This window comes from Salvelinus namaycush, chromosome 26, assembly GCF_016432855.1.
Source record: "Salvelinus namaycush isolate Seneca chromosome 26, SaNama_1.0, whole genome shotgun sequence".
Taxonomy (NCBI): domain Eukaryota; kingdom Metazoa; phylum Chordata; class Actinopteri; order Salmoniformes; family Salmonidae; genus Salvelinus; species Salvelinus namaycush.
In genome coordinates this window covers 31,033,925-31,307,536 of record NC_052332.1, presented here as the reverse complement: position 1 = coordinate 31,307,536, position 273,612 = coordinate 31,033,925, and the positions used below count along the sequence as shown (strand labels likewise).

At 42.1% G+C, this 273,612-nt stretch overlaps 20 protein-coding genes and 2 pseudogenes across 26 annotated transcripts; 12 read left to right on the top strand and 10 right to left on the bottom strand.

Annotated features, from left to right (window-relative positions):
- Positions 1 to 31,515: 31,515 nt before the first annotated feature.
- LOC120021067 (rho GTPase-activating protein 11A-like) lies at positions 31,516 to 36,014 on the bottom strand. The gene is made up of 12 exons (XM_038964716.1): positions 35,895 to 36,014; positions 35,522 to 35,622; positions 35,287 to 35,383; positions 34,911 to 35,194; positions 34,649 to 34,812; positions 34,406 to 34,555; positions 34,215 to 34,286; positions 33,945 to 34,056; positions 33,764 to 33,833; positions 33,106 to 33,250; positions 32,170 to 32,908; positions 31,516 to 31,591 (listed from the first exon to the last, which is right to left on the bottom strand). Exons 1-12 carry the CDS (start codon positions 36,012 to 36,014, stop codon positions 31,516 to 31,518), a joined length of 2,130 nt encoding a protein of 709 aa, XP_038820644.1.
- An 8,812-nt stretch (positions 36,015 to 44,826) lies between these two features.
- im:7138535 (uncharacterized protein LOC797998 homolog) lies at positions 44,827 to 48,893 on the bottom strand. Its single transcript, XM_038964953.1, has 8 exons — positions 48,739 to 48,893; positions 48,395 to 48,501; positions 47,858 to 47,977; positions 47,478 to 47,746; positions 47,296 to 47,376; positions 47,058 to 47,174; positions 45,545 to 45,691; positions 44,827 to 45,441 (listed from the first exon to the last, which is right to left on the bottom strand). Exons 1-8 carry the CDS (start codon positions 48,801 to 48,803, stop codon positions 45,256 to 45,258), a joined length of 1,092 nt encoding a protein of 363 aa, XP_038820881.1. The 5' UTR covers positions 48,804 to 48,893; the 3' UTR covers positions 44,827 to 45,255.
- A 407-nt stretch (positions 48,894 to 49,300) lies between these two features.
- On the bottom strand, positions 49,301 to 58,880 carry hnrnpul1l (heterogeneous nuclear ribonucleoprotein U-like 1 like). Its single transcript, XM_038965160.1, has 16 exons — positions 58,793 to 58,880; positions 58,091 to 58,350; positions 57,505 to 57,861; positions 57,159 to 57,396; positions 56,983 to 57,056; positions 55,148 to 55,287; positions 54,917 to 55,016; positions 54,682 to 54,794; positions 54,312 to 54,578; positions 54,059 to 54,181; positions 53,840 to 53,968; positions 52,328 to 52,496; positions 51,338 to 51,607; positions 51,083 to 51,249; positions 50,471 to 50,680; positions 49,301 to 50,376 (listed from the first exon to the last, which is right to left on the bottom strand). Exons 2-16 carry the CDS (start codon positions 58,311 to 58,313, stop codon positions 50,257 to 50,259), a joined length of 2,700 nt encoding a protein of 899 aa, XP_038821088.1. The 5' UTR covers positions 58,314 to 58,350; positions 58,793 to 58,880; the 3' UTR covers positions 49,301 to 50,256.
- Positions 58,881 to 59,390: 510 nt separating this feature from the next.
- Positions 59,391 to 72,308, top strand: sympk (symplekin). Of its 3 annotated transcripts, none has more exons than XM_038965187.1 (27): positions 59,391 to 59,489; positions 59,740 to 59,847; positions 59,963 to 60,028; positions 60,404 to 60,457; positions 61,304 to 61,377; positions 61,490 to 61,616; positions 61,729 to 61,978; positions 62,609 to 62,779; positions 62,984 to 63,223; positions 63,369 to 63,520; positions 63,614 to 63,764; positions 63,952 to 64,180; positions 64,301 to 64,451; positions 64,995 to 65,230; positions 65,337 to 65,418; positions 65,524 to 65,637; positions 65,718 to 65,865; positions 65,961 to 66,121; positions 66,263 to 66,371; positions 66,485 to 66,585; positions 66,995 to 67,085; positions 67,181 to 67,282; positions 67,420 to 67,607; positions 69,230 to 69,406; positions 69,568 to 69,663; positions 69,781 to 70,011; positions 71,836 to 72,308. In XM_038965187.1, exons 1-27 carry the CDS (start codon positions 59,466 to 59,468, stop codon positions 72,001 to 72,003), a joined length of 3,801 nt encoding a protein of 1,266 aa, XP_038821115.1. In that variant the 5' UTR covers positions 59,391 to 59,465; the 3' UTR covers positions 72,004 to 72,308. The 3 variants fall into 3 exon arrangements, with proteins under 3 accessions (XP_038821115.1, XP_038821114.1, XP_038821116.1); XM_038965186.1 differs by having other exon boundaries at positions 59,737 to 59,847; XM_038965188.1 differs by lacking the exons at positions 59,391 to 59,489; positions 59,740 to 59,847; positions 59,963 to 60,028; positions 61,304 to 61,377 and having other exon boundaries at positions 60,421 to 60,457.
- A 479-nt stretch (positions 72,309 to 72,787) lies between these two features.
- rsph4a (radial spoke head component 4A) lies at positions 72,788 to 78,588 on the top strand. Its single transcript, XM_038964715.1, has 7 exons — positions 72,788 to 72,888; positions 72,966 to 73,185; positions 76,906 to 77,193; positions 77,286 to 77,735; positions 77,852 to 77,993; positions 78,124 to 78,241; positions 78,360 to 78,588. Exons 1-7 carry the CDS (start codon positions 72,788 to 72,790, stop codon positions 78,586 to 78,588), a joined length of 1,548 nt encoding a protein of 515 aa, XP_038820643.1.
- A 551-nt stretch (positions 78,589 to 79,139) lies between these two features.
- On the bottom strand, positions 79,140 to 86,505 carry napaa (N-ethylmaleimide-sensitive factor attachment protein, alpha a). 2 transcript variants are annotated; one of them, XM_038965158.1, is made up of 11 exons: positions 86,282 to 86,505; positions 84,895 to 84,977; positions 84,682 to 84,798; positions 84,448 to 84,494; positions 84,217 to 84,294; positions 83,846 to 83,901; positions 83,632 to 83,716; positions 80,784 to 80,888; positions 80,630 to 80,698; positions 80,413 to 80,463; positions 79,140 to 80,333 (listed from the first exon to the last, which is right to left on the bottom strand). In XM_038965158.1, exons 1-11 carry the CDS (start codon positions 86,374 to 86,376, stop codon positions 80,232 to 80,234), a joined length of 888 nt encoding a protein of 295 aa, XP_038821086.1. In that variant the 5' UTR covers positions 86,377 to 86,505; the 3' UTR covers positions 79,140 to 80,231. The 2 variants fall into 2 exon arrangements, with proteins under 2 accessions (XP_038821086.1, XP_038821087.1); XM_038965159.1 differs by lacking the exon at positions 84,217 to 84,294.
- A 44-nt stretch (positions 86,506 to 86,549) lies between these two features.
- si:dkeyp-117b8.4 (E3 SUMO-protein ligase ZBED1) lies at positions 86,550 to 91,026 on the top strand. Its single transcript, XM_038965157.1, has 2 exons — positions 86,550 to 86,831; positions 87,488 to 91,026. The coding sequence occupies exons 1-2, from the start codon at positions 86,603 to 86,605 to the stop codon at positions 89,992 to 89,994; spliced, it is 2,736 nt and encodes a 911-aa protein (XP_038821085.1). The 5' UTR covers positions 86,550 to 86,602; the 3' UTR covers positions 89,995 to 91,026.
- Positions 91,027 to 91,098: 72 nt separating this feature from the next.
- Positions 91,099 to 96,153, top strand: ehd2a (EH-domain containing 2a). Its single transcript, XM_038965745.1, has 6 exons — positions 91,099 to 91,972; positions 92,109 to 92,285; positions 92,595 to 92,692; positions 93,235 to 93,647; positions 93,808 to 93,972; positions 94,387 to 96,153. Exons 1-6 carry the CDS (start codon positions 91,749 to 91,751, stop codon positions 94,924 to 94,926), a joined length of 1,617 nt encoding a protein of 538 aa, XP_038821673.1. The 5' UTR covers positions 91,099 to 91,748; the 3' UTR covers positions 94,927 to 96,153.
- A 384-nt stretch (positions 96,154 to 96,537) lies between these two features.
- On the top strand, positions 96,538 to 99,248 carry selenow1 (selenoprotein W, 1). Its single transcript, XM_038965155.1, has 6 exons — positions 96,538 to 96,707; positions 96,976 to 97,000; positions 97,117 to 97,170; positions 97,300 to 97,374; positions 97,468 to 97,562; positions 97,803 to 99,248. Exons 1-5 carry the CDS (start codon positions 96,547 to 96,549, stop codon positions 97,543 to 97,545), a joined length of 393 nt encoding a protein of 130 aa, XP_038821083.1. The 5' UTR covers positions 96,538 to 96,546; the 3' UTR covers positions 97,546 to 97,562; positions 97,803 to 99,248.
- A 10,710-nt stretch (positions 99,249 to 109,958) lies between these two features.
- Positions 109,959 to 110,595, top strand: LOC120021729 (syncollin-like). Its single transcript, XM_038965572.1, has one exon. It carries the CDS (start codon positions 109,969 to 109,971, stop codon positions 110,362 to 110,364), a length of 396 nt encoding a protein of 131 aa, XP_038821500.1. The 5' UTR covers positions 109,959 to 109,968; the 3' UTR covers positions 110,365 to 110,595.
- A 2,608-nt stretch (positions 110,596 to 113,203) lies between these two features.
- Positions 113,204 to 113,594, top strand: LOC120021800 (guanine nucleotide-binding protein G(I)/G(S)/G(O) subunit gamma-8-like). The gene is made up of 2 exons (XM_038965652.1): positions 113,204 to 113,287; positions 113,466 to 113,594. Exons 1-2 carry the CDS (start codon positions 113,204 to 113,206, stop codon positions 113,592 to 113,594), a joined length of 213 nt encoding a protein of 70 aa, XP_038821580.1.
- Positions 113,595 to 117,442: 3,848 nt separating this feature from the next.
- On the top strand, positions 117,443 to 119,165 carry LOC120020904 (transmembrane protein 45B-like). The gene is made up of 5 exons (XM_038964527.1): positions 117,443 to 117,632; positions 117,742 to 117,954; positions 118,153 to 118,337; positions 118,450 to 118,592; positions 118,904 to 119,165. Exons 1-5 carry the CDS (start codon positions 117,443 to 117,445, stop codon positions 119,004 to 119,006), a joined length of 834 nt encoding a protein of 277 aa, XP_038820455.1. The 3' UTR covers positions 119,007 to 119,165.
- Positions 119,166 to 124,520: 5,355 nt separating this feature from the next.
- On the bottom strand, positions 124,521 to 145,925 carry nfrkb (nuclear factor related to kappaB binding protein). 2 transcript variants are annotated; one of them, XM_038965647.1, is made up of 25 exons: positions 145,798 to 145,925; positions 145,425 to 145,626; positions 145,200 to 145,327; positions 144,940 to 145,111; positions 144,707 to 144,811; positions 144,155 to 144,228; positions 143,909 to 143,993; positions 141,947 to 142,139; positions 135,143 to 135,254; positions 134,548 to 134,674; positions 134,351 to 134,428; positions 134,160 to 134,239; positions 134,014 to 134,060; positions 133,822 to 133,885; positions 133,527 to 133,701; positions 133,298 to 133,404; positions 133,083 to 133,206; positions 132,890 to 132,969; positions 129,746 to 129,936; positions 129,392 to 129,644; positions 128,942 to 129,151; positions 128,061 to 128,771; positions 126,545 to 126,651; positions 125,731 to 125,866; positions 124,521 to 125,570 (listed from the first exon to the last, which is right to left on the bottom strand). In XM_038965647.1, exons 1-25 carry the CDS (start codon positions 145,921 to 145,923, stop codon positions 125,442 to 125,444), a joined length of 3,816 nt encoding a protein of 1,271 aa, XP_038821575.1. In that variant the 5' UTR covers positions 145,924 to 145,925; the 3' UTR covers positions 124,521 to 125,441. The 2 variants fall into 2 exon arrangements, with proteins under 2 accessions (XP_038821575.1, XP_038821576.1); XM_038965648.1 differs by having other exon boundaries at positions 133,822 to 133,882.
- A 3,067-nt stretch (positions 145,926 to 148,992) lies between these two features.
- On the bottom strand, positions 148,993 to 156,101 carry st14b (ST14 transmembrane serine protease matriptase b). The gene is made up of 18 exons (XM_038965388.1): positions 155,711 to 156,101; positions 154,199 to 154,358; positions 153,649 to 153,782; positions 153,389 to 153,459; positions 152,986 to 153,179; positions 152,733 to 152,768; positions 152,385 to 152,619; positions 152,086 to 152,228; positions 151,899 to 151,996; positions 151,687 to 151,796; positions 151,413 to 151,546; positions 151,029 to 151,136; positions 150,825 to 150,941; positions 150,599 to 150,721; positions 150,184 to 150,367; positions 149,729 to 150,000; positions 149,463 to 149,599; positions 148,993 to 149,351 (listed from the first exon to the last, which is right to left on the bottom strand). Exons 1-18 carry the CDS (start codon positions 155,753 to 155,755, stop codon positions 149,190 to 149,192), a joined length of 2,463 nt encoding a protein of 820 aa, XP_038821316.1. The 5' UTR covers positions 155,756 to 156,101; the 3' UTR covers positions 148,993 to 149,189.
- A 10,787-nt stretch (positions 156,102 to 166,888) lies between these two features.
- LOC120021065 lies at positions 166,889 to 168,383 on the top strand (annotated as a pseudogene).
- Positions 168,384 to 170,081: 1,698 nt separating this feature from the next.
- On the bottom strand, positions 170,082 to 172,764 carry LOC120021762 (sialidase-3-like). Of its 2 annotated transcripts, none has more exons than XM_038965608.1 (3): positions 172,573 to 172,764; positions 172,108 to 172,359; positions 170,082 to 171,968 (listed from the first exon to the last, which is right to left on the bottom strand). In XM_038965608.1, the coding sequence occupies exons 2-3, from the start codon at positions 172,336 to 172,338 to the stop codon at positions 170,973 to 170,975; spliced, it is 1,227 nt and encodes a 408-aa protein (XP_038821536.1). In that variant the 5' UTR covers positions 172,339 to 172,359; positions 172,573 to 172,764; the 3' UTR covers positions 170,082 to 170,972. The 2 variants fall into 2 exon arrangements, with proteins under 2 accessions (XP_038821536.1, XP_038821535.1); XM_038965607.1 differs by having other exon boundaries at positions 172,108 to 172,356.
- A 6,164-nt stretch (positions 172,765 to 178,928) lies between these two features.
- Positions 178,929 to 182,943, top strand: LOC120021718 (annotated as a pseudogene).
- A 9,442-nt stretch (positions 182,944 to 192,385) lies between these two features.
- Positions 192,386 to 198,212, bottom strand: LOC120021064 (chordin-like protein 2). Its single transcript, XM_038964714.1, has 11 exons — positions 198,047 to 198,212; positions 196,347 to 196,459; positions 195,979 to 196,072; positions 195,581 to 195,726; positions 194,691 to 194,784; positions 194,538 to 194,599; positions 194,127 to 194,295; positions 193,725 to 193,913; positions 193,435 to 193,623; positions 193,223 to 193,315; positions 192,386 to 192,845 (listed from the first exon to the last, which is right to left on the bottom strand). The coding sequence occupies exons 1-11, from the start codon at positions 198,210 to 198,212 to the stop codon at positions 192,712 to 192,714; spliced, it is 1,449 nt and encodes a 482-aa protein (XP_038820642.1). The 3' UTR covers positions 192,386 to 192,711.
- Positions 198,213 to 198,449: 237 nt separating this feature from the next.
- On the bottom strand, positions 198,450 to 208,017 carry spag7 (sperm associated antigen 7). The gene is made up of 7 exons (XM_038965438.1): positions 207,911 to 208,017; positions 201,269 to 201,336; positions 200,975 to 201,063; positions 200,747 to 200,831; positions 200,477 to 200,566; positions 199,950 to 200,106; positions 198,450 to 199,838 (listed from the first exon to the last, which is right to left on the bottom strand). Exons 1-7 carry the CDS (start codon positions 207,993 to 207,995, stop codon positions 199,717 to 199,719), a joined length of 696 nt encoding a protein of 231 aa, XP_038821366.1. The 5' UTR covers positions 207,996 to 208,017; the 3' UTR covers positions 198,450 to 199,716.
- Positions 208,018 to 212,634: 4,617 nt separating this feature from the next.
- Positions 212,635 to 224,494, bottom strand: LOC120021755 (voltage-gated potassium channel subunit beta-3-like). Its single transcript, XM_038965600.1, has 14 exons — positions 224,232 to 224,494; positions 217,122 to 217,165; positions 216,479 to 216,516; positions 215,835 to 215,914; positions 215,653 to 215,697; positions 215,238 to 215,282; positions 215,103 to 215,146; positions 214,859 to 214,945; positions 214,564 to 214,649; positions 214,318 to 214,438; positions 214,139 to 214,233; positions 213,849 to 213,969; positions 212,971 to 213,059; positions 212,635 to 212,724 (listed from the first exon to the last, which is right to left on the bottom strand). The coding sequence occupies exons 1-14, from the start codon at positions 224,492 to 224,494 to the stop codon at positions 212,635 to 212,637; spliced, it is 1,248 nt and encodes a 415-aa protein (XP_038821528.1).
- Positions 224,495 to 236,289: 11,795 nt separating this feature from the next.
- LOC120021397 (proteasome subunit beta type-6-like) lies at positions 236,290 to 240,048 on the top strand. Its single transcript, XM_038965154.1, has 6 exons — positions 236,290 to 236,409; positions 236,691 to 236,758; positions 236,928 to 237,059; positions 237,296 to 237,425; positions 239,198 to 239,342; positions 239,739 to 240,048. Exons 1-6 carry the CDS (start codon positions 236,314 to 236,316, stop codon positions 239,864 to 239,866), a joined length of 699 nt encoding a protein of 232 aa, XP_038821082.1. The 5' UTR covers positions 236,290 to 236,313; the 3' UTR covers positions 239,867 to 240,048.
- A 110-nt stretch (positions 240,049 to 240,158) lies between these two features.
- tnfsf13 (TNF superfamily member 13) lies at positions 240,159 to 246,537 on the top strand. Of its 2 annotated transcripts, XM_038965153.1 has the most exons (9): positions 240,159 to 241,173; positions 241,292 to 241,512; positions 242,091 to 242,262; positions 242,363 to 243,722; positions 244,892 to 244,982; positions 245,070 to 245,120; positions 245,472 to 245,593; positions 245,679 to 245,817; positions 245,942 to 246,537. In XM_038965153.1, exons 4-9 carry the CDS (start codon positions 243,528 to 243,530, stop codon positions 246,049 to 246,051), a joined length of 708 nt encoding a protein of 235 aa, XP_038821081.1. In that variant the 5' UTR covers positions 240,159 to 241,173; positions 241,292 to 241,512; positions 242,091 to 242,262; positions 242,363 to 243,527; the 3' UTR covers positions 246,052 to 246,537. The 2 variants fall into 2 exon arrangements, with proteins under 2 accessions (XP_038821081.1, XP_038821080.1); XM_038965152.1 differs by lacking the exons at positions 244,892 to 244,982; positions 245,070 to 245,120; positions 245,472 to 245,593; positions 245,679 to 245,817; positions 245,942 to 246,537 and having other exon boundaries at positions 240,159 to 240,748; positions 240,856 to 240,978; positions 241,098 to 241,173; positions 242,363 to 243,521.
- Positions 246,538 to 273,612: the final 27,075 nt, after the last annotated feature.

The window sequence follows — 273,612 nt, the reverse complement described above, 5'->3', positions numbered from 1 at the left end:
AGTGGAGGGGTAACACTGTAAAACACAGACAGTAGAGGGGTAACACTGAAACGCAGACAGTGGAGGGGTAACACTGTAAAACACAGACAGTGGAGGGGTAACACTGAAACGCAGACAGTGGAGGGGTAACACTGTAAAGCAGACAGTGGAGGGGTAACACTGAAACGCAGACAGTGGAGGGGTAACACTGAAAAGCAGACAGTGGAGGGGTAACACTGAAAAGCAGACAGTGGAGGGGTAACACTGAAAAGCAGACAGTGGAGGGGTAACACTGAAACGCAGACAGTGGAGGGGTAACACTGAAACGCAGACAGTGGAGGGGTAACACTGAAAAGCAGACAGTGGAGGGGTAACACTGTAAAACACAGACAGTAGAGGGGTAACACTGTAAAACACAGACTGTAGAGGGGTAACACTGTAAAACGCAGACAGTGGAGGGGTAACACTGAAAAGCAGACAGTGGAGGGGTAACACTGAAACGCAGACAGTAGAGGGGTAACACTGTAAAACACAGACAGTGGAGGGGTAACACTGTAAAACACAGATAGTAGAGGGGTAACACTGAAAAGCAGACAGTGGAGGGGTAACACTGAAACGCAGACAGTGGAGGGGTAACACTGTAAAACACAGACAGTGGAGGGGTAACACTGTAAAACGCAGACAGTGGAGGGGTAACACTGTAAAACGCAGACAGTGGAGGGGTAACACTGTAAAACGCAGACAGTGGAGGGGTAACACTGTAAAACGCAGACAGTGGAGGGGTAACACTGTAAAACGCAGACAGTGGAGGGGTAACACTGTAAAACACAGACAGTGGAGGGGTAACACTGTAAAACGCAGACAGTGGAGGGGTAACACTGTAAAACACAGACAGTGGAGGGGTAACACTGAAAAGCAGACAGTAGAGGGGTAACACTGTAAAACACAGACAGTAGAGGGGTAACACTGTAAAACACAGACAGTGGAGGGGTAACACTGTAAAACACAGACAGTGGAGGGGTAACACTGTAAAACACAGACAGTGGAGGGGTAACACTGAAAAGCAGACAGTGGAGGGGTAACACTGAAAAGCAGACAGTGGAGGGGTAACACTGAAAAGCAGACAGTGGAGGGGTAACACTGTAAAACACAGACAGTGGAGGGGTAACACTGAAAAGCAGACAGTGGAGGGGTAACATTGTAAAACCCAGACAGTGGAGGGGTAACACTGTAAAACACAGACAGTAGAGGGGTAACACTGTAAAACACAGACAGTAGAGGGGTAACACTGTAAAACACAGAATGTAGAGAGGTAACACTGAAAAGCAGACAGTGTAGGGGTAACACTGTAAAACACAGACAGTAGAGGGGTAACACTGTAAAACACAGACAGTAGAGGGTTAACACTGAAAAGCACAGACAGTGGAGGGGTAACACTGAAAAGCAGACAGTGGAGGGGTAACACTGAAAAGCAGACAGTGGAGGGGTAACACTGAAACGCAGACAGTAGAGGGGTAACACTGAAACGCAGACAGTGGAGGGGTAACACTGTAAAACACAGACAGTGGAGGGGTAACACTGAAACGCAGACAGTGGAGGGGTAACACTGTACAACACAGACAGTGGAGGGGTAACACTGAAAAACAGAGACAGTGGAGGGTAACACTGTAAAATGCAGACAGTGGAGGGTAACACTGTAAAATGCAGACAGTGGAGGGGTAATACTGTAAAACACAGACAGTGGAGGGGTAACACTGAAAAGCAGACAGTGGAGGGGTAACACTGAAACGCAGACAGTAGAGGGGTAACACTGAAACGCAGACAGTGGAGGGGTAACACTGTAAAACACAGACAGTGGAGGGGTAACACTGAAACGCAGACAGTGGAGGGGTAACACTGTAAAACACAGACAGTGGAGGGGTAACACTGAAACGCAGACAGTGGAGGGGTAACACTGAAAAGCAGACAGTGGAGGGGTAACACTGAAAATGCAGACAGTGGAGGGGTAACACGGTAAAACACAGACAGTGGAGGGGTAACACTGAAACGCAGACAGTGGAGGGGTAACACTGTAAAACACAGACAGTGGAGGGGTAACACTGAAAAGCAGACAGTGGAGGGGTAACACTGAAACGCAGACAGTGGAGGGGTAACACTGTAAAACCCAGACAGTGGAGGGGTAACACTGAAAAGCAGACAGTGGAGGGGTAACACTGAAAAGCAGACAGTGGAGGGGTAACACTGAAAATGTATACAGTGGAGGGGTAACACTGTAAAACACAGACAGTGGAGGGGTAACACTGAAATGCAGACAGTGGAGGGGTAACACTGAAAAACCCAGACAGTGGAGGGGTAACACTGTAAAACCCAGACAGTGGAGGGGTAACACTGTAAAACACAGACAGTAGAGGGGTAACACTGAAACGCAGACAGTGGAGGGGTAACACTGTAAAACACAGACAGTGGAGGGGTAACACTGTAAAACACAGACAGTAGAGGGGTAACACTGTAAAACACAGACAGTGGAGGGGTAACACTGAAAAGCAGACAGTGGAGGGGTAACACTGTAAAACACAGACAGTGGAGGGGTAACACTGAAAAGCAAACAGTGGAGGGGTAACACTGAAACGCAGACAGTGGAGGAGTAACACTGAAAAGCAGACAGTGGAGGGGTAACACTGTAAAACACAGACAGTAGAGGGGTAACACTGTAAAACACAGACTGTAGAGGGGTAACACTGAAAAGCAGACAGTGGAGGGGTAACACTGTAAAACACAGACAGTGGAGGGGTAACACTGTAAAACACAGACAGTGGAGGGGTAACACTGTAAAACACAGACAGTAGAGGGTTAACACTGAAAAGCAGACAGTGGAGGGGTAACACTGAAAAGCAGACAGTGGAGGGGTAACACTGTAAAACACAGACAGTGGAGGGGTAACACTATAAAACACAGACAGTAGAGGGTTAACACTGAAAAGCAGACAGTGGAGGGGTAACACTGTAAAACACAGACAGTGGAGGGGTAACACTGTAAAACACAGACAGTGGAGGGGTAACACTGTAAAACACAGACAGTAGAGGGTTAACACTGAAAAGCAGACAGTGGAGGGGTAACACTGTAAAACACAGACAGTGGAGGGGTAACACTGTAAAACACAGACAGTGGAGGGGTAACACTGTAAAACACAGACAGTAGAGGGTTAACACTGAAAAGCAGACAGTGGAGGGGTAACACTGAAAAGCAGACAGTTGAGGGGTAACACTGTAAAGCAGACAGTGGAGGGGTAACACTGAAAAGCAGACAGTGGAGGGGTAACACTGTAAAGCAGACAGTAGAGGGTTAACACTGAAAAGCAGACAGTGGAGGGGTAACACTGTAAAGCAGACAGTGGAGGGGTAACACTGAAAAGCAGACAGTGGAGGGGTAACACTGAAACACAGACAGTGGAGGGGTAACACTGAAAAGCAGACAGTGGAGGGGTAACACTGAAAAGCAGACAGTGGAGGGGTAACACTGAAACACAGACAGTGGAGGGGTAACACTGTAAAACACAGACAGTGGAGGGGTAACACTGTAAAACACAGACAGTGGAGGGGTAACACTGTAAAACACAGACAGTGGAGGGGTAACACTGAAAAGCAGACAGTGGAGGGGTAACACTGTAAAACACAGACAGTGGAGGGGTAACACTGAAAAGCAGACAGTGGAGGGGTAACACTGTAAAACACAGACAGTGGAGGGGTAACACTGTAAAACACAGACAGTGGAGGGGTAACACTGAAACGCAGACAGTGGAGGGGTAACACTGTAAAACACAGACAGTGGAGGGGTAACACTGAAAAACAGAGACAGTGGAGGGTAACACTGTAAAATGCAGACAGTGGAGGGTAACACTGTAAAATGCAGACAGTGGAGGGGTAATACTGTAAAACACAGACAGTGGAGGGGTAACACTGAAAAGCAGACAGTGGAGGGGTAACACTGAAACGCAGACAGTAGAGGGGTAACACTGAAACGCAGACAGTGGAGGGGTAACACTGTAAAACACAGACAGTGGAGGGGTAACACTGAAACGCAGACAGTGGAGGGGTAACACTGTAAAACACAGACAGTGGAGGGGTAACACTGAAACGCAGACAGTGGAGGGGTAACACTGAAAAGCAGACAGTGGAGGGGTAACACTGAAAAGCAGACAGTGGAGGGGTAACACTGAAAATGCAGACAGTGGAGGGGTAACACGGTAAAACACAGACAGTAGAGGGGTAACACTGAAACGCAGACAGTGGAGGGGTAACACTGTAAAACACAGACAGTGGAGGGGTAACACTGAAAAGCAGACAGTGGAGGGGTAACACTGAAACGCAGACAGTGGAGGGGTAACACTGTAAAACCCAGACAGTGGAGGGGTAACACTGAAAAGCAGACAGTGGAGGGGTAACACTGAAAAACCCAGACAGTGGAGGGGTAACACTGTAAAACCCAGACAGTGGAGGGGTAACACTGAAAAACACAGACAGTGGAGGGGTAACACTGAAACGCAGACAGTGGAGGGGTAACACTGTAAAACACAGACAGTGGAGGGGTAACACTGTAAAACACAGACAGTAGAGGGGTAACACTGTAAAACACAGACAGTGGAGGGGTAACACTGAAAAGCAGACAGTGGAGGGGTAACACTGTAAAACACAGACAGTGGAGGGGTAACACTGAAAAGCAAACAGTGGAGGGGTAACACTGAAACGCAGACAGTGGAGGAGTAACACTGAAAAGCAGACAGTGGAGGGGTAACACTGTAAAACACAGACAGTAGAGGGGTAACACTGTAAAACACAGACTGTAGAGGGGTAACACTGAAAAGCAGACAGTGGAGGGGTAACACTGTAAAACACAGACAGTGGAGGGGTAACACTGTAAAACACAGACAGTGGAGGGGTAACACTGTAAAACACAGACAGTAGAGGGTTAACACTGAAAAGCAGACAGTGGAGGGGTAACACTGAAAAGCAGACAGTGGAGGGGTAACACTGTAAAACACAGACAGTGGAGGGGTAACACTATAAAACACAGACAGTAGAGGGTTAACACTGAAAAGCAGACAGTGGAGGGGTAACACTGTAAAACACAGACAGTGGAGGGGTAACACTGTAAAACACAGACAGTGGAGGGGTAACACTGTAAAACGCAGACAGTGGAGGGGTAACACTGTAAAACACAGACAGTAGAGGGTTAACACTGTAAAACACAGACAGTGGAGGGGTAACACTGTAAAACACAGACAGTGGAGGGGTAACACTGTAAAACACAGACAGTAGAGGGTTAACACTGAAAAGCAGACAGTGGAGGGGTAACACTGAAAAGCAGACAGTTGAGGGGTAACACTGTAAAGCAGACAGTGGAGGGGTAACACTGAAAAGCAGACAGTGGAGGGGTAACACTGTAAAGCAGACAGTAGAGGGTTAACACTGAAAAGCAGACAGTGGAGGGGTAACACTGTAAAGCAGACAGTGGAGGGGTAACACTGAAAAGCAGACAGTGGAGGGGTAACACTGAAACACAGACAGTGGAGGGGTAACACTGAAAAGCAGACAGTGGAGGGGTAACACTGAAAAGCAGACAGTGGAGGGGTAACACTGAAACACAGACAGTGGAGGGGTAACACTGTAAAACACAGACAGTGGAGGGGTAACACTGTAAAACACAGACAGTGGAGGGGTAACACTGTAAAACACAGACAGTGGAGGGGTAACACTGAAAAGCAGACAGTGGAGGGGTAACACTGTAAAACACAGACAGTGGAGGGGTAACACTGTAAAACACAGACAGTGGAGGGGTAACACTGTAAAACACAGACAGTGGAGGGGTAACACTGAAAAGCAGACAGTGGAGGGGTAACACTGTAAAACGCAGACAGTGGAGGGGTAACACTGAAAAGCAGACAGTTGAGGGGTAACACTGAAACGCAGACAGTGGAGGGGTAACACTGTAAAACACAGACAGTAGAGGGGTAACACTGTAAAACGCAGACAGTGGAGGGGTAACACTGTAAAACACAGACAGTGGAGGGGTAACACTGAAACGCAGACAGTGGAGGGGTAACACTGAAACGCAGACAGTGGAGGGGTAACACTGTAAAACGCAGACAGTGGAGGGGTAACACTGTAAAACGCAGACAGTGGAGGGGTAACACTGTAAAACACAGACAGTGGAGGGGTAACACTGAAACGCAGACAGTGGGGGGGTAACACTGAAACGCAGACAGTGGATGGGTAACACTGAAAAGCAGACAGTGGATGGGTAACACTGAAACGCAGACAGTGGATGGGTAACACTGTAAAACACAGACAGTGGAGGGGTAACACTGAAACGCAGACAGTGGGGGGGTAACACTGAAACGCAGACAGTGGATGGGTAACACTGAAAAGCAGACAGTGGATGGGTAACACTGAAACGCAGACAGTGGATGGGTAACACTGTAAAACACAGACAGTGGAGGGGTAACACTGAAAAGCAAAGTGGAGGGGTGATTCTCGATGAGTCTGACCTTGAGCTTCCCCAGGTCTACTTGCAGCATGTTCTGACTGGAGGGCAGGACAAAGACAGCTGGGAACAGTTTAGTGTTGGGCTCCACCTGGAACAAACAACCACAGTGTTACACAGGAAGCCACAATGGAAATTAGATTTCCAGCTTTAATGTGTTATCCTTGATTTGTATGTGGAGGCGTCTCTTATCTATGTTCTTAAAATTGTCTAATAAATTCAATCAATCAATCAAGCCCAGAGCAGTTTGTACCTTGCTTATTATTAGTCCAGTAACCCTTGGCATGCTTCTGAGTAATGAAATACAAATCAAATCAAAGTGTATTTGTCACGTGTGCCCGAATACAACAGTTGTAGACCTTACAGTGAAATGCTTACTTACAGGCTCTAACCAATAGTGCAAAAAAGGTGTTAGGTGAACAATAGGTAGGTAAAGAAATAAAACAACAGTAAAAAGACAGGCTATATACAGTAGCGAGGCTATAAAAGTAGCGAGGCTACATACAGACACCGGTTAGTCAGGCTGATTGAGGTAGTATGTACATGTAGATATGGTTAAAGTGACTATGCATATATGATGAACAGAGAGTAGCAGTAGCGTAAAAGAGGGGTTGGCGGGTGGTGGGACACAATGCAGAATACATGTTTACACTGAACACTGCATCTCACCTGGTAGAAGGTGTTGATCTCTTTCCCATTGGCTGTGAAAGTCATGAGTCCTGTGTCCAGGTCAATAAGGCAGCCAATCACAAAGTCCTCCTGACTGACACGGGTCTGCTGGGAGCTGCTGAACTCCCCTCCCCACACCATGTAGCAGTTACTGCGCTTCATACTGAGGGAGGCAGGAGAGACAACATAGGAAGATATTAAGCTATTATGTCTTTGTGAATACTGTGCATGTGTGTGTGTGCACAGGGACACGTTACTCACCTGTCATGTATGTTGCCTTTGTCATCTCCCACGGTGACTGTGACATTTCTTACTTTGCTGAGGTCAAAGTGCAGGTCGTATTGGTGGTAGTCAGGGGTGATCCAGCCTACCCACACCCCGCTGGGCTCTTGTCCCGCAATCACTCGCACTGAATAATAGTACTGAACACAGAGAATGTGAGCAGAAAACATGATTAACAAGGAGTTGAACTACCTAAAACTAAAAATGAATTAAAAAAAAACATATTTACAGACAAAAATGTCCCAGTGAAGAGAAGTTAGGTTCAGACACGAGGATCTGAAGAGATGTTAAAGTTCATACTGTGGTGGTGTTGAGGATGATGTCATCGTCATCTCTGTCGTCTGGGACCACTTCCTCCGTCAGACGAGGCATGGTGGGAACAACAGGTTGCGGAGTGAAAGCTGCCTTCTTGGCCTTGAACAGGAACCTGAGGGGAACACACAATGTCAGCGTAGCCGGGCCTCCTTTTCAACAGGACTGAGAAAACATGACGACGATTACAGTTAAAAGTGCCGTTTTCAGCATTCACTTTCCACTTTCTTCTCCAACAGAGAGTTGTGACCTGTCTCTTCTCCAACAGAGAGTTGTGACCTGTCTCCTCTCCAACAGAGAGTTGTGACCTGTCTCTTCTCCAACAGAGAGTTGTGACCTGTCTCTTCTCCAACAGAGAGTTGTGACCTGTCTCTTCTCCAACAGAGTGTTGTGACCTGTCTCTTCTCCAACAGAGAGTTGTGACCTGTCTCTTCTCCAACAGAGAGTTGTGACCTGTCTCTTCTCCAACAGAGAGTTGTGACCTGTCTCTTCTCCAACAGAGAGTTGTGACCTCTCTCTTCTCCAACAGAGAGTTGTGACCTCTCTCTTCTTCAACAGAGAGTTGTGACCTGTCTCTTCTCCAACAGAGAGTTGTGACCTGTCTCTTCTCCAACAGAGTTGTGACCTGTCTCTTCTCCAACAGAGAGTTGTGACCTCTCTCTTCTCCAACAGAGAGTTGTGACCTCTCTCTTCTCCAACAGAGAGTTGTGACCTGTCTCTTCTCCAACAGAGAGTTGTGACCTGTCTCTTCTCCAACAGAGTTGTGACCTGTCTCTTCTCCAACAGAGAGTTGTGACCTCTCTCTTCTCCAACAGAGAGTTGTGACCTGTCTCTTCTCCAACAGAGAGTTTTGTGACCTGTCTCTTCTCCAACAGAGAGTTGTGACCTGTCTCTTCTCCAACAGAGAGTTGTGACCTCTCTCTTCTCCAACAGAGAGTTGTGACCTGTCTCTTCTCCAACAGAGAGTTGTGACCTGTCTCTTCTTCAACAGAGAGTTGTGACCTGTCTCTTCTCCAACAGAGAGTTGTGACCTGTCTCTTCTTCAACAGAGAGTTGTGACCTGTCTCAAGCCTATCGTCTGTCTCTTCACTAATCTGACCCCTACTCAGTACTGACCCCTTCTTCTTGCTCTTCTCTGTAGAGGCATCTTTCACATTCTCTCTTCCGTTGACGGAGATCTCCTTAGGCACAGAGGGCTCCTTCTCCTCCTCCTTCTCTGTGCGGCTGGCAGACTTCTTCAGCACCTCAAAGTCAGAGTCGGGGTCCACCTCCAGGACTTGGTCCTCGGGGATGGTCAGGGTTCGTGTCAGGGGGGTGGTCCCAGCCATGATTTTAAAGGTCTCGTGGAACTCCACGGGCATACTGAGCCTCAGGAACAACAGATCGGTGTTGGCATTCTGAGAGCCGAAGGTCTTGTGGGTCAGTTTCAGACAGGGAGCGTTGTCCACCGTCCCATCCACACGGGACACCTACACACGGGACGTGGGGGAAAGGGCAGAAAATCACATACTGAAAACCCACAGAAGAAAACATTTGAATGTTAACGTGTTTTAAATGGAATTATAAAATATAGGAAGGGAAGCCATTCCAAGACACTGTTGTTGAACAACATATGCTGTACTGTACATCAACGTGAGGGTGTTCTATAGGAACATGGATGAACTGGGGCAGGCTCTTGCTGAACCACATGGTGATGTCTCTCTTCATGTTGATGGCGAAGGGTTCAAAGCCCTCCTGAAGGCCACAGATGGTGAAGTAGCGCAGGCTGCTGACGTTCTGGCCCAGGTTGAGCCGGCCAACCTGAGACAGGCCCAGACTACACACAGGGATAAAACCTGGAGACCGGCAGATGTAGTTTAATGAATAACACTCATCTAAAATCAGCAGATCCATCCTACAAGGATTTACCTCCCAAGCCCCAGCAGCCTCCCCATTCGTCACCTCCAAGCCCCAGCAGCCTCCCCATTCGTCACCTCCAAGCCCCAGCAGCCTCCCCATTCGTCACCTCCAAGCCACAGCAGCCTCCCCATTCGTCACCTCCAAGCCCCAGCAGCCTCCCCATTCGTCACCTCCAAGCCCCAGCAGCCTCCCCATTCGTCACCTCCAAGCCCCAGCAGCCTCCCCATTCGTCACCTCCAAGCCCCAGCAGCCTCCCCATTCGTCACCTCCAAGCCCCAGCAGCCTCCCCATTCGTCACCTCCAAGCCCCAGCAGCCTCCCCATCCGTCACCTCCAAGCCCCAGCAGCCTCCCCATTCGTCACCTCCAAGCCCCAGCAGCCTCCCCATTCGTCACCTCCAAGCCCCAGCAGCCTCCCCATTCGTCACCTCCAAGCCCGAGCAGCCTCCCCATCCGTCACCTCCAAGCCCGAGCAGCCTCCCCATCCGTCACCTCCAAGCCCCCAGCAGCCTCCCCATTCGTCACTCACCATCTCCTATCTCAATGTCCTTGAAGGCCATCTCAGATCCAGAGTCACTGATCAGCATCTCTCCGTTCAGGGTGAAGAAGATGTTCTGCTCTACCAGGTCAATCATACAGCCCACCACGTCACCTGGCAACCAGATACGACCAAACGGCTCATTGCCCACATGCCAACGCTGAGCCTAAAAAAGAACGGTCAAAGTTCAAATACGACATGTTAGTAAATGTTTTCCCTAAAACAGACACAGAACAGAACATTTATCACCAACCATACCTTGAAACCATTGAAGACATAGGCGAGCTCATCTGCTCCCAGCTCTGTGTCAGCGCGGACACTGGGTTTGGCCCAACCCACTCTCATCTCCCCCACAGTCACAGCCTCAAACTCAAAGTACCACTTCCCCTGGGTCACCGCGTATGACTTCTCAGCCCGGAACACCCGGATCTTATCTCCACGAGAATGACCTTCCCCATGACCACCTAGCACAAACAGATTCAGGTGACATTATTAACAGGTTATATATTCATTATGTATGTATGTATGTATGTATGTATGTATGTATGTGTGTGTGTGTGTGCGTATATACACACACACACATACTCATTGGACAGTTTATTAGGTACACAACCCTGTTCACAAAAATGGTTCGCTCCTGCAGACAGTGAGTCACGTGGCTAGCTACATAAAACAGTTAGACAGGCATCGAGGCATTCAATTACTGTTCAATTGAATGTTACAATGGGCAAAACAAATGACCTAAGTGACTTTGAGCGTGGTATGATCTTCAGGGCCAGGTGCGCTGGTTTCAGTATCTCAGAAAGAGCTTTTCATGCATAACAGTGTCTAGGGTTTACCGAGAATGGTGCGACAAACAAAAAACATCCAGTCAGGTGTGGGGGAATGTTTTCCTAGCACACGTTAGGTCCCGTGATACCAAGTGAGCAACGTTTCCATGCCCTGAAGAATTCAGACTGTTCTGGTGGGTCCGACCCAGTACTAGATCAGTTTATATCTTGGCAGACAGACGGACAGACTCACTGCTCTCCTGGTCAGGTGGCTCAATGTTGTAACCGTAGCCGATGAGAGTGCGGACAGCTGCACAGACAGTGTCTCTGTTGGTCTTCTTGGTCTTTTCGTCCAGCAGGTTGTATGGCACCAGGCGCGGGTTGCGCTTGTTCATTAAGTCCTGAACATGGAAATAAACAGTTAAAATCAACAAACAATTGTGTGAGACATAGAATGATTGTGCAAGTTATGGACTTTAATCTCCTGGAAAGATTGATACTGAATAAAGAAAGCTCCAAGAACCTTATTGTTTGTTTTTCTAAACATCTTGAATAGTTATGTAAGGGACATTTTAATGTTGGTGCTATTCTTATAACTAATTTCTCTGTTCTATTCATGTGCTGTTCTATTAACCAATTTCTGTGTTGATGCAAGTGGCTGACTGTACAAATCACACCTATCAGTAGCTGCGATTTGGCAGTAGGCCCAGACCGTGTTTTGAGAACGAACGACCGTGTTTTGAGAACAAACTAAAGATATCTCAGTTTCAAGGTCTCAGCTTAGAGAAGAGAAGCCTTGTGAGGTGTTGGTCTGTCACATGTTATGAAACAGTATTGGTCGATCACATGTTATGAAACAGTATTAGTCGATCACATGTTATGAAACAGTATTGATCGATCACATGTTATGAAACAGCATTGGTCGATCACATGTTATGAAACAGTATTGGTCGATCACATGTTATGAAACAGTATTGATCGATCACATGTTATGAAACAGCATTGGTCGATCACATGTTATGAAACAGCATTGGTCGATCACATGTTATGAAACAGTATTGGTCGATCACATGTTATGAAACAGCATTGGTCGATCACATGTTATGAAACAGCATTGGTCGATCACATGTTATGAAACAGTATTGATCGCTCACATGGATGAAACAAAACGGTAATGATTAATTAATTATGCTAAATCACGCAAATATAACATGTCTGTGTATAGCCGTGTATAAGACAACTTTTGGGACTGCCCCGGCAGAGTTCTTCTGACAGACATGTGTACTATGGTGCATTGAGTTGGTTGGAACCTCTCCAGCGCGTTGACAATATACAATGATTCATTTAAGATTGACTTTGAGTGTCCCTGTGGAAGAATTTCCACAACAGTTACATAAACGTTGGCTCTGAAAACATGACTACGACAACTCATGAGTCAGTAGGACTCATACTTCACCCAGACTTCAACTTTGACAAAGTATCTGCATAACTTTGGGTGAGCTTGTTGTGTGATCACCTGTACGCCTTCGTGTGCGTTAAAAGCCACCTGACAGAAACACATTGTCTAAAATGACTTAAGCTATTATCACAGGTTAGCTTTCCCACAGGATCAGAGAGAGATGAAAGATACCTGTACAATGCTGTAGGTCCATCCCTGGTGAACCCTGTCACGAGCCCACACGTTGTGCCCATTCTCTGCCAGTCTCTCCACTAGGTTGGTCTGGTTGGGTGTCAGCTTGACATGGTTGAGGTCCAGAGGGGCAGGCTTGTATCCACTACTCATCATATACCTAGTGGACCAAACATGATGTTATGATTAGACTAGGAAGTGAGATGTCATTAGGACTCTTCTTTACACTCACTAAGTGAACAGGCCTCTACTTAAATGACAATCCAACATTTCAAAACGTTTATCTCTGATAATGTGAATGAAAAAGGAAACCGCACACTGCTCTTGATAGTATTACTGACCTTTAATAAGCTTACGTATCGGCCTCACGGCCTTCGTCAGAAAACAATACTGTCAACCATGTTAGTTAATATCAGAGAATAATTAAGTCAACATCTAAAATAGTCTGAGATCCTGTTTTGAGGTCTGACTCACGTCTTGGGCATCTTGATGTTCTTCAGGTTCTCCTCTGCTTTCTCATCTCCCATGCCCACATGGCAGCCCAGCGCCAGTAGAGTCCTTTGAGAAACAGAGGGAGTGAATACTGAGCACACACACACACACACTAGGCGGAGAGGGCGTGTACAAAACATTGACTCACTTGAGTGTTTCTACTGACATGGCAAGGTTGTAATTCCTCTCTGGCTCTGGCAGGCTCTGGAAATCTACCAGGCAGGGGTGCAGTTTCTTGTTGTCATCTCGGAACTGGAGGAGAGGAAATGCAAGCAGAGGACAGAAACAATTTGTTTGCCAGATTGAAGTAAATAGATATCAGTCAGTCATGTAAGCAGTGTGAGCTGAATAGGGCAGTATGGGAAGCACTCACCGACCCATAGGTCCATCCTTGTTCAATGCGAGTGACAGCCCATAGCTCATGGCTGTTTTCTGCCAGCTTCTCCCGAATGCGCTCCAAGTGAGGTGGAAGCACAATCTGAAAGGACAACATGGTGAATGGAATCAAGAGATAGGAGACAGAGCAATGCATTGATAAGTCAAGAGTTTTACCTGTGCTGTGTCCACAGGGCAGGGGGTGAAGGCTGTGTGCGAGAGGGACTGTGTAGGCCCCAACAGATTGCGGACACCATTGACATCATGCTTATACTCCTTGATGGGCTCAATATGCAGTCGATCCTTGGGTAGCACAGCCTCATAGCACGGAGCATAGCCTGGGGGTGGGAGGAATTTAAAGTCTCCATGACGCCCTCCCAGGAGAAAACGAACCCTAGACGTTTTAAAGAAGAACAACATTAACAGTGATGACTCATTCTTCATCCTCTCTGACAGATTCTAAATAACAACAGCCCTGTTAGCCCCATCAGCGGTTCTCACTTGACGCCTGCAGAGAAGCTGACGACAGGGAAGAATAAGCCATCCAGGTTGAAGTTCTCAAACATGCCCTGCACCGGGTGCCCGTTGATTCGAAACGAAATACTGGGCACACTCAGATCAAGGCAGCAGCTGACCACATCGTCTGCGGCTAGGATGTGCATGTTGGGGGTGGCAATATGACGTGGGACTCGTCCTGGGGAGGGAGAGAGGGAGAGAGAGGGAGAGAGAGAGGGAGAGAGAGAGGGAGAGAGAGAGAGAGAGAGAGAGAGAGAGAGAGAGAGAGAGAGAGAGAGAGAGAGAGAGAGAGAGAGAGAGAGAGAAAGAGAGAAAGAGAGACAGACAGACAGACAGACAGACAGACAGACAGACAGACAGACAGACAGACAGACAGACAGACAGACAGACAGACAGACAGACAGAGGTCAGCATCACCTCAACCTAGTCAAAGAGAACTGCATTCTACAGATAAGCCCTGCTGACTGTACCTGACCACAGGTGGAGTCCATCAAAGGCGTATGAGTAGAGGTCGTCCCCCACCCCGTTACCACCCCAGCCCTCACCACCTCCAGGGTAGGGACTGTAGCCATCAGTCAGAGCCCAGCCCACACGCAGGTGGAAGGCCTGGGCGGTCAGGAAGGGCTCTACATGGTCCACCATCACCTCAAAATACCACTTCTTATACTGAGTTGATCCTCCACACGTTCCTAGGAAGATGTTGGGCCTCATACTGAGGGGGGAGGAAAATAACCACAACCTTAACGGTTTGAAGGAAAAAACGAATTGGATATTCAACTAAATGTATTTAGAATGACCAGATGTCACACCTGGTGACATAATTGATGATGTTGGACTGCAGGAGGAGATCGCGACCCGGAAGCAGATTCTCTGTGATGAGATTCTGATTGGACCTTACAGCCACCCCATTACACACACACAAAGAGCAGAGCACATCCAACACCTAAGAAAACACAGGGAGAGAGCAAGGTCAAAGGGCTTATGATTCCCAAATCACTGGACTGCCAACCAGATTACCTTTGAACACTTCTCTGGATAAATACAGGCTTATATAATATTCACTGACCTTGTGATTGCGTCCATGCTTATCCAGTAGAGAAATTATAGATTTAATGTGGTTCTCCTGGATAATGTTCAAAACCTCTGGACTCTCAATCAGAACACAGTATAACACCTCCAGGATGCCTGCGGTGAACATAATACACAATGAAACACTGACGATTCACCCAAAACACATTAAAGTCAATCTGAAAGGGGTGATAAAAGTTCTGAAAGGGGACTTTACCCGAGGAGGCCTCCAGACGGTCCAGTTTGCTGACCAGCCAATCCAGATTATCACAGAACAGTGCACAGTTCGCCCGGTTCCCCCTGATCAGTGAGGCTTCATATGAAGACAACGACAGAGAGAACAGACAATACCCGATCAGAGCTAGGTCGTGTTCAGGATGACGGGCATGCTGGCACAATAACTACAGCAATGCAGAGAAGGTGATGTACCTTGGAACACGAAATGAAAGGATCAATAGCGGGTCACATACCCAGCAGCTCGTAGAGGAGATTAACTATCTCCTTCCAAGACTCGGCAGCCTCCTCCCCTGCAAACTCGGAGAAGTGGGCCGCTGTGTTGTAGACATTGAGTCGGTCAATACAGTCCAGCACCAGGGTGATCATGCCCTGTTGGAATGGCACAAAAAGCATGGGAATACCAAAGGCATGAGCAGTTCAGGGAAAATATTTAGAAAGTAAATAAAAGTTGATTTGTCACAGCACAGAATACAGCGGGTGTAATGATACAGTGAAATGCTTACTTGCAGTTCTTCCGCCACATAATAAATATAAAGCGCATTCGGAAAGTATTCAGAAACCTGGACTTTTTACACATTTTGTTACGCTACAGTCTTATTCTAAAATTGAGTAAATCATTATTTTTTCCTCATCAATCTACACACAATACCCCATAATGACAAATCAAAAACAGATTTTACGTTATTTACATACAGTAAATATTCAGACCCTTTGCTATGAGACTCGAAATTGAGCTCAGGTGCATCCTGTTTCCATTGATCATCCTTGCGATGTTTCTACAACTTGATTGGAGTCCACCTATGGTAAATTCAATTGATTGGACATGATTTGGAAAGGCACACACCTGTCTAAATAAGGTCCCACAGTTGACAGTGCATGTCAGAGCAAAAACCAAGCCATGAGGTCAAAGGAATTGTCCTTAGAGCTCTGAGACAGGATTGTGTCGAGGCACAGATCTGGCGATGGGTACCAAAAAATGTCAGCAGCTTTGAAAGTCCCCAAGAACACAGTGGCCTCATCATTCCTAAAAGGAAGAAGGTTGGAACCACCAAGACTCTTCCTAGAGCTGGCAGCCCGGCCAAACTGAGCAATCGGGAGAGAAGGGCCTTGGTCAGGGAGGTGACCAAGAACCCGATGGTCATTCTGACAGAGCTCCAGAGTTCCTCTGTGGAGATGGGAGGATCTTCCAGAAGGACAACCATCTCTGCAGCACTGCACCAATCAGGCCTTTATGGTAGAGTGGCCAGACAGAAGCCATTCCTCAGTAAAAGGGACATGACAGACGCTTGGATTTTGCCAAAAGGCCCCTAAAGACTCTCAGACCATGAGAAACAAGATTCTCTGGTCTGATGAAACCAAGGTTGAACTCTTTGGCCTGAATGCAAAGCGTCATGTCTGGAAGAAACCAGGCACCATAGCTATGGTGAAGCATGATGGTGGCAGCATCATGCTGTGGGGATGTTTTTCAGCGGCAGGGACTGGGAGACTAGTGAGGATCGAGGGAAAGATGAACGGAGCAAAGTACAGAGAGATCCTTGATGAAAACCTGCTCCAGAGCGCTCAAGATCTCTGACCGGGGTGAAGGTTCACCTTCCAACAGGACAACGACCCTAAGCACACAGCCAAGACAACTCAGGATTGGCTTTGGGACAAGTCTCTGAATGTCCTTGAGTGGCCCATCCAGAGCCCAGACGAACCCGGTCGAGCATCTCTGGAGAGACCTGAATATAGCTGTGCAGCGACACTGCCCATTCAAACCTGACAGAGCTTGAGAGGATCTTCAGAAAAGAATGGGAGAAACTCCCCAAATGCAGCTGCGCCAAGCTTGTAGCGTTATACCCAAGAAGACTCGAGCCTGTAATCGCTGCCAAAGGTGCTTCAACAAAGTACTGAGTAAAGGGTCTGAATATTTAAGTAAATGTGATATTTCTGTTTTTTTTTTTTTATAAATTTGCAAAAGTTTCTAAAAACCTGTTTTTGCCTTGTCATTATGGGGTATTTTGTGTAGATTGAGGGGGGAAAACAATTGAATCCATTTTAGAATAAGCCTGTAACGTAACAAAATGTGGAAAAAGTGAAAGTATCTGGATGCTTTCCGAATGCACTGTACAGTATATCCTCTGGAGCTGCTGTCTGTGAGCACTGACCTCCTCTTGGAAGAGGTTCTGTCTGTTCTTAAGGGAGCGTAGTTTGGTCTGTTTCTCCTCGTGCTCCAGCTCCTCCTCTGGGGGCTGGAAGTAGAAGATGAGGTCCTGCAGGGAGAGGACCACAGAGTCCATGGGCAGAGACGGGGGGCCTGAAGATGACTTGTTCTTCCCACTCAGAGAGTCCAGCGCTCTGGAGACACAGAACAAGCCACAACGTCACTGCACTGACCATGAGGTCAAACATTAAAGCAGGGCCATCTGGCCCTCCTGAAGGATAGCAGTAAGTCAAAGGGGGTCTATACATAACACCATAATGTACACAAACATGAACATGTTCAGCGATATCTAGGTATGTGCTCAGACAGCAAGCGCAGTGGGAGTGGAGAGGGGCCATACTTGATGAACTGGGTGAAGAGGCCTGCTGTGTTGTAGATCATACGAGCAGCCTGGAACTCCTCTGTCTGGGAGCGGGCCACAGTCAGGGCATCGTCCATGTGGCCTTCCTTATGAAGGATGGCCTGACAGATACAAGAGGTGCATTAACAACATGGATAAAATCTAGGTTCATTCAAGGGAGAAGCTGACTACAGAGTACTTTAAAAGGCACTAAAATATCTTTATTTTGTCTTAGCATGTAGTTTGACATTGTTCTTCCTGTCCTTTAGGTGTTCAGGGCAAGTTGCCACATGAGTCCTCCATACCTTCCTCTTAAGAGGTCCCAGGCGAGCGGACTTGGCATCGACAGAGGCGTATGTAAGCCAGAGGCCAGTGGAGACGTGCTGTACAAAACACATGGACTCCCCATACTTGATCTCTGGCGTGCCCATGCCCTCCACATCTCGCTTCTTAACCACCCCCACCTTTTCCTGCAGGGTGGAACGTTAAACAACAAGGAGAAGGAATTCAACACAACATCAACAGTGCTGGGTATGGAGGGATGATGGAAATGTTGTTACCTTCTATGAAATGGACTACATGTGGAAAATGCATGTAGTTCATTGCTCTTTTTATTTTCACACTGCCGTTTGTGATGACCCTGACCTTGGAGATTCTGAAGCAGAAGGCTGACATCTTGGCGTTGGCTTTTTCAGGGTCAACCACCATCAGACCTTTCTCTTCATCCATGCAGAGGTAGCGACCTGTGGTTATATGACGCACTCGGAACGACTGGCCCCATTTCATGTGACCTCCACTCCATCTACACAGAGCCATAATTATAACCCCAAGGAGAGAACTCGTAAGAAATGTGAATGGTTTATGTCACTTAAAGCTGATGGACACAAGGGCATTCGCTCACCCAATCCGGAGGGGTTCTAGTCTCCATAGTGACCGGGCATGGCTACAGACAGCACCCCCTTCATAATGAGCAATTCTGAAAACAGAGATGGGCTGTTAGTGACAGATGATAAGGTATCTGATTAAATGTGGAATAATTCGACAGTTTTCATCACCTTCGCTGGTTGTCTCCTTGCTCGGCAGCAGGGATAGCCAAGCACTCGTCCATGTGACCATGGAACAGTCTCAGAACATAGCCTCCAGTCAGAAAGCCTGAGGGGATAATGTTACATCAACAATGAGAGAAAGACCAACTCAATCACCAAAGAAAATGCAGTCCCCCAGTGCACAACTGCAGCAACAGAGATATGCACTGTGAGGCCGTATAAATTATACACTGTGGGGCCATGTGTGGTGCTGTCTGTATATTATGCACTGTGTGGCCGTTTTAAATTCAGAATATTTTGATTTATGTTAGCTGTCAGTCAAACTGTGCAAAAGTGAAACTGAAACTCCGCAGTTAAGTTTAGGCATTAATTCAGAGTGGTTAAGGTAAGGTTTAAGGATTGGGATAGGGTTAAAAGGTCAAAGTTACAAATAAAAATAAGTGCCTTGCACTGGGATTGAACCCGCGATCCTCTGTGCGCCCATCAACAAGACCCTAGCACGAGCCTACTAGGTGGTATTAGGCGCTTGACTCGCCACCTAGTGGACAGTAGGAAATTGCAATGGAAATAATAAAGACACCCAGGCATGGTAATCTGTTGCCTGCAGTTATGAGTCACCCAGGAGTCATATTCCACACGAGAAAGACATGGCAGTCAAGTGTAGTGTTTCTAGATAATAAACTCATGACTATGAAATAGAAAAACAATCAAAACATATACACACCTTCCGCAAGTTCACAGCCAGACATCACAGGGTTCATGGTCCACAGGGTCTGCATGAAGGAGGCGTCCACCATGAGATCACCACTGGCATAGGAGAGATGCTGGAGAGAGAGAGAGAGAGAGACAGAGAGAGACAAGAACATGTCAGCTCCATCCCTAACCTTGGTCTGAAAGTCCACTTGGCAATGTGTCACCAACGTGGCTCACCAGGTATCTCTCAGAGGACACGCTGACCAGGATGAGGTCATCTCCCACCCTGACCTTCTCTCCCTCTGATCTCTGCTTGGACGCAGGATGAATGGTCCACCAGCACGCCTCCCCTGTGAAGGAATAAATGCATCAGTCAACTAATGAGCAATATGAACACGGTGCAGAAAAGATGCAGACATACCACTGCTCTTCTCTACTGTAAAAGCCATACCTGTGGAATCTTCCTGTAAGCCCACATCAAAGGCCAGTTTGTCTGTGAGTGACCTTGAGGTAGTCAAACAGCTGAGGTACTGCAGCATACAGAGAGAGTGGATATTACACAGTGAATCAGAGAGCGCTCATTGACAAGCAAACCCATGTAACAGCAACACAGAGTTTACAGGGGAGTGAAGGTGTGAGAGACTACTGGATGAGGTAAAACATGTAAGAGACTACTGCATGAGGTAGAACATGTGAGAGACTACTGGATGAGGTAGAACATGTGAGAGACTACTGCATTAGGTAGAACATGTGAGAGACTACTGGATGAGGTAAAACATGTGAGAGACTACTGCATGAGGTAGAACATGTGAGAGACTACTGGATGAGGTAGAACATGTGAGAGACTACTGCATTAGGTAGAACATGTGAGAGACTACTGGATGAGGTAGAACATGTGAGAGACTACTGGATGAGATAGAACATGTGAGAGACGACTGGATGAGATAGAACATGTGAGAGACTACTGGATGAGGTAGAACATGTGAGAGACTACTGGATGAGGTAGAACATGTGAGAGACTACTGGATGAGATAGAACATGTGAGAGACTACTGGATGAGGTAGAACATGTGAGAGACTACTGGATGAGATATAACATGTGAGAGACTACAGGATGAGGTAGAACATGTGAGAGCCTACTGGATGAGGTAGAACATGTGAGAGACTACTGGATGAGGTAGAACATGTGAGAGCCTACTGGATGAGATAGAACATGTGAGAGCCTACTGGATGAGGTAGAACATGTGAGAGCCTACAGGATGAGGTAGAACATGTGAGAGCCTACTGGATGAGGTAGAACATGTGAGAGCCTACTGGATGAGGTAGAACATGTGAGAGCCTACTGGATGAGGTAGAACATGTGAGAGACTACTGGATGAGGTAGAACATGTGAGAGACTACTGGATGAGATAGAACATGTGAGAGCCTACTGGATGAGGTAGAACATGTGAGAGACTACTGGATGAGGTAGAACATGTGAGAGCCTACACAGCGAGACGGAGAGGAGGCTGCTTACCATGCTGGAGTGAGTGTGTTTCAGAAGGATAGCATGGCCATACAGCAGGGTACGGTGGCCCCCTCCTTGAGATGACTGGACAGAGCAGAGAATGGAGAGAGACATTACAGAAAGAGAGAGAAGTAAAAAACAAAATCGAACCAAAGAGAGTAGTGTATAATTCAACATTCAGCATACAGACTGCTAAGGTCAGGCACACAGGACTGTTGAAGACTGTGGACAGAGACAGGAGTTGAAGAAAGCATCCTCCTCGTACCAAACTGAGAACAATGTGGCAGGCAACAGAGAACCTGTGTACTGAAGGTGTCTTGGCTGAGAGGAGTCAGAGAGCCCACCACAGAGAACCTGCGTACTGAAGGTGTCTTGGCTGAGACGAGTCAGAGAGCCCACCACAGAGAACCAACTAGGGTTGCAAACTTCTGGGAACTTTCAATAAATTCCCTGGTTTCCCAAATTCCTGAAGCCTCCAACCAGGATTTCTGGAAGACTAGGGAATTTATTGAAAGTTCCTGGAAGTTTTCAACCCGAGAACCAACAACAAACAGGTCCACAGTGTACAAACTAGGTGTGAGTGGAAAGGGGAATTCACGCAATTATCACAAAACATCAAGTCACATGACTAACAATACCAGAAGCAAGAAACAATACCACAGTCACATGACTAACAATACCAATACCAGAAGCACATTTTTACATGTCTGTAACTGGAAGATAGAAAAAGTGACATTCAGACAACAAAATATTGTAGAAAAAAAGAAGGGAAGGTACACAATAGTATATTTTGGTAGACAGAAGGTGTTAAGGTACACAATAGTAGATTTTGGTAGACAGAAGGTGTTAAGGTACACAATAGTAGATTTTGGTAGACAGAAGGTTCTAAGGTACACAATAGTATATTTTGGTAGACAGAAGGTTCTAAGGTACACAATAGTATATTTTGGTAGACAGAAGGTGTTAAGGTACACAATAGTAGGATTTGGTAGACAGAAGGTGCTAAGGTACACAATAGTAGGTTTTGGTAGACAGAAGGTTCTAAGGTACACAATAGGAGGTTTTGGTAGACAGAAGGTGCTAAGGTACACAATAGTAGGTTTTGGTAGACAGAAGGTGCTAAGGTACACAATAGTAGGATTTGGTAGACAGAAGGTGCTAAGGTACACAATAGTAGGTTTTGGTAGACAGAAGGTTCTAAGGTACACAATAGGAGGTTTTGGTAGACAGAAGGTGCTCTTTGGTCATCAAAAAGAAAGGAGGACCAAGGCACTCTTCATATAATTAATTAAAATGCCTTTATTTGTATGGCATGTTCAAGGGAAACAAAGTTTAAAAACTACTGACGTAAGTCATGCAGCCGAAACGCGTCAGAGTTTTTAAAACTTTGTTTCCATTGAACGTGTGTGTGTGTGTGTGTGTGTGTGTGTGTGTGTGTGTGTGTGTGTGTGTGTGTGTGTGTGTGTGTGTGTTGTTTGATATTCAAAGTTACACTACATTCCAGACTTTCTTAAGATTAAGATGAATTGACTTGGCGGTTTGTTGAATTGGTCAAAAGCAAACCACAGTAACTCAGGTGATGAAGGAATAGCATTGATTAAGAACATGTAAACAGGTGGTACACATGCAACGAATGGGATGTATTGGACTATGAGGAGGCGGAAAGAGGATGTATGAAAAGGGAAATGGAAGTATGATGGAGGTTGTATAGGACACTTTCAGAGGGACAGGATAACAGAGCAGTAAGAGCCCTGTTTCAAATGAAATATGTGACACACCATCCAGTACTAGGCCTGGTCTGTGGTACATGAGTCTGATATTGGACATAGTGTAGAGATTAGATTGCTACCAGAAGCCCTGTGGAGAGTTTCTTGGCTGCTCCTGTGCTGCTGACAGGAATCCTTCCCGGAGCGTAATTTGAAACACTGCTTGGTATTTCAGCTATGACAGCACTGAGCAAAGTGTGAGACGCGTGTGATATGAGTGAGGTGATATGAGGGTTGAAAAAAGTGGCGCATCACTGATTCAGACAGGGACATTGGATGAGGGGTGAGAGGACTCTCAGGGTAGACAAGGGGTGGAGAGGAGGGGAAAACTCTGGGGAAACGTGACAGGAAGGGAAACATGAGCAGACATACCCATTTGTCCAAATCGACTGCCTATGGTTGGCAGGTAGGAGATGAGGGGTGTGGGATCAGAAAAGAGACAAAATTAAGTTAAGTTGCTAAATTAATAAGATACCTTGACATAATATTCATATTTCAAATACAAAAATGTAATCTGTCATTAGACTTTGGAAGTGCATAACTCACTACAACGCTACTTTTAAAACTGTGTCAATGACATAAGAGGCTGTTCTCACAACCGTATAAGAAAGCCATAAGACTATTCTGTGAAAAAAATGTACCAATACAATTGGTTCCCATGTAATGGGACAAACATGACAGTTGCATTGGTGAAATTCAGACAAAACTAAGCTCACCGGACACTATGCGAAGACCAACTTGGTTTTCCAGCAAAATAAAAACTATTTCCACATACTTTATAATTGTTTAAAGTTCAGATGTCAAATAATCTCCTACAGTAAAACACACAACACAACCCTCTGCGAGTCTCCTACCTCATTGAGTTCCGTGGTGTTGGCCAGCATCTCCTGTAAGGCTCGTACCGACAGGGACTGCTCCAGGATGAAGCAGCAGATCGCCAAATCAGGTGGCACATTCTACAACACAACACGTTCATCAGCAAAACCCAGCGACTGGCAAGAAGCAGAAATAAAGAGGTAATCACCTGTGAGAGTGTGGAACGTGGTTCTCTCTACCTGAGCATTAGAGGTGGTCTCCAGGAAGCAGAGGCGGTTCCCAAAGCCTTCGCATGAGAGACACAGTTTGATCTGTTCTTTCAGAATGGAGGCTGTGCATTGTAGCACAACCTGGTCATCCTACATAGAGAAAAGAGGTCAAAACCAGATTCCATTAATCCATCCTTAAAACTAAACGGAATGTACTTGAATTGGAACTGGTGAATTGCCCTTATCCGATGTACACATATCAGGAGTCAGCTATATCATAGATAAAACATTTTTAACATTAAGATGTTTCATCACTTGGGTAATATTTCATAAGCTTATTTAACTTGCCATTCATAACCTTGATAGGTCCATACGACACTAATTCTGGCCAGGGGTAGAGGTACAACCAACACACGTAAAGAGGGTCTGAAGTGTGGATGTGTAATGGTTGTAGTGGACAAGAGACAATAGTAAAACAATGAATATGATTCCTGTGCACCAAACAGACATCTTTGACATTACATAAGAGCAAGACTGAATCCCTGACCAACATACGGTGACAATAGCAAGACTGGATAGAGCCAGCAGAGTGATAAAGCATTCGTAACAGGGAGCCTTAAAATACTAGGTCAAAATGCAAACAGCTGTCAGCAGAGCAGACACTCTCTGGTCTTGAATCTACACCTCACATTCCTAACCTTCACTCTCTTGTCATTCCTTGACATTCCTCTGTGCCTGCCTAACCACTAATCTACTTGGTACTCTTGACTGTGGGTAAGCACCTGCTTCTCCCCGACCCTCTATTTCAGGCCCCTGCACCTGCTGTTCACACATTCCCACCAGTGGAGCAGCAGATATTTGAGAGCCGGCCGGGCCGGCAAGTCTGGTCGTTTATTGCACAGCTCCAATGACATAATCATTTGTAATGCAGTCACACGCAGAGAGCAGTGAGACAGATATACGCAGACGGGTGTCTAACTATTATTCTTAGGCAGCTCAAGACACAGAAAACCTTGGCAATGTCAACCGTAGAGACCAGCCAAAAGTAAGCAAAAAAAGTATAATTTAATCAAATCTTATTTGTCACATGCTTGGTTAACAACCGGTGTAGACTAACAGTGAAATGCTGACTTACGGGTCCTTTTTCAACAATGCAAAGTTACAGATAAAAAAAGTAAAAAATTGTGACACGAGGAATAAATACACAGTGAATAAGGAAAAACCCTTAGTCCTGGCAGAACAGTGGACATTGATAAGTCCGTCATTGTTTCAAGAAACAATTTACAAAGCCTACAGTACTATACAGTTCAGTGTTCTGCAGTTCATTTGTATTGGTACGGCCAATGTCATCCATACCAAACCTATCAGAACACAGGGCATATAGGACGCCATCACCCTTACTTGGCAAAGACAATACAAACGAAAGCACTTTATCGTGCTATTCAATACGTAAAGCGAGTGCAGTTCTCATAGGGCCAGAAATAAACAGGCGCTCCCATGGCCCTGGCTATAAACGTGCTAATCCCAAGACTCTGTAAATATAGAACACATCAGAGTTGAGGATGAACAGCATCAAAGCATGTGATGGCCAGACTCTCTCACACCTCCACATTCTGCTGACCAATTTAAGAAGATGGTTTTGGATCGGGTACCTTCTTTGGAGAGAGCATCATGTTACACACACTGCTATAAGCATAGGCACGGTATACTCACACACATACAGTTGAAGTCAGAAGTTTAAATACACTTAGGTTGGAGTCATTAAAACTCGTTTTTCAACCACTCCACAAATTTCTTGTTAACAAACTATAGTTTTGGCAAGTCGGTTAGGACATCTACTTTGTGCATGATACAAGTCATTTTTCCAACTATTGTTTACAAACAGATTATTTCACTTATAATTCACTGTATCACAATTCCAGTGGGTCAGAAGTTTACATACACCAAGTTGACTGTGCCTTTAAACAGCTTGGTAAATTCCAGAAAATGATGTCACGGCTGTAGAAGCTTCTGATAGGCTAATTTACATCATTTGAGTCAATTGGAGGTGTACCTGTGGATGTATTTCAAGGCCTACCTTCAAACTCAGTGCCTCTTTGCTTGACATCATGGGACAACCAAAAGAAATCAGTCAAAAGTTATTTTAGACCTCCACAAGTCTGGTTCATCCTTGAGAGCAATTTACAAATGCCTGAAGGTACCACGTTCATCTGTACAAACAATAGTACGTATAAACACCATGGGACCACGCAGCCGTCATACCGCTCAGGAAGGAGACACGTTCTGTCTCCTAGAGATTAACGTACTTTGGTGCGAAAAGTGCAAATCAATCCCAGAACAACAGCAAAGGACCTTGTGAAGATGCTGGAGGAAACCGGTACAAAAGTATCAATATCCACAGTAAAACGAGTCCTATATCGACATAACCCTAAAGGCCGCTCAGCAAGAAAGAAGCCACTGCTCCAAAACCGACATAAAAAAGACAGACTACGGTTTGCAACTACACATGGGGACAAAGATCGTACTTTTTGGAGAAATGTCCTCTGGTCTGATGAAACAAAAATAGAACTGTTTGGCCATAATGACCATCGTTATGTTTGGAGGAAAAAGGGGGAGGCTTGCAAGCCAAAGAACACCATCCCAACCGTGAAGCACGGTGGTGGCAGCATCATGTTGTGGGGGGTGCTTTGCTGCAGGAGGGACTGGTGCACTTCACAAAATAGATGGCATCATGAGGATGGAAAAATATGTGGATATATTGAAGCAACATCTCAAGACATCAGTCAGGAAGTTAAAGCTTGGTCGCAAATGGGTCTTCCAAATGGACAATGACTCCAAGCATACTTCCAAAGTTGTGGCAAATGGCTTAAGGACAACAAAGTCAAGGTATTGGAGTGGCCATCACAAAGCTCTGACTTCAATCCCATAGAAAATGTGTGGGCAGAACTGAAAAAGCGTGTGCGAGCAAGGAGGCCTACAAACCTGCCTCAGCTACACCAGCTCTGTCAGGAGGAATGGGCCAAAATTCACCCAACTTATTGTGGGAAGCTTGTGGAAGGCTACCCAAAACGTTTGACCCAAGTTAAATAATTTAAAGGTAATGCTACCAAACACTAATTGAGTGTATGTACACTTCTGACCCACTGATAATGTGATGAAAGAAATAAAAGCTGAAATAAATCATTCTCTCTGCTATTATTCTGACATTTCACTTTCTTAAAATAAAGTGGTGATCCTAACTGACCTAAGACAGGGAATTTTTACTAGGATTAAATGTCAGGAATTGTGAAAAACAGAGTTTAAATTATTTGGCTAATATGTATGTAAACCTCCGACTTCAACTGTATATACAGTGGGGAGAAGAAGTATTTGATACACTGACGATTTTGCAGGTTTTCCTACTTACAAAGCATGTAGAGGTCTGTAATTTTTTTATCATAGGTACACTTCAACACTGAGAGCCAGAATCTAAAACAAAAATCCAGAAAATCACATTGTATGATTTTTAAGTAAATCATTTGCATTTTATTGCATGACATAAGTATTTGATACATCAGAAAAGCAGAATTTAATATTTGGTACAGAAACCTTTGTTTGCAATTACAGAGATCATATGTTTCCTGTAGTTCTTGACCAGGTTTGCACACACTGCAGCAGGGATTTTGGCCCACTCCTCCATACAGACCTTCTCCAGATCCTTCAGGTTTCGGGGCTGACGCTGGGCAATACGGACTTTCAGCTCCCTCCAAAGATTTTCTATTGGATTCAGGTCTGGAGACTGGCTAGGCCACTCCAGGACTTTGAGATGCTTCTTACGGAGCCACTCCTTAGTTGCCCTGGCTGTGTGTTTCGGGTCATTGTCATGCTGGAAGACCCAGCCACGACCCATCTTCAATGCTCTTACTGAGGGAAGGAGGTTGTTGGCCAAGATCTCGCGATACATGGCCCCATCCATCTTCCGCTCAATACGGTGCAGTCGTCCTGTCCCCTTTGCAGAAAAGCATCCCCAAAGAATGATGTTTCCACCTCCATGCTTCACGGTTGGGATGGTGTTCTTGGGGTTGTACTCATCCTTCTTCTTCCTCCAAACACGGCGAGTGGAGTTCAGACCAAAAAGCTCTATTTTTGTCTCATCAGACCACATGACCTTCTCCCATTCCTCCTCTGGATCATCCAGATGGTCATTGGCAAACTTCAGACGGGCCTGGACATGCGCTGGCTTGAGCAGGGGGACCTTGCGTGCGCTGCAGAATTTTAATCCATGACGGCGTAGTGTGTTACTAATGGTTTTCGTTGAGACTGTGGTCCCAGCTCTCTTCAGGTCATTGACCAGGTCCTGCCGTGTAGTTCTGGGCTGATCCCTCACCTTCCTCATGATCATTGATGCCCCACGAGGTGAGATCTTGCATGGATCCCCAGACCGAGGGTGATTGACTGTCATCTTGAACTTCTTCCATTTTCTAATAATTGCGCCAACAGTTGTTGCCTTCTCACCAAGCTGCTTGCCTATTGTCCTGTAGCCCATCCCAGCCTTGTGCAGGTCTACAAGTTTACCCCTGATGTCCTTACACAGCTCTCTGGTCTTGGCCATTGTGGAGAGGTTGGAGTCTGTTTGATTGAGTGTGTGGACAGGTGTCTTTTATACAGGTAACGAGTTCAAACAGGTGCAGTTAATACAGGTAATGAGTGGAGAACAGGAGGGCTTCTTAAAGAAAAACTAACAGGTCTGTGAGAGCCGGAATTCTTACTGGTTGGTAGGTGATCAAATACTTATGTCATGCAAATTAATTACTTAAAAATCATACAATGTGATTTTCTGGATTTTTGTTTTAGATTCCGTCTCTCACAGTTGAAGTGTACCTATGATAAAAATTACAGACCTCTACATGCTTTGTAAGTAGGAAAACCTGCAAAATCGGCAGTGTATCAAATACTTGTTCTCCCCACTGTATATATATTTTTTTAAATACAATAATTAGCTTTAAAATATCAATTTTGACTGTGGCCAAGAGGAGGACCTCAAACATTTTTGGCCATGCCCACTAACACAGCAGTATATATAGAAAGTGCTAGTGTTCTGTGGTGAATGATACCTCTACACACAGATAAATGTCAGGTATATTTAACAGCCCATCTCTGCCTGGCATCAGTCAGGTTTGACACATCATATAAAAGCCTTGCCTGTGAAATGTAATTTGGTGTTCACGTCAGTCCGAGTCCCTACTTAGGAAAATAGCTGTGCCTAAAACTAAACCAAAACAGAGAGGTTGTTTCAGAAAGGCATGTTGTATGCCATGCTCTTTTTCAATGTCTTGCTGTGATTGTATATTCAATGTAGCTCACTGGTAGTCTTTGAGAAAGATATGTTCACTTTGAAAATAATGTTGTGTACTGTATCTAGTTCAGAACAGTGTGAATGACAAACATCAGTGCTTAGAGCTGGTGCATTTTGTTTGACTGGTGTTGTACTTTTCCCCTCCAACTAGTTGTTAGTGTATCTTAATATAACAGATATGAAACGCCAAACTCTGGATTCATCAGACGCTTGTGATACCTGTGAGACCCGTCAGTATCCTCATCTCTGCTCCACTAGGTCTCCAGTGAGACGTTTTGAGAGATAGTGAGAGGGTCACTCTACACTACACTGGGACAGTGGTATGAATGGTCTAACTCTCCACAAGCAGACGAGTCTCTGGTTACTGTACTGCTGAAGATTAGTATTCAATCAGTCTAAGAACAGCTCGTAAAACACCAGTAGGAAAATGTGTAACACACAATTCCTCTCCCTCATTCAGTAGCTGAACAGTGTGGAAATCAGCATCTTTATCATGCTGGTCTCAAAGGGGTAAAAATGTGCTGTAGTCAATACATTGCTGTGAAGAATGGCCTTGTCTTGACAACAGCTCTGATGCAATGTAACCTGTCACCCTTTTTCATCATGCTGTACTCTCATTACCTGATCTGTCAGGTAACCCATATTACTGCACCAAAAAGCAAAAACCCCTAAAAGCTATGCATTCTTCAAAATCTGATATCTCATTCCATTTAATTAATCCAATAGAATTACATTTTTATGCATCTTTTGTTGACCAGTCTTAGTGTTTTTTAAATTAATTACTACCCTAGTTTTCATGTGTTTCTACTTGCCATCGTCAGCTGTTTCTTGGCACCAAGCAAGCTGCCCAACTCCCAAACAATAACTTATCAAGTTCCTCAGGTGTATAGATAGATAACAATACTGACAAACCCAGCACCTGTCCATGTCAATTTGGTCTTTCCAAAGTCAATCAAAGGGAAGCCATAAACAAAAACTTTTGAAAGTTGATACATTGGACTACGAGTTACACAGAAGTGACACATTACAGCAGGATAAGGTAAGTGATTGTAGCTATACTGCAGCATGGTTTCTCTCAAAGCCTTTATTAGCTACACTCTAAACTAAAAAATAGAACAGAAGGAATACAGCATCACTAACCGTACGCAAGAACTGAATCTCCTCCTCTCCTTCTCCCCCTTCTGCCATCCTCTCAAAGTATTACTGATCACTCCTTGAGAGATGTGTAAATGCCTCTCTTCTCTCCCTGGTTGCTCCTCAGCCAGCCTTGCTGTCTCTCTCCCGCCTCTCTGCTCTCACTCCAAGCTACTGCCTGTGTGTGGTGGCGTACAAAAGGAGAATGTGGGTCTGGTGTCTCTGGCTACGTTATGAGACAGACAGTGACAGTTAACTCCTGCTCAGTGCAACATAAAAGGTGATGGATCTGTGACTACATCACAGAGATGTATGCTTTAACTGGACAGTTTAGCTGAAGTCCTATAGGATTGTTGTACAGTATTACCAAATACACCTGTAAACATTTGATGTGTCTGAATCTGATTTAACATAGCTACAATATGTGTAAATGACCAAGCTAGACCCAAAACATGTGCATACTAAAGATGGCAGTGTTGTTGCATCAGTCCCAAAGAGATTCCCCTTAGTGTAGGTCTGCAAAAGAGGTTTGTGAATACAGACGCATTTTAAAACCTTTGTACTTACTAAGTCAGGAGAATGACGTCAACCTCTAAACAATCAGGAAAATGCCTCTTTTACTAAGAGGGATATACTAATCTGATATGAATTAATAAATCAAAACGATTAAAAAATATTTTTTATTAAAACTGAATACATAAAGATTAAGCAAATTAAATATAGTCTGAGATATGTCAAATGCAACTTCGGACACAATAATAACAAAACATAAGAGACTAATAAAAACAACCTCATGAAAACATCATAAAATAAAAATGTGAGGATATAACTTGGCACAATTAAATCAAGCAACAGATGCCATTCTTTGTGTGGTTTTATTTTCCCAATTTAAAACCCTAATAGTCAAAACCAAAGCACTACAAACAGAGAACCACTTTGTATATCCTGTACATGTCAGATCTGCAGAGGGTCCCCTGCACCAAGGTATATATGAACGGGGTCCCCTGTGGCAATGCTAATATCATGGATAGGCCAGCGAGGTGAATCTCTGTAGCCTCTCCTGGTGGCCGGGTGACTGAACTGCAAGACTCGAGGTGGAGATAATTCCACAGGAAGAGAACACCCATCCCTCTCACTGACCCCTCTGCCGACCTCTATAAAGTCAAAAGCCGTGACAGTTGATGATGTTCTGTCTATCGTTGTGGAAGAGGGTATACTGGGACTGGGAGAGCATGTTTCTGTTTGAGAGAGAGGAGGGGTTAAAGGAAAAGGGAGAGGAAGTTTGACTTCAGTAGTTTCGGGCTTCTGCTGTAGGGGGACCATGGTCTGAGGTAGAACATCTAAGATAGTGTCTGTCTGAGACGGTCTATCAAACTGCATTGGAACTGTAAGGTATTGCCCTTGCTCCTCCATTGGATCACATATATTCAAGTGCATCTCCAGCAGGTCATGCAGACCTGACTCTGTGTATTGTTCTTCCAACAGTTTCAGTTGGCTTTCCCTGAGATGCAGTTGTGATTTGTTAAATTGCCTTTGGCGAGATTCCTGGTTCAGCTTTGGATTTAGTGATGGAGGAGTACACAAATACTGGAGGGTTTGCAAGGGGTTATCCTGTTGTAGTTGAGGATCTGGAGTATGTTGGATTTCATTCTGCCCCTCTTGGGCAAATTGATAAAGACTTAGAGTTGGCTTTGGTGGTGAACATAGAACTGTCTCACTGGGGCTTTGAAAAACCCCTGGCTCATCCTGCTGATTTTTAGGAGCTTGTCCTGGAAAAGATCCGGGAACACCATCATGACTGATGGAGCGTCCAAACCGCCTTTCTTCCTGCCGACGTACAACGCTCCTCTGACCCCCTTCCCGCTGACTCTCATGCAGGACATCGTTGAGCTGGGGTTCAGGGGGCGGGGGAGGAAACCTGGGGCTACGGAGCAGTGTTGCCAGAGCGTTGAAACGCCTGAGCTGCTCTGCTAAAGACAGGCGCTGGTGTGTCCTCTTAAACCTGAGTCCTGACTCTGTCATCTTCTCTTTCTTCACCAATGGTTTTTCTTCCAACTCTTCTGCTTCATCCATTCCTTTACCCAGCCCTTCATCTACCACAGTTCTGGTTCTGGCTTGTTGGGGTTCCTCTACCATAACCCAAGTGTCCTCAAAGACTCCATCGTCTTTCTCTGTTTTCTCCTTCTTGTCTATTTCATCTTGAATCCTCAGTTGGTCCAATGTCACCTCTGGCATACTGATGGAGCGACGAGGGCGACGGGGCTTCTGACCAACCCTGTCAGACATATCCACTGTTGACAGCTTCTTACTTAGACCCATCTCTTCTTTTATCCCAACCTGCTCCGGACTCCTAAATACACTGTTAGTTAGACAGTATGAAGCTGTTTCCTCTATTGTCTCCTTTTCCAACTTGAGCCCAGAGCATTCATGTGAAACCCCATCTTCTGTCCCGGTAGGCGAGTCCAATGTCGCGAGATCCAGGAAGTCATCAAGATTTTCAGCAAAGCTGTAGTTCAGCAGATCAGTTTTAGCCTCCATCTCATTCCCCACTAGAACTGAATACAGATAAAATGTCACATTAAGTATTTGAGTAACGTGGATATATGGTATTTTCCTACTAGCACTGATTTAGTTGATAACTTCTTTATTGAGGAAAAACGTACTTACTACGACTTTGAGTCACTCTGGATAAGAGCATCTGCTAAATGACTAAACTCTCAATGTAATGGACATTAAAAAAAACTATCCAAACCTCGTCCAGGGCCATCAATCATTTTGACAGGAATCCTGTACAGTCTAGCCTCAGAGCTGGATGCTTCAGTCATACCATCAGATACCGTCCTACTGCCCATGATCCAATTCTCAGTGTCATTCCCAATGGGTGTGGGGGAAGGGTTCTGTGAATAAAGTCACAGGGAAGTCAAACAATAGAGTGGCGTGTCAAAAAACAAAACGGGAACTATGCGAAGACCCAGTGTGTTAGAACAGGAGAGTGAATAGCACCAGACTTACAGGGCTGCTCCAGCTTGGCATGTTGAAGAATCTGAGAGATCTCCTTCGATGAGCCTTGTCATCTTGCACCGGATGCCTTCAGGAAATATACACACAGTCACCTCATCAGCCACGAAAACAATGCAATAGACAAACAAGGGTTAAATATAAGATGCTTAAGATTTACTTGTTTGATGTTTTATGATATTTTTTGTGATTCCTCCTCTTCTCTGAGGCACTGAGAGTGACAGACATCTCCCGCTCTCTACTGCCCTCCACTACACTCAGGACAGAGGTGTGAGTACTGGAAGGGCTTTGGCCGACTGCCGACTCGGAATCTACTCGGACAGTCAAAACATAGAACTTATCATACCGTACCTTATTCGACTGACTAAAAGCTATATTGCAGTACAGTCTACAAATGCATCACCATTTGAGTGTAGTTTGCTGATGGATTGGTTGTCTTCTCTTAGGTCATGGATAGAGCGTCTGTATACAGAGAAGGATGGTATTAGCTCCATGTAAAGCATTTAAAACAGAATCTGAGGTAGTTCATATATATATATATAACTATCTATCTATATAAATCTATAAAAGTACCTTTTTTTAGCAGAGCCCTCTACATCAGGGACAGTATCTTCGCTCGATTTTCGTTTGGATGTGACTGGTGATTGAGGTGTGGTGTGGTGAGATGTCTTTGTATTTTGCTGGCCTGTGGGGTCAAGGTTGTAAAGTCAGGGGAAACACACCTATTGGCTATTACTAACAACTAGATCATTTCGACATAACTCTTTACTAAAAGCATCAGAACTAAGCAACCAGTTATTAAGCAGCAAAAAGCATATCTTTACCACAACATTATGCACGTACCGTCTGTGGGATGTGAAGGGCCAGTGTGTGTGCGGCCTGTCTTGAATTTACTGAGAGCATCCACAAATATCTCTGGAGAGATCAAGCAAAAAAGAATAATAATAATAATTCTGAACTGAATTCATGAATTGACAGTAGCGTATTACTCTCACAGTATGAACCTCAAGAACTCGTCATTGCAAAACTCTCACCTCCAACACTGCGCCTCCTTTGACGTCTTAAACTTCTATACACACCAAGTCCTGCCCTCTCCTGAAACCTCCCTCCGTCAACTGGGGGTGTAGTGGATTCACCCGACTCTGCTACAGTTGCCATGTCCATAATAGAAGGGGGAACGACACCTTGTGGACGTATAGAGAATTGAAATCGGTGTAAACATTAAATCATACACCCGTCATCAGCAACTAAATAAATGTATAGTTATCAGAACATACCGATACGATCTGCATGTATTATGAGCGTCTTGATCACTGCTGCTTGTCTATCCAGTTGTCTCTCTGTGCTTGCGGTCAGTTTAGAGCCCCCAGCTGGACAATGTAGCAAATTAGGTGCAATCACAAGGGCCAGATTGCCCACTTCCATACGATTCTCTTCACATCTAGTGAAAACAAGGGATCAGAGATGGAGAAACTTGGTGGAGAATGGAGGAACAACGCAGATGAAAGGAAAAGTAATCATGAATTTCTGGAGACAAACCTTTGAGCCGTCTGTCTCAGGAAAGTGCAGAAGTATCGGAGGGCCCGTGAATGAGAAAGAGGGAACAGGGCTGTAAGAAGAAGAGTGACTCCATCTTTACCCTGCTCCTGGCCCCCCTCCTCCTCTAAGCCCTGTGCACAGCACAGTGGCACCTGTAGATCCATAGGGATGAGGGGAGAGGGCAACTCCCGTAAGAACTGCTTCACAAGAGACGCCACATCACAGGACTGCAGAGTGGCTGAATGTGGCAGAGAAAAGACTGGCTCCCCCTGCTCCAGGCCAGCCTATTATGAAGTGGTAGATGGTCAACATAGAAAATATACTCATGGGGGTAAGAAAGTGGGTTTTCCTGCATATCTCTCCTGTGCAATCTTACCTTCAAAGCACGGATCCGACTCAACGACCCCGTCTTTCGAAACAGCCCTTCAGTATGAAGATGCTGGGATAAAAATTCACAGGCATCCACCAAGAACCTAAATTGGAATAGTTAGCTCACTCAATTGTAAGTTTGTCATGACCAGTTGCTCATTGTTTAAAATATATTCTGGTTACAATCACATCTCCCAGTTATGATTGTATTTAAAGCTAAAATACAACTCAAGTTTACATACTTTGGCACTGTCCCACTCATATCAGTTAAATGGCACTGGGGCAGCAAGATCAGGTCCCGACCAAAGGCAAATTGAGATTGGTTCTCCTGAAAGACATCCATCTACAGATCATAGAGGTAAATGCTTTCTACAACAATCACACAACATTGGTAGTTTGCAACTTATGATTAATAGATTTGAATATTAAAGAAATGTGACTTTGGGAATAATTATCACTCAACAAGTAATCAACATGTCTAATCAACAGGTGGTAATCAACAGGTGGTAATCAACAGGTGGCGCAGTATTGTCTGTGTGTGGACAACAAACGTTATTGAAGCATTGAGGTTAACCGTACAGGGAACATTTTGTTCATGTTTGTTACCGGTCTGACAGGGCCACTCGTGTATGGCCCATTGAAGAAGTTCTTCCAATTTTTCACGCGAACTCCAGATGCTTTCAAAGCATGTATCACGGCCACCACGCGCAGACGGTCGTCCATGGGGTTTGGCATTGGTAGATCCAGTTCGGCTGTGTTTAAAAAAAAAAATCAAACAGTTTAAAGTAGTGGCCTTTGAAAACGACATCACTATACAAAACCGAGGCTGGGAAAAGCTATAGAAACAATTTGCACGAAACTACAATGGACCTCAAATCCACCGACTTTGCTCAAATCACTTACAAAACTTAAATGTGGACAGCTACGTAGAAAAAATATGTAGTCGTTGTTGTGGCACTTTGATCCTCTCATCCTACCGCCACTGAGGGAATTCGATTACACCGGTGAGAGGAGTTTACACCGGGTTAAAAAAAAAAAAACAGTTGTGTTACGGGACTGCCTACCGGGTGTGAGCCAAGTGTCGCGTTCAAAGCCCACGGCGAAATCGGCTCAAACAGAGAAGAGGGATAACTGTGCCCAAAATCTGCCTTCAGCAGGTGGCGTGTTTTTGTATAGAGGTCAATGTGTCGAATTTGGTTAACAAAAAAAATGCATGGTTTATTTGCTACGTGTGGTTTATTTTATCGATTAGAAGTTTCGAAATGCTCATGTTGCTATGAGTGTGCTGATATAAGTAGGACACGTGACATCCCAGCAATTCTGACGAAAAAAAAACCTTTATCGGAGTTGTTCCTGTTGTCAGGTTTATCTGCCTCTCATTGGCTAGATCAGAATGGTCCCACCTGGTCTTGCTTCCTCCGACTGCCTAAAACATTTATTTTCATTGTTATTTACTGGTCAACATAATGGATCACATGTGGCTCAACACAAAAGTGATGTAGCCTAGGCTAAATTGGTAGATCCAATGCTAGATTAAGCACCTTTATGGAAAATATGTTTTATTATTCTGGACGGTGCATCATGCTGCCTTGTTGACGACATGATAAAGCGGCACCGATTACTGTTCAATTTGAGAAGGTCGCACCTCCCTCACCGTTTTTGCCCGTTCCGTCACGGGCCATAGACGGTGCACCGTGACTCAGGTTAATATAACTCCCTCAATGATGTATATAAACCCTGGATTGCTGATGATATGAATTGGCCTATGAGAAGCTTTGAAGTTGGCTATGTTAGCATTTCTCAGAAGAAGCGATCCTCATATGACTTGCTCAAATTACTTACAGATCCTAAATTTCGACAGGTAAGTTGAAAAATAATGGAGCCGATGTTGTTGCACGTCTTTGATCCTCTCATCCCGCCGCCATCAACATCTGATGATACTTCCGGTCACCTGTGCCTAAAAAGGTGTGATGGGCACGGTTCAGAGATGCTTGTCTGTACCCCTGAGGGGGGGGGGGCTCAAGATAGCGACATGAGAGGGTGTAACATTTCTAGCTGAGGAACAATTTCAGGGTTTTCTCACAAAAAATATATATCTAACCATACAATGTAGCTATTTTTGAATAATTTTGTAATTAATCAAACCATTGACAGATTTTTTACGATTTCCAACGAACAAGCTAGCTATCGAAAAGTGTCAGCGTGTGTAGTTAAGTTAGCCTGCTAACGTATTCATAGCTAGTAGCATAGAATCAGGACATGACCAAACTGTTGCTGAGATAATGACTGTTGAAACTTCCAAGGAGAAAAGAGGCATTGTTGAAACTCACTCATATGTTTGCAGTGTAAAAAAGGGGGGTGAATGTGATTCATACCCGAATACCCCAACCAAGGAGCAACTTCCAAAGCTGAGAAGTGAACCATCAATGAGCCATCTACAGGACAACATCGTCCGCATCCTCACGGCTAAAATCAAAGAGAGCGCAGATGACATCATGTATTTGGTAAAAAAGAACACTATCAGCATCGTTAACCTGAAGAAATCGAAGAAATTATTTCAATGCTGAGGAAGTAAAAACTCTGAAGCAGCAGAACGCAACATTGAAAATGCAGGTTACAAAGCAGGAGAAGAAACTCACTGAAATGGAGTCAAAGGTAAACGAGAATGACCGTATAGTCGGAGATGGAATCTTCGAATTTATGGCATAGCAGAAAAATCTGACGAGAACATCAAAGCAAGAGTGAAGGACATTTGCAGGGCAATAGTCCCGGAGGAGGAGCGAAATGTTGTTGCAGGTTCTCTGGATGTAGTGCACCGCCTGTGTAGGCTGGGAGATGGGGAAAACAACCAGCCACTGTAATATTCATATGTGTAAACATACTGAATTATAATTGGATGCATTTTACCGCCATATCATACTGTGCTATGATTGGTTAAGACCACCCAAATGGTTAGGTCATGGTCAGTTTGATCCTGGTTGGCGATACGTGAACATGCCAGTTATAGCTAGCTAATAAAGAGCTACGTTAAGAAATATCCTGTAGTACTGCATTTTATTATTTTGTACAAAGTGTGCAAAACAAGACACGACCAGTGATCATGAGATTAATTCTTAACTGACTTGCCTAGTTAAATAAAGGTAAAATAAAAAAGGGATATGACATGGAAAAGTGCGAAGAAAAATGACTATTTAAAGAAGAACAACCTGAGGTTCAAGGAGGATCTGACAGCATTTGACAAAGAAACTCGGAATCGTCTGTGGCCAATGATTGAGAGAGCAAGGAAGGGAAAAGTGCATACTAGCTTGTTGACTGCTGGATTTATCAATTGAGTTGTGAAAGACAGAGTTTTATTTGCATCTGATAAAACGTTTTATTTCTTGAGGAAAGAGCATTGTTTGTGTGAACCAAACTTTTTTTTATATATATATGTTTTTATGGCAGGGAAATTCGCACTGACACTTAATGTTAGCTTGATGGCTATTCGTTTTACCAATCTATGGTACAATGTTATTTGCAATTGTATAAAAATATAATTTAGGTCAACCACTTGCGTGGCGCAAAGGACTGTTTTTATTTGCAACTAGTAAGAACTTTTCTTTTTGTGAGAACCCGATTCATGTGAACGTATACAAGTTTAATATTCTTCATATAGTCACTGTGATAGTAAATGTCCATTTCTGTTTTTTCTATTAATGCCAGGGGAATCCGTAATATTTTGAAAAGGAAATCTTTATTTTTGTATTGTAAGGGTAAGAGTGCCAACTTTTATTTAATTCAAGAAATTCATGCCTGTTCCACAGATACTGCGTTTTGGAAGTGTCAATGGGGGAATGATATTTGGTTTTCATTTGGTACTAATCGGTCAGCAGGTGTCGCTATTTTAAAAGGCAACTTTAAGGGTCATATATTGAGTCATGAAGCAGATAATACAGGGAGATGGATTATATTATTGGTAAATGTCAACCACGTTCAATTCATTGTTGTAAATACTTATGCTTCCAATAACAAGTCAAGTAACTGTATTTTATTTAGATACATTGAGAGGACAATAAGTAAAATTGTCTAAATTTCCATTGGCCAAAGTAATATGGGGTGGAGATTTTAATACAGTATTACATGCTAATCTAGATAGATGGCCTCCTAAGGATAGAAATTCTTTGTGAGATAAGAAATATATGTCTAAGGTTAGCTGTTTGAGATATTTGGAGACAAAAGAACCCAGATAAGATTATGTTTACATGGAGTACCAAAGATTTATCTATACAATCCCGTATTGATTTCTGGCTGATATCTGAAGATAAGGCTGACAAGGTTGATACAGTCTCAATTGAACCATCGATTTTAACAGATCACAAAGGGACCTCAATAAAGATAATTATGCATGGTTTGTCAACAAAAAAAGTTAGTAAAGGTTACTGGAAAATGAACAAGACTTTATGTGAGAATTAAGTATTTAAGAAGGAAGTAGCTGGAATTATTGATAAATACTGGAATTGTGCCTGTGTTATGAATACGTTTGGAAGTTACTGGGAGCTAATGAAATTTGATATGGCTTTTGGCTATTTCAATGGGGAAAGAAATTGCTTGTGCCAAGAGAAAGCATATGACATCATAAAGGGAATAATGCATTATACTAAAAAAAACTGAACTAACTAATCAGGAATTACTGGATATATCATCATTGCAAATGCAGTTAGACTGTATCTACGAGGAAAAGGCCCGGGGAGCGTTTGTAAGATCAAGACGAAAATGGATGGAAGAGATAAATACAAAATATTTTTTTTATTTAGAAAAAAGGGCAGGCGAAAAGACTTCCATATGTATATTAATAATACTTCCAATGAAAATCCAAAAGAAATCTCTCAGCATGTTGCCCAGTTTTATCAGAATCTGTATACATCAGCCCAGCCAATTTCCAATATGGATCTTTTCTTAGACAATGTAGCAAACATTGCTAAGAAGATAGATAATGATTTCAGTGATTTTTGTGATGAGTTATCTGAAATTGAGATAAAAGACTGTATTAAAAGCCGTAAGGACAATAGGTCCCCTGGAAATTGTTTTAATAAGTTAGTTTTATAAAGCATTCAACGATAAATTGATTCCTTTAATTTTTGCTATGTTTCAAGAATCAATAGAAAAAGGGGAGTTACCGGCTTCCTTAAAGCAAGGTGTAATTACTTTGATTCACAAACCTAATAAGGATACTCTTTATATAGACCACTGGAGACTCATTAGCCTGTTGAATAATGATGGGAAATTATTTGCCCTTGTATTTGCTAAGAGGTTGAAACAAGGCTTGCATCATATAATTGATGAAGAACAATCTGGTTTTATGCATGGTCGACACATTAGTAATAACATCAGGTTGATCTTAGATATGATTGACTATAATGACCTCATCCTTGATGATAGTTTTCTTATGTTTGTTGATTTTATAAAGCTTTTGACACTGTAGAACATGAGTTTATGTTCAAAGCAATATGTTTTTTGGGTTTGGTGACTTTTTTGAAAGCAGTCCAAACTTTATATAGTGGTTGTACTAGCTCTGTAAAATTAGCTCACGGGACATCCCAAAGATTTTATATTGGGCGTGGCATTAGGCAGGGTTGCCCAATTTTATTGGTTACTCAAATTATGGCTCTTCATATCAAGAAAGGGAATTTAAGGTGTTTCAGCACTTGGCAATGAATTTAAACTATATCAACTGGCTGATGATACCACTATATTTTTAAGGGACAGGAATGAGGTTTCTAAAGCAGTTTCCTGTATTGAAGACTTTTCCTTAGTTTCGGGATTGAAAATTAATATCAATAAGTCAGTCTTATTTCCACTCATCAATTGTGTTTTACAGGAAGTATATGGTTTCCCAATTAAAGATAAGGCTACTTATCTTGGAATTGTTATATGCAAGGATGAAAAACAAAGGAGTGAATTGAACTTTAACCCCACTATTGAGAAAACAAAGAAGAAATTTAACCTCTGGTTGATGAGAGATATTTCGTTATACGGTCGGGTTTTATTATCCAAAGCTGAAGGGTTATCCAGATCGGTTTATGTCTCATTATCACTTGACTTACCCCCTAAAATTGTAAAGGACTTAGATAAGATTCTTTATAATTTTATTTGGAGTAACAAGCCTCACTATCTACAAAAATATATTCTCACTAATACCCAAGAACAAGGAGGTCTTGAGGTTTTAGATTTCAATACTCTAAATAATACTTGTAAAATAAATTGGATTCTGAAGTATGTTAAGAACCAGAACAGTATTTGGAATGTCTTCCCTAAGTATTTATTTGACTCTGTTGGTGGTTTAGAATTTTTGCTTCGATGTAATTTTGATGTTGATAAAATCCCAATAAAGTTGGCCAAATTCCATAAGCAGGCAATTTAAGCTTGGATGTTAGTGTATAAACACAATTTTTCCCCTCACAGATACATTTTATGGAACAACAAAGATATACGATTTAAAAATAAGTCTCTTTTTTTTCGTAACTGGTTTGAGAATTATTTTTTTTGGTTGGTCAGTTACTGAATGAGGATGGATATCTACTCTCATATGGGGAATATCTTGATAAGTTTAAAATTCCAATAACCCCGAAAGAATATGCAATTGTTTTTGATGCGATTCCAAGGGGATTGTATCTCTTTTAAATTCCTCTGTGGTTGAAGTAAGTAACATAGATTTACATGAAAATATATTAATTGGCAATATTAACATCAAAGATAAATGTAGTAATAAACAGATTAGGAATATTGTTTGTGATACTACAATTCCCTCAGCAAGATTCTTTTGGTCAAATATCTATGGTGATATACAATGGGGGATAGCATGGAAAATTGCTAACAAATATTGTATCAGTAACAAAGTAAAGGAAGTTACTTTATGTTACATAGAATTTATCCTGTGAAACATGTTTTGGAAAGATTCAAGCTGAAAATAACTGATTTCTGAGGAATGGAGATCATTTTGCATGTGTTTTTTGCCTGTATTTATAGAAGATTTTTTTGGGATTGACATACTGAATTTTGTTACAAAAAAAATAGGACTGGTTGTACTATTTAATGGTTTTGATATAATGATTTATTTCAGAAATTCTGATAAAGATGTAGTATATTTACTTCAACTGCTAATAATACTAGGTAAATTTCATATTCACAAATGCAAATAGTCTAAGTCAAAACCTAACTTTAACTTTATAAATGAGTTTAAACAATATGGCACTACTTTAACTAAAATGAAAAACAAAAAGGCAATTAAAACTTGTATTATTTATGATTCCTGGCAATGTAAATAGTTTGTTTGCATATGACTAGCTCTTTTTTTTTGTTGATATTTGTTAATAAAAAATAAACACAGAGGGGATTCGATTATCTGGCCCGGGTTACCCCGGTGAGAGGAGTTTGTTCCAGGTGAACAGTGATTGCATTCGTTTTGTAACCGGGCTGTTCAAAATCCACGACGTCGGCTCAAACAGAGAGGAAGAGACGAAGCAAGAGGGATAGCTGGGCGCAAAATCGGTCTTCTCCAGCAGATGCCGTGTTTTCGTTTTTTTCGCTCATCAAGCGAGGAGTTTTTGTATTGTGGTCAATGAGTCGAATTTGGTAAACAAAAGTGTAATGGTGTTACGGGATTTTTGTGTTTAATGACTAAAATATGTATACATTTGACTTAGAATTATAACTCATAAATGTTGAATGTTATGTGTTCCTTGTTAGAAAGAATGGGTTTATCTTCAGACAGGCTAGAATGATGTCTCTACCCAGGGAGGGGAAAGACCTTGAGTTGGTTGTAGATAGTTTAACAGGTGGCAGACAGTAATGAGAACTCGAACTGTATTGCCATTGTATCCGAGAGGAGGTTGGACATTAAAACCTATGACATCATCTTTATTATATAACCTGATGTAAAATGTATTATGATCAGTACTCTCGAGAATAAACGCTATTGATTGATTGATTTTAAGACTGGTATCTGTCCATTTTATGCTGATAATTATCTTACAAATTCTTATTTATGGGCAGAGTGTTTTAATTGAATTGGTTAATAAACAGGAATCGAAATTCCTTTAACAATTGGCTTATTTGCTACGTGTGGCTTATTTAATCGAATATAAGTTTCGTAATGCTTAGGTTGTTACGAGTGTACTGGTATAAGTAGGACGTGACATTCCAGCAACTCTGAGAAAAAACACTCACTCAGAAGAAGCAGTCCTCCATAGAATGAATGGAATTCAACAGTATTTCAATTAAATGTTTCAAGGACAAAATGGCATGTATTTTGTTGTATTGGGGACAGTAATATTCTAAAAATTAAAGTGAAAATCCAGTCAACTTTTTAAAATTAGTCCACTGTTAAAAGGTCCCACAATGTTATGCATGTCTGCGTTAAGTTTTGGACGTGCAAGAAGCAAAGTGTTGCCGGCCACATCATGATGATACAAACAGTGGACTAGTGGAAAAAAATACCTAAAGATAGTTTGGTTTTCCCTTTTAGTGTCTAATAGAATAAATGTGTCAAAAACAAAATGTAGACATAGAAATGCTTTTCTATAACTCCCCCACTTACAACGGTGGGGGAGTGCCAAGATGGAGGTGTAACAGTACTCTTCTTGCGTTGTGTACAATCAATCAACGACACGAACTCCCAACTTGTAGCACCAGTCATGGAGATTTATTCTGATAGAAACAGCACAGAATTGTACGTCATGCAATGCACGGCTCACCATCCAACGCTGCACTCACGCACGCTGGTTTGGTGCTTGTTCACTGGGCAATGTAGTTACCAAAATAATACAACAATTACAATATACAATATAATATTTTGAACAATGTACCTGATAGAAACAGCACAAAATTGCACGTCATGCAATGCACGGCTCACCATCCAACTCTGCACTCACGCACTGTACAAAATATACGAACCCCCCCACCAGACAGTATGTTGCTAGCTAGTATTAGCTGGAATTCTCTACAACAAAATGCACAACAAATATGCACTAAAAACGCCACATCTTATGTGTGGTGTTCTAATAACATTTACAAACAAATTGATATAAATTGTACATTTAAAATCATCACTTGTGACGTACAGTGCTTTGCAACCAACAACTTACCGCTGGTTTGGCGCTTGTTCACTGGGACGATTCTAACTGAAACATCCTCCCTCGTAGGCAAGCTACGCAAACCAGCCAATAAGATGCCATGTTGAGTAGGCGGAGGCAAGACAAAAATAAAACCAAAAACCCATTGGCTTAACAATGAAGTGGCAAGGGGAATCACCAATATAACCCTGTTACAGAGGCACGGTGGCTTCAACATCGGACCCTATCAGTCATCTAGTGTATATATAAATCATTGGTCTGTACTGAAGTCAAAAATATCATTTGAAGTGGTCAGTACATAATGGAAAAGATACTATAATGTATAGTTAGTTGCTCATCCATAGTTATGTTTCATCCTCATACATACCCGCCATACAGGACTATGAATGACATTTATATCAGTGTTTTCTCATGGTGATAAAACAAAAGAACAAAAGTACAAGGAAGTACTTAAGGCTTTATTTAAACAGATAGTGACATTGAAACGATATTGAAGTAATCAAACGAATAGACTACAGGTTTCTAACATAAGCAATATATTCGAGTATTTTAAAAAATACAATAGTTTTTTTATCTACATAATAAACTTCCTATTTGTCCCCCTCAAATATCACAAATCGATTATTGCCTATCCTTATTAACATATTTCTTCAATTTAATTTAAATTCCACATCCAAATCAACACATTTTGTTGATGAATTTGACTTTTAGCAAAATTTCAGGACTCCACCTTTGTGGATCTGCATAAATTATATTAATGTTAAACAAAATGTATTTTGATATTGAAATCTTTCTGCTTGTGGGTTTGTCTTTATCTCCATGTTGCTAAATTCTACCTTGTCATTTCCTTCATACAACCTATTGTGTTACTCTCGTTTGTTTCTCTTTTTTCCAGAAAAGTTCTGTCGTTTCTGACCACCCCCTCCGCGTGGCCCTCCACGTCCTCCTCCACGACCCCTCCCTCCTCCCTCTCTCCGTCCCTCCCACATGGGCATGGGGGCCTCAATTTCTCCTGGCCGTCCACCCCGGTCTGGTACACTGCCCATCAATACCTTCACAGAGACAGAGGAGAAGACAGAATAATCAGAATAGTTAATCTCTTTATCTTCATTCTAAAAATCAAACAAAACTCAAAGCTAGTTAGCTACAGCATACCTTGTAGACTTCAGTGCTTTCCCCTGCCTTTACTGGTAAAATGTAAGATTGGTCTTTTCTTGCTGCAAGCAGAAGAGACATGGAGACTTGGGATACGAGGGGAAGTGATGAGAGTGGAGGTATTGAGGCAAGCACTTCACTGCGCTCCTGTGGGGAACATGGAAACAGGTTTACCATTAATATACATGTAGCTACTAACAATAAAGGAATATAAAACTAAACAATATATTTTTGGGATCTGTGTTACTGTCAAAAGTCTATATTCAGATATATATGCAAAAAGTTAATGCTGACTTACACAGATCGTCAATCCTAATTTTCTTGCTGACTGTGGAACTCCACTTCTGGTTCTGACTTCATCCCTGCGCTTTGCTCTCAGTAAATGCTCACTGAATGCAAAAAATTATGTTGCTCATCACACCTCATGTCACCATGGTGAAAGTCTCAATCCTCTTCCTTGATTTTACATCTGAGGACTTCAACTTTTTGCTCCTGACTGACATGCCTTAACTTGCTGTTCACTGCAAAGACTCTCCCTCTCAAGATCCTGTCTGACCCTATTCAATGAAAACCTGTCACCTGGTATCCAGGGGGGAGGGGAGGGAAACATTGCGCCAATGCAAGAAAAGGGCATGTTTATGTTTGTTTTATACTGTAATGTATTTTTGTGGAATATAATTGTGGATTCTTGCAACTCCAGACATTTTTTTGACTTATTCTGGAGACCCAGGTCTGATGGAATATGGTCCTAAGGAGTTGGAGATCTTATCACACTACCATATTTAGAAGATATGATCCAAAGGTCAGTGCTGGCAACGCCTTACAGACTGTTCCACAAGGGGCGCAGCATGCTGCCTGAAGCTGTGAAGATAGGAACAAAGTCCATTTCTGTGCTGTGCACATGCCTGCTAATTCTGCTCGACGTGGCCTTGCGTTTGCGCCCCATTGACTACAATTAAGTAATTTAAAAGCACTAGAGTGCAAATGTGGACATACATTAGGAACACCTGCTTTTTCCAATGACAGACTGACCAGGTGAAAGCTACGACCCCTTATTGATGTCACTTGTTAAATCCACTTCAATCAGTGTAGATGAAGGGGAGGAGACAGGTTAAAGAATGATTTTTAAGCCTTGAGACATGTATTGTGTACGTTTGCCATTCAGATGGTGAAGGGGCAAGACAAAATATTGAAGTGCCTTTGAACGGGGTATGGTAGTCGGTGCCAGGCAGACCGGTTTGAGTATGTCAAGAACTCAACAGTATCCCGTTTGTATCAACAATGGTAAACCACCCAAAGGACATCCAGCCAACCTGACAACTGTGGGAAGCATTGGAGTCAACATGGGCCAGCATCCCTGTGGAATGCTTTCAAAACCAAAGAATTGAGGCTGTTCTGAGGGCAAAAGGGGGTGCAGCTCAATATTAGGAAGGTGATTGTAATGTTTTCTACACTCAGTATCGATTTAGCCTGCATATTAAGTCATGTTTAGTAAAGAGGCAGTATTGCATACCTTTTCCTTCTCTCCCCAGGCAAAGGACTGAAGTGTGACCTGAAAACGTTTGATCATCATTTGGCGTCGACAATGATAGTCCTCTAATAGAGCCTGATTTATCTTCTGGACATGCCTCTAAATAGGTGGAAAAACCAATACAGAAATGAATAACCTGGTGAATAAATAAGGTACCAAATACACTGACAATCTTCAGCACTGTCATGAGGAACCCCCCCCCCCCCTTTTGACAACCTACCCATTGCTCAGAGTTGAGATTGGTGTCCAGCAGAGGTTCTGTCACATCGCCACACGGCAATATCGCAAGACGTGACTTCACCTGAATAGTAAAGTGTGATAGAGAAGTGGGCACTGTATCAACAGCAACATTCTGCAGACACTTTTCATATCACATCCTGTCTGAGTCGGTCTCCTCCTTACCTGATGGCACACATCTGTAAGCCGTGAAGACTCGTCCATGTTTAGGGTTTGAAGCAACAGAGCTAATTCACGCTCTGTTTCTTCCTTCCTGTCACCTTGTTCCATCTCCTGGCCATCTTCATATTCTTTACACCAGTTCTTTGTATCAACAATGCTGGGATCTTCCGCTCTCTGCTCTTTCTCAGATTTACCTTCACTCTTCTCATCCTCTGGATGTAATTCTTTATGTTGAAGTATGCGTGCTGCTTGTAATTCTGACACCATGAACTCTGCAAATAAGACCATAAGGACAATAGCATCAACAATACACAACTTACATTATTCACTTCGTTTCAACACTTTGACATTTCAAGAACTCCCACCTGCCTAATCTCTCTCACCAGTGACTTTGTTGAGGAGAGGAGGACTCAGTGGATTTGTGGTCAGTGCAGCGTAGGGACAAAGTAACTCGGTCAGCAGGGTCCGCAACTCCCCCACTAGGACAACACCAGTCTTTCGGTCTGAAATGCGTGCGTACCAAACACACACACCATAATTGAGCAAGGCACTTAGCTCTAATGTGCTTCAGGGACACCGTACTACTATGACTGACCCTGTAAAACAACACATTTCACTTCATCTGTCCTGTGTATGTGAAAATAAAAATCATATATATAGTGTGCAAAGCTGTCATCAAGGCAAAGGTTGGCTACTTTGAAGAATCTCAAATATAACATTTTGATTTAACACTTTTTTGGTTACTACATAATTCCATGTGTGTTATTTCATAGTTTTGATGTCTTCACTATTATGCTACAATGTAGAAAATATAAAAATCCCTGGAATTAGTATATATAGCAAGTGTCTGTAGGTGCACCTTCTAGCTGCTACCCTTGTATCATGTACAATTGCATGATGACTTAGTTGTAAGGTTATACCCTGTAACTCTGAGCAGACAGCCCTCAATTCTGACGCCAGCCAAGTGAGCAGCGGACAAGGAAGCTCATCACACCTGCACCGTCTGACACAGACACTGCTTGTGTACCTGAAATAATGTTAAAGTAATGACCGAGATCAAGCAACACATGTAATAGCTAGATAGATAGTTAAGGTTCAGAAAACACAGTGGCGAAAGCAAACGTATTAAACTGAGTCACTCAGCGACTAGCTGAGCTACTCTTGTGCTGTTTACTTGTGTATCCCATCTGGCACGTGCAGTACGTCTGCTAGCTAGGTAGCAGACATAACCTAATCTGTTTTCAAAATACACGTACAAACTCACCCAAGAGCCTTTATAGCATATATTGTTCCTATATCTCTCTCCATTATAGACTCAATAGAACACATTGAAACATGTAGCTATTGCATTTGCAACAAGTAATTTTCCTTTCCCGTCTTTCCCAAATGTTCGGTTAAAAAGTTGCAGAAGCTCTGTACTTCCGGGTTCTGTAGGTATACAATGGATTCAAGGCAAGGTTAATAGATCGAAAATCCACTTTGATGCATCGATGCGAATGACACATTTTATTAATAACACATTACAGGACATATGCATGGATGAAATAGCCAGTGTAGCTTTTAATTTCTGTAGGTAAATTACAATAATTATCGTGCATTGGGACATTTTATTATAATATCCGTTACCTAAAGGTGTTATTCTGCACTATATGTTTTACTCCTTTACACTGTGCCTTTAAAACAGGTTTCAAAGGTTATAGCCACAGCTGCAAGGGGTTAATTAACAGTATCTGTTATAGCTATGTGAGTCTGATCCATAATTAAAATCTCAACTTGTGACCAGTAATCAAGAAACATGACAGAAAAAAAAAGAAAAAAAACTAGAGTCAAAGTCTTCAGATTTTATTCTCAAATACAAAAAGAGTAAGTTTTGATTTAACACAGAACCACATGCAGATACTGTTTTACATACATGGTATATGGTATAAAAAAGTTTTACAACCACACATGAAACTAGTTAATGATCACAAAGATTGGAAAAACAAGTTGGAGGGACAATAGATGACCACCACTGTTACATAACGTTTTAAATGGTGTGAAACAATACATTTTGGTAAATGTTGTTTTACAAGCTCTCTTTATACAGGTTATAGAAAAAAGTAATCAAAATGTTTGTCTTCAAGACTTCAATTTCAATAAATATGGGCAAAATATTAATGGATTAAATCAAAACCTCAACAGTTGAAGATACATTTTTTTGTATATATATAATTAGTCCAGACTCTACACCAATTTCTTTAAAATGTATGGTTCTTTGATCTAACATTAAAACTAAAAATGACGCGTAAACAGCAAAATATTAAAACAAAAACAAAATGTTGTCCTACAATCTTCCATCTCTCTTAAAAACACATTGAAATGTACACATGCAAATCCCAGCTACCTTTTATGAGCTCTAATAAACATTCACTGCACAACACTGAAAAGTGTACTACATATGCATGTTAAACTACACCACTGTTGCTCATTTAAAATAGCCAGGGTCTACAAACAGGCAAGACAAATAAGCTGAATGTTACTAAATGGTTGCAGGACCTACTGCAAAAACAATGCTAATGTTGTGGCGTGACATTAAAAAATAATTCCTATACCAGAAAGGCAGGGAGAAAAACCACTAGACCCTGAAAAGAAAACCTTGAAAATGTTAGCTATAAGAAAGGGAAGACTAATCATTAAGGAGATGATGGAGGAGGACGAAAAGACAGGTGTAGCCTGCAGGCAGGATAAGCAATGGAATGCTGCTCAGGGAATGGATCCGTCTCATCAGTGCACTACTGTAGGCCTACTGCGTGCCTTGGGAGCCCTGAGAACCCTGGCTGTAGTTGCCATAGTTGCCGTATTGGCTGTAGTACTGATTCCATTGGCTCTGGTTCTGGTAATACTGCTGCCACTGCTGTGCATACTGGATCAGAGAGAGGGAAAGAGAGCAAGACATTATGAAGTGAGTTTTAGACAGGTGACAGGTTAACGTTGAAACTAAGAAACTGGCTAGTCACCTGTTGATACTGCTGGTTGTAGTTCTGCTGCTGCTGGCTGTAGGTCTGTCCAGTGGCGGCAGGAGCAGCAGCAGCAGCGGCAGGAGCAGCAGGAGTTTGGCTATAGCTCTGGCTGTAACCTGGGTATTGGCTGTAGCTGCCGTAGTTGTAACCTTGGTTGTAGTTGCCTTGATTGTAGCCTTGATTGTAGCCCTGATTGTATGTCTGTGGCTACAAGTTAACACATACAATGTCAGAAAGTTGGAAGGACTGGTGAAGTGTTGACAGAGGAAGAACCACATGTAAGGAGATGCCATTAAAGGGAAACACCAACATTTTGCAACTTCATATTCATTATCTCCAGTGGTGCATTTCTATGTTGTTGTAAAAAGATAGGAAGATAAGTGTTTCCAATTACATCATGAGTGCGAGTCGAGTGACTTTGACCAGTTGTGAGTAGGCATTGCCTACTAATTGGTTGATGACGTCATTATCCGTTTTACTACAAAACATAAACACAGCATTTTCACACGTTGATGTTGGGGTGGTACTGGAAACGATGAATATGAAGTTGAAAAAATGTGTGAAGATTCCCCTTAACAAACAAAGTAACCAATATATTAGACAGCTTACCTGTCCTTGGCTGTAACTGCCAGTGGCTCCCTTGTTATATTGTCCTTGGCGGTGTTGATTGTAGCTCCCTACAGATTGTTGGTTGCGGTTGTAACCATGTTGCCCTCCTGCTGCGCCATCACGGTTGCCTCCCCAACGATTCTGCTGGTAGCCTCCACGGTTATAGCCTGTCATGTATAAAGGGCAGGAAGTTAAGTAGGCTCACAACACAAATTTAGAAAAACAAAACAGTTGAGCAGAAACCTTGCTCCTCACCTCCTCTGAAGTTGCCACCTTGGGGTCCGCCACGACTTTGGTAGCCTCCCCTTCCTCCTTGGGAGCCACCACGGTTGTCATAGCGCTGATAAGGTGCATCGCGACCACGGAAACCTCCTTGGCGGTTGTCGAAGCGTTTGTCAGGGGGTGGGCCGGCCTTGCGGCCCTCCTCGTTGTACTGCTTCACCAGCGTGTCAGCCTCTTCTTTTTGAAGCTCGATGAAGGTCACGTTGTCAAGAAACTCACCAGCTTCTGGGAGCACAAAGTTGGCTACAGGAAGCAGAGGGGTTGGACGTTGTCAGGACGAGTATAGCGGCGCCGTCGAAAGACAAAGAAAATCATTATTACTATCTGATAGACAATAATAGGAAGGGGTAGAAAGGGAAAAGAGTGAAGTGGGGGAGAATACATGTTAGGTGAGAGAGTGGAGTTGCACCAGAATTGGAGCAAAACATTACCTCAAGGGACAGGGGAGAATTTGCTCCAGTTTAGGGAGGACAAGGAAATAGAGGAGAAAAATAAAATAGCAAAACTAAGGAGAGTTATGAATATGTAGATAGGGGAAAGTTTGCAACTGCAAATCACAAGCATAGCCTATGGGAGCATAGCCTATGGGAGTATGTATGTCCTCAGTTCTTAAGTGATAAATGTTTAATATTTCCCTCCCTTGGTACTGGAAATTGCACTGCCAATGGTTTTGTTTAAAATTTAAATTGATCATCTATTAAAATCTCATCCTTCAAGGGTCAGAATCAAAACCAACACTTGAAATGGACGTCACCCTGAGTTTGCAGTGCTAAATAGATGAACGAGAAGTTTGACAGAAATGGTTCAAATAAGAGAATGATGGATGATAGGGGGAAAGTGGGAATAGCTCTCTGAGGGGAAGGGGACGGTTGGGATCTTCCAAGTTTCCATAAAATAAAAAATAAAAAAAATACATAGGAAATGCATTGTCTTTTTAAATTTTGTTATCCATGGAATTCCTACCTTTCATTTCTAATACGGCATGATCGGGCACATCCTTCCCTTCCTCATCAGTTCGCTTTAACGTTCGCTCTTTTAAATCCTCGTCCGTGGGACAAATTACAATAGCCTTGCGTTGAAAACCTTCAAAAGGACGCATTTTTCGTCTCTGGGCTGATCCATATACATTTGTCTAGCAAAGTTGACAAGAAAGAAGTAGAAGCTGTTCATTATTGTTCACTTGTCTGGTTTTGTTACAGCTTTGCGTTCCATAGGAGGGAAATTGGATTCCTGCAATGATGAAAGTGAGAGTTTTTTTTTCTTCATGCCTATATTTACTGTTCTGGAACTACATATGGTTGTCTCTCACAACTTACCGTTGTGTCTGGAATGCATTTCCTGTGAGAAAGAACTTTGGGGACCCATGTTAGCCATCTATTGGGTTAATTCTTGCAAGTTCTCAACGGGTCAACGTTTCCAATGAATAGCTAAGAACGTTAGCTACTTAAAATGCAAAATACTACATTACACAAGAATAGTAGCATCTTTAAACATGTTCCATCTTTGAATCTATTTTTGCCATATTGACAGCTCACTCTTACAAGCTTGAGCAAATAGATGAATGTTCCTGTTAATCCCTTCTTCCACAGAGCTCACATTCACTTCCATACAATTAACAGAAGAAAAACATCTGTAAAATCAATTGAATTGTCTCCAGATAAACCCTTTTAGGGCAATCAATGTACTGCTTTTCAAACTATTCTCTGTGCTGTCATTGAGTTCATGTAACTTGCTGAATAAACCAACAATTAATAGTTTATAGAGCTGCGTAATATCTTGCCTACAATAACAGGGTCCCCCTATTTACTTACCAGAACTTACCTGCTTGTCATTAGTCCATCTGTCATGACAATAACAACATACACTACCTACCTGTCAATACTCACTAATTCCATGGCATCCATAAGAATGTCCAAGACCTCACCTACCTTGAGTAACTTGAACAAACGCCCTGAAAATTCAAACATGTTAGTTTTCACTTACCTTAATGTTTTATTCATTTTACATACAACATTCAAAAGTTCCATATGCTGTCTGTATAAATCAGCTATCTTACATCAAAGGTGATGTGAGTTTGAACTAATCTTACAGTTAACGAACAACAGAAGGTGTATTTCTTACTCACCACCCGGCAGTGTTTACTTGTTTTTCAACATCTTATTATAGACATGGACTATTTGTACAGCTTAGAGCTCTTTTTCAACAGGACATACAGAGAGGAAATAAAAAAATATTGAGTAAAAACATACAATGTCAATACTGCTTTCATTTAAGCGAAAACAGAAATAATGATTTCAGCAGCATGTTCAGGACAATGAAAAGTGTGATAACTTCCAGGAGTTGTTGATCAAGGCTTCTACACTAGAGACAGTATATCAAAGAGTGCATTAATGGACATGTGCATCAGTGAACAGCAGTGGGCGGGAGGTTGAGCACATTAACATAGAATGGGGTGAGAAATCAGACAGTAGATACCTGATCCAGGATGTAGTTACGCTTCTTGCGGGCAGCGATCTGGATCAACCTGTTCAGACACTGTGTGGCCTGCTGGATCAGGACATCCCAGCGACCAGCATAGTTCTTCTGACGACGTAGTCCCATCACCTGAGGGTGGAGGTTTTCATTACGTTAGTGGGGAACTTTACACTAAAGACCAAGACTGAAGGATTCTGTGTTCAAACAAAGATAACTGACCTTCATCTTCTCCATTATGGCATTGGTGCCCAGGATGTTGTATTTCTTTGCAGGGTGCTCTGTCGCGTGCTTTGAGGCCCAGGTGGTTTTCCCAGATGCAGGTAGGCCAACCATCATCAAGAGCTAAGGTAAAAACAAGAGACAAACATGAGGAATAAGTCCTGGCATCTCACAGCTACTGACGACAGAAGGAATCTAGTCTAATGATCCAAATCAACAAACCACTCAATGAACCAATATGGCAGACACTCACCTCACAGTCAGCCTTGGTTGCAGGCCCAATTGTTCCCCGTATCCTGTTTTCCAGAGGGACGTTCTGAATGAAGGTGTATCCCTCGGGCAGGGGGAAGAAGGGCTCCTCTTTCTGGCCAAAGTTAAATTCAATTGCACAGTTCTTCACAAGAACGTGGGGAAAGAGTGGCTGTTTAGCTAACTCCTCCCGTGACACACGGAAGGCCACATCCAGCCACTTGCCGTTCTTTGAGAAGGCCATCTCCACTTCATCACCACTATCGAAGTCCTGAACCAGACATGGAGAGGAAAACATTTAGGCTTATTGAGTACTCAGCTTTTTTTAGGCAGACGAATCTAGGTGAATCTTCTGTACTATCACAAATACTTACAATGTAGCACCCAAGGACATCATTTTCACGAAACTTTTCCCCGTAATCCTCAAATTTACAATTTGAAGATTTCTTGCCAGTTCCTCCATAACCATAAGAGAATTTTTCTTCACCTGGTATAGAGTCAAAAACAATGAGTTTTGTGTTAGTTTCAAATCGCATAAAATATTTATAATAACAATGAGATAATCCCAAATTTTCCAGCTCAAGTACAGCAGCATTTTCACAAACTGACCGAGCTGGGTGTTGCAGGTATCCAAGGACCAGCCAATGCGCACTACATGTGGATCAGGCTCACTGCTGGGAAGGTGCTTCACAGAGATCTCCTCGTTTATCTGGATAACAAAACATGCACCAAATTCATATTTATTCAAATCAATGAGACTCCTCAATCGGAAAACACAACCTGAATATTCCATCAACAAAGCGCCTAAGTGAAATGCAACTTAATTTAAACAGGAAATACCTTCATTTCAAAGCAGACTTGCCCTTTGTTGACGCCATAGGAAGCTCGTGCACCTGACCACAGGTATGCAAAACCTTCGATGGTGAGCGGGTATCCACTATACCGGTCACGTGATACCTTGAAGTGCAGATCGCAATTATCTGTGAAAAACAAAACCATACCCCCAAAGGCAAATAAATACAGTTGAAGTCAGAAGTTGACATACACCTTAGCCAAATACATTCAAACTCAGTTTTTCACAATTCCTGACATTTAATCCTAGTAAAAGATTCACTGTCTTAGATCAGTTAGGATCACCACTATTTTAAGAATGTGAAATGTCAGAATAATAGTAGAGAGAATGATTTATTTCAGCTTTTATTTCTTTCATCACATTCCCAGTGATTGCCTTTAAATTGTTTAACTTGGGTCAAACGCTTCAGGTAGCCTTCCACAAGCTTCCCACAATAAGTTGGGTGAATTTTGGCCCATTCCTCCTGACAGCTGGTGTAACTGAGTCAGGTTGGTAGGCCTCCTGGCTCACACACACTTTTTCAGTTCTGCCAACAAATTTTCTATAGGATTGAGGTCAGGGCGTTGTGATGGCCACTCCAATACCTTGACTTTGTTGTCCTTAAGCCATTTTGCCACAACTTTGGAAGTATGTTTGGGGTCACTGTCCATTTGGAAGACTCATTTGCGACCAAGCTTTAACTTCATGACTGTCTTGAGATGTTGCTTCAATATATCCACATAATTTTCCTCCCTCATGATTCCATCTATTTTGTGAAGTGCACCAGTCCCTCCGGCAGCAAAGCACCCCCACCACATGATGTTGCCACCCCCGTGCTTCACGGTTGGGATGGTGTTCTTCGGCTTGCAAGCATCCCCCTTTTTCCTCCAAACATAACGATGGTCATTATGGCCAAACAGCTCTATTTTTGTTTCATCAGACAAGAGGACATTTCTCCAAAAAGTACGATCGTTGTCCCCATGTGCAAACCGTAGTCTGGCTTTTATATGGCGGTTTTGGAACAGTGGCTTCTTCCTTGCCGAGCGGCCTTTCAGGTTATGTCGATATAGGACTCGTTTTACTGTGGATATAGATACTTTTGTACCTGTTTCCACCAGCATCTTCACACGGTCCTTTGCTGTTGTTCTGGGATTGATTTGCACTTTTCGCACCAAAGTGCATTAATCTCTAGGAGACAGAACACGTCTCCTTCCTGAGCGGTATGACTGCTGCGTGGTCCCATGGTGTTTATACTTGCGTACTATTGTTTGCATGTGGTACCTTCAGCCGTTTGGAAATTGCTCCCAAGGATGAACCAGACTTGTGGAGGTCTACAATATTTTTTCTGAGGTCTTGGCTGATTTCTTTTGATTTCCCCATGATGTCAAGCAAAGAGGCACGGAGTTTGAAGGTAGGCCTTGAAATACATCCACAGGTACACCTCCAATTGACTCAAATGATGTCAATTAGCCTATCAGAAGCTTCTAAAGCCATGACATAATTTTCTGGAATTTTCCAAGCTGTTTAAAGGCACCGTCAACTTAGTGTATGTAAACTTCTGACCCACTGGAATTGTGATACAGTGAAATATAAGTGAAATAATCTGTCTGTAAACAATCGTTGGAAAAATGACTTGTGTCATGCACAAAGTAGATGTCCTAACCGACTTGCCAAAACTATAGTTTGTTAACAAGAAATTTGTGGAGTGGTTGAAAAATTTGTTAACGACTCCAACCTACGTGTATGTAAACTTCCGACTTCAACTGTATGTTGTTAATGCACACAATAAACCATTCAACACAAATTCTACTACCATCACAAAACAAACAGTACTTTCACTTACACGTATCAATAGCCACAAGAGTGTCATCAAAATCTTCTTCCTCTTCCTCTGCTGGGGGCTGTGGTGAACGTGCCCTGTGCGCGAGAGCGTGGAGCATAAGCTAGGGGTATAGTTCGGAAGAATGTTTTCAAGGCACTTTAGTGAAGTCGTTTTCAAACCTGTTCCCCCACACTTACCTTCTTTCCTCTCTGTGTTCATAATAGCCATAGCCACGGCCTTCATCGTGTGGCCTCTTACGGTTGCATCGGTCATCCTCCGTTTTGGCTTGGCTCACCTGCTCAGCCTCCATGGCCTCGCATTCATTGGCAGCATCTGGAAGATGTGCCTCTGGCTGCTTTGGCTCCTTCCTCAACTGCTCCTGCTGCAGAGGTTCATCTGCCTCTTTTTTCAACTCTGCTTTCATCACAATCTCATCTGCACCAAAGAGGACAATGTTGTCAATAATTACAGCGTGAGCAGCAGGGTGAATTAAGAGAATATACTAAGCACTAATCTGTTCATTTGAGGTATGTTATTACTGACCTGGCTTAATTTCAGACATCTCCACATGCTTTGCTTCAGGCTCAATTGATGCTGGTTCCACTGGCTTTGGTTGCACTGGTTCAGGTTTCATAGCCTCTGGTTGTGGTGGCTCTGGTTGCACAGGTTCTGGTTGTGGTGGCTCTGGTTCCTCCATCTCTGGTTCGGCTCTCTCTGGTTCTAACACCTGTGCCCCTTCTCGGCTGTCTTCCTGTGCCCCATCCCGGCTGTCTTCTTCCTGCTCATCTTCACTCTGTTCACCATCACCTTTCTCCTCATTAAACTTTTCTTCTTTAGCCTGCGGGACAAACTGTACTTCATCGTCCTCACCATCTTGGTCTTCTTCCCCATCATCTTTAACTAGTATGGAAAACACAGTGTCAGTATCACAACCTGCTTGATTTACAACTTTGGAATAACAGCAGTTTCATCCGCATGTTTACAATTGACAGCCCACTAGTCACGTTGAAACAAACAGTACCACCCCCATTTAAAAACGGAAAATCTGTTAACAACAGTCAACGTGGCTCTACCAATGCAATCGTACAACTGTCTACATACACATAGAAACCCCTAAATATTTGTTTACCTTCATCTGAGTAGTCGTCGCCATCTGCGCCAATATCGTGTTCCTCATCCCCCCCAACATCAGCAGTCGGTGGCCCGCCCTCTTCACCTGCAGCCTCGGTCTCAAGTGCTGATTGCAACCTTATGACAAGATCCGCCTTCAGCCCACGAGTATCCAGGCCTCGCTGCTGAAGTTCCTCTTTCAGCTCGTTGACTTTGAGCTTCTTCACATTGATTCCACTCATCTTTCATGCAACTTATTCAGTGATCAGAAATCCCAATCTGTAAGAAATTTGTTTACAGACAAGGAATGTAGTTTAGTAGACGCCTAGCATTGGCTATGTTTGCTACTGTATCCATTTCGTTGCATTACAAAATCGTACATGGACATCGCTCCCGTTAACAGAAACATAAAATCCACGGCAAAACAACGCATAGGTCCAAAGCCAACAGTTTTCATAAAACTAGCTAGTGCCTAGTTACATTATAGACTTCACTACGGTCTTTGCTACGCCAGTATTGCCTGCCAACTACCGGTAGTTAGCATTAGCAACTAGGCACATTTTTACAGGATAGTCACCTAAGGTCGGACACCAAAACAACGGATTCTGAAACGTCATAGCTAGCTAGCTGTATACAAACATATGTGCATGATAGCTAGCGTCGCTACTATTTGTAAATCATGCGAGTTTACATTCAAAATACACTAGCGTACATTACTAACCTCTTTTTTCACTCTTTTAATTTCCTTGCTTGATTCATGCAGTGACCAACTCAACTGAAACAAAATGGACGATTCTGTTGTAGCCAGAAAAGGTTAGCGCTTGCCGTCTGCTCTGTGATTGGCTAGAGGCCTTGTAGGTAATATTTGAACAACAGTGTTCCAGTTGCTGTGCCTCTCTACAGGCAGCAGAGGGCGAGGAAGGGTTGCTGTTTGTTACAGCTTAATACAATTATTCCAAGCCGTTAAATAGATACGTTATTATGTTAGGTCTATGGTTCAGACAGATGAAATGGGTTGGCTATCAGTACCTTTGGTGTATTGTATTTTTTAAATATCCCGACAAATGTTTTTTTATGTACAGTTTGCAACCCTTTACAAGTTGTATGGGTTTACCTCACGTGTCCTTCTATAGGCTACAATTTTGCACATAAAAGCATAAATAAAACATCTGTATATAAATATAATAGGTTCAGAGGTTTAAAATCATATTTGCCAATTTGTCTGGTAAATGTATCTAGTTATGCGTAAAAGGGAACTTAAAACACCCAACCGTTGTTGCAGCCGAGGGACGCTTTTGTTGCACAGCTGCATTATTAGTACTTCCACCAAATATGGCGGTGTATTAGCGAAGTTGCGCCCTTGTTACACCAGTGCAAATATTTCATTTTAATTTATGAATAATAAAGGATCTAATAAGGTAATGTGTTTGCCTCATTTTGTGCTGTAATTGTTGTTGTCAGTAAAGTTATTTTGCACAGGCAGGTGACGGCTAACTTCCGTCACCTAACTAGCATAGCCGGCTAACGTTATGGTTGGTAGCTAACGTTATCTGTTTGTAACCAAAGTGCGCCAGGGTTTGCTCTTATTTTTCCATCGCATGTAACTAACTAGTAAGTTAATTTAATGTTATTATTTAATTTAACTTTGTTTCCGTGTATGTTTAGAAGATGGCCTCAAATAACGGAGAAAGTGCTGGTGTGAGGACCAGTGTGGCATCACAGTTTTTCAATGAAGACGAGGACACGGCTATTGTCGATATGACCACCAGTGAAAAGGTATCCCCGAACAACCCTTGGAATGATTTGGTCCATATTTGTATAAAATCGCGTCAAATTATCTATGTTTGACAGTTCCAACATATGTACCTGATTGTCTGTTCTCAACTTACAGGTTGTTGATCTCCTGAACCAAGCAGCTCTTATTGCTACAGACAGCAAACTCACGGTTCTCAAACAGGTTTGTGATCAGCTCTCTAGCAGGCCAGTATAAGGCCATCAGTAATAAGCTCCTTCAAGAGATCAGATAGGAATGTTAGGACGGCTATACATTATACCCTTTTCTTCAGACCTGTAATATATATGGGGCGGCAGGTAGTCTAGTGGTTAGAGCATTGGGCCAGTAACGGAAAGGTTGCTGGATTGAATCCCCGAGCTGACAAGGTAAAAATCTGTCATTCTGCCCCTGAACAAGGCAGTTAACCCACTGTTCGCCAGTAGGCCATCATTGTAAATAAGAATGTTCTTAACTGACTTGCCTAGTTAAATAAAGGCACATTTATTTAATTTTTTTAAATATATATATAATATTTACAAGTGTCTTTTCATCATTCAGGTCCAGGAACTGATCATCAACAAGGACCCCTCTTTACTTGACAATTTCTTAGATGTAAGTATGTAGTTATAACTGTATATTGGTTACCACTAGATGAGGAACGCTCAGCTCCATTCTCTTGTATCGAGGGCAGAGTTGAGTTTTGATAACTGGTTGCACAATTTGCGAGGAACAACATTGAGTCACCATCAGTCGATACTTGTAGAAATGTCAATTCTGAAAATGCTTACCTGTACCTATGTTTGTCTTGTATAACTTTTATCGAATACCACTGACTTTTTCCTAATTTGTGTTGCTCAACTGGAGACGTAGTGGCCTTGACATCACGTAAGCTGAGATTCAGTTGGCACGTGCACTCGCGCTGAGTTGTGCAACACATGAGGAAAAAGTCATTGGTTGTATTCAATAAGTTTTTATTAAAAGTAGGAATTTCAGCACCCTGCGAAAGGACTGCGGAGAAACATAGGTACAGGTAAGCTTTTTCAGAATTGTCATTTTTACAAGTATTGACTGATGGTGACACAATGTTGTTGCTAGCAAACCGTGCAACCAACTCCGCCTCGATATAATATAACAAAGTTGAGCGTTCCTCAGCTAGGTTAACACCAGTTGTAAAAGCACTTTTATAAACTGGGTGGTTCGAGCTCTGAATACTGATTTTGCTGAAAGCCGTGGTATATCAGACCGTATAATCAGTGTATAATAGCAATAAGGCACCTCTGGGGTTTGTGGTATATGGCCAATATACCATGGCTAAGGGCTATATCCAGGCACTCTGCGTGGGTCGTGAATAAGAACAGCCCATAGCTATGGTATATTGGCCATATACCACACCCCGTCAGGCCTTATTGTTTAAGTGTAAAATGCGCTCTCTCTCTCATTGTCACCCTTTGTCTGTAGGAGATCATAGCCTTTCAGACAGATAAGTCAATGGAAGTAAGAAAGTTTGTCATTGGCTTCATTGAGGAAGCATGGTAAGTGTTCATCAGTCTCACACACACATATATAGAACAGTTGTTAGAATATCAAGTTTACGAAAGTCATGTATGTTGATATTTTTAACTTGGGGTGTTTTTGTCTTAACAGTAAGAGGGACAACGAGCTCCTGCTTAAACTGATTGCCAACCTGAACATGCTGCTGAAGGACGACAGTGTCAATGTGGTGAAGAAGGCTATCCTCACACTCACTCAGCTCTACAAAGTGGCGCTGCAGGTACACACTTTCATGAATCAATGCCTTCTCATTGTTATCCCATTCAACCCATATTATGTACCCATGTGTGTTGCTGTGTGCTGTACTGAGGCTTGTTTGTTTTCTATGCCAGTGGTTTGTGCGTTCCAAGACCATGTCAGACATGCAGGAAGCATGCTGGGACATGGTGACTCAGATGAAGGAGGAAGTTCTGGCTATGCTGGAAGTTGACAATGATGGAGTCCGCACTCATGCTATCAAGTTCACAGAGTCTCTCATCATCACTCTTTCACCGAGGACGTCAGACTCTGACACTCCCAAGCGCCAAGAGGGAGACATCAGCCTGGATAAAATCTCCAAAGACCATGCCTATATCCGCTACGGTGAGAGGAGATGATTTTCTTTACTGTGACATTTTAAAGCTTTACATACATTTTCAGTTGAGTTTTCCCTAATGTGTTGTGCACATTAGGTACTTCTGGGTGGTTTGAGCCCTGAATGCTGATTGGCTGACAGCCGTGGTATATTTAAGCAATAAGGCCCGAGTGTTGTGGTATATGGCCAATATACCACGGCTAAGGGCTGCTGTTATCCACGACGCATTGCTATTATAAACTATTTATCAACGTAATTAGAGCAGTAAAAATAACTTTTGTCATACCTGTGGTATATGGTCTGATATACCACGGCTTTCAGCCAATCATTCAGGGCTCAAACCACCCAATTTATAACAGACCGTATGGCAAAACATTTATTTTTACTGCTCTAATTATGTTGGTAACCAGTTTATAATAGCAATAACGCACCTTGGGGGTTTGTGGTATATGGCCAATATACCACAGCTAAGGACTGTATCCAGGTACTCCGCGTTGCGTCGTGCATAAGAACATCACATAGCCGTGATATATTTTGGCCATATACCACACCCCCTCGTGCTTTATTGCTTAAATGTAGCATTGCTGTCTCTACATGTCTTGATGCACCTTACACAATGTCTGCAATATCTTCCTAAGATACCCTGTGTGGGGAGGGCAAGTCTGCGCTGGAGCAGCTTCTGAAGTTCATGGTCCACCCTGCTATCTCCAGCATCAACCTGACCACAGCCCTGGGTTCCCTGGCCACACTGGCCCGACAGAGGCCTATGTTTATGTCTGAAGTGGTCCAGGCTTATGAGACTCTGCATGGTCAGTATGGTACTACAGTGAGATTAAACACAAGATCACAAGCTTATGTGTATGATACCTGAAGCATTTTTATTTTTTTATCAATGCCCTAGAAATTGATCTTGGTCTCCTATTTTGAGTACAGAATCTGATTTTGAATAAGTGGTGAACTGGCTGGAGGTGAAGTTCAGTTTAATTTAAATCATATTTCACTTGTTTTTGTAGCCAACCTACCCCCAACGCTGGCCAAGTCTCAGGTGAGCAGTGTACGCAAGAATCTGAAGTTACACCTGATGGCAGTGCTCAAGCACCCCTGCAGCCTGGAGTTCCAGGGCCAAATCAGCACTCTGCTCCTAGACCTGGGGATGTCCCAGAATGAAATAACCCGCAACACGCCAGCCCCACGTGAACCGCGCAAAAGGCCCCGCCATGAGCCATACACAGAGGGCAAAAAGCTCAAGATTGGTTAGTTGTAAAGATATTGCACCAGTTACCATTCAGACTGATACCTTTTTTAGAAGTACCTAGTTGACTCCCACACCCCATAAATCCAGAATCAACCTGTGGTTCCATATGCTAGATCTGTAATCTAATGTTGTCTTACTTTCAGAGCCCGCTCTTATAGAAGATGATGAAGATAAAGAAGAGCCAGCCCCCCCTTCCATCTCCAAGCCCTCCTCTGTGCCAGTAGCCCAGTCAGCCATCGACCTCACTGCAGAGTTCTTGCGCCCCCTGCTCTCCCCAGAGAACGTGGCCAATCTGGTAAACTGCTGTGGTAGAATGTGATTTATTCATTTTTGACACCTGGAGGATGTGAGGGCCATTCTCATGTTTGTGTTCCTCTTCCACATACAGGTTCTAATCAGCATGGTGTACTTGCCTGATGTCATGCCAGCATCCTTCCAGGCCACATACACACCAGTGGAGTCTGCAGGAACAGATGCCCAAATCAAACACTTGGCCAGAATGATGGCCACTCAGATGACAGCAGCTGGAGTTGGACCAGGTTAGAGAGAGAGGGGGGGAAGGAACTAGGACAAGGAAATAAAGATAGCAAAATGACTGAGCACAATGGGCCACCCAATTCACAGATTTCAAAGATGGAAATGTTGATTTTCATTTCTGAAAATCTGTTCTCCAAATTCTTAATTCTAATTAGATCTGTTTCAAACCTTCTCCAATCTATCCCTTAGGACTGGAGCAGTGCAAAGCACGAGATGAGAAAGCTGGAAAGGAGGAGGGCATGGATGAAGGCATAGGGGAGTCCTCCAAAGACCTGCTCATCAAGCGTAAAGTACCAGTTATGGGCCAAGCCATCTCTGTGGTTGGAGGAGGCTATGGAGATAAGAGCCAAACTGAAACGGGGGAAGCCCCCCAGGTCAAGAGGCTGCCTGAGCCCATCCTCCCCTCCACACAGATCAAGTGAGTCTGAAGCAGTACAACTATCACACATAAAAGCAAACCTGGTACCCTATAACCACCCTGCCATTTAACCATTCTGACTGTTTCATTTGTGTCTTTTATTTGATTTGATTTTTTTAGAACACCTGGTGCAAGTGGGAAGAGGAAAGTGTTCAGATTAGCTGATGTGATCCAGCCTTTGACAGACACCCAGCTTGAAAAGTTGACCAACATGGCTGTCAAGCGCATCCTGCACTCAGAAAAAGCTATAGCACAGAGTGGGATGGCCCATGTGAGTGTTTCAAAACATTCTTCCTCTCCAGTAGAGAAATAAAAGAAGGCATCAATTTCCATAGTAACTAACATCTATAGGAAGAGACAAACATCTTATTTGAGTCTATGATGTAGCCATATGTCAAATTTGATTGGTCTCGTACACATTTTGTGGATGTTATCGTGGGTGTATCAAAATGCTTATGTTCCTAGCTCCAACCGTGCAGTAATATCTAACAATACACGCAAATCCCCCAAATTAAAATGAAGAAATCTATAAATATTAGAACGCATGGTCAGTATGGTACGACAGTGAGATTAAACACAAGATCACATACTTATGTGTATGATACCTGAAGCAAGGTTTATTTGATCAATGCCCCAGAAAATGATCTTGGTCTCCTATTTTGAGTACCGAATCTGATTTTGAATAAGTGGTGAAGTGGCTGGAGGTGAAGTTCAGTTTAATTAGTTGTACTGCTTCAAATGAAGAAATCTAGAAATATTAGAACGAGTGATGTCTGAGTCCGGAATATAAATATATATGTACTCTTCCTGGCAGGTGCGCGTGAAGCTGCTGTCCAGACTTGTGACTCAGTTTGAGGGGATGATGAAGGATGATGTGCTGGAGTTCATTCTGGAGGACATTAGGACCAGGAGCGACCTGGCCTTCTCTCTTCTCTACCAGGAGTACAACACATACCTCAGTCAGCAGCCCACTGGCTTGTTGGACAGCTACGACCACTGCCTCTTCACTCTACTGTCCGGCCTGCAGGAGAAGCCCGAGCAGAGGGATGGGTGAGGACAGTTACGTTGTTCTTCTGTGGACACCAGCTAAAGGGCTCCGCAGTCAAATAGCAATTATCTAATCCACTTTCCTATCCATTTCTATCCCATCTCCTAGGCTTTTCACAAAGATTGTGCTGGAGGCTCCGTTAATTACAGAATCTGCTTTGGAAGTAATACGACGGTACTGTGAAGATGAGGTAATGACATTCGATTGTCTTTAAACTTGAGCAAAAAATTTAAATGACGTACCGGCTTTGTCATCATGACACTAGGGATTTTCTTTCTGGTTGAATGTGTTTCAGTCGCGGGTGTACCTCGGCATGACTACTCTAAAAGAGCTGATTATAAAACGGCCCTCAAGGCAGTTCCAGTACCTCCACGTGCTTCTGGATCTCAGCTCACATGAAAAGGAGAAGGTAACATAGTAAAATGAACAAAACTGATTCTCTGTTGCTGCTGGCTTGTGTTTTTCTTTAGTTAACTGTTTTCTGTCCAGGTGCGCTCCAATGCCCTGTCCTTCATAAAGCGGATGTATGAGAAAGACCAGCTGAGGGACTATATTGAGAAGTTTGCACTGAACTACATGCAGCTTCTCGTACACCCTAATCCTCCGTCGTTACTTTTTGGGGCTGACAAGGATACAGGTTTGATTTCCAGTTTAACTTTTATACACACACGACAATGTCTCTCTCTTCCCCACTGACCTAACCATGTCTGTTTGTCCCTCTCACTCCCACAGAGGTGGCCTCCCCCTGGACAGAGGACACCGTGAGGCAGTGTCTGTACCTCTACCTGTCCCTTCTGCCTCTCAACCACCGCCTGGTTCATGAGCTGGCCTCTGTCTACACTGAAGCCATTGCTGACATCAAGCGCAGTGTGCTTCGAGTGATAGAGCAGCCAGTAAGCCCCTTCTTCTTACCCACTCTCTTTAGTTTTGTCTAATTCCTTACACTCTCCCTGCACCAGTCTCCCTGGTCCTCTCTGCTGTTTGGCTTGCTTGTCCACCAGTGTGTGTTCGTGAGTTTTCTCCCTGCCCAATAGATCCGTGGAATGGGAATGAAGTCTCCACAGCTTCTGCTGTTGGTTGAAAACTGTCCTAAAGGAGCAGAGACTCTGGTCACTCGCTGCCTGCACATTCTCACTGATAAAGGTAAAGTGTATTTCACTCCACTGCCCAGCTTATTCGCAGATGGTCTGTGTGCTTGGCAAAAGGGAGATGAGATGGGATTGTCAGCTTCTACATGGATTCTTGTCTTTCCTTAGTGCCTCCGTCACCAGAGTTGGTGGAGAGAGTGAGGGACCTGTATCACAAACGAGTGCCCGACGTTCGTTTCCTAATTCCTGTCATCAACGGCCTGGAAAAGGTAAGTTCCTCAAAGAAACAATGGTGTCATTCACAAAGTGCTACAATAGGGAGATAACTGTGACATTAAAACAACAGGATCAGTGTTACATTGGTCAAATCAAATTTTATTGGTCACTTGTGCCGAATACAACACGTGTGGACTTTGCAGTGAAATGCTTACTTACAAGCCTGTTCCAACAATGCAGAATTAAAAAGTAAGACAAGTATTTGCTAAATAAAAAAGGAAACCGTAACACTGGAAACAATAACAAAGCTATATACAAGGAGTACCAGTACCGAGTCAATGTGCAGGGGTACGAGATTGAGGTAACACAGAATGTACATATGGGTAGGGGTAAAAGTGACTAGGCAATCAGGATATATCATAAACAGAGTTCTCCCTGATTCTGCTGTGTTTCTGTGTACAGAAAGAGGTGACCCAGGCTCTTCCCAAGCTTATCAAGCTCAACCCCATTGTGGTGAAGGAAGTCTTCAACCGTCTCCTGGGCACCCAGCATAGTAAGATCCCGTCACATCTTCCAGTGATTGCTGTCCACACTTGTATGTCACAAGTGTGAATGACGTGTAATAACGCTGTCATCTCTCGTTACTAGGCGAGGGTAGTTCCTCAATGTCTCCTCTCACCCCTGGCGAGCTTCTCATTTCTTTACACAATGTTGACTCAACAAAGTGTGACATGAAGTCCATCATAAAAGGTAAGTTGTCTTCTACCTGAGAACCATTCAGTTTTGTTTTCTCTGGTACACTATTACACATTGTCATCAGTGATATTTTTCTGTTGGAACATTTCTGAGCTGATCAAAGTGTATTATTTGTGTGTCCATGTCTGCAGCCACCAACCTGTGTTTTGGGGAGAAGAATGTGTACACGTCAGAGGTCCTGGCTGTGGTAATGCAGCAGCTGATGGAGCAGAGTCCTCTCCCCATTCTGCTGATGAGAACAGTTATCCAGTCCCTCAGCATGTACCCCCGCCTGGGAGGCTTCGTTATGAACATCCTGTCCCGACTCATTGTCAAGCAGGTCAGTAAACGAGGAGGTTTTCTCCTACACTGAGCATTAGGTTAAGCCAACATTTAGACGCAGACTTGATTTGACGGCTTTGCTGTTTAAGAACACAGGATGCCGGTAACCTGCTATATGTTATACACTACCGTTCAAAAGTCTGGGGTGACTTCAGAATTTTCTTGTTTTTGCAAGAAAAGCAAAAAGAATTGTCCATTAAAATAACATCAAATTGATCAGCATTTGTTGGTTCGATTACAGGCTCAAAATGGACAGAAACAAATAATTTTCTTCTTAAACTCTTCAGTCTATTCTTGTTCTGAGAAGGACAAGTACATTAGAGTGTCTAGTTTGAGAAACAGACGCCTCACAAGTCCTCAACTGGCAGCTTCATTAAATAGTACCCGCAAAACACCAGTCTCAACGTCAACAGTGAAGAGGCGACTCCGGGATGCTGGCCTTCTAGGAAGAGTTGCAAAGAAAAAGACATATCTCAGACTGGCCAATAAAAATAAAAGATTTAGATGGGCAAAAGAACACAGACACTGGACTGAGGAACTCTGCCTTGAAGGCCAGCATCCCGGAGTCGCCTCTTCACTGTTGACGTTGAGACTGGTGTTTTGCGGGTACTATTTAATGAAGCTGCCAGTTGAGGACTTGTGAGGCGTCTGTTTCTCAAACTAGACACTCTAATGTACATGTCCTTTTGCTCAGTTGTGCACCGGGGCCTCCCACTCTTTCTATTCTGGTTTGATCCAGTTTGCGATGTTCTGTGGAGGGAGTAGTACACAGTGTTGTATGAGATCTTCAGTTTCTTGGCAATTTCTCGCATGGAATAGCCTTCATTTCTCAGACCAAGAATAGACTGATGAGTTTCAGAAGAAAGATTTTTGTTTCTGGCCATTTTGAGCCTGTAATCAAACCCACAAATGCTGATGCTCCAGATACTCAACTAGTCTAAAGAAAGACAGTTTTATTGCTTCTTTAATCAGGGAAAAAAAAATGTTTTCAGCTGTGCTAACATAATTGCAAAAGGGTTTTCTAATGATCAATTAGTCTTTTAAAAGGATAAACTTGGATTAGCTAACACAACATGCCATTGGAACACAGGAGTGATGGTTGCTGATAACGGGCCTCTGGACGCCTATGTAGATATTCCATTAAAAATCAGCCGTTTCCAGCTACAATAGTCATTTACAACATTAACAATGTCTACACTGTATTTCTGATCAATTTGATGTTATTTTAATGGACAAAAAATGTGCTTTTCTTTCAAAAACAAGGACATTTCTAAGTGACCCCAAACTTTTATTTACTACCATTCAAAAGTTTGGGGTCACTTAGAAATGTCCTTGTTTTTGAAAGAAAAGCATATTTTTTGTCCATTAAAATAACATCAAATTGGTCAGAAATACAGTGTAGACATTATTAATGTTGTAACTGACTGCTATATATTTTGATTAACACTGTTTTGGTTACTACATGATTCCACATGTGTGATTTCATAGTTTTGATGTCTTCACTATTATTCTACCATGTAGAAAATAATAAAAATAAAGAAAACCCCTTGAATGAGTAGGTGTGTCCAAACTTTTGACTGGTACTGTATATACATATGTGTGTCCCTGTTTGTTGTGCAGGTGTGGAAGTATCCTAAGGTGTGGGAGGGCTTTGTGAAGTGCTGCCAGAGGACCAAGCCGCAGTCCTACAGCGTGCTGCTGCAGCTCCCACCAGCTCAGCTTACCAGTGTGTTTGAGCGCTGCCCGGAGATGAGGGAACCTCTTCTACAGCATGTCCACTCTTTCACCCCCCACCAGGTAGCTAGCTAACGTTATCTCTTTATTTTAGTGGGAGACATTTTAAGCTCATACCAATGAAATGCACCAGTGTAAGAAAGTCTCTCTATTGTTTATCAAACTGATCCAGCTCCCTATTTATTAGTCTCTCATAACAAAACCTTCCCTGGTTGTTGTTACAGCAAGCCCACATTCCCGCCTCCATCATGACAGTCCTGGAGGCCAACAGCAAGCAGCCAGAACCAGAGGCCATGCAGCCTGTAGTATTGGAGAGACAGGTAATAGGCACAGAAACAACAGATGGCTATGTGTCTGTCACTAACGATTGTCATGTCTAAACTCTTAATTATGTCTTTTACTTTTTTATTTGATTATTCTTCTTTCACTACATACAGGTTGAGACACCTGTTGCAACCATCGCACCCAATGTAACCTTCGCACCTGTTGCAACCTTCGCACCTGTTGCAACCCCTCCAGTACGGGCAGAACCTATTCCAGTACCACTGAGAGATCCAGAGCCAGCAGTCCAGCAGCATCTGCCAAATAAAAAAGAAGAAGAGGAACCCATGGAGGAAGGAGAGACGGCCCCCGCTAGTCAAGAGGAAACTGCAGACACCACTTTGCAGGTAAGTCGAGACTATTGTCATCCTTTTGTCGCCGTTACAGCAGTTGGTTGTATTTATGTGGAAAGTTTTGAAAAGGTGTAGATTTACACAACTGGTGTCTTGCAACTGACAACCAGCAAAATAATCTACAGTCACTGAGCTTCCCCTCAAAATAACACTTATAAAAGCCATGCTGAAATATTATTACATATAGATAGGTAGTGTGTGTATATACACTGCTCAAAAAAATAAAGGGAACACTTAAACAACACAATGTAACTCCAAGTCAATCACACTTCTGTGAAATCAAACTGTCCACTTAGGAAGCAACACTGATTGACAATAAATTTCACATGCTGTTGTGCAAATGGAATAGACAACAGGTGGAAATTATAGGCAATTAGCAAGACACCCCCAATAAAGGAGTGGTTCTGTAGGTGGTGACCACAGACCACTTCTCAGTTCCTATGCTTCCTGGCTGATGTTTTGGTCACTTTTGATTGCTGGCGGTGCTTTCACTCTAGTGGTAGCATGAGACGGAGTCTACAACCCACACAAGTGGCTCAGGTAGTGCAGCTCATCCAGGATGGCACATCAATGCGAGCTGTGGCAAGAAGGTTTGCTGTGTCTGTCAGCGTAGTGTCCAGAGCATGGAGGCGCTACCAGGAGACAGGCCAGTACATCAGGAGACGTGGAGGAGGCCGTAGGAGGGTAACAACCCAGCAGCAGGACCGCTACCTCCGCCTTTGTGCAAGGAGGATCAGGAGGAGCACTGCCAGAGCCCTGCAAAATGACCTCCAGCAGGCCACAAATGTGCATGTGTCTGCTCAAACGGTCAGAAACAGACTCCATGAGGGTGGTATGAGGGCCCGACGTCCACAGGTGGGGGTTGTGCTTACAGCCCAACACCGTGCAGGACGTTTGGCATTTGCCAGAGAACACCAAGATTGGCAAATTCGCAACTGGCGCCCTGTGCTCTTCACAGATGAAAGCAGGTTCACACTGAGCACGTGACAGACGTGACAGAGTCTGGAGACGCCATGGAGAACGTTCTGCTGCCTGCAACATCCTCCAGCATGACCGGTTTGGCGGTGGGTCAGTCATGGTGTGGGGTGGCATTTCTTTGGGGGGCCACACAGCCCTCCATGTGCTCGCCAGAGATAGCCTGACTGCCATTCGGTACCGAGATGAGATCCTCAGACCCCTTGTGAGACCATATGCTGGTGCGGTTGGCCCTGGGTTCCTCCTAATGCAAGACAATGCTAGACCTCATGTGGCTGGAGTGTGTCAGCAGTTCCTGCAAGAGGAAGGCATTGATGCTATGGACTGGCCCGCCCGTTCCCCAGACCTGAATCCAAATGAGCACATCTGGGACATCATGTCGCTCCATCCACCAAAGCCACGTTGCACCACAGACTGTCCAGGAGTTGGCGGATGCTTTAGAAAAGGTCTGGGAGGAGATCCCTCAGGAGACCATCCGCCACCTCATCAGGAGCATGCCCAGGCGTTGTAGGGAGGTCATACAGGCACGTGGAGGCCACACACACTACTGAGCCTCATTTTGACTTGTTTTAAGGACATTACATCAAAGTTGGATCAGCCTGTAGTGTGGTTTTCCACTTTAATTTTGAGTGTGACTCCAAATCCAGACCTCCATGGGTTGATAAATTTGATTTCCATTGATAATTGTTGTGTGATTTTGTTGTCAGCACATTCAACTATGTAAAGAAAAAAGTATTTAATAAGAATATTTCATTTATTCAGATCTAGGATGTGTTATTTTAGTGTTCCCTTTATTTTTTTGAGCAGTGTATTATAACTCTAATCAATTATGTTTTGTACCAGGTGGATTTGCCAGTAGTGGAAGAAAACCCCACTCCGGATCCTATAGAGACAGTGGAGGACCCAATGGAGGAGGCACCTACTGAACCTTCAGATGTCACTGACCAATTAAAAGATGTCACCGAAGACAGTACCGCAGAACCTGAGACTGGCACAGGAGATGCAGAATGATGTTCCATCTAAGGAGAAGTCATAAAGTAGAATATAATGAACCGAGTGTGAACTGTTGCGAAATTGTTTTGACTTCACCTCTGTATTTGTACTGGCTCTTACCTGTATGAACCTCTTGAAAATACAAATTCTTGGTCATCCAAAAATATCTATGTTATGTGTCCTTAGTTTTGTATTTGTCGAAATTGCGAAATGCACTGCGGAACTCTAGTCAGGAAAAATATTTACTACAATTTATTTTACTTTTGAAAGTCCTTAATAGAAAATGTATTTGTCATGAAAATAAAACAGATTTGTTTATTTGTTCCATGTCTTTTTATTGTGCCCTAATTAATTATACAAACTATGTATAGCATATGTGTACTGGTCAACTCTCTGTCAAAGGTGGTCAATGAATTCAACCTTTATTTCATGCTTCGATTGAGAACCTGCAGCAAGATCCTGCATGTCATTACATTTTTAAAGACTGTTAGGAGTGGAGGATATGCTGCGACTGGTGGACATTCTATGCATGAAGTACCACGAGCACAGCAACAGTATTGTTTACCCTAGAAACAGGCCACTGATGATGTGGACTTTCTGGAAAGGAACTTGGATAGCAATTTTCAAAAGCAATTTTCAAAAGCTATGTTGAGATTTGCCTTTTTAATGTTTTGGAAAAGTGTTGATTTTGACGCATGATGAACAACCTAAACTTAACCGCGACACTGGGGCGTACTGGGTGTTAGCGAGTTGTTTTCACAACAGGACCGTTTTCTGTTGTGTTGTTGGGAACGAAAGAAATATGGAGTCAGAGGGAGCACTACTGAACAATCAAAGGGAGCAGACATCGATCTGCTTCAAGGCCTTTATGCTAAAAAATAGCACAAAAAGTAACCTCAACCTGTGAGTATTTGTATGATTGCTATAGTGGATGGGTGATGCTAGCGTGTAAGTATGACACTCTTCTCCAACCTTTCCAGCTATGACCATTTTGCACGGGTACTGACCAAGGTGATGGATGAGCGCCCAGAAAATGTGGTTGACGTAATTGAAGACATGAGCCATGAGGTGAAGCGGGGATTGCTGCTGGACAAGCAGAGCACATTGAGAGACATACCTCTGTCGGCTGCTGCACAGCTCCTGGCTGAGCAGCAGATGTTGCTGTTTTCACGGGGAGGGAGTGATGATGGTGACCAAGAGGTAAGGTGGCCAGGGCTACGTTCAGTACCAAAAATGTAATAGATAGTTCAATTGAACGGAAACGCTGCAGTACTGAATGACCTGTTGAAAAAAAAACACACAATATATACAAAAAGTATGTGTACACCCCTTCAAATGAGTGGATTCAGCTATTTCAGCCACACCCGTGACAGGTGTATACATTTGAGCACACAGCCATGCAATCTCCATAGACAAATATTGGCAGTAGAATGGCCCGTATTGAAAGAGCTCATTGAATTTCAACGTGGCACCGTCATAGGATGCCACCTTTCCAACAAGTCCGTTCGTCTAATATCTGCCCTGCTAGAGCTGCCCCGGTCAACTGTAAGTGCTGTTATTGCAAAGTGGAAACGTCTAGGAGCAACAACGGCTCAGCCGTGAAGTGGTAGGCTGCGCACGCTCACAGAACGGGACCGCCGAGTGCTGAAGCGCGTCTGTCCTCGGTTGCAACACTCACTACCGAGTTCCAAACTGCCTCTGGAAGCAACGAAAGCACAAGAACTGTTCGTCGGGAGCTTCATGAAATGGGTTTCCAAGGCCGAGCAGCCACACACATGCACAATGCCAAGCGTCGGCTGGAGTGATGTAAAGTTCACCGCCATTGGACTCTGGAGCAGTGGAAACGTGTTCTCTGGAGTGATGAGTCACGCTTCACCATCTGACAGTCCGATGGATGAATCTGGGTTTGGAGGATTCCAGGAGAACGCTACCTGCCTGAATGCATAGTGCCAACTGTGAAGTTTGTTGGAGGAATAATGTTCTGGGGCTGTTTTTCATGGTTCAGGCTAGGCCCCTTAGTTCCAGTGAAGGGAAATCTTAACGCTACAGCATACATTGACATTCTAGACGATTCTGTGCTTCCAACTTTGTGGCAACAGTTTGGGGAAGGCCCTTTCCTATTTCAGCATGACAATGCCCCCGTGCACAAAGCGAGGTCCATACAGAAATGGTTTGTCGAGATCAGTGTGGAAAAACTTGACTGGCCTGCACATAGCCCTGACCTCAACCCCATCAAACACCTTTAGGATGAATTGGAACGCCGACTGCGAACCAGGCCTAATTGCCCAACACAGCCAGACCTCACTAATGCTCTTGTGGCTGAATGGAAGCAAGTTCCCACAGCAATGTTCCAACATCTAGTGGAAAGCCTTCCCAGAAGAGTGGGGGCTTTTATAGCAACAAAGGCGAGGACCAACTCCATATTAATGCCCATGATTTTGGAATGAGATGTTCAATGAGCAGGTGACCACATACTTTTGGTCATGTAGTGTATATCAAAGTCTGTTCAGGAACGTTTTTGGGAAAACGTGTTGTTCATCAAACTGAACGACCTATTTACCACAGCCACAACGTCTATATTGTAAAAATACATTGTGGGAAAAAATGTACTTTTTGGTCTTAATTTAAGGTTAGGGTTAGGCATAAGGTTAGCAGTGGGGTTAGGTTTAAAATTTGATTTTAAGAAGATACATTTTAGAAATATCTCTTTGTGGCTGTGGTAACCAGTGACGACCCCGATTTAGGTGTCCTGTCTAGAGCTGTCCCCGGAAATGTCCCTGGTTAGTCCTCAGAAAGAAAAAAGCAACTCTGATGTTAAATTGAGGCTGATTTAGCCATCCTATCAATAATAAAACGCTGTATTCGCATGTAAACATGCTGTATATCCCTGTACCCAACTCGTTTGCTCCAGCGGCTTTGCAGCCGACCTTTTATGAGAACGTTTGGTTAGTGATACATTGTAACCACCGCATGATCAACCATGCCCATGGTTAGAAAGTGCATCCAACAGCATAGGCTACCAAACATGGGTGATTCAAAAATGACTAAATAGGCTAAGATTAATAAAACGGTGAAGGGGTAATACATTTCTGTGTTATAATTAATACAAGTACTTGAGGGTACTCACTGCGGGTCCGCTCATTGGGCACGGGCAGCCGCCTATGGTGGCATATTGATGAGGGTGGCATTTTATGAGCTAAACTTGCCGATACGCACCACCAACAACAACACAAAAAACTCACATAATTCTGTCAAAAAAGAATGACAATTTCTCTCAAACAGTGGCATATGGGCTTTTTAGGTGTGCGCTGATGTCGCCCTGTGCCGCAAAATATTTTGTGCGTTGATGCCGCAAAATATTTTGCTTGTCCATTCCCAGCGCGCCTCTCCAGGGTGCTTTTGGAGAGATGCATCGCTGCAGCGCTCCACCAACGTTCCGTCAAAAAATCTAATCTAAAAATCTAACATAAATCATGAAGCAGATATAGGACATGGTAGAAATAGTTTGTGACCTTTTCATTAGCCTACAGGCTGGAGATAAAATGTATGACAATGTAATGAGACACTTTTTACATCATGCAGGTTTTTCAGATCAAATAGCCTAACCTAAATGGCACTCAATCAAATAAAAAAAGCGCTGTCATTTTAACAAACAACATACACTAAAAACAGCACAGGTCAAAGTAAAATGGACAATATGGAATGGACAATGACAACTGTTGTCCTTGAGTTTCACCCCATTGTCATGATCAGTGTGGTTTCCTGTTTGTATCAGTAGATTTTTGACAAGCTGATCATAACGAAAAATAAAATTATTCTGCATTTCCCGCTGTGTAAACACATAGCAAATAGGCTCCCTATAACTCCTTATAACTTTTGGTAGGAGATATTCAGAGCTTAAATAGCCAAATTGATTAGTCACAGGAATCAGGACTAATAAAGCCGATGTAATGGCCTGTTTTACAAACGCTGAGCCTATACCACATGGATGGGCATTCATAAAATTAAATTGCGGGCCGAAATGGTAGTCTACACCTCAGTAAGCACGAGCCGACGTTTTTTGGACTTCTTTGTTTGTGTTTTACAAACGGTAGGCTTACCACAGATGGGAATTCATAAAATTCAATTTCAGGCAACACTGTGGGCTACACCTCAGTAAGCACGGCCGGGCGACGCCTTTCGATGTCTTTTTTGGTGCAGTTACGGACCGGCCTTGATTTCCACATCCACATCCACATTGGTTTTTGGTCCGGTCCGGAACAAATCTGAACCAGTCATAGACGTCGATGTGTGGTCCAGACTGGCCTTTATTTCAATGCCCACGGTCATTGATTTTTGGTTCGGTCTGGACCAAATCTGAACCAGACATTGACAAATCATAGAGGTCTATTTTTGGTGATTTTGTCCAGTCTGGACCAGCCTTGATTTGGCCCAAACATATGTCTATAAATTACTTATTTTCAACTTGCATTCAGAACCAAAAACGAACCTGATTCCAGCATCCGGAAAATACGTATTTTTCAACGTCCGAAAAAATATGTATTCTCAACGTCCTGGAAAATATTATTTTAAACACTCAAAAAATATATTTTCACCTTTCATTTTGCTTAAAGGGACTGTTCTAGTTTTCGGGGCAGCATTGGTCTGGCAGAACGGCAAGGACCGGCCCTGATAAGTGCTATAGTGAAAATTGATGGTAAAATAAAGTTCCATTCCAATGTTTTTATATATTTCTGCGCAGCGACACCCCTCATTTTCTTTTCCAAAATCAGATCACTTTACCAAGAGGAGGAACTGGTAAGAAAACAAATTACGATAGTAGTCCTTGCACATTCACTTTACCAAGACTGATCTGGGGATTGGATGAGCAAGTTGTATAGTGTGATCAATAATTATTTCAATGTGTCTATGTCTCATTAGGTAGAAACACCGCTCCCCAATGTGAGTGAAGTTGGCTTTTTACTGGAGCAGGCTGGAGTGGGACTGGGCAGAGAGGAGATGCTGAAGGTTTTTCTGGCACTCAAGCAGTTGGTAAATTCCCAACCACTAGCACGCTGCCGACTCTGGGGTAAGATCCTGGGCACTGAGGGCAACTATCTTGTTGCTGAGGGTGAGTACAGAGATGAGGAGGAAGGGATTCATGAGGAAACAGCGGAAGATGCAGAAGGAGAACCTCGGGATGATGATGAGGAAGCTGAGATGGTGGAAGTGGTGAGTTACTGAAAAAATCTGTCTGACTATGTTGCTTTCATATTACGTTTCTTCTTTTATGAAAAATGTATAATGACTTTACTTTTTAGATTGATACACTCCCAAGATCCACTTTCAAGCCGCCACCTGTGGTGCCAAAGGAGGACAACCGCACAGGTGTGAACAAATTCACTTACTTTGTGTGCAGAGAGCCTGGCCTTCCCTGGATGAGGCTGCCCACTGTCACTCCTACCCAGATTACAGCTGCGCGCCACATCCGCAAATTCTTCACAGGGAGACTGGAAGCCCCCATTGTTAGCTATCCTCCTTTCCCTGGCAATGAGGCTAACTATTTGCGAGCCCAAATTGCTCGCATCTCTGCCAGCACACAGGTCAGTCCCCTTGGGTTCTACCAGTTTGGAGAGGAGGAAGGTGAGGAAGAAGAGGAGGGAGCCCGAGACAGCTTTGAAGAGAATCCTGACTTTGAGGGTATTCCTGTTCCTGAAATGGCAGAATCTCTATCCACCTGGGTGCATCATGTCCAGCACATTCTCCAACAGGTAACTCTGACTTAAAAACATTCATTTTTTTTGTGTGATTTTGATCAACAATTTTCAGGTATACTCCAGACCATTTTTTTTTTTTGCCCTGTAAATTATCATATGGCCTCTCCTAGGGTCGCTGTGTGTGGGTGAACCTGGCTGAGAAGCCTGAGGATGACTTTGAGGAGGAAGCAGATGAAGAGGTGAAGGAGGAGGCTGATGAGCCTGAGCCAGAGGTGGGCCCCCCCCTCCTCACACCACTCTCTGAGGATGCAGGTCAGTCTATTCTAGTCTGTGTTGGCCTACGATAAGGTGAAGAGACATTTTCACTCGATTCTGGTAGCATGTTATAAAACAATTTATGTATTAAACAAATTTTGACTGTTTGCTTGTATGTGCATTTCAGAGATTACCACCACCCCTCCCTGGAGCTCCAAGATGTCCTCCACCCTCATCTCTCAGTTTGCTGTTGCAGTGCTACACTCCAACCTCTGGCCAGGGGCTTATGCTTATGCCAGTGGAAAGTAAGTTTGGGTTCTTTATTTTCTGAATGTTATTCAGGGAATGTTTTGTTATATGTTGTTGTAACCGTGGCATAGACAACATCCCCAATCAAATAAATGTTTTTGTTTCCTAATTTAGGAAGTTTGAGAACATATACTTTGGCTGGGGCCTGAAATTTGCAGGGGAAGTCTACACTCCAACTTTTCCAACAATGCCCCAGCGAGAATACACCAGCGGGCCAGAGATCACAGAGGCTCTGGACCCCAGTCTGGAGGAAGAGCAGGCCCTGAAAGCAGCCCTGGAGGAGCAGAAGGCTGCCCAAGATGAGACAGGGGGCCTGGGTGGAGATGAAGAGGATGATGATTGAGGAAGACTTTGTAGGAAACAGACACTACATTACAAAATTGACTGTTGACTAAAGCCATAACTTGTCAAGGTATCACAAATTAAACAATTCGCAGAGCAATGTCCTGTGCCTCTTTTTTTTTACAATCACAAAGCTGTTTTTGAAGATGAACTGAGAAAATTATGTTTGTGCATTTAATTCACATCTTTTTGTTTAATAATCTTTCTTGGACATCAGACCGTAGTCAGATGTGTTGGCATGGCAGACTTCACTGTTTATTAATTTCAATATGAAGCGGACAAGGAACTCATTACCTCAATGATAACTCCTGTCAGAATGTGTGGGGTGTTCCTTCAATAAGATATCTCTATAACCATAAATGAGCATGACAGAAACTACAGAGAATAAGAAAAATACATAATTTTAAAAATGTATTTTGCATTACAACAAAACATGTAATGTAATGCAATACAAGTCTGAGGTCAAAAATCTAATTCATATTTGATTAATCTGCCATCCCAGGGAATTAGGTTAAACTCCATTCAGTAGATCAAATGAGGCAGACAATTATATGGATAATGAACTGCTTTTATTGTTTCACTGCAAACTTGCACATCCTTCAATCACAGTCATCTGTAGCTGTGTAATACAGCTGTTTGAGTAATGCATACTTTAATGTACATGTACAACATGTTACCTGTTATTAATCAAGCCAGAATATAATTGAAAACCAAATGTTTAATCAAGATGTGAAATAAATAAAACATGGGATAATACAGGTTAATCCATGGAATCATCCTAGTTCTGCCAATAGCACTGAGGTAATCCAGCTTCCTGTGTAGGAATTTAAAGAGATCCCCTTTGGAATGACAACATAAAATAGTATCTACAGTATAATAATAAAGCAAAATTCAAAATGTTCACAGTTCAGAGATCAATAAATAATGATTAAAAGGGGAATGGCTGCTAGTAGACACACTGAAATAATTATACTCATCAACAGAGTTAAAAACATGTGTTCCATCTCTTCCAAAGTCTTAATTCAATATAAGATAGCAACTAAAACATTTTTGGCTGATGAGACTTTGCTATTGTGTAACACAACAGCAGCATAATTGAGCAATGACCAATATATTTAAAAGTAGAAGCCTCAACTTATGACTAATACAGTTTTTAATTAACTAACCAATTTAAGACATATACTGTATGTTCTAGTAGAATATACTGTTGCCCCTGGAAATGTCCAGGTCAGACATGACCTAAAACCATTAACACTTAAGACAGTTGTGTGGAGTTACTATTACAGAAAACAACACAACAGAAATAAACTATAACAAAGTTATTATCCACCTCATTTGGATGGGCTAGCTAGTACAGTAGGCTACACCTTTATCTACTTGGTGCTATTCTACACAGGTTTTAGCCAGTAGTTCTTTGGGGTCTGGGCCAGAACCCTTATTGCTTGACAACACATCACACAGATTAAGAAGTGGATAGACAGTTATGAAACACTAAAGGGTTCAATGCCTGGTGATTAAAGTATGAAAACACTCAGAGAGAAACATTTAAGATTGGTAAGTTATTCAGGAATGTGATGTGATAAAGTTCCAGGAGTAGTGAGGGAGATGATGATTAGTTCTGATGGATTAGAAGAGGGGAGGGGATTAGCGAAGGTCGCTCTCGTCATCCTGTATTTGTTTCTTTATCCTCAGTAACATAGTAGTGTTCCACTGATCCAATCTTGAGATGGAGTCAAAGTCCTTCACCTGTTAAGAGAAGTAGAAATGGTTTAATAGACAAACATAATTCAGTTATCATGGAATGGCAAGTATAAGAAAAACCTACCGCATCAGTGAATGCGTCAACATCCTGCTCCTCATATGCATCTAGAAGTTTCTGTTAAAATAAGCATAAGCCATGTTTTGTATACAATATAACACTCAGGAAATGCCATGTTTTATTTTTGGTTTCTACTACAAATACCATAAATGTTATATTCAGTATGCACTCAGATAAAAAGCCATTTAAAGAGCTGTTTAACTTTGAAACACAATAGACTTACCTTAACCAGTTTGCACTCTCTAGCATCTGAGAAGGCTGGAAACATATCCTCATATCTCTGTACAGACAGCTATTGGTAGACAAGAGATATGAACAGGGTCAAACCTAGTACATAGAGGCTGTGTGATGTAGGTATACAGAAATAAAAGGCTCACCCTTGCATTAAGCATGTCCACACAGAAGTGACAAAGAGCTGCTTTGAAGAAGTGGTCTTTAGCGCCATACTTCAACAGGACGCTGTCCATTGCATAAGTTCCGATCTAGGAATTACACAAAACAAACTCATAATGGAGGTAATTGGGAAAGCCCACTAAGTTAATTGGTGATTTAAATCACCATAATATACAGTGCATTCGGAAAGTATTCCGACCCCTTGACTTTTTCCACATTTTGTTACGTTACAGCCTTATTCTAAAATGGATTTAAAAAATCTCAATCTATGCACAACACCTCATAATGACAAAGCAAAAACAGGTTTAGATTTATTTGCAAATGTATAAAAAAATATCACCTTTACATAAGCATTCAGACCCTTTAAATCAGTACTTTGTTTGTTGAAGCACCTTTGGCAGAAATTACAGTCTCGAGTCTTCTTGGGTATGACACTACAAGCTTGGAAAACCTGCATTTGGGGAGTTTCTCGCATTCTTCTCTGCAGAGCCTCTCAAGCTCTGTCAGGTTGGATGGGGAACACCGCAGGTCTCTCCAGAGATGTTCGCTCGGGTTCAAGTACGGCCTCTGGCTGGGCCACTCAAGGACATTCAGAGACTTGTCCCGAAGCCACTCCTGTGTTGTTTTGGCTGTGTGCTTAGGGTCGTTGTCCTGTTGGAAGGTGAACCGTCCCCACAGTCCCTGCCACTGAAAAACATCCCCACAGCATGATGCTGCCACCACCATGCCTCGCCGTAGGGATGGTGCCAGGTTTCCTCCAGACGCGACGCTTGGCATTCAGGCCAAAGAGTTCAATCAATCTCATCAGACAGCTTTGGTAGGCAATATAATGGTGTGGGGGGGGGGGGGGGGTTGCCATTTTACGGGCTCCTAACCAAAATGGGCTATTTCTATATTTTCTCATTTTTTGTAACTAATTTTGTACATAATGTTGATGCTGCCATCTCTTATGACCGAAAAGAGCTTCTGGACATCAGACCAGTGATTACTCACCTCGAACTGGACAAAGATAATTTTCTTTAATGAGTCCGATGCGATGGATATACTGCTTTGTCAAGACAAGGGCCAAATCCCCATCATCAGCATGAAGAAAAGATGGAGAAAAAGCGGGAGGAGGGCCTTGTAGGGGGAGGGGTGCCTTGAGGGGTGCCTTGTAAGAATTCGCAGACGAGTGGGTAAACCACCACTTCCCTCCATATTATTGGCCAACGTGCCATCATTGGAAAACAAACTGGGCGATCTACAATCAAGACTATCCTACCAGCCGGACATTACAAAAAAAAATTAATAATATTACGTTTCACCGAGAAGTGGCTGAACAAGCCCCCATTAACATCGACAGGGCTGAAGTGGAGCGGGTCGAGAATTTCAGGTTCCTTAGTGTCCACATCACCAACGAACTATCATGGTGCAAACACACCAAGACAGTCGTAAAGAGGGCACAACAACACCTTTTCTCCCTCAGGAGACTGAAAAGATTTGGCATGGGTTCCCAGATCCTCAAAAAGTTCTACAGCTGCACCATCGAGAGCATCCTGACTGGTTGTATCACCGCCTATATGGCAACTGCTCGGCATCTGACCGTAAGGCGCTACAGAGGGTAGTAGGTACAGCCCAGTAAATCACTGGGGCCAAGACTCCTGACATCCAGGACCTATATACTAGGCGGTGTCAGAGGAAGGCCCCAAAAAATTGTCAAAGACTCCAGTCACAGACTGTTCTCTCTGCTACCGGAGAGCCAAGTCTAGGACCAAAAGGCTCCTTAACAGCTTCTACCCCCAAGCCATAAGACTGCTGAACAATTCAATCAAATGGCCACCCTGACTATTTACATTGAGACCCCCCCCCTCTTTGTTTTTACACTGCTGCTACTCGCTGTTTATTATCTATGCATAGTCACTTTACAAATTACCTCAACTAAATTGTACCCTCGCCTCAATATTGACATGTAATGTTCTTGCGCTACTTATTTTTTTTAAATTCACTTTAGTTTATTTAGTAAATATTTTCTTAACTCTATTTCTTGAACTGCATTGTTGGTTAAAGGCTTGTAAAGTAAGTATTTCACGGTAAGGTTGTATTCGGCGCATATAACAAATACAATTTGATCTTGTTTCTCATGGTGAGAGTGTCCTTTAGGAGCCTTTTGGCAAACACCAAGCGGACTGTCATATGCCTTTTACTGAGGAGTGGTTTCCGTCTGGCCACTACCATAAAGGTGGAGTACTGCAGAGATGGTTGTCCTTCTGGAAGGTTCTCCCATCTCCACAGAGGAACTCTGGAGCTCTGTCAGACCAAGACCATTCTCCCACAATTGCTCAGTTTTCCCGGGCGGCCAGCTCTAGGAAGATTCTTGGTGGTTACAAACTTCTTCCATTTAAGAATAATGGAGGCCACTGTGTTCTTGGGGGCCTTCAATGCTGCAGAAATATTTTGCTACCCTTCCCCAGATCTGTGCCACGACACAATCCTCTCTCAGAGCTCTAGAGACAATTCCTTTGACCTCATGGCTTGTGTGCCTTTCCAAATCATGACCAATCAATTGAATTTACCACAGGTGGACTCCATTCAAGTTGTAGAAACATCTCAAGGATGATCAATGGAAACAGGATGCACCGGAGCTCAATTTCAAGTCTCATAGCAAAGGGTCTGAATACTTATGTAACTAAAGTATTTCTAAAACCATGTTTTCACTTTATTATTATGGGGTATTGATGAGGGGGAAAAAACGATTTAATACATTTTCAAATAAGGCTGTAACGTAACAAAATGTGGAAAAAGTCAAGGGGTCTGAATCCTTTCTGAATGCAATGTACATGAGTTAATACACACCTGTTCATAAATGTCAATGGCTTTCTGGTACTGTTCCAGTTGGGCAGTGTAGGTGGCAACTTTCAGAAGGCATTTATTTGCAGCACTACAATGAGATTGGCAAGTAAATAATCAGTTCAAAAGACATTTACACAACACCAAGAGAAAAGTATGAAAATTGGGATGGAATACACCAGTAAATCCCATAAGGGATTATGCAAGAACGTTAAAATACCTCTTTGACTCTTCCCCTTTGTAGTAATCTGCTGCCTGTTCATAGTGACAAATGGCCTGTGGATAAAAAAAAAAAATCACATTTACTTTTCCTGGCCTCTCATTGATATCAAAGGCTGAAATATGAGCGAAAGATCTATGAAAACAGTACATCCAGGCTGTATCGCAACCGGCCGTGACTGAGAGTCCGCGCACAGGTCAGCGCACAATTGGCCCAGCGTCGTCCGGGTTTGGCCGGTGTAGGCTGTCATTGTAAATAAGAATTTGTTCTTAACTGACTTGACTACTTAAATAAAGGTTAAATAAAATAAAAAAAGATCAAATACATTACAGTATACTACATTCTCTATTAGGCTCTTATGAGTGACTGGCCTTATCAACATCTAATAGCTCACTCTCGTAGATCTCAGCAATAGATATGTGGTGTTTGGCTGCGATGGTGAAACGGCCCTGCAGACAAGAAGAGGTGAAATAATAATCAACACACCATACAACTAGTGCTCCTGAACACTAGGCACAACTGTCTATCATCGAGCAGGCTTGAGATTTACTTCTTTAATATTACACTGTGTAGTGAATGCAGAAATTCTCCTAGCTTCTCACCATGTCTGTGTAAATTTCAATGGCTTGGTTCAGGCAGTTGATGGCCTCTGTGGAGATAAAAAGTACATTCAATTAGAAACCCAAAGTTACATTATAATAGGGCATATACAGTGGCATACATTTTTCAACCCTTGAGAATATAATAACATGTATATATGTCTGTCCCATAACCCCAATAAATGTTGACAATGCAACTGTAATCTTTTTCAGAGTGTAAAGTAAAACGGGATGTACCCTGTGGGTCTGCTTTTTTGAAAACATTGCCTGCATCAAGGAAATTGATGGCTCCATCAAGTTTGTTGTCCATCTGCAGATGAAGGTGTGCTGCTTGAGAGAATGCGTTGCCAGCAGCTGGAACAAAATATGAACCAAGATATTATGTTGGTTACACCCCACACACCCCTTGCAGTTCTAAATGTACACTATTCAATTCTAACCAAATCTTACCACTCCAATTCTTGGCCATTTTGAACATGTTTGCTGCCCTCACATACATGTCACAGGCTTCCTCATACTTGCGGGATGAACCTCTGGAGAAATAGACAGAAAATGTTATTTAGACCTAATACTACATATCACTATCAAAACATGTTGGTCATGACAACGAAGGAACAAGACAAAAAAAGGTGTTCCCGATATTTTTTCCCATCCAATTGGAGACAGATTTTTATGCAAATATTCAAAAAATCGTTTAAAAACAATATGCAGTGTGCCAACTCTGGTATTGGCACGTGGTTCTAACCAACAGCGCTGTTGGCTAGAGTGCACATATAGCCTACATGATGAGATTATTATTATGGACAAAAGAGCGAGACTATTTGTTTGTCAAATGGAAGCCAAAAATCGAGTATAGCGTCACCAGAATAAGACCCTCGATAGTGCTGTGGGCTAGAGCGCACTTGCCAATAGCAGAATATATAAAGCAACAACAAAAAGTGTGATATAACCATCAGTAGAGTGGAAAATGCGATGGAAACCCATTTAACGTGTATGTTTTATTCCGTACATGGGAATTTAACCGCAAAATGTATTTTATTTGCACTACGTCATCGCGCACATGCCTTTTATCTGCAACAAGTCCAATTTGATGGAAACATCTCTGTTGGGAAAATGCACATATAGTTTTTAATGCGGATTTTTGAATAGTAGCATGAAAATCTGTTGCCAATTGGATGTTAACAAAGTTTATGATTAAGAACGCGGAGGGGGGAAATTATGGGATATTCTCGATATTTTAACTTTCCTTACAATCAATCTCAAATCCTTTTTGTAATATTTAATGTAAAGGTAATGTTTTGATGCTAATTTCCTCGTTTGATTACAAAAACTAGAGAAATATATAGGAAATAAAATCATAATAATATGATTATGATATGATATAGAATAAAGATCATTCAAAAAGAGAAGCAACAAAAAAAAGAGATGATGCAAAACAACTAACGTTAACTCATGAAAGAGAAAAGGAACAGAGATATGTTGTTGTTGTCATTATCTTGTTTAAAAACATTTGGGGGGGAAGGAGTTGGCTAAACCATTTAACAGGTGGAGCCAGCAAAGTGACATGACAACACTGTCAGTAGACCACAGATGAATAGGGAATCTGAGTAGACTGCGGCTAAACATTTGGTGTGTGTGACATAGCTAGTTAGTTAATGTTATCGTCACTGTACATAACGTTTTTATTGTGTTAGTGGTTTTTATTGTGTTTCGCAGCTACATTCTTTCATGTTAAAATAAATGTATGGGATCTGGAACAAGTAGCGAACGTTAACTAATACAAAACAAACACGCGAACGATAACTACTAAAGGTTAGCTAGGCTAGTTTGCGTTTACCCGAACAACGTCCCAAATCCTCGTGAGGATTTCATCTTTTTATCAGCCTCGGCCATGAGAGTCAAAGCCTCCTTCTCTTTCCCGGAATTATCCATCTTTTTAAAACAAATTATTATTCGTGCGCTCTGAAAATCGTACGTGGTATCCACTGCAGAAAACAGTAAACTCAGTCAAATGTATTTATGCTTAACTACGCGTCACGTCACACTGAAACCGGAAGTGTAAAATCAGGTGATCAGTAATAAAAACACGTGGTGGTATGGTACTTTTGTGAGACATTTTAGCGAAGGTTATCTATATCATTGACAATTACTACTAACAATGGAAGGCTATAAACCACTCAAAGGAAGTTTATATGGAAGTTTTGGCTTTAAATTGGATGCGAAAGGAATCTTAACAGACAAAAGCATAGTTTACTGTTTCCATTGCGAACAGAGCTTTTCCTACCACCGCAGCAAAACAAGCTTGCAATACCATTTGCGAAAAAAACATCCTCTTGTCACTAAAGCTAAACCTAGTGATGATGTAGAGTCAGACTCGGAAATCACAGGTATTTTTGCATGATCATATGCATTAATTTGGTCAAAATTGTATTTGGTTATTTGAATGTTTCTCGTTTTTCTCAGCGCATGCACTTTTGACTATAACCCAAAGTGTTTGATCAGTTCCCGTTCAAAGGTCTCTAGTTTGATAGAGATGGCCTTATTTGAATCTACGGGCGCCGTAATGTTATTTAGGTATTCAGATGGAGTTCCGATATTTGTGATACATTTAAAAAAAATATATATATATATATATATATATATAATAATCAAATTATTCTGGACTCGAGATAATTAGTAGTTGGATATAGTCGTTCATCTCAGGTGAAATATACCATTATCAAAGATCAATGGACCTTAGTCTGAACTGACAGACAGGCCAGGTGCAAAGGGACCTCTAACTCTTTGGAGAAAATATTTCTGTCAGGAGAACATCTTGAGATCCTTAGTCATGTTTTGAGATAGAAAAGGAAATCAACATGCATGCCAAACATGATGGTGTATCATACAATTAGTGCATGTTTTCTGTGCCCTTTTTAATTAGCTGTTATTGCCAAAGTAGTTAAATGGCAATTATTTTTCTACATCTTAATATTTGGGAGCTATGTAAAAAGTCACAGATTGACCTAACATTGAACAAATGTGTATTTATCTTGCATTCCAGTGATCTCTGACAACTCTAACATGGATTTCCGAGGGTACCCGTTGTGCAGCAGTCTGGGACCAAATTTGAGGAGAAGGGGGGATCGGGGAGCACCAGGACTGGTTCTGGATAGACGCAAGTCTACAGTTTGGAATTACTATATCCAGCTTAATGAGATGTATGTTGAGTGTAATATATGCAAGAGACAGTTGTCTTTTCACAACAGCACTACGACTATGAGGGAGCACCTTGTCCGCAAACATAATATACGCGACAATGGGCCACCTGTACTCCATAACACAGTGGTGGCCTTGGCCCCGATTCCAGCTACATCACTTCAGCCAATGGCCCAGCCCAGATTCCCCTGCAACATCTCCACTACATCTACTACTGCCAACACATGCATGTTCCAGCCAGATTTGCACGTAGTTGTAAAAGAGGAGCAGCAGGATGCTGGCTTATCTCCTGAACAAGGGACGGCCAAACGTGCACGAATCACATGTGCTCCCCCAGATGTAGGATGCGGTGCCAATGCAAACCCTGTCTGCAGCCGAGATTTGGAACCGTCAAATTCAAATACTGGATTACTATACAGTGAGAACAACCACTTTGGTGATAGCAATCGCAGTGGCACTTGTATCAAGGAATCCAATGATAAGCGAACTGGGTTCCTGACTGACCTAATATTAGAAGTGGTGTACAGGGACTTGCAGCCACTGTCTGTGGTGGAGGAGAGGGGATTTCGTCTTCTATTGAGCTGCTTAGAACCACAGTACCCAGTGCCGTCTCCCTCTCAGCTCGGCAGCCTTATTTGGCATCGCTATGATGTTCTTAAACGGCAACTGCAGCAGTGTCTTCAGTCTGGCCTGGCACCACGTGGCATAACACTTTGCACTGAATACTGGAGGTCAGTAGCAGGTTGTGAGGTGGGAGCAAGCGGCCAGCTGTTCTTAACTGTAAGTGCACATTTTATTGACAAAGACTGGCGCTTGGCCCGTTGTGTGCTGCAGACCCGTCCCATGACCGTTATCAGAGAGAGGGCTTGTGGAAGTGGGTTCACTCAATTTGGTGACACCCTAAAGGCAGTTCTCTCCGACTTCCATCTCCCCCAGAGCTCTGTTTTCTGTGTTGTGCACGATACTCCCAGGATCTCAGAGGCCAGAGAGACTGCGAATATGGGACTTCAGAAAGAAAATCAAATTGCTGGACCAGGCCAATCGCCTCAGGATCTCCCAGAGAGCTGGGTAGCATTACACTGTGCAGGGGAAGCCCTCAAACTCTGCATCCAGGAAGGACTATGGATGGAACCTGTCAGACAGGCTCTTTCTGAGGCCCGCAGGATTATTTCACATTTCCAGCATGACACACCTGCTGCTGCCGCTCTGATCCACAAAGCAGAAGCTGCTAATAAAGCCGGTGCTTGTCTGGCGCTGGATGACCCAGGGCGCTGGGCAACTACTATCGACATGTGTGAGAGTCTGCTAGGGCTGAAATGGGTGGTGAGCTCCGTTCTAGAGGAGCAGAAAGCTGCTCCAAATTTAGTGGACCACCAGTGGCGTCTCCTCCAGGAGCTGGTGCCAGTTCTTAAGACCATGCGCATCGCTGCCTCCTTTTTGAGTGAGGACATAAATGTGTCCATCTCCGCCCTTATGCCGTGCCTGCATGGCGTATTCCGTGTCCTAAGGCAACACATCGCAGAGAGCAGCTGCCCTGTGGCTCGAGGAGTCATGGAGACCGTGCAGTCAGGAATGGAGCGACAGTGGAGACTGGGTGAAGAGGAGGCCTTACTGGACAGCCCTGCCGTCCTCTCCTCATTCCTGGACCCGAGGTTTAAGGAGCTGCGCTTCCTCAGCCCACATGCACGTAGTAAGCTGCACGACAAGGTTAAAGAACTGTTATCTGCTCAAGCGCAAATAGAGGCAGAGGAAATAAGCAGAGAGCGTGATAAAGGAGGTGATGATGAGAAGGGCGAAGAGGGAAGGGAAAGGGGAGTGACTAATATGAGATTGATTAACTCTCAGTCAACAATCGTTCATCTGCAGCCCCCTTCCTATAATCAAGTGAGCCCAGTGGCCAAAACCATGTACGACATACTGCTAGGAGAGGATCCCACTGAGCGAATGCCTGAGATCCACCAACAGCTGGAGAACTACATTGCAGAGCCGTTGTGCAAACGTAGTCTGTCACCTCTCCACTGGTGGCGCTCTAAGGAGCATCGCTTCCCTGCCGTGGCCAGACTTGCCCGTACATTTCTGGCTATTCCTACTACGGCTGTGGCTGCAGACAGAGCTTTTGCTCCTAGAGAGACTACTGTTGCTCAACGCAGGGCCATTCTGGGGCCCCAGCATTTGGATCATATTCTTTTCCTTCATCAGAACAGTGACTATGTGGAGAAACTGATGGGAGGGTCTACGGGGCATGGAGAAAGGGGCAGTGACAGGAATGGAGCCAAGAAGACAAGAGAGACTCTGTATCAGTCTTTAGTGTCCTATGAGAGCAAGACTTGGTTGGGAGGGGAGGAGTTGTGAGCTTGTAGTCAGTCTAAATACCTTCCTTTATCATAGTAAGAACAGAGTTGTGGATATGCATACTCAACATAGGCCTGTGAGAAAATATCTATCCATTCCTGCCTAAGATTTAGCTGATTTCAACTCATCTAGGTAAAGAGTTGAAAAATCAATGACAAGGCAAACAAATAATGCAGCTATTGGGCTCAAAGCCACACTTGTGTGCCGTCTGTTTTTACATGTAAAAAAGTGTCTGGCCTACATATCTACATGTGAGCTGTGAATTTTCATCATAAGTCGCTGTAAAGTGCTTTCAATGTGTACCATACCAAATAATATGTATCCTATATGTAAAGTTGTGAGGAGTTGTTGCACTTTGTCCTTGGTTTGCATGAAGTAAAAACACTGGTTCAGCAGAGAAGCTTGTACAATAATTGCAGTATGATGTTCATTTAGAAGTAAGAAATGTCTCGAACACTATCCGTGAAGAACTGTTGCATTAAGGGAATGGTTAAACATTCAAACATTTTCAAACAAACAAAAGTATTTAAATAACATTTATTTTAAAACAACACCAGAGTGAGACAAATGTAACTTTCATCAACACTCTCACAATAGAGGAAATACCACTTAGGTAAACAAAAATATATACGCAACATGTAAAGTGTTGGTCCCATGTTTCATGAGTAGAAAAAAAATCCCAGAAATGTTCCATATGCACAAAAAGCTTATTTATTTATTTCAATAGACTGATTTCCTTATATGAACTGTAACTTTTTTAATTCATGTTGCGTTTTATCTTTTTGTTCAGTGTAATTTGAGTCCCGGATTTATGTTTTCTATGTTACGCATAGTCTATGAGACCAGTCTGCCAAACTAACTGGCCTGACTGGCTGATGAATTGCATAGGCATACTTGCTTTCCTATTAGTCTTCTGGTTTGGCACAAGGGCTGCCAATTTTTTAAAATTATTATTATTCAATTTTTTGACCCTTTTTTCCCCATCCAATTTCGTGATTACAATCTTGTCTCATCGCTGCAACTCCCCAACGGTAGAGGGAGAGGGGAAGGTCGAGTCATGCGTCCTCCGAAACATGACCCGCCAATCTGCGCCTCTTAACACCCGCTCGCTTAACCCGGAAGCCAGCCGCACCAATGTGTCGGAGGAAACACCGTTCAACTGACAACCGGTGTCAGCTTGCAGACATCCAGCCCGCCATAAGAAGTCGCTAGAGCGCGATGAGCCAAGTAAAGCCCCCCGGCCAAACCCTCTCCTAACCCGGACGATACTGGGCCAATTGTGCGCCGCCCTATGGGACTCCCGGTCATGGACGGTAATGACACAGCCTGGGATCGAACCTCAGGCTGTAGTGACGCAGCAACACTGCGATTCAGTGCCTTAGACCGCTGCGCCATTTGGGAGGCCAGGGCTGCCAATTTTTATCGGTACCATGTGTGTCCGAGCTTTTTTTTTTTTATGTCCGAGCTTTTCTTATTCGCCTTCTCAGTAGAAAATTGCATTGTTTCACTCCTCCACCGAATCCCAATTGATATGTCTGTGTTCGGTGCACTTGAACAGCTGTGGTCAACACCCATCTCCACCCTCTGAGCATGTCCCCGAGGCAGCATCGGCTCAGGCAGCTCAGACCACTGTGTTCTATTCACAATTTCCAGCTCATTCTTTGCAATCACTACTTTTCACATTCTTCTACAGCAGAATAAGAGACTCACCAACACTTCAAGGACCTTTATTTGTTCTATATTACTCCACCATCATGTCTAGTGGGGGGCTGAAGGACAGAAATGCTGAAACGCTGGAGGATGTTAACGCAGTCACAAAAGAGCTCAAGTATCTTTACTATAAGAGGCTGCTTCCCATAGAGAAGCAATATGGCTTCCAACACTTTCACTCTCCCAGCTTTGAGGATGCCGATTTTGACAACAAACCGATGGTGCTGGTGATGGGTCAATACTCGACAGGGAAGACTACTTTTATCAGGTGACTAAGTTATTTAATCTATTATAATGGCTCACGGGCCTATGGCACAGATACAGTATTTGCCATACAAATGTCTTTCTTTTATATGGTGTATGTATGTATATTGCTTATTTATCTCTTTGTGTGTGTGATAAAGATATCTCCTTGAGCAAGACTTTCCAGGTAGCCGTGTTGGTCCAGAGCCCACCACAGACAGCTTCACTGCCATCATGCATGGGGAGGTAGAACAACTAATCCCAGGCAATGCTCTGTCAGTAGACCACAAAAAGCCCTTTCGCCACCTCAATTCTTTTGGAAATACCTTCCTGAACAGGTAAGAGGACATCAGGGCAAAGTTAGTGGTTGTTGGCAAAATAAATGTTTTAATTGAGGTGCAGGGACAGGAAATATAACCATGCCAACAAAGCAAATCAAGGAGTGGATGGAAAACTGAGAATAGGGAAAGGGGGGGACATGAGAAATGAAAAAGTGAGCTGCATTAACTTTAGTGCTACCAAAGAGGACAAGCTTGGAAATGTTATTTAGAATTTCAATTTCAACACATACTGCATCTTCGGTGATGTTTGAAAAACATGCAAAGTTTGATGCAGTCAGTCAAATTCTTGTTTTCTCTTTCCCCAAGATTCCAGTGTGCCCTGCTGCCAAATCAGGTCCTGGAGAGTATCAGCATTATTGACACACCAGGCATCTTATCTTCGGCTAAGAAGAGAATGAGTCGAGGTCAGATGCAAGAAAGATAAATTGAATGGGGGATGGAGAAGTCCTACTGTCCTAATATATTATCTCAAATCATTTGTTTGAATTGAAAAACTTTTCAGTAGTCCATGTATTCTGCGTATACCTTATCCTGCTGGAATTTTGACTTGTAAGACGGGTGTTGATTAAAAAACAATAATAATAATTTGGAGGGTGCTTATATTTGTACAAGTGTGTTTAATACACTTGTGAATTGGAAATGTTTTTGGGGGATATCCCAACTCTCCCTGAGACACCCTCGGTCCTCAGAGAGAGGGTGGGTCTTGATTTGAAGCAGAATGTATGATGTCAAATTATTGTATGGGATGGGAGGACTGTGCAGATTATTTTTACTCTGGAGATATTCATCCAAGGGTGGAGCTGCTAACAGCCGCTCAATCAAATGAAATATTTTAGGTCCACTGGGATTATGCATGTTGACCTAATTCATAGAGTTATTAAATTTCACTGTTCCACTTCTTTTAATGGATTCATACAACTTCTGTGCTGTTCTTTTTTAAATTTAGGATATGATTTCCCAGCAGTGCTGCGCTGGTTTGCAGAACGTGTGGACCACATCATCCTTCTGTTTGATGCACATAAACTGGAGTTCTCTGATGAGCTCACACGTGCCTTTGGGGCTCTGTGTGGCTATGAAGACAAGCTGCGTGTGGTACTGAATAAAGCAGACAGGGTCGACTCTCAACAGTTGATGCGAGTGTATGGTGCTCTCATGTGGTCACTGGGGAAGGTGTTTCAAACCCCTGAAATACTCCGGGTTTACATCGTCTCCCTCTGGTCACAGCCACGTCTGTTGTCTGACCACTGTCAACTGCTGGAGCTTGAGGAACTGGATCTTTTGGAGGATATCCGGAACCTGCCTCGAAATGCTGCCGTACGGAAACTTAATGACCTAGTTAAGAGGGCACGCCTAGTTAGGGTGAGGCACGTTTATTGTCTATATTCATTTGATATAATTGTTTATAAATAAACATAAGTGTATATTTGGAGAGCATTTGCACAGGCATGAATCTATAAAAATGACGGACTCTTTTGAAACCAAGGTTAAGTGCTTCCCATCTTTGTCCTCCTCACTCTAGGCCCATGCACATATCATTAGCCATCTCAAGCAGGAGATGCCCACAGTTTTCTGCAAGGAGAGCAAGAAGCAGAACCTGATCTATGAGCTTCCTCTCATCTTCTCCAAGATTCAACAGCAACAGCGAGTACCAGCTGGTGACTTCCCTGACTGTGCCAAGATGCAGGTCTGCTACCCTCCCAATTTTGTTGCATGCATATTTGGTTGGATTACCTATTCCGTTTACCAAGAACTCATAATTAGAGTCCTATGTTTTGTGCAGTCATAATGTGACATAGTAAGATTTTATCCTGTATTTTAAGCCATCCAGAAATAAGAATTACACAAAAAAACGTAAGCAATTGTCTGACGATGGCTCTGTACCAAAAGGGAAGAATTTTATGAAAAAGCTTAAAATAAAGGTTCAAATCCAGTCACGTCACATGATTGCACAAAACACAGGGTCCTACTCATAATGGTTATTTATTACAGGAAAGAGAAAGCTCTCAGGATCAGTACAACTTCTAGAAAATCAGACCAGTTGATTATCACTTACTCAAAATCATGCTCGTATGACTTTCCTGCTTTTTTCTGTTCTCAGGAACGACTAATGGGTCAAGATTTCACAAAGTTCAAGACACTCAAGCCCAGCCTAATGGCTTCCTTGGACAAGTTACTGTCCAATGACATTGCAAAGCTGATGCCTTTACTACATCAACAGGATCTGAAGAAGGCTTCCCTGCCAGGGATTCCGGATGGAACCTTCTTGGAAACTGGCAGGTCTCTCTTTGAGCAAGTTACAAAGAGTGGAGAAAGCAGGGAAATACAGAAGGATGAGTGGGTGGTGACAAAAGATAAACAAAAATATGATGAGATATTCTACAATCTCTGTCCAAATGAGGGCAAACTGAGCGGTACTAAGGCCAAGGAGTGGATGGTCAGCACCCACCTGCCAAACTCAGTACTTGGCCATATCTGGAGGCTTTCTGATGTGGACTGTGATGGCATGCTGGATGATGAGGAGTTTGCCCTAGCCATCCATCTCATTGAGGCCAAGCTGGAGGGCCATGGGCTCCCAGGAGAGCTGCCTGCCCACCTAGTGCCACCTTCGAAACGTTTGCATAAAGGATTAGCTGTTTAGCTTAGTCTGGCAGGTTGAACAGGAGCCTATGATAGGCTGGGCAAAGCAAAACTAGAGAACATCAAATAATGCAGTCAAAAACAACAACCCTTTTGAATGAAGAGAAATAATTAAACAAAACATTTGTTCCTAGAAAAGATGACTGGACAGGATAGATTTCCAACAACTTGGTCATGTCAGGCCACCCACTGATTTTCCCTGGGAAACCACAATCCTGGCAGGATTTTCCTTCCAAATTATGTACTGTCTACAAACACTACGCATTTATATTGTGGATCCTGACACTGGTTCACTCCAATAGATCGCTGGATTGTGAATTGGACTCGTTCTGTCATTTCCTGATTTCTTGTTTTGATGATATGTATATTTCTATTGTATTTTAAGAAATACAAATCACTACAAGTGAATTGCCAGTGACAACAATTTCACCGAAATGCAAGTTACTCAAAATAATCAGAAAAAGGTCAGGGGTTTCAATTGTATAAAACTACGATAGAGTTGTAAGAATACATTGTTATGTCATTGACTAATTCTAGAGATTTTATTACATTTGGGGACAGATTTCAAATATTTGTTTTTGTGTATGTAAAATTGACGAGAGAGAATTAAGAAATGAACAACTAATTCAGTAGCTTGTTTTCATTTGAATAATATATTACATCTTTCATTGTAAATACATGGGTCTTATTAATGAGATAACACATGTAATTACTTAACTCGCTCCAAAATAACTTCAGAGTCGCACTCATAAAACGTGTATAGTAGTTTCCCCTTTTTTTAAATCACAAAACATGCTATTAAAAGTTCTTACAATGGTATAGTTTGTGCAATATTTTAAAGTTAATTTGTTTTACTTCATTTGAAATACAACATTTGTGAGGGAGCAACCAAGCTTTCTTCCATAAAATTTCAGTAATATGTCTACATTCCAGAAAAATTTCCCCGAGAGAGATCTTGTTCTTGGAATGTAAACGTTCCCTTAATACATTTCTTATCCAGCTGGGGGCAACCATACAACATAAATTGTGCCTCTATCTTGACATGTTCTTCAAAACACAAATTAGATTTAATTGAGTAAATCCTGAAGGTATTGCTTTGCATGTAGAATTAAATGATTTAATGTAATGAGAAGTTATGTTTCTAAGATCATTCTATAAGAGAGTATATTCCCTTGATCAAATAAATCAAGCAAAAATATAATGGTTATTTCAAATCACTTAGGGAAGAATAAAGACTTGTTTTTAACAATATCTTTGTTGAAGAAGTGTTTTGTGGCGGGAGAAGATGTGGACATTACGCATTTTCCAGGCTAAAAGGGCTTCGTTCTCGAAAGTCTAGTGGTCACGTGAATGCAACGATGACGTAGTTGGAAGGTCGAATTTCCCAACCAAACCATTTGATGCAAGCTTTTAGGGGTAGACAAAATGGACTGTTTTATATATTTACTTATGTGAATAAATCTATGTATGAAAACGTTATGTATATGCATAAAAATAATCAAGACTAGAACATGCACTTATTCTTGCCATACTTGTGTTCATGTGAAGTATTTTGGTAAAGCTAAAAACACATCTCTCCTCCTTGGTAAAGATGTGTTCTCCTGTGTGAACGGGGGACCTCATGAAGATGATTCGTGGGTCGCTCCGCCTTATTTATTTCATAACAACGTCAAATATCAAGGAAATAGCCTTACACCGACAACCCTTTTGCAACTACTACCTCTCTCAGAGAAGGGCTGCAGCGACTTGCGATATGGGAGTCAAAGTTCATATCATCTACTGGTAGGTTGCTATTTTTACTACTGCTGACGGTACAGTTTATCCTCCAGGCAGTGGTTTATTTAGGTAACATTACCGCTTGGTTGCGTTTGCAAATTGCCAGATTGATTGTTAGGTAGGAGCAGTCGTAGGCCTTCACCCAAATTTGTGGTTCTCTGAAAATGAGTTGCTGTAGCTATTTGCTTATAAAGTTGCATAGACATGGCACAGTGAAGTGAAAGCATGTTTGTTTGACACAGTGTTGCTAATCCTCTCTGTTTCTTATGCCTAGCGGTGGATGAGGGTACAGGCCCAAGGTACGTGTCCATTAAATGTGTAATAAAACATGTACTAGTCCATTTTTTATCAAATTGTATCTTTTGATTTAATCATTCTTTCTACGTCTGAGTGATATTTATGCCTTAAATTTTAGTTCACCAGACTCAAGACACAGCTTGAGGATGAATTCCCAGGTGATCTTGAGATTGTGAGTCATTTTAAGTAGCCTAAAGAGTAGAAAATTGCAGATGGATGTTACCAGATGTTTGTTTCAAGTTACTATAATGACACCCCTCTTTCTCTCACACATCCTTTCTATCTATCACTCACTCACCAGACTGGTGAAAGCACACCTTCAACCTCTGGGTGGTTCGAGGTGGAGGTGAATGGCAAGTTGGTCCACTCAAAGAAGGTACAGTATCAAACAGTGGAACTTGTTTCTTCACCCAACAAAACAATATGATTAATACAATATTTTTAAAATACAAACATTTGCTTTCTGCAGGAGGGGTCAGGCTTTGTGGACAACGAGCAGAAAATGGCAACATTGGTTGATGCCATTGATAAGGTGTTGGGGAAATAAGAGTGCTGATTATGGAGGTATGAACCACAGGAGGTTGGTGGCACCTTAATTGGGGAGGACGGGCTCATGGTAGTGGCTGGAGCGGAATAGGTGGAATGTTACAAAATAAATACATCTAACACATGGTTTCCACGATTGTTACACAATGTAATTTTTTTATATTACTTTGGCTTCTTTCTTGTACACTGTTACTGGTAGCAGCATACATCCATTTCAGTGTACATTTTCTTAATTTTAATCATTTTCTCTTTCCACAGTCTGTTTGTCATCTCCTTGACATTGCATAATGATGGTGGTGCTCCAATTGTCAAAGACATGGGTGCTGCTTGATGAAACCTGCTCTGCCAGGGAGGTGGCCTGCAGATTCCTTCAACTCCTACAGTGGCACTGCTTTTGTAAGATGGAGGGTGATACAAAGGGAGAATATACTGTTTATTTGTAATTGAAACATAACATTTTAATTGAGCTTCTTACATTGTTCCATTATTTTTACTTTTAGGCATGGTCAAGCTTTAAAACATTTAACATTGTATGTATCTTTCCAAATGTTGGTGCGACTATGAAATGCAAGTTCTTAACTTATCTTTTGTTTATATGTCAACTTTCTTCTCTTAGTTTGTCTGTATTTTAAAAAGGCCTGACGTTTTGATTAAACAAGGAAAGGAAGACGCAACACCTTGACAGAATAGAAATGCATATTGCAATGTCCAGTAGACTAGTGAGTGACAGTGACACCCTTGGTAGACATGCATCAAGGAAAGTTATAGAGCTGCACTGTCTGGTTCTTGAGTGTCTTTTCCATGACAGATAAATAGGATACATTTTCATCTTAAACAGCATCTACTTAGTGTAAGAACAAGACGGTTAACCATTTAGTGTTACACATTCATTTGGGGTTTTATACACATTTCTATAAACATTACAGTAGTTTTAATCTACATTCAAGGTTGGTGTTACATGTATCTTCTTTTAAACTAGATCATGTATAATGAAAGTTGAAACTGAAATATTTGTCAAATGTGATATCTGAGACAGGCAGCCTGTAGGCATGTGAAACATGATCCCCTTGCCTAGGTATGGTAGATACCAGTAGGTTGTGTACTTGTTAGAGGAAGAGTATACTAAGTGTACAAAACATTAAGGACACCTTCCTAATATTGACTCCAATGCTTCCCGCAGTTGTGGTAAGTTGGCTGAGTGTCCTTTGGGTTTTGGACCATTCTTGGTACACACGGGAAGCTGTTGAGTGTGAAAAATTGAGCAGCGTTGCAGTTCTTGACACAAACCGGTGCCCCTGGCACCTACTACCATACCGCTTTCAAAGGCACTTCAATCTTTTGTCTTCCCCATTCACCCTCTGAATAGCATACACACAATCTGTCTCATGTCTTAAATATTTTTTACCTGTCTCCCCTTCATCTACACTGATTTGAAATGGATTTAACATCAATAAGGGATCATAGCTTTCACCTGGATTCACCTGGTTAGTCTTTGTCCTGGAAAGAGCAGGTGTCCTTAATGTTTTGTACACTGTATAATTGTCCCTACCAAGATGGCACATGTCCAGACACATTCTAATTTTCACATGTCTTTCCATCAACAGAAACTTCTGTGATATTTTATTATAAATGTGATTCTTCAAGGTCCTATGATGTAATCTTCTAGATCCAACCCCTCAATAAAAGTTAGGTTTTCATTAGTCATTCTGAATATTAGTTCAGGATACCAAAATCAGTTAACATCTGTTTTCAAAATGGTATATCACTACACCTTCAGAGTGAAGCTGGTAAAAGGCAGAAATGAGCATTTTGCAGATAGAGACAGTGGCAGATGTAAGTGTCCCTATGTGAAGGATTGCCATCTGGTTCATTCTCAACAGTAACAGCAGAGATACTGTATATAGTGATGAGATGGTCTTGTCTCCGCCCTAACAATGGGAGTTGCTCTGCTTGACAGATAAGAAGAATCACTGTATTCCCACGTGGACAGATTTTGACGGGAGTGTACCCTCTCGCTTCGCCTCTTCCTCCCTGGTAACCGCCTCCAATTAAGGTAGAACAACCTATGCATTTGATGCATTAAAGCAGTGGTTCCCAACCAGGGATACTAGGACTTGATTACTTGAGAAGACTCATGAGACCATAGGCTTACTGGTATAATGTACATGAGTGGGTACTTCAGGGGGACTCCGGGCAGAGCAAAATTAAATTGGTGGTACAGTAACCGAAAACGTTTTGGAACCACTTCATTAAAGTGGCAATATGCGAATGCTACATACATTTTCTGACTTTTAAATTAATTCTATATATTGATTCTTGAAAAATAAATAAAACTAAGCCTCATGAGCTTAGTTCAACTGTCACACTCCATCAGAACCCAAAACATAAGCTTGTTTTTCTCCATTGTAAACAATGTAATTCTAAAAAACACTAGCTTCAAAACATTATTAAAACTATCATGTCCTTCATCTATAGCCCTGTCTATGAATTTGATAAGCCGTTTAGCCAAAAAGGTGGCGGGGAATCAATTTTTTTGAACTCCAGATTCCCCTTTAACGTACATTGAAATTATATTAAACAGCAAAGGTCAAGAAGAACATACGCAATTTTATTTGTATTTATTTAACCAGGAAGGGCTCATTGAAATTTAGATAGGTAGCACCAAGTCATTACACAATTACAGACAGATAATCTAGTAAAAAACCATAGCATTCACAACAGTATTACAAAATCATAAAACAGCCAATTAAAAATATTGACAGGTCAGGGAATCAACCTCAAAATCCTTCATCAATAATTTAAAAACACCAATCAGGACAAGTTATTCCAGTTTAAAAGTATTTTGTAAGGCGTTCCAAGACGATGGCGCAGAGTACATAAAAGCCCTTTTACCAAATTTAGCTCGGACATTTGGAACAGTTAGAAGGATAAAGTCCTGTGGACGAGAGAGTACGCACCACATTTCTGAACAATAAAAATGCCCAAATAAAATTGTAGTAAACCCAAAATGGCTTTGTAAATAAAAGTATACCAGTGACTGAGCCTACGAGTGACTAGAGAAGGCCAGCCAACCCTGGTATATAAAGTGCAGAGGTGCGTAAGGATTTTGCAGTTTAAAATAAATCTCAATGCTCCATGGTAAAGGGTATCAATTGATCTCAAAAACTGAGCGGAAGCTTTCATATAAAATATCCCCAGACCTAGTATAGGCATAAATGTAGCTGATACTAGCCTCCTGGCTTCAGAACAGGTAGATCTGTGGGTGCACTGACAATGTGACATTTGCAGTTGTGTGATATTTTAATACTGAACACATCACCTCGCTGGACAAGGGAGATATAGTGCACTAGATACAAGAACGTGTCCAACTGTTTGCACACGATAGACACATGTACTTTCCCAGGGGTGAGTTCAGTTCGATTCCTTTGAGGTATGTTTGCTACCTTTCCATGGTGTGGCCTGATCAATATGGGCGTGACCATTTTTGAAATCTCTAAACTCCTGTAGCACACCGTAACACAATCGCCCTCTGGGCCACCATAACCACAACGTTCTTCAACTGGTTGTTCAGTACACTACCAACTCCATTGAATTAAACGTTGCACACCGTTCTGTTGTACTAAACATACCCCAGGTGAGTCACTGACTGCTCATGTTCAAGTAAAAGTAAGCGCATGTTCTGGGAATGACTGCCATCTGGATTATTCTCAACAGTAAAATAAGTGCATCTGACCTTTTGTCTTTAAAGGAGTGTTGTATTTGAAAGTAACCCAGATGGCAGTCATTCCCAGAACATGTGCTTACTTTCCCAGAACTCACTTGGGGTATGTTCAGTGCACAGAACGGTGTGCAACGTTTAATTCAATGGAGTTGGTACTGTACTGAATGACCAGTTGAAGAAAGTTGTGGTTATGGTGGCCCAGAGGACTCCCGAGTGGCACAGCGGTCTAAGGCACTGCATCTCAGTGCAAAAGGTGTCACTACAGTCCCTGGTTTGAATCCAGGCTGTATCACACCCGGCTGTGATTGGGAGTCCCATATGGCACATAAGGCGGTAAACAATTGGCCCAGCGTCTTCTGGATTTGGCCAGGGTAGTCCGTCATTGTAAATTAGAATTTGTTCTTAACTGACTTGCCTAGTTAAATAAAGGTTAAATAAAAAAATCAACACATTTAAAATACATTGAGGCCAATAACATAATGAGCATGGAGCAGGTATATCTGATTTTGTGTCCCCCTAAGGATCGAGTCAATGGCAATTTCATATTGGCAGTGGTGGAAATGAGGGGGATTCAGGGAGTGAATTATTTCAGCATTCAGTTCGAACCCAGATTACCCTTTGTTGGGTTTTCTCAGTGAATCCAGTAAATGTCCACCATTGGACAGGCCTATAAGTTACACTGAATAAGAACATTTTATATTTTCATTATTGTAGTGTACACAAGTACCGCGCAAATAATGTTTTTTGTAGCTTTTGTGGTTTCACTGGGCATTTACATGTATTTTATTATTTTTTGGCCCACCTCCACCCTCCATAATGGGAGGACAACTTCATTATTTAGAAATATTAAAAAAATAGGGTGTTTCAGATAAAGAGTCAGTAGAGTGGGTCAAATATACAGCGCCTTCGGAAAGTATTCAGAATCCTTGACTTTTTCCACAGTTATAGCCTTATTCTAAAATTTATTCAATATATTTTCTCCGAAATCTACACACAATACCCCATATTGACAAAGGGAAACGTTTTTTGAAATTTCTGCACATTTATTATAAATAAAAAACAGATACCTTATTTACATAAGTATTCAGACCCTTTGCTCTGAGACTCAAAATTCTGCAGCATTGAAGGTCCCTAAGAACACAGTGGCCTCCATCATTCTTAAATGGGAGAAGTTTGGAACCACCAAGACTCTTCCTAGAGCTGGTCGCCCGGCCAAACTGAGCAATCAGGGGAGAAGGGCCTTGGTCAGGGAGGTGACCAAGAACCCAATGGTAACTCTGACATAGTTCTAGAGTTCCTCTGTAGAGATGGGAGAAGGACAACCATCTCTGCAGCACTCCACCAATCAGGCCTTTATGGTAGAGTGGCCAAACGGAAGCCTCTCCTCAGTAAAAGGCGCATGACAGCCCACTTGGAGTTTGCCAAAAGGCACTTTAAGGACTCTAAGACCATGAGAAACAAGATTCTCTGGTCTGATGAAACCAAGGTTGAACTCTTTGGCCTGAATGCCAAGTGTCATGTCTGGAGGAAGCCTGGCTGCATCCCTACGGTGAAGCATGGTGGTGGCAGCATCATGCTGTTGGGATGTTTTTCAGCAGCAGGGACTGGGAGACTAGTCAGGATCAAGGCAAAGATGAACAGAGCAAAGTACAGAGAGATCCTTGATGAAAACCTGTTCCAGAGCGCTCAGGAACTCAGACTGGGGTGAACTTGAACCCGATTGAACATCTCTGGAGAGACCTGAAAATAGCTGTGCAGCAAGCTCCCATCCAACCTGATAGAGCTTGAGAGGATCTGCAGAGAAGAATGGGAGAGACTCCCCAAATACAGGTGTGCCAAGCTTGTAGCGTCATACCCATGAAGTCTCGATGCTGTAATCGCTGCCAAAGGTCTTCAACAAAATACTGAGTAAAGAGTCTGAATACTTATTTAAATGTGATATTTCAGTTTTTAATTGAATAAAGTAGCAAAAATGTTTTAAAAAACCCTGTTTTTGCTTTGTCATTATAGGTTATTGTGTGTAGATTGAGATAAAAACAACAACAATGTAATACATTTTAGAATAAGGCTGTAACGTAACAAATGTGGAAAAAGTCAAGGGGTCTGAATACTTTCTGAAGGCACTGTATATAAAAGCAAGTACACCAGGCACCAAATATGAGCTAGTATCTTCTTGATACCCACTCCCGTCACATAGCTCTACCACCTCTTTACCCTCCCCATCCCACCATCCAACAGTACATACAACTGTTTATTATAGTGAAGAAGGTCAACTGCAACAAAAAGGAGAGAAAGAGCAGAAAGGTTGGGTAAGAATAAAAAAAGAGGAGCAAGCAAAAAAATAAATAAGGGAGAATTCAAAACAGGACAAAACTAGAGATGACCAGACTGGAGAAGACAGGACAGAATGGAACGGAACGGGACAGGACAGTTAGCAGAGAGCTAATCATTAGGAAGGATGTGCCATATTTGATCTTGTCTGTGGTTGCCTGGGGGAATGTAGAAAAGTAATGGTTCCCAGATTATGTTAAAGTCCTTCAGTTGTTATTTCGTTTTAAGGTGGATCTCTCCAGGGAAGCCAGGTCAGACAGTAAACTAAGCCAGTGTATGGTTGGAACATTGGATCTGGTTTTCCAGTTGAACAGTATCACTTTTTTTGCAGATTGTTAATGAAATTAATAGGAACAGTTTTTTGTCCTTGGGGATAGCAAAAACACAGGGGACGTCATCATCAGAGTAGTGCAGTATACAGAGTGATGGGGATCTTTGTCCCCATGTGCAGCTGCAAACCGTAGTCTGACTTTTTTATAGCGGTTTTGGAGCAGTGGCTTCTTCCTTGCTGAGTGGCCTTTCAGGTTATGTCGATATAGGACTCGTTTTACTGTGGATATAGATACTTTTGTACCTGTTTCCTCCAGCATCTTCACAAGGTCCTTTGCTGTTGTTTTGGGATTGATTTGCACTTTTCACACCAAAGTACGTTCATCTCTAGGAGACAGAACGCGTCTCCTTCCTGAGTGGTATGACGACTGCGTGGTCCCATGGTGTTTATACTTGCGTACTATTGTTTGTACAGATGAACGTGGTACCTTCAGGCGTTTGGAAATTGCTCCCAAGGATGAACCAGACTTGTGGAGGTCTACAATATTTTTTTCTGAGATCTTGGCTGATTTCTTTTGATTTTCCCATGATATCAAGCAAAGAGGCACTGAGTTTGAAGGTAGGCCTTGAAATACATCCACAGGTACACCTCCAATTGACTCAAATGATGTCAATTAGCCTATCAGAAGCTTCTAAAGCCATGACATCATTTTCTGGAATTTTCCAAGCTGTTTAAAGGCACAGTCAACTTAGTGTATGTAAACTTCTGACCCACTGGAATTGCGATACAGTAAATTATAGGTGAAATAATCTGTCTGTAAACAATTGTTGGAAAAATGACTTGTGTCATGCATAAATTAGATGTCCTAACCGACTTGCCAAAACTATAGTTTGTTAACAAGAAATTTGTGGAGTGGTTGAAAAACTTGTTTTAATGACTCCAACCTAAGTGTATTTAAACTTCCGACTTCAACTGTATGCACTAAAACCGAATTTCTCAAGTGCCAAGTTCAGGAAGGTCAGATTGACTGTCAGATGCCTTCTCTGCATCCAATGTCACTAATGCGGTAGGAATATCGGTTTGGGAAGCGAGATGCGGAGTGAAATTCGTTGGGAGTTAGCGCAATATATATAGTAGTCTGGAATAAAATACTTTGAAGATGGAATTAATATTTTCATTATGGTTGCTAGATTAATGTTACCTTCAATGTTTTTAATAGAGTGGATTACCAATTTTTCCTTGTTATGTTTAAGCATATTAGCCAAGAACTTTCCGGACTTATCCTCAAGTTCATGGTCATTTTGTTGCGTTCTCATAATTAAAGCCTCTGTTTCTGCAGAAATAATTTAATTAAATTCGAGTTTGGCCTGTAATAGTCGCTTATGAATATCATCGGTTTGAGTGGATGTAAAGAGGGTATCAAGCTCCTTGACAATTTTTGCAAATTCTACTTTTTTATTTTCCTTCTTTTTCTTCTTTGCTGAGCAGAAAGATTTTTTTTCCTCTAAGTACAACTTTTGCAGTTTCCATAAGTAGTGTCGGCATTCATTCAGATGTGCTTGGATAGGGGGCAGCATTTGGAATTTTGGATGAAAAGCGTGCCCAAATTAAACTGCCTGCTACTCATGCCCAGAAGCTAAGATATGCATATTATTAGTAGATTTGGATAGAAAACACTCTGAAGTTTCTAAAACGGTTTGAATCATGTCTGTGACTATAACAGAACTTATTTGGCAGGCGAAACCCAGAGGACAAACCATTCAGATTTTATTTGAGGTCACTCTCTTTTCAATGGGATTTCATTGGGAATCGAGATTTCTAAGGGACCTTCTTGCAGTTCCTATCGCTTCCACTGGATGTCAACAGTCTTTAGAAATTGGTTGAGGTTTTTCCTTTGAGAAATGAAGAAGTAACACTGTTCAGAATGAGGCTCAAGGGAAGTGTACTCTGTTAGAGGCGCGTTACACAGAAGCTCGCTACACTTTGTTTTCCTCCGGTATTGAACACAGATCATCCCATCTTCAATTTTATCAATTATTTACGTAAAAAAATACCTAAAGTTGTATTACAAAAGTAGTTTGAAATGTTTGGACAAAGCTTACAGGTAACTTTTGTAGTCATGTTGCGCGAGTTGGAACCAGTGTTTTTCTGGATCAAACACGCCAAATAAATTGACATTTTGGATATATATCGACGGAATTAATCGAACAAAAGGACCATTTGTGATGTTTATGCGACATATTGGAGTGCCAACAGAAGAAGCTCGTCAAAGGTAAGGCATGAATTATATCTTTTTTTCTGCGTTTTGTGTCACGCCTGGAGGGTTGAAATATGATTGTCTGTGTTTGTTTGCTGGGGTGCTACCCTCAGATAATAGTATCGTTTGCTTTCGCCGTAAAGCATTTTTAAATCTGACACGTTGGCTGGATTCACAACAAGTGTAGCTTTAATGTGGTATATTGAATGTGTGATTTCATGAAAGTTAAATTTTTATAGAAATGTATTTGAATTTGGCGCACTGCATTTTCACTGGATGTTGGCCAGTTGGTGTTTCTGTAAGATAGGTTGGATAAAGGAATAAAGACAGACACCAATGTCAAGTTCAACAGCCTTGTTAAGCATTGTACAAATCCCTACGCGTGGAGTCTGGGAACAGTCCAGCTAGTCGATTACCTATCAACTAGACTCCGTAACATCATCCTTTTCAATAGAAAGTGCAAACATAACGGCATAACATTGAGTTCTTAACAGTCTTAAACTTAAACTTAAACACACTTAAACACAATTGAAAAGCATGACATTTTCTTTTTTACTTTAGTTGTCATCTTCCTTATTTATTATTATTATTTTTTTAATTAACAGACAACAAGTTAAGTCTCTTGCTTACAGAGTAAGCCTGTCCGGTGGCTTGCACAGCCGACCCACCCGTGAGTAAGTATTGGCTGACAGGTGTAGGATTAGGGCCACGAGCTGGAGAGTTTGGTGGGGTAGAAGCCTCACCTTCAGTTGGCTCATGTCTCAATTCTGCACCCCTTACCCTTAGGCCTGGACTGTGATCCAGCTCATCTAGGTGAGTGTATGGCATGTTCTGGTTTGTCTGCTCTGCTACGCGCAGATCCACCCGATTGCGACGATAGAGGGAGCCACCAACATCCACCAGGTAAGAACGTGGTGCAACTCTCTGTAGGCATGTGCCCAGCCTCCAAAGTCCTGTGTGGTCTCCCGGCAGCGGTTTCATCCTTATAGTTTCACCCACCTCCAGCTCTGGTAGGTCTCGAGCAGTCCGGTCGTAGAAGCACTTAGCGAGCTGCTTTCTGTGACGCAGTTTGTCCGTGACGCCAACCATGACGCAGGGCTCAAGTAGCTTGTTAGCTACGGGGATAGTAGTCTTCAGACGTCTGGACAGAAGGCGTTGTGCTGGGCTGCTGTCCATGTTTTCGGTGGGTGTGTTCCTCCACTGTAAGATCGCTTTCCATGGGTCGTTGCTGTCGCGCAAGGCCCTGCTTAACAGGTTTTTTGCAATCTTGACAGCTGATTCTGCCTTGCCATTTGCTTTTGGGTGTCTTGGAGAGGAGGTCACGTGGTCAAACTCCCATTCTGAGGCGAAACGCTTGAACTGTGCAGTGAATTGTGGGCCATTGTCCGTGATTACCTTGTCAGGCTGACCTTGCCTTGCAGCGCTTTATGACCGTCTCTGCAGACAAGTCAGGGAGCAGTTCAATTTCCCAAAAGTCAGAGTAATGATCAACGATGAGAAGATAGTCCTTTTGTCTGTGGCTGAATAAGTCCATGCTGATGATTTGCCAGGCCCTTGTGGGCAGTTCGTGTGACATCATGGTTTCCTTTTGCTGTTCATGAGCGTACTCGTTGCATGTGGTACAGTTGCTGACAAAGTCTTTAATTTCTGCTTGCATGTTTGGCCAGTATAATGTTTCACGAGCCTGGCGGTAGCATGCGTCACCTCCAACGTGACTGGAATGTATGCGGGTAAGCATCTCTGGACGTAGTGATTTGGGAATAATGACTTTCTGACCTCTGAACAAGACGTCAGACGTATCAACGTCGGAGCGTGGGGTTTCCGTTTCCATTGCTCTCATTCTCATGTCAGTGACTTCAGCAGTGCGGCACATTTCGATGGCAGTTACTAATGTTAAGCCTCTCTCTCTCATTTGCAATTCCCAGTACTATTTTGTCACGAATCAATTCATCTTTCAATCCCCCGTATTCACAAGTGGCGGATTTCTCTCTCAAACGGGTTACAAAGTTGTGTACTGACTCACCCTCTTCCTGTTTGCAGCTTCCGAAAACGAACCGCTCGTAAATGACGTTTCTGGCGGGTTTGAAGTAATTCTCCAATGCATCCAATATAGCCTTTGCATCACACTGTTGTCGTGCCGTGAGGGTGAGATTGTGCCGGTAGATATGCCTGCATTCGCTGCCCATTAAACTCCTCAGAGTTGCCGCTTGTACCTCGTTGGGTTTCTCATGTAGACCGGTCGCCAGCGCATAGTCCTCGAATTCATCCCTGAAGTTGTCCCAATTAGTATTCCAGTCCCCTGTGAGAACCATGTGATTTGGTGGCGGAATGTTCGCTGCCATAGCAATGGAATAGGATATGTCTTTCCCTTCAGTCATGGAGGTAGGTAGTGATGCTAGCTAGCCAGCTAACAACGAGTTGATCAGTGTTGTGAGTAGGAAACGGCGTGTGTTCGCATATGGAACGTAACTGCGCCTATACGGTACTTAGCTACAAAAATAACAAACGTGTGTTTTCCGAGCCACTTCTGACACCATGTTTCTGTAAGATAGGTTGGATAAAGGAATAAAGACAGACACCAATGTCAAGTTCAACAGCCTTGTTAAGCATTGTACAAATCCCTACGCGTGGAGTCTGGGAACAGTCCAGCTAGTCGATTACCTATCAACTAGACTCCGTAACAGTTGGGACGCTAGCGTCCCACATATCCCAGAGAGGTTTTAAGCTCAATGAATTTGTTCCATTTCATATTAAAATGCGTATCGAATTTGGAATCTGATAGAAGCAAGGTGTTACATTTCCATATTGAAGGATGACGTTCGGAGTTGATTGTTAAGACAAGGCTGATCAATGCGTAATCGGAGGTGCTACTCGAATGAATTTGGGGTTTGGAAATTTGGGATTGCAAAAAATGCATTACAGATGAAAAGGTTTATACGGGATTACATTTTATGATGAGGTGAGATACAGGTAAACTCTCTCTCGTCCGGATTGAAGAGAAGCCAAATATCCACCATACCTTGTTTTACCATGTAGCTTTTAATGGTTCCTGGAGCGCTTGTTGAATGCATGTGCGTACTAGTGGATCAATAACAGCGTTAATATCTCCTCCAACTAGAATTCTGGAGTTGGTAAAATCTTGTAAATGCTTTAAGATTAAATGGAAAAATTGAGGATAGTCAGTTTTGGGACCATATAAATTCAGCATGGTGTATGATTGATTGTTGATTGTACCATGAATTAAAATGAAGCACCCTGAACATATATTAGTTTAAATGGTGTTTCTTTGTTGATGAGGAGGGCGACCCCTCTGCTCTTGGTGTTAAAGGAAAAATAACACATTTGGCCAATCCACTTTATTTCTAATGTTTCATGTTCAAGATCAGTTAGATGTGTTTCTTGTAATAAACAAATATCTGATTCGACCAGACTGAGTGATGCCTTTTATTACTTTATTTGGTAACACTTTATAACCTTTCATGAATAAGCATTTATACACCATTAATAAGTATTTCATTATTTGTTAAAATGTATAAAGCATTTATAAAAATGTAAATGTAAAATGTAAAATAAAACCGCAAAATGGATTGTTCATGAAAGTTATTAAGTATTACACATTATTTGGCTAAAAGATATAGCCTATTTGTAAGTTATATAGCTAGGTCAATATGTATCATGTTGGTTTCTGAACTGGTTCTAATCTGGTTCAAAAAGAGAAACCTTCAGGACACCTGCTTAAACACACTCAAATTCTCACACATGACAAAACATCCACATGGTCAGAGGTTAAGGCTATTTAAGGAGACACCTGCACCCCTTCTGTCCAGACACCAACGAAGCAACCATGAAGGTGATGATCGCTCTGCTTCTGAGCACTTTGTGCTTTGAAGTCCTCAATGCCCAATGCCCAGAAGCCAATGCGTTGAAAGACGCAGATGGCGTGAAGCTTTGCGCACGTATGTTCGAGGACAGTCACTATTATTACGAGCAGAGTTGTGGGGGAGAGTACCTTGATGCTTACCCAGGTGAGGACGTCCCTATCATCCCATGGCGCTGGAACAACCGCATCTCTTCCTTGGTGGTGTCAAGGGGTTGCAGCCTTACTGTTTGGAAATACACCAAGAAGAGAGGAAGCAAATCTAAATTCGGTGCTGGAATCAAATATCGCCTCAAAGAAACGATGCAAGGTCTTTTCGGTGATTGGGAAAATGACATCTCTGGATACTACTGTGTGTGCTAGAGGCCAACATCATCACGTTCACCAGACACTTCTACCCATTCCTCTGAATTGTTATGCGCAATTAGCCTGAGGATGAGTTTAGAGATCATGCAAGAAGAGAGTCTGCCAACAGGAGAGTCTTCCAACAGAATTGTCTGCCAACAGAAGAGTCTGCCAATCAAAACAGAGACTATGTTGAGTGCATGATAATGATATCCTGTGTCTGGAGAATAAATGTATTTCTGCAAATCATCTTTGGGCCTATGTGAATTTATTTCAGGGAAAATGTTTTGTCCAGGTCAGTTCATAATAACAGGCCTTAAAACAAAGTACCCCTTTTAAAAATGTGTTGTGAATGTATTCATTGACTAAATGTTAAGGGTAATGGCCAGTCAGCATGTTATGGAGCGAAGAAAACAAGTTTAAAATGCACCAGAATAGTCTCAGGTGTAATCTGAACAAGTTAGTGTCTGACAATGGGCCGCAGAATTCATTCAGTTCAATGTGAAGTATAGATTTTAGCACAATATATAATAATAAAACATAATAATAGAGTTAATTTATATAGCAAAAAAAGTGCATGTAGTGCTTGGGCTGGAAAATGATCTTCAACAGAGGTTGGTGCCTCCAGGTCACATCCAACTCCGGTGGGCTGCACAAAGGCCTAGCCTAGAACAATTATATCATCAACAAGTGTACATAAACTGCTGTTATTTAACCTATAAACATCTCAATGACTCACCAGCTGCTTGGCCCTCTGTGGCAACTTCCATACATGGTATGATATATCATTACACCATGGTCTAGACCCCTCAAATTTAAATCTGGACCTCGAAGCCACTTCCACTGCAATTTGTCATTGTTCCCCTCTTATCAGGGACTGATTTAGACTCGGAACACCAGGTGTGTGCAATTAATTATCAGGTAGAACAGAAGTCCAGAAGGCTCCGGACAGAGTTCAGTACCCCTGGTCTAGACTCTAGAGTAAAAGTTTGATAAAATAACATGAATTCAATAAAAATCACCATTTAACAGAACACATTTCTGTGGGCAAACTATCCACCTGTGCCCCAGCAGCAGAGAAAGGGTTAGTCTAGAAGGGCTAGCTTGTTGGGCTGGCTGGAGCCCCCTACTTGCAGTGAGACGACCAATTAATGCAGGAAAACACCTGCTAATGAGACGCTTGGCATTCAACTATGAGGCAGGCACTGTGCCCCCTGCTGTTGTCTGGCAACCCTGCAAGCCCTGCTGGAGATACTGACAATCCATGCAGTACTATGAGTTACTGGAAGCTTACTGTAACTGCCCTTTGAGAGATTTCACTTCACATTCTATATCAGACTGTCAGGATCACTAGCCGCACAATGAATTATGATAATAGGCTAGCTATATGGTATTAAACATTCCGTATTACACTCCATCAAGAGTATTTTAAGATAACGATGATATTCTCTCCCTTCAATCCCAACAGATAAAATGTGTAGAGTCTGATACGAAGCTTCCTCTCTTGTGTAATCTTACAGGTACATATTTGTTGAGGGAGTATGTGGGAAAACAACCACTGGGCATATCTCTCATGACACCGGTCCTGCCTAAGGCTCTTGGTTACACGCAGATCACTGGCTTAAATAATTAAATCCAATAAGCATTACCCAAATTTGCAAGAAAAATTATGAGAAAAAAAGTACAACCTTTACAACAAAATTACAATCTCTTTTCCAAAGAACGATCTAGTTGTCTGAGGTAAACCGATCAAATGCTAGTCTAATTGATGACAAGCAAATGATAAAGAAAGGAAGGTCACACCCCACGTCGCCTGCTACTACTGTTGCATTGAGCCCAACATGGGGGTAGAAAGACAGCTAATTATAAGAGGAGGCAACCTATTCAAGCACTCCTCCCCATCTTACCCCCTAATCTCTCTCCATTTGGAACTCTAAGTGGGTGGAGTGTGCCTTGTTCAACTATCACACCTCAACTGTAGAGCCCTGGAACTACCAACCCGTCTTGTCTTGTTTTTGCGGTAAGTGGCTAATTAGACTCTTTGAATTAGATTGTGCTGATGTTTATGTGTTGTAGTCCATAGTGACAGTGACATTGTGTTTTGGTAAATAAAACATACATTTTACTGTGTTCTGATATAGGCCAAAAATTATAAAGTTTTACATATTTTTTGTTGTACAGTCCATTAAAGTGTAGGTCATGTTATGTAAATGTTCATGTCAAAAACAAAACTAGTTTTCATCATCAGTTCATTCAGTTGTCTATGAAAGAAAAGTCTGAGAAAATAAACTGCAGTTAAGTTTGGATGTTTCACTGCCCTCTGAATGGGCATAGTGGGCAACAGTCATCAAGAGACAAACTGTGCCACATGATTACCAGCAACAAAATTGGGCATTGTATATGGAGGGATGAGAAAAGTGATTGTTATTTTCTTTATTCACATGCAATGCGTAAGAGAACGAATGCTACTTTTAATCATCACAAATACAGTACGATCCTCATTAAACGATAATAAGTGTTAAGCAAATTTAATTTACAAATAGATATACAGATACAGAGAAACAAGTGAGGTGCCCCTTGGGTAATGCTGCTGCCTATGCATGCCCCTCCCTGCACCTCTCCCTCTAAGGCCCTCACTGTAGCACTTCCAGCTGAGACCCAGGCAGCAGAAGCAATAACAAGCACATGAAACCATTACACACTATCTCTTTGGCATGTATGTATGATGGAAAATGGCACTACGCGTGTAACTGATTTTAAGAAAAGTGTGATTTTGACGATTCTTGTTAATTGCATTAAATTAATGCATAATCTACAAACAGTTGGACCAGGCTGAGGTACAGCGAGAGGAAGCAGGATGTCCAATAACATGGCTAAGATTGCAGATGCTCGCAAGACAGTGGAACAGCTGAAACTGGAGGTCAACATTGAAAGAATGATGGTGAGCAACAAATGGTTACAAGGCAAAAGAGCTGGAGTACCAGTAGTAGATTATCTCTTCATGTTACCGAATAAGCTGTTGATTATCAGTAACTACATTGTAAATAGAGCACATTGTCTTTTTCCCCACTCTCCAATCTTTTATCTTTGTCTTTATTAACCATGTTTTATATGTGCAGGTGTCCAAAGCAGCAGCTGATCTAATGGCCTTCTGTGAGGCTCATGCCAAGGAGGACCCGCTGGTGACACCAGTGCCATCCTCTGAGAACCCCTTTCGGGAGAAGAAATTCTTCTGTGCAATACTCTGATCCCCACACTTATAACCCCAAGTTTTGTGTCATTATTAGCAATAATTAATTGCCAGTTCTAAGGAATAAATCTGATAGTAACACTGAAGAACAATTGAATATGTTGGTTTTGGTATGCCTAGTCAGGGTGATGATTTTGTATTTAAAAACCTGTATAGTAAATGCTTTAAATATTTATCTGGATTGATCTGATTGACTGAAATAAACATTATCGAATTTCATTTGAGTCTGGCATTTACACTGGCCTCTCCCTTCCAGCAAACACCTCCCTGAAAGTAAGAGATTACACATTAACTGAAATTGTGCCTAAGTCCTCCTAAAACCCCCAGCAATACTCTACTGTAAAATGCCTGACATCTGAGAGTTCTGTGACCCTTTTCAGAGGTTACACAACAGTGTTGAACAGGGCTGTTCAACTCCGGTCATGGAGGGTGAAGCCACTTCTGGTTTTCATCCTCTCCTTCTAATCAGGGACTAATTCAGACCTGGGATACCAGGTGAGTGCAATTAACTATCAGGTAGAAACAAAAACCAGAAGTGTTTCAGCCCTTCAGGACTGGATTTGAACAGCCCTGGTATAGAAAAGTCAAATTTCGGTTATTTTGAAATTGACAACAAAATAGCTACCTGCCTTCAGAAAGTACTCATACCCTTTGACTTATTCCACTTTGTTGTTACAGCCTGAATTAAACATTTATTAAATCAGGGGTTTTTCTCACCCATCTAAGCACCATACTCCATGATGACAAAGTTTAAACATGTTTTTAGACATTTTTGCACATTTACTGAAAACAAAATACAGAAATATTTTACATAAATTTACATAAGTATTCACACCCCTGAGTCAACACTTTGTAAAAGCACCTTTGGCAGCGATTACAGCTGTGAGTCTTTATGGGTGTCTCTAAGAGCTTTGCACACCTGGATTGTGCAATATTTGCCCATTATTATTTTCTAAATTCTTCAAGCTCAGTCAGATTGGTTGTTTCAGGTCTTGCCATAGATTTTCAAGTAGATTTAAGTCAAAACTGTAACTCGGCCACTCAGGAACATTCACTGTCTTCTTGGTAAGCAACTCCAGTGCAGATTTGGCCTTGTGTTTTAGGTTATTGTCCTGCTGAAAGGTGAATTCATCTCCTAGTGTATAGTGGAAAGAAGACTGAACCAGGTTTTCCTATAGGATTGTGCCAATGCGTAGCTCCATTCCGTTTATTTTCTATCCTGAAAAACAATTACAAGCATACCCATAACATGATGCAACCATCACTATGCTTGAAATTATGGAGGGTGGTACTCAGTAATGTGGTTTATTGGATTTTCCCCAAATATATTCAGGACAAAAAGTTAGTTGCTTTGCCACATTCTTTGCAGTATTACTTTAGTGCCTTTGTTGAAAACAGTATGCATGTTTTGGACAATTTTTATTCTGTACAGGCTTCCTTATTTTCACTGTCAATTAGGTTAGTATTGTGGAGTAACTACAATGTTGTTGATCCATCCTCAGTTTTCTTGTCACAGCCATTAATCTCTGTAACTGTTTTAAAGTCACCATTGGTGAAATCCCTGAGTAGTTTCCTTCCTCTCCGGCAACTGAGTTAGGAAGGACATCTGTATCTTGTAGTGACTGGGTGTATTGATACACCATCCAAAGTGTGATTAATAACTTCACCATGCTCAAAGGGATATTTAATGTCTGCTTCTTTTTTTATACCCATCTACCAATACTGTAGCTGCACTTCTTTGCGAGTTACTGGAAAACCTCCCTGGGCTTTGTGGTTGAATCTGTGTTTGAAATTCACTGCTCGACTGAGGGACCTTATAGATAATTGTATGTATGGGGAACAAAGATTAGGTAGTCAATCAAAGATCACATTAAACACTATTATCATAGACAGAAGGGCTAACCCAGACATGTCACAGGGGCTGTAAAGCTGAAGCACCCGTTTGAACTATTTTGGGTTAGTTATAAATTATTTGCTAGTATTGCACACAGAGCGAGTCTATGCTACTTATTTTGTGACTTGTTAAGCAAATGTTTACTCCTGAACTTATTTAGGCTTGCCATAACAAAGGGGTCGAATACTTGACTTAAGACATTTCAGCTTTTCATAATTAATTGGTACAATTTTTGAAAATGGGGTAGGGGGTATTGTGTGTAGACCAGTGACCAAAAAAATATCAATTTAATCCATTTTAAAATCAGGCTGTAACAACAAAATGTGGGGGGAAAAATCAAGGGGTGTGACTACTTTCTGAAGGCACTGTATATTACTAGATCAAACTGTTTGCATATGAAACCGGTATTTATTAGCCTATTGAAGTAGGCATAAACACTGCAGGTGTCTCACATAATTCCATTGATGCACTACAATGATCAACAAAAAATACATTAATTTAATAAATAGATAATTAAAATAAGCATACCATGTGTTTCCATTTGTAATTAGAACCCTGGGGGCTGTGCTCATTGGTCGCAGTCAAGTCATGCAGAGCAAGCAAGAGCAGCGTCACATGATGCTTTCAATACAGGTAGACAAGCAGGTGTAGACAGGTTACTGTTATTGCAATTCATCTCAACTAACAGGATTCACTGATTTGAGAGGGAGCAGTCGTCCAACTGCTCTGTAACAACAAACAAGGTATGCACATTTTAAACTTTCTCTGGATTTTTATGGTTGTTTTGTATACAGTTTATTAATAGTGGAAAAAAACAGTGTTCTTTCATGATTGATGAGTAAGGGTACAAAGTCTCCGGTGTTAATCTGGTAACGGCCCACATGTCAACAAGTCTGACGGTTTCATTTATAGGACCAGACAGAAGAGGAGAAATACTCAAATTAAACTCAAAATCAACAATTCTTAGTTTTAAAAATGAACAGAAAATAAGGCAATATTTTATGCAATGTTGAATGCAAGGCGACCGGTCGTGAAAAACTTGTCTGACAGATAGTTTACCACTCCTCTTTTTTAGCTCTCTCACACACACACACACACACACACACACACACACACACACACACACACACACACACACACACACACACACACACACACACACACACACACACATCCTCTGTCAAACAAAAATAAACAGTAACCAACCAAAGGTATACAATACATTACACCAACAACCCAAAAATAAAAAGGATGGAACTCCAGCCTACTGTGATGCCTAATAAGTAAGTGACATCCCACCAGCATGACTTAAAGGACATCACCCGCACAACCAACTCTTGTTTTTTTCCCCAGTACAGACAACATAGCAACATTGACCTATTATACACAGCACATGCATATTCAACTCAGTACAGCATTTCTTTAAAGGTAAAATTTACTATGATCACACAAGTGCTTTTTTTATATCAATTATCTGACATGACTGGAAACTACAAACCGGTGTGCAAACTCCAGAATTGTCTTACCTTGGTCTCTCTCTCTTTACTATGCACCTCTATGTTATCTCTAACCATCTAGCTCTCTTTTGGACTGCACAAATGGATTTGCATTTTAATTTGCAAGATAAATGTCTTTAGGACTGGTATCTATCTCCTGGATACATGGGAGTCATTGCCAGGACACAATGCGTGTTCTAAATTGACCTCAAGATAAAAAAACAAATATACTTTCATTCTGGATGACTGAATAGTCCTAGTACAAAATCATTTCCATCTGCATCGTTTAGCTCATACGCACCTTTTTGCATATTTTATTAAAGTTGTGAAAATTGTAAAGTTGCTCAAACAATTACTCTCTGTGGTACTTTCTATTATCACAAAACAACTTGTTTATGATTTATTGCTCATTTAATTTATCATTCATATTTCAAATTTTTCAGTTTTGACAGTAGGATGGCCAACTTCAAGGGACATGCCCTTCCCGGCAGCTGCTTTCTGCTGTTAGGCCTGTGTTGGTCAATGAAGTACCCTCTCCGACACTTCTGGAGGAGGCGTCAGCCTAAAGGAAGACAAAAACTGCCCCTGTTCTTTAACAGAATCGACTTAATCGAGGGGGCACTCATCATTTTCTTAGCCTTTGTGGGTGAGTGTCTTCCTTGGTGCACTTATTTGTACCACTCTCTCTTTCAGGATTTTACACTATGGAATCTCTCAACCACATTTGACCTAGATGTTGTTCTGTCATTCTGTAGGCATCATGGCAGAGCAGTTTGTGCCCGATGGGCCCCATGGCCACCTGTACCTCAGAGAGACTAAGTCCTGGGTGAAGCTGATGAACTGGCAGCACAGCACAATGTACTTCTTCTTCGGCATCTGGGGAATTGTTAAAGTCCTCAGTATGTCACCGCTTCCAGTCCCACTTGGTCTTGACCGCCTTGCTCTCTCTCTGGCTTTTTTCATTGAAGGTACAGTGTCAAAAAGGTTGATTGTACATCTCTAGTCATTAGCAGACTTGAGGCGTATTTTAATTTGCAGGTATTCTTACCATCAGGATAATTGTTATAGTTATCACAAATAGTATTTCCTTGCTCTGAACTGTAGACACTGACTAGATGTTATCTTCATGTTGTGTTAATATTCCAGGATGTTCCATTCCCCTCCAGGGTTTCTGTTTTACTTCCATGTGCACATGCGCCCTCCTCTGGATACCCACATCCACTCCCTGCTGTTTGTGGCAGTGTTTGGTGTGGCGGCCAGCACCCTGTTGGAGGTGTTCATGCGAGATAACATCATACTGGAGCTGCTCAGGGTCAGCCTAACCATCCTGCAAGGCTCCTGGTTCTTTCAGGTAATACAGTAGCAAACCACCACCAAAATAACCACTTTCATTTTCAAACGAGTCGATCTCATGAATCACACTCTCAGAGAAAAACTGAGCAAATATGTGTTTGTTCTTTCAGATTGGATTCGTGCTGTACCCATTAAACGGAGTACAGTGGGATCTGAAGGCACACGATAACACCATGTTCGTCACCATGTGCTTCTGCTGGCATCTAGCTGTGGCCCTGCTGATCGTTGGCATCAACTACTGGATGGGCTGGTGGTGAGCATCTTCCTTTATCCACGTTTCATCCATACGCTTTTATACCGTCTCCAAATAGGTCAGTTAACTTTATCCCTACTAGCACTGACTTTGCTGATAGCTAGTTTATTGAGGAAAAATGTGTTTACTATGACTGAGATGTGGATATCCCACCTAGCTATCTTAAGATGAATGCTAAATGACTAAAATGTAAATTTCAGTTTAACTTGGAACGAAATAAACTAACTCATTACATTAATATAGCTTGGGTAAATTCACTGCCAGTATCGGCCAACTTCCACCTATGGCTTCTTCTTCTCTGGTCCTAACAGCTGTGTACAAAGATGTGCAGGGAAGGGAGGTGACATAGAGATCGGGATGAGAAAGACATCCAGCTCCCAGAAGGCTCTGCTGCAGGATTCTGATGAAGAGTAAGCGGATGGATCATGAAGTGTACCACAGGAGGTTGGTGGCACCTTAACTGGGGAGGATAGGCTAGTGGTAATGGTTGGAGCGGAATAGTATCAAATACACTACATCAACACACATGGAAGTGTTTGATGCCATTCCATTAGCTACGTTCCAGCCATTATTGAGTCGCTCTCCCCTCACCAGCTTCCACTGGTGTGTACAGTAGTAGATCACTGTTATTGTTTTCTCCAATTGTTATTTTTTTGTCTGAAGTTTGATTAACATTTCTTTAACATTAACATTTGTATCCGTGCTAGCGTGTATATTTTTTATTTTGAGTGATATTTTTCAATGAAATAATGAGATGTATTGTTGAGTTCAGATTAAGGCCAAATTAATTGCAAATAAAATGATTTACAAATGCATGTAATTCAAACTATAAAAGCTAATTTATGATTGTCAAGATAAGTGAAATGTACTAGCATTCCTTTGAGGTTTCCTCCCTGAAGTGAAACATGAACACCGGACATTGTTACCTGACAGGGTTTCCTCTCCTCTTAAGACGGTTTAAACATGTGCTCATCCTGCCTGTGGCTATAGAGCAACGTACTTCCTTCCATCCTGGAAAAAACAGAATGTCTAATGGATTACCAAAGATAATACACTGAACAAAAATTGAAACGCAAGATGTAAAGTGTTGATCCTATGTTTCCAATCTGAATGTGTGGCATATCAAGAAGCTGATTAAACAGCATGATCGTTATACAGGTGCACCTTCTGCTGGGGACAATAAAAGGCCACTTTAAAATGTGCAGTTTTGTCACACAACACAATGCCACAGATGTCTCATGTTTTGAGGCAGGGTGCAATTGGCATTTTAACTGCAGGATTGTCCACCAGAGCTGTCACCATATAATTGAATTTTAATTTCTCTACCAGAATCCGCCTCCAAAGGAATTTCTGAGAATTTGTCAGTACGTCCAACTGGCCTCACACAGACCACGTGCATGGGGTCACGTGGGCGAGCGGTTTGCTGATATCAACGTTGTTAACAGAGTGCCCCATGGTGGTGGTGGGGTTATGGTATGGGCAGGCATAAGCTATTGACAACGAACACATTTGCATTTTATCGATGGCAATTTGAATGCAGAGATATTGTGATGAGATCCTGAGGCCCATTGTCGCGCCATTCATCCACTGGCATCATCTCATGTTTCAGCATGATAATGCATGGCCCCATGTCACAAGGATCTGTACACAATTCCTGGAAGCTGAAAATATCCCAGTTCTTCCATGGCCTGAATACTCACCAGATGCTCTGGATCGACATGTACGACAGCGTGTTCCAGTTGCCACCAATATCCAGCAACTTCGCACAGCCACTGTTCTTATTTATTTAACTAGACATTGAAGAGGAGTGGGAGAACATTCCACAAGCAACAGCCTGATCAACTAAGGAGAACATTACCTGCCCCAATTCATAGTGCCAACTGTAAAGTTTGGTGGAGGAGGAATAATGGTCTGGGGTTGTTTTTCATGGTTCTTGTGGCAACAGTTTGGTGAAGGCCCTTTCCTGTTTCAGCATGACAATGCTCCCGTGCACAAAGTGAGGTCCATACAGAAATGGTTTGCCGAGATCGGTTTGGAAGAACCTGACTGGCCTGCACAGAGCACTGACCTCAACCCCATCGAACACCTTTGGGATGAATTGGAACACCGACTGCGAGCCAGGCCTAATCGCCCAACATCAGTGCCCGACCTCACTAATGCTCTTGTGGCTGAATGGAAGCAAGTCCCCGCAGCAATGTTCCAACAGCTAGTGGAAAGCCTTCCCAGAAGAGTGGAGGCTGTTATAGCAGCAAAGGGGGGACCAACTCCATATTAATGCCCATGATTTTGGAATGCGATGTTTGATGAGCAGGTGTCCACATAGACTACATGACCAAAAGTATCTGTGACCAACAGTATTCCCAGTCATGTGAAATACATAGATTAGGGCTAATGAATTTATTTCAATTGACTGATTTCTTTATATGAACTGTAACTCTGTAAAATCTTAGACATTTTTGCATGTTGCGTTTATATTGTTGTTCAGTATATATTTCCAATAAATCGCAAAAATATTTTTTTCATTCATTGTACTGTAGTTATTTATTTTTTAGGTACAAAATACTTCTACTTTCACAACCACAGAAAAAATAAGACTATATTACAACCAGAATCATCAAGAAATGAACAACGACAAATCACTGACAAGGATGTCAAGAGAGGTTACACTGCAATCATATTTTATACCATGTCTTAAAGATGGAACCACAAACTTTGCATTCAAATGGTCAGTAATTGCAATGATAAGGCCCTCCATAGACTTAGAGATGAAGGATACCTAGAACAATGTATCTGCTTACTGGATAAGACATCATACCAGTCTGGCTTTAAATTGGATAGAAATAAATAGCAATCAACTTGAATTTGTTTATAAAGATCAATGAGTAAGGTGAAAATACACTTTGTCTGTTTACCATTAGTAGAAACTAGGCTAGTTTCAGTCTAGTTTGTACAAGCTGTTGACCGAGCCTTGCCTGACACATACTGTAAGAAAGCTTACAGTAAGGATGGATTGAAATTGACATAATGGGTACCTGGAGGAAAATGGGGGAGGGTCATGCTTAGTCAATTTTATTCAAGAAGAGTGTTTAGTATTTTCTACATCTAGTCCAGGGGAGCGTCATCATTTGTAATTGATGAAATGTCTATATTTCTTAGTGTTTTAGAATTAGTTGCTTATAAGGCGATGTGTGCCCGATGCCACCCCTCATCTATGATTCTCCGCTGGGCATGCTATTTAAGTGCCCTTATACGCTATTTAGTGTGGTCTCAATCAAATGACCCATACCCTATAGGCCAGGGTTCTCCAACTGGCGGCCCGTGGGCCACATTTTAGTTGGTCCCACAAGTTTCTTTTGGTGTGGAATTTTCATTGTTGGGACATAAAAGACTGTAAAAACACAAGGAAATCAGCTCCAAGTGGTTTTAATTTAAGAAATCTGTTGCCAAGTATTTCCACGCATAATAGAAAGACACGTGATCATATACAAATGTAAATAAGGTTTGAAATGATTGTTTTAGTCAAACATTATATCCGTTTGGGCTTCTTGTGGTCAATCTGCAGTCTACAAATGATTTGTAATTATGTTCTGGCCACCTGACCATCCGCTCCAGGAAGAAATGGTCCCACGGCTGAATCTAGCTGATGATCCTTGCTGTAGGCTATGAAGTGCATCCTCAGACAAGCACAGAACAAAGTTATATTTATAAGATAGCTGCCGGGATGGTGTAAATAAAACTAGGCTGCATTACACACCGCAATGAATATTCCAACCCTGAGCCCCGGCCTGCTCTGCTCTTGCTGATCAAAAACCTTTTTTGTGTACTGCCTAACCAATGCTGTGCTGTGTAGGCCTATGTTGGTAGTTCAGGAGGAGAGTCAAAGGCTTCTTCCAAAAATAATATTTTATTAGGCCTAGTCCAAAATATTCACTATCTTGCCCATGGTCTGTTCAGTTCAGTTTGAGAAGGAGGGTGAAGATGAGGAGGATCGGAAGTAAACTTTGATAGCTTGCTACAATAATAGATTTGATTTTAAACAATATTACATTTACATTTAAGTCATTTAGCAGACGCTCTTATCCAGAGCGACTTACAAGTTGGTGCATTCACCTTATGATATCCAGTGGAACAACCACTTTACAATAGTGCATCTAACTCTTTTAAGGGGGGGGGGGGGGTTAGAAGGATTACTTTATCCTATCCTAGGTATTCCTTAAAGAGGTGGTGTTTCAGGTGTTTCCGGAAGGTGGTGATTGACTCCGCTGACCTGGCGGAGTTTCTTTCCCATGATGTAGGCCTATTTACCAGAGTTAAATAATAAGCCAGGTTCGAGCAACTTACATTGTGGTGCTGAGAGCAGCAGCCACGGCACAATCAATCAGAAACGGACAGCTCATGGTGCTAAAAGTAGGCATAATTCATTTGAACCATATTCATTTTTATTAGACTTTACTAACAAGAGGGCTTTGTGTTGGAGCCTGTTCCTTCTTATTTAAGAAATAAGAGGTAGGCCTACCTGTTTGACAGAAAAAATTAGGCTGCTGCTATATCCATACATTTGTCAGTCAATTCCTCCACTCTTTAAATAGCCTACCTCCGTGTCATTGAAGGGCTGTTAAGTTAAAACCAAGACTCGAATTGAGAGGGTATGAGATGTTATGTCATATGCCTACTTTTTACTAAAGAGAATGGCAAAAAGCACAGCCCTACCCCTTGTTATCTTAAGATTTTGAAGAAAATAGAATGGATCCGATTATATAAAGTGATCGATAAAATCGCTTTCGTCCGCGATGCTTTATGCTAGAAACAATCTGTATCATTGTTTCGTTTCTTTGACATTGAGAGGCTGATCTACAACCTCTTATATTCGAGAAGACAAAAAAATGACTTCGCTTGGGAAGCAATCTAATTCTGTCACTATCAATTGATTAAGCTATTCACTTTCTGTACAATAAAATATGTTTAAACCCAGACAGCTTTTAGGGAAGCACTTACGACCTTCTCTCACTGGGTTAAGCCATGGAGGAAGAGTAGCCAGCAGTTAAAACTTACATTTTTCTGCGTCAGTAGGCCTACTCTGTCTGGGGTGGAAAGGTAGGCCTACTCTGTCTGGGGTGGAAAGGTAGGCCTACTCTGTCTGGGGTGGAAAGGTAGACCTACTCTGTCTGGGATGGAAAGGTAGGCCTACTCTGTCTGGGATGGAAAGGTAGACCTACTCTGTCTGGGATGGAAAGGTAGACCTACTCTGTCTGGGATGGAAAGGTAGACCTACTCTGTCTGGGATGGAAAGGTAGGCCTACTCTGTCTGGGATGGAAAGGTAGGCCTACGCTGTCTGGGATGGAAAGGTAGGCCTACTCTGTCTGGGATGGAAAGGTAGGCCTACTCTGTCTGGGATGGAAAGGTAGGCCTACTCTGTCTGTGATGGAAAGGTAGGCCTACTCTGTCTGGGATGGAAAGGTAGGCCTACGCTGTCTGGGATGGAACGGTAGGCCTACTCTGTCTGGGATGGAAAGGTAGGCCTACTCTGTCTGGGATGGAAAGGTAGGCCTACTCTGTCTGTGATGGAAAGGTAGGCCTACTCTGTCTGTGATGGAAAGGTAGACCTACTCTGTCTGGGATGGAAAGGTAGGACTACGCTGTCTGGGATGGAAAGGTAGGCCTACTCTGTCTGGGATGTAAAGGTAGGCCTACTTTGTCTGGGATGGAAAGGTAGGCCTACTCTGTCTGGGATGGAAAGGTAGGTCTACTCTGTCTGGGGTGGAAAGGTAGGACTACGCTGTCTGGGATGGAAAGGTAGGCCTACTCTGTCTGGGGTGGAAAGGTAGGACTACGCTGTCTGGGATGGAAAGGTAGGCCTACTCTGTCTGGGATGGAAAGGTAGGCCTACTCTGTCTGGGATGGAAAGGTAGGCCTACTCTGTCTGGGATGAAAAGGTAGGACCTACTCTGTCTGGGGTGGAAAGGTAGGCCTACTCTGTCTGGGGTGGAAAGGTAGGCCTAACTTTTGAAAGTACCATGTTCAGATTCATAATGACATCTCAGATGTAATTATTTGCAAACAGGGCCAGTGTCGTTGCAAACAAGACACACTGATTTGACATTGGAGAAATATGACAAGACGAACAGATAGGCCTCTCTCTCTGTCCCTTCGTTTGGTAATTTGTGTGGCATTAAAAAAATATTGTAATATGTAAAATTACGTAGAACTGCATGACATGATACTAGATTCATGCAATGTTTTTACTATAAAGCAGATCTTTCCACCCCTGCTCTTGTTCACATTGGTCTGCGAACCCACAACCTTCTGGCCCACAGCCATGTGCGCTCTCAAAAGTCCTTTGTTGCCATGTAATGCTTACAGGACGAAGAACAGTTTGTAAAACTGCATATGTAAGGCTCTGGTCTGTCCCAGAAGTGAGTCTAAACGCTAGACGTACTCTGCTATCCACTTAGGTTTATTATTATTGTGTGTTCAGGGAGGGTTTAGGTCAAATATATTTTGCTGGAGGGAGGGCCATTCATTTTCATTTCAAAGAGGTCCAATTTTCTCCATGTAACTCTTATTATAAATAACGTTTACTCCCTAAATGCAGGCTATTTCATTAGTGTTGCTGAAACTTAGCCTTGCACAACAGATATGTCAGGTGAAACCACTGTCTATAAATGGTCTAGTGATATGCTGTCCTGGGATTACTCCTGTGTTCATCTGCTGCCAGATTACTCCTGTGTTCATCTCCAGACATCCGTCCTAAACATTGAGAGAGCAGAGTTGGGTTATGGCTCCTAAGCATCACCTGCCTCTGGAGCGGTGGCACTGCACAGAGCAGTAGCTGGCTTAGGGAATGCGTGTCACTGTGCTGGTGGTGGCGGGTCCGGGGCCCGTTTAGGTGAGGGTGCGGTGGTGACTACGACAGTGGACATTGACTTGGGGGAGCCTGCTGCAGAGCGCTGCTGGGCTGGCACCGTCTGGATCCGCACCTGGAGGAGACAGATACATCAGCCACTCCTACCAACTACTATACCTGATGGGTCAGGAGTTCCCCCATCACATGGTTAGGAACAATTCTTGTCCTGCAACAGAATGTAGTTTGTTTGGGAGCTGGGTGAGTAACGGATAACAGGTGAGCTGCTGACTGACCTGTGTGGCCTGTCCCTGCTGCTGCAGCTGCTGTAACTGTTGAGCCGTGACAAAGCTGACTGGCTTGTTCCCAGCTATCAGCTTGGTACCGGCAGGCATGGTGGTGAGGATGATGTTCCTGCCCAGACTGCTGATACTGCACCGACCATATACATACACAGTGAGCTACAAAAGTATTGGGACAGTGAAAATGTTTTGGTTGTATTGGCTCTGTACTCCAGCACTTCTGAAATGACTGAGGTTAAAGTGCAGACTGTCAGCTTTAATTTGAGGGTATTTTCATCCATATATCCAACAATTACAGCACTTTTTGTACATAGTCCCCCCATGTTAGGGGACCAAAAGTATTGGGACAAATTCACACATCCTGAATGAATCGTGAATAATGATGAGTGAGAAAGTTAGAGGCATAAATATCATACCCCCCCCAAAAATGCTAAACTCCCCTGTTATTGGTAATGGTGAAAGGTTAGCATGTGTTGGGGGTATGTTATTTGTGCGTCTAACTTTCTCACTCATCATTATACACGATTAATTCAGGACATCTGTAATTATGGTAACATCCAAATTAATGTAGACGTGTTTAGAAACATATTCTATTCATTTTGCTTCATAGGATGCTGCGTTTTGCATCGTATGATAATCAATAATAATTCAACATAATTTGGGAATGATTTGTGTATTTTTAAAGTTACATATCTTCAAAACTTGATTGCTGACAAGCAAAACATTTTGGGACTATGTCAACAATGGACTAAAAGATAGTTTTGGGGTAGAGTTTTCCTTTAAGGCTGAACTGAACATGAGGACTCACTTGGTACTGAGGTTTCCTTTCAGTATGGGCGTGGTCATCACACTCTTACTTTTCAGTGGTTGGCTGAGGACAGACAGAGGCACTGTGAACCGTGCTGGTAACTTCCCCTGGGGAAATAAAAGAGGGAGACAATCATTGGATGATCCTTTAAAAGGTGGGGTGGTGGGGGCTATATAGAATGGGGCTATAGAGAATGCGGCTATATAGAATGCGGCTATATAGAATGCGGCTATAGAGAATGCGGCTATATAGAATGCGGCTATATAGAATGGGGCTATCGAGGCTATCGAGAATGTGGCTATCGAGAATGGGGCTATATAGAATGTGGCTATCGAGAATGGGGCTATATAGAATGTGGCTATCGAGAATGGGGCTATATAGAATGTGGCTATATAGAATGTGGCTATCGAGAATGTGGCTATCGAGAATGTGGCTATATAGAATGTGGCTATCGAGGCTATCGAGAATGGGGCTATCGAGAATGGGGCTATATAGAATGGGGCTATCGAGAATGGGGCTATATAGAATGGGGCTATCGAGAAAGGGGCTATATAGAATGTGGCTATATAGAATGTGGCTATAGAGAATGTGGCTATAGAGATTGTGGCTATATAGAATGTGGCTATAGAGAATGTGGCTATGTAGAATGTGGCTATAGAGAATGGGGCTATAGAGAATGTGGCTATATAGAATGTGGCTATAGAGAATGGGGCTATATAGAATGTGGCTATCGAGAATGGGGCTATATAGAATGTGGCTATATAGAATGGGGATATCGAGAATGGGGCTATATAGAATGGGGCTATATAGAATGTGGCTATATAGAATGTGGCTATAGAGAATGTGGCTATATAGAATGTGGCTATAGAGAATGTGGCTATGTAGAATGTGGCTATAGAGAATGGGGCTATAGAGAATGTGGCTATATAGAATGTGGCTATAGAGAATGGGGCTATATAGAATGTGGCTATCGAGAATGGGGCTATATAGAATGTGGCTATATAGAATGGGGATATCGAGAATGTGGCTATAGAGAATGGGGCTATATAGAATGGGGCTATATAGAATGTGGCTATATAGAATGGGGCTATATAGAATGGGGCTATAGAGAATGGGGCTATAGAGAATGGAGCTATATAGAATGGGGCTATAGAGAATGTGGCTATATAGAATGGGGCTATAGAGAATGTGGCTATATAGAATGGGGCTATATAGAATGGGGCTATAGAGAATGTGGCTATATAGAATGGGGCTATATAGAATGTGGCTATATAGAATGTGGCTATATAGAATGGGGCTATAGAGAATGTGGCTATATAGAATGTGGCTATATAGAATGGGGCTATATAGAATGTCTTGAAAATAAGAGAGATCCCACGTTAGCCCTCCCAACAGAGGCAGAGAAGGTGTCTGGATAAAGAATTGCTACACTCCTGTTATTACACAACCATCCTGAATCCCACAGTAGATATAAGAGGGGAGTTAATGGTGATGTTGATGAAGCTGTGGGTCTTACTGGTTGTGTGGACACCACTGTGGCTGTGACGGGGACCTGGCGGACAGTAGCTGTGGCTGTTCCCAGAGTCAGGGAGCCTGAGGCAGAAGAGCCTACCGTCACCCCTTTAGCTCCGGCCAGTACGCTGGTGGCTATGGTGACAGTGGCGGCTCCAGTGGAGACTGGTTTGCTGCCAGTGGTGGTAGTCATGGTGATGGTTTGGCCCTGTTTCTGTGGGATGATCCCGAGGCCGGGCATGATCCGTATGGTGGTGCTACTCTTCGAGTCAGACGAGGAGACGGTGGAGAAGGTTCTGGTCTTCTGCTCAGCCATAGTGACTGCTAGGGTGGGCATCAGGCGGATCGTGTCCCCTGCAGCCTTCAACAGGGTGGTGGTGCCAGCAGAGGCCTTGCTGGTCCGGACTTCACCCGAGGAGGAGGCTGGGCTGGAGGTGGAGTGGGGTGGAGTTACATGGAGAGTAGCAGATATGCTCTTGGTAGTGGCAGTGCCTAACATGTCGGGGGTGAGTTTGACGGTGGTGAGAGGGGACTTAGTTAGGGTGGCCATCATGTCAGGAGTGATCCGCAGCACCGTCTGTCCTTTAGAGTCTGTGGTGATGGAGGAGGGGGGCAGGCGGAGCACATCCTTGCCCTGGATGCGAAGATTGGTAGCCGTTATTGGAAGACCCGGTCTACCTTGAGACTTTATGCCCAACTGGCCTGTGATAGCCACCTTTAGAGAGATAAATTACATGAGAATAAAACATACAGGAAATACTCTGACAAATGAAAAAACAAATCTCTTTCATGAACACATTACAGCGAAACTATAAATATCTTAAACCTTATTTACATGTAAATCCTTAAATGCCTCCTAATGAACTGTAATAACTTCCTGTTCACCTGTTTGATGATGTTCTGGCTGGTGACTCCCTGTCGGACAGCGGGGGAGGTAGGGTTGTGTGCTGGGCTGCCAGGGGACGCAGTCTGAGGTTTGAGTACAGTAACAGCAGTGGTCAGGCCTGACACTGACAGGGTTGTCTGCCCTCTGGACGCCTGCACCTGGATGGGGCTACCAGCAGACTGGGTCCTCAGTGGTAATGACACCACAGCCTGCTCAGTAAGGGTGGAGAGAGGAGAAACACAACCCTTCAATCACATGCACCAGTGTATTACAGCAACACATGCCTCTTATCTGTGGTTCAAGACCATGTCTGATTAATACAGTTAAATATGGTGCAAATTCCAGGTAAATGTTTTTAACTCAAAATCGATGTAACACTGAAGAGACTCAGTTCTCTTGATAGTAAGCATTGCATTGTTTTGTGGGTAACAGAATAGTCAGTGATTAACCTGTGTGATGCCCTTGGTTCCCATGGTGACTGGCACTCTGATTTGATGAGGGGTTTGGTGCAGCAGCGTGGCATGCTGTCCTCCTGCTGTCTGGGAAGAAACCACTCGTACCTGTGGGAGAGAGCCTGACTGGTGGCCCACTACCCTGGCTGTGTGTTGGGAGGTAGCTGGCTGAGAGACCTGGGGGCCAGACTGGCTGCTGGACAACAGGGTCCCCAGCTGGGGCATGGGGGGAGGAGACACCAGTAGAACACTAAGGGTGAAGAGAGCAGTGCATTAGTACTAACATAACATAAAGAAGTTCTATAATTGAGCCTGATAAGAGTTCATCCATGGTATCTGGGTTATACTGACCCAGGACTGGTCTTGACTGAATCTGGGATCCCAGCTTTGGTGGGGGTTGTGGCTACAGGGGCGAGGGGTGATTTGGGGGTTCCAGGGGTGCTGGTAGTGGGGGTGGTCGGAGTTGGGGACATGGGACCCCCCACATCACTTGCTTCCAGGCCTCCAGGGGTCTTCCCACCCCCCTCCTTACTTCCAGACTTCTATAACACACAGGGTGCATAGTCACCATCAACACATACCACAACCATGACATACAGTTACAGCCAGTTATATTGGCACCATTGCCAATATAAAAACAGCTTTTATCTCGAGGCAATCAGAATGTTAAATAGCCATTAATAGCCGGCCTCTGAGCAGTACCCTGCCCTGAACTTAGTGACTGTTACTAGCCGGCTGCCACCCGGTACTCTACCCTGTACCTTAGAGACTGCTGCCCTATGTACATAGTCATTAAACACTGGTCACTTTAATAATATTTTCACACCGTTCCACATACTTTATTCTAGTCAAGGCTCATCCTATATAAATACTTCTGTACACACCTTTTCTATTCATATACTGTCCATGTCTACAGTGCCTTCATAAAGTATTCACACCCCTTTACTTTTTCAGGAGTACACCTTTAAGTTGGATGGACTCACTCTGTGTGCAATAAGTATTTAACATTCTTTTTTTTAATGACTATCTCATCTCTGTACCCCACACGTGTATAATGTTTACATAGCTTTGCTTTACTCATCTCATATGTATATACTGTATTCTATTCTACTGTATTTTAGTCTATGCCACTCCAACATTGCTCATCCCAATATTTATATATTCCTTAATTCCATTATTTTACTTTTGGATTTGTGTGTATTGTTGTGAATTGTTAGATACTACTGCACTGTTGGAGCTAGGAACACAAGCATTTCGCTAGAACCCGCAACAACATCTACTAAACTTGTATGTGACCAATAAAATGTGATTTGATTTGACATACAATTATCTGAAAGGTCCCTCAGTCGAGCAGTGCATTTCAAACACAGATTCAACAACAAAAACGAAGGAGGTTTTCCAATGCCTCGCAAAGAAGGGCACCTATTGCTAGATGGGTAAAAAAATAAAAAAACACAGACATTGAATATTCCTTTGAGCATGGTGAAGTTATGAATTACACTTTGGATGGTGTATCAATACACCCAGTCACTACAAAGATACAGGTATCCTTCCTAACTCAGTTGCCGGAGAGGAAGGAAACCGCTCAGGGATGTCACCATGAGGCCAATGGTGACTTTAGAACAGTGTTAGGAGAAAACTGAGGATGGATCAACAACATTGTAGTTATTCCACTATACTAACCTAAATGACAGAGTTAAAAACAGGAAGCTTGTACAGAATACATTTTTTCCAAAACATGCATCATGTCTTTTTACCTTTATTTAACTAGGCAAGTCAATTAAGAACAAATTCTTATTTACAATGACGGCCTACCCCAGCCAAACCAAGACGACGATGGGTCAATTGCGCGCCGCCCTATGGGACTCCTAAACATTGCTGCTTGTGATAGCCTGGATTCGAACCACGATGTCTGTAGTGACGCCTCTAGCACTGAGATGCGGTGCCTTAGACCGCTGCGCCACTCAGGAACCCCAGTCGGGTAAAATGTATGGAGTAAAAAGTACATTATTTTCTTTAGGAATGTAATGAAGTAAAAGTAGTCAAAAATATAAATAGTAAAGTACAGATACCCTCCAAAACTACTTAAGTAGTACTTTTTACTTAAGTACTTTACACCACTGCAAATTTGTGCCTGAAATTTTTGAGAAATAAATGTGTGTGTATGGAACATTTCCGGGATATTTGATTTCAGCTCATGAAACATGGGACCAACACTTTACATGTTGCGTTCATATTTTTGTTCAGTATATTTGTGAAGAAATAGGGAATTATTTAAGAACAGTGCAAGGGTGCCAATATATTTGGTCGCAACTGTATGTTAGACAACAACAGAGCTCATTCCATAGTAACAGTCTGATCAGCCTATCATCAGGATTCTAGACAAAAATGACAAGTGGTGTAGCAAGACTTTCCACATTCAAAGTTGCAAATTCTCCAGTCTACATACAAGCTGAGAGGGTATGTCAGTGCACAATAGCTGAGAGGGTATGTCAGTGTACATGAGCTGAGAGGGTATGTCAGTGTACATTAGCTGAGAGGGTATGTCAGTGTACATGAGCTGAGAGGGTATGTCAGTGTACAATAGCTGAGAGGGTATGTCAGTGTACATGAGCTGAGAGGGTATGTCAGTGTACATTAGCTGAGAGGGTATGTCAGTGTACATTAGCTGAGAGGGTATGTCAGTGTACAATAGCTGAGAGGGTATGTCAGTGTACAATAGCTGAGAGGGTATGTCAGTGTACAATAGCTGAGAGGGTATGTCAGTGCACAATAGCTGAGAGGGTATGTCAGTGTACATTAGCTGAGAGGGTATGTCAGTGTACATTAGCTGAGAGGGTATGTCAGTGTACATGAGCTGAGAGGGTATGTCAGTGTACATTAGCTGAGAGGGTATGTCAGTGTACATTAGCTGAGAGGGTATGTCAGTGTACAATAGCTGAGAGGGTATGTCAGTGTACAATAGCTGAGAGGGTATGTCAGTGTACAATAGCTGAGAGGGTATGTCAGTGTACAATAGCTGAGAGGGTATGTCAGTGTACAATAGCTGAGAGGGTATGTCAGTGTACAATAGCTGAGAGGGTATGTCAGTGTACATTAGCTGAGAGGGTATGTCAGTGTACATGAGCTGAGGGGGTATGTCAGTGTACATGAGCTGAGAGGGTATGTCAGTGTACAATAGCTGAGAGGGTATGTCAGTGTACATGAGCTGAGAGGGTATGTCAGGGTACATTAGCTGAGAGGGTATGTCAGTGTACATTAGCTGAGAGGGTATGTCAGTGTACATTAGCTGAGAGGGTATGTCAGTGTACATTAGCTGAGAGGGTATGTCAGTGTACATTAGCTGCGAGGGTATGTCAGTGTACATTAGCTGCGAGGGTATGTCAGTGTACATGAGCTGAGAGGGTATGTCAGTGTACAATAGCTGAGAGGGTATAAAACCTCAATTTGTTGGATGTACAGCAATTACAGCAGAGTAGAGGCAGTGGGACTCACAGGCTTAGACGCAGGTTTAGGTTTCTGCTGCAGAGCCTTTCTGGCCTTGGCAGCAGCAGCTTGAGCCTGGTGAATCCTCTCTAGATGAGAACAGAATGATTAGTTGTAACAATGTGCCTGTGGGCTACTGAGGAAAGCAATGTCAACCACATTCAGATCTTATCACTTTCCATTGTTAGAAAGTGCTGCTCACCAAACTCCTCCTGACCGCGGTCGCGGTGCAGGTAGATCCACAGCTTGCGGCCGATGTCATACTTCACACAGGGGTCCTTCTCATAGTGCAGCCTGTCCAGAGCCCCACTCACAACCGTGTTCACCTGCAGGAAACATTACATGAGGTGCAGTGCTCAGTCACAGACAAACAAGGACAGACCGATAACAATAACCCAGTCGCCGTGAGGATCCAACCTGAGCACTGGTGACATCTGGTGCCAGGAATTGAGAGTCCTTGAGCAGCTCACAGATCTCAGCTCTGGTCCCCTCTCCGTTGGGCAGCCGGGCTGCTGCGTCCCGCACTGAGGGAGAGGAGGAGGAGCAGAATAGTCCTATCTAACCTGTGGCTACTGCAACAACACCACATACTGATGGCAGGTGTATACATGACTGTGACTGGTTATATTGAATGGGTCAGTCTTACCCAAGGAGAGGATGGTGACATAAGCTGGGCGGTCGGAGCGCAGCAGAGTGTGTTCTCTGGCTTTGTTGAGAGACATCTCCTTGTCAAAGACCCCCTTAACAGGCCCCACCACAGACTCAAAGCCATGCATTCTGAAGGTGAAGGCTTTGTGTGGCTGGTCATACCGCTGCTGCTCCTGATGATCAAAACAAGAACATGGACGCATAATGATTACAGAGAACACTGTGTGATCGTTGTAAATAATACTCAATACAGAACAAACCCTAGACTAAAAAGGTAGAGACGTGACACGGACCTGCACTTGGAAAACATGCCTCTCGTCTCCTGTGCTGGGCCGCACCACGAAGTCAGTCCAACTGCTTAGTTACAGAGAGAACAGCAAACAGTAATTCAATCAAATCTAAATCCCACTATGGCAATAAACACATACACTACCCAAGTCATTCAGAGTAAGAGCATTTGTGAAATGAGTATAGTGGAAACTTACACTCTAGGGGTGGGAGAAGTCATCTCTGTTAGTTCTTCACATTCTGTCTGTAGAGGACATTGTTTTTTTATTCAAGTGTATTAGAGGGAACAGAAAACGACCATACTGACAGAGTAGTGAGAAGTGGAAATGTGTACTTGCAATACCTTGACCACAACCAAGTCCTTGGAGTCGACCCACAGCTGACACAGAGCACTCAAATCCTTCTCTCCATCCTGACTGGGACCTTCGAGACATGAGATCGAGACAAACCTCTATGTCTCAAACTATAAATATTTTAATTTGCAATGTGACAGAATTTGGACAGATCATCTGACAGACAAAAAGGAGATCTTACCAATCCATTTCCATCGCTGTGAGTTTTCCCTGAACACCACATAGGGAGTGAAGCCACTGGGAAGAACCAACATACCGACTGAGTGAGAGAGAGGAAGACATTGAGCGAAGAAGAGAGAGAGAGAGAGAGAAGAAAGATGAGAGGATGATGATATTACTGCTTTAACGATGCAGAGAAGAGGATGTCTGCCTGGTCACCTTTAGTCTCCCCAGCCAGGAAGTGCAGGGCCGGCAGCACCATCTCTGACCAGCAGGAGGCCGAGGAGAACCAGGGGTTCAGGGAACTAGCTGGAGATGTCTGCCACTGTTGGACCTTCTCCTCCAACTAACAACAGGACATACATGAATCATTATATACTCTTAAAGTGTTACAACAGTTCCAATTCAAAGTAACAGTTCAGCTCATCACATACCAACTCAGTGGTCTTGTGGTTAGTGTCCGCCCTAAGTCATACCAAAGACACTAAAAATGGGACCTGATGCAACTCTGCTTGGCACTCGGCAGTAAGGAGATAGATTGTGGGTAAGGCCCTGCGATAGACTAGCGTCCTGTCCAGGGGGTGTGCTTGTACATCAAGCTGCCTCACGCTACAGAAACAGCAGATAGACTAGCGTCCTGTCCAGGGGGTGTACTTGTACATCAAGCTGCCTCACGCTACAGAAACAGGAAATAGGCTCCTGATCCTATGAGCCTTTCTGCCTCGCTTGTGCAAAGCTTCTTACTGATCACATACGTCACCATGTCGCCAAACCTACTAGCAATATACTTGTGAAGGTATAACTGAGTGAATACCATGGTGGTGCTGGCGAGGCCGTCTAGTTTTAGGATGTTCTCCAGCAGGTTGAAGAAGCTCACAGCGATCTCCTCCACCATGACAGGGCTGTTCTGCACCTCCTCCATCGGCCTGCAGAGAGAAAAGTACGGTGTGCAGTGTGCAACTGAATTCATGATAGCATCTAAATATCTGGAGCACAAGAATATCAGTCAAGCTGTCATTTTGCTTCACTCATTGAATGTCATGTTAGAACATCTCTGTTCATACATTTTACATTTACATTTAAGTCATTTAGCAGACGCTCTTATCCAGAGCGACTTACAAGTACATACATTCATACTTTTTTTGTACTGGTCCCCCGTGGGAAACGAACCCACAACCCTGGCGTTGCAAGCGCCATGCTCTACCAACTGAGCTACACGGGACCACATACAACAGCATCAATCAATCAAAGGTATTTATAAAGCCCTTTTTACATCAGCCGATGTCACACAGTGCTATTTAGAAACCCAGCCTAAAATCCCAAACAGCAAGCAATGCAGATGTAGAAGCACGGTGGCTAGGAAAAACTCCTAGCCACTCTACTCTACCCTACCCTACCCTGCTCTGCTCTGCTCTGCTCTACTGCACTGTACTCTACTGTACTCTACCCTACTCTGCTCAGCTCTACCCTACTCTGCTCTACTGTAGCATGCGATATTTCATTCCTAACATGTCAGGTAAAAGTGCCATCTTTGTGGGATGAGTACATAGACATCGCACTGTTACCAGTGCCTGTAATCTGCTTTGGGTTATTAATCAACCTACAAGGGTGTTTACAAACACAAGATCATCCACATGTATTGATCACATTTTTACTAATACAGTAAAACTTTGTTCTAAAGCTGTATCCGTACCCATTGGATGCAGTGATCACAATATAGTGGCTATATCCAGGAAAGCCAAAGCTCCAAACGCTGGGCCTAAAATAGTGTATAAGAGATTATTCAAAAGATTTTGCTCTGACTCTTATGTGGATGATGTTAAAAATATTTGTTGGTCTGATGTGATAAGGAGCATCCAGACGCTGCACTTGATGAATTTATGAAACTCCTTCCTATTATTGATAAACATGCACCTATTAAGAAACTGACTGTTAGAACTGTTAAGGCTCCTTGGATTGATGAGGAATTGAAAAACTGTATGGCTGAAGCTGAAAGAGATGGGGCAAAAGGAGTGGCTAATAAGTCTGGCTGCACATCTGACTGGTTGATTTACTGCAAATTCAGAAATTACAGTTGAAGTTGGAAGTTTACATACACCTTTGCCAAATACATTTAAACTCAGTTTTTCACAATTCCTGACATTTAGTCCTATTAAAAAGTCCCTGTCTTGGGTCAGTTAGGATCACCACTTTATTTTAATAATGTGAAATGTCAGAATAATAGTAGAGTGAATGATTTATTTCAGCTTTCATTTCTTTCATCACATTCCCAGTGGGTCAGAAGTTTACATACACTCAATTAGTATTTGGTAGCATTGCCTTTAAATTGTTTAACTTGGGTCAAACGTTTTGGGTAGCCTTCCACAAGCTTCCCACAATAAATTGGGTGAATTTTGGCCCATTCCTCCTGACAGAGCTGGTGTAACTGAGTCAGGCTTGTAGGCCTCCTTGCTCGCACACACTTTTTCAGTTCTGCCCACAAATTTTCTATGGGATTGAAGTCAGGGCTTTGTGATGGCCACTTCAATACCTTGACTTTGTTGTCCTTAAGCCATTTTGCCACATCTTTGGAAGTATGCTTGGGGTCATTGTCCATTTGGAAGACCCATTTGCGACCAATCTTTAACTTCCTGACTGATGTCTTGAGATGTTGCTTCAATATATCCACATAATTTTCCTTTCTCATGATGCCATCTATTTTGTGAAGTGCACCAGTCCCTCCTGCAGCAAAGCACCCCCACAACATGATGCTGCCACCCCGTGCGTCATGGTTGGGATGATGTTCTTCGGCTTGCAAGCCTCCCCCTTTTTCCTCCAAACATAACGATGGTCATTATGGCCAAACAGTTCTATTTTTGTTTCATCAGACCAGAGGACATTTCTCCAAAAAGTACAATCTTTGTCCCCATGTGCAGTTGCAAACCGTAGTCTGGCTTTTTTTATGGCGGTTTTGGAGCAGTGGCTTCTTCCTTGCTGAGCGTTTGGAAATTGCTCCCAAGGATGAACCAGACTTGTGGAGGTCTACAATTTCTTTTCTGAGGTCTTGGCTGATTTCTTTTGATTTTCCCATGATGTCAAGCAAAGAGGCACTGAGTTTGAAGGTAGGCCTTGAAATACATCCACAGGTACACCTCCAATTGACTCAAATTATGTAAATTTGCTTATCAGAAGCTTCTAAAGCCATGACACCATTTTCTGGAATTTTCCAAGCTGTTTAAAGGCACAGTCAACTTAGTGTATGTACACTTCTGACCCACTGGAATTGTGATACAGTGAGTTATATGTGAAATAATCTGTCTGTAAATAATTGCTTGAAAAATGACTTGTGTCATGCACAAAGTAGATGTCCTAACCGACTTGCCAAAACTATAGTTTGTTAACAAGAAATCTGTGTGGTTGAAAAACAAGTTTTTGAATCCAACCTAAGTGTATTTAAACTTCCGACTTCAACTGTATGCACTAAAACCGAATATCTTAAGTGCCAAGTTCTGGAAGGTCAGATTGACTGTCAAATGCCTTCTCTGCATCCAATGTCACTAATGCGGTAGGAATATCGGTTTGGGAAGCGAGATGCGGAGTGAAATTCGTTGGGAGTTGTGTGTTTGAGCAAATACAATGCTACTTCTCTGGTAACAAATTAACAACAGATTTTCAGCATGCTTATAGAGAAGGGCACTCAACATGTACGGCACTGACATAAATGACTGATGGTTGGACGAAAGAAATTGAGAAAAAGAAGATTGCGGGAGCTATACTGTTAGAGATCAGTGCAGTCTTTGACTTTATTGAACATAACCTGCTGTTGAAAAAACTTGTGTGTTATGGCTTTTCAACCTCTGCCATATCATGGATTCAGAGCTATCCATCTAATAGAATTCAGAGGGTTTTCTTTACAGGAAGCTTCTCTAATGTCTGTGGTGTACCGCAGGACAGCTCTCTAGGCCCTCTACTCTTTTCTATTTTTACTAATGACATGCCACTGGCATTAAACAAAGCATGTGGGGGCCTCCCGGGTGGCGCAGTGGTCTAGGGCACTGCATCGCAGCGCTAGCTGTGCCACCAGAGTCTCTGGGTTCCAGGCTCTGTCGCAGCCGGCCGCGACCGGGGGGTCCGTGGGGCGACGCACAATTGGCCTAGCGTCGTCCGGGTTAGGGAGGGTTTGGTCGGTAGCGACTCCTGTGGCGGGCCGGGCGCAGTGCGCGCTAACCAAGGGGGGCGGGTGCACGGTGTTTCCTCCGACACATTGGTGCGGCTGGCTTCCGAGTTGGAGGCGCGCTGTGTTAAGAAGCAGTGCGGCTTGGTTGGGTTGTGCTTCGGAGGACGCATGACTTTCGACCTTCGTCTCTCCCGAGCCCGTACGGGAGTTGTAGCGATGAGACAAGATAGTAATTACTAACGATTGGATACCACGAAAATTGGGGAGAAAAGGGGGTAAAAAAAAAAAAAAAAAAAGCATGTGTGTCCATGTATGCTGATGATTCAACCATATACAGTTAAATGCCACCCTTTTTCCACATTTTGTTACGTTACAGCCTTTTTCTAAAATTGATTAAATACATTTTTTCCCCAATACATCTACACACAATACCCCATAATGACAAAGCAAAAACAGGTTTTTAGAAATGTTTGCAAAATACCTTATTCACATAAGTATTCAGACCCTTTGCTATGAGACTCGAAATTGAGCTCAGGTGCATCCTGCTTCCATTGATAATCCTTGATGTTTCTACAACTTGATTGGAGTCCACCTGTGATAAATTCAATTGATTGGACATGATTTGGAAAGGCACACACAGTTGACAGTGCATGTCAGAGCAAAAAGGGTCGAAAGAATTGTCCGTAAAGCTCAGACACAGGATTGTGTCGAGGCACAGATCTGGGGAAGGGTAGCAAAACATTTCTGCAGCATTGAAGGTCCCCAAGAACACTGCTTCTTGACACAATGCCCACTTAACCCGGAAGCCAGCCGCACCAATGTGTCGGAGGAAACATAGTGCACCTGGTGACCGTGTCAGCGTGCACTGTGCCCGGCCCGCCACAGGAGTTGCTAGTGCGCGATGGGACAAGGACATCCCTGCCAGCCAAACCCTCCACAAACCCAGACGGCGCTGGGCCAATTGTGAGCCGACCCATGGGTCCCTGGTCGCGGCTGGCGGCGACAGAGCCTGGACTTGAACCCAGAATCTCTAGTGGCACAGCTAGCACTGCGATGCAGTGCCTTAGATCACTGCGCCACTCGGGAGGCCGTGGCCTCCATCATTCTTAAATGGCAGAAATTTGGAACCACCAAGACTCTTCCTAGAGCTGGCTGACCAGCCAAACTGAGCAATCAGGGGGAGAAGGGCCTTGGTCAGGGAGGTGACCAAGAACCCAATGGTCACTCTGACAGAGCTCCAGAGTTCTTCTGTGATGATGGGAGAACCTTCCAGGACAACCATCTCTGAAGCTCTCCACCATTCAGGCTTTTATGGTAGAGTGGCTGGACAGAAGCCACTCCTCAGTAAAAGGCACATGACAGCCCGCTTGGAGTTTGCCAAAAGGCACCTAAAGGACTCTCAGACCATGAGAAACAAGATTCTCTGGTCTGATGAAACCAAGATTAAACTCTTTGGCCTGAATGCCAAGCATCACGTCTAGAGGAAACCAGGCACCATACCTACGTTGATGCATGGTGGTGGCAGCATCATGCTGTGGGGATGTTTTTTAGCCGCAGGGACTGGGAGACTAGTCAGGATCGAGGGAAAGATGAACGGAGCAAAGTACAGAGATCCTTGATGAAAACCTGTTCCAGAGCGCTCAGGACCTCAGACTGGGGCGAAGGATAACATTCCAACAGGACAATGACTCTAAGAACACAGCCAACATAACGCAGGAGTGGCTTTGGGACAAGTCTCTGAATGTCCTTGAGTCACCCAGCCAGAGCCCGGACTTGAACCGATTGAACATCTTTGGAGACCTGAAAATAGCTGTGCAGCGACACTCCCCATCCAACCTGACAGAGCTTGAGAGGATCTGCAGAGAAGAATGGGAGAAACTCCCCAAATACAGGTGTGCCAAGCTTGTAGCGTCATACCCAAGAAGACTCAAGGCTGTAATGCTGCCAAAGGTGCTTCAACAAAGTAATACATTTGCAAAAAAATTCTAAAAACCTGTTTTTGCTTTGTCATTATGAGGTATTGCGTTTAGATTGATTAGGGGAATTTTTTGGGATCAATTTTAGAAGAAGGTTGTAACGTAACAAAATGTGGAAGAAGTCAAGGGGTCTGAATACTTTTCGAATGCACTGTACACATCAACAACCACAGCTAATGAAGTTACTTAAACCCTTAACAAAGAGTTGCAGTCTGTTTGGAATGGGTGACCAGTACTAAATTGGTCCTGAACATCTCTAAAACTAAGAGCATTGTATTTGGTACAAATCATTCCCTAAGTTCTATACCTCAGCTGAATCTGGTAATGAATGGTATGGCTGTTGATATTTCTTGTTTTCATAAGAAACATTCATTTGTTATATCTGGAGTATTTCTCCTGTCTTATCCGGTGTCCTGTGTGAATTTAAGTATGCTCCCTCTAATTCTCTTCCTCTCCCTCTCCCTCCCCTCCCTGAGGAACTGAGCCCTGGGACCATGCCTCAAGACTCCCTGGCCTGATGACTTCTTGCTGTCCCCAGTCCACCTGGTCGTGCTGCTGCTCCAGTTTCGACTGTTCTGCCTGCGGCTATGGAACCCTGACCTGTTCACAGGACGTGCTACCTTGTCCCGGACCTGCTGTCTCTCTCTACCACACCTGCTGTCTCTAACTCTGAATGCTCGGCTATGAAAAGCCAACTGACATTTGAGGTGCTGACCTGTTGCACCCTCTACAACCACTGTGATTATTATTATTTGACCCTGCTAGTCATCTATGAATGTTTGAACATCTTGGCCATGTTCTGTTATAACGTCCACCTGGCACAGCCAAAAGAGGACTGGCCACCCCTGGTTCCTCTCTAGGTTTCTTCCTAGGTTCCTGCCTTTCTAGGGAGTTTTTCCTAGCCACCGTGCTTCTACATCTACATTGCTTGCTGTTTGGGGTTTAGGCTGGGTTTCTGTATAGCACTTCATGACATTGACTGATGTAAGAATGGCTTTATATGGAACTCCCTTCCATCTTATATAGCTCAAGTGAACAGCAAACCTAGTTTCAAAAAACACATAACGTAAGACCTCTCCCCCATGTGACCTACTTGTTGTGTGCATGTACTGACATGTATATGTAACTGATAGATGCACACACATACTACATGCTAATGTTTTAAATGTATGTAAATTGTAAAGTATTTTGTCTGTAATGTCTTCTTCATTATGTCGGACCCCAGTCAGACTAGCTGTTGCCATTGGCGTCAGGGAATGGGGATCCTAATTAATTAAATCAAATCTCCTGTAACCCTTTAAAAAAAATGTATTTTAGGCTATAGATGCCAGGACAGTGATGTTTTGCTAACCATAGAGGGGTTGGTTGTTTAGCAACAAAACCTACGCGTGCTTAACTATGTGGCAAAACAGATGGTGTTGGCTTAGATTGTTGACAACATGTAAACTATATTTCTAATGAATCAAATCAAATCAAATCGACTCACTCTTCCTTGACACTGGGCAGTGGAGTGACTGGGGTCTCAGGCAGAGCAGCTGTGATGTTAACTGATGGAGCTGGGGCTTCTGAAGGCATCAGAGCCTCACAGGGATCCTCAGACTCCACTTTAATTGTCCTCATCTTCTTCTTTCTCCTCTCCTCCCTCATCTTCCTCTTGGGCAGAGCCAGGTCAAACAGTGCTAGATCATAGAAGATACTAGTTAAGAATGTTTCTACACTAGTTGTGCCTTACATCATTCAGAGGATCTAATTGAATCTAGCTACATATACTACAAACCAAAAGTATGTGGACACCCTTTGAAATTAGTTTATTCGGCTATTTCAGCCACACCTGTTGCTGACAGGTGTATAAAATCGAGCACACAGCCATAGACAAACATTTAGCAGTAGAATGGCCTGTATTGAAGAGTTCAGTGACTTTCAACGTAGGATGCCACCTTTCCAACAAGTCAGTTCATCAAATTTCTGCCCTGCTAGAGCTGCCCCGGTCAACTGTAAGTGCTGTTATTGTGAAGTGGAATCATCTAGGAGCAACAATGGCTCAGCCGCAAATTGGTAGGCCACACAAGCTCACAGAACGGGACCGCCGAGTGCATAGCGCCCAAAAACTGTCTGTCCTCAGTTGCAACACTCACTACCGAGTTCCAAACTGCCTCTGGAAGAAACATCAGCAAAATAACTGTTCATCGGGAGCTTCATGAAATGGGTTTTCATGGCCGAGCAGCCGTACAAGTCGGCTGGAAACGTGTAAAGCTTGCCGCCATTGGACTCTGGAGCAGTGGAAATTCTGGAAAATCTTAACATTACAGCATAAAATTATTCTAGACGATTCTCTGCTTCCAAATTTGTGGCAACAGTTTGGGGAAGGCCCTTTCCTCTTTCAGCATGACAATGCCCCCATGCACAAAGAGAGGTCCATACAAAAATAGTTTCTCAATATCGGTGTGGAAGAACTTGACAGGCCTGCACAGAGCCCTGACCTGAAATCCATCGAACAACTTTGGGATGAATTGGAACACCGACTGCGAGCCAGGCCACATCAGTGCCCGACCTCACTAAATGCTCCTGTGGCTGAATGGAAGCAAGTCCCGCAGCAATGTTCCAACGTCAAGTTGATAAGGGAATTATATGCTTAAAGGTAATTACTAAACAAATTCCACCCTGAAACGTAATTATGACATGATGTAACAGATATAATGAATAATTAGACAAACGTAACTATTAGTGATTATTAGTTTATGTAGCATGTATAATGAATAATTAAAGTACTAAACGTAAGTTCAATAAGGTTCAGTAGAGACATGTGAGGGAGAGAAAGGTGTGTGTGTGTGTGTCCAAGAAAATACCGAGAACAATTCAACTGTGTTTGACCCGACCTGGCTAGAACTCTGAGAAACTTATGATAGGACAGGGAGTCCTTCTCAAGGTTCCTCTAATCTCGGGGGAATGGAACTGTCGGCTGGGTAGTGATAAACAGTGGTGAGAACACACCTACTGTTCGTGTGTATATATGTGCGTAGGATATCTACTGTTTGTGTGGAGGTATGTGCGTGAGTAAGGAGCAAGTTATAAAATGGATGTCTTTGTATTATGGACTTCAGAGCGCTCTCGTGAATAAACTATACGAACCTTTTGCATAAGCTGAGTCTTTGCCTAATTATTATTAAACCCATGGTCTTACAAACCTCGGGGATTGGTCAAAGCTATTGATGTTAGTTATTATTATTGGGATTGAAAATTCTCGTGACACAAGTGGAAAGCCTCCCCAGAAGGGTGGAGGCTGTTATAGCAGCAAAAGGGGGGACCAACTCCATATTAATGCCCATGATTTTGGAATGAGATGTTTGACGAGCAATTGTCCACATACTTTTGGCCAAGTAGTGCATGATTAATTTGGCTTTATGATTATGATTTTGGTGTTTTGGTTATAGACTTGACTTGTACTCACTCATCATGGAGCCTTTACGACCTATGTTCACTCTAGACATCATGTCACCCAGGCGGATGTCAGAAGTCATCAAGTCTGGATGATCCTGTGCAAATAAGAAGGACTAGAATTAGGATACAAGGAAATGTTGTACAAGATGGTATTAGGTAGATAAACAGTGTCCCCAATTTCCATTCACACCTTGATTTTATGAATAGCAGAATTCTCTGCTGTTTTTGTGAATGGAGAAGCATAGAAGAAACTAACCGGTTGTCGTCTCCTCTTCTCTCTATGTCTCCGTAGCATGGCTCTCATGTCCTTCTCTCCCAGTTCTTGCTTATCTGTGTAAGCAGGCACCACATATCTTCAATCACTACATCTGCAGAGTCTTTATGTACATTACCGCAGTAGGGCTGGGAATTGCCAGGGACCTCACGATACAATATTATCACGATACTTAGGTGCCGATACGATATGTATTGCGATTCGATGTTCAAAACATATTGTTCACTATATGTCTGCTGGGTTAGGGTTAGAGAGCAAGAGAACTCAAGTTTTGATCAGTCATGGAAATACAAGTGCTGAAAACATGTTGGCTCACTATTTAAAAAGAAAATGGAGAACAAGCTATAGGACGAAAAATACCGGAGTTTTGGCACAGTTACAGCTGACTAGCGCAAGATAGTGCTATCTAGCAAAATCGATACTTGGAAGTCAAAGTATCGATTTAATATCGTCCAAAACAATATTGCGATATGTAACCATAAATGTTTTTCCTCAATCATTATACAGTAGCTGTATAGATCTACTGTAACTGACCGGTGGTCTTCATGTCCTGGGTGGAGAGACTGGGCAAAACCCTGACAGAGACTGTGGGCGTTGGAGAGGAAGGAGATTGAGGTGTTGGCAGCCAAGAGGCTGTATCTGCAAATACAACGCAAAGGACACGTATGTGACATAGAGAAAACATTGAAAGATGAATTCTGACACTTATTCAATGCTGCTAAATGCAATTACATTTCAACATTCTAGGCTGACGAAAGCAGACTCACCATCATCGTCAGATGAGGCATTGCTGTCTCCACACTCAGTTTTAACTTCCCTCAGTATCCGGCACACTCTTCCTCTGACCCTCTGTTCCTGCACCTCACCATGTGTCTGGGTGGGATACTTTCTGTTCACCGCAATGTCAGGGCCACTGCGGACAGCCAACTCTAGCAGTTCCTAAACACACAGAAATTATATACGTGAACATACTGAGAAAGGCCATTCACCTTGTGCTTGAGAATGAAGCTTGAAGATATATGCATACCTTTCTAGAGACCAGGATCTGTTTAAGGAGTTTGTGGTAGTACTGCTGCAACGAGTTCAGCTGCCGTTTTTTCTGGGACTTGGCACACAGTTGTCTGTACTTAACCACTTCTGGATTGAAATGGCCATCTGGGGAGAGCACAGTGGTACACGATATCACTGATATGCCATAAACAGTCCAAAAACGTACTCAAAATCAAGCCGTTTGAGAGAGGCGGAATGTTACCTTGGAACAGTTTCTGTGCAAGGTGCAAGGGGTTTCCGAAGCAGAAGTTCTGTTTGTTGAAGAGTTTGCTGATGGTGCTGTCCTGCTCACTAGTGTTGTCTTCTTGAAAGTGTGGTAACATTAGACGGAGATGTTGCCTCTGGTCATCTGTCAGTACTTCAGACCAGGTGCTTTCACTCAGCACAGAGAAGAAGATTTCAGGCTGTTTGCCCAACAAAAACAAAACAAAATATATAAACAGAACTGTAAATGCAACAATCAATATACAGTACACCTTTATATATACTGTCTATGCAGTGTACACAATGGATAAACAGCATATGATAAAGTTAACACAGAAATCATTTGCAGTATGCTATTATTAGCTACTCACATCCTCAAGCAGGTCTTCTGGAAGACTCACTTGACAGTTTCCCAACATGCACTCTTCAGTGATGCGCCCATCATTGCCCTCCCCTGAGTCTAGGGGGTCGGTCAGCATGTGATCAAGGGCATCCATTCTGATCTTCCTTCACAATCTGAAGAAAAAAAATGAATTGCATTGGTAGCTACAGTAACGTTCGCTATCTAACGAAAATCACTAGTCCATTGGCGTTGTTAGCTAGGTAGCTAACGTAAAATAGAACAGTTTAGTCTGCATTTCTACAGAAAACATTATCGATCTTGTTGGATGGCTAACTAGATATTACATTATCATGTCTAGGATGAAATACAAACCAAAAACACATGTCAACGTGAGCTACTAGCTAAATTGTGCTAGCCAGCTACCTAAGGCAAGATAACTACACCAGGAAAGATACGATTCAATTAAGTATTCTGCGCACTTTGGATATGATTATCTAGTTAGCAATGTGAGCTTAAACAATAGATAACTAGTTTAGCTAACAAAGCCAAAATTACCTAATTTACCAGAAAATAGAGCACACTGGACATCGGATAAAAGACTCAGAGGGGAATCATAACAACGACGTACCAATACGGTTTCCGTCCCGTCCGCTAAGTCTACCGTGAGTACTTCCAATTTCCTCGATTCTGGTTGCATTCGATGCACGAAATGTTCAGCGATGATTAAAACAAGTTCTTTAGATAATACACAACAAAAGACATTTCCCTTCAGACTCATTTCCCCAATCATACAGGGTATTGTAATTTAATATGAAATGAGGCTTTACATAGAATTACACTGAAATAAGGCACATTGGCACTCCCACAATCTAAATTTTTCAGAGAATGGTGAAATTACTGTAGAGTACATTACAATAATCACAAACTCAAGTAAAAGCACAGGTTGTCATGACCCTGAAATTCCACAAATACACGAGTACAAGTCTTTTTGGTGTTGTTACTAGGCCTTTGTGTATTACAAGCCCAGCTTGACACTCACACAACATACACGTTTTAAAATTATCAATAAAAATGTCCTAAACTGTACACAAGAAAAATTATCAAATTTACATACCACAACTAATTAATGATATACTGTAAGCACCAGAATGGAATGGATACATAGAACAGAGTATATAGGCTGCTTAAAAAAAGGCAGCCCAATTTTGATATTTGTTTCCTTTTTTGAGCAATCAGATCTTTTCTAAACACCAGCTACTGGAATAAAGATCAGAATTGAGCTGCCTGTGTAAATGCTGCCATAGTAATGTTAACATCACTTGTTAAAATGTGTACTAGGAGCAATGAGATGTACTTTCAACTAATGTATAAACCTAGACAAGGACCAAGCAACCAACCATATTGACATACTATAAACCAGAAATATATTACACACCAAACGCTCTCTATACTCTATGACATTTACATATTGATTACAAATTTAAATCTGCCTAGGGAAGAAAATATAAAAATCAATGAACTGAGTTTAGTATAAAATCACGAAAATATATCTAAAATGTTTGTGTAAAGTATACCTCCCTGAATATGTGAAATATTTTCCTTTACCATTTTCCTGTTCAATCAAACCATTAACTGAGTTCCCAGGACAGTCATTATTAGTCGATGGTATCTCAGAAACCCAGTCACCTGTTTTGACCGAAAAGGGCCCTACATCTCAGAGCATATTAGACAGTAAAAAAAAAATTGGGTACACAAGCTGTCAGGTTTACTGAGGTACAGCAGTCTGAAGATCAATTCAAAAATAAATATAAACAGGCAATGAAAACATATCCTAAAAAGAAGACACCTACATTAACAAAACATAATATAAAAATACAAAGACATATGAGATTTTAAGAATCCACAAAACTTCATATAACATATAACTTTTGGAAAAACAAACGATTGCCTAGGCAATGTAAGGATAAGGATTCTAACACATGAACAAAGCAAATTCTAAACAAAGAAACCCAGGGGGGAAAAATGCCTACAAGTTCACAAAAGCAGGCAATTTAGTGCACTTGGGTGCAAAAATCCATCTTTAACCTGCAACCAATGCTTGCTAAATATTTATTTAAGCAAGATAATAACACAGCTAATGTAATGCCCAGTCTATTTTTAAGTAAGTGTATGTATAAGTATGTAAAAATTGTATTTTCTGTATAAAGTAATACTTTTGGATAGAACCAAACATCACGTATAAGTGTAAAATAAGGAAAACTCCTTGTTGAGTCTTGTAGAGTCCCAGTAGTCAATAACTGTAGTGTGCATACCAAGGTTATTATAGTCTTGTTTTTAAATTCGTTTTTTATTTCTATTTGTTTAATTTTTTTAAATTTGAAATTCAGTTTAAGTTAGTTTTCGGACCTGATTTGCTAGTTTTTATTTAGTTTGAGTTTTATAAAAAAATATGTATATTTAGTTTTTATATTATTTAGTTTCAGTTTTAGTATTGCTACGAGCCATTTGGGTTGTATAGCATGTGTGTTGTTTTTGGGATGTCACTTCTTACCACTGAAGTGTGTCATGTAAAAATATTCCCAGCGTGAAATAGTTTCCAATAAAAGTTTAACATGACAAAGGGCAGTTATACACAAGGTGATGGGCCAGCTCATAGGCTAGGTTTACATTATAAAGTCAATCTCATTGTGACTTGGATTTAAAGGTAATAGAGCGGAGACTGGTGAAAAATAATCATGTAGAAGGAAACCCCATATTTACACCAATCCAATGCTTTTTAAAAACTTAGTAGTACATGTAAGAGGAATCAAGTTAGCTACCTAGACAATTTTTTCCCTGTTAGCTAGTGATAGCTAGGGATAGTGATGCACAAACTAGGCCTATTTGAAACATCACCATCTCCTGGAAGCATTTACCCACCAGATTCAGTAGCTTAAAAACACCCCTAAAGCTTGACAACTTTTTTACATTTACATTTGAGTAATTTAGCAGATGCTCTTATCCAGAGCGACTTACGGTATTGAGTGCATACATTTGTCAGGTATCAGTTGCAGCCTTCATCTGCCTTTGAACCCCATTGAAAACCCAATCAGAAGTTTAGAAAAAAACTAAAACTGAACATAACTCATTATGGTTTTTATTTTATTTTAGTTCGTTTTGGAGTGAAAGATAATAGTTTCAGTATAGTTTTAGTTTTTTGAAACAGGTTTGTTATTTATTTTATTTCAGTTTACTAAATCGTTTTTTCAAGATTCATTTTTGTTTTAGTTTCTGCATTAGTTTACTATAATAACCTTAATGCATATCAATCAAAGGTCTGATGATTTAAAAAACTTGGACAATGACCAATCTTCTGAGGGCTAAGTATTGCTCAGGCTTGACAACCAGGTTTCCCACTCAGCTAGACCCTGGTCTTCTCAGCTACACCCCAGTCTTCTGCTTTATCCAGTCCCTGTATTTGGTGACTTGGGTGTAGACGCCAGGCTTGTTCCTGCGGGCACAGCCGTCCCCCCAGCTCACCACTCCGGCCAAGAAGAAACGTCCACTGTCCTCCATGGAGGACAACGGACCTCCAGAGTCTCCCTGTCAGAAGGAGCAGGGCAAAGACAGCATGATGATGATGATGATGATGACGTAAAGAGGGGGAAAGTAAATATGCAACAAGAAAGATCATCTAGCTGCTGGCTGGGTTACCTGACAGGCATCTACTCCTCCGTCCAGTACACCAGCACATAACATGTTGGAAGTGGTCTGCCCTTCCATCAGGGTGTTACATACTGTGGCATTGATGATACGGACCTCTGCCTTCTGCAACATTGATGCCTCGAAACCTGGGATAGTGAATGACACTCAGTCAGCATCAACAGTAGTCAGAGGATAAAACATGAGGAAATGTCAAGTGTATTACTACAGAACAAGGTGGGAGAAACTACTGCAGCTATACACCGGATTCAACTCACCCCCCTCTCTGGTGGTCCCCCAGCCAGTGATCCACACTGGCTTGCCAGCAGGGAAGTAATGCCTGGCCGTGGGCAGGCAGATTGGCCAGATGTTCTGGTTGAGTGTGACAGGACTGTCCAGTTCCATAAGAGCTATGTCATTGTCATAGGTGTCGGCTTGGTAGCCAGGGTGCTGGATGATCCGTTTCAGGTTCTTCTTCAGCGTCCACTTGTTAGTCTGACTCTGAACATGAAGTCCAAGGTATGCTTCCCATTGTTGAGGTTGAGAATACCTGTTGGAAAACACACTCTTAGTTCACGGTCCTCAATCCTCAAGAACACAAAGATTTTGAAAGCTGAAATGTAAACAGGAGAGGTTACAGGGAACAGTCCTTAGAGCAGTAAATAAATTGGGGAAACGTACAATGGTGTGAATTAAACGTAGAAAGAGTAGGAAAAATAAGGTGAGCACGTACTTGACTTTGATGTCATCCTGGACACAGTGGGCAGCAGTGACGAGCCAGCGGTCGTTGATAACTGAGGCTCCACACACATGGCTAGACCCTCGGATGTGAAGGCTAACCTGCCAGGGCCACTCCCCCTCAATGGAGGCCTGCCCACCCACAATACGGGAGTGTCTGTAAGGCCGTATACCACACTCTGCACACAGACACACGCAAAAAACAATCAGTAAATAAAGGAGGACCACAATGGAAACAAGTCTGACTTTTTGTCTACATAACCCTCTGCGATTTCGGTACATGTATTGTTTGCCTGTTGTTTTAAATAGTCAAATAAAATATAATCCAAATGACATTCAGAAGTCAGGGTAATGGTGGTAAAAGTTGGTCTGATGATGTAGAGGAAGCTGTGTGAGATATCTAAACTTACGACAGTCTGCCTCGTCTGAGCCATCATCACAGTCCTCTTCTTCATCGCACTCTGGGTTCAGCTTGCTGATGCACATGTTGTTCTTACACTTGTAAGTATTCTCTGAGCATTGCAGGGCTAGAGCTGGATACAAGGAGATGAGGAGTCAGTCACACAAAGGTCAAAGGTCATGTTTATATGGTAGCCAGTTGTATTCTACTACAGCTATTTATCTTTGGATACGTACATTTTGCGCAATTTGATTCATCAGAGCCGTCAGCACAGTCAGCACGGCCATCACATTTCAGTCTCTCTGAGATACAGCTTCCAGTTCGACAGGTAAACTCACCTGATTTACAACTCCCTACAGAGAGGACACAGTAATACACAGTGGTAACAATGATGATATAATCTTGTGTGACCTCTCTACTGATCTATATTGTTGACTTACCACAGTTTTCCTCGTCTGTGCTGTCCCCACAGTCATTGACTCCATCACACTGCCAGAACTTGACTTTACAAAGACCATTTCTACATTTGATTTGATCTGGCTCACACTCTGTACAGAGACAAGACATCAACTCAGATTACATCATACTCATTTGGAGGTAACCTAATCTCTCTTGTAGAGGCAAATCAAGCATCTGTTTACAAAGGTGACGTTATAAAACTTAAACACACTCAGATGGAAACACTTGAGAAGAATAGACATGTTATAACGTAGTTATAGGTCTGTACTCACTGCAGATCTGTACTGATAACAGGTTTTAAAGTATACACTGTAGATGTTAGTTTAAGAAACAACTGTGTACTGATAACAATGTTTCTGGCTTACGAGTAGTTGGCACAAAGGCTTCAAACTCAGCAGTGAAACCTGAATCCACATAGGACATGTCAGAGTTAAATATCACTACTATCTTGTTGACTGTGCTGGTGACCACAGTGCTGTATGGCTTATCGCCACATAGCCTGCAACACAAAAGGTTAAAGAGGCAAAGATCAGCAATGTTCATCAATTAGGGACATTGCAGAGTCATTGCTGATATTAATAGTCAATTCTTCCAAATTCCTAACGGATATACTGACACCAAAAAGATCCCATGACTCACTTTTCACTGTTGATCTCTACGTAGTCCTTAGGACAATTATTATTGTTCTGTCCTGGCTCAGACATCAACAGCTTGTTGAACTGCACCTTGACAGACTTCCCTTTTGGGACCTGAAAGAGAATAGAATGGTAGGTGGAACTTCAGAAATAAACATATTCTCACTCTAAAAGGTCAGCAGCAGGCTCCACAACACAAATTGAACATTTGTTTACCTCAATGTCCCAGACACACTTGGTCAGAGGTGGGTAATGGGAGGGAAAGTTTGGAGATGTGAAGGTGCCATTAAGTCCTGATAATTGACCACCACAATCTACACAGAAAGAGTAACAGATAATGAGTCTCGTGACCATTGGGGACACAACATGGTACACCCCATGATCATCATAATAGTAGCTGCACCTTGGCTATTGAGGGGAACCTGAGAGTAGGTGGCTCTGAAGCCAGGGAAGTTCTTCTGCTTGTTGGTTACCAGAATCAGCAGCATGACGTTTCCAGAGGAAATGAACGACAGAGGCTCATTGCGAGTGTAATATCCACATTTCCTGGACAGAGATCAACACATGATTTAACTGAGGCAGACAGTTGCACTTGGATGGAACTCATGAGTCATGAGGCTAGCATCTGAAGGAAATATCAATGGGAAAATGTCTCCACTTTCTCTTGATCCTAAAAGTACTGTACAACTCCTCACTACTCACTCTGCCATGACCTGCTGCTCCAATGGCACCAGGGAGTCATACACCTTGATGAAGTCATTCTGACAGTCAGCCTCCAAGTTGAAGGTGTCAAACTCCAGTTTAATCCTGTAGCCTCGGTCAGCATGTAGTCTCCACGACACATATGTGTTTGGAGGGTATGGAGAATCAGGAAAGCCAGGTGACTGTAATGTGGCCGTGTGATTCTCACTGATGTGATAGGAATAGGTTTGGGGGGCTGGGAAACGGACAGACAGATACAGTAGACAAGCTCAGTGAGCTGTACAAGGACGGCCTGTGACATCCAGAAAGATAATAGTTGAAACCATAACAGCGAATGTTGTTTCTCACCATTCAATAAGGCCTGTGTCATACGTGCATCCAGAGCTGTGAAATGGAGGCACATATGAGACATTAGCATGGAGCAAATAAAAACATCTGCTCTGACCTTTAACAGCTCCTTTTTTAACTGTGGGATAGAGAATGTGAAGGAGATGACTACAAAAGCTCCTATTAACATAGGTCTTAATAAACAGGGATGCATACAAGAGTATAGGTAACTTTTCACATCCCAAGGCAGAGTGATGTTCACCCTTTACTGTACCTCCAGACATCACATTGTTGATGAGCAGGGAGCTGGATGGCCGGCGACCCGTCCCCATCCTCCCCTTCGGACTTCCCTCCATCGGATCCATGGAGCCAATAGCTGCATCCACTGCAGACCCCCGACCGATCGGTACATCAAACTCAGACAGGTAGTAGGCCACTACATTGTCCTCACTCCCTCTGTTGCCTTCACTACAGTGGAAAGACATAGAGCATTGTAATTTTGAATATGTTAAGCAGCAAGAAAACATAACAATTGTGGGTTGAATTGAAACAAATGTACTGTCTGCTACCCTTTGTTGTAATGTCTTTTTTAATGTCATCATCTTCAAGTAAGCAACCATAACTATCTCTGAATTTCAAAGTGACCTTAGGGGAGTGGTTAAATGGGGAACAAATACCTGAAGGCTTGCACTGTGGATCCCACTAAATATTTATCCAGATCTTTGTATTTAGAGTAGATCCCCTTCAGCTGAAAAGCAGCAAGATGAAACGTGTTATTGTAGCTACCAGGACTTGCTACAAATAATAGAGAAGTTGATCAAGTAGAAACAACAGAAAACAGTAGACACACAAATACTTTATACAACAGCCATTTAGCAATGCGTGGTTTTAGTGTAAAGCACTCTTAAAGATCCAGATCATCATCACCCTGTCTTACCTGCTGTGACACCTGCATGGCCAGTTGTTTGAACTCATTGCTGTTGGGGTTGTCGTAGGAATCTATAAATCTTTGGTTGGTGATACTCATAGAGCCAATGTACATCTTTGTCAATCGCACCTCTCCTCTCCGCACTGCAAAATAAGAGAGGGACAGGAGTGAGGACCAGAATAAGTATACTACTGGAACCAGAATAAGTATACTAATGGAACAGAATAAGTATACCAATGAGGCCAAAATAAGTATACTACTGGGACCAGAATAAGTATACTACTGGAACCAGAATAAGTATACTACTGGGACCAGAATAAGTATACTACTGGACCAGAATAAGTATACTACTGGACCAGAATAAGTATACTAATGGGACCAGAATAAGTATACTAATGAGGCTAGAGTAAGTATACTAATGAGGCTAGAGTAAGTATACTAATGAGGCTAGAGTAAGTATACTAATGAGGCCAAAATAAGTATACTAATAGGACCAGAATAAGTATACTAATGGGTAATGGCTCTATAGGGGTTCAGTCAAGGTGGACAATATACTCACAGTGAAAATGCCAAACCAGCAGGCCTGTCGTCAGCGCAATGACTGCTGCCAACCCCACGAGGCCAATCCCAACAAAAAGTGTTTTACTCCCTCTATTTTTCTCCAGCTTCTTGGTGTCTGGGGCTGGCAAGAATGTGACAGAATTTTCCCAGTCATCATCCTACAAGTGAGAAAATAATGTTATTTTACTTGCATTTAATTTCAACATAAACATTTCAGTGCTCATGTCAATGGCAGCAAAAGAGAAATGTCTCCCTAGATAGTAATTGGGTTTATATCGACAGCACATTCAATCAATCCATGACAACATGAATATACTAACTTGTCAAATGATCTGTCCTTAGGTGTTATACTACTTATGGTGCCTGCATAACACAGTTATATTCATTGTTACTGCAATTGAACTAACCAGTGCGAGTCAAGTCCTGTCAGATTCAACAGTAACTACATTTTCCAACAACCACACCCTACTTGAACGTATCAGTTATAGACTACTCTTTCGTGTCTAAAGAGCCATACCCTTTTTGACAAATTGACTCACATGCAGCCTAGGCCATATGATCTACCAGGCATTCCAATTCAAAGGGAGCAGCACTGAGAGGAATGCTGCTTACATAATACACCGTGCATACAAAACATTAAGAACACCTGCTCTTTCCATGACATAGTCTGACCAGATGAATCCAGGTGAAAGTTATTATTCCTTATTGATGGCACTTGTTAAATCCACTTCAATCAGTGTAGATGAAGGGGAGGAGACAGGTAAAAAATATATTTTTAAGCCTTGAGACAATTGAGACATGGATTGTGTATGTGCCATTTAGAGGGTGAATGGGCAAGACAAAAGATTTAAGTGGCTTTGAACAGGGTATGGTAGTAAATGCCAGGCGAACAGGGTATGGTAGTAAATGCCAGGCGCACCAGTTTGAGTGCGTCAAGAAGTGCAACGCTGCTGCGTTTTTCATGCTCAACAGTTTCACATGTGTATCAAGAATGATCCACCACCCAAAGGACATCCAGCCAACTTGAAACAACTGTGGGAAGCATTGGAGTCAACATGGGCCAGCATCCCTGTGGAAGCTTTCGACACCTTGTAGAGCATGCCCCACGAATAGTGGAGTGAAGTCCACAGTGTTCGATCCAAATTATCCCAGTCTCTTGTTTTTTTTAAGAGATAAGACTGAACTACAACATCTGTTTAAGAACTAAACAGAACTCAACAGAGTTTGGAGTAAAATGTTTTTGTTGATTTTCTGTTGCTTTTTTTTAACAGAATCGGTGCAATGAATCAACCCCTGGTTTCCACTCTAGAAATACACTGAGTGTATGTATGTAGGAATGTTTTGTACAGTCAGTGTATTTCTAGAGTGGAAATCAGGGGTGTATTCACACTATTATATTACAATTACACATAGCCTACATTTGATGAAACGTGCTATAAAGATTTGCTTAGATTAGACAAAATAGATGATCGATAGCGTTATAACAAATGTATTAGTAGCATTACAATACCTGCGTTTTCGGGGTAAACTTCGTTCCAGAATCCAACGAATCCATGACAGAAGAACGTCACGTGTGGAAATTGACCCAAATTTGATTTCACTGTGCTTGAATTTTTTTATTATTTGTCTAGTTTCGGTCAACTTCTACAAGCCATGAGAATTATTATCGACAGCCTCGGTCCATTGTCTTCAATAGGATGGCAACAGCGACAGGTGTCTCGCAGGTAAATCCACACGTCATTACGAATAGGTTGTAATTTTTCCCATATAGAAAGTATTCTGAAGGATATCAGAACAACCGAAAAGTTAATTAATTCCGACACTAATTTGTGTTTATTTAGCGTAACTAAAAAAATGTCGATATTAGGCCTATTGTAGACAGAAACCAAGCCGCCTATCCATTCGACTTCCTGTGTACAGGTGATACACTGAACAGTGGGGGAGAAGGCGACTGACTGAATAGAGAGATGAACGAGGAAATAAAACCTGTGGCACATATTCTGCTCATCCATAGGTTACTATTACAATCCTGATGTCTTCAGTTTAGACTACCCTTTCCTGGTCATAGTTTTGTATCCTGTAATATTTGTTAATTTTGAATCACATAAAATGCTTGGTTTGCAGGACCAACAGCTCTGAGTTCATCTCAGGGCTAGTGACTATCAAACAGAAGACAAATCACTGCCATTTAGATCAAATAAAGATATGGAAAGAAGTAGACTAGTTGAGGACCTGAACGGATGTCATTATACGACTACAAATTGGTATGCTTAGGCCACACACTGTATATTATACGGTATTTGTCTCTCACTGGAGGGCCAGTAGTCTGTCTGATCCCGCAACACTAGAGGGCGTAGTATACCATTTCAATATGACAGTGAGTCTACGCGGTTACTATTGTTGTGCAGTTAACAATAGCTCCTGCGTCATCAGAGTGGTGTGTTTCGTGCAGTTTCATTGCAGTTTGACAGCATTGGCAGTATCGTAAAAACAACAGCCATATTTAGATCTGGGCAGAGAGCTGTACTGAAAGAACAGCATTAAACACCCTGGAAAAGACACAGTTGGATGAGTTATTTGTATCTTAATCAAATAGTTATTGAGATAATTCACCATAGCCGCGGGAAGTAGTTTGACGCTTCGAACACACCGACTGTGTCATTGCATCACTGCTGGATAACATTTTGCGCAGCTAGGCAACTATACTGATGCAGGTACCTTTTGCAAATGGTCGCATGCGGTTGGACACATGGAGGAGAGAATCATTTTCGCAGTATCCTCAAAACCGTGTCTTTTTGACACAACTGCTGACAGCTACAGGGACATAAACACAAAAAATGCTGCTTGGAGACAAGTGTCCACGATAGTAGGATTGCCAGGTCAGTTTAGTAGTGAGCTTGTGCTAGATGTGGCTAGTTAGCGTTAGCTAGCTTTCGGCGGGGCTGGCCCAACAGCGCGATCAAGACCACCTTCCTCAACGTTGGTCTCATTGTTGAAAGAGCCTACTCTGCCTATCTTGACTATTTATTATTGCATTTCGCTCCAAAACTGCATTTTGGAGGGAAATTATATTATAGGCTCTCACAATTAATTTGAGGATGTCATCGAATAAATAATATACTTGGCAAATAAATAAATAAAAAATGTAAAGAAATTATACAATCAAACTGTTTTTATGTAATCCCAAATTTTTACTGAATGTGTTCAAAAAAAAAATCTACATTCATATTTTGCTACTTTCTGTCAAGTCCACTCATACAATTTGATGCATCGAACGTATGCACCACACAGAACGCACTGCAACTGCCTCTGCAACGCAATGCTGCAAGGCAAATGCAGCGTTCCATTGGAAATGTACTTCTGGTGTATCGAAACGCAATGACACAGTCGGTGTGTTCGAAGCGTGAGAGTGGGGTGCTGCGAATTTTTTGCACGCGCTGAAGAGTCAATATTGGTCCTCTAATACAGGATTAGTAAAGGCCCAGTGCACTACTTTTGTGAAAAAAATGTAAACTAAATGTATTTGAGTGTTTACCAGCATTTTCAACTTAATCTGATAATACTTGTGGACTATAAAATTACTTGCTTGATGTATTTTTTCCAGTTTCTTGAAATACTTTGCAAATGCAACATATCGTGAAAACTGGAATGGTCTATTCATTCATTTTCCATAGGCGATCTTATCCAGAGCAATTTACAGTAGTGAGTGGGAATCAAACCCACAACCCAAGCATTGCAAGTGCCATGCTCTACCAACTGAGCCACATCATCACATTACATCATACATCATCACAAACCACTTGATGTCTCAATGTACTCAATTACTGTACTGCACATTGTTTTTCTTCATGGTGATGGAAGGTCTACAGGTACAAACCTAGATGACCAGCCTATGTACAATACAGTAATGTACATTTACATTAAGTGGTTTGTAAGGATGGTAAATTAATACTGCACAAAAAGTGGTTGTTTTCCATGTTATTTGATCAAGAAAAACATTTAATGGATGTTTTGTGTTTTTGCCTATAACTTTGTAGTTTTTAATGTAAATGTTTGAAGACAGGTTTTTGTTCTTTTTGGATTTTATTAGAATTACAATTGCAGAGAAAGGGACAGGGCAACAACTCTTACAATTCCAACTATTGAATCCTGCAAGATACTGTTCTTAATTATACAACTACCTTTTTTGCCAATGCAGAGATGCTGAATTATTTTTTGTTGTTGCCTGCGCTACAGATGTCTATATTGGTCTGCTAATACTAGTAAATGCCCAGTGCATAACTTTTGTGAGAAAAAAATATATATATATTAAAATACTTTTTTTCAATTAATATATATTAATATATATTTCCTCCTTTTCAAGAACCTGCACCTGAGGTGTTCTGTAAGGAGGATATAGTACCCATTTTTACCCCAAAAGACACCTCTCTTTCAATAATACTCTGCAATTGTGATTTGGACAGAACCCATTGACTCCTCCCCCTGGGGGTGAAATACTGTATAAATGCAGCATCAGCCCTGAGAACTTAGTGTTGACAAAGCATGATTGGGCTTGGTTGTCCTTGTACTTCTCCTGATGCTTTTGGCTGTTGAGGGTAAGCAGTGGATACAGTACCTTGGCTTTGTTATGTAATGCCGCAGGTCTGCATCGTACCTGTAAAATGGGATTTCATTAGTGTACTTGCTGATGTGTATTTGGGAGAAATGTTTTGGATCGTTAGTTCTTATTTTACCATTAAAGACATTGCTCTAAAGACATTGAACTTGTTCTCAACTAGCCTACCTGGTTAAATAAATGTAAAAGAAATTCCAAATTTCTGATTATACGGATCATACGGTAAATGTAAGATCTTCAATGGTAATGTTTTAGCTTGACATTGGTTATACTGTTAACATTGATTGATCATCATTAAAGGTAATATAATAACAGCTCATAAGTATTCTAGTCATTAGCAAATTACAAAAATAGTGTAGTTGAAATGTTCTTCTACTAATTGTTCCATGATTGTTTTACTGTTGTTCTAACAGCTGATGATGCAGAGATGCAATATTGGACGTGTGGTTATAGAGGACTCTGCAGACGGTTCTGTTATGCCCAAGAATATATTGTTGGACACTACGGTTGTCCTCGCAGATACAGGTACATGAATGATCTATTTGAAATGTACAGTACACATGTAACTATGGTGAGATTGTATATCATGTATATTGTCAGAGAGACCCTGATGGAGACAGATCAGCTTTGTCAGACATACACAATAAGAGTTGCTGTTATGATGTTACACTTTGTTGTTTTTTCTTGATCTTTCAAATTCAGTTGAGTTCTTTCAGTTAAGAACTGTCCAAGATACCTTTTTGCACAAGCCCTCACTGTGTCTTTGTTCATCATTCGCAGGTGCTGTGTTGTGCGGTTTTAGCAGTGACTGACAGTCTAATGATACCTGTAGCAGGACATCACAGGCTGATGATTGGTCTGCTTCTTTGACATGGATTATTTTGGACAAAGACTACTGTGATCAAATTGCAAGCCTCTTGGTAAACGACAATGACAATGTTTTGGGGGAATTTTTAGCTGATGTCGAGATCAATGTACAGTATCTTGCTATGGAATCTGAAGTATGTAGTTGACTTGATGTGACTGCTTGAAGTGACTGCTTTGATTACAGTACATTTGACATAATACATGGTAATGCAACTAAAATAGAGTTAATTTGAAACGCAATACTCATAGGATTAAAATAATCTGTAAAATACTGTAGGATCAATCACAGTGAAATGATTTCCATAACTATTATCAATGCATTTTCAAACAGTTGATATGGGCTTTGGAAATGAGTGGTTGACAATAAATGTGTATCAATACTTTCTTTGTTGTTTGTTTTTTTATTCAAAATATCAGGTATTCTAATTATATCATGTTAGATGATGAATTCCACTCTGTCGACCAGATTTGATGATTATTAAAATGAGGGTTTCAGGTACTCCATTTTACATCCTTTGTCTGATGTAATGCTGTTTGTCAATAATATTGTCATGTTGCTTTGGAAGGAGAGAAAGATATGACTATAAGGTATAGATTGATGCATGCACTCTGAACAGTGGTTGAATCAATGTAAAAAAAGAAGAGTGCTTTATTTTTAATTTACTTTCTACAAATAACAGCATACAAAGCTGCTAATGGGGGGACAATGACAGTCAGGTGACTGACCCAAATAGCTTTGGTGGAATGGTGCTTTTGTGAATGAAGTGTGACAGTTGGTGCTCATGTTTATGTTATCTCACCATGTATGGATATGTTTGTTTGGCATTTCCATGGCATAATTCTGTCCTAGGCCATTTTACTATGTTACAACGCCAAAGCATTACCATTTTAGTGGGATGACTAATATGGTAGACACCTGAGATGTCAAGTAGCCGCTAGACTTGTTTGCCTGCTGCTATCTTGGACCAGGTTACCTTTCGCCATAGTACATGTATATTGAGACCAATCCACAAATAGCAATAATATCCCCAAATCATACAAAACTTCCCTTGAAATCAAAATTTATGCATAACAAAGAGAAAACCAAAAACCAAACAAACCTCCTAAAATGCATGGCCTACTCAGTGGTTTAACTAGTAACAACCTGTTATAGACCAGTAGGAGTGTTAACCCCGGAGTCCTAGCTACATTCCCATTCTGGCCCTCATACCATCCTGGCCACCTAATCATCTCCAGCTTCCAATTGGCTTATTCATTCATCCTCTCTCCCCTGTAACTATTCCCCAGGTTGTTGCTGTAAATGAGAATGTGTTCTCAATCAATTTACCTGCTAAAATAAGGTTTAAAAATGTTTTAATAAAAAGGACTCAGTCATTGTCTGAAGCTTTGGCTTGTGACTGACCTGGTGCAGTAGAGTGTAACGTTCGTCTTGTGGTGATTGAACGGACCAAGGCGCAGCGGGTGATGAATACATACTGAATTTATTTAACAGACGAAACACTGACAAAACACTAGAACAAACTACAAAACAATAAACGAAGGCAACAGACCTGAAACAAACGAACTTACATATAGACGAAGAACGCACGAACAGGAACAGACTACCTAAAATGAACGAACAAACAAAACAGTCCCATGTGGTATACACAGACACAGGAACAGACAAACCGAAACAGTCCCGTGTGGTAACATGTACTGACACGGAAGACAACCACCCACAACAAACAATGTGAAACAACCTACCTTAATATGACTCTCAATCAGAGGAAACGCCAAACACCTGCCTCTAATTGAGAGCCATACCAGGCAACCCATTAACCCAACATAGAAAACACATAACATAGACTACCCACCCAAACTCACGCCCTGACCAATTAAACACATACCAAACAACAGAAAACAGGTCAGGAACGTGACATAGAGGTTAAAGGCATGGATGTTATCTGTAAAAATGTGCCACTGCATTGTACACTGCTTTGTGTTCTTCGTCCATCATTCTATCTTTATACCTCTGCTATTCAGTCAGCACAGCGTGACACTACCACAATGGAGTAAACGCCCACAGATCTGTTTACATGAGGCTCTCTATCTTCACAATTATATCACGGCAAACCACACAGGCGTCACACCAGCTGGTTTATACCAGCAATTTAGGGGTGGGTTTCTGATGTTATTTACTCATACTTTATTTTAATAAACTAAAACATTTTATTTTGAAAAATAGATTTTAACATATAGTCAACTATTTGAACGTTAGCTTAGTTGTGCAGAGTTGAATGTTGTTAAACAGAATCATAAATGTTCTTTTCTGGAACAGGATGGTGTGACTTCGGATAGTTTTCTCCCTGTATTTGATCACCTTTAGTACAGTCCTGTTTGATATGTGTAAAAATAATTAAGATTCAAGATTAAGATTAAGTTATGGGTGGCCAATTAAATACATGCTTTTGCTTTGAAAAGGAGTCAAAAAGACATACCTTATTCATTTAATGTTGTGATCACGTTGGCAGAACCAAGTGTAACATTTCACCATTACACATAAGAAACTACAATCAACTTCCTGGCTTTTGTGGCCTGCTGGAGGTCATTTTGCAGGGCTCTGGCAGTGCTCCTCCTTGCACAAAGGCGGAGGTAGCGGTCCTGCTGCTGGGTTGTTGCCCTCCTACGGCCTCCTCCACGTCTCCTGATGTACTGGCCTGTCTCCTGGTAGCGCCTCCATGCTCTGGACACTACGCTGACAGACACAGCAAACCTTCTTGCCACAGCTCGCATTGATGTGCCATCCTGGATGAGCTGCACTACCTGAGCCACTTGTGTGGGTTGTAGACTCCGTCTCATGCTACCACTAGAGTGAAAGCACCGCCAGCATTCAAAAGTGACCAAAACATCAGCCAGGAAGCATAGGAACTGAGAAGTGGTCTGTGGTCACCACCTGCAGAACCACTCCTTTATTGGGGGTGTCTTGCTAATTGCCTATAATTTCCACCTTTTGTCTATTCCATTTGCACAACAGCATGTGAAATTTATTGTCAATCAGTGTTGCTTCCTAAGTGGACAGTTTGATTTCACAGAAGTGTGATTGACTTGGAGTTACATTGTGTTGTTTAAGTGTTCCCTTTATTTTTTTGAGCAGTGTATATATTTTTAAAGTAATTATTCTCTCTTAAAATGTAATTCCTTGAACACTACAGGTATATTATAGAAATCAAGTACTATTTCCATTGTGAAAATCTCATGGGATGTAGTTGCTTCATTGTCTGTTTTGGTTGGTGGCCCTGGACCACTCTGTGATTATATGCTCATTACGGAGTGTGGCTCTGACTCTGCTAGACTGTAGCCAACACTCCAATCCGGTAGGTGGCAACACGGCTGTTTATCTACTATTAACCAAATACCGGCAATGCACTACAGAGGTTGTTCAGCGGTGGATGAGGTCTGGACGAGATGGTTGAAACATGCTTGGATGAGAAGGAATTTGATGACTGGTTTATCGAGTCTTTGGAAATGTAAGTACGAGGTATTTTGTGAAAGTGAGTTGAGACTTCGATGATATCTTTTAGTTGCATAAATCATGCTTCACATCGCACGTCTCTGTAGGAAAACAACAAGGGTACATTCACAGGCGTAACGTTTTAGGACGTTGCAGATAGGACTAGATTATAGATCAAAGTAATCCCTACACCTCCCTTTCAGATACAATAATATTCATGAGTATCAACTTGAACATCCTACAAGAGTAATTGAATGGACCGCAGAAAAAAGTAGGCCTATTCATAATTGGCCCATGTTATAAGGCATTTGTATTATATGTACATTTGGATTATAACCAACATCATTGATTGTGTTTCATTGCCCTTTTGTCTTTACCCCACAGCTATCTGTGTCGCAGGTTACAGTTTATCTAAACATTAACTTTTAGAGCTGCTTTTGCCTCTGAAGCTCTTTGCTGATGACAATCAGGTAATGGATTGAAATGATAAATGCTTCACGATATCAGTGATGAATTGGCTGCCAAGGTGTCTGTCTATTCAATGTGTGCAGGGTCTTTGTGCAGAGCGAGATTTCGAAGTGTTCCATGGAGGTTTCTCAGATGGTGCCATTCATTGCCTTAAACACATTCCAGGAACAAGGTAGATGGATCATAGTAGCCATTGCTTATGTAACTTCCTTTTGCTGTCATTAATATTAATCTTCTTACAGTTTTTCTCAATCGTGTACAAGCAATTTTGGGATCTGTATTGAAACGCATCTATAGCAGAACAGCAATGGCCAAATGCTCAAATATACACACCTTCTGTTCATTTTCTTTCTTTTGTACCTCACTTGCATATCTTAAACCACTTTTTGCAAAACTTTAAATACAAAATGTCATTAGTAAATACAAAACACACTTAAGTGTTTTGTTTACGTAATATTAACACATTGTTTTAATCAGAAGAGAAATGTCTGCAATTGTGTTCACTGTTTCCAGCAATCAGTAAATACTACTGCACTACATTTCTAATCATCCCATCAGGTTCATACCATGTACAATATAGGGAAAGACCTAGGCAATAGGAGCTGTCTATTTTTTTCTATGATTTTTTACAGTATTGTGGACATGCAGAGAATGTAGTTGGTGTCTTCAAAGTAAATAGGGGTACTTCTAAGTTATCATCTCGAACATTGACCATCCCTTAGGCTATAGGGCTTCGCTTTGGTGTGGATTGAGGCTTTACATTCATATCAGTTGTGTTTCTCTATTGGATTCACCTTTCCTTATTTCTATTGTGGATTGTGTTTCTGTGAGCCAATGAAAAGTCTACAAAACTATGAGCAAACCATCCTACAGTGCAGTTGGAAATTATTCAGACCCCTTCACTTTTTCCACATTTTGTTAAGTTACAGCCTTATTCTAAAATGTATTTTTTTTTTTAAATCCCCTCATCAGTCTACACACAATAGACAATAATGACAAAGCAAAAACAGGTTTTTGTATTTTTTAAAAATGTATTAAAAATAAAAACAGATCACATTTACATAAGTATTCAGACCCTTTACTCAGTACTTTGTTGAAACACCACTGGCAATGATTACAGCCTCGAGTCTTCTTGGGTATGATGCTACAGGCTTGGCATACCTGTATTTGGGGAGTTTCTCCCATTCTTCTCAGCTGATCCTCCCAAGCTCTGTCATGTTGGATGTGGAGTGTTGCTGCACAGCTATTTTCAGGTCTCTCCAGAGATGTTTGATCTGGTTCTAGTCCGGGCTCTGGCTGGGCCACTCAAGGACATTCAGAGACTTGTCCCGAAGCCACTCCTGCGTTGTCTTGGCTGTGTGCTTAGGGTCATTGTTCTGTTGGAAGGTGAACCTTTGCCCCAGTCTGAGGTTCTGAGCGCTCTGGAGTAGGTTTTCATCAAGGATCTCTCTGTACTTTGCTCTGTTCATCTTTCCCTCGATCCTGACTAGTCTCCCAGTCCCTGCTGCTGAAAAACAACCACAAAGCATGATGCTCCCACCAGCATGCTTCACCGTAGGGATGGTATTGGCTAGGTGATGAGCGGTGCCTGGTTTCCTCCAGCTGTGGCGCTTGGCATTCAGGCCAAAGAGTTCAATCTTAGTTTCATCAGACCAGAGAATCTTGTTTCTCATGGTCAGAGTCCTTTAGGTGCCTTTTGACAAACTCCAAGCAGGCTGTCGTGTCTTATACTGAGGAGTGGCTTCCGTCTGGCCACTCTACCATAAAGGCCTGATTGGTGGAATGCTGCAGAGATGGTTGTCCATCTGGAAGGTTCTCCCATCTCCACAGAGGAACTCTGGAGCTCTGTCAGAGTGACCATCAGGTTATTGGTCACCTCCCTGACCAAGGGCCTTCTCCCCCGATTGCTCAGTTTGACCGGGCGACCAGCTCTAGGAAGAGTCTTGGTGGTTCCAAACTTCTTCCATTTAAGAATGATGGAGGCCACTGTGTTCTTGGGGACCTTCAATACTGCAGAGTTTTTTTGGTACCCTTTCCCAGATTTGTGCCTCGACACAATCCTGTCTCGGAGCTCTACGGACAATTCCTTCGACCTCATGGCTTGGTTTTTGCTCTGACATTTACTGTCAACTGTGGGACCTTATATAGACAGGTGTGTGCCTTTCCAAATCATGTCCAATCAATTGAATTTACCACAGGTGGACTCCAAGTTGTAGAATGATGATCAATGGAAAAAGGATGCACCTGAGCTCAATTTTGAGTCTCAGCAAAGGGTCTGAATATTTATGTAAATAAGATATTTCGGTTTTGTTTTTATAAATCTGCAAAAATTTCTAAACCTGTTTTTGCTTTGTCATTATGGTGTATTGTTTATAGATTGATAAGTATTTTTTTTTTTATTAATCAATTTTAGAATACGGCTGTAATGTAACAAAATGTGGATAAAGGGAGGGGGTTTCGAATGCACTGTATGTATTGAATACATGGAATTGGATTGTGATGAATAAGTCCTGCACACAATGTGCTTATTTTCTTTTCTTTTTTTTATCAGGATTAATATTTGATTTGATGTATATGGAATTGTTTGCTGAAATATGCATGAAAGGACAGTAATTACCCATAATTCTGCACCTTTGGATAGTTATACTTCCAATTTTGATCGTCATGATTTAGTGACTGCAAAAAATGTACTGGGCTTTTTAAAAGACAGATTCACCTTTTGTTTTGTCTGCATGGACCCAAGAGATAAGTATGGTTGCATTAGTCTTTTTGCAGGCAGTAATTTTTTTAAATGAATGTATTTGCAATTATGACAGTATAATATAGTTTTGATGACTATTTATATTTTAGGAAGGCAACTACATTTTGAAAACACATTTACTGTTTTGCAACAGAGTTCTGTGTATTGTGGACTTGTGGACTTTTAAAATCGACAACATTGTTCCAAAACATGCTTGTACGCAATTGAAAAAACTGTAAATGGCTACTTTCAAACTCTTGTTTCTTGTTAAGAGGTGTCGTTACCAATGATGGCTTCAGCTCCAAGCTCCTGGTGTGGGACTTGATTGTGGTGAGTAAACCTACTGTCTCCTCGTCATATTTTCAGTGTATTGCAGTGTAATCGACTCTCCACTTTATACTGTAGCTACATCCACTAGGCATGGATGATTTACAACCTGATTAGGTCACAGTACACATTGGTCTTGCCCACATTGAAAGCACATTTCTGTTGCGTGATTTGTCTTCAAATGATAGATGTCATAAAGACTACTGGAGACATAAAACTAAAGAGTGCATCGTCAGATAAAGGTGTCAAGGTAGCCTCCGGTTCAACTGGAAACCCCTGCATTCTTCATGGCTCTCAGATCAGCGATATTCAACTGACTGAGCTGATGACAGGGAAACCACTCTACTCTGTAGGTAATAACCTGTTTTATATACACTGTAGCCTTTTTGGACTGTGTCAATTTATAATTTCCTTTACAATATGATATTGGGTGTAGAAACACATCTATAACAGTTATTTTGTTTCCTTCTATCGCAGAAACAGACAGTCCAGATGCACTGAGCTCCCTGCAGTTTGTGAGTGGCAGTGTATTTCTCGCTTATGCCTGCAATGGTGACCTGTATGTGGGGGACACACGGAAGCCTTCAGCTCTTCAGCAAACGCCAGCTGGAGGGAGAGGGAGCCCAATGGTGTATGGGTGTTAAGACAGACCTGTTCTCATCAGACACATCCTCCTGTAGTGTAGCACGGCTCTCCTCCTGCCAAGTGTTTGTGTCTGATCTTAGGGATCTAAGAGCCCCCAGCTTGATGTCCAGAGGAAAACTACCGATAATGACCTCATGAAGGTGACATGGGCGCCAGCTTTAGACCACTGCCTTGCTGTTTCAGGTAAGCACAATGTCACTCTTTCATTTTTGTTGGATTAATGACATTAATGAATGTCTTATGGACAGAACAAAGTTGTTCTTGCTTTTTTTAGAACGGCTGTCATAATAAAGCAACTTTTCCTCAATTATCAATTGAATTTATCTCCTCTTCTAGGTTTTGATGGAATGGTGCAAATCTACAACACTGCCTCTTGGAGACTGGAGTTGGTGGAATTCCAGCCTCTTTTTGTCCACCGTGGTCACATGATGTCTGAGGATCAGTTTGACACTTCATCAGCTGTGGTCACCACTCATGTTTGGCATCCAAGTCGACCTAAGACTGTCCTCTCTGCTGCTGTAGACGGGTCTGTGCATGTATGGGACTGGGTCGACAAAGCCACTGCCAGCTGTTGACATTCAAACAAACTTACAGTTCAATGTTAATCATTACGCAGCTTTGGACCTTGCCTGCAGTCTAAATATGTTTTTCATTATGTAAATATGTAAGGAAAAAACATCCTCTGTATAGCACATTTTATTGTGATAGGATAAGATTATGTAAAAATTACACTGTTATGAGTAGTTATTCCATGGTATGAGTAGTTATTCCATACTATGAGTAGTTTTTCAATGCTATGAGTAGTTGTTCCATGCTATGAGTAGTTGTTCCATGCTATGAGTAGTTATTACATGCTATGAGTAGTTGTTCCACGCTATGAGTAGTTATTCTTATACTGTACACAACGTTGCATTATGGAAGAGGTATTCTGAGTTTATACTATTATACAATGCATTCAAAAATATTCAGACCCCTTGACTTTTTCCACATGTTGTTACGTTACAGCCTTATTCTAAAATTGATTAAATATTTTTCCCCTCATCAATCTACACACAATATCCCATAATGACAAAGCGAAAACAGGTTTTATACATTTTTGCAGATGTATAAAAAATAAAAACAGAAATACCTTATTTACATAAGTATTCAGACCCTTTTCTATGAGACTCGAAATTGAGCTCAGGTGCATCCTGTTTCCATTAATCACCCATGCGATGTTTCTACAACTTGATTGGAGTCCACCTGTGGTAAATTCAATTGATTGGACATGATTTGGAAAGGCACACACCTGTCTATATAAGGTCCCACAGTTGACTGCATGTCAGAGCAGAAACCAAGCCATGAGGTCAAAGGAATTGTCCGTAGAGCTCGCAGACAGGATTGTGTCAAAGCACAGATCTGTGGAAGGGTACCAAAACATTTCTGCAGCTTTGAAGGCCCCCAAGAACACAGTTGCCTCCATCATTCTTAAAGGGAAGAAGTTTGGAACCACCAAGACTCTTCCTAGAGCTGGCTGACGGTCCAAACTGAGCAATCAGGGGAGAAGGGCCTTGGTCAGGGAGGTGACCAAGAACCTGATGGTCACTCTGACAGAGCTCCAGAGTTCCTCTGTGGAGATGGGAGAACCTTCCAAGACAACCATCTCTGCAGCACTCCACCAATCAGGCCTTTATGGTAGAGTGGCCAGACGGAAGCCACTCCTCAGTAAAAGGCACATGACAGCCCGCTTGGAGTTTGCCAAAAGGCACCTAAAGACTCTCAGACCATGAGAAACAAGATTATCTGGTCTGATGAAACCAAGATTGAACTCTGGCCTGAATGCCAAGCGTCACGTCTGGAGGAAACCTGGCACCATCCCTACAGTGAAGCATGGTGGTGGCAGCAGCATCATGCTGTGGGGATGTTTTTCAGCGGCAGGGTCTGGAAGACTAGTCAGAATCGAGGGAAAGATGAACGGAGCAAAGTACAGAGATCCTTGATGAAAACCTGCTCCAGAGCGCTCAGGACCTCAGACTGGGGCAAAGGTTCACCTTCCAACAGGACAACGACCTTAAGCACACAGCCAAGACAAAGCAGGAGTGGCTTCGGGACAAGTCTCTGAATGTCCTTGAGTGGCCCAGCCAGAGCCTGGACTTGAACCCAATCGAATGTCTCTGGAGAGACCTGAAAATAGCTGTGCAGCGACGCTCCCCATCCAAGCTGACAGCGCATAAGAGGATCTACAGAGAAGAATGGGAAAACTCCCCAAATACAGGTGTGCTAAGCTTCTAGCGTCATACCCAAGAAGACTGTAATCGCTGCCAAAGGTGCTTCAACAAAATACTGAGTAAAGGGTCTGAATACTTATGTAAATATGATAGTAAAGTATTTTTTATTTATTTATAAATTTGCAAAAAATTATAACTTATTTTTGCTTTGTAATTATAGGGTATTGTGTGTATATTAATGATGGGGAAAAAAGCCATTTAATCAATTTTAGAATAAGGTTGTAACGTAACAAAATGTGTAAAAAGTCAAAGGGTCTGAATACTTTCCGAATGCACTGTATTTTATAAGAAAGCAAGATTGTTCACTTTTGTTACATATCTGATAATAAAATGTTAATAAGTAAACTGATTTCTTCTTGTACCTGGTAAATAAGTCAAACCCTGGCCTGGAGATAAAGGTGAAAGGCAGTTGCATCACATTGTTTGTTCACAACACTTTGTAAATCAAAAAGCTAAACATAGTTTATCAGATTTTTAAAATGTATTTTCAAAAGATAGTTCTGCATGCCATTCACAGAAATTATTAACAATATGTTTCCTGCATAGCCAAGGATACAGGCAGGGACAGGATTGTGCAGGTAGTTGAGACAGGACTAATATTGTAGCATTATTTAGAGACGGGAAAATAATCTAATTTGGCACATTGGAGTTCTCAGCAAATGAAGCTGATCTGTCCTTTAGCAGACACTTTTCAGAGTGGCTCACTGTCAGTGCATTACAGAGGGTCTGAACAACAGCATAAATTATATAAATAACATTCACAAATTACATAGTCATAACATTTATAATGCTATGGGGAATGTTTGAACTGTCCAGACAGGCATACAATGTGCTTAAAGACAGGGTTGGATAGTGTGGCATTGGGAGGCCCATGCAGTTTGAACAGATGAGTCACAATAGATAACAAACAACTTCATGATTGAGGGATGTCTGTTCATTCAACAGGGAGCAGAGTTGTGGCCTGGTCATGGCCTGTAGGTGGTTGTTCTCTTCACAGTGTGCTTGGCAAGCATGAGGAACTGAATCCTTTGAATCAATGTAGAGGTGAAAGGAGTTACATTGCAGAACTAAGTAACAAACGTATGCTGTTTAAATAGACTGTCGTCCCATGACAGCATGCATTGCAGTCCATAGTCAGACGTCATAAAATGATCACATCTACAGATTATATCACATTTAACTATGATTGCATTTCAATTAAATTTTACTGTAAGTTGCCTTTTCTACACAAAACTTTGATATAAATGATCATATTCTTTTCAGATTGCTTCTTTTTCTATACTAATAAAGTATAGCGATGATAATGCATCTACTGACCACTGAATCTGATTGGAGTACAACCCTAATGAAAACCTAGAAGGTTTTTTCTTTCTCATCAATGGTCTGCATGACATCACTGAGTGGAAAAGACACAAAAGCAATCTGTTCAATCTCACTCTTCTCCCCACATTCCATCAGGCAAGCAAAGTGCTCAGTGTCCTCACTGTAGGCCAGGTCTGAGTAGCCACTGGGTCCACTGTGGACGATCCAGGGCCGGTCCCAACCTGACGTGTGCAGTGGGGAACGGTTCAAATACACTCCCAAGTCTTTCCTCGTCCTCTTATTGGTCGGGTGGGTGAAGAGTAGCCAGGTTTGCGTGTCTGAGGCCCGTGGTGATGATGTGGTACCACCCATGCCCTCTTCACCTTGCTCAGGGGCAGGGAAGCCAATCACACTACCTTGGCAACCACCATGACCTGGCTCCACTAACCTCGGAGCCAAGCGAGGTTTGTCATAGTAAACCCCACTGCTCTCACTCAGAGCCTCCACTCTGTGTCCTCCATGGCGGGCATTGCAGTACAGGTGACTCCTGCCCTCGTGGTCTATGATCTCTGCCATCTCACATTCACAGGACTTTCTTTGAAGCATCCTGCCCATTTGCCATGTCTGACCGAAGTCGTCACTGTATATTGAGAGAGCATGAGGCTGTACCATGAAGGGGAAGGGAAAGGAGAAGCATTTGAAGTGGATATAATAGGCATAGGTAGGTATGATCAATCTTCCACTCTCCATTTGAATGCCATGGCCTGGTCCCACAGCAAATGTAGCCCACCTTCTGACCGTTTTGCCAATCACACTCTCTGTCAAGTCCTTTGTCTGGCTCCAGCTCTGGCCCTCATCATTACTTGTGATGTAACACAGGTGGGCCTTATTCTTGCCTGTCCAGATCTGATGGTGCTCTGAAGTGTTCCCTAAAATGCAGATGAAAAACAGGAATAGAGTCTTGGTATTCTTCTCATAAACCGGGCAGGGGTTCATGGTGCGATGGTCTGGTAAACATGCTGATAACAGCTCCTGGGATTCTGACCACTGGGGAACAAGGGAAAATAATTGAAACAAAAATTAACAAGTAGAAACTGTAAGCAGTATGTAACAACTCAATTAAAGATGAACACCTTCAACTGTGTATTATGACTGTGATGTGTTTAGATTTGGAGGGGACATTTACCTGAGTGGATCCATTTTGTTGAGTTCCTCGCCTCATAACAATACTTTTTGCATCACTGTCACTGAGGGAAGAGCGCTTTTCTGCAAAGGCGAGGAATGTCTGACTCTCTTTTAGGTAAATGAGAGCTGGAATTCTGTATCTTGTCCCAGTTTGCTCCTGTTTGAACAGAGTTGTTTTTGCAGGTTGCATTTCGATTCCTGGGAAATAACTCCTTGATGATGTATTCCCCATAGCTGAAATTGCTGGTTCCTGCTAACAGAGGGATTACTTCAAACACAAATGACATATCACCTGAGCCACTAAATTCACTATATTTATTCCCTTGACATGAAAGGCGTATTGGTTGGATCGGATAAACGCTTCGCACGACTGCTAGCTTACATTCAAGTAAATCATCAAGCTATTTTACATGCAAAAAGATGGTCTACTACGTCGACGTCGTAATAAGCCAAAACACATACTTACAGGAGCAGGCTTCTTAGCCTACAAATCACACCGTTGAGTCGTGTGACCCAGTTAAAACGACCATAGCTTAGCTACCTCTAAAACTATTTATTATTATTATTTTTCCTTTCGCTATTAAATGTGGAAGCGTGTCGTGAAATAACAGCGTACGTAGCTCGTCTGGGGTGTATTCATTACGTCCTGCAACGGAAACCGTTTGCCGTTGAAGAACCAAACGGGGGCAAACAGAGCATATGGAACAACACCGCTACCAGAGGTGTAATCATTACGTCGATTATTTTGCAAAACCGTTTACTCCAAACGGAAAACGCAAACGAGAGATTATATTGGACAAATTTAGAGAGGTCCTTCAAAGTTTCGTTCTGTTTGCTTTCGTTTGCTTCTTAAACTGTAAACATTTTCCGCAATAAATAGCCTACACACCTGAATTTGTCCAATTGAAACTCTCGTTTTTGTTGCAAATTTGCACATTTCCATTTGGAATTTTGCAACAGATTAAACGTTTTGCAACATAAATGTTGTAATGAATACACCCGTGTTGTGTGAAAGTCAGTGGAGGCAAAAGAGACCAAAATATTCTATACTGCCAACAGCTGGAGGGAATGTAGTCCCGACTTGTTGACGTGTTGCTAGGATACTGGAGTCTTGACTGATTCGATGTTTATCCATGTTCGCACATCATGAAAATTGATTTTTTTTAATGTCTGGCTGGTAAATGAACAGTTATGGTAAAACAGGTCAACTTGGCCTGTAAATTGTGTAAATAATCTGGATAGCTCTCAACAAAAAGGTACTTGCTGTAGATGTAACAGTGGACGTTAATGGCTGCAGCCGGACTCTACAAATTAGATGTGGGAGACAGTTACCCCGCCAATTGTTTTCCCGTCCGACCATTGTTTCATCAACGAAAAAAAGGTATGAATTCACCACTCTCTAACAGCAATAGTATTCACTGTTCACTGTAGTCTTATCACTTCACTGATAGGCCTATAGAATGGCATTTGATTAATCTATCCAAGACTGTCTGGAATAAAATAATTCAGCATGGTGCTTGTTTTCTGTTGATTCGTTAGGGGCTGGTCACTGGCTGGTTGCTCACAGAAATGCAGTGGAACATAAATACAAAAATACACGAACTAAGAAATCAGAGGGAAACAGTTTTGCCTCAAACTCAATTGTGTCTGAGTGCACACGGGTTGAAGAGTGTGGTGCATCAGATATTCCTGGCTATACATTGGATGCTCCTCTCCTGGTAAGCAAAGAACACATTTGGTTTACAACTCTTTTTCATTTGAGAGAAAACCGCAAACCCATGCAGTAAACAATGAACAATGTATCTATGAAATAATATATTTAATCTCATTAGTTAATAAAAATAACTATTTTGAGATTGTTTTATATTGCCTTGTAGTTGTCATTGCATTGTGTGGACAAGCCATCTGACCTGTGTTCTGTTGACATCAGTGAGCAGAGATTGAATTTGGTAAGATTTGCTCTTTGAGCGATTCATTTAATTTAGTGTTTGATGAATTCAAACAGTCTTAGAATTCCAAGGGGAAATAGTTTATAGGTTTATAGGAAGTTTTTCTCTCTTTCTTCAACAGATCAATACAGAAGATTTCCTGGATTTTGAGAATGTTGCTTATGTCAACGCATCTGACAACAGTCTTACCATAGGTATATCATATAATTATGTGTTTTTTTCTTCATTATTAAACATCTTATACATAAATGTTAATTTAAACAGAATAGAAAAGTAACAACAACAAAAATTATTTTCTGTTTCAGAGCCTTTTGGTAAATTCCCCTCCCTGAGGGAACTTGAGCTATCATTGAATGGCCTCTGCAATGTGACACTCAATGCGGAAGATTTCCCTCACCTGGAGGTAAAATTACACTATGGTTCTACAATACCCTGTACTCTCATGATTAACATGTTGGCAAAGGTATATTGGAAAGGCAGATACATTCATTGTTTAAGCCAGATGTTTTTAGATGTTCTAATTGAATCACTACACTGACTTGGATTGAGTAGGAATTACCTTAATCTCTGCCAACTAAATGATGTTTAACTGTATTTCATGTGACACAGGTGTTGGATTTGTCTTACAACAATCTGTCTGGTGATGACATCATGTCCATTGGTCTACTTCCCTGTCTGAAAGTCCTTCATCTCACCGGGAATCAACTTCAGTTTCTTCCTCCCAACCTGGCAGCCCCTCCCCATGGCCCCTCACAACGGTAAGTTTATGTTACTGGAATCAAATTGTTTTTATTGTAAATAGTCAACTTTTTACTGTAGGTAGGTGCAGTTTTCTGGTTTAGTTCACCCAGTCATTGATGAAACATACCTACTCAACAGGGTTTAACCACAGGAATGAAATGAGTGGCTTCCTGGTGTGCAAGTGTTCAGAAACGTGGCTCTTGTTAATTGTTATCTGCTTAAAGTTTATGGTGTAGTACCCTACATTCCATTGGGTGGCAGTATAGAATCACAAAGAAGAGAGATTTACATTCTGTCTCGTTATACAAGTTTGCACCGAATACCTTCAAACAGTGATGGACAATACACACTTAAAGTAATGTTATGAAAACTATAAGTATGTGGAATAATAAGCTAATATTACCTCCTACTGAATAGCGCAAAGGATAATGGCATGCGATTTCAAACTCTTGAAGTGCTGATGCTAGATGACAATAAGCTGTCTTCTGGTGTCTTCAGCAGTCTTGCCAACCTGAAAAGGTCAGTCATTGTTTATAAAGTTAGTACTTTTACTGTCCACAGTATGGTAAATTAAGAAAATACTCCAATACATTACAGTACATAATACACACCTCCCTGTATACCTACTGTATATATCTGTAAACTTCCATAGTAATATGGCATGTCCATTTTAGGCTACAGCATTTAAACCTGCAAGGGAATCGTATCTCAGAGGTACCAGAGGTGTTGCCGAGGAACCTGCAACAGAAGGGATATCTGCAACACCAGCAGGTGTTTCACAAACAAAATTGTGACGTACAGGACCTCAGGAATCACCGTGTCTCTGAGGGGTTAGAAACTGAATACATGAATGGTTGGTATGCCATATTTTAAAAATAACGTAGCTGGCTTGTACACTTCTTTGGACAATATTCATGTGTTTACTATTTCTTAAATCTAGCCCTCTCCGGCGTTCCGAAACACCAGCATGAACATATCAAGAACAGTTCAGAGGTACAAAGTTGTTATGGGGATTTGTATCACTTCTTTGTGCTTTTATTACTTCTTCATACTCTATAACACTAACACTTGCAACTTATTGCTCTTTTTTCTGCATGTTCTTTCTATTATAGGATGACTGTGGTCAATCCAAAAACTATTCCCCCATTCGCATATCCCTTGACACTGAGGAATTTTTTGGAGCATACGGTTTGCCACTACCAGAGCTTTGTTTCCTCAATCTGGCTGACAATAAGGTCTGTATATTGTCTGAATATATTTGGGAAGACTATACTGTAAGTAAGTGAAGTCACTTGTGTCTCATTATTGCCTCCAGATTGTTGAGGAAGAAGCACTGTTGTCTGTGGCCCTGTTTCCTATGCTCAGTGAGATTGTTATTCACTCCAACCCACTGACCACACAGAGAAGTGGTATGTTGACTCTCCATATTTATTTGAAGCCTTTATTAGATATGAATTTGAGCTTTTGTTAAATAATCTATTTCAGTATGAACAGACATTTTATTAAAGTTCCAATGCAGCCATTTGAATCTCACTATCAAATCATTTAATATGGTAAAAAAATAACCAAAAATAGCTTCTTAGCAAAGAGCAATTTCTCAAGCAACATTTTTGCTTGGACTGTCTGGGAGTGGTCTGAGTGGGTATGGGAAAACTGAAAACTTGCTGTTGGCAGAGAGGTTTGGAACTCTCTTTCTTATTGGCTAATTTACCGCCTGGTGATGTCACCAGGAAGGCCAATACTCCATCCCACCAAAACAGGCTGCAATTTCAGGTGGTCTTTTCAAACAGCTGTTACACGAAAAGGGCATTTATCAGAATTTTCTTAATTTCACAGTATTGTTCCTAACTCATAGTGTGGAAATATATATAAAACACAGGAAATAAAGTGTTTGACTGCACTGGTCCTTTAACTTTTTTTTCTTATCATTCATTGTATTTCCATCCAGGTGACCCACCACTTCTGACATACTTTCTCCAGGAAAGGTTGGGTATTAGAATTAGGCGCAAGAAGACATCAGAAGTTGTGAAGCCCCCTTTGATATTATGTATTGACTCAAAACGAAAGGTTTGAATGCAATATTCTTAATCCACATTTTGGCATAGCACATACTCATTTAACTAGGAAATAAGATATAACTGCACATTTTTGACTGCACAGTCTTAGTTTTAATTTAAATATTTTTCAAACGCAATGCATCTTACATCATTCGAGTCTAACAGAGACTAACTTTTGATTTTGAAACTAATTGAGGAACATTCATATTTATCTTTTTCTTCAGGTAAAAACCAAAATCCCAAAGGTAACAAAGGTGTCTTTATTGATTCTCCTTGAAGCACCTTGTAGTCCTGTCTTACATGATCCTGGCTCTCTGGAGGAGAAGCATGTTGAAGATCACTGTACGAATCCTCTCTCAGTAGAGAGAAAGTCAACAGAAAAGTCTGGCTGTTCCTCACACGCAATGGATGAGGAAAATAAACAGGAATCCATGGGAACTGCTCATAGAGTCGAGGCAATAGAGGAGGCAATAGAATCATCAGATGATACCTTCCAAAATGGAGAGTCATTCTTTGTGACACAGGTGATTTGCATGGTCTCTTTCATGATATTCAGGAGGACAGTTATTTGCTTTGGTTTAACATGCCAATGTACAGTATGGTGACATGAGTATAATAGTTCACTTGTTATTCTCAGGTGACAGATTTACGTGATGAATCTGAATACCATCTGCTATCTGACGAGACAGAAGAAGCCAAAGAGATTGAGGAGAAAAATGAGTCAAATGCAATTCCAGGAAAATTCAGAGGCTTTGAATTGCTATTGGATGCCAAACCAGATCCAGACATAGTGGGGCCTGTTGGTGAGGAGGACCCTTTTATGAATCATTTAAGTAGAATTTTCCTACGAGTTAACGGGATTGTGGGCAATTTCAATGCTGCACTCCCTTAAGTAATGTAATGTTATGTGTTCTACAGGACTACAACATACTGTGAGAATGTTGGAACAAAAACTCAAGAATCTCCTAGTTTACAGAGATTCCAAACCTAACCTTGATTGCCTGCAGAAGCCATATGAAGAGAAGGAGAAAAGGGTGAGCTATGTGAATAACATTCGAAGCACATGCCTACTAGTGAAAATGTCATATGATCTTATCTGTCACGTGTTATCTGCTTCAACCTGTTGAGTTGTGTGTCAGTCATCCATATTTAATAATAAAACAACAACAACCTTTAATTCTCAGATTGGAAATCTACCATCTCTGAGACCAAGAAAGCAGAGAGGAGAAAGAGTTGAAGAGATGCTCATACAAATAAACGAGAGGAAAACAATCAGCGAAATCCCTCTAAGTACTAAACCTCTTTTTATTGTCATCAATAACATGGGAAGTGAATATCTATCTATCTATTATATGTAATATTATTTGTTAAGTATGTAATCCTGTTCTTTCATAGCTAACGTCTTAGAAGGCAAGGGCGTCTTCAAGGATGAGTATGAAGAGGCTTTGACTTTGCTGAGGGATATGAAGAAAAGGTACAAGATGGTTCACATGAAGGCAGTGGAGCAAGCAACACGTATTGAGTATGAGAGGACCACCAACCACAAGTAGAGATTCACAAACTCTGTTACTTTCATGAAACATGAACATTAAACAGTCAACCAAACACTCGTCTTCCAAGTAATTTAGGTGAAGAGAATGATCAGCTACAAATTCTTTCTGGGCTGAAGGGAAAACGTTCTTATTGAGTTTATTTAGCCCATCTATGACAACTGTTATGTATAACATTATCATCATGCATTTGTTTGTCTGTTTCATTATTAAATAGCTCTGTTTCAACTTTATTCAACCTTGACAAGAAGGTGACAGTGGATCTTGCAAATGGAGGCCGCTGTCACCCAGGCTTATGGCAGAGTTTTGTATTTCAGTGGGGTATCAATCAAATCTGTTTTAATAAATTAGTTGGTAAAACAGTCTAACAAGGTGCCAATGTGATATGGGGTGTCGTGTCATCACTTCAACTTTGTGTGTCATTATGATGCTGTACAAATACTATGCAACAGACCCTGAACGCTTGATACTCTTGAACATATCCCGCGCAAACACTCATGACAGGAAGTAAATAAAGGGCCGTAAGTGACGTCGGTGTGTTCCCGCCTGAAACCGAAACGGAGGCAAAAGAGCTATCGAATAGATAGCAACATACATTGGACAATGGATGACCTATATTTGGATAATATTGATGAATTTGTCAACGACCAGAATAAAATCGTAAGTCACTTAGCTAACTAATCTATCTTGACCGATCCAACTAGCTGTTGGGGTCAGCTATCTGACTGCTCAGGCTAGCTACGCTAGATAGCTATCACTTGCTCACCTTGCTATTGTCGAATGATGCAGTGTAACGTTAGTTTTAAGACCGCAACAGGCCCCCAAATTGTGTGACTACACAGTTGGTTCGGGAAACTTCGAGCTGTATTCCTTTCTAGAAGATAGGAATATAACGTACCAGATCGAGCTTGCAAGTCTCAGGGTAAACTACATAAATTGTGTCGGGAACTAGAAGCACAAGCATTTCGCTACACTCGCATTAAAATCTGCTAACCTTGTGTATGTGACCAATACAATTTGATTTGTATGGATCCCACAGATCTCTGTTGACAACAGACTGTTTTTTTTGTTATTGTGTGTGTGCTAACAGGTGACATACAAATGGCTGAGTCTCACTCTTGGGGTCCATGTCAACTTAGCCAAACAGTGAGTATCCAGATCCAACCTCTTAAACTGCCTTTTGGGGGGTGGGGGTTTAAACCACCACCTGTAAAGTCCATCACGATGCGTATATTTCAGAATGCTTTATCATTACCTGGACCGCAAGAGGAACGAAAGCTCAACTCTGCTCCATGCTACCTACCTTGTGTCTGGCAAGTTTGTCAAGAATGGTACCACGGTAAGAGAACAAGCCAAAATGCCCAATTTCATTCACCATGCCCCTACATAACACGACATAAAACAGTAGGCCCATTTGGAAACAAAACGTTGGACATATACGATTCTTGCTTTGTTTTGGTATGTCTGTGTTTGTACTTAGGTTATTTTTCAATGCTTTTTTCCCCCTTCAGTGTCACAAGGTGTCAGTAGTGCAAGAGGATCAGTTGGAGGGTAAATGACCAGTTCACCTGCCTCCTTTCCTAACTCCATCTAGATGAATATGAAGTGTTGTGAATGTATAAATGTCATCTGCGATGTGTTGTAGATGTGAAGTCGAAGCTGAGCCTGACCGTCAGTGTACACGTGTACAGTGTTCAGAAGGCAGTGCTGAAAGACAGTGGTCCCCTGTACAGTGCGGATTATGATGCTGTGAAAGAGAACCTAAGGAACTGCAGCAGGTATATCCGTCTTCGCACTTCCAACTTTACTCAGTCAAAATGATAGATTGAGAAATTGCTGTTAAATATAAAGTTTGGTGAGTTATTTATCAGAACATACCAATCTATTTGCAGGTACAGTGCAATTCGCTGTGCCGATGCAGTACCCATGTCCTCGACAGAGGTGCAGCAGGCTCATGAGATAACACAGGCCCCACCGCCAGACGGCGCACACCAAATCTGGCATCAATGGTCAATCTAGTCTGGCCTCTAAACCCACCTCCAAGCAGTCCAAAGGCGTTATGGGAATGTTTGCAAACAAGAATGTCTCCAAGAATCAAGAGTCAAGCAAAGCGAGAACATTGGAGCAGAGAGAGGATGCACCTGTGGTACGTGTTTCTGTGCTCTGCAAAAGCCATGTGATGTTCATTTCATCCAGTGCAACCCATAATGCTATACCTTGTGATGTCACATTTATTTGATATTGTAGGTTGAGACCTCCGAAACTAAACCAGCTCCAAAGACACATCCTATGAGTAACTTATTTTGGAATCAAGCAACCAGTGAGTTTTTCAACATTCACATATCATATATGGGGATATCGTTCTATAATTTCACATGTAAATACTGCACTATTGTCCTTTACATCTCTTAAGATAAATCCTGTATGTCCGCCACAGAAAAACCTGACAAATCCATCAAGGAAGAGGTAGAAGCAGCCCAGATGTCCTCTTCAGTGGATGTGAAGCCCTCAAGCTCAGTCCCTAAAGCAGAGACTCCTGTCAAGGAGGAACTACCAAAAGATGCTGTGGTTGAGAAAGATATTAGGTGTGTATTATTAACTCTTGTAGGAGTCCTTGTATGAATATACAACTTGTGTCGTAATTAGAAGTACCATGGGTACTGCAGTGATTATAAGAGAAAGTATTTGTTTGACACAGGGCTTGTATATTAGAACCAGTGATGGATCTTAAGGATTTTGGTCACCAGCCAGCCGGGCTAGTAGACTGATTTAAAAAAATATATATATTTTTTTTTAACTAGCCTGGGTATTATTCCTATCCAAAGTCTGCCGAGCGATACTTGTTAAAAAAAAAAAAAAATCATTCACTGGCCACCTGGCTAGTTTGGCACATGTTCTACTAGCCCAGTCTGATAAGTGCTAGCGGGCTAGCTTAACTTCCATCCCTGCTCAGAACCAACATCTCGCAGAAACCTTGTCGTCTTGGTGAATGGTGAGTGTTTTGAATGGCATTTCCAGAATATGCTTTAACAGAATATTTTCCTTTCAGTAGTAAGAGCAAGCGTCTTGACCATTCCAATAGTGAAGAGAAGAACGCGAGTCAGAAGAAGAACAAGCGTCGGAGGATAAAGAAGCCCCAGTCAGACAGTAGTGATGATGAGGGTAAGATGAGCTGTAAAGGGAGGGCATGCTTATTGCTCAGGCTCCCCTCGACATTCACACTGGACTTCAGAGTTCAACTGTTTCATGGTTAATAACAGAACTATTCTATGTTAGTTATTCCAGATTCTCCTCCAAGGTTGCAAGAACAGAGGGGCCCATCACCAAGCCTTGTGAATCAAAAAAATAAAGAACCTTTTGCTATTTCTCATTCAGATGTAAGCTTTCACATTTTATTTATTTAAGTACTAAACTGTTGAAGTTGCAGGATATAATTAGTAAGATTTTTCTTTTTAACGAATCTGTTTTTTTATCACCAATTTGTAATGATCGTTATCTACCTATCAATCCATGCAGGAACGTTCAGATTGTAAGCGGAGGAAGAGGAGACGCGTCTTGAAATCACTCACCTTTTTGGATGACGAGGGATGCATTGGTAAAATATTGATTTTTTTTGTTTGTTTCTATTCTATGTTTCTATTTCTATTTTCTTGTAAACATTTTGCCTAAGTATAACGCCTCTGACATACACATGACGCCTATTTCTTCTCCTTGAAGTGTGTGTGTGTGTGTTAAAGCTAAGATATATATATATATATATAGATATATATATATATATATATATATAGATCAGCATGTGTGTGTATATGTATGTGCTGATCAATGTCTTAATGATGTCTGATCTCAAAACCATTTTAAACTGTCTACCTTCCAGTGACTGAGAAAGGCTATGAGAGTGAATCCTACTCTGAGACGGAGGATGACTTTAAGGCAAGTAAATCATCCCAGAAGAATCCAGACCCACCAAAACCATCAACTGGCATGAAAGGGGAGGAGAAGAGAAGGAAGAATGTTGCCGCCTCTAATAGATCAACTAAGCAGGCTTCTATTATGGGATTCTTTCAATGGAAATGACCGACATACTCGCAATGTACTGAACACTGAGAAGATTAACATCTATTTTGAGGGACTTGAGGCCTAGACTGACGCACATGATCAAATGCTCCGGAGGATGGATGTAGTTACTTGACTGGCAACATTTGGAAGAATGCTGTAATTTTTTTCCTATTTAAAAAAGAAAGAAAAAATAATTGGAATATATTTCCACATTACTGTATATGATAAAGTGGCATAAATATATCCACAACACATTGTAAAGTACCGTCAGAGCTTATTGACCATTGCCATGTTATTGTAGCATTTATTTTGGGGGTTTGAAACTGGTTACAATTCTGCAAGTATTTAAGGGTTCATACTGTGGGGAACCAGAACAGATTCTGAACAGCCGCAGTACGGCATGCTCTTACCTGCCTCTTCAACTGGTGCCTTTACTTGTGTTCGCTACAGTATATTAAAGCCAAGTTGAAACATTTTCAATATTCACAATATACAGTCTGATCAATCACAGAAATGGTTTGTGTAGAAAATGGGTATTCCCAAACTGGGGTGCAATGCCGTCGGGGGTACGCCAAATAAAAATGTGAATCACATAAAAATATATATTTTTAAAAAACATTTCCCCCCCTCATTTTTAAACAGTCCATTTATATTTTCCAACAGGGCTATACATTGGGTGAGGTTTTTTTCTTGCCTGAGTAGCCTCGTTTCACTGCCAAAAATAAAATTAAACCATCTAGTGTTCAGTGAAATAACACAATGTCAAATACAGGTAGCCAAGTCAAATAATTAACATCCAATCACATTAACCGTTAATCTCTCCTGGGAATTCCACTAACGGTCTGTATGTAGCCAAACGTAGCTGCTGCTCATGTTGGTATCTGTACTGATGGTGCAAAAGACAGGACGGAGACAGTGGAGTGGTAACGCGTGTGCAAGCAGTTGCTCCTGACGTCACTTGGGTACACTGCAGCATCCACCGAGAGGCTCTTGCTGCCAAGGGAATGCCTGACAGATTGAAAGATGTTTTGGGCACTACAGTGAAAATGGTTCACTTTGTTAAATCAAGGCCCCTGAACTCTTGTATTTTCTGCACTATGCAATGATATGGGCAGCGACCATGTAACGCTTTTACAACATACAGAAGTGCGCTGGTTATCAAGGGGCAAAGTATTGACACGTTTTTTAAAATTGAGAGATGAGCTTAAAGTTTTCTTTACTGACCATAATTTTCACTTGTCTGACTGCTTGCATGATGAGTTTCTCACACGACTGGCCTATTTGGGTGATGTTTTTTCTTGCCTGAATGATCTGAATCTAGGATTACAGGGACTCGCCGCAACTATATTCAATGTGCGGGACAAAATTGAGGCTATGATTAAAAAGTTGGAGCTCTTCTCTGTCTGCATTAACAAGGACAACACACAGGTCTTTACATCAATGTATGATTTTTTGTGTGCAAATGAACTCAAGCTTACGGACAATGTCAAATGTGATATAGCCGAAGCACCTGAGTAAGTTGGGTGTGACAAAAACTCACTCATTCTTATGTTTAATAAATGTATTGTATAGTGTGTGGCAGGCTTACAATGATGGCAAAAAACAACATTTGAGAGCGCTGACCCTGGATCTAGAGGGGGTACGCAGCTGGAGGTTGAATGTTTGAAGGGGTACGGGACTATGAAGTTTGGGAACCACTGGTGAAGAAAATACAATGGTGGCATTTTAGATGCATCGTATCTTTGAGTAATAGGTTTGCTTCCTATGGTTTTGACATGCATGATATTACTTGGGCACAATCAGGCACTCAGGTTATGTTTGATACACAATGGTCTGCCTTTGGCAGGGCTTAACTCTGGAAGCACACTTTGGAATCAACTGGTGTCTGATCCAGTGCCACAGCCGTGTTATTGCTTGCCGCATGGCTTGCAACGTCCCTTGATGCAGGATAGTACCCGGTCCCTTTGACAGGCTTATCAATTGAAACTGGCTCTCTGAATTTCATAGGACAAGATGAAATTACATTCATGTGCTTTGGGAATGTATGTTTGGATTAATTTCATCAATCAACAGTTACCAAATCTGAATTGACCCCAATCTTACTTTAGGTGCTCTGGGTCAAAAGCATGAAAGTTGTCTTATTTTAGATACCAACATAAGGCATTACACATTTGTAATAGATCATATTATTGAATAATAAAATAACACATTGCGTGTGCCATGCAGTAAGCAGAGTTGCTTTCATGAGTAAAAGGCAACTGTTGAGCAAACCCATGCAATGGAAACACAGGCCATGGATGGTCTACACTGAGGCAGGGTTCCCTCTCCATGACTTGGCTATGCAATGAGGGAACATGATGAACTGTTTCCAGGTTTCTTCAAAGGTACATTCGTGTGAGGGAGGGGCTGGGAGATTCATACACTATCACACGCAGCAGGAAAGAACTCTACGAGAGGATGGGGCATGCAGGTATGTGGACTAATAAATCTTTGTTTTTTGGTACATAAAAGAAAACAGTCAAAATCCCTGCATCTAGACTGATAAAAGTGATACTCAAAGAAACACTGTGAAAGCTGTGAACAAAACAAATGAAACCAGGCAAATAAAAGTGAAAACACAATTACTTATTTGCAGATCTGAAGTTTCCGAGCCCAACAACAGCACAACATCAAATATACTCTACAGATAGTTACCTACGGAGTCTAGAAGCCTATAGCATTATGTATTATTAAAAACTGACATGCTGAGACTTTATGATTAAAACTCAATTCAAGGAAAGAAATTAAAACACAGTGTCAGTCAGCTGTGCGTTTGCTAAAGGAGGGGAATTATTTCACAAATTTCAGAATTAGTTATACAATCAGCGTAGATTAAAGATCTCTACTGTGTAACATAGTCAATTACAAAGTACTCCGACATTGTGGTTTAGTGTTGCCACACCACCTGAATGTGGTACTGAATGTGCACTCACTGCCCATCCCTTGATCACTGCCCATCCCTTGATCACTGCCCATCCCTTGATCACTGCCCATCTCTTGATCACTGCCCATCCCTTGATCACTGCCCATCTCTTGATCACTGCCCATCCCTTGATCACTGCCCATCCCACATATTGGTTTCACTGCCCATCTCTTGATCACTGCCCATCCCTTGATCACTGCCCATCTCTTGATCACTGCCCATCCCACATATTGGTTTCACTGCCCATCTCTTGATCACTGCCCATCCCTTGATCACTGCCCATCTCTTGATCATTGCCCATCTCTTGATCATTGCCCATCTCTTGATCACTGCCCATCTCTTGATCACTGCCCATCCCTTGATCACTGCCCATCCCTTGATCACTGCCCATCTCTTGATCACTGCCCATCTCTTGATCACTGCCCATCCCTTGATCACTGCCCATCCCACATATTGGTTTCACTGGCCATCCCTTGTTCTGTCCCTCTCCTTGATTTCATGGTCTTGCCCACCTTACGATTTAAAAATGATATTTCAGCCAGGCAGATGTGGAATGCACTTTAAAACCCAGGTGGAACAAATCAGTGGGCATTTAAAAAAATATATCAAGTGATTCCACATTACTATATTCAAACAGGCCTTGAGCACTGGATTTCTTCCCAGTCTCTGAATACATTAGATTTGATGTTGTCTGTGGTAAACAGGCGCAGCCCATGCACATTCCTTCTGCAGTCTTAATTACAAGTATCTCTGTCAATAATCACATAAAACAACTAACATACATTACATTCTTATTCTAACAAGCAGAAATACATGTTGAAATCTGAAGATAATATGGCATGGTAATTTACCTGCACATTTTAGTTAGAAGTGTTATTAAAAAACACCTGCCTGTAGAAAAACATCTATGATTGATTTCATGCATACAAATAATAAATATGTTGAGTTGCGTTTAAATACTATCTGTCATCATCACATGAAATCCTATGATTTACAGAGTACATCTGGAGGTTGTTATACAGTTCATTCATTGCTCTCCTGGTTTTTTTTATGTATAAAATAATGTTTGTGGTTATATTTATGTTTATTTTAGGTCCGCAGAAAACCCTAAATATGAAGATATCTCAAGGTAAAGCATGTTGTAATAGATCTACATCTACAATGTGAAGACATACTACACTATACATATACAGCACACATTTGACTACTGGCACAGCCACTGCTCAACCTCTTGATACAATTGACTAAATTGCAAAGGCACCTATTGCCAGTAATCTTTATTGAACATATCTCTCTCTCTCTCTCTGATTCTAGATGTTAGAGAAACATGTGGTTGTGAATTGCGTTTGAGAAAAACAGTTTGAGAGAAAAAACGTTTTTGTTCTTGTCTATTTTGAGTTCTTGTTCAGATTAATATCAACAAACAACTTTAAAGGGAAATAAACATTCACTTGTAATTTACTTTTATAATCCCTTTCTTTCTCTTCTTGAAAAACTCTTCAAAAGAAAATGATTAATTGAAAACAGGTTTTTACACATGCTCTTAGGACTTGGTGATGTAATAGAATCTGGCTCTGCTCTCTGTCCAAAAGAAAACATAGGCAGACATAGCTGGGAAAGGCAATGAGGAGTCTGAGGATCTTCAGGAATTTATATCCTCGGGTCAATTTCAGTGTATCTGGGTGCGCCAGTATCTCCACATCTGGCTTAATCGTTGCAATCAAGCCTGAGAGATGTTTGGATACAACTGTTGTTTTGGATCATAAATTGAGGCCTAACAGTAGGAGAATACTACTGTGTGGGGAGACTGAAACAGTTCATTTGGCTCTGGGGCCAAGCAGCTGATTACCTCACCAACACTCCTCATTAATCAATGTGCCAAATGAGTTTATTCAAGATTGGCCCCATTCATCATAGTCTTTTTGATGCACAAGTATACTTAGAAACTGTAGTACACACTTAACATGAAATCATAGGGAGAGTGATTGAATGGTCCATAATTGTACATTTGTAGTAAATTTTTCTCTTGAACAATAATCATTTCAGCGATGAACAAAAATATTCCTGTGAAACCTGGTCTTGGTTTATCAATCATGCCTCCATCACAAGCATGTGTTTAAAAATGTGAACCTCTAACAGTGGGGTTCAGGAAAGAGGGTGTAATGACTGAAGTGTTTATGACATGAATCCCAGTATTGTCCATATTTTCTTGGCACTGCCCAGATCATCAGCTGAAATGATCAGGGCCAACTTAATTAAGGAAAGGGGTAGGGTGTAAAAAACAGTGCCCTTAATAGATTTCGGAAGTATTTTGATGAAGCAAAAACTCAGGGGTTCTCTTGAACACCTTAATCAGCTATGAAAGCAAACACATCTATCAGACTTAATTAACTTAACACAATTTGGCTCCCTTTGAATCAAAAGACTGCCTGATTGATTTTCAATGCCTCAGTTCCTCACAAACACTGTTTCTGTGAGGCACCATAATTATGGTGTAGCAGCCTAGGGACAGATATTTCGAATATTTATTTAGTTTTCTCACCTCACCTGCCTCCATCTACTGCAACTAACGGCTCGCTGTAGCCCGTTATCCACAGGAAATGGCTACATTTCGGATAAGTTGTGGGCTCGTACAGTAGGCCCATAGACTGTAGCTATCTTGTAGCATACAATAATATATTGTTGCAACTCACACGTTGAGACACTTTTCAATAGAACTACAGATGTAATTACAGTATTGTAGTAAATATTCTTACTCCGATTCTAACCCTTAATGTACTTGAAATAGTGAGGTTTCTTCAGTTCTGTGAGAATTCCCTGGTCTGACATATTCTCTAACAATGGGCAGCAGCAGGGTTGAGTAGACATGCTCCTACAGAGAGCTGACCCCACTACCTGATTTATACCCACTGACTGCCCCCAGCTGTTACTATTGCCTGAGCCAAGACTAAGCATGCATAGCTGAATTGGCCAAATGCTACTTAGAGGGAATTTGAAACATCCTCTCCAAAAAATTAACAGACCATATAAATGATGAAAAGTTTCAAGATTTTCCACCAGCAATAAAATATAGAACCGTTAATGTGACAAAAAAATTCAGCACCACCACCCCTGTTCACTACCTGGCCTGCCACAATGAGGGATGCTGTACTTTGCGTTATTATCCGGGATCAAGTTACTTTCTCTAAATATAACACTGCATTCTGGCATATAGCAAATACTTTCTCATTCATCAATTTGGAAGAGAAATAAGATGTGTTTTTTATGGAGAAGTGGAAAGAGGCACATCTACCTCCTTTATGGAAGAGGACCACCTTGAACCTCTCAAAATAAGATATTGCCAGGAACTGTCAAGTCCAACAGCCTGTTGAAATAAGTCACAGCTTCATTGTAAAACTATTAAGGTCTACAACTGAGGGGCTTCTGTTTCAAAATATTTTGTCAGGCCTTTAGTGAGAGATGGGCAGCAATGTCTGGCGCAAAGTGTGAAGCCAACACAATGAGTCATTGTAGCTGTGAAGGGAGAGAGTGGACTGTTGGGGTTCACAGATGAGGGATATTAGTCACAAGTCTGTGCACTGTTCCCATATCGACAGGACTCGGTGTATGGCTCTTATCTACTGCAATGAAAATGGCACAGGGATAAATGGGCTTATCTTACACCTGTTGACCTAAACAAGCCTTTTGACAAGCTGTTCACAGGGCAGCTCAACTCAAAGGCGAACATGGATTTCAGATGATGTGATCATAAGCCAGCTTCTCAATGTGTGTAGAACAGTAATGACATGCTATCTCAATAACTTGTCATAATAGTTATTTGATGTGGTAGAACAACACTCCAATAATATCCTACATTTTTAAAGACCAAGGATTTATTTTTCTTGGGTTTGGTGTATTATACATACTGCAAAGAATCAAATTGTGTCTAACTATTTGACAAGCATGTTACTGTTGTGCTCTATCCCAGTGTGTCCCAAACTCGGTCCTTGGGCCCCCCTGGGTGTACGTTTAGTTTTTTGCCCTAGCACTACACAGCTGATTCAAATAATCAAAGCTTGATGATGAGTTTGTTATTTGAATCAACTGTGTAGCGCTAGGGCAAAAAACGAAACGTGTACCTGAGGGGCAGGACTGAGTTTGGGAAACCCTGCTCTCTACCTTTTTTTAAAAGACTGGGTCATCCATCAACAGTATTCTTATTTTTCAATATTATTCCTCCCTGAGCCCTCTCTTCTTCAGTTCTCTGTATTGGAAAATGTTGGTGTCCTTCCAACTCATGACCTACATTTATATCAAATTAACAGAGCTCTATTGTTGTGCTCATCCTGTTAGGCCATTACAACCCTTGAGAAAACAAACTATAGCACTGGAGCACAAATCCAAATTACAGGCACAATTTATAAATGAGAAATCCCCCTGGTCCGACTGGTCCGACTGGGTTCACTGGAGGGTAGTCAAAGGAATAACAACAGTCTGATTTGTGCAGGAATTCTTGCCTCAGGTAGAGCTCAACTAAATCATATTTTTGGTTGGCTCCAACTTTTAGCCTTGTCAATCACGTGCAAGAATGCCTTGCCACTGTGCAAAGGGAAAAAAGACGCATCAAGTACTGAAATCACACATAATCCTATGGAAACTTGGTCTGTAGAAAACTGGCCAAACATAATGATAAACACCTCAGAGAACATAATAGAAAGTAGTTCCAGCAAACCAATGTAGCCACTCTTATGACAGAATACATACAACTGCTGTTGCAGGGCAATACCGATGCCCAGATATCAAACCCACATTTTCTGAGGAAAGCCCTATATGTATACTGCCCTACCAAGAAAAAAGGCTGTAACTGCTCATAGCGTGGAACTGAGAAAAATGGCTTTTATTTACCTTGGTTTCACAGTAACTTTATGCAGTTACTGCTAACATGACCCCCATTTTCTCCAAAACACAATAGAGGCAGGATACTTGTCCACATGATTAAGCATGTACAGTGGGGCAAAAAAGTATTTAGTCAGCCACCAATTGTGCAAGTTCTCCCACTTAAAAAGATGAGAGGCCTGTAATTTTCATCATAGGTACACTTCAACTATGACAGACAAAATGAGAAAAAAAATCCAGAAAATCACATTGTAGGATTTTTAATGAATTTATTTGCAAATTATGGTGGAAAATAAGTATTTGGTCAATAACAAAAGTTTATCTCAATACTTTGTTATATACCCTTTGTTGGCAATGACAGAGGTCAAACGTTTTCTGTAAGTCTTCACAAGGTTTTCACACACTGTTGCTGGTATTTTGGCCCATTCCTCCATGCAGATCTCCTCTAGAGCAGTGATGTTTTGGGGCTGTTGCTGGGCAACACGGACTTTCAACTCCCTCCGAAGATTTTCTATGGGGTTGAGATCTGGAGACTGGCTAGGCCACTCCAGGACCTTGAAATGCTTCTTACGAAGCCACTCCTTCGTTGCCCGGGCGGTGTGTTTGGGATCATTGTCATGCTGAAAGACCCAGCCACGTTTCATCTTCAATGCCCTTGCTGATGGAAGGAGGTTTTCACTCAAAATCTCACGATACATGGCCCCATTCATTCTTTCCTTTACACGGATCAGTCATCCTGGTCCCTTTGCAGAAAAACAGCCCCAAAGCATGATGTTTCCACCCCCATGCTTCACAGTAGGTATGGTGTTCTTTGGATGCAACTCAGCATTCTTTGTCCTCCAAACAAGACGAGTTGAGTTTTTACCAAAAAGTTATATTTTGGTTTCATCTGACCATATGACATTCTCCCAATCTTCTTCTGGATCATCCAAATGCTCTCTAGCAAACTTCAGACGGGCCTGGACATGTACTGGCTTAAGCAGGGGGACACGTCTGGCACTACATGATTTGAGTCCCTGGCGGCGTAGTGTGTTACTGATGGTAGGCTTTGTTACTTTGGTCCCAGCTCTCTGCAGGTCATTCACTAGGTCCCCCCGTGTGGTTCTGGGATTTTTGCTCACCGTTCTTGTGATCATTTTGACCCCACGGGGTGAGATCTTGCGTGGAGCCCCAGATCGAGGGAGGTTATCAGTGATCTTGTATGTCTTCCATTTCCTAATAATTGCTCCCACAGTTGATTTCTTCAAACCAAGCTGCTACCTATTGCAGATTCAGTCTTCCCAGCCTGGTGCAGGTCTACAATTTTGTTTCTGGTGTCCTTTGACAGCTCTTTGGTCTTGGCCATAGTGGAGTTTGGAGTTTGACTGTTTGAGGTTGTGGACAGGTGTCTTTTATACTGATAACAAGTGCAAACGGGTGCCATTAATACAGGTAACGAGTGGAGGACAGAGGAGCCTCTTAAAGAAGAAGTTACAGGTCTGTGAGAGCCAGAAATCTTGCTTGTTTGTAGGTGACCAAATACTTATTTTCCACCATAATTTGCAAATAAATTCATTAAAAATCCTACAATGTGATTTTCTGGATTTTTTTTTCTAATTTTGTCTGTCATAGTTGAAGTGTACCTATGATGAAAATTACAGGCCTCTCTCATCTTTTTAAGTGGGAGAACTTGCACAATTGGTGGCTGACTAAATACTTTTTTGCCCCACTGTATTTAATGTAGAAAAAATGACATTAACTCATTTTCAACCAAATGAGCAGTTACTGCCTTTTTGCTTGGTAGGGCAGAATAGCCCAATGAACTAAAGCCATGGCGTCTCAGGCAAGGACCTTCCAGTACAAACTCAAATGTCTACAGAATGTACAAACAAACATGTCAAACAAACCAATGTTGTACGCTCTGCCTCAAAATGACATCTGTTAGCATATTTCTATTTACAATAAATATGTTAATTAATATTTCTCGGTACATTCTGAAAAGGCATACAATTTCAAACAGCAGTATTTAGCAGAACGGTAAAGTGATTGTAAATATGGTCTACTCTATAAAGGTGTTATTGCCAGATGGCTGTCTAATTTACCCAGTGTATTTTTCTATTATATACATGTACACCTGTATTTTTTAGATAACTGTTTTTACTGTATTTCAGTATGCCAGAAAACAAAAATGAGATAACTGTAATTCATTTAAAGTATTTTTTGCATTTTGGTTTCTTCTACTACCAAATGCTACCAACAATGTTGACAATTCTGCTGACAATATGGAACATCACATTGTAATGAGTTATGATGACATTTAAAAATAAACAAAAGCTTGTTATTCTATAACCAATAAGCAGTGCTATGTTTCATGTTTAATGAAATGCATATGAATGCTGTGCATTTTCCATTGATGTCAAAGTCAGGGGATGAGAGTTAAGAAGAGCACAGGCTTTCTAGCTGGTCTGGGTACAAGAACTTCACTACCTCCCTGATCCCATCCTCACAGGTCCTGGTCTTGGGAAATTCCTTCTGATTGTCTTCTTCCTCCTTGAATCTTTTCCAAGTCTCTGTATAAAAAGAACAAAGAATTGACATGTTGCCATCCAACAGCAGACAAAAAGCGTACAAATCCATAACTTTTTTTCCCTCAGCAGGAAACAAGATGGTCACTGACAAGAGGAAGCAGCCATTTTTTAATCAGTTGAAATGAAATGAAATTTCCTTTGGTCTACAATATGTCTGGTTGGTCTATGACCTTATGTCTAGAAATGGTTTGAGCTGTATTGCCTAACAATTCAGATTGGCAAAACAATGGAAAAGCTTTACTTAAAAGAAACTAAAGGATTACAAGATTTATAACTAGAGAACTTTTAAATGACCGGAAAATAAAGGTACGCATACAAAAAAAAATAAAAAAACACACAAAAAACATGGATAAACTCACCTTCATCCAATGTTGTCAGTAAAGTGTAGTCATCTGGATTATCTAGAAGATCTTTCTTCAGAACATCCCCAGTTTCCATTAATTGTAAAACTCCTGGGAAAAGTGAAAATACATATTGGGTGACATTCCAAATAGTTAGGTAATCGACAGCTGGAGCTTTGTTATTAACACTGCCATGCTAGTGCCCTCTAATGCTTCCCCCCTCCTATTACCTCCTACTGTCTTCCATACTTGCACTTCAACTTCAGCAGTCCCTTGTCTTTCAATAGCAATTATCCTAACTGTGTCCTCTGTGTGAACCTTTGACGATGGCTTAACTTTGTACACCAAGAGGTTGTTATTGTCATGTCCAAGATTCATGTTTATGTAACAGTCAGTCCTGTTGCTCTCAGCATTATGTTCTAGGAGCAGAAATCAGAGAGATTAAAAATGTATATTGTTCAAAACCTATGGTTAAAATAATTTTCTGAATTGCATTGTGAATACTGCTGAGCTACAGTACCTGGACAAATCTTGCAGCATTTCCCCTCGGTTTTAACGGGATTTTGGCATGGATACTGGCTGGGACATGAGAGGCGTTTGCAGTCCTGTATGCCATCCTTACAGGTGCACAAAATGCACTCCAGGACCTTCCCCAGGACTGGGTGCCACACATCACCATGAGAGTAGGTGTTGCCGCTGTACTGACATGCTGAGAGAAATAGGAAAACATATATGCTCTAGTACTACATATTATTACAATCACAGAGCTGTAAGAGTTAGAATATATTGACTGCTCAATGACCAGGGAAGTGACTCCCTATTGTAGGCCATGAAAATAGTACTACTATTAATAGGATAATAATAAGATGAATAGCATTAATTAATATTATTAATTATTGTAGGGCTATCATTTAACTCTCACCCTTCTGGTGCTTTTTCTGCAGCAGGAAATTCACGGTGGTCTCTGCAGCACCTTTGAAGTGGAGCTTGGGCAGGCTCAGGCCTCTGGGAGTACCCCTGACTGTGGATGGAGTAGAGCGGACAGACCGCCCTCGGAACTGCTCTCCAGCACACTGGTCCACTGAATGCCTCTTGTGTATTCACAGAGACAAATAGACACAGTTATTATGGGGTTATTTTGGATTTATGTGCAGTTCCGATGCCAGTGAGTTGGAACCCCACCCCACTCCAGGTAAACTTGATTTACATGCCCCACAAATGAAGATTAAATATTAGTTGTTGTCTTCTCTGCAAAGGTGTGGTGTTTTGGATGTTATGGTTTGACAAATCTACAAGACTAAACCCATCAATGAATGAACAGAAAACCACCTACAACGCCTCGGTTCAGCTGTTGGCCTACATCCTCCACTGATGAGTACCCATTAATGCCACCATCTAATCAAAGACAAATGAAGAGGATATACATTGACTTTGATTACAACAGAAAGTAGGGTGAGAATCTGTGGTAAGAAACAAATGTGATCACCTTTGCACACCAGACAGCAGGTATCTGGGAATGAGACTGGTGAGGAGCAGGTCAGCGGCTGGCAAGTTTTCAGAGCACAGAAAATATTTCCATTCTAAAAACAAATGTGGAAGAAAGCCAAAGGAAGAACAGAAGTGATTGTAGACATTGCCAGCCCTAGCTTTTTGGGGGCCCGAAGCTAAATGTTGTTTCGGGGCCCCCAACTCGCGAGCAAAACACTTTAGTGGCTTCCCTATAGAGATAATTTTCCAGAGATAATTTTTTTAACAAGTTAATTTCCTGCAATTCTACTCATTTTGCCATGGTGCGGAGATAGAAATGTGCAGTTTTAGAGCCAATTTCCTGCAATTCAGCACAATGCCATAGGGTGGGGATACATTTTTGCAGTTTTAAAGCTAATTTCTTGCAGTTCTACACACTTTGCCATATCTTTTGCCATGTTAATATGATATCTGAGTGAGAGTGACTAACAAAACCAATGGATAGAAATTTGGGAACATGCCCTTTCTTGCCCGGTTGATAATTCAACCAGGATTACTACAAGTTTAGATAGTTGGCTAGACTAACATACCAATCTGAAAATGTTTTGCTGACATTGGCTAATTGAGTGATTGTCAGTGACTGAAATAACAAGAAAAAAACTGCTGATGCTCAACCAAATATTAAAATTGCACCTTGTGTATTCTACTATTCTAACTCTCAACAGTAAGTTGAGACCAAACTGAGTTCCTAAAAAAAAAAAAAAAAAAGAGTCGCTTACTGCCACAGGGAATTGTAGATACATTAAGAGCTCCAGTATTATGGCTGACGCATGAGGAAAAACTCCCAGTTACGTTCTCAGAGTAATGAGCTGTACACCATAAACTAGAGGAAGAGAGAGTGTGACTTACTGAACATGTGCACATGACACACTGGTTGGTTTGTCGAGATGGGAAGAGGTCATGGTTGGCAAAGGTCTCCCCTGGTTGGTATAAAGTTCCATTATACCTGCAGGACTTCACTGAGGCTCTCAAGCCTGCTGGAATCCTAGGCTCATCTGAGCAGATAATGAATGGTAAGCACAAGATGAGTAAGTGAATGCCAAAGTAGGATGTTTTTGTTTTACACACCTCTAGCCTTATTTTCCTCAAGGAGAGAACTGGTGTATGCAATTGAAGATCAAGTCCTGTGACTAGACATGGCATAAAAGCACACAGGTACTACTATACCAAATGGAGTCATAGAAATTATTAAATAACTTTATTGTACTGCCTGTGTGTGCTTATTGTATGAGAATGCCTGATCCTACCTGTACAGCGAGGGCAGCACTGCTGAGAGTCAGTCACTGGGTTGTCACATCGCAGAGTAGGGCACTTAATTGTGTTACATTTCACATGGCCTGTCTATGAGGGAAACGTTACATGGTTTACGGGCATACCTTGAAATCCCACCCACCAAAACCCTTTAAAGCAACTGCCAATATGATGTATAGCCAGTAGCCTAAATCCTATTTGCACACAGTAGCCTACAATAAAATACTCAGGTTTAGACAGTTTGATACAGTAGCGTATAGGGCAGTGTTGGGCTTCTTTTGGTACACTTTTACATGGTTTCATATTAGGCTACAGATGTGACAAAACTGACCAATGATGTACTCTAATTCTATTGGTACAGTACCTCAGTGCAGGAACACCGCATACAAAACATGAAACCAAAGGGTTCCAGATAAGGATGCCAGCTGTCTCCAGGACTGTATGTTTTCTCTTTGAAAGAACAGAAAACTGCAGACACTGGGTGAAAAAAAATGGAAGATGGAAAGTTATTCTAGCAGTAGAAGCACTTTAATATGAAGCAAATCAGGAATTGTCATAAACAGAAAACGAAAGAGACTAATCTAATAAAAAAGTATCTTCCATGGCTCACAAACCTGTCAGAGTAATAACTGCTAATATCTTCTGGCAAAAAAACATGTGGATTAAATCAGTATACTGTCATAATTGATGTTATGTGGTTATATAATTAATGTTGTGGTTATAATTAATACATTTCAACCGGAATTAGCACAATTTAATACAGTTTAATACTACACTGACCTTATAGACACGCTGTATAAACTTGCCAAATATACAAAAAAAGTTGGTTGCAACAATGATGAAATCCAGAAAAGGAAAAAATAACATAAACCCATGTTTGATCGCCAGTAGTGAGTAGTTGTAGTGTGTTCCTATAGTAAAACTCTTCGTTTGATTTGAGCTACAGACGCATTTCATCAATTGTGGATAACGGCTTAACTTTAGATTTGCAGAGACAGTCTGTCCTACCTTTTCTTGCTCTTATAACATCCGAAGCACAACCAACGAACAAACAGATGCAAATTAATAAGAATATATGCTTCATGTTGGGGGATAAATCCTTGTCAATATGAAATGAAATAGCAGCAACTGCGACAGCAAACCCCAGGACAGTGTGAAACTCCCCATAAAATCACGAATTTATTCTTGGTTTTCATCGAAGGCGCCTCCTACAGGAAGAATACGCCAATTTATAAACTGGGTGAAGTGAATGATGTGATGTTGTCAAAGAAAATGGAATGAATAAATCTAAGTTTGTTGGTTGTCAAGTAGGCCTAAAGTAGGAATAAAGCCTATAGATATTGTCAAATAACTTATTGGAGGCAGAGCATATTATCACTGTGTCTCTCAAATGCACAGTATAACACCCTGCTAGACATGTCAGTGACATTATGGGTGCGTTCGTAAATTCACTCTGGCTATCTACTCCGATTTCAGAGCACTCTCGTCTGTGTGCCAGAGCGCAGAATAACTGATGAATTTACAAACACTTAACACCCGTTGAATATAGCCGGTGTCAGTAAACGTCGGCAAAAAAAACATAATTAAATTGTCAACAGCAGTTAGTCACCAACGCTCTGGACAACATAACACCCTAACCAGCTCTGCTAGGGTGAGTAAAATGGTCAGAATGAGATTCTCTCATTTGTGTCTGGAAGTAGCTAGCAAGCTAGCCAATGTTAGCTTGGGTGCTTGACTGCCGTTGTGAGGTCAGAACGCTCGGATCAACCCTACTCCTCAGCCAGCACAACACTCTGAATTTACTAATGCCCAGAGCACACTCTGGCACTCCAGATTGAACTCACCCGCTAATGAAAGTGGGATGGGAGCCTGTGATGTCATAATAAAAATGTGATGGGAGCCTATGATGTCATAATTGAAATGACCTTGAGGTCAAAAGCCTGCCACTAATTTGTCAAAGATTCTAAGGCAGGTAAGACCTTTCAATACGGAGAACCACATTCCTACTGGAGCACAATGGTTAGAACCCGTGCGCAAGTGGCGCTGCTTGCTCAACGCAACAACCAGCATCTGGGTCGCCGTGGAGGGCCACAAAGTCTGAGGCCCCGTCATGACAGATCTCAGAGAGAGAGGCCTCGGAGTCGACGCCCCCGATGTCAAGTGGGTCCGATGGTTGAGAAATGGAGATGGCCACGAAAACGATTAAGCTTGCTTCCACAGTCAAGATCATTCGCAGATGTGAGACGAGGACTGAAGGGCCGACGCGTGGTACTTCGTGTTGGAGAATTGCCCAATTAGAAATGAAAGTGCAGATTGATGCCTCAAAGCTTTAAAACATTTGTAAAGATACTTTTAGGCCTACTGTTTTTGTTCTCTAGACATCTAGCTACCGTCCTAAAAATGGTAAAAGGGCCTACAAGTGCTACCAACACACTGCAATGTTATGGGACACAACATAAAAGGCGTATTAAATCAACATTTCTCCAGCATTTATTAAAACATACAGGAAACAAAGGGATTAAAATGGTTACAGCTAGATGCCATCATGCCAACGTCTTTGCAGACTGAGCAAGTGAAATAGCGCATAGAATAAAACATTGACAACACAGCATTGTCCACATAGCATAGGACACTTATTTCAATCCTCATTTAAAAATGTGACTGATTCAGTTTGACCAGACTACACAACGGAGCAGAGCTGTATTACATTTACTGAAGGTAACAATGATTTATAGACAATGAGATTCAAACAGTGCTTTGCGTCTCTAAATGAGACACTTCCCCATGAGTATGACCCCAGAAATGTAATCATCATCAACTTGATGTTTGCTAGTAGATCTACCATGTAGGCCTACAAACTGCAGTGGTTTCATTCTCAAAGTAAGTCTTCAGCCCCCATTCACTTTTCATTTGTGGGATCGAAACACTGTATGGGCCTGAGAACAAAGATTTAGGGCTTTATTCAAGCCGTAACGCAGAAGTTCAGTGTTACCCTCTGGGCACAGCCGTCAATTCAACGTCTATTCCACATTGGTTCAACGTAATTTCATTGAAATGACGTGGAAACGACATTGGTTCAACCAGTGTGTCCCCAAGTGGGTACAGCGTGATTGACATTTAGCGGAGACTGCATTTACAGTAAACGCTGCATATGTCAGCTCAATCTGAAATTACCTTTCTATCAGGTAATCTGTAACGCTTCAGCGATGAGACTGAATAGAGCCCATAATGTAGCTAAAAACATAATAAAAAAATATCCTGTAACTCCTAACTGCCACGATATGTCACAATAGGAATTATTTTCCTTGTAAAGGTGAAAACAGACAAATGCTAAACTATCGGCAACCTACTGTTGCCCCTCATGGTTGTGCTACTCTCCTCTTTGCGTTCACTGAGAAAAATGATTCATTTGTGTGGGAGAAATTACAGGACTTTGGGGTAAAAGAAAGAAAGCCAATAGACAAAATGCTCTTAATCAGACTTCCACACGACCAATTTGGTTGGAACATAAAAACAGTCAACCCGAGTCAAGGACAGAGGAGAAACATAATTCAAGAACCTTCCTTACATACCCACAAGTTTCACCTACTGTATATGTCCTGGGAAACATGTAGGATCTTTCAATGTAGTAGCCCTCCTGTAGGATAATACAGATGAGGTACTCCCTCTGTGCCCCTCATACGTTTTCTCTCTTTTACACTCAGTCACACACACACACACACGCCCACGCCCTCTCAAGAGGTGGAGGTGCTCCCTGCCCCGGTGTCTTCATCTCCTGTCTTCTGACGTTTCTTGGCCCGAATCTCATTCATGGCCTGCTCTATGGAGCGGGTGTCCCTTTTGTTGGCCACAGGTACTGAGGGAGGAGAGGCAAATATATTTTGTTACGCAAAGAACACAGCACACACCATGAGGAGATGTGATTCTCTGAGGATGAGAAATCAATACTGAGCCTCTTCACACTGACCCATGCCATATGCCTGGTTGGCCTCTAGCGTATGTGCTGCATCCTTAGCAGAAGAGGTGCCGATCAGATGGCTGTACTTGTCACGGTAATTGGAGCTGGGAGACGCTGCCCTCTTCTGTGTCTTACAGGCGGTCTCCTCTTCTAACGCAGCCTGCTCCTGAAGAGCAGTGGACAGGTTTAATTATCAAACACTTTCTTTGAGCAATAGCTCTGAACCCAACCTATACTCCGTAGATATTACGCTGAGTGAACAAAAGACAGCAGCATATTATAGAGCAAAGGGTTACCTGCAAAATGTCAAGGACTACAGCTAGAGTGATTAGATCTATTAAGGTGCAAAAAGACTCAAGTGTGAACCATCAGTACTTGCTATGTTATAACAAGTCTACATTACTTGAAATCGGATCTCTCTCTGTGTAAATGAATGTATTCTGCCAAATGATATACAGTTATGGACATGTACACTAGAGTATGTGTTTCTCTTCAGTTTTGTTCCTCAGTGAGTGTGACTGAGTCTCCAGTCTTACTTTAAGTCTGCGGCGGTATTCAGCTTTTTGGGGGTCCCACTCCTCTCCTTTCCGGTAAGCCTCCAGCTCGTCGTCTGATGGAGCAAACTCCTGCCACAGTCATTTTGAATACATACTTTCAGTTACGCATCAGTAAGAATAACACATATACAACAAATAATAAAATGCCACCACTATGCACGAAAATAATAGTGCAACTCATGGGAAGGGCATGTAAATCTGGTGATATTTGTGAATGCAGCCATAAAGAACATCCAAAAGAGGTCTGACCTTCTTAAAAATCATGACGTATCTGCTCTCCTCATCCTCTCCGAAAGAAAACGATGCCAGACCAGCGACTTCTGCAACATCATGCCTTTAACAAGCCAGGATGTCAGTAAAAGTTTACATGCAAACTGTTACATATTATGTTTGTAGTCCTCTCATAAAACAAAAAAACGTATTACATAATGCTCTCTATTTATATATTCAAGGATATATTTTTAATTTTTCACTTACAATATGCTCCTTTCAATCTTTCCCATGGGATTGTACTTCCTCTTCTGTTGCTTAGTGTCTTGAATGAATTCTGACACCTCTTTCTCCATCTGAAAAAGAGATGAAGGCAGTATAAACTCGATTGTTCTTTACCCACCAAAGATCAGTCAATGAAGAATTGAAAACAGTTATTGGATTTGTTTCTTGGGATTTGGCTTGTCCAAGTTACTGACTGGACATTCAGCTGGATGAGCAGAAAATGAGCCCACAAAGGAGACAGAATATAATCCTCCGCCTGCAGGCAGAGCCTCTCACCCTTTTCCTGAACTCTGCTTTCTTTTTCTTCTCATCCTCCTGCATCTTCTTCATTCTTGCTGCCTGTTCTGTTGAGGGATAGAAAACAAGGTTATATTATTCAATTGTTTTCATACTGAAAATATAAGCCTATTAATTCCCATGAGATGTTATAACATATCGATTGTCTGAATAGCATATATTTCCTATACCATACTTTAATTACCTGGACATCACTTTAATAATGTTGGTAAACTCTGGATTTAGTGTCATCTGAGCAAATTAATCCATAGAGCAACAGGATCCTATGCTATAGCTGCTTAAGTGTAATTCACATCATTTTTGGATGAGGGACTACTGACATAGTACATGTGACTTGCATAACAAGTGTTCAGTATGATGTTCATTATTACCAAATAACACACCCACTGGGCACACTACGTCATTTCAATGTGGATAATATTTGGTTGAGACGTTGTTCAATAAGATAACCTATAAGTTAGTTGAATTTCTAATGTGTTATCACTATGCTTTCAACAATCTAAAAGCACAACCAAATTCCAAAGGAAAAACTATGTCTGTTTTTTGTTTAGTTGTCACCCAAATGTCAATTACAGCGCTTTCAACCATTTAAAAGTTAAATAAAGGTTACAGTGCCTTGCAAAAGTATTCATCCCCCTTGGCATTTTTCCTATTTTGTTGCATTACAACCTGTAATTTAAATGTGTTTCTTTATTTATTTGGATTTCATGTGAAGAAAAAAAAGTTTAAAAAAATTCATTAAAAAAGACAAAAAAAATGAAAAGTGGTGTGCATATGTATTCACCCCCTTTGCTAGGAAGCCCACCTCCAGAAGTCACATAATTAGTTAAATAAAGTCCACCTGTGTGCAATCTAAGTGGCACATGATCTCAGAGAGATATATCACTACACACACACAAACCTGTTCTGAAAGGCCCATAAGTCTGCAACACCACTAAGCAAGCGGCACCATGAAGACCAAGGAGCTCTCCAAACAGGTCAGGGACAAAGTTGTGGAGAAGTACAGATCAGGGTTGAGTTACAATTTTTTTTATCAGAAACTTTGAACATCCCACGGAGCGCCATTAAATCCATTATTATAAATTGGAAAGAATATGGCACCACAACAAACCTGCCAAGAGAGGGCCGCCCACCAAAACTCACAGACCAGGCAAGGAGGGCATTTATCAGAGAGGCAACAAAGAGACCAAAGACAACCCTGAAGGAGCTGCAAAGCTCCACAGCGGAGATTGGAGTATCTGTTCATAGGACCACTTTAAGCCGTACACTCCACAGAGCTGGGCTTTACGGAAGAGTGTCCAGAAAAAAGCCATTGCTTAAAGAAAAAAAAATAAGCAAACACATTTGGGGTTCGCCAAAAGGTGTGTGTGTGGGAGACTCCCCAAACATATGAAAGAAGGTACTCTGGTCAGATGAGACTAAAATTGAGCTTTTTGTCCATCAAGGAAAACGCTATGTCTGGTGCAAACCCAACACCTCTCATCACCCCGAGAACAACATCCCCACAGTGAAGCATGGTGGTGACAGCATCATGCTGTGGGGATGTTTTTCCATTGGCAGGGACTGGACAACTGGTCAGAATTGAAGGAATGATGGATGGCGCTAAATACAGGGAAATTCTTGAGGGAAACCTGTTTCAGTCTTCCAGAGATTTGAGAGTGGGACAGAGGTTCACCTTCCAGTAGGACAATGACCCTAAGCATACTGCTAAAGCAACACTCGAGTGGTTGAAGGGGAAACATTTAAATGTATTGGAATGGCCTAGTCAAAGCCCAGACCACAGATTCTCAATTGGATTGAGGTATGACTTAAAGGTTGCTGTACACCAGCGGAACCCATCCAACTTGAAAGAGCTGGAGCAGTTTTTTCTTGGAGAATGGGCAAAAATCCCAGTTGCTAGATGTGCCAAGCTTATAGAGACATACCCCAAAAGACTTGCAGCTGTAATTGCTGCAAAAGGTGGCTCTACAAAGTATTGACTTTGGGGGGGTGAATAGTTATGCACACTCAAGTTCTATTTTTGTGTCTCACTTCTTGTTTGTTTCACAATAAAACATAATTTGCATCTTCAAAGTGGTAGGCATGTTGTGTAAATTAAATGATAAACCCCCCCCAAAAAATCTATTTTAATTCCAGGTTGTAAGGCAACAAAATAGGAAAAATTACAAGGGGGTGAATACTTTTGCAAGGCACTGTGCACTTAAAAAATAAAAAAAATTGCACAGTAATGTTCAAATGGAAATACAATTTCAGATATATAGTTTATTTACACAACAGATTGTGTTATCACTGTGCTTCATCTAATAGCAGAACCAAATTACCTGGATTGCAGTTGAGATCACATTAAAAAGTACATGGTGCAAGTGATCAATGTCATTCGAGATTCTGAGCAGATTATTACAGCAATGTGAAGATCTCCACTGATCTGTGATGACCTATGCATGCTCTCTTGAACATAAGAAATGTATAGTTACAGTAATCTCAAAATGTGGCCACGGATGTTATTAATTTTAAAGGTTAAATGTTATAAACTCAGCAAAAAAATAAACGTCCCTATTTCAGGACCCTGTCTTTCAAAGATAATTCGTAAAAATCCAAATAACTTCACAGATCTTCATTGTAAAGGGTTTAAACACTGTTTCCCATGCTTGTTCAATGAACCATAAACAATTAACGACCGTTCCACAGGTGCATGTTCATTAAGACACTAACAGCTTACAGACAGTAGGCAATTAAGGTCACGGTTATGAAAACTTAGAACACTAAAGAGGCCTTTCTACTGACTCTGAAAAACACCAAAAGAGAGATGCCCAGGGTCCCTGCTCATCTGCGTGAACGTGCCTTAGGCATGCTGTAAGGAGGCATGAAGACTGCAGATGTGGCCAGGGAAATAAATTGCAATGTCTGTACTGTGAGATGCCCAAGACAGCGCTACAGGGAGACAGGACGGACAGCTGATCGTCCTCGCAGTGGCAGACCACGTGTAACACCTGCACAGGATCGGTACATCCGAACATCACACCTGCGGGACAGGTACAGGATGGCAACAACTGCCCGAGTTACACCAGGAATGCACAATCCCTCCATCAGTGCTCAGACTGTCCACAATAGGCTGAGAGAGGCTGGACTGAGGGCTTGTAGGCCTGTTGTAAGGCAGGTCCTCACCAGACATCACCGGCAACAATGATATGGGCACAAACCCACTGTTGATGGACCAGACAGGACTGGCAAAAAGTGCTCTTCACTGACGAGCTGCGGTTGTGTCTCACCAGGGGTGATGGTCGGATTCGCGTTTATGGTCGAAGGGATGAGCGTTACACCGAGGCCTGTACTCTGGAGCGGGATCGATTTGGAGGTGGAGGATCTGTCATGGTCTGGGGCGGTGTGTCATAGCATCATCGGACTGAGCTTGTTGTCATTGCCTGCAAACTTAACCCTGTGCGTTACAGGGAAGACATCCTCCTCCCTCTTGCAGTACCCTTCCTACAGGCTCATCCTGACATGACCGACCCCCCCCCCCCCCAGCATGACAATGCCACCCGCCATACTGCTCGTTCTGTGCGTGATTTCCTGCAAGACAGGAATGTCAGTGTTCTGCCATGGCCAGCGAAGAGCCCGGCTCTCAACCCCATTGAGCACGTCTGGGACCGGTTGGATCGGAGGGTGAGGGCGAGGGCCATTCCCCCCCAAAAATGTCCGGGAACTTGCATGTGCCTTGGTGGAAGAGTGGGGTAACATCTCACAGCAAGAACTCGCAAATCTGGTGCAGTCCATGAGGAGGAGATGCACTGCAGTACTTAAGGCAGCTGGTAGCCACACCAGATACTGACTGTTACTTTTGATTTTGACCCCCCCTTTGTTCAGGGCCACATTATTCCATTTATGTTAGTCACATGTCTGTGGAACTTGTTCAGTTTATGTCTCAGTTGTTGAATCTTATGTTCATCCAAATATTTACACATGTTAAGTTTGCTGAAAATAAACACAGATGACAGTGAGAGGACCTTTCTTCTTTTGCTGAGTTTATTAGTGTGTGTTAACTTCAGGCTATTTATTGTATTACAAAAGTAATAGACAAAAGTTACAGAATAGGACTAAATCAAATCAAACTTTAAATGCACTTTATATAAAGTTTGATTTGATGTAGTCCTATTCTTTAACTTAGATTGTTGGTTAAGATGAAGACTTGAGGGCCTCCCGGGTGGCGCAGTGGTCTAGGGCACTGCATCGCAGTGCTAACTGCGCCACCAGAGTCTCTGGGTTCGCGCCCAGGCTCTGTCGCAGCCGGCCGCGACCGGGAGGTCCGTGGGGCGACGCACAATTGGCATAGCGTCGTCCGGGTTAGGGAGGGTTTGGCCGGTAGGGATATCCTTGTCTCATCGCGCTCCAGCGACTCCTGTGGCGGGCCGGGCGCAGTGCGCGCTAACCAAGGGGGCCAGGTACACGGTGTTTCCTCCGACACATTGGTGCGGCTGGCTTCCGGGTTGGAGGCGCGCTGTGTTAAGAAGCAGTGCGGCTTGGTTGGGTTGTGCTTCGGAGGACGCATGGCTTTCGACCTTCGTCTCTCCCGAGCCCGTACGGGAGTTGTAGCGATGAGACAAGATAGTAATTACTAGCGATTGGATACCACAAAAATTGGGGAGAAAATGGGATAAAATTTATAAAAAAAAAAAAAAGATGAAGACTTGAATCCAACATATCAATTTGAAATTCAAACAAACTGGAATTAAAGCCAGACTAAGTCAGATGCAAAGATTGGACAATCCAAGCAGAAGACATCTCCTTCAAAATGTTGATATTTGGTTGCGTTGACACCAAACAATTCAATATCAATAAAAAAAAAGTTATTAAAATAAAAAAATCCACCCTAGGCCTAATTTATTGTCTATTTTTTGTTGAATTCAAACAGTTGCTCGATGACTTGCAAATGCTATAAACAGTGCATTCAGAAAGTATTCAGACCCCTTGACTTTCCACATTGTTACGTTACAGCTTTATTCTAAAATGGATAAAAAAAAAAAAAAAGATCCTCAATCTACACCCAATACCCCATAATGACGAAGCAAAAACAGGTTTTATGAAACGCTTGAACATAAAATATTAAAAAAGAATTACAAAAAAAGACCCTTCCCTAGAGCTGGCCGCCCAGCAAAACTGAGCAATAGGGGGAGAATAACTCTTTGTCCTGAATGCCAAGTGTCACATCTGGAGTAAACCTGGCACCATACCTAAGGTGAAGCATGGTGGTGGTGGCAGCATCATGTTGTGGGGATGTTTTTCAGCCGCAGGGACTGGGAGACTAGTCAGGATCGAGGGAAAGATGAACGGCGCAAAGTACAGAGAGATCCTTAATGAAAGCCTGCTCCAGAGCGCTCAGGGCCTCAGACTGGGACAAAGGTTCACCTTCCAACAGGACAACAACCCTAAGCACACTGCCAAGACAATGCAGGAGTGGCTTCAGGACAAGTCTCTGAACGTCCCGCCAGAGCCCGGACGTGAACCCGATCGAACATCTCTGTAGAGACCTGAAAAAAAGCTGTGCAGCGACGCTCCCCAGTTTGAGAGGATCTGCAGAGAATGGGAGAAACTCCCCAAATACAGGTGTGCCAAGCTTGTACCATCATACCCAAGAAGACTCAAGGCTGTAATCGCTGCCAAAAGTGCTTCAACAAAGTACCGAGTAAAGGGTCTTATGTAAATGTGATATTCCATTTATTTATTTTTTTATACATTTTCAAAAAAAAATAAAACCAGTTTTTGCTTTTTCATTATGGGGTATTGTGTGGATTGAGGAGGGGGGGAAAATACATGTTAGATTAAAGCTGTAACGTAACACAATGTGGAAAAAGTGAGGGGTCTGAAAACATTTTCCGAATGCACTGTAGGCCTAAAGAACATAGTTGGTGATTGACAAAGTAAGGTCACATTTCATTTGCTCTCTTAAACCTACTCTTTGGAATGACTTCAAAACCAACAGTGAAGTGCAGATCTCTCAACAAATCATTCTCACGACAGTGCATGGGTAATAGTCAGTGTCAAACATAGCGGGGCTTGGTTAAAACCCCTGGAAGGGAGCCCAAAGGGCAGATAGATAGTTCTCCAGTAGGAGGTGCTGCCCAGACTATTTTGTTTTCTGATAGCAGATGTTGAAAGTCTATTATTTTAATAGGTATACATTCAACATTTTATACAAGGTTGGTCTGTTTTAATATTTGGTAACCATGCGGACATAATCATGTAGTTTAAGTTTATTACTTTTTTCAAATCAAATGTATTTTTCACGTAGATTCAACGTCACAATACGTTGACAAATTACATTGAAACAACATTGATTCAACCAGTTTGTGCTGCTTTGCGTGCGCAAACAAACAATGAATGATGGATCATTTGGCCAATGAGAGCACTAGAAGGACTGACTTTGACCAATAGGATGCATCTTAAACAAAAACGTAATTCACTACAAGGGCAAATACTCGTTCGTGACTGGATACTTTTCTGTACAGACGATAGGGAGGTTGAGAACGCCACGGAACAGCTACATTTACGAAATACTCTTATCTTTACAATCGAATAATACAAACGAATTAAGGATAAATAACTGTAGAGTAATACTGAATATACCTCGGGCCTTTCGTCGGCTCTCCTTGTCGCCGACTGTGGGAGGTTTTTCCATCGAACTCAAGATTGAGCCCAGAAGGTCCGCCATTTTGGACTGAATGATCACTACCGGAAGCATGATCTTTAAAATCATTCGTGGGTAGGGGATACGCATGCGCATATCAACAAAGAATATTAGAATAATCGGCATAACAGGCTATTTATTATAGCCTTCTATTGACAAACGATGGGTTGTATTAGTGAATGTACTGAAATAATATATATTTTTGGTTTCTTGATGTTAATTACGGTGCCTTTTTTGTTGTCTGTAAATTGTCTGTGTATGCTACAGTACACAGAAAAATGTAAATTAAAAACACGTTTTTTCAATGTATTGCAATTTGCAATATACGTTTATCAAATTTTTATAATAGCTCTAATCAATGATAGAACATTTTCTTCATGAAATTAATAGCAGGTAGTCCAGCGTTAGCGGTTAGGAGCATTGGGCCAGTAACCGAAAGGTTGATGGTTCGAATCCCTGAGCCAAGGAATTTAGGTGAAAAATCTGTCTATGTTCCCTTGAGCCTAGTGATCAACCCTAACGGCTCCTGTAAATTGCTCAGGATAAGAGTGTCTGCTAAAATGTAACATATAAAACATTAATATCCCTTTTCATGAAAAAATACAACTAGTGATTGATCAGATGAAGGGAGGATTATATCTTACAGTTCAAGTCACACTAAATGTATGAAAAGAGGACCTCTGGAAACAGTTGTAACAGAAGTCTAGTAAACCATGCAGTGTGTATACGGATGCGACATTGAACTTCATTGGCATTGTATCAGTCAATGTGATTTCTCTCTGTCAAGAGGTGAAGAATCTTGTTGATCTTAAGATGAGGTATGAATCAGCTCTTTCATTCACACACAAATGGAAGGAGCAGCAAGTAGAACTTGTAGCACTTGTATACCTTTTCCAGCAAAATTATGGTGTTTCAACGATGTAATCTGACATGAATTCTGGTTTTCCAGTATGTGCAGTGCATAACACAGAAGCTGTCAGGATTGGCAACACAACAAGTAACCTTGATGTCTCTCCCCACTCCCCGCTTCTCACTCTGCAAAGGTCAGACCTCCAGTTGTCTCGAGGGTTTACTTCAACACAGGAAGTGAGGCAGAAGGAGAGAGTCAAGGAAGTAGTGATGACAGACTAGTGACAGACAGCAGACTGGAGGGGGAAGATGTGACGTGCAGCAGTGAGAGTGCAAGCAGACTCACCAGGACACTTCTGTACTCTGGCTGGCTACACATAGTGTCTGTGTCCTGTGAAAAATACATTCCACATGGTTGAGAAGAGCCTGTAAATGCACTAGGAACGGATGTTGGTCCATGAAGGTGTGTCCATTAGGGATGGTGAGCACAGCAGGTGGTGACCAGTCACACAGGCACAAGGTGGTGATGATGAATGTCTTGTCGTCTCATCTCCAAAATACCCGTCCACTGCTGCCAGGGTAATGATTCTCTTGACGTTCCCCTTACCCAAGGCTGTCTGCTAAATGTAAACCACCTTGTTTTCTTTCTGCTCACACACAAATTGATAACCAGATCGCTCAATGAGTGACTGTGTGCGATGAGTATGTAAATAACATCAGATTTGATGCATACAGTATAAGGGATGCACTAATAGAAAGCCACTAGAATATTTTCTATAACCTGTTTGTAGCATGCAATAACTATCAACATACCTGTTAAAAAATGCAATATTGTAAAACACTTTAGCCATTTAATGGTTATTGTGGGAACATAGATATACAGTACTGAAACTTGATATTATTTAAAATAAATGAAAAATATTTATCTTAATTTTCACCATAGTCGGAAGGCAGACAGACCATGAAATCTACTGTGTGTGTGTGACGTGTGTGTGTGTGGCCCTGCCAAGCTGCCAGTATATCTGTTTGCATGGCAACCTACAAAAGACATAGGAGTTATACGAGATATAATTTTCTCTGATATTTTAAGGGCGAGCATAATACATTCAAAACAGGGATTCTTTCTCTCTTTTTTACTTTTCTTTGTTTCAAGACAGTAAAATATAAGTTATGCAGGCAAGTTACAGTCTAGGCATTTATGTACATTGGGTAGTTGATTTTCAGTTCAACTTAGATTCTGTTAATAATGTTACAGAAACACAGAACAAAACCACATGTCAAGCTGGTTGGATCTGTCATTTGCTCACTTCAGAATCTTCACATGAATTCAACATATTCCAATTAATAACAGTAAAGTATTTACATACACCAGGGATTAAAACATAATCAGACAAGTATCAAAAAGCACCGGGAACACTCATCAGTAATGACAGGGGGATAACAATGGTGGAACAAATCTCTCTCATTCCAAATTCACTAGTGCCCTGGAGCATTTACTGAGCCTTATCACAAACCAAGGGTTTACATGACAGGGTCACATAGTAGGAGTAAATCCTGATACTGGGGGTAATATCTACATGTAATTAACAGATGTTAAATAGTGACGAAAATTGACAGAAATATATAATAAAATTGGGAGAGATTCGACAATATTTATATTTGGTTTGAAAGAAAAACTACAATGAGCTACAGAAATATGCTAAGCAGCTGTGTGTCCAAGCTGTCCAATAAAATACACAATATAATCTGCTTCCAAAACAACAGTCTAAATTTCAATCAGTCAGAATCATCATTTATGTCCCTGACCCCAAATATAACAGCTCCCACCAGTCTAAATCCTGATCGCCCTTAGGTCCTGTGCATTTATTTGCATCTTTTGCAACATATAGAAATATACTTTCACAGGCTGATGACAGTGTAAGCGAGTGTGTACATGTGTTTCTGTTTTGTTGTATGTCAGTGTGCTCACCCATCATTTGTCCACTGCTAAAAGAATTCCTAACTTCCTATGTCTAAAATGATAGTCTCATCAATTCAAACACCCGACTGGGCACAGACGTCAGTTCAACGTCTAGTTTTGATTTGCATTTGGTTGAGTTGTCAAATAGTGTGAATTCAAGTTTAAATCAACAACAAAAATGGCACCCTGTCGTTGGATTGAGGTTAAAGGTTGGGTGAAAAAAAGACGACATTCCCCGACGTTGATGACTTTTTACAAATCCAATCAGTTTTCCACGTTGATTCAACATCATCACATTGATTGTTTGGGAAATTACAACGTTGATTCAACCAGTTTTTGCCCAGTGGGACTTGACTTCACTCTGCTACCAATCTCTCTGTCTGACTCAGTCCCAGTGAGACTGAACACAGACAACATTATGGGGTGAACATTGCAGTTTTAGGACACCGGAATTCTTGATGTAAAGGTTATGATTTGCATGTTATCTGGCCTCATTTAAATGTTTTTGTTGCTAAAACAAAGCATCATAAACACATTAAAAGACTGCTAGTTTACCACAGTGGGTTCTACCCTGTGTCTCAGGCTGAGTGGGAATGATCTACTGTGCCTCTCATTACGGGGTCTACACTCCAGTCTTTAATGAAGGAGTAAAGAGGTTCTTCCAAACAAGCAGGGAAAGCCTTGGTTTTAATTGTCATTGACGCAGAAATGGTTTGATATGGAGGACAATACACATCACATGGACACAGACCATGTCAGCGGGCTGCAAACAGTAAATAAAGCGAAGCTCCACGATGTGCCTGCCAGTGCAGAGCCTGGATCAGCCCATCCCACCTGCTAGTGCAAAAATACTGCTTACAGGGGCACTGCAAATCTGCACAAATAACTAAAGCCATGCCACATTTACACCCTGCTTGGGCTGGTCTCTCTTAAAGGGACATGCGCACAGTTTACACACAGAGAAGATACAAAGGAAGAAACTGCTGTTAAAGGACATAGAGTGACAGGCCAGTCACATACGGCGATGACGAGACGATGCTAACCTTTGGCTTTCTGCTGGGTACTAGGCATTCTACGGACTCAGAGGCAGCTGCAGAGAAAGAGTGTCCTATGATAGCGCTGGTCACACATTCAGTGAGAGAGCTGAGCCTCATGTTGCTTCATGGCATCAAAGAGTTCTCCTCTCATTGATAACACCGTCATGTTTGATAAAGTAGAGTGCAGCGCCTCCTTCATTCAACCACCATCTCTCTCCATCTCCAACTTTGCCCTCATTGGTCTCTCTGGAAGACAGAAACCTAATGCTCCATGCTTTGGCCTCTGTTTGTGGACATGATCAGTCAGTGAGGGATCTGTAATATATATGATCTAATTAAGCAATAAGGCACAGAGGGGGTGTGGTATATGGCCAATATACCATTGCTATGGGCTGTTCTTATGCACGACGCAACACGGATTGCCTGGACACAGCTCTTAGCCGTGGTATATTGGCCATATACCCCAAACCCCCGAGGTGCCTTATTGCTATTATAAACTGGTTAGCAACATAATTAGAGCAGTAAAAATAAACGTTTTGTCATACCTATGGTATACGGTCTGATATACCACGGCTTTCAGACAATCAGCATTCAGGGTTCGAACCACCCAGTTTATAATCTTTGTTTTTGCACGTTAAAATATTTCCTTTTTTCGTACATGGTACAATGCAATGCGCAAAATGGATATGCGCAAATTCTTGAAGCAAAATGTTGCTGAGGACATGCAAGTTGTTGATTATACTGGATGGTGAAAGAGCGATGTTCCTTGGCTTTTCTTCATCTTTCTCTGATTGTCTTTGGCTCCATCTTTTCCTCTTCATGCTCGCGACTCTTTCTTAGAGTGGGGCTTGTTTCCCAAGAGTGAGTCAATCTCAGCCACGGTCTGAGGAGTCATCTGTGAAATAAGCTGCAGGCGTAACATGTCAGTTTAGGACGAGGACATAATGGTCTGGTGTTTGTTCTATAATGGAATTTTAAGTGACATTAATAAGAATGCCTGAAAATAGTTTCTTTTTTTAATCATAAAAATATATTAATGTATATATGCAGGTATGCTTATATCACGACAATGTCATTAGTTTGATGAGCTCTGATTGAGTGTGCATTGCAGTGTAACATCAAGATGGTGTGATGTTGAGGGGAGGGTGGTTACCCTAAGGGCACCCAGGTTTTCCACCAGCTGGTCAGTGTTGGAGACACCCATCAGCACTGAGCTCACTCCCTCACTGCGCAGACACCAGGCTGAGAGGACAGAAAAGAGGGAGAGAACACAGAGAGGGCTTAGAGATGGAGGCTGTGTTGATGTGGCAGATTGACACTTCCTTTTAATTTAGTTTTTTAATTCTAAACAGTATGTTAGGCTACGTTTATCCAAATTCTGATATTTTTTCCAATAATTGGTCTTTTGACCAATTACATCAGATCTTTTCACATCAGATCTTTTTCAGAGCTGATCTGATTGGTCAAAAGACCATTAAGTGAAAAATATATCAGAATTCAAATCAAATCAAATTTTATTTGTCACATACACATGGTTAGCAGATGTTAATGTGAGTGTAGCGAAATGCTTGTGCTTCTAGTTCTGACAATGCAGTAATAACCAACGAGTAATCTAACCTAACAATTCCACAACTACTACCTTATACACACAAGTGTAAAGGGATAAAGAATATGTACATAAAGATATATGAATGAGTGATGGTACAGAACGGCATAGGCAAGATGCAGTAGATGGTATCGAGTACAGTATATACATATGAGATGAGTAATGTAGGGTATGTAAACATAAAAGTACATAGTTTAAAGTGGCTAGTGATACATGTATTACATAAAGATGGCAAGATGCAGTAGATGATATAGAGTACAGAGATATAGAGTGCAGTAGATGATATTCGGATGCCTGTTCAAACGCAGCCTCTGAGTGTCAGACAGTCATAAGATAACAAAGATGGACAAAACAATTAACACACATACACACACTCACAGAGTCACATACACATACACACACGCATACACAAACACACACCATACCGATGGCTAGCTGTGCGGCGGTGCAGCCCAGTCTATCGGCCATTAGGTGGAGCTCTTTAATCTTGGCCAGCTGCTTGCGTCCCTCCTCACTGTTGACACGCTCCTTCAGCCACTGGTAACCCTGCATCAATATTAGACGGAACAAACACGGAAATATTTAATGGTGTCATGCACGGTTGTAGGCCTAATAGACACACAGTCGGGTAGCACCTACAGAACTCCAATTAAATAGAAAACACAGGGGAATATCCACTAATTAAAAACATGTTTATTTTGTCTGGAGAACTCACTTTCATATTAGCCCTGGAGATGTCAGGTACACCCTCACTGTACTTCCCTGTAATCAGTCCACATGCAAGGGGAGACCAGGTCATTGCCCCTACACCTAGACAAGAGAGGGAGAGACAAAGATCCTGTTGAGAGGACATTCGGTGCTGTTCGCTGGGCTGTGTGAGTGTGGATGACTGACCTATCTTGTGGTAGAGTTCAGGGAGCTGCACCTCCACCTTGTCCCTCTGGAAGTAGTGATACTCAGCCTGCTCACATACAGGTGGGATCAGGTTGAACTGACGCGCCACTGAGTACGCCTCCTGGTGGCAGGGAAACAGAATAACACCATCACCACAGAGAACTCATGGCCTTACGTCGTTGACTGACAAGAGCAGGTGTTGACTGGAATGTATTAGATAACAGGGAGAGATAACAGGGGACTCACCATGATCTCCATGGCACTCCAGCGAGAGGTGCCCCAGTACATTGCCATGCCCTGATTTATTACAAAGGTCATGGCCCGGACAATCTCTGCAAATAACATGAACCAACTTGTTACACGCTGGTAATAAACATACTGTAACAAAGATATTACATGCTTAGAATGTAAACATTAAGACACTTTTTAACGAGTGCATTCAGTAATAAATGCTACAAAGGGTTGTGAGCAGAGCAGAAGACACATTTCCGTTGTAACAGATGGACAATACAGTCGAAATACTGGTGTGACTATGACTGACCTTCCATAGGGCTGTTGACGTCATTCCGGTTGGCAAAGACAATGTCCACATAATCTAACTGGAGTCTGGACAGGGATCCTCTCAAACCTGCAATGTAATGGGCATCATCATCATCATCATTCACATCATCATCATCTTCATCAGTATGGTCATCATCATTCACATCATCATCTTCATCATTATCGTAATCATCTTCATAATCATTATCGCCACTGTATCCTATTATAAGTCAATTTGACTCTACCTTCAATGATGTGCTTTCTGGAGAGTCCCCTTTCTGTCTCTGCCCTGAGTGATAGCAACAATACAGAGTCACTTTGTCAGAACAATGAAGAAATTATGACTGTTATATCTGACATATTTTTCCCAGGATACTTACTGCCCTCCCCAATAGATCTTGGTTGTCACAACATAACTAGAACGCCTGCCAAAGAAATAGGAGGAGAGGTTAGAGGGGACAAGGAAATAGACTATCTTTTCATCACATAGTAATTTGAGAAACTAAAAGACTGACAGACAGAGAAACTAAAAGCATTTGAAAAAGTGCCAACAGAACCAGCAATAATAAAATAAGTATGAAAATAAACAATCTATTTATTCAAACAATCTATCATATTTTAAAAAACAATTTTTCTGTGAACTTTGCTTTTCACATTTATTAAGAACAGACAGACCGTCTGTTCTTAATAAATGTGAAAAGCAAAGTTCACAGAAAAATATTTATGATGTAATATAGTTAGATAGACAGCTATTCATATCCACATGAGTCACATTAGAAATATGAGTAATATCACCTCCATCTTTTCTTCTTGACGATGTTCCCTAGGGTGATTTCAGCCCTGTGGAGAGAAGATGTGATGGAATAAAAATCAGTGGGGAGACAGAAAGAGATGGAGTGATAGACAGAGGCAGGAAGTGTATACAGACAAAGAGAAGGAATAGAAGAGAGCAGTGAAAGGAGGTGTGAAAAGCTGACCTGCCGGAGGCATACACCTCTGCTGTGTCAAAGAGGTTCACCCCGGCTTCATAGGCAATGGTCATCAGGTTCTCAGCCATCTGAGGGGACAGAGAGACAGACACTGAGAGAGAGAAGCTGAGGGAGAGACAGTGGACAGAGAGAGACTGAGAGAGAAAGAGAGAGAGACTGGGACTGAGAGAGGGACAGAGCGAGAGAGAGAAAGAGAGAGACAGAGAGAGACAGACATAGACACTAACATTGTGATAGAGAGACTGAGAGGTCAAAAAGGTGCAGCCTCAGAATGGGGTCACCCTTTCCTGCAGTCAATGACCAAAAACGCTCTCTTTGGCCTCATGGGTGGAATGTTATTAGTATTTTTTATAATTACATAATTCATAAAGATTATTAGAAAAAACCGAAGTCAAACAGTTTTGTTATATTTCAGTAATGTATATAAAGTGTAATATTGGGATGCAAACTCAAAATATCTAACATGGTACAGGTGTCTTCTTTTTGTTAAGCCCATAACCATGTGTGTGAGATGTACACATTTGTTCCCAAGTAGATTTGTTTAAGACTACCAAGAAACACTCTGTGTGACCCTGGTTTAGCACACTGCAGTAATTAAACAGGGTGTCCCAAAACATTGTTACATAACTCACCTCGTCAGATATCTGTGATCCAAATGTCACCCAGGTGCCTACGGTCAGACAGACAGAGAGACAGACAGACAGGCAGACAGACAGTTCTGTTACATTGCTGAGGGAGTCTCTATTGCCAATTGTTATCAGTTCTGTTACATTGCTGAGGGAGTCTCTATTGCCAATTGTTATCAGTTCTGTTACATTGCTGAGGGAGTCTCTATTGCCAATTGTTATCAGTTCTGTTACATTGCTGAGGGAGTCTCTATTGCCAATTGTTATCAGTTCTGTTACATTGCTCAGGGAGTCTCTAATGCATATTGTTATCAGTTCTGTTCCATTGCTCAGGGAGTCTCTATTGCCAATTGTTATCAGTTCTGTTACATTGCTGAGGGAGTCTCTATTGCCAATTGTTATCAGTTCTGTTACATTGCTCAGGGAGTCTCTAATGCATATTGTTATCAGTTCTGTTCCATTGCTCAGGGAGTCTCTATTGCCAATTGTTATCAGTTCTGTTACATTGCTGAGGGAGTCTCTATTGCCAATTGTTATCAGTTCTGTTACATTGCTCAGGGAGTCTCTAATGCATATTGTTATCAGTTCTGTTACATTGCTCAGGGAGTCTCTAATGCATATTTTTCTGGTCCATTTATTTTGTACCCACCCAGCCCTAAGCAGGACACACGCAGACCAGACTTCCCCAGGTTCCTGAGAAAGACAGGGGTCAGGGAAGAGAAAACAAGGCAACAGTAAACATGTCGTCCCCCACAAATTATGCAGCCTCCCCCCATGGGCCAATTGAGATATCGCGTGTGTAATCAGTGTAACTTTGTAAATGCCCGATCTCTATGGCAAGACGCATCATTCACCATCAAGTTTCATCAAAATCATCCCCGTGCTTTCTGAGATATCGCGTGTGACTAACGTAGGAACGAACGGAGACAGATCCACAGTTCCCTACCCGATGACAATAAGAGTTATGAACACTTTCTTAGGGACATGACAAAGATGTACAGTATACCATTACCCCAAAATCTACCTACGTTTGCACTTCTTGTGCTTTCTAGCATAGTACGCACAGTCACAGAATGAGGTTCCTAAATAACTAGGATCAACGCCTACACCTCTCAACTAAATTTTACAACACAATCTGCAGATACGCATTCTGAATAACACTGCTTTATCAATCTGGATAAGTGAGTGTATTTCTGGCAGTGATTATCGCCTGAGTGCCCAGACGGCCACTGTTGAACAGATGACCTCTACCCTTCTCACATCAACAGTTCAGTGTAATATAGTGTACTTGGCTATAATAATAGGGCACTGGGTGGTTTAACCCCTACACCGGATAAAGCTGTACAGTATATACTCGTATATCCATAATAACATATTCTCCTTTCCACATGGGTTGATTGAAATTGTTTATATGGTTGGAGAGTCCAGTGCTTGGCATGCCACATCTGATTACCAGAAAGCTGACTGTTGAAGGGAAGGATAGAACTGGAATCAGAGAGCTGCAGTGAGCCCTGGTCATGCAAGCATGTGCCACTGAAATTCTGCGGGCTTCATCCCTGCCCTCCTCCTCCTCCTACTCCCCTCCTTCGCTGGCGCTCTCCTCCATTCTAATTAGCCGAGGAGCCAGCTGGGAAGGCAGCAGAATTGCAGCAGAACTCATTGCTGCTCGCTGTCTTTTCATCTCCAGCGCCTCGCCTCTCTACCTCTCTGCCTGTCTGCCTCTCTACCTGTCTACATCCCTGTCTGTCTACCTGTCTGCCTGCCTGTTTACCTGCCTCTCTATCTGACTGTCTGTCTACCTGTCTGTCTACCTGCCTGTCTCCCTGCCTGGCTATCTGCCTGTCTTTCTGTTTGCCTGTCAAACGGTCTGTCTATCTGCCTGCCTGCCTGTCTACCTGCCTGTCTACCAATCTGCCTGTCTATCTATCTGCCTGCCTGTCTATCTGCCAGCCCGCCTGCCTGTCTGTCTGTCTGCCTGTATACCTGTCTACCTCCATGCCTGTCTGCCTGTCTGTACACCTGTCTATCTGCCTGCCTGTCTGTCTGTCTGCGTCCGCTACAAATAGCTCTATGGAAAGAGACAGACTGTCAGAGCGTTTAGATCGAGGCAGACGAGAGCTGCTTTATTTTCCCTGCTCTATTGTTATTTGCCTGGCCAGCTATTTTTAGAATTGTGCTTTTGTGTGCCCTTGTGTGTGTATGTACATAGGCATGTTGTGTGTTTGTGTGCCTGTCACATGTACTCTCAAGAAATGTGTAATTGATCCAATGTAGATGTATCTGCAAGGAGAGAGGATGGAGTACTTTTTTTGTAAATTACATTAGTCATTCTTTTCCCCCAAAAAAATCCAGCCTCTGGGCAACAGTCTAGCTCTCACTTTCAACACTGTCAGGGATTCAAATCACAACATACTGACCACAACAACACAGATATATTACAATTTAGCTGATATCTACAAAAAATCTCAAGCCTTTCCTGAAAGCGTATCTTTCCTGAAAGCTTATGTTTTCACAGCTCCCCTATGGGAGCTATATACTGTGTATATATATATATATATATATATATATATATATATATATATATATATATATATACTGTATAGCTTATGTACCTACACTCTTAGAAAAAATAGTTATTTCGCTGTCCTCATAGGAGAACCATTTTGTGTTCCAGGTTGAACCCTTTTGGGTTCCATGTACAGTAGAATCCTCTGTGGAAAGGGTTCTAAATGGAACCCAAAAGGGTTCTTCAAAGGGTTCTCCTACGGGGACAGCCGAATAACCCTTTTAGGTTATAGATAGCACCTTTTTTTCTAAGAGTGTAGCTCAATATGCTTGCTTAAATATATCCTCAAATTTCTTTGGAGAACACAAACTGAGGCTGAAGCCTTTAGCGTATATCATGCATCAATGTCACTTTGAGAGTTGAAATCAAGTTAATATCTGGCCCTGAGACAGTCAGAGAGACAAACACACAAACAGAGGGGCATGTATGAATTAGAGCTGCCACTGCTAGATATGCAAAACACACTTATTATTAATATTCATATACATTGTTCATATTCAGATTATTAACATTCTTCTTCTTCTTCTTCTTCTTCTTATTTTGGGTTCTGGGTGATGGAGTGTCACTGTCATTGTCAGTATGTGTGACAACTGCCCCCCCTCCTCCCTCTGCAGTGTTGTGATCCACAAAGCTGCTGTCTGTCAGTCTGTGGGGGACTATAGGGACACACACATGCGAGCACACACACACACATACACACTAACAGAAAGAAAAAAGCATAAGGACAAACGAAACATACACAAATAAACATACAGTACACACATAAACGCACATAGCCTACAGTACATATTGCAGTACAAACTACAGTATATAGCCTACAGTACATACTACAGTATATACCCTACAGTACATACTACAGCACATACTACAGTATACACTACAGTACATACTACATTATATAGCCTACAGTACATACAACAGTATATAGCCTATAGTACATACTACAGTTTATACTACAGTATATGAGCATAAAAACATGCGTACATGTGAGCTGGTCTGTGAGCTGGTCTGTGTGTTGGTCTGTGAGCTGGTCTGTGTGTTGGTCTGTGAGCTGGTCTGTGAGCTGGTCTCTGAGCTGGTCTGTGTGTTGGTCTGTGAGCTGGTCTGTGAGCTGGTGTTTGAGCTGGTCTGTGTGTTGGTCTGTGTGTTGGTCTGTGAGCTGGTCTCTAAGCTGGTCTGTGTGTTGGTCTGTGAGCTGGTCTGTGAGCTGGTCTGTGTGTTGGTCTGTGAGCTGGTCTGTGAGCTGGTCTGTGTGCTGGTCTGTGTGCTGGTCTGTGAGCTGGTCTGAGCTGGTCTGTGAGCTGGTCTGTGAGCTGGTCTGTGTGTTGGTCTGTGAGCTGGACTGTGAGCTGGTCTGTGAGCTGGTCTGTGTGTTGGTCTGTGAGCTGGTCTGTGAGCTGGTCTGTGTGTTGGTCTGTGAGCTGTTCTGTGTGTTGGTCTGTGAGCTGGACTGTGAGCTGGTCTCCACACAACCTTCTCCTAACAACCCTACCCTGACCTTGTTCTTCTGGCATTCTTCCATCAGCGTCTCTTCTAATCTTGGGCCCGTTTTCCTGAAAGCATCTTAATGCTTAGCACTTCTTAGAACCTTTGTTGGAGCATTGTTAACTCTCCGAGCTGATTCCCAAAACCATCATTATTAACATTGCTCTTGAAAACATTCAGAAGCCTGCCTCAGACCACTCGTAGAACAGCAAAGTGCTTCGTTAGATGCATTTTTGCTCTCCCGCGTCACTTTATACACAGAAGATCTCCGCTAAATATAGAATCATATGGTTTATCTGTCTCTCTGTGACCACCAATAATTTCAGAACAAAGTTGCCATTGTCTTTGCAATTGATACAAACAAGCCACATATAAAAAGACGGTTCAAATGAAAACCGAGATGACCGCATGCAAATATAAATAGTCTACAGTAAGCTATAGGCCCATTTCATTCATATTGAAATAAATGTAATGTTCAATAAATTCTATTTTGCTACTTGTGGGCTACCGTCTGTAATTTGTCTCAATATATTTCATGATGTGTAGCCTAACATGCGCAATGACGTGCCAAATCTGGGATTTAGTGCATTTTTATTGGGTAAGAATTTATTAGAAAAAGGTGCCTCAATTGTTGAAGCCATATGTGGTAACATCTCTTGCTGATCCGTCTTCAGTATTGTGAAATAATTCTAATGTCAAGGTAAGATTTAAATTGAGAAAGCTGATCCGAGAACAGCGTTGTCTTTCTTTTGATCCTATCAGTATCGACACATGCTCCAACGACACATGCTCCAACGACACATGCTCCAGAAAAAAAGGAGTTATCTAAAACCTAAAAGGGTTCTTCGGATGTCCCGATAAGGAGAACCCTTTGCAGAACTCTTTTTGGTTCCAGGTAGAACCCTTTTGGGTTCCATGTAGAACTCAACACTTTCCACAGAGGGTTCTACCTGGAATCAAAAACGGTTCTCCTATGGTGACAGCCGAAGAACCATTTTGCTCCAACTCACACCAAGACTCAGAGAACTGGAACATACAACAAGACAGGGGAGTTGCATCTCAAACTGGATAGGCAGAGTATGCAAATATACATGTACACACTGCATTGCTTAAACATCACCCAAAGGAGTGGTTTAACACATGAAGATGTGTCGCATGCACACACACACACACACACACACACTCGCACATATTACAAACAAGCCTTTATGTTCATACATACTAATGCATGCATACTCTCATACAACATCTACACCTACTGACGTTCTATATGAAAACTAATATAAAACACACACACACTTATACAAAGACACACACATACACACAACAGATTCTCCAGACTACCGTGCAGAGAATGCTGCAATGCACCGCAAGTTTTGACTGAGAAGAGGAGAGGAAGGGAGTGTAACAGGGAAAAAGAGAGAGGGGTAGAATGGTGGAGCGAGATTACAGGGAGAGAGAACATTTAGAGAATTAGAAAGGAGACAGGAGTGAGAGAGACAACATTAGACAGACAGACAGACAGACAGACAGACAGACAGACAGACAGACAGACAGACAGACAGACAGACAGACAGACAGACAGACAGACAGACAGATAGATAGATAGATAGATAGATAGATAGATAGATAGATAGATAGATAGATAGATAGATAGATAGATGTTTCACACATGTACAAGTGTGTATTATATGCATGTTTCACACATGTACAAGTGTGTATTATATGCATGTTTGAAATAGATTATTAAAAATAAATAAACATTTCCACCCGTGTATAATATACACACTTGTACATGTGTTTTTCTCCTCTATTTTGCAACCTGCCAGAGGAGTCCCTCTCAGCTCTGATGAATGCTCTGGCTAATGAGTTAGAATATGCAGTTAAGGAACAATTAGAGAAAAGGGAGGCGGAGGGAGGTTGAGTTCCCCAACCTCCACCTCCCCTCCCCTTTCTCAGCTGTTTCCCTCAGAGTGGATGAAGACATGCAGAAGGAGAAGACTCACACAGTCAACACAGGGGGGCTCACTACAATCAGTATCATCACTGTCTGCTGTTCTCCTTACGAGAAGTGAAATGAGCATGTCTTATAGTAGATACGTGTGTGAGGTAAAGTCACTTTATGATGGTGGGGATAGTGATAGTGATGCTGATTAAGCTTGTTTTAGGAGAGAAGGCCTAGTCTTCGCTGGCCATTTTAGTTAGTGTGGGAAAAGGACTTAATTTTCTATGATCATATTCAAACTGATTCTCATGCATAACATTTTGGTGTAACATGTGTCCAAAATGTTTGGGTCAAAAGAATGTTTCAGATGAATAATAATAATATATATTTATATAAAGTGCTCTCTGATAATCATCCTTGCACATGGGGCTTAGTGACCCTGTTCCCTGGTGGTGGCAGCAGGGTGAATTGTGAGATGAGTGCTCCAGTAGAGGCAGACTAATAAGTCTTCTGCTTTTGGAAATAACACAAACTGTGGGCACTAGGCACCACAGGGGTGTTACCGCTGGCAACTGGAGCGGCTGTCCCTATTCCATCGCCTTATTGGCTGCAACCTCATAAAAACAACAAAAAAACTATGACAGAACCATTTACATTTTAGCAGACGCTCTTATCCAGAGCGACTTACAGGAGCAATTAGGGTTAAGTGCCTTGTTCAAGGGCACATTGACAGATTTTTCACCTAGTCAGCTCAGGGATTCAAACCAGCGACCTTTTGATTATCGGCCCAACGCTCTTAACCGCTAGGCTACCTGTCACCCCTTCAGGGGTATTATTCCCCATCCAATTAAATCAATATATGCATCAATGAAATAAACCACTATGTCCTGGCATCCCATTTCCTCCTGAGCCTCATTCCCTATTTAAACTGCCTCTTAAATGAAAACATAATTGAGTGAAGAGAATGGTGTCAGGATTGAGCTAAGGGGCATTTTCCTTTACCCATCCAGAATATAGAATGCCTTCCTACATCATCTGGTATAGGCAGCTTTCAATCTGATAAAGACTGTTCAATTCTATTACATTCCATCTGATTCTGGAATGAATAAAAGGGATTAGAGATGTCTGTCTGCTGTATTTCAATATCACAATATGTGCAATAGAAACAGACCATTATTGTTTTTATCTGGTGATGCTAATTCTATCAAAGGAGCACATAGTACGTACTGTACTTCCCACTATGACGTTCACAGCTGGATGAATTCAACGTTTATAAATGCTCGAGAATCCATCTAAATATGACGAGGCTGTTGTGATTTTCACCGTAGCTTACACATACATGCAAGAACAGACATGAGAGACACAAACACCAAAACTCCCAGCCCCATAAATGATGTCATCCTAATGCAGCTGTTCACCGTCCACGACAACTCAGGTGTTAACTGAAATACAATGAAGTTACCCCTGGCAGCCGGTGCTGTCTGAGAGGCCCTTCATGGTAAGTGGAAGTGCTCTGGGGTAACCTGAGCTGACGTCATGTTCCAGGGAGAGAGAGGGCAGTGTCTGAGTCCTTCATCATAATCATCCATCGTTTAAGTAGAGGTTCATGATTCTTCATTACTCTTCAGGCACAACATTAAAAAAACACTAATTGAATCAGATACCCTCCCAACCTGTTTGTGCTAGCTCTGTTGGCATGCCCTTTGACTCTCCACCCCAAATAATCAGCACTCCTCTCCGTATCCCTCTCTCCCCCTGCTCACCTGTATTTCATACTGCTGTGGCGCCCTATTGCCTCCTTCATGTGGGCATGGCCCTGGGGGACCGGGCGGGACCCTGACTGCTCCCTGGACTTGGCTGAGCCCTGGGTGTTGTAGTTGCCATTACCCCCTTGGCTGCTCCCTCCACCACCTCCTCCACCTCCCCCACTGCCTCCCCCAGGGGGTGGCGCAGTGCGAAGGCCACAAAGCCGGTCCTCACTGCGGCTCTTCAGGTTGTGCTCCGTGCAGGCAAAAGAGACCTGCATGGTGACCACTGCCTAGTCTCTGGTAAACTAAACTGGCCCCTGGAGAGGTTCTTTGGGATGCGGCTTAGGGTCAGACCCCAAAATACTAATGTCTGCTAAATTGATGCTACAAATTAAAGTTGCTTTGGTAGAGTGTAGATGTGATAGAGCTAAGATGTACCTGTCCAGACAAATGCCCAAACAGGGAAGGTTTGTCTTATCTGTCCAGAGCCACAGGCGCAGGCAAGAATCCAGGCCCAACCTGGCACACGCAGAGCCAGCGTCTGGTCTGTCTCGGTCTCTTCTCTCCTGTCTGGTCCTGTTGCAGCCCAGGCGGAGCTCCTCAGAGTTCGCTTAGTCTCAAGAGGTTTCTAGTGAGAACATTGGTTCCTCCCATCATCATCAGCGGGGAGCTATCTTGCAGAGACATCCGGAAAGATCGTGGTGGCGAGGAAGACGCTTGCTATATGTTTTTGATACAGCTTGATTGATAGGCAGGGTGGTAAAGCATTAATCAGCTTGCTTGTCTCCTCTTCAGCTACAAACGTAGGTTAGTCTATCAGTGTCGAGCCCAGCTTGAGCCCCGGAGTGCGCCGCAACAACCACACTGTAGATGAGCTTCAGACATTTTTTCGCACATTCCCATAAATGCATATGCTAACAGAATTAAACACGCGCTAAAACACCAGTCTTCTAATGCAGACATCCAGTGTATTTCCCCTGTCTGGCACAGTGCCCAACCTCATGCAACATCGATCTGAGGCAAAAGACAGCATCAGCAGCGCCAAATCGTGTGGTCATTTTATCCACTTTGATGAATATTGTCAATAGCATAACTGCTATAATAATCTATTTCGGATGTCAGTCAGGCTATACATTTCCCTAATCAAAAAGGATCCTGGCACGCAGTAACCATTTCACAGCATAATTGGCATGATCGGCAAAAATGTGATGATTTAATCAAATGCATAAATCGATGCCACAGTTACCCTGTGTCCCATCTGTTTCATTTGAGATGTTGGTGATGGTGGCAATTCTCTTCAGAAGTATCATTCCAATCCCTGGTTGTCCTTGCAGCGGGTCCCAACGTGTTAATCACGAAACATTCAAAGTCGATGATTGTGAAAGGCGCCCCCCCTCTCTCTCACACTCTGTACACATTAAACAAAACGGGTGCTTTCTAACACAGAAAATAACAATATATTCTGCGTGAATCTAATAGCACAATGCCAACGTGGTCTAAAGCATTTCATATTATTCTGTAAGCAAATCCGAGACACTCGAAGTGTGACATGTTACGTTTTGTATGGTATGTGTTAATTTGTGGACGTCATCATCCGTTACGAATTGCAATTTGTATGATATGTTACGAATTCCAATTTATTGTGGCAATTTTTTTACCTTTATTTAATTCGGCAGTTAAGAACAAATTCTTATTTACAATGACGGCCTACACTGGCCAAACCCTAACCAGGACGACGCTGGACCAATTGTGCGCAACTCTATGGGACTCCTGATCACTGCCGGTTGTGATACAGCCCGGGATCGAACCAGGGTATTTAGTGACGCCTCTAGCACTGCAATACAGTGCCTTAGACCGCTGCACCACTAGTTAGCTAGCTCTAGGGGTTAGGGTTAAATTTAGGAGTTAGGTTAAAGGGTTAAGGTTAGGGTTAGGGAAGGGTTAGCTAAAAGGGTCAATGTTAGGGGAAGGGTTAGCTAACATGCTAAGTAGTTGCAAAGTTGCTAATTAGCTCAAATGCTAAGTTGTTCTTGATGAGATCCGAACATACAATCTTCGGGTTGCTAGAAGTTCGCGTTTTACGCATACCCAACCACCTTCCTTTCATGTTTGCCTTAAGTAGCCTTCTATCTTATGTAACCATACCAAACATAACATATTATAATAACTTCAGTGGCCCGGATTTACATGTACTATGTTACGTCTAGTCTATGAGACCAGTCTGACAATTCACAAATAAAGAATCTCATTCTTCCCTTTCACTGGTGCACAGGCTGTATTGGGTCCTATGTGTAGCTGGTGTAGAGAGTCAGATGCAGGACAGCAGATATGAGTAATCAACGTACTTTTACTCAAAATGTCAAATATACAAAGTAACAAATACACGCACACCATGACAGACCGAAAATACAATAAACAATCACTCACAAAAAAACATGGGGGAACAGAGGGTTAAATAATGAAACAGTAATTGTGGGATTTAAATCAGGTGTGTAAAACAAAGACAAAACAAATGGAAAATGAAAAGTGGATCGGCGATGGCTATTAGGCCGGTGACGTCGACCGCCGAACGCCGCCCGAACAAGGAGAGGGACCGACTTCGGCGGAAGTCGTGACACAGGCATACACATCGATAAACCGGGACTGCACTGCCAGCCTTAAATTCAATACATTGTATACACGCAGACGCATGTCTGTTAAAAGCAACCTCACTTTTTTCAATAAACCCTAATGACCACTCCCTTTTCAATAAATACTCAAGCATATGGATGATGATTCCCCCTCCCCATATTTTTCATTCCATCTCTCTGTCTCTGTCTCTGTCACCCTCTCTCTCTCCCTGTATTGAAAAACAGGCATACAGTTGAGCAATCGCTTGATTAACTCCACAGTCTGTGAGGTAGTGTTAGTATTATGCAGCCTAGTACTGTTGGCAGTTCAGAGTGAATGGTGGGGACAGGGATACATGTGGATAGGAGACAATGGTTGAGACAGCTCTTATTCAATTGGCTTTTGAGGGAACCATGTCATAAGTCATCAGGCAGTCTACAGTATTGGTGCCAGATGGTTGGCTAGTGTACTGAGGGAGACCAAAACAAATCAATGATCCTAAAAGCAAAACTAAGCATTGATCTTTTTGTTGGGAATCTGAGTGCCCCACAAACTCATCCAACTAGGATTACATACACAGACTATATTAATAAATGTCTATGTCAAAATGATACATTACAGTTACCTGTTTACCTGTAACATTTACTAACATTTACCTTTTGATTAAATAAAATGTGTCATCATAATACCCCATGTAAAACGGACATTAATATACAGTAGATAAGATCATTTCAGCTGTGTGAAATACAAATACACTTGCTTTTTCATTGGCGTGCAGAGTTTCTGATGTATGTATTTGCTATTTCAGCACCAGTGATGATGTGAGGGTTAAAGACCCAATGCAGACATGTTTATATCAATATCAAATCCCTTACTGTAAAAGATTTCCATTAAAATTGGCAAAATAGATTTTTAGCACAAAAGAAAGTGGGTAGGGGAAAACTGAAAACTACACTGAACAAAAAATATAAACACAACATTGGTCCCGTGTTTCATGAGCTGAAAGCATTAGTCCCATCTTTCATGAGCTGAAATAAAAGATCCCAGAAATGTTTAATATGCACAAAAAGCTTATTTCTCTCAAATTTTGTGCACAATTTTTTTTACATCCCTGTTAGTGAACATTTCTCCTTTGACAGGTGTTGCATATCAAGAAGCTGATTAAGCAGCATGATCATTACACAGGTGCACCTTGTGCTGGGGACAATAAAAGGCCACTCCAAAATGTGAAGTTTTGTCACACATCACAATACCACAGATGTCTCAAGTGATTTTTTTTTTTTACCCATTTTTCTCCCCGATTTCGTGATATTCAATTGGTAGTTACAGTCTGGTCCCATCGCTGCAACTCCCATACTCGGGAGAGGCAACCCAGCCAAGCTGCACTGCTTCTTGACACAATGCTCGCTTAACCCGGAAGCCAGCTGCACCAATGTGTCGGAGGAAACACAGTACACCTGGCGACCGTGTCAGTGTGCATTGCGCCCGGACCACCAGAGGAGTCGTTAGAGCGCGATGGAACAAGGACAACCCAGCTGGCCAAACGCTCCCCTAACCCGAATGGCCAATTGTACGCCGCCGAATGGGTCTCCCAGTCGCGGCCGTTTGTGACACAGCCTGGTATCAAACCAGGATCTGTAGTGACGCAGCTAGCACTGCGATGCAGTGCCTTAAACTGCCGCGCCATTCGGGAGGCATCTCAAGTTTTGCGGGAGTGTGCAATTAGCATGCTGACTGCAGGAATGTCCTCCAGAGCTGTTGCCAGATAATTTTATGTTAATTTATCTACCATAAGCCGCTTCCAACGTTGTTTTAGAGAGTTTGGCAGTACATCCAACCTGCCTCACAACCACAGACCATGTATATGGCGTCGTGTGGGCAAGCGGTTTGCTGATTTCAACGTTGTGAACAGAGTGCCCCATGGTGGCGGTGGGGTTATGGTATGGGCAGGCATAAACTACGGACATCGAACACAATTGCATTTTATTAATGGCAATTTGAATGCACAGAAATACCGTGATGAGATCCTGAGGCCCATTGTGAGACCCATTTTTGGGGAGGAATCTTTGACCAACAGATGCATATCTGTATTCCCAGTCATGTGAATTCCATAGATTAGGGCCTAATGAATTTATTTCAATTGAATGATTTCCTCATATGAACTGTAACTCAGTAAAAAAATTGAAATTGTTGCATGTTGCAATTATATTTTTGTTCAGTATAGCCGTTACTGACAGAGCGGTTTGGTCTATTAACCAATTTACAGCATGCTGATGTCACCATGGAAAGCCAGAACTCATGCAAATCTGTTGATTAGAAGGTCCTGTGTAGATTGTATTTTCAACCAGCAACTATCAGGAAATAACAATGATCAAATGTTTTCACACTTTCAAGGTGTTAGTTTCATCAGCTGTTGTACCATATGATATAAATCACAGATAAAAAAAAAAAAATGCATTTTGACTACATTGGGCCTAAAATGGGAGAGCATACCTGGAATAATTGCAGCACTATGACCAGGTCCTGATGATACTGAAAATACATAATCCTGACCTCAACCACAACCTTTGACCCCTAAACCTAGCATTAGTCCAAACCTTAACCTACAGCTGTAAAATCATGTATCTAACATTGACCTTTAACCTTAACCATAACCCTGTCAAACTGAGGGTAATAGGCTAGAAGTGGTCGTTGTTGGGTAAAAAGAGGATGCCAGGGAATGTGACAGGCGGCTCACATCCTACTAACACTGACATGATTAGAATGTTAGGCACAAACATTTTTACAGTCAGAAAAATGGTTCACACAACCATATTTTACACCATCTGTGTGTTGAAATTCTGTTATCCTGTGCTGGGCTATAGGGACACACTGGCATTCTGTTGGTCTCTAGTGGGGGAAATGTATAACTGCAAGGTGAACATTTTTCACAAGCACCATGCACATCTGTCAGTCTCTTTTAGGTCATATCACCACCATATCTTAGTGATGATAAACAAGCCAGGGGCTTTCACCTGGGTTCTGGAGTAGAAAACAACACACACACCAACAACAGGTCATTCAAAGTGACAACTCCATACCAAAAATGTATTTTTAAAACAGTTTGCCAGTGGATTAGCCACAGATAGCAGGAGTAATGAGAGCAGGCTGTGCCCCTGTCTGTCGCTCTGCCAAAGACTGATGTTTGATTTGTCACAACCCACACCCTATGCCCTCCCCCCCTTCCTCATATAAGAACATAATCCCATCCTCTCTCTCTTTCTCAGAATTCATTTGATTCTGTGTGTGTGAAATCAGGAGGCTTACCTCCACTATACTAGGAAATCTGATTTAAAACACATTGGAATATAAACCTATTATCATTTACAGATTGATGGAATCTGAGTGAACGTGATGAGAATATACATTCCTTTTTTTAGGCTACACTCTTAGAAAAAAGGTTCCAAAAGGGTTCTTCGGCTGTCCCCATAGGAGGACCCTTTTTTGGTTCCAGGTAGAACTCTCTGTGGAAAGGGTTTTACATGTAACCCAAAAGGGTTCTACCCAGAACCAAAAGGGTTATACCCCGAACCAAAAAGGGTTCTTCAAAGGGTTCTCCTATAGGGTTCTTCAAAGGGTTCTCCTATTCTAGATGGCACCTTTTTTTAAAGAGTGTACTACCACTGATAATAGGACAGGACATACAAGGTGTTAAAAGGAGATGATTATGTTTTGTACCATTAAACAATTGAATATGTATCACTAATTTTAGAGAGAGTGGGGCTACACTCTCTCTTTTATCTTTATCTTCACTCTCTCTGTCTCTCCGTCTACCTCTCTCCTACCTGTATATCATGGCAGTGCTCTCCGTCTACCTCTCTCCTACCTGTATATCATGGCAGTGCTCTCTGTCTACCTCTCCTACCTGTATATCATGGCGGTGCTCTCCGTGTACCTCTCTCCTGCCTGTATATCATGGCAGTGCTCTCCGTCTACCTCTCCTACCTGTATATCGTGGCAGTGCTCTCCGGTCTACCTCTTTCTCACCTGTATACCATGGCAGTGCTCTCTGTCTACCTCTTTCCTACCTGTATGTCATAGCAATGCTCTCCGTCTACCTCTCTCTCACCTGTATGTCATTGCAGTGCGTTCAGCCTCATAGTCAGTCAGGGAGATTGCACATTCTCTGAGGTACAGCGTCAGTCTGCGTTTCTCCACCAGCCTGTGGGCGGCCTCCAGGATCTGGGTGGCCAGCTCTGACTCACTCCTCTGCTCGGCACTCCTGGACCCGCTCTTGGCAGTTGTTTCCCAAGCGGAGGACGAAGATTTGGGCTTCTTGCTGATGCCATACAGGTCCTCCACTGAGAACGTCCCTCCCTTACCACCGTCACCTCGGCTTCCAGCAAACATGGCTGCTAAAAGTATTTTGACTAAGGTGAAATTGACTGAGCAGATCTTACTTTCTTACTTGTTGCTTACAAGTCCTCTTTCTTTTGCATTTATGTGACCAAAAAGTAGCAAAAAATATGCTCACCAAAAATGTTATGCAAACCAGTATCGCTGTTACAGATCTAGATGTTTATGCAGGTAGGATATGGCTGAGATGAAGAGTTAAAAAATCCATCTTGAAGACAGAAAAAACTCTTCACTGGTCCCGCTGATTCACAACACCTGTTAAACGTCAACAAGTCTTGATTGCTCTTTTCTGATGTCTTAATCCAGAATGCATCTAAATCAATCCTAAAGTGACAACAACATTCAAACACGGAGACGGATTCATGAGCATTGCTTCTTTTACTGAAGATGAACAGAAACAACAATCTGCATATCTCTCTCTTTATGTCCCTCTGAGATGAGGGACAGAGGGGGATTTATGTTGAAGCCCCACCAGCTTACATTTACCCAGATTAGCACGAGGCCTGGATGAAAGAAAAATAAGATAGGAACAGAAGACAGCGAGACCAAACCTATCCACCAGCTAAACATTATGGGGGTCCACACCACATTGGTCTTTATCTCCCGCTCCACGGGGATTACAGCCATGCCAATAGGAGCCAGCTCAGTGAAGGTGTCTAAAGATCTGTTCTCTGACCTTTTCCTGGGGCACTGACAACACCATACTCTTTCATTAATGGAAAAAACTATCTATTGATCCAAAAACCTATTTAGATATTATCTTCCTCGTGAATAATGTATGTGTTATAACAACTGAAGCTCATGTTCTCCAGTTTCCATTGGCTGCTAAAGTGAGAGGGTGGCGTCCAGCCAGCAGCTGGCACAGGCGTCTGGCCAGCGGTGAGTGTAATTGGCAGGTGCTGGGCTGGTGTTCTGGCTGAGCCCCAGTACTTAATGAGAGAACATCTCCTCTCCTCATTGGAGAAAAGCCACCATTCCATCTCTCACTGATTATGTAGGACAGTACAGGACAGGATTCTCTGGGTGCATCTGCTATGTAATGCAGTGGGCTCCTCTGTCAGTCCATCTCCCAGAGACTGTTGGGGAAGTAGTGAGAGAAAAGAGGAAGAGGATACAAGAAAGAGCAGATGGAATGAAGTATAAAGAGTGAGAGAGGCATGTTGCCCTCATGAACATTTAGGGCAAGACACATTACCGATGAGCCCTAAGAATAATGTCTCAACCAAATTAGTTTCTGAGAAACCAGACTGTTAAGTCCTGTTCAACTGCAAGCCTTAATGCTCAAATCAGCTTTGTTTTTCAAATCCGTTTTGGACAACTGACTGTCCAACAGCAAGTTACAAGTGACTAAATGGATTTGTGTGTATTCAGACAGCAGTCAAGGCTATGCTAGTTGTCATAGTAATGACAGGTGTATGCACAGTGATGTAGGTTGATTGGTGGTGGTGATTGTGCTTCCTATCACTCAGAAGTTATGTAGCAAGGTAAGGTGACAACAATGTCTGCCATGGACTTTCCCAGTTGCTTTGAATATTCAACATCATTGGGTAAAAACACTGTTAATTCCTCAAAGGATACAATTATCCAACTTTCAAAACAAGCCCCTTTTGGCTAGTCACAGCAGTCAACTAGATAGCTAGGTAGCTGTTTAGCTAGCCACAGCAGTCAACTAGATAGCTCGGTAGCTGTTTAGCTAGCCACAGCAGTCAACTAGATAGCTAGGTAGCAGTTTAGCTAGCCACAGCAGTCAACTAGATAGCTAAGTAGCTGTTTAGCTAGCCACAGCAGTCAACTAGATAGCTAGGTAGCTGTTTAGCTAGCCACAGCAGTCAACTAGATAGCTCGGTAGCTGTTTAGCTAGCCACAGCAGTCAACTAGATAGCTCGGTAGCTGTTTAGCTAGCCACACCATTCAACTAGATAGCTAGGTAGCTGTTTAGCTAGCCACAGCAGTCAACTAGCTAGCTAGGTAGCTGTTTAGCTTTCTAGCACATTCACTCATTTGTTTGTAAACAATGAACAAGCTAGTTAGCTACCACATGTTCTTGTCAAACTGTCAAGAGAGTAGCTATCAAACAACAAAATATCTCAAATAACAGTCTTAAAACCACTTGAGGGCAAATAACACAGATTTGACCATTCAGACACAAGTCACATGGCCAGGAATCAGATTTGTATCTGACTTTAAATGTGGCTTGAGACATCCGATTCCATGTGCTTTTTGGCTGTTCAGCTTTTTGACTCTTCAAACAGATTTGAATTGGAAATGCAAATAAATCGAATTTGGGTCACTTCAGACTGCCAATGTGATCACGGCTTTAGTAATGAACCTGTCACACACACACTTGGGGAGACATTGTGGATCAATAGCCCTGAGCCCTCATAGAAATCTCATGTTTTATGAAACAGATAGATATAGGTATAGGTTACTATTCTAAACTAAGGAAAATATGATTACGCCTAAAGGAATCTGGAACTCTGTTTGGATACAATGTGAGGTCTGACTGATGACAGCTTTTGAATGCATGAATGAATGAGTGAGCATCAATACAGAACAACTCAAAGCTCATTGATGTTTGAGTGGATTTATCATTAGGTCTATTTTTGATCTGTCTGTCTTGTGCAGGGCCATCAGTTAGCCTTGTGGAGACGGCAGTAGGGACTATTTCAATGATGTGTTAGTCCTGGTCTATGCTGCAGTGGCGATTATCTGGGATTAAGCTTCTCTAAGCGCTCATTTGATTGACTCAAATCACACTGGCAGCTGGCTAAGGCCAATCTCTCTTTTCCCATTGAACATTACAGACCCCAAGGTTCTCTAACCTAGGCACCTTAGAGCTTAGGAAACCATGGTTACTAATAGCGAGGGAGAGAGCCAGTGTGAATGCATTACTAGGATCTAGGCTGTTTTAAACAGAAATAATGGGTTGGCCTTTATTCTCCTTCAGTGCCTCCAGGACTGCAGTTGAGTACATTTCAGGTTATGTTTCATACTCACATTACACGAGTTTGACCTAAAACACATTTTATTCGCCGTCTGCCTATATTGACCTGCGCCTCAAGGCACAGAAGAAGAGGTCAGTCTGGACGATTGAGGCATTTTCTTTTGCAAACAAATTGAGTGTGCACATATGAGTGTGCGTCTGTGTGCTTCATCCCCAATTTGATGCCCTCAAATAATTATCTAGGCTAATCCAGTGCAGCAGTGGAAGCTGCTGAGGGAAGGACAGCTCATAATAATGTCTGGAATGGAGTCAATGGAATCAAAGATGTGGTTTCCATGTGTTTGATACGATTCCATTTACTCCATTCCAGCCATTATTATGAGCCGTCCTCCCCTCAGCAGCCTCCACTGCAGTGCAGGTTATTAGTATTATTATCTGCTGCATAACTGTAAAGAGATGTAAGAACCTGGCACTTTGATAATCCCACAGATGCCTGCAAATACAAACACACACAATAAGAAAGCGGATGTGATTGTTTGAGACAGGATGGACCTAGAAGGACACAGGAGCAGCCAGAGAACACGGTGACTACATCTGCAATGCAGCAAGAGTACCACCATCATCACATCTGTGGGTATCCTGAGGCTCTCTTACAGCTTAAAAATACACAATATCGGGTGTTGTTGCCTAAAAATGACGATTTGCGTCATAGTCCTTGTAACACAATCAGTGTATTCACACCAGAAGTCTTTAGAAATGGTAGTTTAGAGTTGCATTCAACCTTGTGCAGACCTTCTTCTTTTCTGAAAAAAGTAAAAGTAATGTATTCAAGTAAAAAAAAAAAAAAAAAATGAATGGTTCGATTGAATGGCCAAAACACTAATGGTCACTTCCATCTTCTGCAGTCAAATCAAATCAAATCTGCTGCTCTTTCATAGTACTCCCATCTATACAGTACTGAAGCTCACTGTTGCAAAGCTTTTCCTCAGTCCCCCATGAATCACACTACATGTTTTAACCATCATCCCAATCAATAGCAAAATCCCTGGAGCAAAATTCAATCTCGCCTTAAGAAATAGTTGTAGCAGATCCAATACCAGAGAGTGGTTCAGTGTTTCACAAATAATCTTACTGAGAATATTTGAGAATTCCCTTCATATCCTGTTATCAAAGCATACAATAATAATTCAAGAAAGTCTGGCATGAGGCTTGCTCATAGATACTGAAAATTGAGAATTTTCTAAATTCATGATTTGACTATCCTCTAGAACTGGCACTCCCACCTTTATCATGAAGAGGGCACAACAAAACCTATTCCCCCTCAGGAGACTGAAAATATTTGGCATGGGTCCTCGGATCCTCAAAAGGTTCTACAGCTGCACCATTGAGAGCATCCTGACTGGTTGCATCACTGCCTGGTATGGCAACTGCTCGGCCTCCGACGCAAGGCACTATAGAGGGTAGTGCGTACGGCCCAGTACATCACTTGGGCCAAGCTTCCTGCCATCCAGGGCCTCTATACCAGGCGGTGTCAGAGGAAGTTCCTAAAAATTGTCAAAGACTCCAGCCACCCTAGTCATAGACTGTTCTCTCTGATACTGCATGGCAAGCGGTAATGGAGCACCAAGTCTAGGTACAAGAGGCTTCTAAACAGCTTCTACCCCCAAGTCTTAAGACTACTGAACATCTAATCAAATGGCTACCCAGACTATTTGCATTGCCCCCCCTTTTATGCTGCTGCTACTTTCAGTCATTATCTATGTATAAGTCACTTTAATAACTCTACCCACATGTATATATTACCTCAATTACCTCGACTAACTGGTTCCCCCGCACATTGACTCTATACCGGTACTCTGTGTATATAGCCTCGCTATTGCTATTTTACAGCTGCTCTTTAATTATTTGTTACTTATATTTCTTATTTTTGTTTGTATTTTTCTTAAAACTGCATTGTTGGTTAAGGGCTTGTAAATAAGCGTTTCACTGTAAGGTCTACTACACCTGTTGTAGTCGGCGCATGTGACAAATACAATTTGATTTGTTAAGTTGTTATTCTCATGCAATCCAACAGGTGGCGATAGTCAGCACAACATAATTTGTTAAACCAGACCAGCGAAGAAGACCATTATTTCATCAACTGTCAAGATGGCTGCTGTGTACATGTCAGCGAACCGGTCCGAAAATGCTTTTAGTACAGTTGATTTGGTGCCAGAGTGGGCACAAGAAGAAGTTAGCACTGGGGTGAGGAAATGTAATATAGCACTGTTCACTTTACATAGGTTTGAATGCGTTGCCCAAACTGAACACAGAGGTATTTACATGCCACTTTATAGCTAGCTATAGCTAGCTAGCTAACAATGAGACTGCAGAAGCGCTCGCCATGTATGTAGCTAGCTATAGCATTTTACAGCTGATTATGTTGGTAGCCAGCTAGCCATTACCGTTTTTTCTACATAATGTCCTTGGGATTATTTTCACATAAATAAAGCAAAAATGTTCTGATTCTTCATGTCTAATCGCAGACTACCATTATGGCAGTAGAGTTTGATGGAGGGGTTGTGATTGGCGCGGACTCCAGAACAACAACAGGGTAAGTTACTTTAAATCATACAACTGTGTCTTACCCGGCTTCCTGACCTAATAGAAATAGATTGCTGATTAAGTCGTCCTCTATTCCATTGACATTTTTGTGTTTAAAAACTCTATAGCTAGAGCTGCCTAATACTCCCAATCGTTATTTTTTCCCCAACTGGTTGTAGTGCTTACATTGCCAATCGAGTTACTGACAAGTTGACTCCCATTCACGACCGCATCTTCTGCTGCCGCTCTGGTTCTGCAGCTGACACACAGGCTGTTGCTGATATAGTCACTTATCAGCTGGGCTTTCACAGGTAACACACCCTATATGGCTATACCTCTACACAAAGATCAAAAACTCTTCAGCACAGCTATATAGTGGTTATCTTCATACCACTCTTAGGATAAAATAAGTGCTTTGAGAACTATGAAAATATTGTCTTGAGTGTCTGATTCAAGTTTTAATGTACAAGCACAGTGAAATGCCTTTCTTGAGTGTCATTCTATATTTATTCACTGTGAAATATCTCTCCCTCTGTGCCTGCTGCAGTATTGAGCTGGATGAGCCTCCACTTGTGCAAACGGCAGCCAATCTCTTCAAACAGACATGCTACAGATACAGAGAGGAGCTGATGGCTGGCATCATTGTGGCTGGCTGGGACAAAAGAAGGGGTGGACAGGTGAGTTCTCAGCATATGTATTTGGATCATACACTCCAACCACTTTTCCCCCACTGTCTCAGAGAAATGTGTAGGGTCATTCCACCGCAAAAAGCAAAGAAAGGATTTTAGAACAATCTGGGATGGTGGTGGGCAGGGTATAAAATTAGCACCTGCCAAATGTGGGAAGATCTGGGTATTGGTGGGTAAGAATGTCTGTTTCACCAGCCATGTTGGTCAATTTGCAGGGCTCTACAGTGAGAGCATTACATTCGCAAATAAAAAAAAATAGTAAAGTATGAGCCCGTGTGAGTTACATGCTGACCAGACCGGACACGTTGCGTGTGCGAGCGTCGCAAAATAAATTTAGAAACCCATGTTATTCAATTATTGTACCCACACTGCTTGCGCGCGCCAACGAGCGTCTGCGACACCAAGGGATAAAATAGATGTCGTTCCTATTTCTGACGCAGATCGCGCTGCAAGTCCTGCCTTTCCCATCTCCTCATTGGTTTATAGAAGCAGGTATCCACGTGCCATCTCCTCATTGGTTTATAGAAGCAGGTACTCACGTGCCATCTCCTCATTGGTTGTACCCACGTGGGTGATAGAAAGACAAACTGTTTTGCCGGTAGTCGTGGTAATACAATTAAAGTTTAGATGCGATCACCATATAATTTAAACGATGAAAAAGCCTGGAAGGAGGAGAGATGACTAGAAACGATTCGGTTGGCTGTTTTATATGTGGATTAATTGTCGGAGTAGAAATCCTTGTCCATTTCAGGTAAAATAACAACTCAATGTTTATATCCCAGGACAAATTAGCTAGCAACAGCAAGCTAGCTAAACAGGACAAATTAACGTTAGCTAGCAAGTGCAAGCTAACTAGCTAAAATACCATACATGTTTAATGCTTTTCGACCTGTCCCCAAATTTAATGTCATTGGTTCAGAGTTTGTTTTGATATTTTAACCTGCATGTCGTGATCGCGTTTGGTGTGGGGGGGCAAAATAAATGTATGCACGATAGCGCACGATAGCGCACGCGCGCAGCCGGTTTGGGCAAGGTGTTAGGGTTAGAAAAATTATGCAGTAGCTGTTTTGTTTCATTAGATATTAATTACACAAATAAATAGGAATATTATATCCCACCTCGCACAGGAACACTGCCTGACAGGGGAGCTGCTGTGTGCAATGAATGAAGAACTGATGGATTCCTTTTTGAAAGCACTGCCCACAGGCATAAAAGTTGGTCTAATTTAGTCAAAAGTCTACTATGTAAGACTTTGTCCTTATGTTTTTTGGCAATTTACATTTAGCCCTCAAGGTCAGTTGTTTTTCAATGGTAGTTTGAGTCTTCTGCTTCAACTGATAGTGAAGACACACACTAGTCAGATCTCAAATTGTGACAGGAATCAAGTGGTGTCGTTACCATGGTAAACTCACACCCTTAAAGGGGCAGCTAAACATTTTGTCTCTGATATTTTGATTAAAAGACTGAGGTCACCAAAAATAAATGGAAATTGAGCAATATACCACATTACTTCTTACTAATACATTTCTTGTTTTAGAAACATTACAAAGCATGATCATCCGTTTTGTGTTTTTGATGTAATTATGGTGAAAACATATTTTGGCTGGTAAAAAATCCTAGTGGCTGGTAGATGTATTTTTTTTATCTACCTACCACAGTGGCTGGTGACCAAAAATGACATTTTAGGCCCTGGTGGTGGGTGTCATGGCTTGCTGAGATTACATTGATTGACTCTCCAGTGACCCTTCCCTCTCACCCAGGTGTACACAGTCCCAATGGGAGGTATGATAGTGAGGCAGCCAGTGTCAGTAGGTGGTTCTGGCAGCTCCTACATATATGGCTTCATGGATTCTAACTACAAGCCTGGGATGACCAAGGAGGAGTGTCTTCACTTCTGTACCCAGGGTGAGTAGGACCAGAGGTTGACAGTCTAGCACAGTGGTGGGTAATTCCAATCCTGGAGAGCTACAGTGTTTGCAGGCAATTGTTTGAACCCTGAACTAACAACGCTGATTGAAATATACCTAATAGCGTTGTTTAACATGTAAGACCTTGATAAGTCGATTATTTGAATCTGTTGGGAAGGAACATTTGCCTGTACAAGCACAGCGGACCCTGTAGTCCACCTATGATCTTTACACTGTCATTAGGCTGTTTCAAATCTCTTCAACTGCTGCTTTTCTAATCTCTCTTCCACCATATGTCATGACAACTGAACTGAAAATACTTGATAGTCGGATCTGTAATATGTTGGTTGTCGGGTCACATCTAGGTGTTGTTAATGTCCCTCTCTCCATACAGCCTTGGCACTGGCCATGGAGCGGGACGGTTCTAGTGGAGGAGTGGCTCGTCTGGCAGCCATCACAGAGGAGGGCCTGGAGAGACGGGTTGTTCTGGGAAACCAGCTGCCCAAATTCTCCAACGCCTAGACAAGGAGCAGAGGGGAAGTTCCTTTGCTGTGCAGACAATGCACCTCCTGTCAAGTCCATCCACATAAGCACTATACCTAGTCCTGTGCAGTGTAGGACTTTGGAAAGCCATGTGTTTGTGTCTCATTTATTTTTGTTTTGCAAAATAAGATTTGTCATGCAATAAAACATACTTAACCTTAGATACATTTGTGTTCCCGTCTCTCAAGCCTGTTTTGCATTAGCTATTATTTCTTGGAAATTGAGTGAAACTGCACACAAGACAGACTATAAAAGATAACTGGAAGAGATAATTGGCATAACATTTTCAGAGGGGATCTCACCTTCATTGCAGTGAGTTGGAAGTAGACTAAAGCACAACACCATTTCCAAGATGTATAGTGAGGAATGCAGACAGACACCATGGGGAGGACTTTTAACAAAAACTACCCCGAGAAATGTTGCATGCGCAAGGAATACGGACTTGAAGAGGTGACGCCAAGGAGTAGATCTATTACGTTGATCTGTGTATTTTCCTCGCGTGCTGCTGACTTTTTCGTGGCACGCGCTCACGTTTTGCGCGGGACTTTGATATCGTTTGTTTGCCTTAAATGCAGGCTAGATTGGAAACCGTCTGGCTAACGTTAGCCTATAAAAATACGTTTTTATTGTAGGGCCGTTATGGTATTGGCTAGGATACCAAGCAATAGTTTTATTTCAAGACTATTATTAATTGATTAAAGGTCACATTCTACATTAGTATTCGTATTTCAGCTGCTCTTCCCTCAGGGTAACAATGTGGCACCTAGCAGACAGAGTAATGTTAGTTAATAATGCTGGGCATTTTCCTCCGGTAGAACAACCAGAGGCAGAAGATGGTGATCAGTTCCTCTCGTTTGCCAAGTGAGTTGCTTATGCTGCAATAGTTCAGGACGTATTATTTTTGAAAGATAAGCCATTATTTCAGGTAATATGAAGCTTGCTTTGTGTTGTATTCTTCACATCCTCAGGAGGTCCAAGGTTGTGCAGCGTCAGTGTTCAGAGATGGAGACTGAGCCTAGCCCTCCCCCACAGTCTAGCTCCTTGTCACAGAGTAGAGAACATTTCTGGCACAGGATTCTATGTCAGCCAAGGTGGATGTCCTCTTCACTTTCACCACCAACAATCTCACTCTTTTATAAACACATCAAGGTTTAGAAATGCTCCAGTCAAATTCTCTCTTACTGATAGAGGTCTGTATGCTGTTTGTTAGTGAAGTGTCTCCTGAGCCCACCACATCCTACAGCCCATTTCAGATGCAGATGTTCTCAAATAAACCTGAAGGACTAGTGAGTACCCTAAGACTTGGTAAACATGTGTTTCACTGTGGCTGACATTTTTTAAATGGCACATCCTACGATTGAGGTAAAACGTTTTCTGATTTTTTGCCATTATGTTTACACGCAGGTTGGCGTGGACATGGCAGGATCACCTCCAGCAGGACAGAGAGTTAAAAAAGGGGGAAGTCTGGGTCTAGGAAAGCTACCCTCTCCAGTGGAACTGATGGGCCGGAAGAAGAAGGGGAGGACAGGGGGTGCAGCACAGGGCAGCCAGGTGGTGCAACCCAGGGTGGCAGCAGTGCTGCAGCACATTGGGGACCTCCGCAGGAGACAGAGCTCTATTGACCAGTAAGTGAAAGGTTTCTAATGCTAGATAGTGCAGAGGGGACATTAGAGATGGATGGCCTGAGCCTGTGGCTTGTTGGTTTTACTGTGCCATCAGGGTAGACTGAGGGGAAACTGATTTTAATTGGATGCCATGGGGGCAGAAATGTGGTTATACATTCAGTGCAGGTGTAAAGGACATCATGCTGCTTGCTTAGCGAATACCACTTCTTACCGATTCGGCCCATACCTGGCATGAACGCGGGAACTCTGCCTTGCTAGGACACGTGACCGCCCTCCTGAACCGTCTTTCCAGTCAGCCCCACGCAAAAAGCTACTGTAGCTATTCGCTGGTGCAAGTGGGGACACTTCAGGCTGAGGATTAAGTTTCACACATCCCCATGTGCTACACAGGGATAGAAATCTACAAGGGCAACTCTGAAAGGCTGTTGAGTCATAGTAGAATATTATAGGTGACTGAATAAAACAGAAAAACTCATTACTGTATTCCTACTTTTATGATTGTTGGTTGCCTTTGGACGATAAGCATTAAATATAGAACAGTAGTTCTTAAAATGAACCCAAACACGATCATGTCCCAGGTTGAAGCAGGGGAGTTGGTGGGGCTCCAAACCCAGGTGTAAGGCAGAAGAGGGCCATTCCCAGAGGCAAGCAGAGGACAGCAGCATGACTATCAGCATCACAGTGGAGAAGCAGGATGAAGCTACGGACTACCTCAGTCCAACCCTCACTCGTCCTTACACCCAGCAGGAGGTATGGACTCAACTCTCACTGACTGATATTGTATTTAAGAGTAACTGGAATTGAGGAAGCAAATGTGGATATCCCTTATTCTACTGTGATGTCTTTGCAGGGTCTGTTTGGAGGATTTGAACAAGCATCCCATCTTGCTCCTGGAGGAAATCCGATGATGTCATTTGTCCTGGCAACTGCTGATAGACAAGCCAAGGGGGGTTGGCAAGGCCCTCGTCTGTCCCACAATGAATTTTGGGGCATTGGGCACACTCCAGAGGAATAATTAAATTTTTGTTACATTTCTCCAAAGCACTTGTAGAGTTCACATTGTAGAAGGGCTCATAGTTTGTATTGATCAGATTCAGAGTTCAAGCGATATGTTTTGCAATGTTACAATTGATTTGTTCAGATTTTACAGCTTAAAAATGATGTACAACATTTGGTCAGTTAATTTTATACTGGATAGCCAAGCAATGAAAAAAAAAGTTAATAAATACATAACATTGCATTCCAGTGTGACTAGTATGGTCTTGTACTGGGGAGCGTTATATGAAGAAATGAATTGGAGAAAAAAAAAGGATTTGACTTGGCTGCTCACCCTGCTCCTGTTTTGACAGACAGATCCCATCCCTCTCCTCTGAGAAGTTCCCGAAGGGCTGGCAATGCGGTCTGAGGTAGTGGAGTGCGAGACTGGTGGCATCAGCCTTCAACTGAGTCCATCTCTCAAAGGACCCTTTGACCTTGTTCTGTCATAGCCAGACAAGCACATAGGCCTGACTAGAAGTACATATATTTATGTTTGGCTATCAAGGGTGCTGTAAAGTAAGCCTTTTCCCTCGAGAGCCAAGCATATATACATTCATGAATTATAATGTAGTCTACAGTGCTTCAAACCTACTCAACTGTATTCCCTTTTCATTCAGGTATTACAATCCGTTGTTTTTATGAGCCACTTGCCTGTCTTGGTCACTGCCTTTCTCAAAACAAATTGTAGTACAAACATTTAATAAAGACATTAACTTTAGCTTCAGACTTCAATGTAGGATAGTCCTATTGGCCTACTGTAGCCTATCACTTTGTTTTCACACGTCCTCCAGGTCTTTATAGCAGTTTTGTAATCCGAGACTGCATGAGTCATCGTTTTCCAAATGATGACATTAAGAAAGTGAAAGTCCACATTGTAACGGGATTATTACGGCCCTGACAAAGCCTTCATTGAAAAAGGACGCCATCCCCTCGTCCTCGTAACAGTTGGTATCGCCTGGTATCGCCTGTGTGACATAATGACAAACCGTTATACAGTACATTTTCATGGCACATATCTGCTGTACGCTGTGTCGCTGTTCTTGGCCTGCTTGATGGTCCTGCAGTCCAACCGGGTCAGAGAGATGCAGGTCGAACTGCGGGAGCTGCGTCAGTGGACCAGTCTGGTATGCGGGGACATAAAGGAATCGTCTACTGATATCTCGCGCTGCGGGGTAGGTGAGTTCATACATTTACTAATAGGTTATAGGCTACACGAAAAAGAAAACACTATTGTGAAACTTTGATGTGTGAAGTAGGTCTATGTTTTTGAGAATTTATAAGAAGTCAATAAATATTCTTAGGCTAGGCCTAACCACTAGGAAATGTCAGATTTTGAAGTAAGGAATCAAGATGCTTGTTAATGCTTAGAACAATAAGGCCTATTTCACCACAATTATCAATGGAGAAAATTATGACAATATGACAATTGTTTGCCACCAGGGTTGGGTAGATGTTACATGTAATGTGATTACAAAATAACCTGGGAAAATATTGAAATCAGATGACAGATACTTTTGAAAAACTAGAGGATTATTTATTCGATTACTTTTAAAGCCAGAAAGGATGTTTGTGAAAAAATACATTATCATGCCTTTCGGTTTCCTCAATGACATTCAATTCAGCATCGAAAATAGGCGCAAGTTTAAGTTTGTTCAGCCTCACCACAAGACAGAGACTACTATGATGACACACCAAATGCATTTGATGGATCCTTTTTGTCTTGCAGGGGTGGGCAATTCCAGTCCTCGAGAGCCTGATTGGTGTCACAGTTTTTCCCCAGGTCCAGCTAACACACCTGACTTCAATAATCACCTAATCACGATCTTCAGTTCAGAATGCAATTTGATTAATCAGCTGTGTTTGCTAGGGATGGAGAAAAAGTGTGACAATCAGGCCCGCGAGGACTGGTTGCCCACCCCATGCCCCATAAGGGGAAAGTAATCAGATTACGTTACTGAGTAATCCAAAAGTTACATTGCTGATGACAATTTTGGACAGGCAACTAGTAACTGGAACGGATTACATTTAGAAAGTAACCTACACCAACCCTATTTACTACATATCTGAAACATTTGATTCCTATCACGCTATCAGCTAATGTGTAAAGTATGTTTTTGAGAATTTATGAGACATCAATTAATATTCTTAGGCTACTGGGCTATTTTGAAGTTATTAATGCTTAGAAGATCGAGCAATAAGGTTTATTATCCACCACACTTCTCAATGGAGTTGAAGTCTGGAAAAGGATGACAATTACTTGATTGTTTACCACATATCTGAAACAACGGATTCTTGTCACACTATGAGGTTCACATCTGATGTCATCTGGCATTTGACACAGATATCTGACTCTCACAGACATACACAATGGAATGGAATTCGAGGAAAGAGGGAGATTTCAAGACATGGGAGACGGAGACAGCGACGCACTGGTCAGTCCCTTCCGACGCACACACACACACACACATACACACACACACACAATTTACTTAATAATTTATAATTTCCATGTCATCCAGCAGGGAGGAGTGCCTTTCTTCACCTTGTTCCTCTGTCATCACACTCATATGGTGAGTCGAATGGGAAATGACTTCACATCTATACTGTACATTCTCTTTCTCTCACACACACACACACGCTATAGCCCTGTTTATACCTGCCGCTAACATGCGTCCTTATCTTGTCCTGATCATGCCCGTTTAAACTTATAAGATATTTTCAAAATTAGATCACTATGCATCTTTTAATTGTCTACGCCTGGCTAAAAATGTGGGCACAATCAGAATGTGGACAACATCTGGAAAAAGGACGCATGTTAGAACCCGGTATAAACTGCGTTTTGCATTAACTACAATACTCTCAAACATTATTTTGTCTCCAACATACACATACTCCATGTTTTAACCACTATGTTGTCTCAGATGAAGATGACTACACTCTGGTAGAATGGGCTCTAGGACTGAGTCGTCTAGGGGAGGGGCTGCAGGTCTTTGGAGAAAAGGTCACAGTGGTAACCGAAGGGACTTACTTCATCTACAGTCAGGTAGCCTATTAAAACTAGACATTGTCATCTCTTGAGATGCGGTCAAGCCAAGGTCCCTCTATACCATCACTGTGTTTGTGTACAGGTGCTGTATAAAGACACCACATGGACTATGGGTCATGTGATCAAGAAGCGTCTACATGGTATTGAGACCATCTTGATGAAGTGCATACAGAGCATGCCCAGCAACATCACTGTGGCCCAAAACACCTGCTACACAGCCGGTGAGTCGACCCAACCCCGGCCAGCGTGTGTTACAAACGAGATTCAAATGAATTACTTATAATACGGAACACAATTACAGCACTACTACACCCAGTGCTGAAGTTACTGGTGTTTCTCTCCCAGGTGTCCATTACCTGGAGCCAGGATCCACTCTGGAACTCTCCATTCCCAGGAAATCTGCTGGGCTTGTCCTCAAGCCTCACTCCACCTTCCTTGGCATGTTCAGGATCTGACACTGAGTGACGATCTAACACAAAACCATGTTTCTCCAGAACCCTACAATCACTGCCTATAATAACCCGACATGCTGACCTACTGCATTGTGGTGCCTGATATTTAATAAACTCTTTTCAATATCAAACGTTTTGCAAGTACTACTCAGCCAGTGTTTTCCTTTCAGCACTCATATTGTGGTAGCCTGATACAGAACAGCTACCAAATATCACAAAATGTAGCCTATTTTAGCATTGGAAAGTGCACAGATGTAATGTTTGAATTCCATGATTGAAAATACATAGGATATTAATCAAGCAAACAATAGTGCAGTAGTACAGTGACCCATTATCAAATTAAGTTTTAATGATACGTACACAAGTACAGTGAAATGTCTTTCTTGCAAGCTCTAAACAGTACAGTGAGTGGTGACCCAATATGAGTACTGTTGAGTGTACAGCATCATTGTGAATTTCCCTCTGCTAAATTAAACTTTCTCAGTTTGCCATCCTTGTCTATTGAAGACTGATGTATAATCCAACAGGGTCAGTACAGTACAGTTCAAAAAGTATTCAGACCCCTTGACTATTTCCACATTTTGTTATGTTAAAGCCTTATTCTAAAATGTATTAAATTGTTTTTTTTCAATCATATATCTACACACAATACCCCATAGCGACAAAGTAAAAACAGGTTAGTAGAAATTTTTGCAAATGTTTTAAAAATAAAAAACGGAAATATAATTTACACTTACATAAGTATTCAGACCTTTTAATCAGTACTTTGTTGAAGCACGTTTGGTAGCGATTACAGCCTTGAGTATTCTTGGGTATGACGCTACAAGTTTGGCACACCTGTATTTGGGGAGTTTATCCCATTCTTCTCTGCGGATCTTCTCAAGCTCTGTCAGGTTGGATGGGGAGCGTTGCTGAGAAAGTACTGAGTAAAGGGTCTGAATACTTGTAAATGTCATATTTCAGTTTTGTATTTGTAATAAACATTTTTTTTTAAACTGTTTTTGCTTTGTCATTATGGGGTATAGTGTGTAGATTGATAAGAACAAACAAACAATTTAATCAATTTTAAAATAAGGCTGTAATGTAACAAAATGTGGAAAAGGTTAAGGGGTCTGAATACTTCCCGAATGCACTCTATATACATAGGCACGTAGTTTACAACCGGTACAGTAGGTGGCGGCATGCACCTCTAACGAGAATATGGACTGGGGGAGAGAGAGATAGGGCCAGCAATTGCACTGGGGAACGTTCCTCCGTGGCTGTTTCCAAAACCAAGTTTAGAAGTGGACATGACTGAGGGCAGGAGAGAATGGGGTGAGGACGTGAGAAGAGATAATAGGTTTTATTTGTTCTTAAGGATATATACAGATGGTTCAAATGATCCAATCAGTGGCAGGGTGGGGGCTTGGGTGTGCTTATTTTTTAATGTATTATTATTACTATTTTTAACCCCTCCACCACCCCTCTCATCGGAGGACAAATATCTTTGTTTTTTCAGTTTTTTTGCTACATATACAGTTGAAGTCAGAAGTTTATATACACTTAGGTTGGAGTCATTAAAACTCATTTTTCAACACCTCCACAAATTTCTTGCTAACAAACTATAGTTTTGGCAAGTCAGTTAGGACATCTACTTTGTGCATGACACAAGTCATTTTTCCAACAAATGTTTACAGACAGATTATTTCACTTATAAATTCACTGTGTCACAATTCCAGTGGGTCAGAAGTTTACATACACTAAGTTGAAGTTGTCTTTAAACAGCTTGGAAAATTCCAGAAAATGATGTCATGGCTTTAGAAGCTTCTGATAGGCTAATTGACATAATTTGAGTCAATTGGAGGTGTACCTGTGGATGTATTTCATGGCCTACCTTCAAACTCAGTGCCTCTTTGCTTGACAATCATGGCAAAATCAAAAATAAATCAGCCAAGACCTCAGAAAAAAATGTAGAAATCCACAAGTCTGGTTCATCATTGGGAGAAATTTCCAAACGGCTGAAGGTACCACGTTCATCTGTACAAACAATAGTACACAAGTATAAACACCATGGGACCATGCAGTCGTCATACCGCTCAGGAAGGAGACACGTCCTGTCTCCTAGAGATGAACGTACTTTGGTGCGGAAAGTGCAAATCAATCATGACTGTTTATTTTTGAACCATTGCTATGGCTCTAAAGTTTCCATGCCCTAATGTGAAACCAAACTAAAATTAGTGCAAGGTAAAAAGATAACGGTGGCTAAATGCCAGAGGGGATGAGTCATTAAGGGGAGTTAATATGTGTGTGATGTAAGGAGGAAAAATGGTCTTCAGGTGCTCTTTAAGGCCGCGGGTTTGGGATTCTTTGGAAAAGGAGGCTGCCCTTGCATGACCCCCTATGTGTCTTCTTGAAATATTGAGTTCAACTCAGTAATCTGTCTTTATAGAATATTGTTCCAAAATTGCCTCAGGTCACAGTCACTCATTATGCTGGATGTTTTCCCTAATGAAGTTGTGACTACACTGTCTGCCAATTTTACAGGCAGTTTTCGCTGCCGTGATGCGCTCACATCCCAATTACTAATATCATGCTTAATCATCATCTCTTCAGTTAGCTTGAGAACTTTATCAAAGTCTCCCCTGAGTTATCTCTGAACGTAGAAAAGCTGCTTTTGAGGATTTCAATTAAACCAATACAGTTCGTCACAGACAATGTAGATCTTTGTAATCGCTTCGTACTGCAGCAAAATCACTAGTGTCAAACAATTTACTAAATGTGACTAACAGGAATACAATTTGGTTCTCATTTGGTTTGTCTACAAGCCTCTGAAAACTCTGCAAGAACCTCTAAAATGACATCTAGCAGTAACAGCACTTTACTCACAGACCCTGATTTTGAACTCCACAGTACATCCGCGGATCTTTCTAGCTCGATACATGGCCTAACATGGCCTATTGGGATGCAACTCTTTCTGGTAAGTGGTGAAATAAGCATAGCCAGTTACAAATGTAATGGCTTAGCAGATAATAAGAAAAGACGATCAGTATTTACCTGGCTAACAGAGAAGGAATATAATATATATTGTTTACAGGAAACTCATTCAACAATTTTAGATGAAGTTTTGTGGAAAAAGTACTGGGGGGGGCGAAATGTATATTTCTCCCATGGGCAAATACATTCAAAAGGGGTGATTGTTTTAATTAACAGTAATTTTGATCCAAATGTGCAAATTGTCCAAACAGATCATCAAGGTAGATGGATTATTTTAAATATGTTATTGGACAATAAACAGATATGGCTTATTAACCTATACGGTCCAAATAATGATGATCCAAGCTTATAATAATTTATCAACTCCACAAGCAACACTAGACTCTATTATTATGGTGGGTGATTTTAATACGGTCTTAAATACCTCTATGTGTCACGCCCTGACCTTAGAGAGCCTTTTCATGTCTCTATTTGGTTTGGTCAGGGTGTGATTTGGGGTGGGCATTCTATGTTCTGATTTCTATGTTTTTGTATTTCTATGTGTTGGCCGGGTATGGTTCTCAATCAGGGACAGCTGTCTATCGTTGTCTCTGATTGGGAATCATACTTAGGCAGCCTTTTCCCTTTTGTCATTGTGTGAAGTTATCTTTGTTAGTGGCACTAAAGCCCTACGGTTGTTTTTTCGTTTGTTGTTTTGTTGGCGACATTTACTAAAATAAAAGGAAAATGTAAGCTCACCACGCTACACTTTGGTCCACTTCTTTTGACGGCCGTAACACTATGGACCGGAAAGGAAATCACACTACAAACTATCACCCTCAGGCACTTAGGGAAATCATGAATGTCATGGATATTTTGGAGTTAGTGGCTATATGGAGGCTTAAATACCCTGACCTAGTGAGATATACATGGCGGAGGCTTAATCAAGCTAGTCGTCTTGACTACTTTCTTATGCCATTCTCTCTGGCACCAAAAGTAAAAAAAATAAAATAAAAAAAATGATAGGGGACAGAATGCGGTCGGATCATCACATAATTGGCATATATATTACTCTTGCAGAATTTCCACGTGGGCGAGGATATTGGAAATGTAATCAATGCCTACTAGATGATAAATTGTTTAGAACTAGGACAGAATAATTTATAACGGACTTTTTCCAGACATAACATAGGTACAGCAGATCCCCTTATTGTATGGGACACTTTTAAATGTGTAATTAGAGGCCATGCAATTCAGTACTCATCTATAAAACAAAATCAATTTAGATCAAAAGAGTCCATATTAACCAAGGAAATTGAAAAACTAACAGTACAGCTAGATAGCAATAACACTGTAGCATAGAGGCACAGAATAAGTTAGAGGAAAAACAAAAAGAAATGGAGGACCTTATTCAAGAAATATCCAGTGTAATATATTATAAAAAATAAAGCGAATTGGATGGAATATGGGGAAACATGCACCAAATTATTTTTCAATCTTCAACATAGAAATGCTACCAACAGTTTTTTATTGAAACTTGTTACCAATGATGGAGTCACGCATGATTCACCGAATGATATTTTGAAAGAGGAAGTAAAGTACTTTAAGAATATGTTTTGTTTGTCTCCATCTCCACTAACCGAAGCTAATTGTATGGATTTTTTTCCCTAATAATGTAAAATTAACATCTGTACAGAAAGACATGTGAAGGCCAAATTACAGAGGAGGAACTTCTTGATGCAATTAAAGCCTTTAAAGCTGGGAAAACTCCAGGGCTGGATGGCATACCAGTGGATGTATACACAACTTTTTTTGATACACTCAGAGGACCATTATTAGCATGTTTTAACCACTCCTATATAAATGGTAGATTATTGGACACGCAACAAGAAGGTCTGATATCATTATTACTGAAAAAGGACCCAAGTGGAATATATAAAGATCCAGTCTATTTAAAAAAAAAAATGGAGGCCTCTTACATGTCAGTGTTGTGATGCAAAAATCATAGCAAAATGCTTGGCGCATAGAATTAAAAATGTATTGTCAGATATTATTCATCCTAATCAGACAGGTTTATTACATGGGCGATACATTGGAGATAATATAAGACAAGTACTGGAAACAATAGAATACTATGAAATATCGGGGACACCAGGCCTGGTTTTCATAGCTGATTTTGAAAAGGCTTTTGATAAAGTATGACTGGAGTTTATATAGAAATGTCTAGAATATTTCAATTTTGGGGAATATCTTATAAAATGGGTTAAAGTTATGTATAGTAACCCTAGGTGTAAAATAGTAAATAATGGGTACATCTCAGAAAGATTTAAACTATCTAGAGGGGTAAAACAAGGTTGTTAGCTGTTAAAATGAGATCAAACATTAATATATAGGGATTAGAAATCCGTGGTTTAAAAACGAAGGTGTCATTGTACGCAGATGATTCGTGTTTTCTTTTAAAACCACAATTAGAATCTCTCCACGGCTTCATAGAGGATCTAGATACTTTTGCTATCCTCTATGGATTAAAACCAAATTATGGTAAGTGTACTATATTACATATTGGATCACAATTTTTTTTCACATTTTACATTACCATGTGGTTTACCAATTAAATGGTCTGACGGAGATGTGGACATACTCGGGAAACAAATCCCAAAATAAATAAATAATCTCACTCCAATACATTTTTATAGAAAGTTAGCAAAAATAGATAAGATCTTGCTAACTTGGAAAGGAAAATACCTGTCTATTTGTGATAAAATCACCATGATTAACTCTTTAGTCATATCACAGTTTATCTATTTTCTTATGGTTTTGCCTACACCTAGTGACCTGCTTTTTAAATTATATGAACAAAAATATTCAATTTTATTTGGAATGGCAAGCCAGACAAAATTAAAAGGGCCTCTTTATATAACGAATATGAATTCGGAGGGGCAGAAATTATTAAATATTATAGCATTAGACCTCTCACTAAACGCATCAGTCATACAAAAGTTATACTTAAATCCAAACTGATTCTCTAGTAAATTGGTAGGAATGTCTCATCCTATGTTCAAAAATGGCCTTTTTCCCTTTATTCAGATTACACCTGCTCACTTTCAGGTGTTTGAAAAGGAAATAATCTCCAAAATATTGTTATTTTTTAAACAAGCCTTAGAAAGTTGGTTGCAATTTCAGTTTAATCGACCTGAAAAGACAGAACAAATAATACAACTAATATTGTGGTTAAACTCGAATACACTAATTGATTTTTTTAAAAACTTATTTTTCGAAGACATTTAAAAAAAAGGTATAATTTTAGTGAATGATATCATAAATAGGACTGGTGTAGTTATGTCACACATGCAGTTAACACAGACATATGGAAATGTCTGCTCTACCCAAAATTACAACCAACTAATTGCAGCATTACCACAAAAATGGAAGAGGCAAGTAGAAGGGGAAAAAAGGAAGGAACTTGTATGTCGGCCCTGTATTAAAGAACATACATGGTTAAAGAAAAGTGTGATAAATAAAAACATATACCAATTTCATTTAAGGACCAAAACACTGACAGCTGTGCCATATAAATTGCAAAATAGTTGGCAAGAGATTTTCGATGTTTTTCGACCCATTCCATGGCGCATGGTTTATGAATTGATTTACGCAAAACAACGCTGGATTCAAAGCTTTGAATTTTTCAATTTAAATTACTATACAAAATTCTTGCAACCAAGCTCTGCAGATCATGCTGAGAGGAGGCAGAGTCATTAGATCATTTATTTTGGTACTGTCCATATGTAGCTCGTTTTTGGTCACAGGTCCAGGAATGGCTGAAGAAATGCAACATTTGCCTAGAACTAACGCTGCAGATAGCAATACTGGGTGATTTGAAAAGCCATAGTCAATCAATCAAAAATAGAATCATTATTTTAGCAAAAATGTTTATGTTTAATTTACAATCTGCAATCCAAGAGTGTGCAGAGACTGAGGCACCCAACCGTGAGAGGATCTGATGGTTCACGGTGTCTAAGGCAGCGGATAGATCTAGGAGGATGAACCGTCACACTTTACAGGAGGCCGATGTCTGATGAGAAATGTGTCTGTGTCGTAGACCACCTCTCCAGGATCACCTGAGGGGTTGTCTACACACTGGACTGGACCCTGAAACACAACACATAGTAAACATAGTAACCTACAATATCAATGTTTCTGAAAATGTTTTTAATCATAAAAACAAAATCTATTTGCGCACGATGGCGCACACCCGCGGCCGGTTTGGGTACGGTATTAGTCTCCTATTCAGAGGACCCCCACTTTTGTTAGTGTTTTATTGGTCAAGGTCACGCCAAATACTTATCACCACATCTCGTTCAGCCTATCAGCAGCCTTGATTCCCGGGACTTCAGTTTTAGTTAGTCTGACCCCAGCATGCTGTGTGGTCAAAAACGTGCTTTCCCCATCCTGATGAGCACTTCCACAGTTCACCCTCCTGTTGCACTTTTCCTCCTGTGGACTGAATCTCTGTATGTCTGATGTTTAATTGTGCGTGCATCTAAACAACACATAGTTAATGTCAGTTATCACTGCACATGATTCTCAGTTATCTGATCCATGAGTGGTCAGATGTGTGTGATGTGTGATGTGTGAATGTGGACATCTTCTTCCATTAAACTCCCTTAACCTGGACAGCCGTCTCATCCTTGTTCTGACCGGACATTCTGAAGTGGTTGCTACTGGCCTTAAGCCAGCACCTAAGGTTTCTTATTACATTCATGGTCCTTCGATTCTCTACAACCCTACCCCTATTTTTCACAGACAGCAGTCAGACAACCAAACAACAGCTGATATGAACTGAAGGTCTCTGAACTGTCACACTTTACTCACAGGAGGCTGATGTCCGATGGGAAATGTGTCTGTGTCATAGACCACCTCTCCAGGATCACCTGAGGGGTTGTCTTCACACTGGACTGGACCCTGAAACACAACACATAGTAAACATAGTAACCTACAGTATCAATGTTTCTGAAAACTGTTTTTAATCATAGTCACTGATTATTTGCCACTTTGTGTGTGTGTGTACACTCACAGGAAGAGGGGTGATGCTGGGAGGAGGGTTGGTCTCTCCAGAGAGGGGTTCTGGGACTGCCTGGTCAGGTTGATCATTTGAGTGTTTATTCTGTAAATTGGGTTATAATTTATTACATTGTAATAAGTAATCAAAACATGTTAATCTGACTGAGAAGTAGAAGAATAAAACAAGATGCCATTAGCTAATAAACACAACCACGACGCAATAAAACATCTGTCCTACAACCACAACGCAATAAAACATCTGTCCTACAACCACGACGCAATAAAACATCTGTCCTACAACCACGACGCAATAAAACATCTGTCCTACAACCACGACACAATAAAACATCTGTCCTACAACCACGACGCCAATAAAACATCTGTCCTACAACCACGACGCAATAAAACATCTGTCCTACAACCACGACGCAATAAAACATCTGTCCTACAACCACGACGCAATAAAACATCTGTCCTACAACCACGACGCAATAAAACATCTGTCCTACAACCACGACGCAATAAAACATCTGTCCTACAACCACGACGCCATAAAACATCTGTCCTACAACCACGACGCCATAAAACATCTGTCCTACAACCACGACGCCATAAAACATCTGTCCTACAACCACGACGCCAATAAAACATTTGTCCTACAACCACGACGCAATAAAACATCTGTCCTACAACCACGACGCCAATAAAACATCTGTCCTACAACCACGACACAATAAAACATCTGTCCTACAACCACGACGCCAATAAAACATCTGTCCTACAACCACGACGCCAATAAAACATCTGTCCTACAACCACGACGCCAATAAAACATCTGTCCTACAACCACGACGCCAATAAAACATCTGTCCTACAACCACGACGCCAATAAAACATCTGTCCTACAACCACGACGCCAATAAAACATCTGTCCTACAACCACGACGCAATAAAACATCTGTCCTACAACCACGACACAATAAAACATCTGTCCTACAACCACAACGCCATAAAACATCTGTCCTACAACCACGACGCAATAAAACATCTGTCCTACAACCACGACGCCATAAAACATCTGTCCTACAACCACGACGCCAATAAAACATCTGTCCTACAACCACGACGCCAATAAAACATCTGTCCTACAACCACGACGCAATAAAACATCTGTCCTACAACCACGACGCAATAAAACATTTGTCCTACAACCACGACGCAATAAAACATCTGTCCTACAACCACGACGCAATAAAACATCTGTCCTACAACCACAACGCCAATAAAACATCTGTCCTACAACCACGACGCAATAAAACATCTGTCCTACAACCACGACGCAATAAAACATCTGTCCTACAACCACGACACAATAAAACATCTGTCCTACAACCACGACGCCAATAAAACATCTGTCCTACAACCACGACGCAATAAAACATCTCATGTCTGAAAAGGCAGTGCAGTGGAGAAGAAACATTGGCTGCAATAAACCAAACTTAATACACAATACTACTACACTTGTAAAATAGCAGTATCTAGCCTCAACACATTTTCATAACAATAGACCCATATTATCTTTACAAACTGCACCATTTTAGGCTAAGGATGTCAGTCCCAGCTCTGAGTACGACAATGGTGTCTGAAACACCAAAAAAGGCCAAATCTAAACACCTGTTAATTTTTCTAAAAGCTGTATTGTAATATACTGTATGTGTGAATCACAACTTTTTGTCCCTCTTCGGTCTGCTCGACACGTGGTGTTGCTGTGTCATTAGCATGCCTCATCCAAAACTTAAAACCTTCTAATCATTCAAATATTCAAATGTATAACACAAGCAACAGATCATAAAGTACTGCAGCTTGGATGTATGCTGACTAGCCCTATAAACACATTCACAACATTCATCCGTAGTATCTGTTCCGTACTGTCGATGCTAAGCATGGTGGGGACCACGTGCAACCACATTCACCGCCGCACATCACACAAAGTTTAATGATATACTTCCAGTACACAACAAATACAATAGTAAACATTTAACAAATCATGATATTAGCTAATAAACTTACCCCCATGTTACAACATGCGATAATGTTGAATACTGAATACTTTACTTTGACAGAGATACCCTTCCTGTGTCGACCTTGTATAGTGTGGTAGATATTACCGGAAGAGTGTGTATCTTCCGGTAAAACTACAGTGATATACAGAACATACTAAATTATATCATCATGCATACATTGCCGTGTGTTAAAATTTTTACCCCCAAAATTTGATCCCACAAATTCTCAATAGAGAATCTCCATTAAAAGTGTTTTAGTTTTGGACTAGGCTTAATACGAGTCTGGGAAAACTGCCCCTCAAGTTTCGGGGCGGCAGGTAGCGTTGGGCCAGTAACTGAAAGGTTGCTAGATCGAATCCCTGAGCTGACAAGATAAAATCTGTCGTTCTGCCCCTGAACAAGGCAGAACCCCCTGTTCCTAGGCCGTCGTTGTAAATAAGAATTTGTTCTTAACTGACTTGCCTAGTTAAATAAAGGTTAAATAAAGAAATAGTGAGTAAAACTGTCCCAACATACCTTGCTTCTCCATCATGTGGGCCTCTGGTCAGGTTGAACTGTAAAATAATGACTTTATCTGTTCCATGACTAGTTTGAGTTTGGTCTAATGGTAGCGTAGTGATCCAGACTCAGGATGTAATCCTAGTAGCAGGGGTTCAATCCCGGAGACTTCCACCTTCCTCTTTCCCTACCTTCCTCTTTCCCCTTCATGTTTTCTCCTCTCCTTCATATCTGGTTGAAGATCAATAACATTACAAAATCTACAAAACGAGGTGCTCAAACTCAGAGGTTTTCCTACAAGTCTGAGTAACAACAGATCTGACGAGCACTATGATTTCTATCATTCTATCAACATATGCAAATAAATGCAAAATCAAAACCTATTCGACTCCATAGATGTGCACAGAGTTTTTAGCAGTACTGCTACCAATGAAAGCACTGTTGCCATGTATATCTGTCTTGTGTATCTGTCATGGTGATCTCTTTTAATGTCTGATGTCTGTGTGTTGTTCTATTTAACTGTTGTCTGACCTCTGGACAGGTTGTCATTGTAAATAAGAATTAGTTCTTAATTGACTTCGACAAAACAAAGAAGAAATCCAATGAAATCACTGTTTCTAACAACATACGCAATAGAATATTATTTCTGTGGAATACAGAGCCATACAGTTGTTTACTGCTGTTTTCTTTCCCCTGGCTGTGAGGAAGAGGAAGAGAGGGAAGGGAGAGAGAGAGAGGGAAAAAAAGAAAGGGAGAGAGGGGGGGGGGGGGGGTGTGACGTAGGTAGGGAGTGAGAGGGGGAGGGAGGAGGGGGTGGGAGATGAAGTAGATAGGGAGTGAGAGGGGGAGGGAGGAGGGGAGGGTAGGGAGAGAGAGAGAGAGAGAAAAAAAAGAAAGGGAGAGAGGAGGGGGTGGGATGTGATGTAGGTAGGGAGTGAGAGGGGGAGGGAGGAGGGGGTGGGAGATGAAGTAGGTAGGGAGTGAGAGAGGAGGGGGGAGGGGAGGGTAGAGAGAGAGAGAGAGAGGCGAGGAAGAGAGGGTAGAGAGAAAAAAGAAAGAGCTCAGTGTATTTACAGATCATTTGAATATATTCCCTGCCTACATACTGTAGTTATTGTTGTAGATGGGCATATATTTCTTACCATATTACTGTTGGAGTTGGGCCTATATTTCTTACCATATTACTGTTGGAGCTGGGCCTATATTTCTTACCATATTACTGTTGGAGCTGGACCTATATTTCTTACCATATTACTGTTGGAGCTGGACCTATATTTCTTACCATATTACTGCTGGAGTTGGGCCTATATTTCTTACCATATTACTGTTGGAGCTGGGCCTGTATTTCTTAGCATATTACTGTTGGAGCTGGACCTATATTTCTTACCATATTACTGCTGGAGTTGGGCCTATATTTCTTACCATATTACTGTTGGAGCTGGGCCTGTATTTCTTACCATATTACTGTTGGAGCTGGGCCTGTATTTCTTAGCATATTACTGTTGGAGCTGGGCCTATATTTCTTACCATATTACTGCTGGAGCTGGGCCTGTATTTCTTAGCATATTACTGTTGGAGCTGGACCTATATTTCTTACCATATTACTGTTGGAGTTGGGCCTATATTTCTTACCATATTACTGTTGGAGCTGGGCCTATATTTCTTACCATATTACTGTTGGAGCTGGGCCTGTAACACAAATGTGTGCTATTGGGCATACTGGAGGACTGGAGTTGGGAAACCCTGTTCTAAATAAAGCTCAGGTTAGCTGGCTATTTAAGGTGAGTGTGTGTGTGTGTGTGTGTGTGTGTATCTGGCTGGCCAGTTCTCTGAAGCCCAGGTTAGCAGGCTGTTGGAGGTGTGTGAGGAGCGATTCAAGATACATACAAAGACAAGAAGGCGTAGTGTTACATTACATATATTCATTGGCAGTCATTCAACTGTGTGTGTGTGTGTGTGTGTGTGCGTGTGCGTGCATGCGTACGTGCGTGAGTGATTGTGTGAGTGATTGCGTGCGTGCATGCGTGCGTGCATGCGTGCGTGTTGAGTCTGGCTGCTGAGAGGTTCTGCAGGAAGTGTGGGTTCAGGCCGTACTCGGACTGTAGCTCGGAGAACGTGCACACCGGGTCGGCCACATCAATGCCAAGAGTGTGCAAAGCTGTCAACAAGGCAAAGGGTGGCTACTTTGAAGAATCTCAAATATAAAATATATTTTAATTTGTTAAACACTTGTGGATACTACATGATTCCATATGTGCTATTTCATAGTTTTGATGTCTTCACTACTTTTATACAATGTAGAAAATAGTAAAAATAAAGAAAAACCCTGGAATGAGTAGGTGTGTTCAAACTCTTGCTAATCTCTTGTGATTTCTGTGTGTTGTGTTCTATTTAACTGTTGTCTCCACCTCTGGACAGGCCATCATAGTAAATAAGAATTTGTTCTTAATTGACTTACTTGTATAAATGAAGGTTACATTAAAATAAAAAAGCGCTTCATGAAATCCAATCAATTGTTATTTATTATTATGAATTACATGAAACACATCTGAAAACAACCAGTAACAGAATACAGGACAGATGTCATACACACATCCGTCCATCCGTCTGTCTACCTGTTTCTATCTGTCCTCTCAGGCAGCTTGTCTGTTCCCTTCTTTCCTTCTCCATGTTCCTGAGAACAGAAAGAGAGAGAGAGAGACAGCAGAACCCAGATGTGTGTTAGTTCAGTCTGTGGGGCAGAAGTCATCCATGTCAAACTCACAATATACTGAACGTACAGTGCATTCAGAAAGTATTCAGACCCCTTGACTTTTTCCACATTTCGCTACATTACAGCCTTATTCTAAAATTGATTAAATTGTTATTTTTCCCCCTCATCAATCTACACACCATACCCCATAATGACAAAGCAAAAACAGGTTTAGAATTTCTTGCAAAATGTATTAAAACCCCCCCGGAAATTTCACATTTACATAGGTATTCAGACCCCTTACTCAGTACTTTGTTGAAACACCTTTGGCAGCGATTACAGCCTCGAGTCTTCTTGGGTGTGACTATTGGATGGGGAGAGTCGCTGCACAGCTATTTTCAGGTCTCTCCAGAGATGTTCAATCAGGTTCAAGTCCGGGCTCTGACTGGGCCACTCAAAGGACATTCAGAGACTTGTCCCGAAGTCACTCCTACGTTGAAAACATCCCCACAGCATGATGCTGCCACCATGCTTCACCGTAGGGATGGCGCCAGGTTTCCTCCAGATGTGATGCTTCACCTTCTGTTCAGGCCAAAGACTTCAATCTTGGTTTCATTAGACGAGATAATCTTTTTTTTCATTGTCTGAGAGTCCTTTAGGTGCCTTTTGGCAAACTCCAAGCGGGCTGTTGTGCCTTTTACTGAAGAGTGGCTTCCGTCTGGCCACTCTACTATAAAGGCCTGATTGGTGGAGTGCTGCAGAGATGGTTGTCCTTCTGGAAGGTTCGCCCATCAAGACAGAGGAACTCTGGAGCTCTGTCAGAGTGGTCATCGGGTTCTTGGTCACCTCCCTGACCAAGGCCCTTCTTGTGGACCTTCAATGCCACAGATCTTCTTTTAGTACCCTTCCCCAGATCTGTGCCTCGACACAATCCTGTCTCGGAGCTCTATGGACAATTCCTTCGACCTCATGGCTTGGTTTTTGCTCTGACATGCACTGTCAACTGTGGGACTTTATATAGATAGGTGTGTGCCTTTCCAAAAGTCAAGGGGTCTGAATACTTTCCGAATGCACTGTTAATATGTCTGATGACATCATCGAAAGCAGACAGTTGGTGGACATCAATCTAGATATGTTTAAGACTAATGGCTCTTTCTCAATTCATCTTTCCTTGGCCGTTTCTAATTTGGGCAAAAGTCTGTCCTCCACCCTCTCTACTCCATTCTCTCTCCTCCATCACACAGAAACCAATAAGTGGTTGAGTGGACGAGGAGTTGTCGAGGAGTTGAAGAGTTTTGAAATCTTCCACACCCCCATCTTAATCAGCTTTTGGATTTGTCGGAGGAGAAAAGCATGTACATATTTAAAAACAACATGCTACGTATTACATTTTTTTGTATTGCAAAACTAACTTCATTTGTTTTCATCACTTAACACATGTATTTTGGGATCGACCCCTGTAAACATAATTTGCCTGATGCTGCACGAGTTGAGGAGAGTCTAATTTCATACCAGCACATTTTTGTCCATGCTCCCTCTCCTCGATTACATTTGACCTTTTTTTTTAAGAAGTGAGAGAGGACATAGGAGAGAGGACGCAGGAGTTGAGGAAATCCAATTGAGAAAAGCCAGTTTTTTTCTTGCATCCTGTCTCCTCGCCGCCTCCTCAAATCAATTCACATTGGATAAGGGGGTCCGATGGGAGGGACCTTAAACCTTCTCCACCAATGCGGTTGACAAGGAGGCGAGGAATGGCAGAAAGATGAATTGAGAAAGATCCTGTGTTTCCAAATGTTAAGGTGATATGTTAACTTTTTCATAAAAGCATGAAACTTAGTACAATTGTACAGTTTGGGGCCCTGAACATTTTCAGATATGTAGCCATCGCAAAAATGCCTCCTGGCAGCCGAGGTGGACATTTTCCATTCCCCTATAACCAAATAATGTATTTTGCATCATATCTCCTGAATGAACATGATGACACAAGGATTACAATTAATGCCATGTAAAACATAAAAAACTACTTCAGATGGCCATGGCGGACATTTTCCTATTCCGCCATAACCAGACAATGTATTTTCCTTCATATCTGTAGAACAAACCATGATACCACAGGAAAGCTGATGTCTACACCTATGTTTTAATGTCTACACCTAAGGTCAATGAATACAATGGTGCCATGTACAACATCATACAGATTTCTGATTTATTTTATATTTGCAGTTTCTGACAACGTATACACAATAGAATATAATTTATGTGGCATACAGAGCCATACAGTTGTCTACTGCTGTCGTCTTGTCCCTGGTTGTGAATGTAGATACTGTGTGTGTAAATTCATGGAACACAGGAAGGCCTTTGAAATTGTCTGGACCAGGGACTTGGTGATTTCATGGGCATGTATGTATCTCAGGTGCTTGTCGGTCCCAAATGCCACCCACCACTTCTCAAATTATATTTCAGAAGAGAACACTTCCATTTTGGAGCAATTCACAATTCTCCTTTATGCACGCACAACATCAGAAACAACTACAGGAGGCCATTTTGCTGTTCCGCCATAAACGGACAATGTATTGTCTGTTATATCAGTTTAACCAAACATGATAACAAAGAAAAGATGTCTACCCCCATGTTTTGATGGCCAATTATTAAAATACCAAAAACAGTTCAGATTGGTATTATGTAATGGTGGACGGCCATGGGAAGAAATCCAATGAAAACACTGTTTCGGACAATGTAACATCCTCGAACAATATCATATTATTTCTGTTGATTTGAAAATTGGATTACACTGGGTTTTTTCTTCTGATTGTACTTTACCAAAAATCTATGTATGGAGTCACCATTGACACCAAGCTAAGGCAGGAGCAACTGCACACTGCTACCCCTAAACCTCATAACACAGAAAGAAAAGGCTGGACGTTTCTGAGATTCTATGGTATACTAATCAAGATTGATTCAATCATAAGGCCATTTTTCAACTACCTCAAATGTAGTGTCATTTTGGGCAAAACCAAAGAGTTTTCAAACCCAGAGTTCCAAGTGGCCAATACTACTGGAACATCTCGTGAAGCAGACTCAACAGACCAGCCGTGGTTTGGGGAGTCAATGGGAGAAGTGAACATTTCTTTCTTAGTAGTTGCTTTTCTCTCAACCTATATTCAAGCCAATGTCTCAAGTAGCTGAACATGTCGTTACTACAACCTTGTGAAAGTGACAAACTGACACGTTTTCATTGGTCAAAAACAACTTGATATCATCTTGATTTGACGGCCTGCACATGAGCAACATGCGCATCTCTTTGGCAGTACCATCTCCAGGTGGTTCCCTATGCAGTCTGTAGTGAGACACTCATCTCTCCTATCGTCTTCCTTATTTAAAATATATATATTTAACTAGGCAAGTTAGTGAAGAACAAGTTCTTATTGACAATCGCAGGCTGCCCCGGCCAAACACGGGCGACGCAGGGCTAATTGTGCGCCACCCTATGGGACTCCCAATAACATCCGGGTGTGATACAGCCGTATTACCACTGACTGGTTCATGGCCAAAACCACATCATACCACCCAGAGGTATTGAGAGGACCCTGTTCTCCCCAGCTGTAAGATCTCTAGACAACAATCTCTCATTGTCCCATTTGGAGGTCTGAGCAGAACAGCCTCAAAACAAATATCCACCTATAATACAACAGCAACGTCAAATCTGTTCTGCTGTATAGTTTGGAGTGTCGCCGTGTTGTCAAGAATGAGAAGGATGGAGTCTTTCAGCAGTGGATGTCTCAACAGAATCTTCTGGCCGAATAAAATACACTACAGTAAGCTATACAAGAAGACCAGTTGTCAAAATGTCACCGAGCAGATCAAGAGACTAAGACTCTGGTGGGTTGGTCATGTTCTCAGAATGCCCAGATACACTCATTATGGACTTCAGTCCCAATGGGGATGAAGTTGATTGAAGTCTAGAATATTGACAATTTGTCTCACCTAGTTTCCATCTTTTAATGTGTACTTTGCTGCCGCTTGCTCTTTGGTGGTCTAGGCTGGTTTGCTGTAAAGCTCTCCGTGACAATAGTTGTTGTGAAAAGGGCAATTTGTATTAACTGATTTTGATGTGCTGCACAAATGAATAATTTGTGGGAGGATTTTCTCCTTTTCTGTTCCTTTCATCATGAACATCTCCAAATGAGCTTGATTGATGTTATCTTGACTGTTAGTGCAATCATAAAGGAGAATTGTGAAATGCTCCGAAATGGAAATGTTCTGTTATGATGTTACAGGCTTTGGTTTTTCCTTTTACATTTTGAGGTTGGACGTTAGCACGTCGGGCGCACCGATTGCTGTCACATCGTTAGTCAGTACGTGTTATACATGTGCTGGCTTGTTCATCTCATTAGTCGGAAGGTGTTTGACCTGTGCTGTCCGAGGTGATATTTAAGAGTGGCTGGCCCAGTGCTCCAGTTGTCTTGAGAGATGTGGAAGGTTAACACCTTAAGTTGGCTCTCCCTATTTGTTTCTAGATAACTAAGTCCTTTATCTGACCTTCTGTGTTTTTGTATCGCTTCACTTTTTGGTTTTCTTCCTGTCTTTAAGTTTTTCTTTTGTTGGGCAAATTTTGTGGCCGCTTATGGTGGGTGTCTTTTAGGTCCCAGTTGTTGTTGCTATGCAACTTTCAGTGGACACCCCCATAAGTGTCTTTCAAAACCCCTCCTAAAACCCCACCTGTTTCATTTAGGTTATCAGTGACTTTGGTTTGAGTGACATTTTTGGTTCTCTAGCTGGTGAACGTAACAAATATAATTTGATGAGTGGCATTTGGGACCCACAAGCACTTGAGGTCCATACTGTACGTGCCCATGAAATCACCAAGTCCCTGTGTCCAGACCATTTCATAGGCCTTCCTGTGTTCCATGAATTTACAGTGTCGCACAGTATCCACATTCACAGCAAGGGGAACGACAACAGCAGTAGACAACTATAAGGGTCTGTATTCCGCAGAAATAATGTTCTATTGCATACATTGTCAGAAACAGAAATTTCTTGCCATGGCAGTCCAACATGAAATAATAATCTGAACTGTTTATGATGTTATACATGGCACTGTTGGCACCATCAAAACATAGAGTAGACATTACATTTTCTATGTTATCCTGGTTGGTTCTACAGATACAGTTGTGGCCAAATATATTGTCACCCTTGCACTTTTCTTAACGTTATGGTTGGTTTTAGTTCCTGTGTAAGAGTGTGTAGTGTGCAGTGTGTGTGTGCGTGTGTGTTAATACTTTGTTGATAATATCCGTCATGGCCGGTAGGTTTCTGTTCTCGGTTTCCATAAAACAGCAGCTCCTGTTCAACCGTCTCTACTGCTAAGTTCCTGAGGAGAACACACACAATGTAGAACATGTATTTAGACCGTTATGAGAAGAGGATACAGGCAAGTGAGAAGGATGGACACAGGGATTGAACCCCGGTCTCTGGTGGGGAGCTTCCAGCCAGTGTTATCACTAACAGCTCTGCACAAAAGAGCTGGTAGTTATGGGTAGTGTAGTATAATATAAGTAGGTGGTTATGGGTAGTGTAGTTGAATAGAGGGTTCTGGGTAATGTAGTACCTGTGTCCAAAGTTAACAGAGACCAGGTTGTCCAGATTAAGGCGACACTATTCTTCCATGTCTGAAGCACACATCACAGCCGTGCAGGCAGGCAGGCAGGCAGGCAGGCAGGCAGGCAGGCAGGCAGGCAGGCAGGCAGGTCGGACACAGGAGGTAGAGAGGACAGGTGAGATTCCACAGGTGGACAGAGAGAAGAGCTGTGTGTGTGTGTCCATCCGTGTGTGTCTATGTTTGTGTGTGTGTCTGTCCGTGTGTGTGTGTGTGTGTGAGTGCCTCCAAAGAGCACCTATTGGTAGATGAAGAAAAAGAAAAGCTGAAATTAAATATCCCTTTGAGCATGCTGAAGTTATTAATTACACTTTAGATGTTGAATTTTAGAACAAGGCTGTAACGTAACAAAATGTGGAAAAAGTTAAGGGACACTGATCCCGTAGAGGTTAATTAAGGAGTCTGAATACACTGTATGCTAGCAGCTAGGGGGTACAACAAATTACAGATTATACAAAGGCCTTAAAAGACACACATATTGACAATAGGCACAACTCCAATATAAAGTAGTTTTTTTCAAAGTTGCCGAAATGCTCCACTTATATCAAATGATGTGTATTAACTCTGGATGACTGACGGGGGCTGTATTGAAGCCACCACACAGCCATCTCAGTACTCCTCCTCAATTGTAAAAAAGATTTTGGAAGCTATGGAAATGCATTTATGAATGTCTACTTTTGTTTTTGACACATTTATTCTATTACAGACACTAATACATGCATTTAAATTATATTAAATGGGTTAAAATAAAAAACAAAAAAGTATATAAAAACATTTTCCTTAAAATATATATATTTTTGTCCTTGAAATACTGTAGAATTCCATGAATTCCTATAGAATACCACAGTATGAGTCATAAAACCTAGCGGTCAGAGGGAAATGGTTCCAAAACAGTTAAATAAGGGCTGTGTTTCGTGTAGGCTAACCCTGGCATGACGTTTTGATAACCATGTAAATCTCTTTCAGACAAGGTGACTTATCAATATAGTCGTCTCTATTTACTCTCAGAAATCAAAAATGGTGGAAAAACTATTGGAACCGTTTCCCTGTTTGACCGCTAGATTTTATGGGTATTATGACAACTCCACTGTGGGGCTCTATGGAGGACTGCTCCTACTAGGGAGAGCCAATATGGCCGACCGGTGGCTTCAAAGCCTTTAAAAATTATTGTTATTTTAATTTTAACCAATAGCCAATAAATAACGTCAGCAATCCAGGGTTTACATACATCATTGCTTGTATCTGTGCATTCATAACAACCTAACCATTACAACATTTCTATTAGATCAAATCCGTTTTAATCACCAATTCATTTTTGTTGTTGACCAATTTGACCTCTATACGTTCCTCAATTCGTGGGTTTATTTATCACGGACGGATTTTCGGCAGATTAAAACCTCGCGCTGCCTCTTCCTCGGTTTCCACAAGTTATCACAGACAAAGTCAAAATTGTCTAGTAAAAAAAGTATTTTTTAAATTAAAAAATATATATTTTTGGTCTTAAAGGGATACTTCAGGATTTTGGCAATGAGACCCTTTATCTACTTCCCCAAGAGTCAGATGAACTCGTGGATACCATTTTCATGTATCTGCGTGCAGTTTGAAAGAAGTTGGTAACTAGCACTAGCGCAATGACTGGAAGTCTATGGGTATATCTATGGGTATAGACTTTCAGTCATTGCATACTAGCAGATACCCATAAACTTCCAGTCATTGCTCTAACGCTAGTTAGTATTGGCTCACGAAACTACCTCTAACTTCCTTCATACTGGACACAGAGACACAAATAGAATCCACAAGTTCATCTGACTCTGTGGAAGTAGATAATTGCCAAAATCCCAAAGTATCCCTTTAGTTTTGTGGTTAGGGTTAGTTATAAAAATCACATTTTAAATTAGAGAAATTGTAGGAATAGGTGGGGTTTATGACTTTTGGCTGTGGTATTGGACCCTTTTCCTCTCTTCCCCCAAGCATGATGTGATGTTAATTGCTTACCACACCTGTGTGGAAGTACCGGCTTTCAATATAGACCCCTTTCCAGCACACGACACACTGACGTCATGCACAGATGCGCGTTAGCTGCAGTAAGAAAGCCATCGCCATCTGCTCAACATAGATTACATTTACGTTATTACTTCTAAACAAAATAACTTTTTGGGGTTCTCATAAGCTTACAATTATGTTTCTTGCTTCAACAGTCGCTAAGATTATATTTGGTTGTGATCTTTGCAAAATAACTATTTTTGGAAGCAACAGTTATCTAAAATGCTAACGCTCATTGACATAGGCTGTAGCAAAAGTTGCTGAAGAGCCATTTTACTGGTTGAAGTGTTTTAAAAAAAAGTATAATGCAGTTGATTTGCGAAGATGACACAAACATATTAAACAGGACGTTCATACAGCCTAAAAAAACAGTAGTGTGAAATGCAACATGTAAATAGTTTTTTTTGGTGGCATTCTATATAATGTTAAACGCCCCAGAGTTCTGACAAACTTGCGCGCGGCAATATTTGTAAACACAGAAAGGGGTCTATACTTTGTCCCTCATTTACTCAAGTGTTTACTTTATTTGGCAGTTGCCTGTAGCTAGCTGGATTACGTCACTACACGCATCGCAAACAGCTAGCCATTAACTACAGTCACAAATATGGTAGTGAGAGGAAGGCCTCTGGCTGGCAGTGAGAGAAGATTGAACGAGAATGATGTTAGCCATTTTTTTTAAAGAGTACTAAAGTTGCTTACTCGCAGGCTATACCGTCAACGGTTCGCAGCATCGATTCTCCACACAATCAATACTCATTGTACATGAATGAAGAAATATCGGGCAACAACACCATTACCTTAAATCTTTCGGCATCCTTTTCAAACCCCTTGATCAAATTTATCTCCGGCTCCGAGCTTTCAAAACAATTCGAACGCGCCCATTGAAACAGACGATAACGGCATGACGAATCAATCCCGGTCTCGTTAAACCAACCGGTGACTCAACGATTGATTACAAAGCCTGGATGTATTTGTGTGGTTGTACTTCGTGTGTACACCACATAGTGTCGCTGTTGTATTAGAGTATAATGAAAGATTATGATAACCAGCCCATAGCTAATGAAAGGTTTCCCCTTTCATCTGTGTTATAATACTTCAGAAATGGAATATGGAAACCAGAAGTATTTTGCACTGTCAGACATGTATTGCATATTAAATGTCTTAACTGGCAATATTGGTAGTAAAAATATTATTGAATACCACTGATGTTTGTATCCTTTATTTCCTCAGATACACATGATTGTCTCTCATTTACAAGACTGGAGTTTTGTGAAGGAAGATGTAAACACATTCAGCTAGTGTTTGTCATGGAGACATTAAAACCCGACGATGGTTATATTTACCAAAGACTGTCCAAGGCATCAGAATACCATCTATATAACAAGACCCCGGCCAAAACATCAACGCCACAGGTAACTTCCACAAAGCTGTGAACAATCTGAGAGACAAAGCAAGAATGGCTTTCTATGCCATCAAAAGGAACATAAAATTAGACATATCAATTAGGATCTGGCAAAAAATACTTGAATCCGTTATAGAACCCATTGCCCTTTATGGTTGTGGGGTCTGTGGTCTGCTCACCAACCAAGAATTCACAAAATGGGACAAACACCAAATTGAGACTCTGCATGCAGAAGTCAGCAAAAAGATCCTCGATGTACAACTTAAAACACCAAATAATGCATGCAGAGCAGAAATAGGCCTATGCCCGCTAATAATCAAAATCTAGGAAAGAGCCGTTAAATTCTACAACCACATAAAAGGAAGCGATTCCCAAACCTTCCATAACAAAGCAATCACCTACAGAGATATGAACCTGGAGAAGAGTCCCCTAAGCAAGCTGATCCTGGGGCTCGGTTCATAAACACAAACAGACCCCACAGAGCCCTAGGACATCAACACAATTAGACCCAACCAAATCATGGGAAAACAGAAAGATAATTACTTGACACATTGGAAAGAATTAACAAAAAAAACAGCAAACTAGAATGCTATTTGGCCCTAAACAGAGAGTACACAGTGGCAGAATACCTGACCACTGTGACTGACCTACAGAAGCTTGTGAAAGTATTCACCCCCTTGGCATTTTTCCTATTTTGTTGCCTTACAACCTGGAATTAAAATTGATTTTTGGGGGTTTGTATCATTTGATATACACAACATGCCTACCAATTTGAAGATGCTAAATATTTTTTTTCTTGTGAAACAAACAAGAAATAAGACAAAAAAAACAGAACTTGAGCGTGCATAACTATTCACCCCCCCAAAATTAATACTTTGTAGAGCCACCTTTTGCAGCAATTACAGCTGCAAGTCTCTTGGGGTATGTCTCTATAAGCTTGGCACATCTAGCTACTGGAATTGTTGCCCATTCTCCAAGGCAAAACTGCTCCAGCTCTTTCAAGTTGGATGGGTTCCGCTGGTGTACAGCAACCTTTAAGTCATACCACAGATTCTCAATTGGATTGAGGTCTGGGCTTTGACTAGGCCATTCCAAGACATTTAAATGTTTCCCCTTAAACCACCCGAGTGTTGCTTTAGCAGTATGCTTAGGGTCATTGTCCTTCTGGAAGGTGAACCTCTGTCCCAGTCTCAAATCTCTGGAAGACTGAAACAGGTTTCCCTCAAGAATTCCCCTGTATTTAGCGCCATCCATCATTCCTTCAATTCTGACCAGTTTCCCACTCCCTGCCGATGAAAACATCCCCACAGCATGATGCTGCCACCACCATGCTTCACTGTGGGGATGGTGTTCTCAGGGTGATGAGAGGTGTTGGGTTTGCGCCAGACATAGCGTTTTCCTTGATGGCCAAAAAGCTCAATTTTAGTCTCATCTGACCAGAGTACCTTCTTCCATATGTTTGGGGAGTCTCCCACATGCCTTTTGGCGAACACCAAATATGTTTGCTTATTTTTTTCTGGCCACTCTTCCGTAAAGCCCAGCTCTGTGGAGTGTATGGCTTAAAGTGGTCCTATGAACAGATACTCCAATCTCTGCTGTGGAGCTTTGCAGCTCCTTCAGGGTTATCTTCGGTCTCTTTGTTGCCTCTCTTATTAATGCCCTCCTTTCCTAGTCTGTGAGTTTTAGTGAGCGGCCCTCCCTTGGCAGGTTTGTTGTGGTGCCATATTCTTTCCATTTTTTAATCATGGATTTAATGGTGCTCCATGGGATGTTCAAAGTTTCAGATATTTTTTTATAACTCAACCCTGATCTGTACTTCTCCACAACTTTGTCCCTGACCTGTTTGGAGAGCTCCTTGGTCTTCATAGTCCCGCTTGTGTCACGTTCCTGACCTGTTTTCTGTTGTTTTGTATGTGTTTAGTTGGTCAGGGCGTGAGTTGGGGTGGGTATTCTATGTTGTGTGTCTAGTTCGTCTGTTTCTATGTTCAGCCTGATATGGTTCTCAATCAGAGACAGCTGTCAATCGTTGTCCCTGATTGAGAATCATATATAGGTGGCTTGTTTTGTGTTGGGGATTGTGGGTGGTTGTTTCCTGTCTTTGTGTTTTGTCTGCACCAGCAAGGACTGTGACGGTTAGTGTGTTTTGTCAGTTTGTATAGTGTTTTTGTTTTGTCTATTAAATTCATTATGTCTAATTACCACGCTGCACATTGGTCCTCTGATCCTTCTCGCCTCTCCTCGTCTGAGGAGGAGGACGAAGTAGACTGCCGTTACAGAACCACCCACCAAACAAGGATCAAGCAGCGTGGCAACGGGCAGCAGCGACAGCAGCAGCGGTACCAGGAGGAATGGTCATGGGAGCAAATATTTAACGGAGAAGGACCCTGGGCTAAGGTTGGAGAATATCGCTGCTCTCAGGAAGAGATGGAGGCAGCTAAAGCCCAGGAGCGGTGGTCTGAGGAGGCAGCACGGAAGCGGGGCTGGAAGCCCGTGAAGAAACCCCAAAAATGTCTTGGGGGGGGGGGGCTAAAGGGTAGTGTGGCGAGGGCAGGTAGGAAACCTGCGCCCACTTCCCATGCTTACCGTGGAGAGCAGGAGTACGGGCAGACACCGTGTTATGCGGAAGAGCGCACGGTGTCTCCTGTACGGGTGCATAGCCCGGTGCGGGTTATTCCACCTCCCCGCACTGGGCGGGCTAGAGTGAGCATTGAGCCAAGTGCCATGAAGCCGGCTCTACATATCTGGCCTCCAGTACGTCTCCTCGGGCCGGTGTACATGGCACCAGCCTTACGCATGGTGTCCCCGGTTCGCCAACACAGCCCAGTGCGGGTTATTCCACCTCCCCGCACTGGACGGGCTACGGGGAGCATGCAACCAGGTAAGGTTGGGCAGGCTCAGTGCTCAAGGGAGCCAGTACGCCTTCACGGTCCGGTATATCCGGCGCTACCTTCCCGCCCCAGCCCAGTACCACCAGTGCCTACACCACGCACCAGGCTTCCAGTGCGTCTCCAGAGCCCTGTTCCTCCTCCACGCACTCTCCCTGTGGTGCGTGTCTCCAGCCCAGTACCACCAGTTCCGGCACCACGCACCAAGCCTCTTGTGCGTCTCCAGAGCCCTGTACGCACTGTTCCTTCTCCCCGCACTCGCCCTGAGGTGCGTGCCCTCAGCCCGGTACCTCCAGTTCCGGTACCACGCACCAGGCCTATAGTGCGGATCGAGAGTCCAGTGTGCCCTGTTCCTGCTCCCTGCACTAGCCTTGAGGTGCGTGTCTCCAGTCCGGTACCACCAGTTCCGGCACCACGCACCAGGCCTACTGTGCGCCTCAGCAGGTCAGAGTCGGCCGTCTGCCCAACGCCGCCTGTACTGCTCGTCTGCTCAGCGCCGTTTGAGCTGCCTGCACTGCTCGTCTGTCCAGCGCCGTCTGAGCTGCCTGCACTGCTCGTCTGCCCAGCACCGTCTGAGCTGCCTGTCTGCCCAGCGCCGTCTGAGCCATCCGTCTGCCCAGCGCCGTCTGAACTGCCCGTCTGCCCAACGGCGCCTGAACTGCCCGTCTGCCCAACGGCGCCTGAACTGCCCGTCTGTCCAACGGCGCCTGAACTGCCCGTCTGCCCAACGGCGCCTGAACTGCCCGTCTGCCCAACGGCGCCTGAACTGCCCGTCTGCCCAACGCCGTCTGAACTGTCCGTCTGCCAAGCGCCGCATGAACTGCCCGTCTGTACTGAGTATTCAAAGCCGCCCGTCTGTACTGAGCCTGCAAAGCCGCCCGTCTGCCATGAGCCTTCAGAGCCGTCCGCCAGACAGGAGCCGCTAGAGCCTTCCGCCAGACAGGAGCCGCTAGAGCCTTCCGCCAGACAGGAGCAGCCAAAGCCTTCCGCCAGACAGGATCAGCCAGAGCCTTCCGCCAGACAGGATCAGCCAGAGCCTTCCGCCAGACAGGATCAGCCAGAGCCTTCCGCCAGACAGGATCAGCCAGAGCCTTCCGCCAGACAGGATCAGCCAGAGCCTTCCGCCAGACAGGATCAGCCAGAGCCTTCCGCCAGACAGGATCAGCCAGAGCCTTCCGCCAGCCAGGATCAGCCAGAGCCTTCCGCCAGCCATGAGCAGCCAGATCCGTCAGCCAGCCATGAGCAGCCAGATCCGTCAGCCAGCCATGAGCAGCCAGATCCGTCAGCCAGCCATGAGCAGCCAGATCCGTCAGCCAGCCATGAGCAGCCAGATCCGTCAGCCAGCCATGAGCAGCCAGATCCGTCAGCCAGCCATGAGCAGCCAGATCCGTCAGCCAGCCATAAGCCGTCCAGCCAGGATCCGCCAGAGCCGTCATCCGTCCAGCCAGGATCCGCCAGAGCCGTCATCCAGCCAGGATCCGCCAGAGCCGTCATCCAGCCAGGATCCGCCAGCCAGCCAGGATCCGCCAGCCAGCCAGGATCCGCCAGCCAGCCAGGATCCGCCAGCCAGCCAGGATCCGCCAGAGCCAGCCAGCCAGGATCCGCCATCCAGCCAGGATCCGTCCCTCAGTCCGGAGCTGCCGTCCCTCAGTCCGGAGCTGCCCCTTATCCTGGTGCTGCCCCTTAGTCCGGTGCTGCCCCTTAGTCCTGTGCTGCCCCTTAGTCCTGTGCTGCCCCTTAGTCCGGTGCTGCCCCTCAGTCCGGTGCTGCCCCTTAGTCCGGTGCTGCCCCTTAATCCAGTGGGGTTAATGTGGAGGGTGGTCATTTGGAGGAGGCTACGAAAGCGGGTAGTGACTATGGTGGGGTGGGGACCACGACCAGTGCCAGAGCCGCCACCGTGGACAGACGCCCACCCAGACCCTCCCCTAGACTTTATGCTGGTGCGCCCGGAGTTCGCACCTTAAGGGGGGGGGGGGTTTATGTCACACCCTGGCCTTAGTTATCTTTGTTTTCATTATTATTTTAGTTAGGTCAGGGTGTGACATGGTGAAGTATGTGTTTTTGTATTGTCTAGGGTGTTGTATGGTTTAGGGGGTTAAGTAGAGTAGATGGTTTAGTGTTCAGTGTAGGTGTCTAGGAAAATCTATGGTTGCCTGAATTTGTTCTCAATTAGAGACAGCTGGTTATTGTTGTCTCTGATTGGGAGCCATATTTAAGGCAGCCATAGGCTTTAGCTGGTTGTGGGTAATTGTCTATGTCTAAGTGTTTAGTGTCAGCACTTATGTTTGAATAGCTTCACGGTCGTCAGTTTT

Coding starts and splice junctions, on each gene's coding strand:
- LOC120021067 (XM_038964716.1), bottom strand. CDS start 36,014: ATGCCAAACCCCATGGACGACCGTCTGCGCGTGGTGGCCGTGATACAT. Junction 35,623..35,894: donor GGCCATACACGAGTGGCCCT/GTCAGACCGGTA, acceptor TATGATCTGTAG/ATGGATGTCTTTCAGGAGAA. Junction 34,057..34,214: donor CCCTTCACATCCCACAGACG/GTACGTGCATAA, acceptor TTGACCCCACAG/GCCAGCAAAATACAAAGACA.
- im:7138535 (XM_038964953.1), bottom strand. CDS start 48,803: ATGTGTTCTATTGAGTCTATAATGGAGAGAGATATAGGAACAATATAT. Junction 47,747..47,857: donor TCTCCTCAACAAAGTCACTG/GTGAGAGAGATT, acceptor TCTTATTTGCAG/AGTTCATGGTGTCAGAATTA. Junction 45,442..45,544: donor AAAGCACTGAAGTCTACAAG/GTATGCTGTAGC, acceptor GTCTCTGTGAAG/GTATTGATGGGCAGTGTACC.
- hnrnpul1l (XM_038965160.1), bottom strand. CDS start 58,313: ATGAGTGGAATCAATGTGAAGAAGCTCAAAGTCAACGAGCTGAAAGAG. Junction 51,608..52,327: donor TGCCGTATTAGAAATGAAAG/GTAGGAATTCCA, acceptor TGCTTCCTGTAG/CCAACTTTGTGCTCCCAGAA. Junction 50,377..50,470: donor ACAACCAGCAGTATCAACAG/GTGACTAGCCAG, acceptor TCTCTGATCCAG/TATGCACAGCAGTGGCAGCA.
- sympk (XM_038965186.1), top strand. CDS start 59,466: ATGAATAATAAAGGATCTAATAAG. Junction 65,638..65,717: donor GCTCACATGAAAAGGAGAAG/GTAACATAGTAA, acceptor TTTTCTGTCCAG/GTGCGCTCCAATGCCCTGTC. Junction 66,372..66,484: donor GCACATTCTCACTGATAAAG/GTAAAGTGTATT, acceptor GTCTTTCCTTAG/TGCCTCCGTCACCAGAGTTG.
- rsph4a (XM_038964715.1), top strand. CDS start 72,788: ATGGAGTCAGAGGGAGCACTACTGAACAATCAAAGGGAGCAGACATCG. Junction 72,889..72,965: donor ACAAAAAGTAACCTCAACCT/GTGAGTATTTGT, acceptor CAACCTTTCCAG/CTATGACCATTTTGCACGGG. Junction 77,994..78,123: donor ACCACTCTCTGAGGATGCAG/GTCAGTCTATTC, acceptor TGTGCATTTCAG/AGATTACCACCACCCCTCCC.
- napaa (XM_038965158.1), bottom strand. CDS start 86,376: ATGGATAATTCCGGGAAAGAGAAGGAGGCTTTGACTCTCATGGCCGAG. Junction 84,495..84,681: donor CAAAAAAGCAGACCCACAGG/GTACATCCCGTT, acceptor TTATCTCCACAG/AGGCCATCAACTGCCTGAAC. Junction 80,699..80,783: donor TGGACATGCTTAATGCAAGG/GTGAGCCTTTTA, acceptor GTCTACCAATAG/CTGTCTGTACAGAGATATGA.
- si:dkeyp-117b8.4 (XM_038965157.1), top strand. CDS start 86,603: ATGGAAGGCTATAAACCACTCAAAGGAAGTTTATATGGAAGTTTTGGC. Junction 86,832..87,487: donor GTCAGACTCGGAAATCACAG/GTATTTTTGCAT, acceptor CTTGCATTCCAG/TGATCTCTGACAACTCTAAC.
- ehd2a (XM_038965745.1), top strand. CDS start 91,749: ATGTCTAGTGGGGGGCTGAAGGACAGAAATGCTGAAACGCTGGAGGAT. Junction 92,286..92,594: donor GGAAATACCTTCCTGAACAG/GTAAGAGGACAT, acceptor TCTTTCCCCAAG/ATTCCAGTGTGCCCTGCTGC. Junction 92,693..93,234: donor TAAGAAGAGAATGAGTCGAG/GTCAGATGCAAG, acceptor TTTTAAATTTAG/GATATGATTTCCCAGCAGTG.
- LOC120021729 (XM_038965572.1), top strand. CDS start 109,969: ATGAAGGTGATGATCGCTCTGCTTCTGAGCACTTTGTGCTTTGAAGTC.
- LOC120021800 (XM_038965652.1), top strand. CDS start 113,204: ATGTCCAATAACATGGCTAAGATTGCAGATGCTCGCAAGACAGTGGAA. Junction 113,288..113,465: donor TCAACATTGAAAGAATGATG/GTGAGCAACAAA, acceptor TTATATGTGCAG/GTGTCCAAAGCAGCAGCTGA.
- LOC120020904 (XM_038964527.1), top strand. CDS start 117,443: ATGGCCAACTTCAAGGGACATGCCCTTCCCGGCAGCTGCTTTCTGCTG. Junction 117,955..118,152: donor TCTGGCTTTTTTCATTGAAG/GTACAGTGTCAA, acceptor ATTCCCCTCCAG/GGTTTCTGTTTTACTTCCAT. Junction 118,338..118,449: donor AAGGCTCCTGGTTCTTTCAG/GTAATACAGTAG, acceptor TTGTTCTTTCAG/ATTGGATTCGTGCTGTACCC.
- nfrkb (XM_038965647.1), bottom strand. CDS start 145,923: ATGGATGCCCTTGATCACATGCTGACCGACCCCCTAGACTCAGGGGAG. Junction 133,405..133,526: donor TGTCACCATCCTCTCCTTGG/GTAAGACTGACC, acceptor CCTCTCCCTCAG/TGCGGGACGCAGCAGCCCGG. Junction 126,652..128,060: donor CAGTGGTGTCCACACAACCA/GTAAGACCCACA, acceptor TTATTTCCCCAG/GGGAAGTTACCAGCACGGTT.
- st14b (XM_038965388.1), bottom strand. CDS start 155,755: ATGGATTCGTTGGATTCTGGAACGAAGTTTACCCCGAAAACGCAG. Junction 151,997..152,085: donor GGTTCCCCTCAATAGCCAAG/GTGCAGCTACTA, acceptor CTTTCTGTGTAG/ATTGTGGTGGTCAATTATCA. Junction 150,001..150,183: donor CAGGATGACATCAAAGTCAA/GTACGTGCTCAC, acceptor GTTTTCCAACAG/GTATTCTCAACCTCAACAAT.
- LOC120021762 (XM_038965608.1), bottom strand. CDS start 172,338: ATGGGGAATACATCATCAAGGAGTTATTTCCCAGGAATCGAAATGCAA. Junction 171,969..172,107: donor AACAAAATGGATCCACTCAG/GTAAATGTCCCC, acceptor CTTGTTCCCCAG/TGGTCAGAATCCCAGGAGCT.
- LOC120021064 (XM_038964714.1), bottom strand. CDS start 198,212: ATGATCTTGACTGTGGAAGCAAGCTTAATCGTTTTCGTGGCCATCTCC. Junction 196,073..196,346: donor TGCGGTGTTCCTGCACTGAG/GTACTGTACCAA, acceptor TTTCCCTCATAG/ACAGGCCATGTGAAATGTAA. Junction 195,727..195,978: donor GTGCTGCCCTCGCTGTACAG/GTAGGATCAGGC, acceptor TTATCTGCTCAG/ATGAGCCTAGGATTCCAGCA.
- spag7 (XM_038965438.1), bottom strand. CDS start 207,995: ATGGCGGACCTTCTGGGCTCAATCTTGAGTTCGATGGAAAAACCTCCC. Junction 200,107..200,476: donor AATACCGCCGCAGACTTAAA/GTAAGACTGGAG, acceptor ACTGCTCTTCAG/GAGCAGGCTGCGTTAGAAGA. Junction 199,839..199,949: donor CAACCAGGCATATGGCATGG/GTCAGTGTGAAG, acceptor CTCCTCCCTCAG/TACCTGTGGCCAACAAAAGG.
- LOC120021755 (XM_038965600.1), bottom strand. CDS start 224,494: ATGCAGGTCTCTTTTGCCTGCACGGAGCACAACCTGAAGAGCCGCAGT. Junction 215,915..216,478: donor GATCACAGATATCTGACGAG/GTGAGTTATGTA, acceptor CTGTCCCCTCAG/ATGGCTGAGAACCTGATGAC. Junction 214,234..214,317: donor TGAACTCTACCACAAGATAG/GTCAGTCATCCA, acceptor TCTCTTGTCTAG/GTGTAGGGGCAATGACCTGG.
- LOC120021397 (XM_038965154.1), top strand. CDS start 236,314: ATGGCTGCTGTGTACATGTCAGCGAACCGGTCCGAAAATGCTTTTAGT. Junction 237,060..237,295: donor TATCAGCTGGGCTTTCACAG/GTAACACACCCT, acceptor TGCCTGCTGCAG/TATTGAGCTGGATGAGCCTC. Junction 237,426..239,197: donor ACAAAAGAAGGGGTGGACAG/GTGAGTTCTCAG, acceptor CCTCTCACCCAG/GTGTACACAGTCCCAATGGG.
- tnfsf13 (XM_038965152.1), top strand. CDS start 240,642: ATGTGGCACCTAGCAGACAGAGTAATGTTAGTTAATAATGCTGGGCAT. Junction 240,749..240,855: donor CAGTTCCTCTCGTTTGCCAA/GTGAGTTGCTTA, acceptor TCACATCCTCAG/GAGGTCCAAGGTTGTGCAGC. Junction 242,263..242,362: donor GTCCTTACACCCAGCAGGAG/GTATGGACTCAA, acceptor ATGTCTTTGCAG/GGTCTGTTTGGAGGATTTGA.